The sequence below is a fragment of the Vigna umbellata genome, chromosome 8, assembly GCF_029865625.1.
Source record: "Vigna umbellata cultivar VRB3 chromosome 8, Vumbellata_1.0, whole genome shotgun sequence".
Lineage (NCBI taxonomy): Eukaryota > Viridiplantae > Streptophyta > Magnoliopsida > Fabales > Fabaceae > Vigna > Vigna umbellata.
Genome location: NC_142172.1, coordinates 43147957 through 43427210, shown reverse-complemented (window position 1 = coordinate 43427210; position 279254 = coordinate 43147957). Strand labels below are relative to the sequence as shown.

Sequence of the window (279254 nt, the reverse complement as noted above, 5' to 3'; positions counted from 1 at the left end):
TAATCCGTTTTCTTGGTTTCTTAGACTTGACCGGATGCAGGAATGTCATAAATCAGCAACGACGTGGGCTATATTCTCTCGTGACAGACTAACTGGTTGTTAGCAGGTAACAACAGCGAATGATTATTACCTCTCTAAACTAATGTTTCAACTTATCTTGTATTTTTTTTACCTGGTTTCACATGCAGCATTTGGTGTCATAATAATAACCCTTAAAAGTCGGCGTCCTTTTCCTCTAACTAATAACAATTAGTTAGAGATAAGGAGAGTGAGAGAGGTGCATTGCATTGGACACTGATCAGCAGGATGGCAGAATGACACCCACCTCTGAACAGCTTGTACTCCAATTAGTTAAAATTGTTTAATGGGGGTAGCAGATGCTTCATCTCTCAGCTGCTCTTTATGTTCCCTTTTCTGTGAGCACCTAAAGTTGAGTCTGGGACGGAAAAATTGAGTGGTCTTTGCATCCTTATACAAAGAGTGCATGCAGTAAGCAGTAGCAGCAACTTTGGACCACCCTACTCACAAGATTCTTGTACTTATAGTTATATATCTCTCCCACATCTGCCATATCCTTAATAAAGACCAGAATCACTCCTCATTAAAAAAATCATCCACCTATATGTATGTAGGGTTCTTAGGGAACGAAATCCCAAAACACCCCTCCATCTTTGCCAGTGGATTGTGTACAGAACACAACCGAAAGCTCGTTTATAGGAGGGCCCTCAACACTCAGCAAGAATCCGTGAACTACTCTGAGCACCCAACAAACCCCATTTTGAAAAATTTACTTGTGAGAATGCCAGTTTTGTTTAGGCTTTAATTTTGACCTTGTGTCATCAAGCCTCGGTGTTTTTGTGACAAGTGCAGAGAAAAATGACCTGTGACAATAATTTTAGAAAACAGTATCGAGTAGACTGCTTATGTGACAGAAAATTCAATGAAAGCGAAGAATGGAAATATCTTTTTGGCTTTAGATGCTGCTAAGCTTGCTTTACATGGGGTGGTGATGGTACCTATTGCTTTTCTTTTTCTTGTCTCTATTTTTCTACCTGCTGACTTGGTTGGCAGTTTTGCTACATCGGTATAACTGAAGAGATTGAGACCCCAAATAACCAAATGGAACATGCTTTCTTCAAATCAAATGCGGACCACCTCCTCTGCCTTCGAGCCACCCTGTTTTCTTGCAAGCTTGGGGCATATATACATTGTGGACCATGATGTTGAGACTTAATAGTAATTTTTCCATTATAGGCAACAATTACAATTTTGGCACAAAAATCTAACTTTCGTAACCCAAGACTTTACTGCCACAATTAATATATGCTGTCGTCTATGGCAACATTATATTCCCCCTTTTTATAAAAATTTAAATGAAAACCCACATTTTCTATTCCTATTTTTTTTTCTATCTAAATCACACGACAGTCAACTTAACTTTTTCCCCCTCTAAACATTTTAAATTGTGCGTACATTTCTCAGTCTGACAATCTCTACTCAGCTATTGTTTTCTTGAAACGAGGGCTTCTTAATTTTGACCCTTGAATTAATTCGACAACAGTTATGCAATCATCAAACAGATAGTAGTTAGCAGTAGTAGACATAGTAGTCTCTTATTTCTTTAACGAATAAATTATTATAATTTTAAAGTTTTAAATTATCTTTAAGGTTATTATGATCAGGGAGACTACCACGAGCAGTCAGTAACTAATCACGAATTATTTGTTAATTAATCGTTTTACTCGTATATGTTGGAAATAAAAAAATATTATGATATTCATATAATAATACTATTTTTCTCTGTCTCTCCATGTCCCATTCATATTACAAATTTAATTATGGAAACATTAATTGTATTATGAGTTGATGTTTTGGTATATTTGAAAATACTGAAAAAATTTACAATTATATTATATTAAGAAAAATTAAAAAGATTTGTGTCGTGAAAGTATAAGTCTGAGTCAAAGTTTTATATTAGATAAAATAAATAAATAAACACAAAGATGAAAGCCCTGTAAACTAATTATTTTAAAATTTTGAATTAGAAAAATAAGATTCAATATTATATATATATATATATAATATCTCCCCAATAGTACTCTCCTTTGTAACATAACCCTAATTCGTACAATCATGGCTAAAAAAGTATAGATCAAGCATAAAAAAAGAAAGGAAAAAAATAAAAGCATACATTAGACATGCTCCATATTTAAAATAAAAAGCATTGCCATGCATCCTAAAGTTTAACTTGGGATATGTGCACACCTAGCTTCACAATATATATCCTAGCTAGTCTGCCCTACTCAACGGGATATATAATACCAAAAATAACCTAAACATTTGCAGATATATTTCCTCTTTTAGAAAAAGAAGCAGTGGGAATTAAGTTTTAAACATTCGGGAATTAATTGAAAACATATGTAAAACATTTTAGTTTTTTATATCTACAATATGTTGGTATTTAAATGATCATTTTTACTGCTCATAATCATTTTATTCATCCCAAATAACATTATTTTCAAAGAAAAAATATCGATTTCAATATATAAAATATATGTACAATTTTAAGAATAATAACGTAATGGTAAAATCCTTAAATTAAAAGCGATTATAATATTATTCTTTAAAACCGTAAACTATTAACAATGAAGTTTCATTGATAAATACCTCCACTAACAAAAATAAAAAATAGGTTTTAATTTAACTTTTAAATGAATTATTATCAAAATCAACAAACTTATCGTGTACAATAAGATAAGGTATCCGTAGATATATATATTATTCTTCTTGACATATGTAGAAATTAAATATTTTTGTCGATATAGTAAACAATGACAATGTTTGATCCTATAAAAGTTATATGACCTGAAAAAAAAATACATCGAGCAAATAAAATAATTACGATAACGATATGATAATATGCAGATGATATGAAACCCATGTAAAATTGTATGAGGATTATGTTTTTAGTAATTTATTCCATAAAAAAATACAAAATTTCTTATCAGAGAGTGAATCTTTTTTAATAAATATATGGATTGCGGAGTATTTGGGTTGTTCTAATACTTTTATAAAAAAATATATACATAATTTTTCCATCATATATCCAAAAACAGTTCAATAACATTATTTATAAAAAACTTACTGATTTCCATATAAATTTCCACAAAAACTCTATACAATGCTCGCTCTATATGAATATAGCTGAAATAAATTCATGAAATTATTATTTTTCTCTTGTAGTTAAGGAATATATGAACCACTCACAACTTTCTTACATTGCTCTACATAATATATATATATATATATATATATATATATTTACAATGTTTGTGTCAATGATAAATAATTTATAAAAGGATATGACACTAACAAAAATATTTAACAAAAAGTTTATACATGTTTTTCATTTTCAAATATTCTAATTTTTAGTAATTTTTTATTTAAAATTCATCTTTATTGTTTTTGTTTTTTTTTATGTTGTAAAAGTAAATGAAAATGTTGAGATCTCACTTTAATTAAAAATAAGATAAGATTATAATATATAAGTGAGTATAAATTTTATTTTATAAACAGTTGAATTAGTTTTAATACTTACTTTTTAATATGATATTAAAATTATAAATTATAATTTATTTTTAACGAAAATGTTTGTTGTGTTATTATTATTGAGAGATTTATTGGTTATCTAGTTTTATTTTGTAGATTAGTAATGAAACACTTAGGCTTAAACTAAGAATACGTAAAATTAAATGTTAAAATTTAGTGTAAAGTAAATGGTTTGTGTGCATGCATATATTCGAGTATAATGGTGGTGTTGCATGCCTATAGAAGGCATAGAATTCTGTGGTGTGAAGAATTGAAAGCAGTTTTTAACATTATCATTGAAAGCCTTAAAGCCAAGTGTGTATTGGATGAAGTGAATATTTATTAGTAAATTGATGAGATGTGGCATCATGGTGATGAATTGTGCATTGAAACATAGACAAGTAGCAGAGAATGCATGATGTTTAATTTTCAAGATACTAACATTACCTTTAATTTGGTGACCAATAGACGATCAACATCCAAAGACAATAATCAGAATAAAATCCACCCATAATTCCTCTCTACAACCCTATCATCATCACACATTTACCACTTCATCCATCGTTGCTATAATTAATCTTTATACTTATAGGCATAGAATAAAACATCAATGTTTTTAAACCAATTCCTTAATTAATATATATATTTATATATATCAGTAAGACAAAAACACCATGTTTCTTCGTTGCAAACTTCTTATAATTACTTTTTAAATGATCTTAATCATTTGTCTCCCAATTATATTTAGTAGAAATAAAAAAAAAAATGAAAAGGTTGGAGGTTGGAGGTTGACATATAACAATCACATGAATTTCTTTTGGAAAAGCTAGCTGCTTTTTGATTGTTTAAAATGATGAAGAGAGTATAATTGCACTTAAAGGTATGGAAAAAAGTAATAAGTATAAAATAAACGATATTCTCTGTCTCTTTTTCAATTTTGCTATATATTCTCTTATATATTAACAGCATTCTGATTTCAGAAAAATGATGATAGCCGCCACCTCCACATATAAAGTGTTCATATAAAATACCTAGTCCAAATAAAATACACAATATACTTATTCGGTATATATCTAAGAATCTTTCACAAGCTATATATTCTTGCCACATACACTTCCACGTGCTTTCTCTTCCTTCACCAAAACCACTCAAGCAATCCATTACACTCATTTAAATATCCTTTTAAACTTCCTTCATTAACTTCATATCATTTTACCATTTTAAACCTTATTATATCACTTTCAATTAAATACTGTTACTTTTTTTTATGATATATATTCATATCTAAATAATGAATCTATATGAATTAGAATAACATAGGAAATTTGCATTAGCGTATATTTTGTTAAAAATTAATATAATAGGAAAATACTTCAAAAGTCATAAACTATATAGATTGTAAACTCAATAAGTGTACCAGATAAAATACATTTGTACTATGATTATAAACGATGAAATGTTGTTAACTTTATTTTAAGTAGTTATTTCAAAAATTCATATTGAGGATTTGGTTATAGTGTAAATTAGATTGAAAGTGAATAATACACATTTCTCAGCATATAGTATACACCATACAGAGATTATACATGTCTCAGTTTTGAATTTTTTTTATTATAAAATAATTGAGCGTTTTCAGAATTTTAAAATGTAATTGATGTTTTCTCTCTCTATAATATATATCTTTATTTCATACCTGATATTAGTAGTGTAGGCACAAAGAATCAAGACATCACATAAGAATGATATTTTTTATTACATATTTTTAATTTATGTGTAGACATCTAAAAATATGGAAAGGAGGGCAGAATACTATCATCATTATTTAAATTTTAAAAAAATTGTATGCATGTAATGAAATACTAATTAATCAAGAATTAGTAGTAGAAAAGCCGAATGGTTTTGAATAAAGTCGGCATTAATGAAAATGTGGTAGGAATTTGTGAGTATACGTGGGTGATGTTAATTAAATAAACGGAGGAAAGGGAAAACGACGGGTACAGACTGTAATTAGATGTTCTTTATGAAGTGTTACAGGGCAGTATAAAAAAAAGAAAAAGAAAAAACACATAAGCTATAAAATAGATAATGACATAAATACTTTAGATGTATCGTGTCACTAGCAGTATCTAAAAGAAGAAAAAGGGTTGGAGATGGCATTAATTTGATAACTAATAATGAGTGATTTTCGTAATGAAGGGTTTCCAGTATGTGGTATGTATGGAGCTGTCAGCTAGGAGATGCAGAAGAAGGAAAAAATGGAAAAGAGAAAAAAGAGAAAAAAGAGAAAAAAAGAGATAGTTAATTTATGTTTGGTTGAGATGCTTTTTTTCTTCTTCCTGATGCATGATGTGTGAAGTAATGCAAATGGCTATGTAGCCATGCAAATGGTCCCCTCACATACCAACCCTTTTCTTTTGGCTCATCTTCACTGCTTTCCTTCTCAGTGGCATTAAGGCTTCCCCACTTCCTTAGTACGCAGCCCAAAAGTTATTAATGCACTTCTAATATATATAGAAAACACTCGCTATCTTCTCTGCAAACTGCATGCTGCTAGTGTTCGCGTGACAATATTCAATTTGCATCACCAGGGACCACTTTTTACCTCTTTTTTTTTCTTTTCATTTTTATATTTTCCCTAATATTCCCTTACTTATACATAACAAATATTAAAAGTTAAAACAAAAAACACAAACAAACCAACCCTTCGTTTTTTCACAACACTCTTCTTTCTTAATTCCCCCCCCTCATCTCTGCTATATATAATACCGCCTCTTCCTATCTTCTCCATCCAACAAACCCTAGCCAGCAAACCCACCACTTTAAAACTCCCTTCCATTCCCAATCTCATCATCACCTTTTACAACCCTTTCTCTTCTTCTTTCCCGTAACCATCATCATGCACCACTACCGGTTGAAGCTGCCAGCATGATCTTAACTTTCCTCACTTGCTTGAAGAGAGATCAGATCATGTGGCAGTTTCACCTGGTAGTTGTTGGCCGCATGAACTGCTGTCTCCTCCTTTCTTTTCTCTTTAATTATGTTTTTTCCCCTCTGGGATTTTCTCCGATTGTTTCTAATCCATTTACAGAACGAATGTGTCACTGCTTAGAATGGTTTCTTATCTATTTTTTCTCTCATCTGGCTTCTTACTCCAGTACTCGTCTATATTTTCTTTTCCCTTGTTTCTTTTTTCTTGGATAAAACAACGGATATCAGATATTTTATGATTGTTTTGCTTTTCTTCTGCCACTGCGTGAAATTGAATATGCTCTATGGTGCGAAATCTTAATTGTATGATTGTTAGGGTTTTGAGAGACAGGAATTGTTTTGCGTGGCTCGGTGCAATGCATTCGTAATTTCAGGATCGGATTCGCGCTTCGGTGTCTGAGCCTCCATTACATTGGAATTGTAATATACCCCCCCTTTTTTTTTAATTTATCTGTTGGATTTTCTTTACTATTAGTGTCTTTCTTTATTTCCTTGGTGGTGGTGATGGCAGTGAAATTCTGTATTTAGGGTTCGTGTTGATGGTTTTTGTACTTTCTGTATTTCCAAAGATCCTCTGAACTCCTTTAACTACCTAGATTTCTTTTCTTTTATCTTCTCTTCTTTTAAAGATGGTCAATTAGTTAACTACAGAGAATAAAAGTGACACGGTGATTTTTCCCCATGACATTTTGGGATTAACATGGCCTATATATATGATTGTTCATATGTGGGCGTTGAATAAACATTGATGCATGTAGAGTACTACAGATTTGTAATTAATACACATGGCTCACAGTACAAACTTAGGCCAATTCATATTGCTTGATGTGTGAGAAATTGCTCAAATGAGACAAAAAAACTATTCCATTGCTGAAGTCATGGTAGATTCTCAAATATCTCAATGTACTTTCCTCATCTTGCTAGGATCTGAGTACAGCCTTTTGACGTTGGTTTTTGAATTTGGATCTTTACGACGTGATGAAACAATCATGTGCTTGTGCATCCCAAAGAAAAGAAAATCCTCCAACTGAGTATGAGATAAAGAAGAACTAGTGATAAATAAAAACTTTTAATATTTCTTCAACTGTTTACAATCATCTGTTGCATTGAAAATTGATCCTTCTTGGAAAAATCTCGTACGGATAATGAATTGATTTCGTTATAAACACCACCTTCTGAACGTTTCTGACAAGAAATGTATGTGAACACACATGAAGTCACGAACCACCATGTCCCCATTATATAATATCATCTGGTTGTGTAATATTTGTACATGTTTGCAGTTTCTTTCCCTCTCTTCTTTATCTTCTTTGTCCATTTTGGTTCTCACGGGGTTTTCTTTGGATTTGAAGCTTCCTCTTTTTTTCCTTCTTTTATTTCTCTTTTGGTAAGATTCCACATAGCTTTCAATCTGCTACGAGTACTTAAATGACATGTAATAGGTCAGTGATTTGATTCTCTCAATTCTATCCGTATGTCTTTCCTATGTCAGTTATTGTTACCAGAGATGTTAGCTTTAATCTCTATATTAACTGCTACTTCAGTCATGCATTACTGTTAGATAGACAAATGTGTTCAGAATGAATGACAAAATAAAACCTATTAATATAATCAAGATGATTATCACACTGAACAGTCACAAACTCTTGATTTCAACAAAAATTGCAAACATTTTATTGGCTGTGAACTATTTAACAGGTGATTTCTGAGCAATTTACTCAGACAACTTTAAGTTAAATTGTTATGGTATCCCTAAAATGCTTGATGACTAAGAACAGCTCACGGTCACTGGTCTTATACATAACAACCCTTTGTATCAGTGCAGTATATATGTGTGTGTCTGGATTTGCACTCTCAAAAACTATGTATCTGTGTTAATTGCAAGTACAATTAATTTGAATTCACATTTTTCTGTGTTAATTGCAATTATGTTGGACATATACTGGTTTCTTTAGGTTGTGATTTGAAGAGTTCTGATTGTATATATTTTTCATAGAAAAAAAATACTGATATATCAGTTATCACATTCATTTCATTTGGCAGATATGTTTCATTTTTATTTGGCTTAAATTAATAATCAGATCATGATTAAAATTAAATTAGATGGTTTCTTTTGGATTTAAATACTGAATGAAATCTAACACTATGAAAACAAAATCACATCAAAACAAAAGCTTTTCTACGAATTATATAAATACAATTATGATATCAGAATGCTGAATGTGACGTGATGCTAAAATTGTCTTCATTTCTTTTGGTCCCCATTCATAAAAAGATTTAAGTCTGCTTCTTTTATGCTGAACGGATTTTCTCTATATAATAACCAGCTTCTCTCATCATGAATTCCTATATAGAGGTTTTGTTAATTAATTACTTGTATTAGCTGAAACCTTTCCACTCTTTAGCTGCCAAAGAATTGTTAACAATTCCTAAAATTATAAAAAAGAAAAGACAAAGATTAATTACGGTGGTTCAGAGGGAGGAAGTCCTACAATTTACAAATTTTCATTACACTTCTTACCACTCATTTTTTGTCTTTATACCTTATTCTATCACATCACTCATCATTTCACATTTTTCTCTTCTTTTCCCATCTCATTTTTTATTTGTGAAAAGAAGTGTACGACTGTATTTTTACGTTTGATTTGAATGAAAATTCACGTAAATGCAGGAATTGAACAATTGGTTTCTGTGAGGTGAAAGAAATTTCTCTGAAATTCATAGTGAAAAATATAACCCTATTTTTGTCATAACAAATTTAAATTCTGACAATTTTGGAATGTGTAATAATAGAAAATTTTACAAAAAATATAAAATCAAATTAGGTTTTCAACAGTGTTTTCATTAAGTTTAATTTGATTTTTTGCTGTTATATCTGTTTCTAGTTGATGACTTTTGTGTCTGATATTTTAAAGAACTTACCGTAGTTAAAATAAAGACATGATCAGTCTCATAAATTACGTTGTATGAGGTGGGTATTATGAATCCACCATGACCATAATCACCCCCTCATAACTCATTTTAATTTTTCATATACTTCAATAAGAAGAATCATGGATACTAAATTACAAATATCACTTAATGATAAAAATTAAACACTACGAAATTTCTGAAAAGGAACACGAACTACCTTACAGGTCCTAAATTGTAATTATACATGTTGTCTTTGAAATTTAGAAAAACTAAAAATATCGAAAATAGTGTATAATAATGATGATTATAATGATAAATAATTTTATATTATAATTGTAAAGGCACTCTCATATCGTGAAACTTTGAAGTTCCTTTTCTTTTGCCCTAAATATAGTATTTACTAAATCTCAATTATTTTTTCAATTTTATCAAGACTCTAAATTGTTTTAAGTACGCGTAATTTTCTCACACTTTCAAATATTTTTGTTACGAATTTACTTATATTAAAAAAAAAAAACTCGTACAGAAAACTAGGTATACTTGCTTGATTGTTAAGTAACAAGTTATTATTGTATGGACGAATATGGAACGTGTATTGATTATTTATCGAGCTTAAGAAACGGAGACTAATTAAGTTAAACATAATACTGCAAATAGGAAGTATTCCATTAAAACTATTATTATTATTATTATTATATAAATTAAGCATATGCCAAATGGGTCCCAAGGGATAAAATATGAAGACAAAATTCATAAAAAGTTCCCCTACTTTTGGAACTTTAACTTTTTTACTAAAATTCCATCATGAAACCAACCATATATAATTTATTTATTTATTTTTCTTTACTTATATACCAGCCATTGAGAATCAGAATTTACAAAACAATGGGAAGACTCAAATACAGGTTCATTATTTTAAAGGCCTAGCACTGGATTCTCATCACTTTGATCCCTATTAAGTGGAGTTGCCCGCCAAACACTCAATTTTTACAAACTTGACCCTAAAAACCTAATGAGAAAAAAATAATAGCAAACATTCAACTTTATTGTACATCCAGAAAGAGAAAAAATAAAGATAAATAACACGATGTGATAAAAAAAAAACAGAGAATTAACAAATAAAAAGCAACTAAAATAATAACAAAATGATAAAACATAAGTGTCCAAGTGGAATACGTATTTTAGCATTCTGTCTTTGAAATGAAAATGTTTCACAACACTCCAAGATTTGGTTGGTGATACTTAATGTAATATGATGAGAAGAGAAGAAAAAATAAAAATAAAAAAGAGAAATATTGAGAATAATGTGTTTGCTCTTTGTGTTTTACAAAAACCAGAAGCATCATCCTTATATATAATAGCATCCGTACCTAAAATAAAGCATCCACTATATAGCTATACCATTTTTATTCTTTCATTATAACTATCATATTCTTTCGACTCAACATGTGATAAATAACTACATGGGTGGATGAAGCATAAACCAATTACCTTCTCATTAAACTTTTATTTTATGTTAGATTTCAATTTAGAGTGTGTTTACTTTAAATTATAATGTGTATCATTAAATAAATTAATTCAAAACTTTGTTTAATAAGTTTTTGTCATACAATTTTTTAGCATGATTTGTATGACTTTATAGTGTGAAAAAGTTTACATGGTCACTTAAAATTGTGATTATAAAATATGACTTTGAAGTAATTAATTATGATAAATAGTAAAAATAATACAATTGTTCTCATTTTATTTTTAAGTCTAATTTTAGGCAAATGTCAATAATAGTTATCGTTTGCATATTTTAAATTGAAACCTCGTATGAAAGTATTCAAGAATTAATCTGTGCTATTGAGTCATGCGATTTCTCTTGTAATAAATATCTTTTTCTTTTCCTTTTAAATATACCATAACTTAGATTTAATCACAATTTTGATTAAATTAAAATTTAAAATTTTGATTTATTATGCATAGAGAGAAATTTTCACTGTTTTAACTAAATCTAATTTAAGTTAGTTTTCAAACTTTGACATGCCATTATTTTGTATGAATTTTAAAATTTAAAGATATTCTAGAAAATAAAAAAACTTAATAAAATGCACTTTGAGTTTGAAAGTATATACTTGTCTCCCTGACAAGACGTTCTGCAAGTAACCCAAAAATCACGATTACTGGAATAACCACAAGTTATAAATAACTAATTTTGTTTGATTAACAAAAATATTTATATTAAATTTTAATTAAAACAGTAACGTTTATTTTTATTAAAATCCTCAATTTATTATTTTATTAAATTATTTAATAAAAAGAGTTCGTTTTAATAAAAAATTATTGGAGTAAGATTCTTTCCTTTCTTCGGAAGAATGTGACAAAGAGAATTTAGATCAGAAACAATTTTTGAAAAACATTAGTTTTTAGAAATATCACTTTTCTAGATGTAAGTCAAACACGAGAGACGTCATAATTCTACATTTCTATAAAAGTGAAGTTTTTTTCTCTTTACTGAGGCCTCTTAAAGGTAATTTTTTAATAGAAGTAATAAAGATAAAGATTTGAAATCTTATTTATTTATTTTATTTTACATACGTCCCTTTGTTATGTCATAGAAGTTGTTATTATTACATTAGAAAATATATTTGATCTCTACAATATATAAAAATGTGAGAACATAAATAAATTTGGAAAAATTCCCTAGAAATAAGAAAACTTCAATGAAGTATTTACATAGAGATGTGTGGGGCACATGCATCAATTTCCAGAAGTTTCTGCTATATATGGTGGCAGTAATTAATGATTAGAATATTTAGTTCCATAGCATTTAAATTTTGCCATAATGATGTGTAGCAATGAGATTTTGACCATAACCTTTGTCTCCACAAGTTTATTACTGAATTGAATTTGGCAAATTTTCTTTTAAGGTATTGAAATCCTTTCTTGTATGAGAAAAGTTTAAATATATACGTTTGTTCATGTCTGCCTTCTTCAAGTAGAGAATATTTTATTAGTCCAAATAAAGTTCATTTTTTTATTAATGAGAGAAGAGAAGAAAGAAAGTTAGCACCATTACTATAATTACTGTAAAAGTTGCAACAAGGAATTTCTTCATCATCACAGGAACTACTTCAAATTTTAACAGCAAATCCACATCTTCAAATTCTGCAATGTCATTTTTCACTAATTTCTCTTACTGATTTTGTAATGTTGTTGATAAGTAACGAATGATCACGTCAGATAAAATTGACACTATTTACATCAAATATCCATGAAAAAAAAACAATTTAGTTAGTGAATATTTATTGGATAAAATGCGTTTTGTTTTCTTCGCAAGATTTTCAAAATATTAAATATATTTTTTAAATAATATTATTTTTGTCGCTATAAAATGTCAAATATTTTTTTTTTAATTTCTCTAAAATTTAAACATATTTTGAAATCTTTATTAGTAAGAACTGTAAAAAAAACTTATAAGGATCACATAATATTAATTATATAACTAACTGAAATAACTTTTGATAGGAAAAATTTGTGAAAACATATTTTATCCTGATATACACAATACCCTTAAAATTTCTTATACCATTTTGAAAAAGGAAATAGATCAGAGACTAAAGTTTTATTTTATTTTTCAAAAAATTTCCAAGTTATTACTTGTTAATTAGCTCGATTTTGTGTACTTATTTGAAAGTAATTTATCGTCATAAAAGAGTTATTGGTCATGGTTTTATCTCACATTCAGTAATTTTTTCGCATTAAATTTCTCTCATTGATTTTGTACTTTCTATTTGTACAATATATACATTCTGCTATTTACTCTTTGCATACTATTGTAACTGGGAAATTGTGTTTCTAGTGTCGTTTTGCAACGCCATCAACAAAATATATGCTTAAATAACTCTGGTAAATATTTTGAAATTTGGTTTTAATCTCTAAAAATGTTTGTTAGGTTTACATCATTAATATTTTAAAAATAATTTTTTTGTTTGTCTTTTTTAATGTGACTATTATAAAATGCTTAGTTTATATAATTTGCGTATATCTGAAAATTTAGCCTCAATTCGTAGAAATAATTTTATCTGGTTTTTATTACTTCTATTAAATTATTTTTATTTAAGTTTAGCAATGAAAGGTAAGAGCAATAGCTCAATGTGCTTGGAAAGTTAAAGTAGGAAATTTCTGGTGTTCAACATCTCTGTAAAGGCCTTATGGCAAAATTTTCTTCAAAGATTGACAGAATTTTTTTACAATGGCAAATTTGACATCTATAAAACCTAAAAATACTTGTAGGAATTCATTCTAAGCTAATCCTGAAGAACTGTAATCATGGATCTATGGATGGAAACCTACACGACTAATGTACAAAGTAATAATTTCTTTCCTACCATGTTGATGCCTCCCTACCCTTCTACCAAGGCCAGGCCACTACGCAGTCTAACAGTAAAACATCACTCTCTTCACATTTTCTTTCAGGTCTGGCAATGGCTTCACGCTATAATCTCCAGCTGCTCGTGTTCCTTTGGAACCATGACCATTACCCTCACCTGTAGAACCATTCTCTTGCATATCTGGTTCCATGTAGAAACGGGCTCGAAAGGCTGCTAAATGCGCATAATATGCTGGGGGAACTGCACAACAACGATTCCACCCAATTCAGTTCTAAACTATTCAAGACAAATATAAAAATGAAAAATTACATAGTAATTGAAATATGGACCTACCAACAGATACTGAGCGTGTACACCTTGCATATGTATAACAAAGATTGTTTGTCAAAGACTGAATTCCATCTGCTGTGAAGTTGTTTTCATCCCACAGAACATGATAATGAGCTGGCCGACTAGTACCCTGAATGTTAATAGAAACACATGTTTAGATTTTTCCAAGATTTAGCAAAGCATATCACCAGTTTCATTCTGGGTTAATCTGTATTCCTCCTGTGTTAAAAAGTTAAAACTTAAGTGGGTTAAATCTGAATGTTAAAACATCTTGTTATACTTTATTCTCCCTCTAATTTTAACTGTTATAATATTTCTTTCCATTATCAACCCTCATTTGTAATCATAAACACTGGAAAAGAAGGTAAAAACCATCTTTTACCTGGATGCCAGCATGACTGCAGAGATAAAAATCAAACTCTGTTGGATGGCAGATTTTGGAATCAACAACAGTCCCTGAACGAAATTTAAAACAAGAAAACTCCAATCCATTATTAGATATTCATTTTAAAATGGGAAGAATGATTCAGAAACGGCATCTCTGTGCAGAAGCATCTAAGGAATGTGCAACATACCAGGCAATATATTCCCACTCCTATCAGTGCTGCTTCTGTCCCTGTGGTTGTTTGCGAATAGCCGAGTATGATGCCTTTTTTGCACGACTATGAAAGTTACTGGAGGCTGGTAATTTGGTTCTAAGGAAGCACATGCCTACACAGAATCGCTTCTCAGAACACATTTTTGTTATAAAAAGAACATAAGTGCTAGATGATAGAAAGCACGTGATACTGACCTTCCTAATCGCATCCAACTCATAAAGTAAAACTTGGTAAAATTGTCCTTCACTGACACCGTCCCTGTTCAAATGTCAATGTTAATATCCTGGTAACACTTCCATCAAACTTTAATGTTTCAGAAAGCCAATGTCCTAGGTAAGATACACATGTGAACTAGCCAAGATTGTTTTAAGAAGCCAATATCTCTAATATCTAAAAATAAAAACATAATTTTAACATTTCAAAATAATATGATTACAATTTTACAAAAATACAGCATAAAAAACTCAAAGAACTTTATCTTGGGAGGCAAAAAATTAAAAAATGAAATAAAACCTTGGTGCAAATTTGTGGACTTTTAAAATCTGGAGATTCTCAATAATTGAAAGTTACGTGCAGAGGGTCTACTTGTACATGGTATTCTACGAGACTAGAACTAGAATTTTAATGGAATGCCCCTGAAATATATGAATTAAAGGAAAACCATTTGAGATGTTTTATGCACTTGATTTTGCCAGCTATATGTCATTATCCCTCTAGTAGACATAACATAAATTATGTGGACAGGTGGTGCAAAATTGGCCGAAGGAATGAGTTCAGAAAACATCTGCAGTCGTTGAGATAAAATCCATGTAGAAGTCAAAACAATGAAGCTGGCCAGTGAAAATTCCATGTATAGAAGAAAAAACATGGGCTGGAAGCCTAAAAATATAGGAAACTTACTAACAAATTCTACACATTTCAGTGGTGCTAAGTTTTGTAATGGCTTACTCCATCTAACAGCAACTCAATGTTTAATGTAATTCTAATAAAAATCAATGGCAAGTACCAACTAACCAATTCAACAGAGGAGCTTCAACCTACCAACAGAAATGTTATGCAAAATAGATCTTTCTTCATAAATTAAACATAATGACCTGTAAAATATAATTCGTAGCGGTTTTTGTCCTGTTGCCTTTCTGAAGGAAACAAGTAAATCTCTGCACAAAAAAAGACATGTTAAAATGATAAACTAAGTAATTGCGAATGAGTATGAGAAATTACTTGTACGTAGAGTCTTTCAATAAAAAAAATGGTAAACTAAGATTTAACATAATTAAAACCCATCACCCAACAGTCTAGAATGATGTTCAGAATTAAAATAGTAAAATTAATATTTTTAGTACCGGATCATGCCTCCACTAACTGTGCCACGAACAGGGTCGTGCCAAGTTTTGTACAAGTCTTGTATGAGTTCCTGCCGATGAGCTTGAGCGCACACTAGACCAGCGTATTTTGTTACTTCAGGCCAGTCCTGAGATGCTACTACCTACAGCTTGAGCAATCATTATCAGTTGCTGAAATCATCAATGACTATTGCATTAGAATAAAACAAATAAGGATAAAAAGATTTAGATTAATACAGCTGCAATTGAAGGGCTTGAGTCTTCGCCGTTTTCAGGGTGGGTTACATCTGCTCCGAAAATTATGGTTGGTATGTCACTGACCAATGGTATTCTGCAGCTCACAGCATCAAGAAGTACAGTATTTCTACCGCCCATCTGCACCAGGAGGAGGGTAAGCGGCCACTATTTAGTTATTGAATGCATTTATGAGAAGTAACAGCAATGATAACATGAATACCCAAAAAGTAAGGATCATAATTTCCGCAACATAACCAAGCCTAGTATTTGCCTAACAATTTCTAACTCTATTTTATACACTAAAAAACATGAGGTTATTAAGGCAATTATGAAGAAAAAAACAGATGGGAAATTGCCTGATAATTAATAGAAAATTGAAGAAGACTTCAAAGTTCAAACAATGGTTTAGTCAGGATAGGTAGTTTTTTGATTGAGAAGTAAACAAACCTTCACATTGATCTTCAGAGACACATTAGCTAAGTACTGTTTAGTGATTTTGAAGACATGCTTTGTCAGACAGCATTGTGAAATTAGCCCAAGATCAGTTTCACAAATTCGCTTCAGATCACCTGAAAACAAAAAACATTTAAATGAATACTCTGCATTATAAGTCGGAACATCTTGTGTATCATGTCAACTCAAGCAAGTAGTAGTCGGTGATTGATACCATACAACAATCATAAAGGTATTATCAATTCAAATGGCTTACCATAGAGTGAACCGTTATTGTCTGGCAATATTGCTAACAATAGCTCCAATTCCTTTCCTTTAGTTTTGCTCGCAGAAACATGGTAAACATGTTTCAAAGCTTTCTCTACCTGTTCAGGCTTGGCATTGTATATGGGGATAACAGGCTCCGGATTAAATTCCTAAAAGAAAAGATATGTTACTGAATATCAGTAAATTCTTCCTATCAAACACAGACAAAATGATAATAAAATAGATTGAGGAATACCATGCCAGATACTTGACACATTTGAGCAAGCTCGTTACAAAAAGTGCGAGCAACACTATCTTGCACACTCCTTGAAAAATTTATGCATGCCCACCGGCTAACAGTCATTCCATTAATCATTTTCTGTCAATTAAAGATTTAAGAGTTATACACCAATTCTGCGAGCTATCACAAGTTCTTGGTCTAAGCGAGAATAGCAGATGTGTTGGAATAGATGAAATAAACCAAAGCTATCTCAACATCAAATTAAATCAGAGAAATGGCCAAAAACAGCTATAAAACAGCTGAGGAACAGAGAAACGTAATACCAATACATTACCTTGTTCATCATATTCCATTGACCAACTTGGGGTAAACAGTTCTTTTCCTTCCCACTTTCGTGATATTTAAGCTGAAATCGAAAGTACGTTAAATCAGTGAATAGTAGCGAAAAAGTAAATTAAATTTTCAGTAAATGCAATAAACCAGATCTATAGAAGGGAAAGTGCATTACCCAAGGGGCTGGAAGAATTCTCGCTTCAACTGAAGCCAGCTTTTCACTGATTTTAATTCCAAATTCTTTTGCATACGGATCTTGATCATAAGCATTATGTTGAATGGTCTGCTTGTATGAAACCCACATAAAAATAAAATAAACAAATCTTTATTATTTATCATGTACTTAAGAGAAAAATACATCTGTGTGTGTAAAAAACATAGCTAAATGTATTTATCCTTCATATAATCTAAGGTTTCATTTGTCACATCACATAAAAACACAAATTACTAAATTCTCATAAAAACCATGAAGAGTAGAAGTTTGCTGAGTACTTTTAGAACTAATAATGAAGACATGTTTAATGTAACGGCCCTTCCCTTCCTAATTGTTCTGCAATTAAATAGGCACAGGTGGGAAGTGGCTATTTTGTGAAAGTTAACATTAAATGAAAGGCTAGCTTGTTGTAGTGAAGCTTCCAGCTTAAATACCCGTAAAATGTCATTTTCACGATCACGAGGTCTCTGGCAAGTAACTTTCAATAGAGCAGTAATTTGCTTCTCGTTCAATCTTTTTGTATAGCGTTGCCCCTCAACAATTTTGCAAGCCTAGGGAACCAGAAGCATATAACATTAAACATTGCGAGAATGCTGAGTGAATAATTCAATTACCAGGAACTTTTCCTACCTCCATAGGCAAATAGTTGGCCTTCTTCTGGTTTCCCACTTGGAGGCAAGGAAGGTGAGTATATTGAATAGTGAAGCCATACATCTCTTGGAAGTATTCAACTACTGATTTCATAGTTGAGTTCTCATCAACAGGAAACCTAAAAAATACCTCATTATCAGTGATCTAACGGAAGATCACTATAACTTCTACGAGGGCTAATAGGAAGAAAAACAACTTACACAAGTTCTCTTGTTGGTTGAGAAGTCAACCCTGAAACACGATATTTTCTTCTCACACTCCCTCTATGTGTTACTTCAACTTTTACTCCTCTAAGGGCTTTCTTAATCTGTTAGACGTTAAAAAGAAGCTCGTTAACTTGATCAATATTGACAGAATAACATATGAACTTAGCATCCTCTGTCACTGTACTAATTACCTTAATACGATCAGCATCTGACAACGGCCTTGACATCACATCTTTCCCTAATAGCTGCCCAACAAATTCCACTACTGGAAGTGGCTCAATAAATGCAGCAGATGCCATATCTATGAAATGCAAGATCACAATTAAGAGAAAAATTAAATTTATCAACTTATTTTATTTGGGCAAATATTTCTATTTTCATTCTAAGTTTGTACCTCAAATTACAAAAATTACACTTTATTTCTATTTATTTTCTGTTTTCGAAGATGTGTAGGAAAGAGAACAAATTTTCAAAGTAAACAAGCCCTAAATTTTACTGTAATTAGACTACTTGTATAATTAATATTTAATCAATATAAGCAATGTACCAATATTGAGGGAGAGTCCCATCTGAGTAGGCCTTATGCTCTGGTAAAATCCACACCATGACTCTAATCCCTCTCCAAGCCGTTGCGGTGTTCTAATATCAGGTGAAAAGAAGGACCTTCCAATTGGGCAATACCTTTAGAAAATGTAGTCATGGTAAGATAAACAAGATTTTAAGCTTCACTTCATTAAATATATCATTTCTTGAATTTTTATAGTTTATTATATCCCCTAGACCAATATTATAGTACCTCTTAGTTGCCAGCTCTCTTAGTACAATGTCCAGGATTTGAAGTGCCTCTTGGGGTGCATCAGCACGCTTACCAGCTAGGAACTGGCCCAAGTGATGCAAGTTTGCCCGAGCAACAAATTTGATCACCACCCTGTACTCTCTTTCCCTTCTGAAAAATGGCCAAGATGTCAGTTGAAATAGAACCTACCGACACAGATAAACATTTTTCGGTTTTTTCTGGTTACGGTACAAAAAGGGGTGGTTGTGTTTGTTTGTCTGAGATGATAAGGGAGAGAGAAGAAAAGAAAAATATTGAAAGTGATTATGAGCAATAAATCCTTACTTGGGGCCATTGACTCCTTCCTCTTCATCTACAAGCTTAATCTTAAACTCTCTCCAAGCAAAGGGAAGCTGCCCTGCTGTGTACAGACTTTTTCTGCCATCATATGCTGGGAGTCTCATCCCCAAGTCAGACTCTTTATAGAGCCTCACTAGTTCTGCTATGATAGACCTGTTCACTGTTTTAGAAGACACTTCTGGGGTAATAGCAACCTTCAAAATAAAGGCAAACATAATGACATTAAATTAAAGCAAAAAGTATAATAATAATAATAATAATAATGATAATAATAATAATAATAATAGGGAACAAAAGCCTCAAAGGAAAATTTAAAGTCTCATTAATAACACTAGAAGAAAAGGCCTGCAAAAGCAGAACCCCTATAAGAGGAAAATCACAGGATGAACTTAAATGCATGCTGCCATAGAGGGCCCAATAGTTGTGCACTCAGAACATCCAATTTAATTGCCTTATCAGTATAGTGAAACATATATATCAAGGAAAGGATCTTACATCATATTGGTTCAAGTCCTTGTCTGGTAACTCTGCAAAGAAGTGGTTAGCCTTCACAATGCATTTTGTCCCAACTTGTCCATATCCAGGCCTACGAGCAAAGCTCAAAGACTTGCTTGAAGTGGGAAAACCCATATCAGAGATGAAATCATTTTCAACATTCCCATTTGCACTACTTGTAAGTGTTGCAGTGCATGGTCTGCTTCTAGGCCTCATCATAACATCTCCTTGATCGGGTTTTCTGCCACCTCTCCCCCTTCTTCTTCCCTTGTTCTTTGAGTGAGGCAAAGCTTGGCTATCGATTTCTAGTGGCGGTGGACCTTTGCCATTTTGGGCAGCTTTGGTTGTCTTCTTGGCTGGATTCATGGGATTCTGCAGATGGGGTTTGATCACAAGGTGTTGCTCAGAGCTTTCTTTCATCTGCCTCACTGGCATGTTGGCCTGGTTGATGAATACTTAACTCTCACCAGAATATGTACAAACAACAATAGTACAACAAACTTGTCCAAGGTGACAAGCTTCACAGTAAACCAATTTCACACTCTTAGCTTTTGCTTGTCATGTCTGCCAAACAGTACCAATTGCTTCAGATAAGAATGCATATACAAAGATGGCAAATGTAATTATTACGTTGGTATAATCAGCAGTAATTACTGTGCATTAACGAGAATGATCAATGGCTTGATTTGATGTATATAATCAGACGAAGAAAATTAGTAAGGGAGAAACTGAAAACTGGCATTGTATTGTATCATTGTATAGTCATACAAGCATTACCATTCCTTTGCAAAACTGAAAATTCATTTTTTCACCCTTACTTCCCAAGCAAATCCAAAAGTGGTCATGGTAGTAGAAACATACAGCTATACAGGACCATAGAGCAAAATAAGGCAAAGAAAAGTAATTTCGACAGCAACATCTTCTCGCCTTTGCTTAAAGTTGAAAAGCCAGAAGACAAGGAAATCTCAGTGCTAATTAGTAGCCCAAAACATTAACTGTACAACACGAAATATCACAAAGAGCAAAAGACAAAAGAAAAATAAGCACGATCGTTCAGTGAGGAAAGCCAATGACAACTATGAGCAAGGAATAGAAGAGTCAATAATAAAATGTGATTAGACATGTGAGAAACTCGGAAAATGGAAATAACCAGAAGACAAAACCAGTTCTTACAGACTTGTCCCCTGCCGAAAACTGAAAATTACCAAGACGACGCACATGTGCAGACACGCAACCATACTTTTTTTAAAAAAAGACAACATTACAATGCATGGATTGCGAAGACAAAGCTGAAACCTTCACTACACAGGACTACCATGAAATTGAGAAAAAGGAAAAGAAACCACCAGCACAAAAACAAAATCACTGTCAAATATTTTCACCAAGAAAATAAAGAGAGAGAGAGAGGGAGAGAGTGAGAGAGAGAGAGAGAGAGAGAGTGCTGGTAGCGCTTGCTTTAGACAAAATGTTTTTCCATTAAAAGCCTTGAAGTTACAGAAACTGAAAACAAAACTGAACACCAAGCAGAAGTGAAAATGAACATGAAAATGAATAAAAGAACGAAACTTGAACTCACCCGGTTTCAGCAGAAGGGCTTGTGAAACATGGGTAGTAAGGTAGACGTGAAGGGAACGAAGGAGGGGTAGAAACAGTAGAAAGGGTGTGTTGGTAGAAGCAGGAGATTGAGAACTTTGAAAGAGAAAGAAGAAAGGAAAGGGAAGGTGGGTAAGAAGTAGCGTTGATGATGATTATGATGATCTTATACACGCATGCAAAGCGCTTTTTGTTCTTTCTTTATCACGTGTAAAAGGCTTTCCCTGCCTCTTTGCTTTACTTCTCTCTCTCCTATCAGTTTCGGCAGCCTCGGATGGCACCATGCTCATACTATATCATATCACTATTTTTCAATAAATAATTACTTCTGTTAAATCTGTATTTGGGACTTTAATTTTTAAATTTATACTTATGAAAGAGTTCTTATCTAAGATTCAATTTTTTTTCACATACTAATAACAATAATAAATGTCATTTATTAAAATAATTTTATTGTCTTAATAAATACTCCATGGGTTCTTTCTTAATTATATAGGTTTTTAATTCAAATTTTCACTTTATTTATTTATTGTTGGTAAAGTTTAAAGTTACGTTAGTTATTTTTTACCAACTATGAATTCAGATTTTCAACTTACGCATTTTATGTCGTGCTTATGTGTCTTTAAGATATACCACTTCTGATAAGATATTTTTAATATATTTTAAAATATTGAAAAATTGAAGACAGGTAGAAAGATAAAAAAATTACAAGGGTATCTAAAAATTATATCTTCATTTTTTAAAAATTCAAATAAAAATAATAAAATACTCTTTATATTACAAAGTTACTTTATGATTAATATTTTTTCATTCTATTTATTTGGACAGAAACAGATTATTATAAATATAGAAGCTAAGTTATTTTTATGGGAAAAAAAGAGACATTTTATTATAAAAACAAAAAATATGTTATTTCGAATTATTTAAAAAAATATATTTTTAAATTGTAAAAACTAATATCTTTAGTGGTTTGTATATTCAAATGTTTAACGACACTTACTAGGAACCAGAGTAAGTATTTTTTATTTGTTAAAAATATAAACATATATCCTTAGTAAATATAAATATTTGGTATAATGTATGTGAAATGAATTAAAAGCAAAAAAAAAATTATTAGCAATGATTAAAGTTGGTCGAGTTAAGAAAAAAAGAGTAACATTTTTATATTAGTAGAGTTGAAAAATATTGTAACTTTGAAGTGATAAAATGTGAAGTAAGTTGTATTCTAAAATTTAAATTTTTTACCAAACTAAAAATTAATTTATATGTTACTCTTGGAAACCAAAGGCACTTTTAGTTTATTTTGATGAATGAGAAAAGAAACGGTAAATGTAAAAGAAAAGTTAATATTATATATATATAAAGTAGAGGGGTGGGGTCCATAAGCGTAACCGAGGATAATATAGAAGGGAAGAAGAATAATTTGAAGTTGCAGTGCTGTTTCTTCTCTTGCAGGCTTAGCTAGGCTTCGTATATTTCTGCTTTCTTTCTTTATTTTTTTATTTTGTGGTTGTGAAGGTTTTCTCTACTTCCAATGTGGTTGTCACAAACCAATACTCATTTTCAGTTTGCGAAGAAGGCTTTGTAACGGTCCATTCAATGGTTTGGTTGGCTTTGGGTGAATGGGACCCACATTGTGTTGGGTGGTGTTGTGGACCTGGTCTGATTCAGTACTTGAGGGTCTACCACATTTGGTTGTTGACTAGGGAGGGGCCCAAGAGATCTACACTGATCATGACCTTGGCTTCAGATCGTGTCATGATGATCGTAGTTGGTGTTGTTCGTTGGGGTACCCACGGCGTACGTGGCTTCTCCTAGAGCTAATCATTGATGTGCGGGTGTATTGTGTCAAGATGAGACCGTGTTTTAGACTGGGAGAACTAGCTTTCTCTCATCACCAACCCACTTTCATTACAATTTCGGACCTTTTTCTTTATCTCATTTTCATAAAATTATTTTCTTATCATTTCGACTTTTACGATCCTGATTTTCTCTATTTATATGATGGATACTTAATAATTTTATATTCAGTTTAATTTAACTTGGTAAAATTCAATTCAAATATATTCTTACTCACTTTATTATCATGTTAAGATAATCAATTTAAATCTAACCCATGTCTACCAAATCCAGTTTATAAAATAAAGATAATTTTCACTTCCATATATGTTAACCTTATATTTATTCGGTGTGAGAACTTAAAAAAGAATTGCCCTTTTTAAAAAATTTATTTATCATTTGTCTTTTAACTCTTATAACCCATCATATTATATATATATATATATGGTTTGAGAATTATTCTATATACACCATATTGTTTTGTAGTAGGTGGGTGTGTTGAGGATGAAACTTTGCATTCAATCCATTGAGTTGTTGAGATAAAAAAAAATTGATTAAAAATATAGATGATTAAATAAATTAATATATTTAGAAATATATCAATTATTTATTATGATGGAAAGGATTATTTTATCTATTACTAAAATAGACAAAAAAAGGTTGAGAATATATGCTTGAGAAGTGAGAGTGCAAATTTTATCCCTAATATATACATACACAAAGAAATATGTTTATAAATAAAATAATTTTTAACTAAACAAAATGAGGTTCTATTGATGTTTTATTGCTATCTCTCGTTTTTAAATAAAAATAAATTTTAATTGGATAAGAATAAAAAAAACATAAAAATAAGCTACAAACATTTATTTTTTAATTTATTCGAAATTTTATTTGTTTACTTTTTTCTATCCTTAAACTTTTATGAGAATAGAAAATAGTTTGGATATAGTTATGATGTAAAAAATAAACACTTAATAATTTGAATATTATAATAATATTTTGAAATTAAATACTTAAATTTAAAAACTCACTTCATTATTCATAAATTTTATATGTAAAAATTTTAAAAATAACATTTGAGAATTTATATTTTATAATTTTTTAATTTAAATAAAATAAAAAACATTTTTTTTATACTCCACACTAATAATAAACATAAATTATAACTTTTTCATCAAAATTTAATTAGACAAATCATATAACAAATCAATATCAATCAAGATACTGGAAAAAAAAACTTTAAAACTTGTTTTTTATATATAATCTAAAGATAAAGATATATTAATTTCACGTGTTATTAAGAAAATTGGTTTAAGTATAGGTCGTACGCAACATTGAAATTTTGTGAGTTTTTAAAAAATACAAAAAATGTCAAGAGATAAAATTTAAATTTCAACAATCACAATCATTTACGTGCTTTCTAAGAAATAAAAGAAAAGTCATACAATTTTATACAGTCCTTTATCAAATAAAATTGTTTTTTATTGATATAATGTTTTTAAGTCATGTTCGTTTATCTCCTTTTTGTTAACAAAATTATTCAATGCAAATAAATTTTACACTTCTATGTTTCAAGACGATAATCTTATTAAAAAATATATACAGATATCACATTTTTTTATATAAAGAGAAGATACTTAAAAAAAAAAAACATCACACGTGTTATTAAAGACTTGACGAAATATCTTTTTTATAATCTTAATCCTATAAACAATAAAAACAATATCATAAAAGATCATACATGTTTCTCACTATGGTGATCATCTCACTCCAACTAAAAAAGCTTTTTACTTTATTATGATTCAAATTCATTAAAAAATACACTTCAATTAAGACTGTTTATTAAACCAACTATTAATACAAATTAAATAAATAATACTTTTTTCCTGATGGCCTAAAACAAAAGTTTGTATTGTTATATGCCTCGTCTGACCCTTGTCTCCATACATTTACAGAACTTTATCAAAGTAAAGGATGCTGCCACACATCCAACAGTTATCCTATATACATAAGTATCGATTACGGATAAAATATTATACCTTTCAATACAATTTTTTTTTTCTTTTGAAAGAAAATAGGGTTTTCTTATAGACACTTTCTAATCAAACATGATAAGCTAGTTGAAATTTAATAAAGGTTAATATGATTTGGACTTTATGGCCTGAAATTGGAATCAAGGTTAATATGATTTGGAATATTGACTTGCAAATGAAATCCATTATCGAATTTAGTCAATGATTTAACATGATTTCCAATCTGTTTCTCACTGAATGTGTTAATTCTATTCAGGTGAAGCTAATGATCAAATACTCTTTACAAATAGAATTGGAAAGTTTAGACTATAGATTTTCATATTGTATTTATAACATTTTTTATACTAAACAACACAAATATGTTTTATTTCATTTTCCAACGTCACCTACAATTATTTAAAAAATATATGATAATTAATCATTTTTATTTTCATCTTTATCTTTATGCATTAATGTCTATGTTCCAATACCTACCTCTAATTTTATGGAATTGATTGAGTGGAGAAAAAGATATTCTTGCACATGAGAGATTGCAAATTTGACCCAGCAATCAATGAACCAAAATACTTTTTCTGTTTTGATATTTTAGAACTTAAAAGTTATTTTTGATTAATTTATAAACTAATTTTTTTAAATATCTTTTTATATAATTAGTATTTAATAAAATCAAATTTAAATTATCATTTTCTTCTCAATTAAACTTTTATCTAAAATCTTATTATCAATCTAAAGACTGAGGTATTAAATTAAGACGTGTTGATTTAAATATGACGACATTTTTCTACCACAATTTTTTTATATATATAATAAACTAAACCACTTCACGATATAATAACAAAACTTAGAACATAATAAAAACTGAATATATATTTATCAGGACATTATCTTAATATATTTTCTTCACATTCATGTACTAATTTTAAATATATACAACAATGTAAATTTATGAGTTTTAATTTTTTTATATGTTTTTCTTTCTCGTTTATAATCAAAATGAGACTTATAATATTTTTTTATACAATTAGCATTTTATAAAATCAAATTCAAATTATATTTTCTTCTTAACTACATTTCTATTTAAATTTTTATAACCAATTAAATTAAGACAAGTTAGCTTAAATATAACGATATTTTTCCCTTACAAGTTATTTTCTTGCACGGATGAAAAAAAAAACTAACCCTCAGCATAATAATAATAATAATAATAATAAAAGAAACTGAACATATATATTTATTGTGACATTAACTATGTTTATTAGATACATGTATTTTACATTTATCAAATATGTTTTTTTTTTGTCATGTATTAATTTTAAATAAACAAGTCAAGTGAGAATTACATAAACATGTTACTAATTTTTTACATTTATAATAAAAGACTTTGAGATATACTTGAATTTCTAATACAAATACAAATAAGCAAAAAAGGAAAGTCTTATATATAATCGTAACATATTATACAAGTGTAATTCTTATTAGAAGATACAAAATTGTACAATAATTTTTTTACCATGATACTATTATCATTCTCTTATATTATATCCTTAAACCAATTTTTAGCAAGAGATCCATTATTTGTATTATACTAATCATTATATCTATTTTTGAATTTATTTACTAGTAAAATGAACTATTTTGTATACTGATTAAGAAAGTTAGTTACTATTATTTAATTTATTAATTGAATTTTCTTTTCTAAAATACCTTCATTAAAAAAAATGTTAAAAATGGCATATCAATTAATTAAAGGTTAAATATGTTTTTACTCCATAAACTATCAATTGGTTTTAGTCTCTTTTTCAAACTAAATATGTTTTCAGTCTCGTCTGTGTCAACGCCAAACATGGCAAGGTCATCGTCGAGTCGCATCAGGAGTTGTCCGATGGCAACATCCGGAAGAGTGGCAAGCCCTATTAGAGAAGATGAAGTCCAACGAGGACCCCGAGTCCGCCACTGTCAGAGGCATTTTCGAAGAGCTTGGCTCTGCGATTGTTGGCACAGGACCCAATCCCGAAATCGTTGACATTGTCACCATCGATCCCAATTCGTACGAGATGCGGGTCGAGGAGCGCAATTCGAGTTCGTACCCGGGTTTGCCCGATTGGGTGTTTTGTTGTTTCCTTCTTGAATGCCAATTACTCCATTTTGTTCAAATGAATTCAGAAATAGGAGTGGTAATCAGATAATGGGTTGAATGAGTTGTTGTTAAGTTGTAGCTAATGAATTGAGCTTGTGTTGATATTTGTGATGCGGAAGGGAGGAGGGGAGGGTCGTCGGTGGCTGAGGAGGCTGTGGGAACATCCATGGTGGGGGAATGGGGTTGGGTTGGTGGAACGGGAGAAAATCTGAGAAGATTGATGTCAGAAAAAAAAATTATGTGACACTCGATCGTTAGTCAGCTCAACATTTTTTTAACGCTGTTAGTTTTTTAGGACAAAAAATTATGATTTCCTTAAGGAAAATGATCAAAATATAGCTTAGTTTGAAAGAGGAACTAAAAACAAATTCTTTTGATAATTTAGAGACTAAAAACATATTTAACCCATTAATTAAATTATAGTTTTGAAATCATATCATTAAATAGAATAAATGGCAATTTGTTTATATGTTTGTCAATGAAAAGCAAGCTTGTGTTATGTACAAGTGAATCTGAATAAAATAAATATTAAAAATACAAAAGATTAGAGAGAGGTTCAATACCTAAAAGACTACTTGGTACAATGTATATTTCAGACGTTGTCGCTTGAGGCTAGCGAGCCAACACCTACAGTGTAGGGACCACTCATTACATTCTCACAGAATCCAACCTGAACATCAAGTCAAAGAATTCAATGTCTAAAGAGATATATTTAACTACAACAACTTTAGCAGCCTGCTAAGACTGAGTGAGGACCATTCGGATGGATGTCGTTTACTTCACAGAATGGTTAATTTTATTTCAACTCTTGGTGTTGATAGTTTTAAAATTTCATTCAATTTTACTTTTCATATTCATTTAAATATCGCAATAGGCTAATAGTTATTATATTTTCATGTGTGGTACTAATAGGAAGTAATAATTAAAAAATGAATAATAAAAGAAAGTATATTAATTTCAGGAGAAAGAAGACAGCAATAGTTAATGTTTGGGATTGTCTGCACGCTCACAATGTTCCATGAGACATTTTATTCAGTAAATCATCCGAGAGAGAGCATTGAGAATTGTTTTTGTTAGGAGGCATGGGCGTGTTTTGTTCCGGCACGTAGACAAACACATGGTAATTTTGATGACACAAAAGTTGTAGTGGATTAAGAAGGAGAGAGAGGAGGATGATGGGCAAGGTAGTGGTTCCTTTTTTGGGCTTTGGGATTTGTTTTTGGTACAATGGACTAAAATAATGTAAGTGTGTTTGGTTTGTGCTCCTGCTTGTGGACAAGGAAGGGGCATGTTTGAGATTGATGATGCTTCCCAGTGGTGGAGACGTGAGTTCCCAAGCAAACCAAACACGGCCAACTCAAGTGCGTGTGGTGGGCCCATTCTTTCCACACACACAACACATCCCAACAATATTCCACATTTTCCACTGTTGCATTGCATTGCATCCTATCCTATCATATCATATCATCCTTCTCCATTTCAATGTTCTTCCCTTCTCAATCAAAGGATATAGGACTGAGTGGTGTCCGTTGTGTTGTGCTTACATTATTCATGGACACGACCCACAGCACCATGGCCTTCGACTTTCACATAAACAATGTACCTAGCTAACCTATCTATCAACTTTCAATTTTTAACATTTTCTTCCATCACGTGAAACCCATACCAAGACAACACCCTTCCCGGCAAACCACTACTCATTTACCCCTCATACACTCACAAACAATTCATTCTTAAACGTTTCGTTTGGTACGCTAAAAAAAAGTTCATTTACTCCAAAATCTCATGCCACAAACCTTTATTCAATTATGTCACTTTCATGTCTTGTTGTCTTCCCATCAACACAAGCTTTAAAACCCAAAGGTTATACTTTTTGTTGGTAGGTAATCCTTATTTCAAATACTGTACGTTTTAAAATTTAAGTTAATTTTGTTTTAATTTTTTAAAAATATCTCAATGTACATAACTTATTTCTTAAAGTATTATGAAAATTTCAGTCACATTGAAACAGATATGAAATAACTGTCGCTTTCTTTCTTTACAAAGATATGTAAGATGAATCGAGGCAGTGTCACTGACCAAGAATTTTTAAAGAATGAGATGGTATGAAAGTGAGAAGTGATATACACGTGAGTGAAGGATTATGGTAAAAGGAATATAAAAGAGTGTGGTAATAGAATGTCAATGAAATCCTCCAACATGATGGAGGAAGGTTGCCATAAATATTATACCCATTAACACCGACACCACATTGATTAATTAATTAATTAATTAATTAGCATTAAATTATTCATATGGAATGAACCACAAAAAGCATTGGTATTTTAATGTGAATTTGAATAGAGCTGTGTTTGCAAATGCACGCCTGCAATTCCACTCATGATGTGGGTGTGGATAATTGTTTCTTCTTCTAACCTTTCTGCCTGCACTTTGTAGTTGGGATAATAATTGCAGGAACAGTTTGAGGCCTTTTGCCATTAAAATATGCAAAAAAAATTGTAGCATTTCTCATATATATTCATGGAAGCATGCCATGGGAACTGGGTACTCAACCTCCTGCTAAGGGGCAATTAAATACAGGGACATGGAGAACTTTAGCATGCTCACTCACTAGGGATAGGTAGGTCTAGGATGATTTTTTTTTTCATCAACATTTTTAATATCGACGGTGTCATATCAAATTTTAACATCACGTGATCATATTTTCAAACATTACTCTTTTTGATAAAAAATAAATAAATAAATAAATAGGTGGAACATATATAATTGTTTTGTGGAAATTAAGAAAAAATGAAAGACAGATCGACCTCAGTAAATAAATCAGAGCATGTATAGTTTATGGGAAAAAATACAGTAATTTTCTGAGGTTGAGATTAATTAGGCCAACCTTTTGTAACCCATTTTTCTCACACATAGTTGGCATATAAACAATATGTAATTTACTTAATTTAAATATCAAAATGTTTTTTTAAAAGAATAAAAGGAATCAAATTATCTTCCGCTGCTGAACATGTCAATTACTGTGTCATGTATGAAGCAAACACAAAAGCATAGACTGTTGTGAAAGACTTTTACAGAGTAGGTCATATAAGGTATCAAATAATTTTTCTGCCTTTAACTTTATACATAGCTTTGTCATGGAGAAGTGGATAGACAAAAACGGCAACAAAACAGTTTTTTTCTCCTTAAATAATGGATAGAACCGCAGCCTTGTAAAGAACCTTGTTTCTCTCCTGGGGTAAGAAACTCCAATGTGACAACGTTAGAATGCCTTTGCCAACATCTTTTTTTCTTTTTTTTTTTCTATTTGCTCCATTTTGATGCACTATACTAATAAATTCCTAAAAACGTCACTCCTTGCAGAAAAAAGATTCGTGCTTTTTAAGGAGACTCTGGCTTTATAGCCTTTAGTCTTTTCCTCAATCAAAATCAACGAAATTTATTTTGTGTGTGGATAACCCGTAAATTGTTTGCATCACAGTGCTGAATTTTGAGGGTTGAAAGTTTTAAGTTGAAGTAATATGAACTTAGTATTTTATCTATTTTTATTTAGAGCATGTGTTGGTCCAGAATGCTGAGAATAGTTACACTGATGCCAAGAATATGTGTCTTTTTTCTGTTTTGGCAGCAGAAGCAGATGCCATTCCTGCATCTGCATGCCTTCTATCTTTGAACCAAACACAGCCTATGTCGGTATCAGAAGGCACCAAAAACTTTCATCATTCATTCAAAAGAAAAATGGTCAGAAACCCCAAAACAAGGCCAAGGACTACTTTCACTTTACCTTCCTTTTCATCCTGTTTGTTTAATAATGTTTATTGTTCGTTTCATTATTATCCACAACACAACACAATCCACAGACTGCCCAACCATACTTCACTCATTTTTTTCTTTCTGTCAAACAAAACAGCCAGCCAAGGACAATTTTGTCCACAGCTCAGACACAGATTTGTTTTTTCGGTCTCTTATTTGGGCCCCACACCAGCCCAAAAGTCCTTGGACGATTGAATTGCTTCTGCTGGGATTCCGTACACTTGTAATATGGGCTTTCCTTCTTAGTATGTTCATGGCTTCTTTTGATGAGTAAATGTAGTACTAAAATGTATACGTGATAAACGAGGAAAAGATAAAATAAATTATATTATTAATTACCCCCACAAAAGTGTTTATATGAAAATGACTTTATTTTTTCTTGATCGTTTTACCATAATTTGTGAAGGTTATTAACATTTATTTGTAATTAATTCTGTATTGTGTTGGAGTTCAGTAATCTAGTGGATGAAACGAAGACTATATGTTGGTTGCTGTTTTTGTTGCAAATTATGTACTTTGAATTTGACAATGACATTTAAGTGCTAAAATTTGAACGAAAATAGACAGATTTAGATTGTAAGAGAAATGAAGGACGAACAGTGTTAAACATTAAAATATTGAAAACTTCTCTGTTCTATGAAAAGTTTGTTGGATACAAACAAAGTCGCATATCGGATTAAATATGAAATATACATATGTTTATATACACATAAGATATATTTTTTAAAAAGATATTCTTTTGGAATAGTGCCAAAAATAAATCTATGAGAGCTTAATTCAAAACGGACAATATCTTACTGATGGGCAGATTTATAAATATATATATGTATATTAAACCCAGGCAACATCAAAGTTTGTGGTTTGAAGTGGGGTGTTTGGTTTGAAATAATGGAGATGATGTTGATGAAAAGAAAAGAAAAGGAAAAAAGACGAAGGAAGAGGGTGTCAGCACAATAGTAAGTGACTTTATTTGCATTAAAAGTGTGCAAAACTTTTGTAAGTGTTTTAGTTTCCACTTTATACTTTTATTGGAGAAGGCAAAAGGTTGTAGATGGTGATGGGACCAATGAGTTGCATAGTTAAAGGTGAATCTGGCGCGAGTGTGTCTTTGTGAGAGAGTAACATTTAAAACACAACACAAGATGATTCTCTATCTTTTAAAGAAAAAAAGATGATTCTTTATGCTTTACTTTGACTGCAACTGTGCATATAACATGTTCCAGCCAAACATCACCCGTTCAATCAGGAGTTTTCTACCGTCTATCTTTCAGGTTGCCAAATATTATTAGACACTCTTCTTCCCTTTCATTTCAAAATATAATATCCTTTCTTTTGTTTAAAATCCACTTTTTCAAACCATTTTTTATTTAAGACATTATATTTTGAAAACACGTATTATATTTATGATTTGTTATTTGTTGTAAAAATGTATTTTAGTCCAAGTTTATATATTTTTATTTCACCGTTTAAGTATAAATAATGTTAAGATGGGTATAATTAGGTTAGAAAGACTGAGATTACTTGAATTTATTTCAAAAAAATTTGATCGGGTAAAACAACTTATTAAAAAAACTATCACGTCATAAAAATAAATAATAATGTACATTTTTTTTGGAAATTCTTGTTATATAGTTAAATTTGAATAGTTAGCCATTCATTTTACACAGAGTGATTCTAAACATGACGGCTAAATATTGACATTAAAAGTTCATGTTTCAAATCAGCGAGTATGAATTTCCTCATAAACTATACATTGTTGTTATTTTACATTACTTTCTAATATCAATGTCTTTGTGCAACATTAAACTAGTGCACAAAAAGTCTCCAAATAAAATAAATAAAAAATGGGTAACACACCCGTTTATAATATTAATATAAAAAATACAAGTTTTTTAATGAAATTTTTTATTTTAAAGTTGTCGTACATTTATAAATAAGTAATTATAAGAAATGGGTTAGAACAATCCGATAGTGGACCGTACAGGGGTAATTATTGGATGGACTCCAACCGTACGTGGGATTCGAAGATAACAATGGCCCAAATCCAGAGCATTGGGCAGTTCAACTTAAAGTCGCCAAGTTAATTAGAAGGGGCTTTCTTCCTGCATTCCATTGTTTTTTTCCTGTACCTCCAACTTTTGCTTCATTTCTCATTTTACCCTTACAAAATATATATTAAATAAACGGGATGTTATGATAACCAACCGTGGCATCAATTAGATTGTGACTCCATTACACCAAAGAAAGTTTCATAGAGAAAGGATGAATTTGAACACCTAAAGTTTTAAACATTTTTCAAGCCAATGGAATTGAGTTTTCATAAATGGTAAGACAAATACCATGATTCACAGTATATAATAGTTTACCCTCTCGAAAGTCTAGCATAAAAGTATTAAATAATAGGGAGTTGATGTCAGTTTCTTAATCCTTCGACAAATATAATAAATTGTTTATGCTAAAATGAGACGAGGACGACGTCTGTGTGAAGTTCTTGTCTTCGCTAAATGTCTGTCCTGCTCCTTGTTGTGTAACCGATGGGTGTGGAGGGTGACCTGCAGAATACATTCCGACGCTCAAGACATAATCTTTATCTGTAGGTCTATAGTAATTTAGTTATGAATCAAAGCGAGTTTACCTCGAAATTAGTCTTCTATTTATAGAGTTTATAAGAATCTGACTAATTAATTTACCTCTTAATGATCATCAATGCAAACATTAATCACTCAATCCCTCCAGTTCGATCCGTCGGTCGACTATAAGCCTATAGTAACACAAATTTTAACCATAAATGACATGAATCTTTCACAATCATCACTCAAAGCTTTCATTTCATATGCAAACCATGTTCGTCCCGCAAATAAATCACTCTTCCCATAATAACATATTTCATCCTTCATGTCATTAAAAAAAGGAAAGAAAAATCATGACAAATTACAGCAAATGTGACATGTATATCCAAGTAAATAAGGCAATATAATTTTTCTAACAAAAAATTACTCTAGTTCATAATAAAAAGAGGATGAGTGTGTGCATGAGAGAAAAAGACGTTTCTTTAAATCGGCTTGGAAAAACTATAATATGTTCCAAATGTAAGAAGCAAAAGAGAATGTAATGAAGTCATATTAAGCTATAAAAAATGGAGAATTTAGCCATAATTTATTGAAACTACCACAACGGGATCAACTTTTAGTAGTTCACGTTAGTGAAAAAAAATCCAACTACTTGTTGTTTGACATATAATAGAGAAAGATGAGGCTATGTAAAAGAAAAAAAAAAATGTAAGTCGGTGTATTACCGAATTTGAAAATCCGTAAGTTTTTTGTTTGAATTTTTTTTTATCGGATATTGTTATTCATCATATTTTAAAATTGGATTAAATATGTTTTTAGTCCCTAAATTATAAGGCGATTTTGAGTTTCATTCATCTTTGAAAGGTTTGTTCATTTTAGTCTTGTTAATTTTGAAACTCTTATTTTTAGTCCTTAAATTGAATGGCTTTAAGTTTTTTTTTTATGATGCAGCAAAATTTGAGAGTGGAGGTGTGCATAAAGAAGCCCCCTAAATAGAACCTACATTTAATTATAAAAAAGAAAATCAGAAAATTGGAAAGGTTGGGGGTATTATACAAACCACCTTCTTCTTCTTCTTTCGCCTGAAAATATAATTTTAACCTTTTCATTTATGAAAATTAATTTGTCAAATTTTTAAATAGATAAACTTATTTATAAAAAAAAGCTCAAAATTAAAGGAAAAAATGAAACAAAGTTTTCCAATTAAATTTACTCCGTAAAAAAGTTTTCCAATTAAAAATATTTTTTAAGGAAGTTATCATGAATATTTTTTCACATATCATACTTTAACATCAATTAAATTTACTCCGTAAAAAAGTATATTACATTTTTATTCTTATTCAACCACAATATTTTTCTATCGCAAAATTTGTTTTATGAATCTCATTTTCGACAATTTGTTTTAAAAATAATTTTTATTTTTTATCGAATTTCAAAAATAAAAATCTTTTATTAAATTTTGAAATCTCATAAAAAAAATAAAAAATTCTTTATTGAATTTTGAAATTTAATAAAAAATAAAAAAAATATCCTTCGTGGGATTTTAATATCTAATAAAACACAAGAAATTGGGTGTAGGGTTTTTAATAGAAGAAAAGTTTTGAAATTAAAAAGAAAAATTGGAGATACAAGGTAAAACAGTAATTTTCACCACCAAGTTCATTCACCCCTTTTTGTTTTTGGGCCTTTCGACTATTTGTAGGGTGTTGCTCCCTCCACCGTCCCAAGTGCTTCTGCACGTCTCCACTATTTTTTTTTATTTCAAAAATACTCTACATCTCTCCACTATTTTTTTAATTTCAAAAATATCCTACACCTCCCCATTATATTCAACGATCTTTTTCTTTATCTCTCCACATTAATGGAGCATTCACGTTACTCAGATTTAAACTTGTAATATATTTACACTTTTCCTTAAATAAGTTTGATTCAATCTTATTTTCACTGTTCAATATATTTTTTTTTCAAATTACTTAATAAATGGTAAAATTTTGTTCTAAATTTCTAGAAAAATGTTTATATATATGTGTTTTTTTTACATTTAATATCTATAATTTTTAACATTATATTATGTTTTAACTTACCGACATGTTTGACTCAAATAACTTGAATAAAGTATTTAATTTATTAGATAAATAATATAAAAATATTATTAAATACTTAAAATATAAAAGAAAAGTTATTTGTTAAAGATTTGGAATTTATTTAGTTATTTCATCATTATAAAGTTAGTATATAATAATAATAATATATTATTTACTATTAATATTATTATGTTTATTATTTTGTATTTACATCTAACTTTTAAGTTTATAAAATGAAAGTGGTAGAAGCACTCATATTGAAGTTTCCTCTGAATTTTATATTTTGCAATATATCACAAGTTTAAATTACAACATTAATGCAGAGAAAGAAAGAGAAAGATTGTTGAGGATGGTGAGAAGGTGTAGGGTATTTTTGAAATAAAAGAAAAAGTGAGGAAGTGTAGATTATTTTTGGAATAAAAGAAAATAGTACAGAAATACTTGGGGTGTGGAGGGAGTAACAGAAAGAAAGAAAAAAGAGTAAAAGGAGATACAAAAGCAAAATAAGGAGATAAAAACAGAAAGTGCCTTCTAAATCAGGGAATTAGGAAAGCCTAAATCAGCGACACCCAATTCAAGCATGTTGAGGCCCGGTTTGAAAAAAGCGGCTGGCTGATACCAAGCAATGAACCTAATTTTGAACTAAAAACCAATGAATCAAATTGTTGGCACACAAATCTCAAGTCAAAAAAGCGATGAGAAAAAAAAATTATATTTCTTTAATACGAGAGAAATGAAAGAGGATTAAAAGAGAAAGAAATTGAAAAGGAAAAAAATGATGTCTTTTTCAATTTAACAAATACAGGAGAATTATATAGTTTTGTCATTTTCATGGTTTTTTGTGCCGTTTCTTTTCTTGAGTGGAGTGCATAAAGTAAAATATATAAGGCCCATTTATTTTCTGTCGCTCTCGTGTTATTTAACACAAAGAGAAAAATTGAAAAATATGTTTGTTTTTCTTTGATAACAAACTCTTACAACTCAAGCAAAATGTAATCCATTATGTCTCTAAACAAAGCTTTCTCGTGTACGTTATCAATAATTTAATCATCATAGCAACTCAATTATTGTTAATTGGGTCAATCCTTTCTGACTGAATTGACACATTTTATGTGTGGACAAAGAAATAAAAAGCAGAACTAGCGCATGCTATTATAATTGTATTCAACTTCTCTACCTCTGTTAATTAGATTCAAATGAATAAAAGCTTTCCAACTATTCATAGACTTCAAATATCTCCAGACAGAAATTTGATTTCTAAACTACTGTAATTTCAAAAAACACGGAAAAATGAATTTTAAATCTAATTTAATTTTATAAAATTACTTTTAAAGTTTAACTTATATCTATTTATATATTTTAAATTGATTTTATTTCTAATTAATAAATGACTCCAACACTCATAAAAACCGATTAATTAAAATATAAACTTGTATGCATATAATTTTATTTTAGTTATTGTGAACCCTGGAATATTTTTCTTACGAGTCTTTGTGGGTCGTATTCTATGCAATTACGTGGCATATTTTTTAGATTAGTTTTGGGTTATTGGAAAATAAGATTAGTATGTGTTGTAAGTCGTAGCAATAGATTCCCCACTCCACTACCTTTTGTTTTACTGATGGACATGCTTTTACATTAAATATAGCAGGTTTGATTAAATTAATTTTTTTTGGTAGTGATTAGAATCAATTTGTCACTTCCTGATACGATATTTATGCTATGCTTGCCCCATATGTGTGTCAGATAAGCATTATTAAGATACATAATAGATATTCAATCACCAATATTATTTACTTTGTTATTAATTCCCCCACATACATGTTTGTCGACTAATTAAGCACATCCAAGATAAGATACCCTATTGTGTTTCTTCTGATGTCCGTTGTGAGCAATCACCTGTTCAAATTTTCATTTTATTATTATTAATTAAGAAAATGATATTTTGTATTTTCAAAATCGAGAATTTTGATTAAACTTTAATTAATAGTATATCACATTAACTAAAACACTTAAAATAATAGTATTAAAAGTCTAAATGTGGCTAATTTCTTTATATTATTATTTTAACTTCTTATCAAATGAGATAACTTCAAAAACCATTTCATTCATTTATTCTTTCATGATTTTATATCAATTATGCTAGAGGGGTGTGAGAAGAAAACACTCCAACATGTTAAGACTTAACTCACCTTATTAACTAATTTAATTGATACATTCCATGTTGGTGGAATACATGAACTGATTCGCTTAGCCTTTATTTGAGTTTAATTGAGGGGAGAGTGGAAAAAGAAAGAAAAAAAACCAAAAGTGAGATTGTTAAGAAAAGTAAATGAGACAAAATTAAAAAACTTGTATAATTTTATTTTATATTAATATGTTTTAAAACTTGTATAATTTGATATAATTACAAATTAAAAAAATATATTAGAAAATTTTAATATATAAAATTTACATTAAAAAATAATATATTAAAATAAATTATTTTATTTAACATTAAATTTTAAAAAAAAATTTACTATTTTGATTATTTATTTACAAAATATATAATTATTAAAAAAATTGATTATATTAAAGAGATTAATCGATTAACCAATATCAATTATATTAATTCATTCTTATTATTTTTAAGGAAATATTAAATTATTGTAAAAGAAAATTTGCAACACTATAGGGGTATTAAAAATTTATTTTGAGTCCTATTATATATATTTGTATTATTTGACAAAACTTTATTGGTCATTGAATTAAAACTATGATTATTATTAAAAATTAGCATTTTTTTTTTTGGAATTTCACTCGACTTAAATGATGCGCGTCCTCATCCTTATCTTACTTCACATTCTTCTTTTGTTTATTTTTGTTGTGTCTCTTTATAGGTCCAAATTCATATTTTTTTTAGACAATATCATATCAATGATGATTTTATTTATGCTATGAAGAAAATGATTAAATATATTAGAATAATAGAGAAACCCAAATTAAAAATTTGGCTAATATTACAATAGTTTGATTTATTATGAACATTTTTTTTAAATTGAGAAATTTGTAGTTGAAAGTAGAAGTGAAAATGATCAAAAATCACATCAGACATTAATATTATCTTAAAAAACAATTTTCGTATTATTATGACTGAGTTATGGTTATTTGATATTGGAATAGTTCTAGACATTTTTTCATATTAGGAATTTTTTAGAAATAAAATACTTAATTTTTTTACAGTGTATTTATTCTTTTTAAATTTCAATTGAATTTTATTGATTTTTGAAGTTATAGAGATGAGTTGTCTTAAGTCCATTAAGTTTTGTTTTAATGTAATTAGCTTACATTTTCTCCCTACCCAATCTAGCTCAAACATGTGGTTGGGAGAATTATTTGACTAATTTTAACCCTATTTGCATTTCTGTATTCCATATTAAATTCACAACAGTTGTAATTATAAAAATAATGATGCGTGTACAAATTATATTGCATAATTTGATGCCCTCTCAATAAGTGCAAGCGTGTCTCTCTTATTTTTTATTAAGTTTAATTATTCGTTTTTGTTTATACAAACTGAAAGGTAATTAGTAAAATTGTAAACTCTTTTTATGACGGGTCTCTTCCTCACTTTGTGTTGAATTATTTAAAAATACTGAATGAACAGAAAATAATCTTTTGGCATTAGTTATGATAATTTTTTAACAAATAATATAAGGTAATTTTACTAAGATATTAAACATGGACTTCGTAGATTAGTGATTCTTTTTATCTAAAAAGGATAAGAGGGGAATATTTTTTTTTATGCTCAATAGGTTTAACTTATTTTATAGTGAAGAATTTAAATAAATTTATTTGAAAGTATATTTAATAGGTCTTTTGGACTTGATAGAAAAAAATGTTTTATGTTTTGTTGTTTTTTTTTCGTGTTTTATTTTCTCTAGAAAAAGTGTGATAGCAAAAAAGTTACTTGTTTTTAGGTGATTTTTATACAACTAAAAACTAATGTGTTTAGCTTCGTATTTTTAGAAAAGTTCCACTTTTTTACTGCATCTGTTTTTTAAAAAAGTTGTTTTTACCATAAGATAATACTAATTTTTAACACAAGTTTGCCTAAAAACATGTTCAAAATTACAGTATTTTTGTATTAAAAATATTTATCTCTAAATAAAAAAAGACATATGCAACAAATTAAAAAGTCAACTACTGAACTGTTAATTAAGGATTGATAATAGTTATTAAGTATAGCAATGGACAACTGTGGGTTCAAAATTTGAAAGAGAAAACTTGGCATTTTAAAACTCATTATGATTTCCACTGGAATTAGTTAAGAATAATAAGCAGGAAACTCATTACACTTCTCTTAAATTTTAATTTACTCATACAGATTAAAATAAAATATATAACAAATTATTGATTACATTTTATTTCACATCATATATGAAATTAACGAGTAACACAAAGTTACAAAAAAATAAGAATTAAACTATATTTTAAAATAAACGTATAGTTTAAAATTTAATGCTTTCTTTGTTAATCGATATTAATTAAATTAATAATGATAAAATTATTTAACTAATAAAATTGTTAATTTGTATTAACTAGTAAAATATATCTTATCATTCTTAGTTAAATAAAATTATTTAATCTCATTATTTTAAATTGTTTCAATTTAATTTTAATTTTATGTTCTCATCCACTTTCTTTCAATAAATATAATATATACTTTGACAAGTATTCATTTAATGTCTTGCGTTTTCTTAGATCACTTCTCTTAACCATTATATTACCAACATAAACAATAAGAATGATAATCTTTTTCTTTTTCTTTTAGAAATAAGGAATAATCTTAATTGCTTTATAGATATCCAAAAGCAAACACTATCTGTCAAATCATGTTCACGAGGATGGTTTCATTTCGGACAATAACTTCTCTAACTTGCATACAATTTCTATATATATCCAAATTCAAATTTATTAAAAAAAAAATTCTCAATAAGAAGACATTTTTTAAACTCAAATTTTTGTAAAAACATGTCAAGATTTACCACCAGAGATAACAAAACTTGAATGATGTTAATTTTGAATATGAACAAATGTTTGAGTGTAATCTATTTTATATTATTGGAGAAAAGTCTAATATATTATGATTTTGATAAAGTGCTAAAAATAGCAAATTATAAATGCATAATTGTGTAAATATTGAATTTTAAAACTTCCGAATAATTTAATGACAATTCCAACACATATTAAATATTCTTATTATTATGATTGTAACACATAAATTATTTTATACCACATTATATGTTATTTTCAAATCTCAAGATACCATTTATTTCTCAGTTATATCTTTAATTTAATTAATAAAAATAAGAAGAGAAAATGTAATAATACAGAAATATACATGAAATAAATCTGAAAGAAAATATAAAAGATAACTAAATTAAAATTGCATTCAAAATAAAGAAAATTGGATGTTTTCCTTGGATAAAGAAAATTTAAACAAGCATTATAAAAGAGCAAATAGAATAAATATATTTTTTATTATAAACTTAAAATATAACTTATTTATATTAAAAATATTTATTAATTATAATTTACTTTATATTTCTTTATATAATATATACACATATTAAAATATAACCCTTTTATCTTAGGTATAATAGACATAATTAAAAAAAAATGCCAGTCTCCGAGACATTATTTTATATAAGGTATTAAACTTGTTTTCCTTTATTTTCATTAAACATTATAAACCATGCGTATTTCTTTTATAAATAACAAGAATTTTATTAAAAGTCAACTAAAATTTGAAAATTGATAATAAATTGATCGGATATTTCAATAGCGTTTTTCAACTGACCAATCACCGACCGAATATTCATAGAAATATTCGAGAGAAGTTTAGCAATAAACATGATTATATTGTGTTTGGATCGATATTAGCATGTGATTACCAATAAGCTCCTCAAACACTCCTATAAATATAGATAGTGGTAGCAAATGTCATAAACCCGTAAAATATTTCTCTGAGAGCGACAAAAACATAACATTAAATCAAACATCGAAACATATTTTGTAGATACATTTTCCTGACTAACTAGAAGGGAAGACAAAAGAAGAAGACAACAATTCAGAGAAGGAAATTTATAAAATTGTCTATATTAAAATGAATGCTTCCGACAGCATTGAATATATTAAAAAAAAACACAATAAATAAGGAGATAGGGGAAATTTGAACAGAAGAAAGAAATTGAAAGTTTGAAACAGTTTGGAAAGTCCACCTTAAGAAAAGGAAGAATTGGAATTTAGCATGAATGAGGACGTGAAAGAGGAAACGTTCACTGTATTGTTGGTCTTGGAATGAGCAAAGGAACGACGTCGCTTTCTCCTAAGAAATTGTCTACTTTTTGAATCTCCAATTTCAAATCAAGAAGATTCACGGTAACTGCCAGAGGGACACTTCCAGCCATAATTCACCCACATTTCTCATTCAATAATATATAAATATAAGAGGTTTAGGTAAAACCATTTACATATACTAAATCAAATTCATTCATTATCTGTAAACTTTATTTAAGAGGCTGCTTCCACCTTTTTAGCCAACTACTTTGCTTTCGCTTCGTGCTTTTCATTTATTCAAAACAGAGGCATGCAGCACCACTATCACAATTTTTTTTTAATTACTATAAATATAGAATATATAATAAACTTTTCTTTTTTAAATCTTAAAAAGTTCCACAGTTTGTTTGACATTTAGATAGTGGAAAAGGGCTTTCTTTCGTGTATAATGATGTTGGCTGTGTTTAGACAGAGAGGATGTTGTTGGATATTTTAATAAAAAATATTTTTTTAACAATTTTTATAATAACTTTTTTATAATGTATGGGATGGTATGTAATGAATCTATTTTAAATATTTTTTTAAAAGTAAATTCAATCAAATTAATAAAATAATAACACGTAATTTATCGTTAAAAGTTATTATGAAAAATTATTAACACATCCAAATTAAAACCCGTTTCAAAACCATAGTAATTGATTTGCTAATGTTTTTTTAAATAATTTTAATATTTTCTATAAGTTTATCAGACATTTTATCTAAATGTTTTCATTTAAATAAAAAATAGTCGCTAAACTATTTGTGTATTAATTTAGAATATATTTTATTTGAGTGATTGATTTTTTGCTCATTAATGAAAAGTAAATCGATGTTGATAATAATTAATTTGATTATTGATAAAGTTATCAACTTGGCTTTGGCTAACGCTTGCCGCCTTGTTCCTACCACTAATTATTGATAAAGTAAGTCAAGGATTTGTGTACCAACCGTGTGTTCACTGTTCATTTCAAACTAATTCGAGCTTCAAAATGGTCAAATGCTACCCTTTTTAAGTCATTTCACTTAATAATCGATTTGATCGTTTAACCACTATAATTATTTTCTAAAATTATTTATACTATGTATGTGTGTATATATATATATATATATATATATATATTATATACTTTATGATATTTTTTAATCTTCACGATTTCATCAATTCATCAAACTTCTAACGTTTCATAGAAATTTTAATAAAATAACATAATTTTTGTTTTCAAATTTTTTTAAAAATAGTATCATTTTCACTTCATTGAAAGGTTAAAAAAGATAATAAAAATGTAAAAACTTGGAAAATTGAATGACAGCATGAGAAAAAATTAAAGATGAAGTATACTTTTTTGTAGACTGTTGATAAAGTATAAATTAAAAAATTATGAATTTTTTTTATTCAATTGCTTATTTAGCATCTACGAATATAAAAATTTTTGTTAAAAAAGTTACTAATAACACTCTTAAAATATGGAAAGAATATGAATTGATTGATTGATAAAAAGAAAAACAACACAAAGAAGAGGCGGCGAGGTCATGAAACAGATCAGCAATACACAGAACACAATGATGACAATTAATTAATATATTAATTGGTAAAAGTGAAGAAAATTAAATGCACAGTAAAGACAAAAGTATCTCTCTCTCTAAGACGGGTAAAAAAGAAAGTGTCTAGGTTCATCCTCTTGAACCAGTCTCTATCAAAGGAACCCCTTTAAATATAAAATCCCAAACTCATCGTTTTTGAGCAACCCAGGTTGTCTGTTACGATCAGCATCAATCAGAGTAAGAAAGCAAGTTCACAATTTGGGCCTCCTTCAATTACCCATCTGCCCCTCCTTCTCCACTAACTCAACCTTTTCTATTTTATATAGCACATTTTAATAAGGGTCCTCAACACAACACAACTCACTTCAATGGCGTCCATGGCCACTTTTTTCACCCAAACCTCCTTTCCCTCCCATTCTCTCTCAAAAACCTTCGACACCCATTTCGCCACTGCCCCGAAAGTCAACTCCTGTGTCAGTTTCAGGGCGAGGAGGCAAGTGGGGGTGCGTGTTTCGAGCGGGTTGATCGAACCTGACGGAGGGAAGCTGGTTGAGCTCGTGGTGAAGGATTCGGAGAGAGATTTGAAGAAGGGTGAGGCGCTGTCGTTGCCAAGGATCAAGCTTTCGCGAATCGACTTGCAGTGGGTTCACGTCCTCAGTGAAGGATGGGCCACACCCCTCAAGGGCTTCATGAAAGAAGCCGAGTTCCTCCAAACGCTTCATTTCAACTCGCTCCGACTCGACGATGGCTCCCTCGTCAACATGTCGGTGCCTATCGTCCTCGCCATCGATGATGAACAGAAGCATCGGATCGGGGATAACAAAAGGGTAGCTCTTTTCGATTCCAAAGGAGACCCTGTTGCCATTCTCAATGAGTAAGACACTCACACATCTGCCCCTCGTTTATGTTTATATTATATCATGCTTTGATTCCATGCTCAATTAGCATGTTTTTGTGACTTGTTCTTTGTGGTTTTTAATTTTTCTTCTTGTGCTTAGTTCATCAATAATCAAGTAGGAGGGGAAGAAGGATTTTTATATGTATATTTTTTATTTATTTAGAATGTACTTACGTGATTTTATATTTTTGACACACTGTTATTCAATCAGAAATTGTCATTGTGTTGACTTGTAAATAACCGTGTTAGTAGTCCTAATAAGTGGTACTCAGATTTCTTATTGATTATTTGAGTTTATGGGAATCATACTCTTATTATTATTTTTTACAATGGTATGAGAAAAATATGAAATTAAGAGTATTAACTGTGAAGAGAGTGGGTACACTAGTAGTACAAAAAAATTGCTGTGACGCAATGGTAGGTTGTTGTGCGCTTCTCATATATGTAGGTGTGATTTGTTTCTTGAGCTATGTGCAGTTTAAATTTTAACTATTGAGAACTGAAGTTTTCGTGTGCAATTGGATTTAATTAATACCGGGAAAGGGGGAGTTGCGAAAATTGGGGACGAATTTGCTGGGAATTAGGATTTCCGTATATGTTTTTGTTTCTTTGGTCAAATCCTGTTCGTTTTGTATTGTGATGCTATTGGTTGAATAGTCCATCACTTATACAATGCCGTAGTGGGATTTGAGACCGTTTCCACTACTGTCGTTTTCTCCACTTTGTTGATTTTCTCATCATTATTTTCATCCATGTCGTTCCAATCTTATTGAGGTTATAATATTGTTCTACTTTCAACTTGGTGACTTCTTTTGAAAAAGTTAACATAAGAAGATCCAGTCGAGGATATGAGAATTTCAATAGTTTGCTGTAACTATAAAGTATTCAATAGATATTGTGCTTGTACGGACATATGTATATGGCTTTGCCGATTTCCGTGGTCCCAGGATACATGGATTAACAGATTGTAGTTGGACTTTCTTGTTCTAAAATATCCCTGGATTAACAGATTTATTCAGGCTTCTTAGGTTTGAAAGCATGTTGGTATAGGTTCCTGGACAATAAAGTTTGCGTGCCTTATCCATTTGACCCGTATTAAGACAGTGCTGTCCAAAAGCACGTACCTAATTCAGATATTCAAGTTAACATTGATACGAAACCTGAGATAATATGGCTTGACAAAGTTCTAGGGACTCGTATTATGAATATCATTAGGATTCTTACACTTAGGATGTGTCAAATGTCAATAACACAATCATTTCCCGATTAATTTGGTCTGCTATTACAGTTGAAGTTGATGCTTTGAACAGCTTTATAGTGCGCATGTTAGTAATATCTGTATGTGTGATTTTTATTTATTCTACATTCCTTCTCTTTAACTGTTTTATTATCAGCCATTCCTATGACTTATATTTTTCTTTTGGTTATTTCAGTATTGAAATTTATAAGCACCCTAAAGAAGAAAGAATTGCCCGAACTTGGGGAACCACTGCCCCTGGCCTACCTTATGTTGAACAAACAATAACCAATGCTGGAAATTGGTTGATTGGGGGTGACCTAGAGGTCATTGAACCTATCAAGTACAATGATGGACTTGATCATTTTCGGCTGTCCCCTGCAGAACTTCGTTCAGAGTTTACAAGGCGCAATGCTGATGCTGTTTTTGCCTTCCAGCTCAGGAATCCTGTTCACAATGGCCATGCTTTGCTGATGACCGACACCCGAAGGAGGCTTCTTGAGATGGGCTATAAGAATCCTGTCCTCTTGCTTCATCCACTGGGAGGCTATACCAAAGCTGATGATGTCCCCCTTGACTGGAGAATGAAACAACACGAAAAGGTGTGTTTACTAAACCCATTTACTTTCTTTGCCTTTTCTATTGGATTTTAATAATCCCGTTGGTTTGCAAATTTTCTTCACACACACACAGACTGTAAAGATGCCCGTCTTCCTAATTAGCATTGTTTCTTTCAACAGAAAAACTCAGCTCTATCAATCTGTTTTTTGTTTAGGTACTGGAGGATGGTGTTCTTGATCCAGAGACAACTGTTGTATCTATATTCCCTTCTCCCATGCACTATGCTGGACCCACAGAGGTGCAGTGGCATGCAAAGGCTAGGATAAATGCAGGGGCTAACTTCTACATTGTTGGTCGTGACCCTGCAGGCATGAGCCATCCAGTTGAGAAAAGAGATCTGTATGATGCTGACCATGGGAAGAAAGTATTGAGCATGGCACCAGGATTAGAACGACTGAACATTCTTCCTTTCAGGGTAATTGAGATTGAGAATTGCCTTCTCACTGATGTTGAGTGAAGTAAAAAGTTCACTTGGCCTCTTCGATGTATGCGGTGATGATCATTTTCATTCTTTTGCAGGTTGCTGCATATGACAAGACTCAGGGTAAAATGGCATTCTTTGACCCTTCAAGGCCTCAGGACTTCCTGTTCATCTCAGGCACAAAGGTATGTTTATTCTCAGAATACCAAACCTTGGAGTAGATGTTCTTGCTGGTTGAATATTATGTTAACAAGGGTTACTTGCATTTTCAGATGCGTACACTCGCAAGGAATAAAGAAAGTCCTCCAGATGGATTTATGTGCCCCGGTGGATGGAAGGTGCTGGTTGAATATTATGATAGCTTGGTACCCTCAAGCAATGGCAAAGTGCCGGAAGCTGTTCCAGCTTAATGTTGTATCATAATGTATATCTCATGATGATTGGGAGAAACCTTAAGCTTACATATTCTCCTTCTAAAAAGGCCATATATTCCTCCAGGATCCTGTGGTCCAATCTCTCTAATAATAATAATGAAAAGTTTGGAGAGGCAGAAGCACATACAAATTGCCTCTCTCTGTATGTATGGCATTTACTCACCTTTTGCACTTGCAGTGCAATTGAGCTTGCCAACTTTGTAATATAATCTGGTTGTGCTGATTATTTGGTTGGATAGTTTTCGTTTACAACACTTTATTTCATCGTTGTTTTAGTCGTGCGGTCCTTTTTATCAATTTAAAACTCACTTCAACCAAAAATTGATATTATTACGCACATAAGATTATTCCATAGTAATTGGTCCATTATTCTTAGGCGTCACTTACACATTATTACAACTACGTTATTTATGCAAGTTACTGGCGGACCAGGGTGGACATTTAAACCTTTTATTTTTTTCAAATTGCATGAAATTATATTAAGTATTGCGTCCCTTAAATTTATATATTGACTCCAATGTAAGAAGGTGTAAAATCATATTTGCGTAATGATAATGTTTATTAAATAATTTGTTCCCACTATTTCCGGTTGTGCGATGGAAATTTGGTAAGTATTTGTGGCGGGTCAAATGCATTAAATTGTCACAAACAGTTACTACACGAACAAGAATGGGAAAATTAAAGAGCATAGATCTCCAAATTCAAATATTGAAAAAAAGAAGTGTATTAATACATGTGACAGAATTTCTGCATATGTTCACACGACACATACCTAGGAGAACAAATGTAAAGCACACGAGAGTGTTATTGTGAAAATGTTGTCCTTTATTCTTTACTTGCTTTGAAGGAAAATTTTCTGAAAAACCCACAAGGAAATGCAGTAGGATAGGACCAAGTAAAGAATAAAGGCACCCACATTAGTATAATGCATAAAAAGAATCTGTCGTGTGACCCTTTCACATCACTTTTAAAGCACAGAATATGGATACAATTTCATGGCCTCCTCGACAAATCTTGATCACAAATTATAATCCCAAATACAATATCTCACTTTTATTAACACCGCCCATTCTAACTAACTTTCCTTATGCTAGTTATAAATGGACAGCTATATTAGTTGACAGTTAAAGAGAATGAACATTAATAGATAATATGCATTACAATTAGCTGCTATGAGTGTAATAATTGATAATGGGGTCTAAGACAAAAAGTGTAAATTTGTAACGATTATTAAAAACAGTTGACATTTTAAGATATATATTGGCAATCCAAATACTTAACCAATAATCATGTTTCACACTTCTAAAGTGAAATCAGTTTTAAAAAGTTAAACAGTAAGAATGTCACGAAAAAACTTTAATACTGTTTCGAAGGAATGGCAAAAGCAAGACTTATCATGTAGACTATAAAGTGGGTAGGTGAAAGAATCATTGGGCCCTTACAGTACTCTAATCCTATTGACTGTGCACAAGGTGAGGGTAGCCCAAGTACTACTGCAGAAGCTGAACACGGCCCAACCAATACTCCAGAGGCTTCTATTGATCGACCTAAGAGGGTTGTGCGTCAGCCAATTTATCTTAGGGATTTTGTTACTAAGTGACGTGTCTCCCTTTTAGGAGAAACCGTTATACCATGTGAAGGAATATTAGCTGTAAGGAGTAGTGCTTATATAAAGCACCTTTCTGTTATGTTGGGAATAAGAAAGAATTATTACGTGTCTCTTCTGAATTTCTCCTTCTCTGTCCTGTTTTCTTCCAGATTATTCTATTCTCTGTTTTTTCCCCTTACAATTGGTGCTTTCATTGAGTCTTACTTCCTCCATCCATGGCCGACTCACCTGACCCATTCACCTCCCTTGACCGCAAATTAGAACAAATATTACTAGCCCAAGCCAATTTTTCCAACACCCTCATGGACATTGACAATCGTACATCCCACCTTGAGAACCAACTCTCACTCAACCCTAAACCTCTCAATACCCCTTACCGATCGATGAAAATGGACCTTCCGCCCTTTGATGGAACGGATTCCCTTGGTTGGATCTTCAAAGCCAATCAGTTCTTCGCCTTCCACCAAACTCCCCTGGAACAACGCATTCAGCTCGCTTCCTTTTCTCTTGAAGGAAAAGCCCTTTCCTGGTTTCAGTGGATGCACAACAACGGGTTACTCACCTCGTGGGACTCTTTCCTCCGAGCGCTCGAACTCCGATTTGCTCCGTCAAAATTTGACGATCCTATCGCAACCCTGTGCAAGCTTTCTCAAACACACTCATTGCAAGACTACCTCTCTGAGTTTGAGAAACTCTCTAATAGGATCTCTGGTTACCCCACCAGCTTTTATCTGAGTTGTTTTATCTCGGGCCTCAAACCCCACCTTCGTCGAGAGGTCACGGTCCTCCAACCGTCAGACCTGAACCAAGCTATTGCGTTTGCCAAGCTGCATGAGGACAAACACTCTAGCAACCCCCCATTCAATCGTTTTTCCCGTCCATCTCCATCAACCAACACACCACCACTTACCTCCCCAAAACCACTACCACCACTCTTACCCACACCCCCCAATAAACTACCCATCAAAAGATTAACAGAGACAGAAATGCAGGCAAGGAGAGAGAAGAATTTATGCTACAACTGCGATGAACAGTATACGCGTGGGCATCGTTGTAAGTCTCAATTTCTCCTTCTAGTCTCAACCGAACCAGACGATGACCCAGATACACCAACAGACTCAGATCCACGGGTTATAGATGACCCTTCTCCTGAATCAGGCCTCATTAGTCTACATGCACTCTCGGGTCAATGGGCTCCTCGCACCCTACGTCTGACGGGATCCATTAACGGGTACAAAGTCCAAGTTTTGGTGGATAGTGGAGCTACACACAATTTCATACAAAGTAGGGTGGCTCATTTCCTTCAGCTCCAGAATGAGCCCACTTCGACTCCTTTGAGAGTAATGGTCGGTAACGGTGATTTTCTCCCCTGCTCAACTTTTTGTCCCAAGGCCCAACTTCATTTGGCCTCTTTAAAATTCTCCATTGATTTGTATCCATTAGAATTGTCTGGTACTGACATTGTATTAGGGGTTCATTGGTTGACTCAAGTAAGCCCATTTGTGATGGACTACAATGGCCCTTTTATGAGATTCATGTGGGAAGGTCAATTAGTGGAACTGAAAGGAGAAACCGGCCCAACTCCGAGCCCAATTTCTGTCCACCAATTACGGAGACTGCAACAAACAAATAGTATTGAGGCTCTTTTCCAACTCACACTCGAGCCTACATACTCATCATCCTTCCACTCTTACTCTGCCACCACAACCACACCCCATCCTTCCCCCGCCACCACTATTACACATACTCCCACCTCTGATCACCCCCACCTTCAAGCCCTCCTCCACAAATACTCCTCTCTTTTTCAACCACCAACTACCTTACCACCCTCAAGACCCACAGATCACCGTATTACATTACAGCCAAATACTTCACCAATTTTAGTACGACCTTACCGTTATCCCCACTTCCAAAAGCACGAAATTGAACAGCAAGTGCAACGGATGCTTGACTCAGGCTTTATTAAGCCTAGTACGAGTCCTTTTTCTTCCCCAGTTATCCTTGTCAAGAAGAAAGATGGGACTTGGCGTTTTTGCGTTGACTACCGCGCCCTCAATGCCGCCACTGTGAAGGACAAATTTCCAATTCCAACCATTGATGAGTTATTGGATGAGCTGGGTAGTGCCGCTTGGTTTTCTAAGTTGGATCTATTTTCAGGTTTCCACCAAATCTTGATGCTTCCCAGCGATTGTGAGAAAACTGCCTTCCGCACACATAACGGCCATTTCGAATTCCGAGTCATGCCATTTGGGTTGTGCAATGCCCCTTCTACATTTCAGGCCACCATGAATGACCTCTTTCGCCCACATCTTCGTCAATTCATCATTGTATTCTTTGACGACATCCTCGTCTATAGCCCAACACTGGATTTACACATTTCCCATCTGGAGTGTACTTTTCAATTGCTAGTGCAGAATAGCTTTCACCTTAAAGGGGAGAAATGTTCAATCGGAAAGGAGTCCATACATTACCTGGGCCACATAGTTTCTAATAAGGGCGTGCAGCCAGACCCTAGTAAGATCCAAGCTGTTCTTGATTGGCCAACACCCACGTCAGTCAAGTCTCTTCGGGGCTTCTTGGGTTTGACTGGATTCTATCGTCGCTTCGTGAAGGGTTATGCCTCCATCGCTAGTGCTCTCACCGACCTCCTCAAACGTGACAATTTTTCTTGGCAAGATAGTGCCTCACAGGCCTTCCAACATCTGAAAGAGGCACTAACGAATGCTCCTGTTTTGTCACTGCCCCGTTTTGATCACACGTTCCTAGTTCAAACCGATGCCTCCGGGTCAGGCATGGGGGCTGTTCTCTCTCAAAACGGACATCCCATCGCATATTTTAGTAAACAGTTTTGCCCGAAGCTGCAAAATTCATCCACCTATATTAGGGAACTATGTGCAATTACCTCAGCCGTACAAAAGTGGCGGCAGTACTTACTTGGTCGAAGATTCATTATCCAAACAGACCAAAAATCAATCAAAGAGTTGTTATCCCAAACTGTTCTTACTCCAGATCAACAACATTACCTCTCCAAGTTGTTGGGCTACGACTTTGAGATACAATATCGGCCAGGGAAGTCTAATTCAGCAGCAGATGCTTTATCCAGACTTTCACAACCACAACAGGAGCACTGCCTTCTCATTTTATCCATCCCTCAATTGGATTTTCTATCTGATCTGAAGCAGTATTTGTCCACCAATGCTGACTTCCTTTCACTAAAGGAGGGAATCACAAAAAATCCTGTTAACTTTCCTCTATATTCTTTGAGAAATGGGTTAATCCTGTTCAAACAACGCATCTGGATTCCTTCATCATGCCCTTTCATCCCCACTATCTTACATGAGTACCATTCTACACCTTTGGCAGGACACCCTGGAGTAACACGCACCTTTGGGAAGTTAGCAGCTAATTTCTTTTGGGCCAAAATGCGTCAAGACGTTCACACATTTGTCACCCAATGTGAAATTTGTCAACAAACTAAGATTACAGCTCAAAAACCTGCAGGACTACTTCAACCAATTCCCCCACCTACCAAATGTTGGGAGGATTTATCCCTGGATTTCATTGTGGGCCTTCCTCCATACCAAAGTAATTCTACAATATTGGTTGTTGTAGACAGGTTCTCAAAGGCTGCACACTTTGGCATGTTACCCAGGTCTTTCTCAGCTTCCAAAGTGGCTGACTTATTCATACACATGATCTGCAAATTGCACGGCCTTCCTAAGAGCTTAATTTCTGATCGAGACCCTGTGTTTCTTAGCCAGTTTTGGCGAGAGCTTTTTCGCTTAAGTGGTACCAAATTACGGATGTCCACAGCTTACCATCCTCAATCCGATGGCCAAACTGAGGTGGTTAACAAGGTACTGCAACAATATCTTCGTTGCTTCGTTCATCACAAGCCTTCATTGTGGGGCAAATTTCTTCCATGGGCCGAATGGTGCTTCAACACTACTATCAACGCTTCCATCAAGATGACCCCATTTGAAGTCGTGTATGGCCATCCCCCACCATCTATTCCCCAAGGTCTTTCTCCTGACACTTCAAACGCTGCTGTTCAGTTTGAATTGCAATCTAGAGCTGACATCATCCGTAAACTCCACAACAACCTCCAAAAAGCACAAGCAGATATTAAGCGATGGGCAGACAACAACCGTCGCGATCTTCAATTCCAACCTGGAGACTGGGTTTATGTTCGTCTTCGCCCGCATCGTCAGGTTTCAGTTGCTGGTCATTACCAAGGCAAGTTACAGAAACGATTTTTTGGTCCCTTCCAGGTCTTGGAACGGATTGGACAAGTTGCTTACAAATTAGAGCTCCCTTCAAATGCCAAAATCCACAATGTCTTTCACGTCAGCTTTCTCAAACTACACAAAGGAAATCCCCCAACAACATCTTCAAAACTTCCTTTGGAATTCAATGATAATCAGCCCATATTGGAACCCATAGCTATTCTGAACACTAAGCCAGATTCTGACTTAGTCTTGGTGCAATGGAGAGGTCTTCCACCAGAAGATGCTACGTGGGAACCATGGGGAGTTATGAAAGAGCAATTCCACCTTGAGGACAAGGTGCTTCTCCATCCGGAGGGAGATGAAAGAATCATTGGGCCCTTACAGTACTCTAATCCTATTGACTGTGCACAAGGTGAGGGTAGCCCAAGTACTACTGCAGAAGCTGAACACGGCCCAACCAATACTCCAGAGGCTTCTATTGATCGACCTAAGAGGGTTGTGCGTCAGCCAATTTATCTTAGGGATTTTGTTACTAAGTGACGTGTCTCCCTTTTAGGAGAAACCGTTATACCATGTGAAGGAATATTAGCTGTAAGGAGTAGTGCTTATATAAAGCACCTTTCTGTTATGTTGGGAATAAGAAAGAATTATTACGTGTCTCTTCTGAATTTCTCCTTCTCTGTCCTGTTTTCTTCCAGATTATTCTATTCTCTGTTTTTTCCCCTTACAGTAGGTTAGATTAGAAGGATAGCACACTTAAGCATACAGATATCACATTCTTTTAATATTAAAGAGTGTTATCAATCATGAAATATCAAAGTTTACTTCAGACTGCAACCAAAAGAAGGAATACTGCCGCCAAAAATAGTTACTTTAGAATAAGTTTTAATTTTGTCTCTCGCAATTTACTCAGCTATCAATACCAGTGTACCATGGACAAGGCAATCTCAGCCTTCTAAAATTTCCAACCACACCAATTGAACTCGATTTACATATTATACGATATTTCAACCATTACTGCCCCTAGCGCAGCCTGCAAACTCCTTTCCCCATTTTGATGACCCCAAAATTTCAAATTAAATACACTAGCTATGGACTACTCAATCAAAATCCTCAGCAAGAGTACAAGGCACTGTCTTTCATTCCTTTTGACCACCATAACAAAAGAAATTTAAGTAGAAACCATCAAAGCCATTATTTCAATCGAAAATCATTTCACAAATTATTTGTATAAAAATAATGATTTTTCACATGGATTTTCAAGAAGAACTTGTCGGCCCAACTGAATATTAACTAATATTTTAAGATAACAACAAAATTAATTTGCATAACAACTTTGCTTTATCATTGTCCCTACTTCCATCTCTCAAGCATACTGATTCCTTATCCAGCCACATCGAACTATTTTTATAATCAATTTACACGAGGTATTAAACACTCACTTTCTCTTCCTTCTATTGTCAACTGTAGGATTCCTCATGTCATTTTTAGCTATACCAGAGCCAGGGGGCATACCGTATGACATAGGAGAAGGAGCTTGCGAGGGTGTTGCTGTGACAGCAACGCTTGTAGCAGGTACTGGTGGTAGTGCAGATGCAGGTGCCTGAGCTGGAGTTGAAAGGGGAGCAGGAACTGCAGATGTGGCACTAGGTTCAGGAAGTGATCTTGGTAAAATGTGTTTTAGCCGATTGTTCCTATAATTCTTCCAGAAGTAGAATTGTTGTCTATGTGCCAGTTCCTAAAATACAGAGACAATGGTGTTTGGACAATCCGTGAGATACAGGTAAAGCAAAGCAACTAATTTCGGTTATTTGTTTCAAAGAAGTCCAGTAATGCAGGCCATCTGGTAACTATTAGTGACACATGATATATATATGTATCACGGTGGCATTAAGCATACTCTTATAAATACCAATCGACTCACAGTATCATGAATACATTAAAAGATTGCTGATTCCCAAAAGAGGAGTTTCAAGCAGAATGACTCAAGGAATTACCTCCGCCTCTGTTTCATTTTATACAGTAACAAGAAAAATTTGCTCTTCTCTTTGGGCTCAAATATAAGGGGAAAAAGGTAAAGATTAGTGGACATAAATATAAACAAATTCCAGCTAACTCAACCTTATTAAATGTTATTTTCTTAAAAATACCTTTATAAATCCAACACCATCTCCAATAAATATGAATGGGGGTAATTTAGAAAATATACCTGTTTATTTTTTGAAATCATGAACTTAACTAACAATCTTATTCAATGTAAAATTAAATTATTTTGCTTATATGAGTCTAAAAGTAGTACCAAAGGAGGAATGAGTTCTACAAAAAAAAAGAGAATGGCGTAACTCAGACAGGAGCAAACTCATATGAATTCCAGGAGAAAGCATGATTTTATACGAGAGCAAACAGATACTGCCATGTACCTTATTGATAGGATGTGCCATTGCATTGCGAAAGTTTGCATTCTGAAGCAGCTCAAGAAAATAAAGACAATGAGGATACCTAGCATTCATAGAACATGACCAAATCAGAATAGGAATCCAGCTTAGTCAGAGAACAACATCCCTGAAAGTAAGGATGGACACGAAATAGTAAAAGGTGCCAGAACCAATTTATTCTCGTAGTTACATGACTTACATTAACTGTTGATTTCGATGTATTCCTCTTAGACTAAGTCTTTTAATCCTTTTACCCTAATTGAAACAACTGAATGCCTTAAGTAGAATTGCATTACATAATCCCTTATTTGAAGATAATTCTTACATAATAAATTTAATATATTCAGGGCGCTGCCAATATTGAAGATACTTTAAGTATCCAATGAATGCTTCATCCTCAAAATAACGATTCTGAGCCAAATCTGTTTAAAAGTGAAACAGATATAAGAATAAGGTAAAATAAAAACTACAAAAGTAATTCACACGTTCAAAAGACCAAGCATGACACTTTTTAAAAATGTGAAAAAGAAATTTGATAAAGACAGTAGAAATTGCAGGGATAGGATAATGAGGAATCCTCCTCAGATAAAGGCAAAACACAAAACAACAAAGATAAAAGAAAAGATCAATGGAAAGCCCTCAAATCCTCAAACATGTTTCTGTCAGATTTTAAAAAGGAATGACGACCACAATTGTGAGAACAACATAAAGGATTTTAGGTACCACAATTCTGGCTCCATCAGCTGCATCTGTATGCAAGTTTCCGCAATATCAAGAATCACAATGAAATCCAACCATGACAACAATTTAAAATCTTATCCCCCAAAAAATTATTTTATGCAGAATAGGAGCCAAATTGCCTAATCTTGTCCAAAATAAGCTGTGTTGTATCCAAGAATCCCAATTACTTGCAAAACCCATTTTTCACTACTTATTCTAGCTGTCCAACTACACAATTTTTTCATCCGTAGAAATTAAACACGTGTTTGGATTTACACAACTCACTAACTAAGCTAGACCCCTTGAACTATTGCCCAATGAAGTCCATACTATCAAAGCATACAAATGAAGTGAAGTGAAAATCATACAGTGGATATAGGTAGGATTGGCAAGGCACTGAACAAACTCCAATTCAAGCAAAAACCGTTGCCGCCCATCATCTGGATCTTTGTATGTGTTCTTCGGCCTGAATTAAACACAACCACCAATAGCCATAATTAGCTGACCACATGCCACTGAACCCAAAATCACACCTTTTTCCACAAAAGAAGAAATTCACCAATACCCAAAAAAAAACGAATTTGGAGAATAAAAGTAAAGCCCTTAAAATAGGGTACACTTCAAATAAACCAGAGGACAACAGCCCTTTGAATATCATCAACTCAAACATGTTAGGCTATGATAATGTGGTATAAAGCAAGCAAATAGTCGGAAAATTTAGCTTACGATGATGGAGAAGTATGGGTTGAATTGTCGCTTTCGATTTGAGTGGCCATGGAATCGGTACTCTCTTAGCTGCAAGAACAACTGGGAGTTTCAAAAACTAAATTTGGTGAGGTTAGGACTGATACACGACCTTGCTCTCGCCTTTGAATCAGAAACAGACCCAACAAATCTATGAATCCGATGATTCAACGTTATTGAATTAGAACCACCCTCCAATTTAAGTGTTCGTTTCTTGGGCACCTCTTTTTTTATTTTGAAATACCTTTCCTTCACCGAATATATTTATGGGGGTGCTGAAAGAAGAAACCCTTCGTTTTTTATAATGGGCTTCACAGCGGCCCAAATTTAGAGCAACACAACTGTCTCGTAAAATTATGGTAAGGTGACATTGGGATCTTTAACATACTATTTCATTAATTAAATTATGTTCTTGATTTAGTCTCATCTTATCTCTTGAGTCAATTTTAAGATTTTTTTTATTATTATAAATAATCATTTTAGAGAACATTTTGTATAGATCATTTTCATTCCCACGTTCTCTTTTTTATGTTGTGAATTAATCTTGCTTATTTGTGAGTTTTGTAACCCCTGGTTTTTATGAAAATTAAGAAGAACATGTAATATCATTGAGAGAGGACAGTGTAAATTTTATACATACTAAGTTAATATTGTTTTATGAATGTGAGTGGATTTGTACATAATAGACGGCATTTGTGGGTCATTACTGTATCAGTGCAAGTTGACCCATAATTGACTTTTTCTTTTCTAAATAAAAATTTCTAGATTTACGATCATGTTATTCAAAAGAAAAAAAAAAGTTTTCAATGAAAATTAAGATATAATATAATTACAAGAACTCGTACTTCAATTAAATCCAGAAAACAAATTTATCATTTTGAATTTATCTGAAAAAGAAATATCCGTTGTCAATATTTTCATATTTGTAGCGGTGTGAAAAGAAGATTTTATTTCAAATTGCTTAACAATAATGTTCTTAAGATTAGTCAATTCTATCTGTTTAGTTAAGGGAAGGTTGTAAGTTGTAACACAAGCAAATTTTCACCATGACAGAACAGTAAAATAATTTATGCCTAATCATTCCTAAATGTAATTAAATGTAAGCTTTGTTTCTAATTTAAGCATTATCATTATATCTTAAAATCAACTTCTTTTTTTGTTATACACTAGAGTGTATATGAAAAAGAAAACATGTGGATGGTAAAGTTTGGGAAGCAATATTGGAATTGAACTTGCTCCATAGAGAGAAGGTTTTGAATAGAGGGTAGGTATGCCTAATCTCTTGAGAAAATAAAATGGTACAGTTAAGAAAAGTTGGTAGTAAACCACTCCTATACGTATTCAGAGAGAAGCAGTATAAAATGGAGTTGTCTGCAAATGCAGAAAAACGAAAGCAATGAAAAATGAATGAAAGAGAAAAGAAAAAGCATGTGAGGGAAGCACCTTCAGTTCCTTTCATATGGGAAGTAAAGCCGGGCATTGCTAAGAAACATTGGAAGCCAGAGACAGAGGTCTCTTCAGTTGCCCGCTTCCCTCAAACTCCTCTCAAGCTAATTGCCTCAGTTCCATTTCTTTGGGAAGAAAAACCAGGAAAACCTCTTCCTATTTTCTCAGATGTATCAGTTCATCCTGTGCTTCATCTTCATGTAGCATCATCTTCATGTTTTTCTGTTGCATGCAACTTTGGCCATGATGGCAAAGACAAAGGAACATGCAATTATGACAGTGAAAGCATAACTAATTTAGACCTTGAAGCTTTTACATTTGATGCAGACCAGTCGTTTGGTTCGGTTCCCTCACTACTTTCAAACTGTGTTGTGCCATCAGAAAAAGCTTCCAGTTCCTCTCCAGCCTCCTCAGATACAGATAGTAGCATAAGCAGCTATGCAACTGGCAGGTCAAGCCCAATTGGTGCTACTTTCCTTGAGACCCTTTTTCCTCTGTATGCAAGGGATCAGAACCTGGAAAAAGAAACTTCAAGTACACAAGAAGTAGGACCCAAAGATTTCTGTGATGAAGATATTGCCAGTGACATTATAAGGAGGCCACCAACACTCGGAGAGCTGATTATGATGAGCCGGAGAAGAAGCTGCAGAAGAAAAACAGTTCAAATGAATAAATGGGATCCACCAAAGGTAATCACACAATTCAACATCCAATTGTCACATGATGCATGGTAATGATATTGTCACGATAATTTCTTTGCATGTCAATTTTGTGCAGAAAATCCCAAGACAACAAATTTTTGGATGTTTTTTCCCGATTGTAACTAATAGCAAAATGATTGAGGGGCTGCTGAAGCGGAAGTACTTCCCCAGGCTTAAACTCATATAGACAGAATCAATTATGCAGAAGGAAATATCAAAAACACAAGTACCAAAAGACTGCTCCAGAACAAAATGCCCATCTGCCAATTGATTTTGAATCAGACTCTTTTCATTTACTATGTCAATTGTCTTGCAATTTATGGGTTTTATTTAGTTTTGCACTCTAATATATCCTCACTGCTTTCTTCCAAAAGATAGTCAATGTGTACGTTCTTCTTAGACAACTTACTTTTTGTGTGATAATCTCTCCAAATTAAGGTTTATTTTTAAAAACAGCACCAGTTAATTTCAATCAGAAAACGATATAAAGACACTTGAAGAATTCTATGTAGACTGTATTTTTTGAAAATGGCCCCAATAACAACATTTACATGAAAATAACCAAGTTTCAAAAGCAAAGTCTACTGTTTCAACAATTCTTTTGGTACTGTTCAATAAAAACTAAAGAAATACTGTAGAAAAATGACCAGGGTACACTTTAGTTTTTTTTTTTTTTTTATGGGTGTCACAGGTAGACAAAAGAGATAGACTTATTTTTCTTAAAAATTGTGTAAGTGTAGAATATTGATGTAATGAAATAAAAAGTAAAACCACTTCACTCACATTTCCAACTAAATTCTTTTAACATTCTTTCTGTCCGATCATTTAGATATATATTTCAAACACTAATTCCATTTGATTTTAGTATATTCTTCATTTTAATCTGTCATATTTTATCCCTGTCTTTAAATTAAATTCAATTTTTTAAAGTGTTTAGCAGAAATCTGAAATATCACTTAAACTTTTAATAATGTATATTCATTATATATTTCATAATAATATAATTTGTTTTAAAAATATTTATTTAGCATAAATTATACGACAAAAGATATGTTTATCCTATACGACACGCATATTAAAATACTTCAAAGTAAAGTATTGCGAAACAATATGCATACATACATTGCACGTAGCAGACTCTGTCCATGAAAAGAAGGTGAAGTTTTCTAACGGAGACGTTAGCTGTAAACAGTAAAATGTCTTATTCTTCTCCTTCTTCAGGCATTAATTGTATGCATGCGCAGTGAATTTATGGAAGACATTGGTACGCGTAACTATTCATTGCTCATCACAAATTTATGATCAGCTATGACACCCAGATATATGACACAGACAGAAATACGATTAAATTGAAAAAATATTGAATGATAAATATTAATTTCAAACTATAACCTATATATCTTATATTATAATTAGAATAGAAACTTATATAATATATTTATAAATTTTTAAAAGAATTATTGAATTTGTGTTTATTAAAACTATGCTAAAATCATGTAACAAATAAGAAAAAGTCTTTCAAATAAAATAATTTACCTATGTATGTCATAAAAATAATTTTGCTGTCTTAAAAGCCCTTTGCCTCGCAGAGGACAAGAGTGCTGGGTCAACCTTCCCCTCTAAGGCTGTAACATCAAATACAGGGTTTTCTGCCTCTAATTTTTCTTACTAAAAGTACAAAACTATAATGGTTTATTTAAACTTACTACTAAATTCACCATTCAATTCACAGAAGAATCATGTCGAAGACAAGCTGTCAAACAAATGCACCGTATAAGATGCATACTTCGAGGGAGAAGCCAAGTTTGCCGGTACCCGTAATTTTGTTGTCTTAAATGACAAAAAAAAACACAAAACTCGTTATTTTCTTCAGTTAAAGGATTATTTCATGGTCAGATATAGCCCTAACTTGTTTGCGAAATCAAAGTAAAAGCATAATAAATAGAAGCAGCAGCATAATATAAAACCAGCTATTCATTTGACAGATAATAATATGCGAAAACAAGTGCTTGTATACAGTAGTAGAAACTTGCATATGCTCTATAATATAAAGTGTTTATCCCCCTATCGATATGCTCCATCATCTATTTGTTAAATGTTGTAAACGATTATATCTAATCTCAAAAAGAAACTAGTTTCATGCAGTGTGAATGTCATGGACATGGAGACATGAATCCTTCAGCAGGTACATATGTCCAAATTAGGAATCGCAATCAAGTACTCTGGGATATAACATCCCCAAAGCGAACAAACCATTGAGCATTGGTTGAGTTGTTATCTTCTTGTTGAGGTTGTGCTTCCACTTTTCGAGGTTGTCCCTTCTCGATCACAAAATGGGCATAGTCAAATTTCTTCGCAGGTGGAGCAAGGATCTTACTTGGAGGTGAAGGAAGCAGTGATACCAGAACCCTGGCTACTTCATGCATGGTAGGCCTATCAGAAGGGTTCTTTTTCGTGCAAAGAAGAGCAAGCTGAAAGGTCTTCTTAACATGAGCTAGATCAATGCAGGTTATGGACACCTCTGCATCAACAGCCTCCATTACAGTGTTGTTATCTGCCTTGGCCAATATCTGAATTCATGCAAAAAAAAGTCCCCAAATCGAGTTAAATGGAGCTAATAATTTAAATATACACGCAGTGCTCTGTAAATGGCCCTCCCCAAATGAAAAAACTGCTGAGTGCGAACACCACATTATCCATTTTTTGTTAACCCCTATATAATGCACTACACAAATGGTTTCCATATATAACAAGAACAATGACTGTGAACAAAAAACAGATTAAGAGCGTGCAAATATTAATACACGTACCAATTGATGCAAATTAGACTCATTGTCCACTGCCTTCTTTCCAGTTAGTAGCTCCAAAAGAACTATTCCAAAGCTATACACATCTGATTTTTCATTCAGCCTAGATGTTCGGGCATACTCAGGGTCAATATAGCCAATAGTTCCAAGGACATAGGTCGATGCATGAGTTCTCGAAGTCGAGATGCACTTTGCAGTACCAAAATCAGAGAGATGAGCCTCAAAGTTCTCATCCAGCAAAATATTCGAAGATTTAATGTCCCTGTGAACTATTCGCGGGTTACAGTCATGATGGAGATAAGCTAGTCCTTCGGCTGCTCCAACAGCAATCCTCAGGCGTGTTTCCCAATCAAGTTTTACCTTCGAGGGACCTGCATCAGGTGAAACATCTAAGGTACCAAAGCCAAAACAGCAACAGAGCAATTTGACAATATACAGAATTTAGAAATCGAAAACAATTAAGAGAACACTTGTAACGAATAATTTCAAAATCTTCCACCAAATTCAGTTAAGACATGTCTAGACAGTTAAGTAACATTACCGTGTAGAAGATCCCACAATGACCCATTCGCCATATAGTCATAGAAAAGAAGATTTCCATCGGGAGTGAGTGCATATCCATGCAAGGTGACAAGGTTTCTATGTCTGATGCTACCAACTGTCTCAAGTTCGGTCTCAAACTCCCTTAAATTGTGTGGGTGTTGGTTATACAGTCGCTTAATTGCAATTGGTCGGGAATTCTTCAAAACACATTTGTATACAGTACTAGAGGCACCATAACCTATGATATATTTCTCATTGAGATTCTCAGTGCTTCTCATTATATCATCCAAGGTGTGGATAGCCATATCCATGTGCAGAACAACTAGTCTTGGAGGACCTGAAATGAGGCAAGCTCAATATAACAAAGGCAGCATTAAACTGATACCACAAGTAAATGTAGATCCTTTCAACATACCTTGCCCAGTTCTGCTAGATCCCTTCATCAATTGTTTAGATTGGCTGGATCTATAGAAGGCTACAATGACCATAGCTAACAATATCATAATTCCAAGCGTGAGACATACTACAGCAACTCTGGAGAAAATCACTGAAAAAAAATTGTACAGAATTGACCTCAATATATTAAAATAATTCACTTCTAAAAAGGCTTTTTAATATGGAATTGGCATTACACCTCTTGATTTTGGAATGTAAGGACGACATATTGATCCCACCCAATCTCCACACAATAATGAATTTCCTAAGAAGCTGGCAAAGGTTACAATATGTCATTAATACATAAAATAAAAGAAGCAAAGGTTACAATATGTCATTAAACTAAAGGCGCCTCTACAATACCTGTCAGCTGAAAACCTTGAAAAGTTCTTCATTGAAGGAATTACTCCGGAAAGGTTGTTATAGGACAAATTTCTAAAAAAAAAATATTTAAGAACAGAAAACGGTTCAAAGATAGCAAAAATGGGACGTAGGGACAAAGGTGGCTGTCGGGGATACTCACAATAGTGTAAGACTGAAACAATTAGTCAGCTGATCAGGAATCTTCCCTTGCAGATCATTTTTGTTCATAATCCTACAATATAGTTGAAGTAAAAATAAGTTGAAGCTATTACCCACTAATGGATCAACACTACATAAATATAAAATAGTACAAAGTTATGCATACAAAGACATAAGGTTCTGCAGCTGTCCAATTTCCGGAGGAATGCTACCAGAGAGATTGTTGAATGACATGTCACTAGAAGCAGAATAAATTACATGTTAATAAATTAACTAATGTAAAAATCTTAACAAGACGTTGAAGTTTATACTTCCACAGAAGTATACAAGACTCACAGAATTTGAATGCTTCTGAGATTCCCAAATTCAGCTGGCAAAGAACCTCCAAGGTGGTTGTGACTTAAGTTGCTGCATTTGTAACGTGAAAATATTATTGAGGAAAGCAATAATACAAAATTAAAACAATTATCAGTGTTCATTACAATTTCTTTCTTACAGGGTCAAGAGATGTTCCAGATAACCAACAGAGGCTGGAACAAGTCCTGAAAAGTTATTGCAAGATAGATCCCTGAAACAAGGTATAAAATAATTAAAGGTTATCTTCCACACACATTGACATTCATCAGGTTATATATGTTCTTCTGAGGAAACATACAATGTATCTAGATTAATAATATGCCCCAACTCGACAGGTATGGTCCCCTTGAAGTTGTTCGCAGAGAGGTTTCTGGACGTGAAAATTTTTACTGTTAAATTAGTAAAAACAAAGAAATCTGGTAGGAATATAACGAAACAAGTTTTAGATAACGTACAAGTATGTCAAACTACCAAGGTTGCGGAAGCTCAATGGAATGGAACCACTCAATTGATTACCATGCACATTACTGAAAATAAAACTAAGCAAATCATTGAAAAGTCGTGCTACGGTATTGAAAACAACATGATATTCTAACTAGCTCAACAGAACTTGCGGGTAGCAATGGGAAATCTTACAACTGATTTAAGGCTGTGCAGGAGCTTATGTCATGTGGAATAGTTCCATCAAGATGATTATTGGCAAGATTCCTGAAAATAGTAAATGAAGCTACTTTACACAAGACACAGCAACAGGTTTTGACAGTGTAACCGATTGACTATAACTTACAATTCAAAAAGATGTTCTAGCTTCCCAAACTCATTTGGAATTTTTCCAACTAGGTGGTTGTCATTCAATATCCTGAAGAAAAGACAATCCGTAAGTGCATTCACAAATTACATACACTTCTGATACAAATATATAGGTTAACTCACAAGTAGCTCAGGTTGGACATATTGCCTAGTTCAGGAGGTATCGGGCCAGTAAGCATGTTTCCATGAAGGTACCTGACCAATTAAATTTCTCAGACGAAAACCAGAATAGCTAAAAGTTTAAGTCAATGTATAGTTACACTCACAGCTTTCCAGTGAAAGTCAGATTCCCAAGTATTGGGGGAATTGATCCCACTAACTCATTCTCACTCAAATCCCTACAACAATGTCACGTTAAGGTACAAAAGACATGTTTAGAAATTACAAATATAGAAGTAATTGCCTTACTCAGAGCGTCAAATTATTAGTATAATCTTCAAATTAGAATAATGATAAAGAAGTATACTTACAATATTACAAGGGCTTGCATCAAACCAATCACTTCCGGAATCTTCCCAGTTAATCTATTTCCTTGAAGTGACCTGGGCAGAAATCACAGTAATACTCGCTTATATACATATCCTTTAATTGTGACTTGTCAATTCACAACAATATAACAATAATCTCACAGTGAAAATACTCACAACGTAGCAACTTGCAGAAACCCAATATTATATGGAATCTCTCCACTAATCTGATTATATGATATGTCTCTGAAATTCAATGAAATAATAGGGTGGCAACGATGAGACAAATATCGAAAATGAAATATAGAACATACCAAACACCAGTTTCTTGGCTTACAAGATTTCAAAACTTGAACAGTTCCCTATGCTGTCAGGTATAGTACCAGTCAAATTGTTGTCTCTCACATCACTTAGAAATCATGGAAAACAACAGAAAAAAAGAGAGGTAAAAACAGATGTAAGGTTACACGAAAGATCCAATGTGAAGCTTCATCGTGCTTGGGTTGGATTACTCACAAATACGACAATCCAGTTAATTGACATATATCAGGAGACAGAGTACCACTCAACATGTTCCCTCGTAATCCACTGCATCAACGAACAATCCCAAATAAAAACTCCCAAAGTTAAAGAACTACTAAGATACAGCCAGACGTAAAAGTAAAATACACAAAGAAAAGATAAAACCCACAGGTACTGCAAGACTTCGTTCCAATAGAGTAATCTTGGGATCTCTCCAGTGAGCCTATTTCGAGCAAGATCACTGCAAACATAACAGAACAGTAATTGCACTTATTTAGAGGCAGCTAAAGCAACAGATCGTTAAAACACTAAGGTGACAGAAACTTCTGTCATTTACTCGTTTTATTAGAATGGATAAGTGTCATTTTAAAAAATACCAATACAATAAAATTTAGTATTGAGAAGAGAAACCGAACTTACAGAGTCTTAAGATTTGGAATTTGGGTTAGGGTTGAAGGGATAGGACCAGTTAACTGATTACTCTTTAAATTCCTGTATCCATCAATACAATTTAAGCGTCATTCAATTAAAGCCGAACAACAAAATAAAGCGTCACTTCTGCTTTCAAACTTACAAAAACTCAAGTTGCTTTAGCTTTGACAGGGAGAAAGGTATATCACCATAAAGGTGATTATCAGACAAATCCCTTCAATTGAAAGAGAAAAAAATGAAATAAGCAAATATATAAAGAAATATTTCCCAGTAAAACAAGATCAACATGGAAGTAGGTAATACGAGAAGCAAGAATAGAGTCCTACAAAAGAAAAAGTGCTGCACAGTTTCCAATTTCATCTGGGATTTGCCCCGTTAATTTATTCCCTTGCAAGTCTCTGGTTGAAAAAACAAGCAAACATCTCAGAAATAAATCAAAGGTCAAGCTTAAACACACATCCATTTCAGATGAGAATGATAAATCATTTAAGCGTAAACATACATGGACTGCAAGCTTCTCAAGTCACCAATGGCTGGGGATATCTCCCCGCCGAGGTTCAAGCTGGACAAGTTCCTAGAAGAACAGAGCAAAGAACTTTAAATCAACACAAACAGTTAATTAACACGAATGGTTGTTAATTAGAAAGATTAATACAAACGAAGCAAATAATCACAAAAGGATAATAAGCTCACAGAGAAATCACAGCAAGGCTGCCATTATCGCAGGAAACTCCACGCCAAGAGCAAAAATCGTCATTGTGGACGTCATCCCAGTCAAGAAGCACGTCTGCCATATTGCTGAAAGTGGCCTTCATCGCCATTAATGCTTGTCCTGCACATTTTCAAGGCCGTTCAACACTCAAGCATCTCCAGAGCTCAGTACCGTACAAATCTATCAATTATCAATTCCATAGTAGTACATAGTGTTCCATCGTCTACGATTAGTAATTATATGGACAGATCATGCAACAAAAAACATTGTAAAACAAACTACAAAATACTTCCAAAAAAAACAATTAATTGACCTACGGCAAAAAATTGCAATCATCAAACCACGGCAATGGGGGAAAACGTTGTTCAGAAAATAACAAAACATTTCATGGGCAACATAGTTCTTTTTTAAAGCGAGTATCCAATCTCTGTAAGCAATAGTCAAGCAAGTACCGAGATTGAGATATACCAATTTCCTATTCAAGAAATTATTTAATGGAAGAACACGAGTAAGAGTGTGGCAGTGAAAGAACTCAATTTATCCATGTGGTCTAGTTTACATAAATTTCAATATTATAATGTCAAAGTTGTAATTGTAAAGGATAAAAAATCTAAAAAGGCACTCAAATGCAGAAAGGCGTCCAAATAAAAAAGCAGAACCGGAATACCCTGAAACAGTAGAACAACGGTCCAAGTGCCAAACCCAAAGTAAACAAATTTCCATACATATTAAAATATTGACAAAACTGTTCCACACTAAACAATTAACCAGTAATGCATTTACCCAAAAATTAAAACGACTAGAAATTAAGATGTCCTTAATCTGTATCATCACTCTTATATAAATCACATTGATGTAATAATGTCCGTAAAACAGGTCAACAAAGAAATCAACATCTCATTACAGTTTCGAATCTATTCAAAAAGTTTCTTCGTTTGGCCCGGTATGGCTTGAAATATCCACCGGAAAAGAGATCAAAAAGGTATAAAAGGTATGCCATACCAAATTCGGATTCTTTCATGGTTCAACCAAGTAACGCAGCAACCTCAGTTATGAAGGAAAATCTCAAAACACGTGAACACTTTCTTGGAACGGAAAAGGCACTTAATTCCAGGACCCCCACCCCCCTCCCCCCACAACTAAAATAAAACACACCCAGGGTTGTTTCACTAAATTCAGCATCGTAAATATCTAACACCCCGACAAAAACACCGTGGAGTCGAATGTCTAAAGAGAACAGCGCAAACGAAATAAAGAGAAGCTAAAACTGCATTTGACGTGGGGCAACAAACAAAAAACAACATTCCACTAGAATGCTTTTCAAGTATGTATAAAGCAACACTAACGAAAAAAAAAAAGAATAATACTGTTTGAGGAGAGCCACAAAGGGGGTGGAAAAGATACGAGGAAAAGGAATCACCACAACCGCAACAACTACCCATAGGAACAACAGACAAAAAAAAAAGACATGCACAAAGATTTGACGGATGAAGCAAACGAATAAACCAAAAAAGAACCGAAGGGGTGAGTCAAAATGGCAATGCACCCACAAAACACAAACCTTCTTCGCTGAGGGGCAAAGCAAATGGAAAGAGAAGGAAGAGCATGAGCAGAAGAAGAGACATGAGAAGCTTCAACTTGTGGGGGCCAACATTGAACAACGGCGCCAGGCCATTATCTTCCATGGTCGCCAACCACAGCACGTAGCGAAAAGACCAAGTATGATGGAATGCAGTTAATATTATTACAACGACAATGGTTTCTTGGTAGAGAGAGAAAGAGAGATTGCAGGCTTAAGGCGTGAGCCTTAAAATACAGTGTTATGATGAGAGATAATGGGAAACGGCGGTGAAGCGACGTTAGCATAGGAGACTGTCACTGTATATAAGGGTGGTAGCCGCCGTCATTCGTACTCGCCGTTTCCCAGCGTATTTGACAGCTATCTCTTTCTTCTCAACTTACGCGCCTCTCTTGGCGTGAGCCTTAATTTCCTTTTGTTTTCTCACTAACGAATCTGAACAATGGCTATATAAGCATAAGACAGTATAACTACGCGCTCTACGAGCCACGGTCAGCGTCGTTCGTACGCATTTGGATTATGGAGCGCGTGTCCACGGAGCGTGCCAGGGAGGCACTGATAATAGAAACTAAGAATACTATCTTTTTTTTTAAGATAAAAGTAAGAATATTTAATCCTACTTTCAGTTCTTACAATTTTTTTTCCTAGATTATGATAATGGGATTTTTGATATTTTTTTATACTTCACAAATCTACTGCACACTTAAACACTAGTAGAAAAACACATGTTTCAAACTCACTTACCATATCTGTATTTCACGTTGCTCTAATAAATGCATCTTCTTAATAATTTCATTTAACATACAAATAAATAATGTTTAGTGAATAACGAATAACGGCATAGGATATAAGTGCAGTCTTTGTTATGGGCTATTATGTATGTAATTGTAGCTCCAAAGAATTAATATATAATTAGAGAGTAAAGCGTGATTGGTGAATTAAATTAAACATAGGCTTAATTTATTTCTCTGAACTCTAAAATTATATTTATTAAGAGATAGATTAATTTGGCTGTTTACAAGTTATCTCATATGTCAAAATTTTCATTTTAGTTCTCAATATTTAAATACCAAGTTACATTCAACTCATGATGACTTTTTTCTTAAAAGAAAAATAAGTTCAATAAAAGTCTTTGGTATAATTGTTAAATGTTTTTATTCGAATTACGATTTTAGTAAGACTTTCCGTTATTTACCGTTAATATTTGACTTAATTACAAAATGTTATTTATGTTTGATGTCAATGCCTTACCTTTTAACAGTTTATATCTAAGTTTTACATTATAAAATAATAAAATATTATTATCTCATCCTGTATATATATTTTTTTTCAATATGCAACAGAAATGTAGCACCCTATTTACGGTAACTTTAATTTACATAGACTGACAAATAATAGTGTATTTTAAAGCATTTAAGTTAGAGCTAGAAACAAAATGTCCAAAATTAATTCTTTGAACTGTTTTATTTTTAACTTTTATTAAATGTTTACACGGTTATCTTTTATTGCCATACAAACTTGTATCGAGTTAAAGTTGATTGTGTACTTATTAATTGTTGTTTATTATAAAAAAAAGTATAAAATTTAATTATTAAAAATCACGTCAACAAAAATATAAATAGAAAACAAAGATTGAATGCAGATAAAAAAGAATTAAAAAAAATAGAAGAAAAAAAAACAGATACGAAATATCGTATCTTCCTTGGAAACTTATGAATGATCATCTTCCAAAAAAAATGAAAAGATTGCTTTGTTTAAGAAAACAAGCATTAAGACAGCCTTGGTGAATCGTGATAAATATGTGTAAGATCACTTTCCGAAGGTTTTGTCCTTATTTGGTAGGAAAAGTTTGGGTGTTGACATTATTTGAGGGGTTTCAATCTATTGCATGAAATGGAAATAAGAAAAATAGAACGAAGGGTTTTGTCGTTATGCCAGAAAGCAATGCACATGCATTGGTTATGTCACGAGAGAGTATCTCTAGAAATTGATCTATTATCTACAAATGCCAATCTATTAAGATATATTAATATTCATAGCATAAGTCGATGACAGAAAAAGAAAAGAAAATAGCAACATTTTACGAAATGTATGACGATAATTACTATTTGCATGTGAAGCGAATCAGACTAGGGGTGGTGGTGAGAAGTTGGTGTGCATGAAAATTAAAAAAAAAACACACAAAACAATGAGAATTGTTTTGGTGGCGAATGGTAAAGAAAGAAGACTGAACTGTGTCTGAAAGTGTTTGGAGTGATGAGCAATAAAAGAGATTTGCATATAGCAATGTATAAAGCTGACTTCGCTGAGTCCTTTTCCTCTTAAATTATAACTGTCTTCCCTTCATTTGGTAATTATCTCTTTGCTTTCTTTTCTTTTTCTTGTTTTTAATGCTCTGCAAAAGCTTTTGCCTTTTTCCTTTCTTCCATGTAACGTAAGTAATGACAACACTACTTCCTCCGCTTCATACTTCGGTCTTTATTGCTACCTTTCTTTTCTTTCCATTACAAACACAAAAATAAAGTTTTATTTTATTTTATTTTATTTAAATTTAAAACCAAATCAAAACAATATTTTACCATTTCTTGTATTTGGCATCGGGTATCAATTTGATAAAAACATTTATTATTAAATATTTTATAATCATATATTATTGGGTTAGATATGTTTTTAGTCCCTAAACTATTGGTCGTTCTGGTTTTCGTCCTTTTTTCAAAATAAGGTACAATTTGGTCCTTATTCTTTTCGAAACTTTGGTTTTAGTCCTCGAAAACTAACACCGTTAAAAATTTGGTAGTTTTCGAAGACTAAAACCAAAGTTTCGAGGACTAAAACTAAGGTTTTGAAAAGAATGAGGACCAAGTTGTACCTTATTTTGGAAAGAGGGACGAAAACCAGAAACGCCAATAGTTTAGGGACTAAAAACATATTTAACCCAATATTATTATCAAATAAAAAGAATATGTTTTTTAAATAACTATTCTTATATTTATAATCTTATTGTTAAAAAGATATAACATAAATTTATCATTAGATGGTAAGTGAAATATAATTAAATCACAATCTAACTTTTTAACAACATTTTTTTAATTTTTCTGAGTTATTAATTAATTTTATGTCTGTAGCATTTTGTTCAAACTTAATAAGTTATTTGATTTAAAATCAAACGGTTGGATACGGTTTAAGGAGAAAAAGAATATGTAAATTCATCAAAATTTTAAAAAATAAATAAACGTTTTCAAATGTTTGAATCGAAATTTAATTATTTTTCTTTAATTGGTTGGATTATTAACATTTTAATATTTATTTATTATAAATCTTACTTTTTGCTTTCAAAAAAAATGGTATTGTTATATTTTTTTTTTGGTGAATTAACTAATATCACAATTACTATAATTGATTTTCTTTTTGTGTATGATTATATTAAGTATTGGACGGAGTATATTTGATTTATACCCTTGGCGATATTTTATTATGGAGAATCTTAATGATTATTATGTAGATATATGAATTTTTTTTTAAATACACTTTTTCTGATTGTTTTTTCGTATGTACAAAACTGTTTTCATCAAATTCGTAATCAAATATCTGAGGATAAAATTACCCACTAATTATATCATAGTATATTGATTCTATTAAACAATTTAGCAGATTGTGAAATTATCCTAGATCTAAAGGAGTGACAAGTTGTTGAAATTGGAACAGAAGAGAAAAAATAACAATAAAGTTCTGAACTAATGTTTCATAAAAGGGGTCCAAAACCAATTCGTGTTTCATGATCCGTCACCAAACACTTTCCGTTTTCCCAAATCTTGCAGCAAATTATTAGGCTGTACTTTTTTGAGTTAACAAAGTTATGTGATTTAAAATCCAAATTAATGATTGGTGAGCGATGTGAGTTCTCAACTATCAGAATAAAAAAATCCGTTTCCATTTAATCTTTAAATAATGGTGAAACGGTTACTAAAAATTATAAATGATCCATTAATTTATCATTGAAAAATCATTATAATAAAGCAAAACTAAACCCTAATTGAGTAATAAGGTGTATTTAAAAAGAAAGTTTTGTGGTATTTGTGGGTGAGGGTTGTGATGTTGAATGATAAAATGAAAAGGGGAAGAGGAAGAGCAGAGCAGGAGAGTCAGTGGAGACAGTGCTTCAGAAAGAGATTCTGACGGCACCATATCCGCCGGTATTCCGCCGTCAGAAGGGTACGGTTGGCCGGCGTGACACCATGGTGTGGGTCCCACAGACAGTGAAGACAAAGTTAGATGTATTTGTTCTGGGGACACAGGAACAACAAATTACTTGAAAATGATGATAGATGGTTACTTATCGTATTTCCTCCCTCTGACACTACCAACATACCATTATTTCTTTATGCATTTAAAAAAGAAATTCAAAAACCCATCACTGAACATTGTAGTTAATTATGCTTAAGCCCTTTACTTTTCCCATCATGTTGCTGCGACATGGTTTAATAAGGGTTCAAGTTCCTAGGCAAGTTCGTTAATCTTCGATACAACACCAACCAAAAGGAAGGCCTTTTCTTTTCTAAATACATATCAAGACTGTCTTCGTCTTATGAGATAAAGATTTGTGATGCAATCAAATGATGAGAATGAAGAATGGTAAGTATGGTTTGAGGTGAGATGGAATCGATTTTGAATTTGTTGGAAACGATTTCATGATATCACGTTCATGTTATTGATTCTCTTGCCACTTGAAACTAATTATGATTTTCGAACACGACTTATTTAAAACTAATAATAATTTTTATAAATAATAACTTTTTCAATTATTTTTAGTGACAAAATTGAACATTATTTATTCAACAAACTTTTATCAATGATGATGATTAGTATCTAACTAAATATTTAATTATTTTATACAAAATTGACACCAATTCTTTATTTATTTTTATTATTAATCATTTTTTTCAAACTAATTGAATAAAAATTAAAAAAATATTTTATATTCATCCAAAAATCATTTTATATTACTTTTATCATAAATTATAATTTGATAATTTTTATTTATTTCTATTAAAATTTATTTTTATTTATTATAACAGTTAAATCACTCACAAAATTTTATATTCAAAACCACGGTCACTTTCACTTCTAAATCCTTTAAAAAAAATTAACATAAATTCTACTTTCAAATTCCCACAAATTTATTTATTTTCATATTCATCTTTGTAAAATAACAAACACCTAAAAATTATTTCTTACTTAAACTAATTAAGTCCGGAATATATAAATAGAAATTAAAATTAATGTTTGCATTCGGTATTTTATTATTTCTTTCAAAAACTTAACATAAATTTTAGTTTCAAATCCTCACAAATAAATTTATTTACCTTTTTTTTATATTCATCTTTATAAAATAACACACACCTAAATGTTGTTTCTTACTTAAACTAATTAAGTCCGGAATATATAAAAAATTTAAAATAATGTCTGCATTCAGTATTTCATTATTCCTGATAAACTATTCCTACGTTTTAGAGTAATTGTTAGCATGTTTTAAATTCTCACAATTGTTTATTTTAAAGTGTCTTTCACTACTAAATGATGACCTGTGATGCAATAAATACATTCATCACTACCTCGTTACTTGAGAGTGACTAAAATATCTGTTTTTAATAAAATAAAAAAATCAATAAGACCTGTGATTACCTTGGTTAAACGAACATTTAAAACGAATGTGAAAAATGACGCTTAACACGATTAGTGCAGTCACAATGATTACACCAAACTGTAATTTGCAACCCAAAGTGTTTTAGTATGATTAATTAAACAATTGATATCTTAGTTTAATTAATTTCCAATCAACGGTATTTAAAATATAGAATAATAGAGATGAAGTTTATTACGACATTTTTAATAGTATTATTAATTTATTTAATACATTTTTTTGTTCTGATGCTTAAAATAACTTAATATTTAAGGATGTAAGGATGTGATAAATTATACTACTATTTTATGTAAGGATGTAATAAATTATTTAAGAGTATAAGTGGTATAATTGGGATAAAACATGAATTTGAAAGTATGTAGCAGATATCTTGCTTCTAATGATATACGTTGAAAAAAATATTAAATACTGAAAGTTAAAGAAAACTATTGAATAACGTGTATGGTGTCTGATAAGTAATATAAATTTATTGTGACATATAAGCGATTGAGTTTTTATGTAATTTTGTTGTGATAATAATTTAATGAAATTATATAATAAATACACATATTTAGGATTAATTAAGTGAATGAGTCTTTTCAAAATAGAATCAATGTAGGATATTAATAACTTTTATAACATGATATATAATCTTTTTCAAATTATAATCAATATAGGATATTAATAACTTTTATAACATGATATATAATCTTTTTCAAATTATAATCAATACAGGATATTAATAACTTTTATAACATGATATATAATCTTTTTCAAATTATAATCAATACAGGATATTAATAACTTTTATAACATGATATATAATCTTTTTCAAATTATAATCAATACGGGATATTAATAACTTTTATAACATGATATATAGTTTTTTGGTTGGAAGATGTAAATTTGATATTTAATAAATGTTTAATTAATTAATATTTTAGTTATTGTCCATATTGATTATATATATATATATATATATATATATATATATATATATATATATATATATATAATTTATGTAACTTTTTAAATTATACTAAATTTTAGTTCACAACAAAATTTGAATTCATAAAAAAAGACATACGAATATTTTAATATATTTTTATTTTTAATTTAAAATAATAAAAAATAAAAAAATTATTTAAATATTATTAACCTTAAAACTTAGAATCCATAATATATATATGATAGTATTTTTGTGAACTAAAATTTAATACACTTTAAGTGGTTACATGAGTTAGCAAATTCTATGGCTCTGATAGCATATTAGAAGGTATGTTTAAGCCTAATTCAACCCCACGAAACTGGCTTGTAAGATGAGGTTTGCATCTCACTTATATATTATAATTTGACCTTATCTCTAGTCGATGTAAGACTTCCAACAATTTTTATGATAAAATATTTTCATATAAATAAAAAAACTCAAAAAAAGTTTCATTATTTAAAAACACTTTATTTCTCTATAAACTCTTTTATAAAAGTTTTATTCCTTATCTTTAATATTTCTTATAATTTGTTCATTTATTTTTAAATCAAAAATGGTAAGATTTTTCTTTGTGATGAGTACATCAATATCAACATATAGTTAAGTGTCAATTTATATGTTGGATTTGTTTTCTTCTTCGACCATTTGAGATAAAGTTATAATATACTTTATGTATGTTTATGATTATTATTTTGTTTGATTAAAGTGATAATATAGTTGTGGACATATATTAGGATGATGTTGGAATAATTTTAAGCAAAAATTTATTGTGATGATAATAGTAATGTATGCATTAACATATGAATGCCAATAAGGAAGTATCGTAATCTCTAATATCTATTCAAACTTAAACATAGTATAATTAGTTTTGTGGTGAGAGTCGAATGAATTCTTAATCACTATACAATTTGATCTTAGGAACGAAGGAGACTAACATGGTGAGTAATAGAGTGCTAATTCTTGTTTATGACTTTACAGAACATAAATACTAATACAAGTATATGTCTACGTTGAATCTTAATGTCAAAAGTATGCATATGAAAATTGAAACTAATGTTAATTATTTGTGTAAATATACACAATTTATTGTATTTTATGCATCTTTAGATTATAATTTATATAGTTTAAATATTTAGGATAATTCTTTTGCACACTAACTTACTCTGTTTTTCATTTGTGTCTTCTACAAATGATCACTTCACAATATAAAAGTATGGAAAATGATACTTGAACAACCATTTTTGACAACATTTAGACACGCGCACACGTGTCTAAATTTGAGTGGTCCAGTTGGAAAAATTAAATGAAAATGGACCACTCAAATTTAGACACGTGTGTGCGTGTCTAAATGTTGTCAAAAATGATTGTTCAAGTGTCATTTTCCTAAATGTATTGAAAGTTATGTAATGTTGTTATTGAGTAATTTTATAGCTTTTTAGTAGTTGTTTTGTATAAGAGTTATTATTTTTTGAAAAATTTACGTGATTCATAAATAGTTTGTATATATTTTATTATTATAGTTATTATTTTATATAATTTTATCAATATCATATATGTTTATAACTATCTCTTTTTATTAATCAAACTTACAATGTTTTACTTATTACTTTTATATGATTAGATGAAACGTGACGACAATAAATAATGTTACATGAAAATTATCAACAAAAGATAAATTAAAAAAATATATAAAAAGTTAAATATTTATCTTTTCTTTTGTAGTTTTGTTTTGACGTTGCATAGGTATAATATAATTTCTGATAAAGATAATTTCGTTTTAAGAAAATGTTTATTTATCTGGGTTATTAGTAACTAATTTACATATGTAATTTACAGTTATATATTTAAATTATTTTATACAATAACGGCATAACTATTTTTGTGGATAAACTTGGTAATACTAGTTTTTAACCAGAAACTCTAAATGGGTCCATCTATCTGGTTTAGGTATTTGTATCAGATTTAGGTATTATTTAAGGAAAATCATTTTTTTTTATATTTAAAGGGTCATTTGACAATCTATTTTAGAAGTAAAATAATTGTTAAAAAAGTAAATTTTTGTTTTTAAGAAAAAAACATGCCGATAGATTAGAGTTTTGTTTTGACGTATGCACCAAAAACAAACACAAATTTTGTTCCATTGGACTATATAAAGGATACACTGACCCACGAAAACAATAGGAGGGAGATGGAACGGTAAAGGCTACTCATCATCAGATTAAATATTTTTCTTAGAAAAGGTAAACATATTAATTATTACTAATTAAAACAGTGATAAACAAGAAACATAAAGCATACAGTGGAGATTTGAATAAAAATGGAAACATTGAATAGTCAATAAATAATTATTAAAGCGTGCAGTTATTATCATGGGCAAATAAATGTTTAGTTCATTTTTATGAACCGGAAAAAGCATGCATTTAATAGTTAATAATAAAAATAATAATTTTAGAGTGAGTAGCCCAATAACTAGTTAAATAGGGCTTTCAAAAAGTTGGAGGGAATTAAAGAAGTTGAAGAGAGAGCAGTTTGAATAAAAAGACGGAATTGTAGATTTTGAATTGCAGACATGAATTCCCAAAATGAGTGGTTTTAACAGAGTGTTTATTTCGTTTTGTTGGTTTAATTTTAGTTTATAATAACAATGGACAGAAATGTTGTTGAGATATAAAGAAGACATTCATAAATGACTGTACCATCATACGACCCGTGAAGCCCATGCCAATTCCAATGCAGCTCATTCCGTCTTCCTTTTTTTTTATTATTATTATTGTATTTATTAATTAGCCAATGACAACTAATTTTCAATTCAAATTCAACTAATCAAGTGATAACTATTTTTAAAGAGTATAATCTGTAAAAAAAATTATATCTAGTTGAAAATTTTAGTAAACGTGGAAGTATCGTAATCTGTACGTAAAACAAAATTTAGTATTTATACTAATTTTAATTTCACCTATTAATAAAATATGTATTACTGTTTTCTATATTTATTACCTTTAATTTAAATTTCAAACGAAAACCATACTAGAAAATCAACATAAATTACATGGATTGGTAAAAAGGTTAATAAGGAATTTATGTATCTATTTAAATTAAATTTTATAATTTATCATGCATTGTAATTATTTACTTGAAATTTAACCTAATAAACATTTTCAAGGATATAAAAAGATAGTAAATGATAGTATGTGTAGTTTTTAAAAGATTGTGTTTGATTACTTCGTTATTAAAATGTTGAATTATAATAGTAAATAATAGTAATAATAGTAAATAATTGGACAAGATTATACTGTTAGCAGAACTAAGCTACATGATTATATAGACTTGTTGAGTGAGAGGTTGGCTCGTTGAGCAAAAATACATAATTTGCAAATTAAAGAGATCAAACTTTTGGATTCACTCGATGAGTATCATTTTGCTAAGTAAGCTTATAAAAAGCAATATCAAAGGATATACTTACCAAGCAAGTCAAAGTATTCTTCGTAAAGTCTATAAATGTTAGAAACTTAAAAGGAAGGTGTGTGCTTGTCTTTCTAAATAAGAGAATCTAGTTGGAAGATTTTTTTAAGGAGTTTATTCCCAGCGTTCTCTCTAAGCGTATTCATAACGTTCTCTCTCTAAACGTATTTCCAACATTCTCTCTCTAAACGTATTCCCAACGTTCTCTCTTTAAGCGTATTTCCAACGTTCTCTCTCTAAGCGTATTCCCAACGTTCTCTCTCTGAGCGAGCTTGTTTGTTGTTGAGTAATAGTTTTTTAGCAAAGTCAAAGAGTATTAGAGTAACCTTATTCCTAGGCGAGTGTTGTGTTCCTTAGGCAGATCTCCTTGCAATGAACATTCGTTGAGCGATACAAGACTTCGTTAAGCAAGAACTTACTAATCTAAATTGGTATAAAGAGTCCATGTCTTGTAGAATTTGTTATGATTTATGTGAATTGAATGAAACGAGGAAACAATGATTTAAAGGATAGGAATGCTAGCAGAATTGTGCATGTGTAGTTTATTAACAACATGGACAAAAATTAAATCATTTTGGTTATACTAGTAATTTGATTCACACATATGAAATAACTAGTTGCAAGAGTTAAAAAAATATTCATATATAAAATGAATCGACTAAAGTCAAGCTCGTGAGATATAGAATTTACTATGTCATGATTTATGGATCAAGGACAGTCAAAACATGTTTATACATAAAGGTAAAAATAAACAATTAATAAACAATTAAGGAGAGATGTATGATTTTAGAATTTAATTAATACATTAATTTTTCACGGATTATTTTTCATAACTTTTGGTTTATAAATAGACTACGAGAGTCTTTATATTTAGAAGCATATTGCATGTGTTGTGAAAGCTGTGTTATTATTTTCTAAATTGTTAGTATATATATCTTTTATTTAAAATTTATGTTTTAAATTAACTCTAACTTATCTACGTGTTTTTTCTGCGGTGTTGTTATCTAATGTTAACATGTATTTTAGAATAACGTAAGTTAAATATAGATTTGAAATACTCATGTTAGAGGACTCTACAATATTACAAACTTTGTTATATTTGTGCATTTAATGTAATTATATAGTTACTTTTTAATATTATTTATGGATGCTGTAATTAATCGTACCGCATTAGTATGATAAAACAATATTTAATAATAGTTTATATTCACGTCATAAAAAAAACAAATTATTTCATCACTATATAAATTTTATTAAAAAAATTATCAATATAAATTATGAAATCTACACTTGCTGCAATATGTAGTGAATTATCAATTGATGAACTGGTAACATGTTAGTATATAATAACACATTGTTAATATAAAATCGTAACTTTTTATGAATAATTACTTTTTAATAGATAAATATTGTAATAAATGAATAATTTAATATCAACCCATAAAAGAAAACAATTCCTGAAAAAAATGTATTTTTTTATGCGGGTCAGATTTAAATCCGACTCATTTAAACCTGACTTATGCTAGTTGAACCCGTGGTGAGCAGAGTTGGCCCAACAACCCACCTACATAATTTTATTTTATTAAAATTTAATTTTAATTTTATAAAAAAATATTTATTATTTTGTTTTTGCTTGAAAAAATGATTTAAGTTCCTTATTTTTAAAATTAACTAAACATTGTGAAATTTGTTTATATTTGAATTATACAAAGTTTGTAATTTTTTTTATTTAAAAAAATTGTAATTAAGTGAGCAAACCCGTTTACCCACCAACTCGTGGTGAGTCGGGTCGGATTCGAATTTTTTTGGCTCGCTAATAAATGAGCCGGGTTGGATTGGTTCACTAAAGTGATCAACCCGTGGTGGCCGGGTCGGGTCGGACCGGATGATCCGTTTTGACAGCTTTAAATACCATGATCGAATAAAGTCGCAATAAATATTTTAAAATTTTCCAAAATAAATGTTATTGTTATTAATTCAAAATATGTGTATAAATTAATCTATGAAGTGAAATTGATGTTGTGATCTAAACGAATATTGTTAAAATAAATCCTTTAATATAATTTAAATAAATAAATTTATACCTTACTAAATCTCATAAATTGTATTGTAAGACATAATTTGTATATGACTTGTATAATATATTTTGATAAACAATAATATACTTCTATAAAAAGAGTAAAAGAATGATTTTGAAAATATTCCGTCGTTTACTTTAAATTTAAAGAATCACAAGTAAGATAAAACCAATGAAATCTTTAATCTATAAATATAAATATGATTCAACACATCCTTTTGAACATCATTTATAACTATAACACGAAAGATGGAAATAAGTTGTTTTAAAGCTGGCATGCTTTGAGTCTATCTAGATATTTAATATAATGAAAAAGTTTGATCTGCTTAGCTTGTTTTGCAGTCCATTTTTTAGGTTTGATTCTTCTCTTTTTCAAAATTCAGAGTGATTTGAAAGGCTATTTAAGAGTCTAATACCTACACAATGACATTATTATCACGCGTTATAATATTTATATAAATGAGCTAATCTACCAAACTTTAAAAAGCTTTTTAAAAGACTCAAAAATAGACCCTCTTTTTTGACTAAATAGTGTTTTTCTGAATTTTGACTCAATCTGTTAGTAAATGCTCTTAGTTTGACCTAATACTATTGTATATACCGTGTCATAGGTTTTCATCAGCACTCTGAATTATTTGTTTTTTTTTCTAACACACAAAATACACCTTTTCTTCGATATTATGTTAAAATAACGCAGCAAACTGTGGATATGTGTTTGGAAGTAGCAACTAATATATTTGTGAAATTAAAAAGCTATTTGTTTGTTGATATAAGAAAGGTATATAAAAATTGTATGTTCATGAAATTATAACTGTGTTTTTTATTAATTTTTTTTTATCTAAATAGAAAACAATAAATTAATTCTAAAATATAAATAAATAATGATAACAAACTAATTAAATATAAAAAAATAAAGATAATATATTTATTTAATATAATATATTTAACATAATGTACAAATGCTTGATGTATGTTTTAGGTTTATACAGGTGATTAGTGATGGTTTGACATAAGAGATGTGAGGAATGAAAATGAGACTGCAGTGATTTTGAGGGAAGGGGAGAGAAATTTTTTATAATATAACAACTTCGATATAATTGAACTATATAGCATAAAGAGTTTATTCTATCGTATTTAAGGGAAATATTAATCTAAATTTATTACTTCATAATTCATTACTTCATTAGAATAGTCTCCTAAAAAATATAAGATAATACGAGAGGGGAAGAATATCTTAATAATTTAAATATGTGTCTGGTTGACAAATAATTTAAAAAATATTATTAATATTCTATTATATTTATAATAATATTTGAGTAAATTCAATATATCTTATCTTACGTGGGAAGTTGATAAAATGCATTTTTTATTAATATTTTACTTTTATATAAATGGACTTTAAATGTTTGATAATTTTGCAAACATTGAATTTGCTACAAATAGGGTTTATGTTCTACTATTTCTTATATGACTTTAAATGTTGTGATTTTTAACATTTTTTATTCGAAATTATTTTCCACCGACGTCTCAATATAGAACTTGTTTTAAACAATTTATACTATACCGTGTTCTTGGAGACTGAATTGTTTGGTACACAATTTTTTACATTGTACACAGTGCCTGTTTCTAATAGTTTTTTTCCAGAAGAAGTGATTAATTAATTTAATAATTTTTTTAAAATGTACAAAGATTAAATCAAATTTTATAATATTATTTTTGTTTTTTATTTTTATCATTATTACTTTTATTTTAATTATTTTAATTTTAATTTTTTAATATAACTATTATAATAATACAAATGATATTTTAATAATTATTAAAATATGAAAATATATTAAATAATATTAGATTTTTAAATTAAATTAAATAGTTATTAAATTATAAATAAGAAACAAAATTTTAAAATTTTTTATTAGAAAAGTGCAAAGTTAAAGAGATACAGGATTATTTTATTAAAAAAGAGAAAAAGTTAAAAAAATGTTTATTAAGATTAAAAAAGAAATTTTTTGAAAAAGTTGGAGATAAGGACATGATGAAACACACTACCATTTATAATACAACTGTAGAAATAGACAACAGATATTAGGTGAGTTATAAGACATACAAGCCCATAGTTATTGGAATGATGAAGACTTGTTCGCAGTGGAGAGAGAGTCATTGGAAGGAGTCTTTCTTCTTGCACCCATTAAAAATGCAACCTCACTCACCTTTCTCTTGACAGGCCCACCTGTCCCCCTTTTGACATCTGTAAATATAATTTAATTTAATTATAGAATGAGAATATAAATTTTATGGGTTTGCAGGAATGAAAAAAAAAAAATCTATCGGTCCTTTTACACTCGACTTTACAATTTTAAAACTTAAAATAATTATTTTTTATATTACGTCATGATCTTCAAATATGATGTACCTTACTTTAATTTATAGCAAACTATTTTTTAAAATCTAATATATAGTAACTATTGTTATTATGAATATGCTGTTATTTTATTAGTATATATGATTTGTAATTACTATTATTTTTTAAAATTTAAATTGTTATTTGGATAGCTTTAATACAAATATCATGAAGTTTAAATCATTATTTGTGCAAATATCGCATGAGGCATGTACAGACATTTGTTTTCAAATATGAATATAAAAAAACATAACATTCAAATATGAATTTAAAAAAACAAATGTTATTTGTACCATATCCCTAATAAACTTTGAACCTACATCGCATTCAACTTTCGTATGCTTTTTACACCAAGTTAATCCTAATTGTTGTTTGAATAAAACATTGAAGCAGCACGAAAAAGTATACAGTGTCAAATTTATTTTATAGAACTGAAAATTGATTATATAACTTTATATAAATTAGTTAGACTCCTTTAATATTTCTATTATTAGAACAAATACAAAAAAATATTTAGATTCATGAAAATGAGTTTCTTTTTCATTATTATTATTATTATTATTTATTTCTCTCAAAAAGGCATAAAAATATTTTTGTAACACTTTTCTCCATAAATTTTATATTATTAAACTCATAACATAAGATGTCATGTAAATTTAATAAATAAAAAAGCAATTAAACTGTTTTTCCAAAATATAGCCCCAAGTATTACTAAATTCGCAACATTCATGTACGGTAACAAGATCATGGACCGCAGAAAAAAATGTTAAGTGTCAAAATTTTGTTGATATTAACATGAAAGGTGAAATAATTAATATTTCAAGGTGAAATGACAAATAACTTTATTTTATAATAAAGATAAACATGACTTAATATTTTATTTGAGCTTATATTTTTCATCCTACAAAAATATTTTAATGTTGGTCTCTAAACCCGTGTAAGAAATAAATAACTTGGTCTCTTTAAAATGAGTTAGTTTTAGGTTTGATCCCTATAATTTATTTAGTCGTAATCTCTGCAAAAGTCTAAAGTAGTTATTTTCATTATTCAAATTTATTTTAAAAGTAGATGAATAACTTCATAGCAAAAACCCATTTTTTTTCCCAGTAAACACAAGTGTGACATTGCTATTAGGAAAATAATATCACTTAATAATAGGAATTTTCCATTTTTAAAAGCACTAAAATCAAAATTTACTAATTTCAGAATTACCACAAGTTATATTTAAGTGGTCTCTTTATTACTACTCTCAATGAATTATACCATTCGTACAACCATTTTAGTAACACAACACATCCCATAGCTTTTGTCTCCTTAACTAATTTTAATATATGAACCTTTCTCTTAAAAAAAAAATATTTCATGAATAAATGTGATCGCTAAGTAACAATGACATCATCAAGATAGCCCAATGCCGTGTTTTAAGCCGAAAAGCATATATTTTGGCTCTGAATAAACAAGGCCATTGTGAATGGAACCATTGTTTAACATCTTTCAAGATTAGCCAAGTCCAACACAGTCCAACAAAAGCAAATTACGACATTCGAAGAACTAAGGAAAACAGATTCACACAGTACAGTAACACAATAACCATCCAGATGGATTGACTAAGAAAATTAACAATCAAGGATGGCCAATTGAAAGGAGGCGAGGTATGCAAAAAGAGTAGACACTAATATTTAATCAATGACACCAAAACATCAATCAACAATACCTTTTCCATCTCAATGAAAGTATCAGCTACTGTAAGGAAAAAAAAGGTTCTTCTGTGTCTTCCGTGATCAGGACTCTGGATCTGCACTATGCCATCCCTTTGAGCATGGAGGAATGTTCATAAACTCATCAAATTCTTTTACATGAATATCACAGCACTTCCACTACAAAAAAGAGTGACAAGGGAAAAATAAATACAGTTCTCAGAGAACATGTCTCAGCTACAGTACAAGCATTGATTTGGAAAGAAATGAGATCAAACTACAGTGGAATACTCAATACTGACCCCTCTCATCCGGTCATGAAAAACAGCAGGGCCGGGATGGTAGCTGCAAGCAGTGTCATGATTATCCTTTTCCTTGAAAGTTTGACCGCATCCTTTATTTTTACATACTTGGGGCTCATTTATATCGACTATCTTCTTAGGTTTGGGAGCCTGAACACTTGAATTGTTAATAGCAGAGACATCTCCAACAAGATTTGGGGACTTGTCTACAACGTTAACTGGTTTGCTTTGAGAACCTAATGAAGAAGAGAGGGATAGGAGAAAGAAAATTAGCTTTGAAAGCACGACATGGGGGATTAGCAAAAAGTAACTAATCAAAGGACTTGAGACAGTGCCATGAGCAGAAGCATGTAAATACCATGATCTGAGCAAAAGAAACCCTGCCTACATCTAGAACAAGAGTCCTTTGATGAAGCATTGGTTGAAGAAACAGCAGTTGGAGAGGGCGAGGTGTTCTTCTTCACTGGAGCAATTACTTGCTTGACTGCTGTATGTTTTCCAGTCTTACATCTTGATCACAGAGAGAAACTTTGATCAATATATGCAGCGAACATTAAAAGAAATTGTAAAGTAATGGACATAACCGACTTAATTTTTTATACTACGAGAATATTGCCGCAAGTAAAAGTAAAATACGCTGTTTCATTGCTAGCACATTTAAGCCAATGAACCATGTTTTTCAAACTCAACATACATATGATCATCTTACATTTTGTAAGATCTAATACTATAAAGAATCCCAGAGATCAAATTAGACACAAGCAAAATCATCTGCAGGAGATAATGAAAATGTCTCCAGGAGCAGCAAATATTTTCAATTGAAAATGTTTTATAAGAAAGTTTATACAAGAATAACTGCTAGGTGGAATCCACTTCTAATTTCCATTTCATTAATGTTAAATTTAGAAACCATATTTACTCAGTAAGCATTTTCTTCCACCATACGCAACTTCGAAGCACGAATTGGCAATGAAGAGCGGACTCATACCAGTGTAAAACAAAGATTGGAGATTCTAAATACAGATCATTGCACATTGAAACAGGAGTAACGTGATGTTACTTCCCCAAATATGAAGATGATACAACCCATGCGGAACTGATAAATGAAATTTGGAGTAAAACATCCATAATCAACCTAGGATATTTTGACAATACTTCTCTACGATTCTTTTCATTTCTCTATTACAGAAAGTCATCTCTACGACCTATTCTACCCAAAAAAGTTGAATTCTCTCAAGTTGACCAGTTGACCGCAGACCAAACTCTATATTCTAAAACAGGAAACCACAGAAAAGAAAAAAGAAATTGAATAATGATCTCTCACCCCGGAATTTCCAAAAACAAGCTAAAATCATGACTTCTTTTCTTGCAACAACTCCATTCTTTTGTTCCATCATGAAATATAGGCTGGAAATTAAAAGATAAATGTAATCAGTTACAATAAACTGATAAATAATCATAATAGAAAGAATACATTGTGAAGAAATAGATTTATAGACATTGGACTTACCCCCTGAACAATGGAAGAAGCCCCGGCAGCATAAATTTCAAATCCCAAACATGCCAGATGGAAAGTGAATCAGTAAGATCTCAAACAAATGCCGTATCATAAATCAACAAAATGATATATCGGAGGGATACAAAATTGTACTAAAGTTCACAATCATGAGTATGCATTAATGATGGCATTAGCTAAAATGAAATTACTAAAGCTCATGAAACAACACAAACAAAAATTTAAGCCAAAAGAGTTCTTACAGGAACTGAACAGTATGGAAGAAAATACTAGTTTTAGTAACTTTCAATATAGAGTGCTAGCCGCTACTACCATGCCACTATTGACAAACTAGGGCTAGCAACCAAAGATGAAGAGATATGTTGAAAACTAGAACCAAATGACAAATCAAGCCCCCTAGAAAATAAGTATTAAGCATGATTGCTACAAACTATATTAGATAAAAGAAAATGGAAAACACACCTCATAAAGAGAAGGATCATGCTTATTAGTGTTGAGCACTAGTTAGGGAATTAGAAGGAGAAAGTTCTATTAGAAATCATATGCAGGCACATTAAAACAACAGAGGGAAGCGCATATCTACACATCCAAATAAAAAAAAAAAACTTTTTCTCTTTTAATTCCTTAACTAAAGCCCTAAGAGCTCTGGGAAACATGTCAAAAGAAAAATAGAATCAATTGTATCATTAATTAAGAAAAAGAAAATGCAGTACCAAATGATAAAGGATTGGCTATTATCTCACATCCAAAAATATCATAATTGTGGTGTTTCCCCTAAAGCTTTAATGTGAATTCCCTTTCTAAAATCTCAAAATTATACGCGAGCATATGTACACTTTCAATTGAGTTGAATGAAAAGCATTATAATTTTGGCCGACTCGTTACATTAAAGCCCCAAACACTTTACCATTGGCACTAATTTTTTTGGCTCCTCTGATTAAACATAAAAGTTCCAAATCCCTAGTCGGTTCTTTTTCTTGAGTTCAGCACTCTACACTCAACTGCACCTCAGCATGGTGTTCTTCTGCTTGGTTTGCATTCTTGTTTGACTTTTGGTGTGGTTACTGAGCTGTTTAGGACCCCGGGTTCAAGTTTCTGATTACTGCTGGTTCCACTCCCCCAATCTGTTCTGCTATTCATAATGTTTTTAAGTGGAAAAGAAACTAGGAACTGCTAGGGAGGATGAGGGGAGAGGGGCGGGGGGAGGGGGTTACAGATACTCTTAAAGTTGGAAGCATCTCTGTTGGTGCCATTCGTGGGGTTCAAAATTTGGAATTGGCGTGACTTGTAAGTTTGTAGCTGTTATTAATTTAAAGTGATTTTGCTCATTTGTTACTTTTAATGCATGCATGCGTCTTCAAATATAGTTGTATTTTAGGCATCCACATTACAATTAAATGACTCACTTGTGTTAATACTAGAGAACACACTCATTGGGGAGTCCTAAAGCCAGGCGGGAACTCAAAAGCAACGGCAAGTTCTACACAGTCTGACCTGCCGTGACCTAAATGGTAACACAATTTAACATGTGTTTTAATGGTTCTACAGTGGTTCCTGCCTTTTCTCGAGGACTGGCATACATAATGTAATACTTCACACGCGTGAGGAGGTGATTAATGGTTTAGTCATGTGTGTGAAGATCTGATGCAGCTATACTACAATTTGTTTCACATATCCATCCGATATTCTATAATACTGTTAGGTACAAATTGATGAAGTATCCAGCCCTGTGGAGCAGAAGCATGAGTACTTTTATGACGACAATAATTTATAATTTTTTATTTTGGCAGTGTCTAAGAAATGTGATTTTAATTTGAATATGTACAATTGTAATTATATATTTATTATGTTTTTCGAATTTTTATACATTTTTAAATATGCATTTGTCACTTATTGTATCCGTTTATTCTTATAATAAGCATATTACCGTATTGGCTTGGCATTGATCTGATATATTATCCATGCATCATAGGTTGGAAGAATCTAGAATCTTTTTGTAATAGGTCTACGGGCTTGAGGCCCGTAGGTATTAAGACAGGGATGTGAGAGTGAGTTGGTTACAGTGATCAGTCTACGGAGGTCAACCGGTCAACAAGTTGCATCAACATTTGTTAGACACTAGGCTCGTTGGAAGCTATATAGCCAATCCAGCAATGCATGGGCTGATTCTCAGCTGCACGGTCCAACTTGTTTCCCTAACCTTGTCAATCCTTGGTAAGATCTCGATTATGACTACCTTAGTCATTAATTTAACCTAAATCACTCCAAACTTTCAGATATGCAAAAGCAATCAGTTCTAACATTGTTTTAGTATCATACGGTTCCTTGGCCAAAGTGCTAAAGTACTACCATAGATGTGCCACTCGAGCTGAACTGAACCACTACACTACATAGAATAGCTTCCACGGAATGAAATTAACTTCTATAATATGAGTAAACCACTTCGAAAAGAAAAGTGAAAGTGAAATATCTCAAGTTCTCAACTCTTAACAGTTAAAGAGAAAATCAAACGAGTAAAGATAGTAAGCAATTCACAGTTTATTGCACTCCTGCCCGTGCATGTAACATCAGGAGATACCATCTGTAGGTAATATCACGAGTTAATTTCCTCATCAATGATGCAGATTTCTTACTATTTGCTCTAACGCGATATTTCACGGAGCCAAGTCCCACAAGAAAAGGCACAAGCTTAAAGAAACCAAGATCTTTAATACACTGCAATGACGAATTACAAAAGAGAAGGCAGAAGAACAGGGTTGGACGCAAACCAATTTGCAGAGAGATCAATTAATTATAGAATAATTGTGCGCAGGCTTAGGAAATTAAATCAAGTGCCCTTCAAACAAGAGCATAAGTTAGGGCTAGGCATTAGGTGAAAAATTAAAGATGGGGAGCTACAGAGCAGAATTATCCGAAATGAAAGGGAAAAGTGCAGGTGGGTTGTGATAAAGGTGGAAACTTGGACATGAGGGTTATGCAAGAAAGCAAGAAAGCAAGAGAGAGAGAGAGTACCGAATCATGGTATCGACAGGAACCGTCGGGATTGTCGTCCTCGGAGAAGGTGGCGTCGCACCCAATCCTCTGGCATCGAACTTTAAGTGTTGTCTTCTCCATTCTGAAAGTAGGCACAATCCCGTGGTTTTGTTATAACACAACCACAATCAGCTTTCAGGCGCGAAAGAAGAACACAAGAGGACTTTACCTTGTGAGAACTCAAACGGGTTGGGCTTTGACGCTGTTTCGATGCTTGAAAATGGAAAGAGTAAAGGAAAAAGAAAATATAAATAAATATATAAAGAACTGATTCCCCTCAGTTTTCACTCGACTTCCTGCAGGTTCCAGATTTTGAGTTATGTTAGCTTAGCTAGCTAAGATACCTGTAATTCAAGGTGAATTTCAATGTTAAATTTGAAATCAAATAAAGTCAGGGAACATTCTCACCATTTTCTCTACCAATCTCGTGTAAGTTGTTTGAAATTACTGAAATGAGTAAAATTTGAAAAAATAAATAGATCATGTTTTAAAAGAATACTTCATTAAATTAAAATACTATTTATAAACATGATTTTAATTTTAAATTTTGCATAAAGCAAAATAAAAGTAAATTATTTTGAAATCTTTTGATAAAATTGAAGTCATATATTCAAATTTCACTTTAATTTTTTAACAAAATTAAATATTGAACCGTTCTTATCATATATCAAAAGCAAGCAATAAAACACCATAAACAAGACAATTAGAGTACAAAGTTACGAACATGGACATAACTTTTTTTAGCACTATCTCATTAACATTTGTTGCTTAACAATTCCGTACTAAATAATCCATTACCTTGTTTACTTCAGCTTTAAATATCATAATTCTAAAATTCATTTCGATTTTGAATGATATATAGACCTCTACACCAATTCCTCTTCCTCCCCCATGAGACTTTTCATCTCTTCCGCTACCGTCTTTGAAAACCTTGCATCTCTCAAATCACTTTCACACTGAGAGATCATATTAACGTCGAGCCTTTTCCAAATTGCTCCTGGAACATTCGATGCTTAGTCATTCATCATAGACTCTTTGCATATCAAACCCTAACATTTCGGTTTTTGAGAATTGAAAACATAGTCTGCTGGCAAACTTTTGAGCTCAAAATTGTGCTTCTATTCCTAAGCTCACATCTACCACACTCGAAAATACTCACTTTTCAATGTGCTTTAAACTCTCCTGGACACTTGCGATCTTCCTTTCCTTAAGGAATTGAAAATGGACAATTGCGTTCGTATAGATTCTTCTATCATTGTAAAAATGTTCTCTTTTACGTAAAAGCATTCATAAAGAACAAAAATTTACCTTCAAATTCTCTCAAATCCATTCAATCACTCTCTTTCAAATTTTCATTCATTTAAGTAAACAAGGAGTAAAGAATTTATATTTAGAAATAATTTATATTTGGACATTGAAATTGTTTTTACAAATACATATTTTTATAATAACATTACTTATCTATTTTATATTCTTTTAAGTTATCCATTTAGATAATTTAAAAAATATATCTCCTATTCATATTATTGAATAAACATTTCCTTGAGTTATTGAATAAACATTTCCTTGAGGTATAGCTTCTATTCTTCCTTCAAGTATATTTCCTATTCATATTATTGAACCAAAAGATATAAAATTATTTTCTTTTTCTAACTTCCTTCAATCATATATATTTCCTATTCATATTATTGAAGCAAGAAATATAAAATTATTTTCTTTTTCTAACAGCTTCGTTAAATCTGTAGAGAAACATAAAAAAAACATGTACATCCTAACTCAAATTATGAGCTGTTACAGAAAAAAAAAATCTATTTTAAAAACACAATCTAATATTATCTTAGATATACCTATTGCCATTTTTTTTTTACAATATGTCAAGATCTGAAAAATAATTTTTTATAAGAAATTTTGTAGATAAAGTATTTCTTTGATATTTTTTTGTAAAGGATATAAGAACCATTTTTTACAAAATGTCAATATCTAAAAATAGCATTTTTTTGCAAAGACTAAAACAAAACAAAAAATACATTACTTTTAGGAACCTTGAACAGATTTAAACCTTTAAACTATAACACCTTTGTGACAAACCATATGACAACAAATTTCACACCAGAGAAAAAAAATTCAAGAAACTTAATATACTTCTTTTCTCTGTGCTTTAGCCTATAGGATGATAATACTTTAGATATCCATCCCAAATAACCTTTTTAATGCCAACATGCAATGAGATTATGTCTCTTACCTTGCATAGTTAATTCAAGAGTGACTGTCTTACGACCAAGATAAAGCCAAAAACATATATCTCACCATCACGAACAACATTATTTATCTTTCTGCAAACTCAATTGGTATCTCTCCTGACTTCAGATTTTGTGGTTCCAAAGTACCAAACATCACAAACAATTGTCGAAGATGTCATCAATAGCTGCAAGAGTTTATAACAAAGAAGGATTAAGAGAGAAAATAATTAAAAAAATGAATTTGAGTTTCAACCATATTGACCAACTAATTTTGAGTTTGTAATACTGGTTATTTAGTATTCATAGTCTAAATTATAATAATAAAAAATTTAATTATTTTTATTGTAATTGATCAAGATGCAAAAAGGTTGATACCAATTTATTTGATCTTGTAATTCATTAAATTGTAAGGTTCACTGAAATGTTATAAGAATTTAAGTCAACTTTGTGATTGAGTTAAACATTGAAACAATGAAAAGTTATGTAATGAAAAAATAATTATTCAAATAAAATGAAATTAAAGAACCAAATGAAAGGAGAAGACAAACATTTTAGGTTTTCTAATAAACTGTTAAAAGTTTACGCAATTAAACAATCAAAATTGATACGTAGACATTTTTATATATAATAAGAATAAACAAAAAATAAGAATATTTAGAAAAACATAAATTGTCGAATTTGCATCCTAAAAATAGTTTAATTTGATAAAATTAATATTTATTTATTTTTAAAAATATAATACATCATTTGGAGAAAGTAAAAAAAAATATAATTGAAACTGTATAAAACAAAAGCATTAAGAATCCAAATTATTTTAATAAATATCAAATGGGTCAAATAATTGATGGAAAAAATGAAGAATGATGTAGTAAAAAAATATTATCTAGACAAAACAAAACAAATTATCTAAGAAAATAGGAAAACAAAGTTATAGGTTATCTAATAAAGTGAGAATGTTTTACTTAGAATGGAAATGAATATAAAAACATATCTAATATAGGAAATAAAAGAACGTAATTTTATAGATTTTGTATAATTAATATTATGATTCAAATATAGAAAATTAACTTTAATTATTTTAATCATTATCACGTATCAATGTAAAGATAATATAAGATAGATGAAAAAAGAGAGAATGAGATAGTTTATGTTATTTGTTGAATTTATTATATATTTTTTCTTAAATAAGGAATGCATTTTGTTTTTATAAAGTTGAATGTATATTTTGTAAAAACTTTAAAAACATTTTAAATATTTAAAGTCTTGATAAGTGTGAAAAAGAGTTGTTTTTATACTTATAAATGAACTCAATCTTGTAATTTTTCATGTTGTTCCTCGTTGAAAAGTTGTAATAGGTAGTAGATTGTTATGTAAAATATTGTACAGGAAATGATATATTATTTAGACTCTGTCAGCCAATTTTCGCAAAGTGAAAGCCAAAATTCGCACTGCCAGAAAAAGAAAATTCGCATAGCGCACCAGTACCTGTGCGCTGAGCGAATAACATCAGTTAAAATACAGCAGTTAAGAAAATTCGCATAGCGCACCAGTACATGTGCGCTAAGCGAATTAATGAATTTAAGTGGCTTTAAAAGACGTGACAGAGCGACAGAAACATTCCCTTCGAACAGAAGTTCCAGACAAAAGAAAGAAACGAAAACATCTTAAGGAACTTCCAGAGACTGCTCCAAGGCATCAAAACACCATTGTTGCAAGGGATTGCTTCAAATGTGTACGTTTTAGATGATTAGGAGTAGTTAAATTTCTCTTTCGTTGGGATTGGATGTAATGAACTCACTGTAATTTTCCTGTTCAATATATCGTTGTTCGTTCATATGCTCTTTCTTGAATTTATTATCATTGTATGAAAATATAATGTTATTTGAATGTCTTTGATTACTGGAAAGTAACTTTGAACATGAACGTAGATAGAGCAATTAAGTGATTGGGATCTAGGGATAGACTCAATAACTTGATCATTCTTAACATCGGACTTAATGCAAATTGTATGTTAAATTGACTAAGGGATTAGCATTTTAATATATTAATTTAGAACTAGTTGCTAAGGGATTAGGACTAGTATGCCTTGATGTGAATGTTTGAATGAAGTAATGAAATATTGAACAGAGTTTTATATTCATATGATTCATGAAACCCAATTCCAACGAAGTTTCTTTAAATATAAATTCTTTGCACACCAACTGTTTGATAAAAATACCAAAAAGAGTTTCATGTGTTTTTTGTACACTTTGATGTCTAATTGAATTATAAAAGAAAGAATTGTCATGTGTTGCACAAGTCCCTTGGGAGAACGATACTTTGAACTTACTCTATATTACTTGGAACGATTTGGTATACTTGCCAAAAAGTTATCAAGTCTTTAATCAATGTGACTATTAGTTAATTGATGTACTTAATCATGCTTTAATTGTCATTTTAAGTAATTTTTCCGTACGTTAAATCTACCTAATCAGTATACAAGCGATTATGTTACCATAGTGCACCAGCTGGCGTGTAGTTGGTTATACTGCAATGTTTCGTGATGAGACCATTAGATTTTAAGACGTTTAGACAAATACTGATATATCTTTGAATGTATAAGACACAATTCAAATGATAACTGATTATAAATTATATAGTTTTGAGTATTTGAGGAAGTTGAAATTATTAAGTATATCATAATATTAAAATTAAAAGGAGAGGATTTAAATATAGTTTTTAGTGGTAGATACATTGTGATATGTTAACTAAATTATTTGATCTTAATGAAAACCAAGAAAAACAGCTGCTTCCATCTCATATAAGGGTTTTGCCTGCGGAAACTCGTAAGAAAATGAAGGGATCTAATCCAAATTTTCCAAGAGTAAACCCAATGGCGTGCTAGCATTCAAATTTCAAAAGCTCTTTCGCTCATTATTGAAAGCAAACAAAAAAGCGCGTCTTGACAGCTCAAGTGTAATTAGCCATTGGCTTAGACCCGTAACCTACCTGATATCTACCAAAACCTTGAACTTGGATTTCGAATTTTCATATAAACTTTTAAAGAAAAACCATGTATTGGTTGGAATATCGCCGGCTTCCATTTTCGTCAATTCTCTGTGTATGGAAAAAGTTATATCTCTTTCTTGTTTAGCTTCCGAAAACACATACTTTTTTGTAGCAATAAATGATAAATTAAGGTTTACAAATAACCTTATAACTGATGTTAATTGTAGGGTTATAGTAGAATAAGAGATTTGTTGCTGTAGCCAGCACATGAATGAAGCAGTGGGACGCATGGTTCGGTGCCTGTGTCACCGCCGAAGCTGTCAATACATATGTATTATCCAGAAGGTGTCGTTCATTTATAATGGCTCACGGTGTGTGAGAGAGACACTTGACGCAAACTACCAAAAAAGTCACTGCTAATACGAGAGAAGAATCTCTTCATTCTCCAGCAATAAACAACATGGTGCATCTAATATTCAACTGTTTGCCGCCTCTCTTTTCTTTAATGATTGCGCTTTGTCCGCTTTCATCAAAAACATCATCACATGTAAACTACGTTTATTTCCCATACTAACCCTACAGTACACTTTAATTCTCTATCACTAACACTTCCTTAACATGTTCCACTCCTATTTACTATATTTATATATTTAATAATGAAATAAATTATCTAAAGAAATGTAACTATTTTTCTACATTAAAGACTCTGAAAGAAATATGAAACCATACCATATGCATTGTTTACACTTAAATTTAATATTGTTACTAAGATAAAATAGAAAAAATCTAAATATTTAATAAATCAATCATGTACAACAATCTTTTTCATCAAAAAAATATATGTAAAACATAAAAAAGTTAGGAATATAATTATCTGACTAACTAAGCAATGAATGAGAAAAAACAAATGAGGGTGGTGGGGATTAAAAAGACATGTGCAGGATTTGTTATTATTTATTAGTCCTTTCCATCATTCATCCCGCATCAATACCTTTCTCTTCTTCGTGGCCAATGGCGTGCACTCCTTTGGCAAAGGATGAAACAAATTATTGATGTGTTATTTTAAATAGTTTTTTATAATATATATACATTAAAATATGAAACAAATTAAACCTTCATATCAGTTAAAATTAATTTGAAATTCTAATTTTTTTTTTCTTCTATAAAACTAGGATATGTAGCCTGATTTTAATTTGTGTGAAAAATTAAATTCATTTTTTCTTTCTAGCTTCCTTTTTACAGATCTTAGTTTAAAAGCAATTCCATACGCCTACAAGAGTTTGAAAGATTCTATGTATTTAAAACGATTATTAACACACTTGAAAAATTGAATTGTATTTTATTTGAAGTCATAAACAACCGGTCAAATTAGATATGACTTGTAAAACTAGGGAAAATAGTGGAAATATTCAATGTATTGGCTACAATACACATGTATTATTCTATTGTATTTTTTTATTGAGTTTTGCAATTGCTAATTGATTTGATGTTTCATCGTTGAAATTTGATGTATTTCATTTTATTTGCTTTCATAAACTATATTTTTAAGTATATGTTGTGACTTAATATATTTTTAAGTGAAGTTTTAATTTTATAAATGTAAGTATAGTATTTTAATTTTATAAATTTAATTTTTAATAGAATTGCTTCTCGTATTATAATATTACATATTTAATAGTTAAAATAATGATATTTTATTGAAATTTATTTAATTCAGGTTGAAACATCAAACTCGTATTTTTATCGGTTCAGATTATTAAAAAGAAATAATTTAAAAATGCAATAAAATAAATAATAGCATCACTAAAAGTAGAGTTGTCAAAATGGGTCACCCGACCCGACTCGACCGGCCCACTACGGGTTGGTCACTTAGTGAGCCAACCCAACCCGGTTCATTTATTAGTGAGCCAGAAAAATTCGAATTCAGCTCGACCCACCACGGATTGATGGGTAAACGGGTTAGCTCACTAGGTCACTTAATTACAATTTTTTTTAAATAAAAAAATTACAAACTTTCTATAATACAAATCTAAACAAATTTCACCTCCAAATTTCACTCTCAACATGGGTGTCTAATTAATTTCGAAAATAAGGAACTTAAATAATTTTTTCAAACAAAAACAAAATAATAAATATTTTTTTATAAAATTAAAATTAAATTTTAATAAAATAAAATTAGATAGGTGGGTTGGTGGGCTAACCCGGCCCACCACGGGTTCAACCCGCATGAGACGAGTTTAAACGAGTCAGGTTGAAATCTGACCCGCATAAAAAAAATACATCTTTTTCTAATCCAACTCGGCTCAAACCCATGGTGGGCCAGGTTGACTCGCGGATTGTGACCCATTTTGACAGTTCTAACTAAAAGCCAATTATGGAAAAAAAAAGTTCTTAACAATTGAAAAATCATATTCAATACAATAACAATAATAATAATAATAATAATAATAATAATAATAATAATAATAATAATAATAATAATAATAAGTGACACAGAATTCATTAAAATTTTTATAAATAAAACAATTCCATGAATGCATATAATTTAAATTTTTACCAATAAAATAACTACCAAAATGCATATAATTTAAATGAGATAGTTTGTTTTAGTATTTTGGCATCTCAGTTTAATGCCACCAAATTTTATCTGTAAGATAATTCATTAAAAATTTACCAATAAAATAACTACTAAAATGCATATAATTTAAACGAGATAGTTTGTTTTAGTATTTTGGCATCTCAATTTAATGCCACCAAAATTTTATTTTATTATAAAATAAATCTTTAAATTTTTCATTAAATATCATAGGATTTTTTTGAATGTTTAAATATTTGATTGAATACGAGGTTATTTATTTATAAGAAAAGTTTTGTTAAAATATTTTGAAATGAGATAAATATATTCCTTATAAATTTTATTTCATATTGACATAATAATTTAAAAATAACGAGTGATGTAAAATAAATTAAAGTGTGATTAATATTCACTAGATATCACATGGTTGTTTTATTAAAGTTAAATTAAATTTTATGTTTGTTTTATAAATTTTAATATTCAAAATTTAATTTGTAATAAATTATTTTGATTTGTTATACATTTAAAATTTAAATTTTTTATATTCCTAATTAATTTTACTCATTGAATTTTTGTATTAATTGAATGACTATGATTAATAACGATATTTGTTATCAGAACAATAAAAAGTTACATAACTTTTTTTAACCCATAAAAACAAGCAAACAAGCGAGATGTCTAAATAAAATGCAACGATATGATCCGTAAATGGAATAATAAATCAGTAGAACTCCATAAAAGACATAAATATGGAAATGAAAGTAATTTAATGAGGCACAAAAACCTACGGAGAAATTACAGAGAAAATAGAAGAAGCAATAACTGTGGAAGAAAAAAAAAGAGGCACGTGTTACTTTTTCCGTGAAAACCCTGTCGGTTGCTCCTTGAAGACTGTAATCCATGAGACACGTGTCACTCCATAAATAAACCCATTCCCATCCCTACATACCTTCATCATCGTCATCACCATCGTAATAGAACCAAGCTTTTAAACCCGACCACACTTTCCACCCTCACACTCCTCCACGCAACCCCACTTTTCCGGTCTACTTTCGCCGGAATTCCCGTTTTCCACTCTTCTCTCACTCTATCTCATGCTTCCCAAATCAATTCACCCCTCACTGGAACCTCAAACCAAAACACTTCATAACAAACCAACCCTCACTTCTTCCATCACCTCCCTCCTCAAACCCCTTTCCTCACCCCAAATCCCTCGTTCATGGATATTCTTCACTGTCCTCTTCATCCAGATCCTCCTCCTCTGCAACCTCCGCATGTTCTCCTCCCCAATCCCCTCTCCTCTCCCCGCCCCCATCGTCCATCACTCTTCCCAAGCTCTGGACCAATGCGGCTCCGGCAAGGTCTTCGTCTACGACCTCCCCCAAACCTTCAACTACGAAATCCTCCAGAATTGCGACAACCTCAACCCCTGGGGCTCCCGCTGCAACTCCCTCTCTAACAACGGATTCGGCCTGAACGCTGCCGCGCTGGCCGGAATCGTTCCTGAGGATCTCCTCCCGGCGTGGCACTGGACCGACCAGTTCGTCACTGAAGTCATCTTCCACAACCGATTATTGAATCACAGGTGCAGGGTTAAGGAGCCGGAATCCGCTACGGCATTCTACATACCGTTCTACGCTGGACTCGCGGTTGGGAAGTACCTGTGGCTCAACTCGACAGCTGAAGAACGCGATCGCCACTGCGACATGATGCTGCGCTGGGTTATGGACCAACCGTTTTTTAAAAGATCAAACGGTTGGGATCATTTTATTACCATGGGACGCATCACATGGGATTTTCGTCGCTCCTCGGAACGCGATTGGGGTTCCAGCTGCATCTACAAGCCTGGGCTAAGAAACGTCACGCGCCTTCTTATAGAGCGTAATCCTTGGGACTATTTCGACGTAGGTGTTCCTTACCCCACCGGATTCCATCCGCGCTCTAAATCCGACGTCACGCGCTGGCAGAACTTCGTCCACGAGCGCCAACGCAGTGCGCTCTTCTGCTTCGCCGGCGCCCCTCGACGCGCGTTCCGCCAAGACTTCCGCGGGATTTTGCTGAGCCAATGCCGCGACGCGGGCGAGTCGTGCCGCACCGTGAACTGCACTGGGACGCGGTGCTCCAACGGCACGTCGGCGATTCTAGAAACGTTTCTGGACTCTGATTTCTGCTTACAGCCGAGAGGGGACAGCTTCACACGCAGGTCCATTTTCGATTGCATGGTGGCCGGTTCGATTCCGGTTTTCTTCTGGCGGCGAAGCGCGTACCTGCAGTACGAGTTGTTCTTGCCGGTCGAACCGGGAAGTTACTCAGTTTACATAGATCGGAACGCAGTTAAGAATGGAACCGTAACCGTGAAAAACGTGCTGGAGAAGTTCACCAGGGAGAGAGTGCGGCAAATGAGGGAGAAAGTGATTGAGTACATTCCGAGGTTGATTTACGCTAACACGAAAGACGGGTTAGACGATATGAAGGATGCGTTCGATGTTGCCATCGAAGGTGTGCTGAAAAGGTTCGAGGAACAGGAACAACCGAAGTTTCATAAGTGGAAATAACGGCGAAACAATATTTCCTTTCTTAGATTTAGAAAAACTATATATAAATAAATAAAAAATACTGTATGTTTGATCGAGGTGAATTCGCTAGATTAGAGTTATATTTTTTTATAGAGTCACAATGCGATGTACTATATTGATATTTCTTTACTCGATGAATTATGTATTTATACGATGGAAATATATATTACATCTAGAGTTTTGAAGTGATGGTTGCTAATCCGTACCATATGGTCTTATGCTATTCTCGCAGAACAATCAAATGCCATGCTGCGCTGCTTGTTACTGATTCAGGATTGGTGATCATGCTGATTAAAATCCCTCTGTCCTGCTCCAGGTTTTCTTCTGTTTTTCTGGAGCAATCATGAGGTGAAGGAAACTGACACGATATCGCAGAAAAATGCATTATTAAAACAACTTCTTGGTCTCCTTGGGTGTATTATTATCTACATCCCTGTGATTTTTGTGAGCAAAGAACATACATGTGCTTGACAATGATAGTAAACCCCCCACTCATGAACTTGTGTCTGCTGCGTGTTTTCTGTAAATCGTTTACTATCATCGATTGCAATGATTTTTGTGAGCAAAGAACAGCGGATGTGTACATTTCTTATTCAATAACAAGTTTTCTTTTCTTGCTTGCGCAGTTGCATCAATTTCGCCATGTACAAATGAGAAAATGGAATAAAGAGATCCAAGGGAAAGTCGGCCACTCAGTTGATCAGTGCTTGTGTATGGATTGAGAGAAGACCACTTCTGTTTTCCCCTTTTTAACCATTTTACTGTTATAGTTTGCTTTGATTGTATAGAATAGATGCATACAGCAAGAAATCAATCCCAAAACGTTAAATTTATACCATCGTCTTCTAATGCAAAAGTTTACAAAATCGGGGACTCTATTTAATTTCTGCAGTGGTCCTGTGGGCCTTGAAAGGGTTAACTGAGCCTAAAGATTAGTGGAAGTGGAACACTGCCAATTAAGGTGTGGGCCTTGAAAGGGTTAACTGAGCCTAAATATTAGTGGAAGTGGAACACTGCCAATTAAGGTGTATGAATAAAGCATTTTAAATTTTGAAAAAGAATAAAACACGATTAAATGTTATACAGGATTCATTTGTCGAAGACCTTTGCGAATTCTAAAGTTCGTTAAAAAAAATCAATCAAAAGTAATTTTCATAATTTAATTTTCTATTATTTTCATGTTACCCTACAGTGAAAAAAAAACATGACACATTCAAGCGAAAGCAAAGCAAACGCGGCGTTGAAAACGATATGATTAAGTCCAATATGAATTTAGTCTTTCCTAATGTCATAAAGGTTTAAATTTCGTAAGACGTCTTTATGTTCACTGATCAGGGGCTTTTCCATGCACCACCCAAATTTTTCCCTACACCTCCAAAATCATAATTTTGTTCTTCACTAAAAATATATATAAAATATAAAAAAAAAATAGATAAGCAATAATTATCACTTACCGATTTGTATTTACTGATATGCACCTAAGTCTTCACACCTTTTACTTTTTCTCTCATGTGTCTCCTACTAAATATGGTTTTGTACACCTCTTTTCATTCATTTTTTTTATTTCATCTCGTTCATCTTTCAAGTATGAGATTTTTTTGTTGGTTAAGTTATGTTTTAAATTTTAAATTTGTTTTGTTTGAAATTTATATTTATTTTTATTATGTTTTGAATATACTGAATTTTAAAATCCAATTTAGGAAACTAACCAGATTTTGAATTCCATTTTAACAAATTAATTGAATTTTGAAATTTCAAAATCTAGTATAGAAAACTCACGGAAATTTTAATCTAGTTTATCAACTCGTTATATTTTGAAATTTACTAAATTTCAAATTTCAATTATGAAACTAATTGGATTTCAAAATTCATTAAAGTTCTTAACAAAATTTTAAAATTCGATAAAGCCCTTAACCAAATTTCAAAATTTGGTGAAACCAACTTGACAAAAGTAAAAAGAATACATCTAATATAGCTTGGTCAATGTTAATTACTACTTGACCAAGGTCTGAAACAATTCAGCCAATGTCTAATACAACTCGACCATGATTTGATACAACTTGATCAAGGTATGATATAGCTTGACCAAGATTTTTAAATACTCGGTCAAGGTATGCAACATCTCAAAATCCAGCGAAGCCCTTAATCGAATTTTAAAATCGGTTGAACTTCTTAATCTTGTTTTGAAATTCGGTAAACCCCTTAAATCAAATTTTGATATTTAGTGTATCTCTTAACCATATTTTGAAATATGGTGAAACCTTCGATCACATTACGAATTTAGTAAACTCTTTAACCGAATTGTGAAATATGATGAATCCCTTAACTAGATTTCAATATCCGATGGATCCTTTAAATCGAAATTCAAAATTTAGTGTACTTCTTAATCGAATTTTGAAATTCAATGAAACCTTTAACTAAATTTCAAAATTCAATTAACTCTTTAATCGGATTTCGATATCTAATGAACTCGTTAACCAATTTTGATATATGATGAATCTCTTAGTAATAACGTGGTGCAGGGGTGGAGAGCAAAGAAGAGTAAAGTTTGGAGGTGCGCACTAGATTCGAAGAAACAAGTGTGATAGTAAAAGTGAGTGAATGAGGTAATCATAGGAGAAAACGAAAATACCCTTGTTAGAAAGACAATTTAGGCACTAAGAGAAAATTTGAAGGTAAAGGAAAAAACTTTGGAGGTGCATGGAGAAACTCATCAACTCAAATTGAGGAAGCCTAGGCCCAGCCTAATGCAAAAACACGAGCCCAATCCCAAAACAGGCTTGCCACGCGTCACGGTCTCTAATACACATTCAGTCAGTTTCTTTTCCCTAACCCCGTTTTATTTGTTTACTTCATCATATTCTCTATGCACGCAAGGACATCACGAACCACGACACCAGACGAGCATCTTCTTCTTCGCCACCACCACGCACACGACTGTGACGGTTATCTCCCCAGACGCATTTATAGTCTACTTTTCGTAAACCCTAGGTGCGCCCATCTTTAACATTTGCCCTTATCTTTCTTTCGAAACTCCAATGATTATTTCGATTATATCCATTTCCTTATTCCGTAGAACGAATTACATTTTTTAAAATTGAACGTTCCCTGGTTTCCCTCGTTATCTGCACTGTTGATTTGTTTATTAAATAATTGTTACAGTTGCAATGCCGATGATTACTAGAATTGGAATTTATGCATTCTTATGAATGTTTTATCAATGATGTTGGTTTCCTTCGAGTACACTTTGAAAAGGAGGTAAAGTGCATAGACTTCCCGTTCGATGCGTAGCGGTTATTGGAAGTCCATTAAAAAAATATAAAGATGGAAACTCATTATATATAAAGGTGAAAATTGAATAAGATGACACTGAAACCATCGCTGCTTTAGAGCAAGGGATGCAGTGATTACCTACAAGAAATATCTCATTGTTGAATTCATGATTCATGTCTTCCAGATGCTGGTTGTTTCTTCTATTGTATTTAGATTTCTCATGGAAAGGAAAGTCATCTGAATTTGTCAATTTCCTATAAATTATACTGTTTAAAGAAGTGTAATAAGTGATTTAACCTGTGTGATTTGAAAGAAATTGTTTAATTTTGAACCTATCTTGATTTACAAGTTAACCAAATGCTACGTGTTTATTTCCATTTTTTCTGAGTTGAATTTACTAAAACGACCTTGTTATTCTTTTCGTTTTTTAAAACTGATGGGGCAGGACTATAAGCTATTACGAAGCATTGGTCAAGCAACGCAGCCTGTGCGGATTACAGGTAGACACATTCTCATTTCTACTACTAATACTATCTAACCAGCAAGGGAAACTGTCTTACAAATTTGAAATGATAATATCAAGCTTCTATGGAATTGATTAGTTGATTCTTGATAGATGTTTCAATCGAGGAGATATTAGCTAGAATCTGATAAAAAAAATGATGATAGATTTCTGTAGCAATCCCAATAAGAAAAAGTGAACTATGAATTTGAAACTTATTTTTGGTTGATGACCAAGATGAATAAATTAGAAAAACAATTTTTTTATTCGTTTCATAGCCATAAATTAGACACAGATCACTTAATCAGAGTGTTCCAGCTGCAAAACCATCTTCTTGATGACAGGTTACCAAGAACATGTACAGTTGCGCTTCTATCAATTTAATTATATTATATTATATTTTAAAAAGCAATTGTAATTAAAAGAATTGCTTTTATCCCAATGCAGAATTTTCTTAACTCACTAAATCATCTGGTGCGGGATTTTATAGAGGTCAATCTATTGAGTTTAATATTTTAGTAAAACATTAAAAATAATTATTAATTTATGTTATTCAAATTTGTACCAAAATAAACTTTTTTTTTTAATTACTCAAGTAAACTCATCTATATTTTAACTTTTAAATTAGATTGTTTATTCCAACACTCAGAGCTTCTCGTACATAATATGCTTTCCGATTCCCAATGACAAATTTTATTTGGTTTATAATACTCAACTCAGATTATTTGATGAAATTCATAAATGTTACTCGCTTAAGATTTTTTAAACAGTTGTATCAAAGGGGCTCTACCAACGCCCGTGGAAGCATAATGTCACTGAAACACCAAATGTAATAAATTTTAAATTAATTTTGAATTTATGTTAGAAAGTAGTTGAACTGAATTCACAGTAACTTGATAAAGTGGTCAATAGAAAATTTTGTTTATTAGAAGTCTCAGTTGAATCCTCGCCCTGTGATTTAACTATATATGGATGTAAATAATGTGTTGGTTATATCAATTCTTTAATTTTTGTGTATTATTAAAGAAAATATTTTTACATTAATTAAGTAATTAAAATTTTATATTTATTTATTTCATAAATTTTAATTATTTTTTAAATATTTTTCTGTTACATTTTTAAACTTGTATTTTGTTTTTAGTTAGATCCTTCTATCAATTGTCTTTACGAAAAAATTAGTTGTCTGAGGTCGCAAAGTTTATTAGAAGTGAAAGGTAAAGAACTGTAAAGACTAGTGAAAAACATTTGGATTAGGATAACCTTTGAATATGGAAATAAACTAGCTGAATAACCCGATTTTAAGAATATCTGGTTCAAATTATGTCGAACAAAAAATATGAAGCTGAAGATGTGAAAATACTTAATGCAAACTTACATGAGTGAAAATACTGAATTCATTTAGGAGATAGCTATTTAAGATTAGTTTTTAAAAACATAGTCAAACCCAATTAAAAAAAAAAATCAGGCTACAGTTTCACTGAAAATTATCAACCAGTTAAGAAAATTGCAGACTTATTTAATTCAACCTTTATTTAATTCTGGGAAATTGCCACAAATGAATTTGCAGTAATGTTTAAATGAATTGAGTGATTTAAATTCGTAAAGCATTTTTGTTCACAAAACAATCTTTTTCATTAAATAATAATTAATAAAATTATTCTCATTAAAAATAAGAATTTAAATTTATAGTATAAAAATAAAAATGACAAGAAAAAGGCTAATATTAGTTGACAAAATAAAGAATATAAGATTTATGGGAAAAGTAATCTTGGGAAGTTTCTCATATCCGTAGATATCATAATCCACGGAATTAGAGGTACCGCAGTACGTGTTGATACCCCCAACAATTTATTTTCATGTGATTATTAAATGAAAAAATTAAAGGAAGAAGGGCCTTCTATCGTGAGTAGGATAATTATTATTTATTTTGGTCCTCAATTTTTCTAAAAAAATATTATTTTCCGTACTAGTGTGTGCAACTCGTGGACATTTTCGTGAGCTTATGTATACCTCGAGATTTACGCCAAACCCCTCTGCAGGAGAAAATCGCGAATTCTGAATATTGGTAAATATTATTGTTTAAAATATTTATTTAAATTTTATTAGAATACAAAATTAATGTGTTACTTTTATTTATTATCATATTAGACAATTCAATAAAAAAAAAACATAGGTTTTATAAGCTTTTATTTCAACTTGAAAAAAGTTATAAAACCTAAAAAATATTTCCGAAAGCTAAATTTCTTGAATTTTTTAAAAATAACCTAAACGTAAAAACATATTTTCCAACCTTATATTTGTAGGAAGTTAAAGGACTGGATAACATTAACTGGAAATTTTTGTCAATGTGAATCATAAAGTTAAATATTGAAATATTGATACATTTATTTCATCTATAATTTTTCATTATTCTATTACCCTGGAGGAGTTTTTCCTTGTCTATAGCATTCTACACTAAAAGGTTGAATTTTTGGCAGAGGCAACAAAGACCGTTTCAGTTTGCATCGCCTCTCATCTTTCTATTCCTAGCAGCTCCACTATTTCCTTTTATTGTTCCTTTTGCTAAACTTTCAGCTTTCAGAGCAAAAACATGTTCAAACAGGTTCGTCTTCTTCTGCTCTTCTTGGCCTCTGGATTCACCCTCTCCGTTTCAGAGTCCCAATCTGTTTCTCTTCTGCCTCATGCCGCTGACTCCTTCAATGTCAGCTATATCCAGGTACTTCTAGCTATTGCCTCTCGCGAACCCTATTGTAACCTCTCTCTTTCTCTTTTTTTCAAAATTTTCTATTGCTATTTTAATAAGGTGAAGACTTGGTAATATTTTCTTAAACAGCTGAAGAACGCGGCGACTTGTTCTTACTTGGTGGTTATATCTACTAGTTGTTCGTCTCCTAGTTATACAAGAGATCAGATCAGTATTGCTTTTGGGGATGCTTATGGAAATCAGGTTTTGCTTTCTCTTTCTCACCAATTTCTTCCTTTATATAATTTGAGTGAAATTTCCTAATTCGTTTTCATGTGTCTGTTTACGTAGAATTGTTAATAAACCAATTGAAATTAAACTCAGACATATTTGGTTGCTTCATCTTTCCTTTACTTGTGAGTTTTTTAGTTGGTGAAATTTATGTTCTCAGCCACCTTGGTTTACGATGAATCTTGAGTTTCGTTTCTTGATATTTTATAAAGTTCTTCTTGGATTAATTTTGCATGTCTCTTGTTGATTTTAAAGTGTAGGAATTACTTATATTATTTAATTAAGTTTGAGTCTCTAACTGTCAAAGTTTGTACCCCTAAGTATAGCTTTCTTTTGCTATCAGCAAATCTATTGATCGGTATTACTTTTAGTCAGACGCGTCCTGAGTTTATCAGCAAAGTACAACTGAATGATAGCTTTCTATTGTGGTATGTGTATGACCAAACCACCATAAACATATCAACGACTTTTGAATATATGTTTGTAAATTGCACATAACTCATTCAAATTGGAATTTCAAAAAGGCAAGTGCCTCAATATGCCTATACATGTAGTTAACAGAGAAGTTTAATTTCAGTAAGAAGTTAGTGAAAATGCATTGAAAGTGTTGAAGTTTTTATATTGCCATTTAATTGTTATATCTGGTATAAAATTGTGGGTTTTTGTAATGACTGTTTTGAAAGTCATATCTAAAATAATTTCTAATTAATTAATAGTGTAAAAAATGTTATGGTTGTAGTATATTAAAATTAAACTTTTTGATTTGAATAACTGGAAATTTATATTTTATTTATTTCACATATTACCAGATATATATACCAAGATTGGATGATCCAACTTCAGGTACATTCGAGAGTTGTAGTTCAGATACATTTCAAATAACTGGTCCGTGTGCATATCAGATATGTTATGTATACCTATATAGACACGGATCAGATGGTTGGAGGCCTGAAAGTGTGAAAATCAATAGTTATAATGGCAGGGCTGTTACTTTCTATTACAACACATATATCCCCGGTGATACTTGGTATGGATTTGATTTGTGCAGCGGTGCTTCTTCTTCGAACCAGGTATCCAAGCAGAAATGGCTTATATTTATGGTTCTAGGAGTTGTTCTAAGTTTTTGGTCGTAAGTTTGTGTATTTTTCATCTTGTAATATTTGCTGCATCTTTGTACCCGTGAGACTTAGCACACCATGTTGAAGTATAGACACTAGATGCGTAAAACCTTTGTGTCTACATTCAGTTTATTACTTTGCTTTGTTATTAATTTTTAATACTCCTGAGTATGATGTGCTTAATGTTAGCAGAAGTGGTTGGAGGGTGGTGCTGTAAATTAATACCCTCATCGTTCTATAACCTTAAACTTGAACATATGATGTGATTCGGGTCATTCTTCTTGGTTTCATTTCGACCAACAATGGTCAAATCTTTCATCAATTCGGTTTTCTTTGTAATTCTTCATGACTTGAAGCATCAAACGAGATAATCCAATTCACTATTTTTCCTTATTTACTTTACTCTTCATATGAAGCTCCTTGAATACTCTACTACTTAATCACTGGTCAAAGCTAACTTCTGATCAATAGAACATGGGTACGCGTTTCGGTTTCGGTTTCCTTCAGTGTCATCCAATTTTATAAAAAGGGCTTAATCGTGTTTTTATGAATCAAATTTGAGGGAATCTGACTTGGACTTTTATTTATTTTAGAAAAATATGATTTCTTAAATTTGAACGATATGGATTTAGTCTTTTAAACTTAGTACTCAGAATCTAAAATTGTTTTTTTATTTTTTCAAATTTAGTTTAATTAGGATACTAAAACTAGATTTATCCCATCTAAAAAATTAACAGCATAATTAAAACTAAATTGAAGGCGTAAGTGGATTACATTGCAAGGCAAATTCAATTACATGGAAGATAGATATATCTCTCGCTGGAGTATTTACCAAAAAAAATAAATTTGGCTAGAGTTGCAATTGCAATGTCATGATTTCATGTTAGGAGAAGCATAACAAATAGAGTTGTCAACTCTAGTGAAGGATATAGCCTGCTGTTCCGTTAAAATGATAGTTTGGTGACATCAGTACCAGTTCTCTCAGGGTGTGTCTGGATAGAAAAATTATATTATTCCACTTTTATTTAGGACTATAACAATCACGTGGAACACAACTCATTTAAAAATTTGTCAAATGTTTACTGTTTGTAACTTAATCCATTCAATCCAAACTAAGGTTTGAGATGTGTCAAGTATAATCTGAACATACTCTCTTAAGCATTTGTCAGTAGGTCTGATTATCTTTTTGCTTCTTTTTCTGCTCTACTGACTATGACTCTGAAAGGGGTGTATGAGGATGCAGAGTGTTGTCACCTTGAGATGGAGTTGTGGTCTGATGATGTGAGGTTAGTTGTTAGGATGAGGAGCAGTGTATTCGGAACATGCAACTACTGGTATATTAAGAGGAAATGATGGTGGTAAAGTATGATGTGATGATATGAACTGTAGTCTTATGAAGAAGCAATGGAAGCAGAACCCTTAAACATTTTAAATAAAGCCTCAAATGAGCACGTGTCTTTTTCACGAGGCATCATATCATAATATAAATATAAGTTTCTTTTTTATTGAATATTGTTGGAATATTTATACGTGAGTCTAAATTTTGAGAAAATTAAACATTATACAAAAATAAATATGTATAAAATTATTATTTTTAAATTTTGATAAAAGTGACATTAATTTTTTATGTGTAGTTGGACTTATGTTTTATTGTATATAAAATTTATCAAATACTTATATATAGAGTTTTAATTTTGGAAAATTTAACTCTTATTTAAACTTAAACATGTATACACGTCCATGACTGTCAAACCAAAATGTACTGTTTAAGTTGATACTAATTGAAAGTTTCACTTTATTTACCTATTGATTGTCTTTGTATCATATTTATATCTACATTATACTTTTAAAATACATGTTTATTTCACTTTAAATATTCAAATATGGAATGTAGGAGATTTAAATTGATTTATGCAATTAAAAAGTATACATCCAAACAAACTTGACTATGCTGAAAAAAAAAAATCAATTGAAAGCTGATAAATTAAAAGTTATGGAATAAAAGCTATTGTTACTTAATTATTTGAAAAAAACCATGCTTACAGTGTATAAATATAGAGTTTAATTAGAAAATTAGCTCATTGAGTGTCTAAAATTTTATAAATCAACTGAATATTTAAATCTAATAAATTGTTCCTATACGAGTATATTTGTATCAGGACAAGGTGACAAGAGTACACTGGTACAGTTAAATATGTCTGTATGTGTAATATGCAGTATCAAGTTTCTCATTAAACCTCATAATATTCATTTTATTTAGGTAAGGATACAAGTATTATAAAATAAATATATTTTTAATTTTTAAATTTAAATATAAAGTTAAAATTATTTAAACTTTGATATATTTTAATGTTGAAATTTAAAAAATAAATTAATACAATTATTTTAATTTAAAGATATTAAATATTTTAAGCTAGTTAAAAGGTGTTTTTGTTTTTAACTTCGGGTTAAAAGGGTCTAATAATATAAAAAAATTTAAAATTATTTTGAAATCCGCGTCAACACAGTTAGATTAAAAATATAAATATATATTTAATCCAAAATTATAATTAAAAAGAATATATATATATATATATATATATGTATATATATATATATATATATGTATATATATATATATATAATTCAAATTTATAATTTTTCACTGAACTTAATTGATTAGATGAGAACACTTGTTACTGTTATATTTAACTAATTTTAATTAGTTTATTACAAAATTCATGGATAAAAAAATTCATTTTTCTTAAAAGATAAGATTTTATTATGTTTAAAAAATGGTTAATATATATATATATATATATATATATATATATATATAATATGTTATTTTAATATTTTTATAATTATTTTAATTTTGCGATAATCTGATTCAATGCAATATTACTTAATATTAGATTTAATCATGAATATTTGATATATAATATTACGCTCTTTTCATTAAAATGTAAATAAAAAGGAAAGTTTTAAATAAAATAAAAGTTATGCTAGGATCCTTCAAATCATATAATAGATTTGAATTAACATATTGCAAAATTTTCTAATGTAATGTGATAAATTTTAATTAGCATACTTAAGTGTTTTATATATTATAAATTTGGAAGTTGTTTTATGCCCAATTTATATTATTTCCTATCAGTATTTATATTTTGTAATACATTTAAGATAAATGATAATGTATTGCATGTTCATAAACACATTCATAATAAAATGTTTTTTTTACAGAGTGCTAAACTTCTTTAATTTGATATTGGTGTTCAATGAAAAATATTTTACTGATGATACGCCAATAATTAATATATATAATGTAATTCTTTTCTTCTTCTTTAAGGTTTTAATTTACTTTTTAATGTATTTTATGATGTCATATTATTTTTAAGATATCAATTTTATGATTTATTCTCCCATATAGAAGTTTATAAGACTCATAATTATTGTTTTATTTGCATATTAATGAAAAATATGGTTTCCAGACAACTTTATCTTACCTTTATAATTACTGGTTTTAAATTTGATGATCATAAAACACAAATCATCCTTTGACTCCATACTATTTTTATGTTTTTTTTATTATTACATTCTTTATATATATATATATATATATGGTTTGCTAACTTACATAAGCCTGTTTTCAGTACCCTAATATATCATGAATTCTAAATTTTAAGGTTATATTTTAATAATTTTTATTCTCAAAACTAAAAAAAAAAAAATTATTCTCAAAACTAAAAGAAAAAAAGTCCCAAAACCCTTGTTCACTTTGCTCATTCCTCTCAACCCTTTCTTTTTCATCTTTCTCACTTTAACATTTTCTCTCTCATCCCTACGCTAGTTCCAATTGAAAAAAATGAGAAATACTTGTCTAACCCTAATACCTTCCTCACTTATCCAATATGTTTTTGTGATTTGTGAAGCTAAATGTTTTATTTACCATTACATTCTTCTGACTTAATTTTTAATTGGCTAAACTTGGTTTGATTTTGATCTTGGTTTATTGATGATGGTGTGCTTGCAGGAAGTTTGCAACACAACAAAATTCTAAATTTATAAAACGAAATTTAATGATAATAATAAGAGAAAAATATATAACAGAGCTCTCCAATAAAAAATCAACATCAATATCATCAATTATTTTGTTATTAAACTGGAAAACAAATGAACGAACTGAGCAAGTAAAACAAATTGCGATGTCGAGTGTTGTTGTATGTGGGTGAGGAAAAATACGAAGATGATGAAAGAGAAACAAATTGAATAAGTGAGGAAGGTATATTAGAATTAAGTGAGTGTTTCTGATTTTTTCAATTGGGACTAGCCTTATAATGTCAGAGTGTGAGAGATGAAAAAGAAAAGGGTGATAGGAACGAGGGAGGTGAGCAAGAGTTTGAGGTTTCTTTTTTTCTTTTTTAGTTTTGAGAATTAAAATTATTAAAATACCATTAACCTTAAAAACATAAAATCCATGACATATTAGAATATTTTTGTCTACTAAAATCCGATACACATTACTAAAATGTACCCACTGAAAAACGGACCTACGCAAGTTAACAAACCCTTTTAATTAATGAAATATTTGTGTTTTACCTATATAATTTAAATTTTTATCTTTCAATGCATCTGTTAATTGCACGATTAATTTTATAAATACTTTCTCATAAATTGTTTGTTACACAGTTATATAACTTAGAATTAAAATAGATTGAATTATTTAGTAAAAAGTAGTTACTAAATATATTACAAATTGTAAAATACAAATCAGAAAAAAATAAACAAAAGGAAAAACAATTGCTGACAATATATGTTTTTAGTTGCTTTTCTATTGTCTATATAGGGTCTCTCTTTATATTTATATATATAAATGAAGTTGAAAAATGTAATATATGTTTATTTATATGTAAGTATAATTTATTTTATATGTTAACAAAGAAGTATGAGAGAAATTATTATTGTAAACACAAGATACATTTCATAAGTTGTTACACACACAAACACACACACATATTTATATATATATATATATATATATATATATATATATATTATGTTAAATCACATTTTTTAATATTTAAAAAAAAATAAAATCGTGACAGAAAAGATTTTAAAATATAATATATTTGAGATATTATTTGAACCTTGCATCAATTTTATTCTTAAAAAAACATATTAATAAAAAATTAAGTTTTATTCTTAAAAGATATTTTGATAAAAAAATATTTAAGATGAAGTATACCCAATAATAATCAATTTTATTTCTATAAAAATAAATTTATATTAACATTACCTCATATTTACTATTGGAATAGGTAGATTATCATATTTATTTAATTTTGATTGAAAAAATCTTTTTTCTAAATAAAACTTTAAAAATTATATTTTCATATGACATGCAAATAACTTCTGAATAAGAAGCAAATGTTGACAAATGAATTTATAATTTATTCACACACATACATAACTATACCAATTTTTTTTTCTAGAAATCTGTTTACATTAATCAATATCTTTATAAAAAACTAAAACTTTACACGAATGAAAGATGTATTTGTTTTATAATAAATTTTCATATATACACGTGTCTCTAAAATATGAAGAAAAGAAAAATAAAATTTTTCTTTATCAAAAGACCGACTTCTTTATCAAATTTTGTAATAGAGTTCGATTGGATACATTAATCAGTTTTTGTTAGAGAGTTTAAATTGTTTTATACCAGAAAATATGTTATTTCGTAAGAAATTTGGAAGGAGATTAAACTTTTTAATTAAATTATTATTATTTATTAAATATTAAATATTTATATTATTTTAATTAAGTTTTTACTTTTTAAATTAATTATAAAATCTTATATTTCTTAATATATATCATCCAACTAATAAAATATTAATCTAAAAAAGTAGAACATTTTAATATTTTAAATGAAAAAAAAATTAATAAAAACTCAATTAAATTTGTGAAAAATATTAAAATTTAATTAAATCATATGTAAATTATTATTTTATAATAACTTTTTTTAGTAACATTATTTAATTTTTTTTTATGTTTCCCAATTTCTTCAATTAAAAATTAACTTCTCATTCAATTACAATATGCATTTATATTTATAAATGTGTTATCGTTTGAATTACTATTCATGAATTTAGTTAGATTGATAGAATAACTTTGAATTTATTTATTTTCGATTTAAAACATTAATACATTTAGCATAAAAGAAAAAAAAGATTTAGGTTCTGATGTTTGAGGTTACCACATGGTGGTGAAAAAAAGAAAAAAAGAAAAAAAGAAAAAAAGAAAAAAAGAAAAAAAGAAAAGAAAAGAGAATTAGGTTTTGAGGTTGGGAAGTGTATAAGAATGTTTCCATCCCTAAAACCATAAACCCGAAAACCTCGTTCGCCGCTTACTCCTCTTTCTTCTCCTGCTTACGCACCTCATAGCCACAACCCCATTCAAGCAGGAGAAAATCTCTCTCTTTCTCTCTCTCTTTCTCTTTGTCCTTACGCCGCCATCACCATGCCTTCAGTCTCTCTCTCTGCCACTGACACCACCCTCCAAGAAACCAAGAAGCTTAGCGCCAAGAAAGCCAAGAACCAATCCCCAACCATTGCAGAGAAGAAGAGTGCCTCCAAACTTCTTTCTGATCCAAACACCCCCGATCCCGACCAAGATGGGGTTTCGGGGAAGCTCCAGAAGAAGGCGAAGAAGCGTAAGGCTTCAGACATAGAGGCTATGGCGGCGACCAACGATGCCGACGAAGACACTAGTTCCGAGCTGGTGGAGCCCGAATCTTCTAGAGAAGACGACCACAAGAAGAAGAAAAAGAAGAAAAAGGTCAAGTCCGAGGAACAGCCTTTGGTGATGGAAGCAGAGGAAAAAGAAGAGAAGAAGGAGGATCCTAATGCGGTCTCCAAATTCAGGATATCTGAACCGTTGAGGCTAAAATTGAAGGAGAAGGGGATCGAATCCTTGTTTCCTATTCAGGCCATGACTTTCGATTTAGTTCTCGACGGTTCTGATTTGGTTGGTCGGGCTCGCACCGGTCAGGTCTCTATATACTCTTATCACAAACCCTTGTTATCGTCTTTTAAATTTTTTTTAAATTTTTTGATCATATTATCGTTGATTGGCTTGAAGGGGTTTATGTTCATTTGGTAATACACATACCATTTTTAGGAGAAAACATTTAGATATTCTTTGGTCCTGTATCTGTATAATTATTCCATTTTAGTCCTTTGTCTGCACGGAACGAACTAAAGAATTAACAATGGTATTTCTAGGGGTTAGGAAAAAGAATTTTTTAGTGTAACGAGTTTAAGGGAACTTTTTTCCCGTTAACAGGATCATATGATTAATTGAACCATTCTTTAATCAGTTGTATTTGAAAGTGCATGCTTTTGAATAGTGTAAAGGGTTTTATTTGACCTCATTTACCTCGTTTGGGGAAACTGTAGGGTAAAACTCTGGCATTTGTGCTACCCATATTGGAGTCTTTAATAAATGGTCCGACTAAGTCTTCTAGAAAGACGGGCTACGGGAGAACTCCAAGCGTTCTTGTGCTTCTACCAACTAGGGAATTGGCTTGTCAGGTATAATTATGTGCACATGAGTTTTGGCATTTTTGATTGTATGGTGAATTTATTATCCTTGTTAACAAGGAGTGTTGTGCTTTAGGTGCATGCTGATTTTGAAGTTTATGGTGGAGCGATGGGATTGAGTTCTTGTTGTTTGTATGGTGGAGCTCCATATAACACTCAAGAAATTAAGCTTAGGAGAGGTGTTGATATTGTAATTGGCACACCAGGTCGTGTAAAGGTAATTGCAGTATTACTAGTTGATATATGTTGCTACTAAGTTATTTCCTTAATATATGTAAATGTTTTAAGTACCCTGAAAGTTTTACTGTGTGTTGAAGACGAGTGTTAACAATGTTTTTGATTTTCATCTGGCATGTATTGATGCAGGATCATATCGAGAGGGGAAATATAGACCTGAGCCAACTGAAATTTCGTGTCCTTGATGAAGCAGATGAAATGCTAAGGATGGGTTTTGTTGAAGATGTTGAGTTGATTCTAGGTATCTCTTTTTCCCCGATGAATGACCCCCAGTGTTGCTAAGTGTCAGTTATTGTGTCAAATATGTTAAGATTGTGTTTGTGAGACTAATACTATTTACACGTCCTATAAATTATTGATATTGATTCGTTAGTTCTAGTTAGTTATATAGTTTTTGCAAGAATGATTTGGAATCTTTTCATCTTTTTGTGGTAATAAATCCTCATGGTAGAGTTCACTTTTTTTAGCTCATAAATTAAAATGGGTATGGTTTTCTTCATGCTCAACACATCCCGATCGGTCATGGTTTTGTTGCTTAATTTATTATCTTTTTTCCCTGCTTTATTAGTGGCAGGACGACTTTTTTTCTCTAAGTCTCTTTGATTCTTATGAATTGAACTATTTTGCAATTCAACAATACTTCTTACCCCCAACACTTATAAGTTCTCAAAATGTCTTTTCACATCTTCTAGTACAGAATGCTTTGTACTTGGGATTACCTTAGTTTTGATGTTTATCCTACATGTTGGATGATAGGATTTTTCTGTATCACATTTGTCTATTATTGATATTTGATATTGATACTTTTGCAGGTAAGGTTGAAAATGTTAATAAAGTTCAGACTCTTCTCTTCAGCGCTACTTTACCAGACTGGGTTAAACATGTATGCTTCTATGTGATGATTTCTTCCTTTTGCTTCTGGGATGTTATAATTGGGGTTTTTAATGTTATCTGATGAATGTTCATGCCAGATTGCTGCACAATTTCTGAAGCCTGATAAGAAAACTGCTGACCTTGTTGGAAATACAAAAATGAAGGCTAGTACCAATGTGAGGCATATTGTTCTCCCTTGTTCTGCTCCTGCCAGGTCCCAACTTATCCCGGACATTATTCGCTGTTATAGCAGGTGATTTTTATTTTCAAACTTTTAACTTTGGATGTCTTTTAGAGTTATACTGAATTTTAACGTGTATTGTTGACTAATGACTCTGGTTCAGTGGAGGCCGGACAATTATATTTACTGAGACAAAGGAGTCTGCTTCTCAGCTTGCAGGGTTGTTACCTGGAGCCAGAGCTCTCCATGGTGACATACAACAAGCACAACGTGAGGTGAGCTATTACCTGAATTGTGGTTTTGTTATTGTCTTTTCATATGTTACTTAGAACAATTGTTTTTTCATAACGTGTTCTTATATCACTTGTTTTTTATATTCTCTTTTAAATAGTGTTCTGTCCCTGCAGGTTACTCTGTCTGGCTTCAGGTCTGGGAAATTCATGACATTAGTTGCTACAAATGTGGCAGCTCGAGGTCTTGATATAAATGATGTTCAGTTAATTATCCAGGTACTTTTGATGGATTAACGTGCAATGTATCAGATCATTCTTATTTCTGTCACAACCTAGTATGTTGATATTTGTATTTTGGTTTAGTGTGAGTTCCCACGGGAGGTAGAGTCCTATATCCATCGTTCTGGACGAACAGGAAGAGCAGGTATATCTGCAGGATTTTTCTTTTTGACGTGTACTATCAGATTGTTATATTCAATTTTAAGGTTATATTGTGGTTTGTTTTTTCTATAGGTAATACTGGGGTTGCTGTTACCCTTTATGATCCAAAAAGATCTAATATATCTAAAATAGAAAGAGAGTCCGGTGTAAAATTTGAGCACATATCTGCCCCTCGGCCTGATGATATTGCTAAAGCTGTTGGTGGGGAAGCTGCTGAAATGATTACCCAAGTTTCCGATAGGTATACTTGTTATTTGTTATTTGCAAACTTTGTTAATGTGTCCAGTGCTGTTGTTTGCTGTTAACATATATAATAAATGCAGTGTGATTCCTGCGTTCAAAGAAACCGCTGAAGAGCTATTGAAGAGTTCTGGTTTAACAGTAGTGGAATTGCTTGCAAAGGCTCTTGCAAAGGCTGTTGTGAGTCAATATTCTTTCATGTTTTCTCCGTTTATTTTTCTTGTTGATTATATGAATCCTTAATCATTCATTATTTTTCTGACTGGAAGTTTTTTCTCATCATATAATATGCAGGGTTATACCGAAATAAAGCAAAGATCACTTCTCACTTCCATGGAGAACTATGTTACATTGCTTCTTGAAATTGGGAAACCAATCTTCACTCCTTCGTGAGAACCGTACTATAATCCCTGATTTACGCATATGGTGTTTACGTGAAATAATTGTAATTGATATTAAGATATCAACCATTGTAATTGATATTATTTTTCACCTTATAATTTGTGTTTTGATTGTGATGGACTTGTGTGAACATTTTCAACTTGATTGACTTGCTATTTCGTTGGATGATATCAGTTTTGCCTATGGAATCTTGAGGAGATTTTTGCCTGAAGAGAAGGTGGAGGCTGTGAAAGGTCTTTCACTCACTGCTGATGGAAATGGTGCTGTTTTTGATGTTCCAGCTGAAGATTTAAATACATATCTTAGTGGTAAAGTTTTGCGTAACTGTTGACCTGGAATTTTGAACAGATTTGAATTTCCACATAACTGTTGACTTTGTGATTTGAGTATGGGATTCATTTTTGCATATAGCTTTTTGTCTTTGTCTTGGTTATGTTTTTCATTGAAACACATCTGTACTTCAGGCCAGGAAAATGCTGCTAATGTAAGTCTAGAGGTATTGAAAGCTTTGCCACGTTTGCAACAGAGAGAACAATCGAGAGGTGGCAGATTTGGTGACGGTGGTGGTCGAGGTGGTGGGAACAGGTTTGGAAGAGGCGGGGGAGGCAGGAACGGTAGATTTTCAAATGATAGGTTTTCCAATGGTGGTGGAAGAGGTGGTCGTGGAAACTGGGGTGGAAAGAGATGGTGAGTTTTCACTCTGCACTGTCTGGTAGCATGACTGCTTCGTGGAAAAGAAATAGTTGATGCTGGCTAGGCTATGGAGGATTCAAATTAAGATGGATTCAAATTAACATAATCTATGGTTTACTGTTTTGTTATTGATTCCTCTTTTTGTATTTTTTATTCTTTTTGATGGGGAAGCTTAAGTTTAGGTTTTTAATGTTCTTTAACTTCGACAGGAGAAAGTTTTATGTGTTAGTATATTTATATATGCTATATTTTATACAATATGAACCAGAAGAGAAGACATTAAGACGATTCTTCTGTTAATGCACTGAATACATAACACAGCTTACCATAAAATTACATTTGTACCATAGTATTGCGGAAGATAAAATAACATGATTTTAATTCTATAAAACTAACCATTTAAACCGAATTCTTATATTTTTTAACATTTTAGTTTCTTTAAATGTTTCTTTATAGCAGCTGACCGAGGGAAAATGGAATATTAGAATAGGAGAGAGAAAGTGGAGGTGAGTGAATAATTAAGACTGAAATAATTCAGTCATCTTAAATTTGAAAGAGTTGATTAAAAAAAATTAATTTATACACATAAAGATAGTAAATCTCTAACTTGAAGGTTTTGCAGACAAAGACTATTTTTAAATTGTAAATTTTCTGATATTCTGAAAGAGAAGATAATTAGTTTGGTTGGCTGAATATATGAAAACTTTTCTACTAAATCTGCACAATGCATTTCTTATAAGTTGTGTTCCTTGGAAAATACGGGTTGATTAAATGCCTGTACAAGTCAATTATGTTTTTCCTTTAATTAGTTTATACTTTTGTGTGGAAGAGAAAAAAAATGATGTTGGAAAGTCTGAAAATAGAGACTTTGTTGTGTGAAGACAGCACTGATTGTGGAAAAAAAATTAAGTTATACAATAAAAAAGTTAGGTTCCACATACTTTAATTATTTTTCTGTTGAAAGTATTGATGGTTTTTTTAATCGAAATTCACATCAGCTAATTTTTATTTAAGTCTCGTATGAACAAAAAAAGAATATTTAATTTAATATTGGAAATCATGGATTTGTTTTTATTAAGTATGAAAATATAGTTCATTGGAAAGCCATTCTTTTGTTCTAGTTAGACACATTGGTATTAAACAAATAATAGCAATAGAAATATGATAAATATTGTAATAGAAAAAGAAAAAAGTAGATAACATATTAAATGCTTATAAAAAAAATATAATGCACAGCTATGCCAATATATTATTGTTCTAATTTATTTATGATTGAGTAAATTTTAATTTTGCTTTGTTTAATTCTTGAGAGGTATTTTTTCCCTATTTTTAAGTAATCTTATTTTCATATTTTGAAGAATATAAAATTTACCGTAATTCTTTATTTTACATTTATTTATTTATCTCTAATTAATTAAATTTTAATAATATCCTAAATAAAGATGTGAGATCCAAGATTCAATTAGACTTTAATAAAAAATAAAGACAAACAAAATAAAAGATTAAGCATTTTTTAAAATAAAAAAGTCTAAATCACATAAAAGTTATCAAGAAAAAAAAAATTATGCTGAGTCCTTCATACTTCAATTCAATTTTGTAATTATGAACTTTGGAACAATGAAAATGAACGATTTGGCAGAAAACCAGCTAGTCAAACTTCAGTATATCATGGAAATTTGCTTGCATCCACTCTGCGTATTTGGCCCCAGCTTGGATTGAAGTTCCTTCACACGTTTTCATAAAGAGAAAGAGAGAGATGAAGCTCACAGATTTTCTCTTTGCACTGAAACCACTCTTTGCAACAGTAGTAGGTGTTATCTCAGTTGCTGTAATTACCAAAATCCTTGGTATTAGATTTTTCGACAAGAAAAGGAAGTACCATCCGGTTGCTGGCACAGTCATACACCAACTTTTCAACTTTACCAGACTCCTGGATTACATGATCGACCGTACAAACCACAGGAAAACTTATAGGTTGCTTAGCTTCAACAGAAGTGAGGTCTACACTGCAGACCCTGTTAATATTGAGTATTTCCTTGCCACAAATTTCTCAAACTACGGCAAGGTAACTATCATTTATGCATATTCCTTCAATTTGGTATCTCATTAAGCACAAATTCTGTGATGGCCTGGATGCAAAAGTGTCTAAAGATTTACCATATTTTTTTAATCCAATAGTTGTTACTTTGTGTTGGCAGAGTTCTAACTTCACCAACCTGCCTAATGCCAAATTCTACACCTTATACAGGGAAAAGGGTGAAAATTTGAGAGAAATAAACGTCTTTTATGTTAACCATACAGTAGAAAATTGTGGAATCTAATTACATTGAATTATAAAGCTGCAGCGGTATACACACACACACATTCACATATACATATATACAAACAAAAATATGAGTTGTTTTTTAATGTTTGAACTAATGGTGTCAACTGTGAGATTCAAATACAAATTCGAATAGCTGTTTGTACTGATAAATGCAAGCTTTAAGATTCTAATATAAACTTCAATTTTATTTTCTGTTTTGGACTGATAAAACCAACACAAAAACCTGGAAGTTTTCAAATTGAATTTGACATGAAACTAGAGTTTGCAGGACTAAATTATTAGGAGTTTGATTATTATTGCTCTTAGACTCTCATTCTTTTCATTAAATATTATATTTCGGTTGAAGATAAAAAGTACGAACTGTAGGTAAATATCATTTATCGACACAGGGCAGGATAAAATCCTTATTATGATTAAGAACTGTAGGTAAATGAAAAAGTACCAACTTTTCCATATATCCTTGTGTGTGATTTAGCCTCGAAAACGTCTTCATATGTGGCAGGGTTGGTATCACCATAGTGTCTTGTCAGATTTTCTTGGAGATAGTATATTCACGGTGGATGGGGAGCAATGGAGACATCAGAGAAAGACAGCAAGCTATCAATTCTCAACGAAAATGTTGAGAGACTACAGCAATTGGGCGTTCAAATCTAATGCACTAAAACTTGCAGAGATAGTGTCTGAAGCTGCAATCTCAGATAATATTATTGACATGCAGGTAAGATGTTATTTAATGCAACTGCAGTACACATAAAAAATACAAAACCTTTCTGTTACTTCACAATCACAAATCACGGTCTCATCCGCTTCTTGCCTATCGGCAGGAATTGTTCATGGAAGCTACTCTAGATTCTGTATGCAAGGTTATCTTGGGTGTTGATCTGGACACCATGCGTGGAACCTATAAAGAAGGCACGGAGTTTTCCAATGCGTTTGATGAAGCAAGTGCTGCTATCATGTACCGGTATTTTAACTATCTCTGGAGAATTATGCGGTTCTTTAACATTGGATCAGAAGCAGTTCTTAGGAAAAGTTTAAGTGTGATGGATGAATTCGTTTATGAACTAATCAGAAACAAGATGGAGCAAGCCCAAAAGCCACAAGATAATTTACCTGTGAGCACATATGCTAAAATTATGGATTACTATCCTTAGTTGTGTGTAGGATTAGTACTGATTTACTGACAACCTGAATATTTAACAGGGGACGAAAGGAGACATGTTGTCAAGGTTTATAGAATTGAAAGAAACCGATCCAAAATACCTTAGAGACATTTCCTTGAGCTTTATCCTTGCAGGGAAAGATACAACAGCAATTACTCTTTCCTGGTTTTTTTATGAGATTTGCAAGAACTCTCACGTGCAGGAGAAGATTGAACAAGAAATTAGAGAGACAACAAATGTAGCAGCTGGGTCAACCATTGATGAACTTGCAGCTAGAGTAACTGAAGAGAACCTGGAAAAGATGCCGTACCTACATGCCTCATTGAATGAAACACTCAGGCTCCATCCAGCAGTTCCAGTGGTAATAAAACTACATTACATCGTTAACTTGAATATATGAATCATTGTGAGTGATGAGTTCGCTAACCAATTTTATGATGCCTTTGTAGCAAGGTAAGTTTTGTTTCTCAGATGACACGTGGCCAGATGGATTTAGCGTGAGGAAAGGTGATCTTGTGTCATTCCAACCGTATGTTATGGGAAGGATGAAGTTCTTGTGGGGCGAAGATGCCGACAAATTCAGGCCAGAGAGATGGCTCGATGAGAATGGAATTTTGAAGAAAGAAAGCCCTTTTAAGTTCACAGCCTTTCACGTAGGAGATTAAACGTTTTACTTTTGTTTATGCAATAAAATAAAATAACCAGAATTTTTTTCATTACATAAGATTTGTCCTCTAGAACTCTACAGAACTTGAGACTTACTGTGATACTGTGACACAGGCGGGTCCAAGAATTTGCCTGGGGAAGGAGTTTGCATACAGACAGATGAAAGTATACTCTGCGCTCCTCTTAGGTAGTCACAGCTTCAAACTGGCAGACCAAAACAAACCAGTGAAATACAGAACAATGCTTACTCTACAAATTGAAGGTGGCCTACACGTTTATGCTTCTCGAAGAGAGTAATAAGGGTCTTACAGAATTCACCCTTAACAGAGAACAAAGTAAAACAGAACATAAATATAAGCTTATACATGCTTCTCTTTTCCTTTCAAATGTTTAACGTATCATCAACTTATTTTAAGTTGATAAGAACTTATGTATGGTTTTTTAGTGTAGTTTTCACAACAATTTACAAGTGACAAACATCATGCATTTGACAGTGAAAGGTAATAACAGGATAACTACCTTTCACAATAATACATCCATCAATATTTAACAAGACCACTTAGTATTGCCTCCTTTTAGATTGGTATGATTGATATATCCGTTTCCATTCAAATTAAATCATCCATCCTCAATGTGTTTGAACACTCAATTTTATCGGAGTAACTCAAGTTTGTCTTTTAAAAAAATGATTGAATAAAGGACTATTAATTTGAAAAAAATAAAAAAAGTGACATTCATGCTATTCACTTGGACAATGATATCTAGTGAGTATAAAAAATATGTCTATAACAATAGCAATTCTTTGAAGTAAATAGATTAGATTACATTAATACTGTCTGAATGTAAGATTGAGTCGACCAGGGGAAAACCCAGAATCTCTCAGCAATTCCTTTGGAGCTGAATTTGGTAGAACTGACCGCACACCATGAAAAACACGTCGAGACTCACCACCAAATATTAGCACATCTCCAGATTCTAGTATTACCCCCTCTGCCTTGTGTACATTTCTCTCATCTCCATACAGAAAATCTGCTGAATCACCAATAGAGAAAGACACAACAGGCAACTCTTTTCGAAGACTTTCTCTGCTTTCATCACGATCCTACATCAAGCAGTTTCAAGTTAGATGCTTGAGAGAATTTGTGCATATTATAGAATATAAAATAACCAACAATTTTTTTTAGATATATTTCACACAAAAAGTTGAATTTGGTAAATCCAAATCATGAACTACTCGGTAAAGTATGAATCTTTTATACCAAAAGTATAAGATACCACAACGCTTTAGTATTTAGAAATCTGAAAATAGATCACCAAGACAATACAGACTAAAACAATTACTATGTTGACTACAATAACCAATAATAACCATATATTTTCTTCAGTTCTGATAATGAAAATGCATAGTCTAGGAAATGTAGGAGCTAACTTGATGAAGACCAAGCTTTCCATTTTTTGTATAAAAATTGACAATGCAAATATCAGGAGTCATAGAAGGAAGAATGTCCTCCAATTTAGAAGCTCTATATTCCTTTTTCGTCAGAGACTGAGCTTCTTGGATTGCTCTTCTAACTAGTTCACTGAAGTGATTGGGAATACTAGGTGGGGTGCTGCCATCAAATATTCGTTTATTTCCATATTTATAGGTCCGAGGATTCCAATCCATACCAAGACACATCATCTTCAATTGAAGTTTCGCTCCATTTGAATATCCTGGTTGATAGAATCCTCCAAGACCAAGACCAAGTTCACGACAAACTTTCACTATGTCCACCTAAAAGCATTAGAATAAATTTTCAGCTGATGGAAGTAAAGTTATAGCGCAACACTATGGATAAATGAGGCAAACTTGTATGAATGAAATGCATTATGCCACAACCCAACAATGAAGACTAGAAAAAATTGGTTGCATGCAATGTATCATCATCTTTACACACAATAAGCCAATTTCAAAATATGCATCTCCTTGCCCTATTGGTGCTGTCAAGTGAAGCATTTTATAAGGAATTACAAAACAGTCTTCTGCAAACTGAAGCAAGAGAAAATGAAGTACCTGTTCATCATGGCTTATAAAATTTTTCAAGAGAACCATCCCAGGTCTCAACAACGACCCTTTTGTCCGTTCCTCATGCTTCTCAGTTTTACTTTCATTGTTTTCTCCAGGCAAAGTAGCTTCTATTAAAGCACGATTTCTTCTTCCATGAAAGCAAATGTCATATGGTCTGAACACTGGCTTGCTAACTGAAGAATCCAACTTCTGATCACCAACTGCAGCATAGTTTGAATTGCTGTTTTTATTACAAGCATGGTATTCAAAATAGCCATTCAAATCGCGAGATCGCACGAGTCTACCATCTTCTTCTCCTTCTTCGATCTCGCGTCTCCTGAAAGTTGCGACTTTTCGCGTTTGATCGACGTTCAAAATCGCAACTCGCGTTGGAGAAGCGAGTATCGCCATACGATCCCTCCTAGCAGCGAGGGAGAAGAAGTCGACATATCTCGCGGCGGCGCTTCTCAACGCGTTGATGTTACTCACGGCGGCACCTCTAGTGGCGGCCATTCTCGCGGGCGGGGGCGACTATAAAAAAAATCACCACAAAAATGTACTATATTCTATTATCATTTTAAAAAATATAATATTTTATTATCATTTAAAAGTTATTGAAGATTTAAGAAATTGCTAAAAAAAATAAATGTTTAAAATTTTATTAAATTTTATTAAATTTTGAAATTTTGAAAATTATTTATTGATTCTTTTTTCAATAATTTATAATTAATAATTAAAATTATATATATTTTTTAAATTATTTTAGAAATTGATAGTATTATTATGTCCGAAAAATGATAGTAGAAATTTATAATATGTCTAACTATTTTAAGATAATGTGACAATGTATAAATTATTAGTTTAACTTTTTTTAACATAAAATAATTAATCAATAAGTTTTTGAGATAATTTAATTTGAAAAGATATTGGGTTAAATATATTTTACAGCTATCTTAATTATTCGATATTAATCTATCAATCTAATCATAATTAGAATGTATGAGAACAAGCAACAAAAAAAATACATATCAAGATTATGCATTCAAAACATATTATGAAGTCATACAAAATACATTTTTATTAAATATAACTAATTGAGTATAATTTCCATTTTTTTCTTAGAATTTTCTTACAATTAATTATAAATAAAGTATAAAGTATGCTTATTTTATTTTATAAAGTTTTATTATGCATTTCAGATCGTATAATTCATGTTTTTATCAAATAATTTATAGTCAAACTCATCATTTAAGATAAAAAACTAATAACACTTAGTTTGTATCTAATGAACCCGATTACATATATTTGTGTTTAACTAATACTCAATGCTCCAGAATTATGTTTAGACGGCGTCCAAGTTACTTAACTCACACTTAACACCTTAGACCTCTGAAACTTATTAGAATGTAAAATTCTCAATAATAGCTAATGATATTGCATAGGCACCTAACGGTACCACACAAATCCTAAATTTGATATAGCATATCTATAGTTTATCTATTTGGCTTGTTAGGTTCATACAATCAATTCAAAAAATGAAATTAACACATTGAATTTACATTTTGACTTTATTAATACAAAGTAAATTACATGCCCACTTGCAATAATCATAATGCATATGTCAGTTCAACTAAACAACAAATTTCACTTGGGTCAGAATTAGAAGATATATTTATAACGAGAAAAAATGAAGGTGATATGATTTTTATAGTGACTTCAGATGTTGAAGATTCTCCCTCAATATAATACTCAAATTTCAAACTCTATCGTATCTTACACAAGTTCTGTTCAACTTACAGGTTAATTTGGTAAAATTTTCTTGAGTTAGTTCGAGTCATGCACTATGTAGTCTACCAAAAATTGTTCTTTGTTTTTGTCCCAAACAAAATGACTCAAAGAACCATTTATGTTAGAGAATTGATAGAACGAAAGACATCAATATTTGAAAACAAAATTGATGCACAATTCAAGCTTATGATTGCAAATTTTTCAACGCAACTAAACTACAATCCTTTTTGAAGAATACTAATAAATATTTAATTTGAATCAAATATTATCCTAAATTGGTTACAATTCAAGCTCACAACCCCAATGTTTTCAATACAACATCATGATAAACATTATCATCATGGAACACTCACTTGCTTACAAATTTCTCTCAATTTTTGAATGTCATCCTGCAATTTATACCTTAAAATTGTCAATGAAAATAAAAACAATTTAAAAAAATAATAATAAAACATCAATTAATAACTTTTTCTGCCTTGTATTTATAGTTACATATGTATTACATTGACAAGCTCTAACCATTATATATACAAAATTAAACAAAACATTTTATACAAAAAAACTCAACTAATCATTTCCGAAAACTTAAAACTTACAATATTATTCCATAGTGTAAAAAAAATTTAAATTCCATTTCAATCAAAACCATAATTCATTATACCACAAACCTCAAACACAGACAATTTAAGCCTTAAAAAATACAAGACATTCAAAACAAATTTTGGTAATCTTTTAACTTCAATAAACTTATTCCATAACCATTCAAGTCTAAATTATACTGTTGCATTCAAGTTGTTCTTTTATTTTAGTTATGTGTCAAGTGGTTGTATTTTAAGTTCTACTTAGTTCTACATGTACAACAACTCATCCTTTTCCACAAAAAGATGAATTATCTCTAAACTTGGAGTTACAATACTTTATATAGTCGAACTCAAGTTTTATTGGGTTGGATTTTATTGGTGTTGTGTCAACCCAATGAACCTCCTCCCTCTAAAAGGCTCATCAATGGTATGAAAGTTTATGGTTAGTTTTGGTGACAGACTCCGACAAGTACAGTATCGTCTTATATTAAAAGTCCTTGTGACATGGTTTCTAGGTAGGTGTGTCCCGTTTGAAAGAACAATGGTATGAAAAGGAGTATGCATGTTTGGAACTGTTTCCGTTGGAGGGAAAATATATCAGTGTAGAAGGAATCCACCCATGAAAAAAAGATTGTTGGAAATTCAAGTATGAATCTAAATATGAAATTAATAAAAATGAGAAAATTGAGCATCATATAAGGATAAAGACTCATAACTCATTGTCTTAAAATTTTGGACTGAGAATGGTGTTAATCTTTTATGTGTTGGACCCATCAAAAATTCATTTTTTATTTTAAAATTACACAATTTGAAAATGATAGACTTCAAATTTTTAAATTTATAAATGTCCAATGGATATTTAGCAAAAATGGAGGGAGGCATTTGAAAATGAAAAGACTCGTTCCGAGACTAAATTGGTTTACTCTGAAAGTTATTAACAATAACAACATCAATAAAATAAGACTTTAGAAACGATAAGTGATGTTACAAAATATCAATAAATGTATTTGTATCTCCATATTCATGCAATTTATTATTCACGTTAGATGTCATTTTCTTAAAGAAAAACCTGGAATATTATAGAAATAAACAACTTTTGTAAAATATCTATTGCTTTTATTTAACATTATATTTTCACCACCCAATTAAAAACAACAAAATATTTACGTTACCCAAATAAATTTTAATTTTAACTACTGAAAAGCACAAAAGATATGTGCACAAATATTTGTCACAAAGTTTATGCCAATAGGCTGAAGTTTCGTAGTTGATTTTGTAATATATGTTTAAAATATTAGAAATTTGAAAGTGAATTCAATGCTATTAAATGTGTATTAATGGACTACTTTATAAGGTGATAGGATATTAAATAACTAATTAGGAATCGATAATTAGTATTATTATGTTTATTTTTTATTTTTTATTATTTTTCTTTTCAAATAATTAGTTAATTTTCAATAATTTTAGAAAAAGATAAAATTATTATTTTTATTAGGTAACTAATATTTTATTAGATATTGGAAGGGATAAATGTTTGGATTTTATGTGAAATATTTTGTAAATAATTAAAATTTTTCATAAAATTAAAGAATATATAAAAATATATATTAGAAGATTAAAAGATATATTTACTTAAGTAAAAATTTTAAATCTACTTTAGTTTAGCTTATTAGCCTATCATTCTTGAAAAGGTAACTTGATATAACAGAATTTTTTTGGTGGAAATTCATTCTTGAAGTTGGATGTATTTATTATTATTATTTTTTTCTAATATTCAAAATATATAAGATTAACTTTTTAATATATTTTTTCAATTATTGGACATCATTCTAAATTAAGATAGAACATTTAATTGATTGTGTATGTAAACATAAAGTTCATCATCTAATTATACGTTACCAAAATAAATTTTAATTTGAACTACAGAAAAGTGCAAAAGATGTGTGCACAAATATTTGTCACAAAGTTTATGCCACTATGCTGAAGTTTCGTTGTTGATTTAATATATGTTTAAATTCGAAAGTGAATTTAATGCTATTAAATGCGTATTAATTGACTACTGCCTCGATATTAAATAACTAAAAAATAGGAATCTGATAAGATATTAAAAAAACTCAATTAAAAAATTCAATTTCGGATAATAACACCAGGCACGTAAATTTTGAATTTTATTAAGTTCCTCGTTATGATAAAAGAAAGGGAAAGCATTGGATTTGGATGTAGAAATTAGAAGAAAGTAAATTAGTTTTCTGTTCTTTACGGACAGAACAATATTTTAATATGCAGTTATGGTAGTTCAGGTGACCGTAAATTTAGAGTGCCAAAAAGGATCAAAATACAAACCAATAGAAGAAATAAGAGGCACTGCTTTTGATTCTCTGATTGTGATCCTCACAACACGAGCCTGCACCTCACCCTCGTCAAGCCTATGAAGCCTCTTGTAACCCACTGTTGTTGCTTTGACAATCAATTTATCATCCGCATAGATTTGATGCCGTTTGATCCTCTGACCAAGTCCAATTGCCTCTTGTATTGAAATCACGTTGAATCTCAAAAAATTCCCATCCTTTGCCCGAATTTCAATCCAATGGTCCTTTTCACCGCCATCATCCTTTGGGGTCCAATAGGACCACAAGTGGTCACTGTCTAGCATGTTTTCTGCTCCGAAACCCCCCCTTTGGCTACTAACTTTAACAAAACAATCTTCAGCAAGATTGTGTTGAAAAATGGTGTTAATTGCACTTCTAAACTCTTTCAATCTTTGAGCATCAACATCAGTTATAAGGCCACTTTTATTTGGAGGTACATTGAGAAGTAACACACAGTTTCTCCCAACTGAGTTGTAATAAATATTAAGCAACTCGCTCAGCCTTTTTGGTGATTCTGACTTATGCCAAAACCATCCCGGTCGAATTGAGACATCGCATTCCGCCGGCAGCCAATCTGTCCCTTTTGGATCACCACTGCTCAAATACCTGCATTGCACAACCAAATAATTTGTTAGGTGTACATTATTCCACCGTTATCTTAGCCATAAAGGGATGCCCATTTTCTGATAAAGAAAGTAGCCTGACCTTTCGTACATTATCATTATTCTATATCACTATAGAGTTCAGTGCAACTAACAAAGTGAAAAAGTGTCACTTTTTCACAGAGTGCTTTGCTTAGAAGCAGAACTTACTTTGTGATGCTGGAATTTCCAATCGACAAAGAGGTTCGATTGATGGTAGACCAACATGTGTATCCTGCAGAACCTGTTTCTTCTCCCACCCACCTTACATCAGGACCGGCGTCGGAGAAGATATTGATGGAACTCTGCAACTCCTTCACCATAGAAAACCAATCTGAAAAATAATAGGACATGTTTTTTTCCTTTGCACCCTTTGCTCCATCGAACCAAATTTCTCTAACATTTTGATACCTAAAAAGGCATGATACACCGCAAGGTTAAAAGACGCATCAAAAAAAGCAATTAGCAAACACAGTAGTAGAATGGGAACTCACTTCTTGAGCAACTCTTGCAATTGAGCCAAGTAATATTGGTTGTAAAGCAAATCATTACCATATCTATGGTCATGTCTATCCCAAGGTGAAAGGTAGATCCCTACATCAATTCCCTGTGCAGTGGCTGCATTGACAAAATCTCGAACAACATCACCCTTGCCACCTTGCCAAGGGCTTCTGATGACAGAATGATCAGTGTACTTGGAAGGCCAAAGGCAGAAGCCATCATGGTGTTTAGCAGTTAGTATCATCAAGGAAACTCCTGCATCTGCTGCCACAGTGGCCCACTGGGTTGTGTTGAGCCTTGTGGGATTGAAGATTGCTGGGTTTTCTTGTCCAGTGCCCCATTCTCTATCAGTGAATGTGTTGACTCCAAAGTGGAGGAACATTATGATCTCCCTTTGTTGCCATTTAATCTGGGAGTATGTTGGGAGAGGAAGAATTGGCAAAGGGGGTGTTGGGGTTTCTTCATTCCAACAACTACAAATTCTGAGTTGTTGAAAGAACACTGTGAATGTAATCAAGAAAGAACACCACCATAGCCTAAGCCTGACCATAATGCTAATATTGTTCTCCTACTTCTTTAGGTACTGCTATCTATACTCTAGCTGTAAAGTGCGGTTTTGGGAGCTAACATGTATATATGTAGCAGCAAAGAGAAGTTATTATGATAATGCTTACACTTTTTTTTTTCTGTTTTCTGTAAAATTATTATTATTCACTTATTTGGTAATAATTCCTGCATTTAAACATATGATTACTTATATTTTATTAGACTCAATTGAGTTTTTATTTACTTTTCAAATAAAGATAATATGATCTTTCTTAAATTATATTAACGGTTTGTAAAGTGTTGTGTTAAAATTTGGATTATTTTATATCTTTTGAAAATCTCTCAATATAAAAATATAAAAAATAAGTAAATCATATATACAGATATAAAAGTTAAATTGCATTTATGTTGATATTTAATGTATTGAATTATATACAAACATTGTTTTCTTTTATCATATTGTACTTTTTTTATCATTTTATTTATTTATTTTTCAAAAGTTTAAAAATATTTTTTTTTTAAAATAGGGCTAAACCTGTTTTTGTCCTTCAACTATAAAATAAAATTAGAATTGATTTCTTTGATTTTATTTAGTTTTATAACTTTAAAAAATAATATTTTTTTTATCTAACTATCTTAAATTTTATGTGACAAACTACGTTTCACCTGTGACTTGTTGAAATGTCACTTACCACATGTTGTCAAGGTAGAAAAAACTAATTTTGTGAATTAAATTAAAAATTTCAAAAATTGTGAAATTTTTGACACACTAAGTTGCCTTTCTTTTCATCTTCATCTTTCCGTCTACTCCATACACCAACCACCATCTTCATCTTCTTAACACATAAACCTGCATTTACAATCTCCTGGCACAGCAAACCAGAATTAAAGTTTTTACGTTATAATTAAGAGACTAAAATTATATTGAATTCTTAAAAATATCCTCAATTTTTAAAATTATTCTAATCTTTAAAAAAAATACTAATTTTTCATTATAATTATTATAGTTAATGTATAACTAATTTTTTAAATAATATACTTTATTTTTTAATATTTTAACTTAAAAAATATTAAAAGAATAAATAAATTGACAAAAAAGTAGAAAACATTATAAATAAGAATAGAAAAGCGTCATAATAAGTCATTCTATTAAATAGTGTTGTCAAGATGAGTTCTAATTCGCGAACCAACCCGGCTCCACCACATATTTAAGTCGGATTAGGTTTGAAAAAAATGTAATTTTTTTATTGGGGTTAGTTTTCATCCCGGCTCATCCGGTTGAACCCGTGGTGAGCCGAGTTAGCTCACCAACCAACTTAATTTAATTTAATTATTTATTATTTTTTATTTTAATATTATTAATTAATATTTTTTTATTATATTGTAGATGGAGATAAAAAAAATATGTTTTAAGAGAGAAAATATTACATCTCTCTAATATTATAAATAGACAAATGATATATTAATATTAAAAACTTATTTGTTCGCTTGTTTTTGGATTACGTTTGTATCGTATAATATATTTTTTTTATTTTGAATTGTCTTTGAAATTTTAGAGTGAAATTTGTTTATAATTGAATTAAAAAAGATTATAATTTTTTTTACTCAAATACTTATAATTAAGTGAGTTAGTGAATCAATCCGTTTAACCCACCAACCCGTGGTAGATCAGATCTGGTTTAAATTTTTTCAACTCACTGATAAGTGAGCCGAGTTAGGTTGACACACTAAATGATTAATCTATTATGGTAGGTTAAACGGGTGAAGTGTTGGGTACAAACAAAGTCTCACATCACATAAAATATGAAATACACATGAGTTTATATACACATAAGATACATCCCTTAGTAAGAGGTCTTTTAGAACGGTACCAAAAACAAATCCGTAAGAACTTAGTCTAAAACACACAATATCTTACTAATAAATGACATATAGATATGCGTGTATATTAAACCTACGACATGAACATGAAGGTGGATTATCTATTTTCACGGTTGTAATGTTAAAGATAAGAGTTTAAAATAGAAAAATGACGTACACATGCAAGGGAAAGTAAAGATTCCATTTTGCTTTTAAGTTTTGTTGGGGTCCCAACTTTTTCGTGAATTCTGATGGTTGATGACAAGCATGCATTCCAATTATTCACGGGTTGAAATTCTGGTTCCACAGTACTACCACCCAAAAGGTAGCTTCTACACGCGGCTCATTTTAGAGTCAGGATACAGTGATAATTTTGCATTTATTTAACATATATTATAAAGATAAAATAGTTTTAAAAAATAGTTTTATATCTTTTATAAATAAAAAAATAATATTAAATGAATGTAAAAAAACTATATATATTAAACTATTATGTTATGTCAATTTAGAGGTGTCATCTAGCGGAGAAAGTGGATCTTATCAAAACTAGTACTTATTTGTGAGATTCTCTTCTTTTACACAGCGTGATGGACACGGAGCTGCTTCTCCATGCACTTCTGCACCTCTACCCATTCTTTTTTTTATTTCCAATTTTTTTAATATTTTTTTATTTTAAGGATTAAATATGATTTTAGCCCCTAAACTATCAAGCGAATTTGTTTAGTCTCTCTTTCTGAGTAAGATACATTTTAGTCCTCTTCTCAAAAAAACTTTAACTTTTGGTCGTCTAAAACTAACAGCGTTAAAAAACAAGCTGATGTGACTAACGGTGGTGAACACGTTATTTTTTTTTGAGTCAACTTCTCCTTCCTTGCATCTTCACCCTCAGCTTTTCTCCCTCCCTCTATCTTCCACTCTTCTTCCTCACCCTATCTCCCCCCGACTTCTCCCCGTCCCAACTCCTCAACCTTCTTCGCCGCCAACCCGACGAGTCCTATATGCTCCGCCTCTTCCAATGGGCCTCCACCCAGCCCAATTACTCGGCCCACCCCTCAATCTTCCACGAGCTCCTAGGCCAACTAAGTCGAGTCGGCTTCGTCGACTCAATGTTATCTCTTCTCAACCAGATACACTCCTCCGCCTGCCTCGTTGACGAGTCCACCTTCCTCATCTTCCTCGGAACCTACGCCAACTTTGAACTCCACACTGAAATCAACACTGTCATCCACCTCATGGAACCGACTTCGCCCTCAAACCCCGCACGTCCTTCTACAACGTCGCCCTCAACCTCCTCGTCAAAGCCAACAAGCTCAAGCTCGTCGAAACGCTGCACTCCAAGATGGTGGCTGACGTCGTCGTGCCTGACGTTTCTACCTTCATCATCTTGATTCGGGCCCTCTGCAAGGCTCACTAGCTGCGGCCTGCCATTCGGGTTTATGGCCATAAAACTCTCCAATTCATAAAATCACAACACATGGATAAATTTCCATCTTAATCTGTCAATTTTGTTGGCTCAATACTCTAGAGGATTCGAACAGGATCATTTTTAGAAGAAAATAAAAAAAACATGAGCAACTTTTGAAAATGAAAAACTACTTACTCACACAAAAACAGACCCACCGACAACAAAATCTCTAAGCACCGAAAATGAAAGAAAAGAATAGACTTGGAGCATTTTTAGTAAACCCCATTTGAAAAAGGTGAAGAAAGGAGTACCTAGTAATGGAACAGAAGCGGGGACATGAATGGATGATGCGTTTGTGTGTGGTGGTGACCAAGAAGAGTGGAAGATGGAGGGAGGGAGAGAAGCTCAGCGTGAAGATACAAGGAAGGAGACGTTGACTTGAAAAAAAATATGATGTGGCACACCACCGTTAGCCACATCAGCTTGTTTTTAAAGCGGTTAATTTTGGAGGACCAAAAATTAAGGTTTCCTTAACGAGAAGGACTAAAATGTACCTTACTTTGAAAAAAAGACTAAAATCAAATTCGCTTGATAGTTTAGGAACTAAAAACATATTTAATCCTTATTTTAAATTCTAAAACTATCATTTGTTAAAAAAAATTAACTTAAAGTAAGTTTTTCTTCTTTACAACTCAAAAACCTTACATTTTATTCTTTTGTGTTGCAACAGAATTAAAAATCTATTAAAAGATCTTTTAAATATTTCAATGAATTTCAATGTCTTCAACAAATTTTAAAATTTATTGAAGTTTTTAACATATTTTTAAATTATTTTCATGAATTTTAATAAATTTTAAAATTCGTTAAAGTTCTTCTATATATAATATTAACTATCTATTTAACGTATTTTTATAAAATTTGTTTTTAATTTAAAAATTAATAAATATTAAAATTAATTTAATATAATTTAATATATATTAATATTTTAATATTTAAAAATATATTTTATTAAATTAAAAAAACTAAAATATATTTAAAAAAATTAAAAACAAAAAATACAAAAGAAATCAAATTAAGAAAATTTAAAAGGTCAAAAATTAATCTTAAATAAATTTTAAAATTTATTAAAAAATATAACGGATTATTTTAAAATCTATTAAGAATTTTTATTATATTTCTTAATGGATTTTGAAATTCCTTAAAAAAATTTAATGAATTTTAAATCTATTAAAAAAATATAATAAATTTTAAATTTTATTAAGAAATGTAATCAGATTTTGAAAAGTTTAATATTTTCAAAAGATTTAGTTACTTGTTTTAAATGTTAGTAAAATATATTTTTGTTTATTAGAGGAGAAAAAGAAATATGTAGAGATACAGGAAGAAAATATTAGTAACTTGAATAATTTTGGATTAGGTAAGTAATTTATTTCTATAAAAAAAACTCTTTTATTAATTTATAAAAATCTTAATTATAAAAATAGATGAAAGAATAATATTTAGGGCGCCCACTCAGGGCAAAAGAGACAAAGAACCACCAGCGGCTCCACCACTTCCTCTTTTGTGCTATTCCTCATCTTTAAATCCATGCTGAACACATGGAATTCGATGCTTTACTTCCTCATTCTAAGTCCATGTGGACCTCCAAGGAACGTCAGCCAGAAAAAGGTTCAACACGACCCTGGTTCAGGTGGAAATACTTTCAAATTACGCTCCACATAGGTGGGATTGACACCACTCTTTATCCAAATCCTTAAGACAAAGAGTTAATGGGTCTTTTACCTTTGTATACTACTCTACTTTTTCATTTTTATCTAACGTGAGACTTGGACTCACACTTGAATTTCCAACACATATATGATATACATGTCTAATAAATATTATATATATCTTTAATACATCGATATATTTATTTTAAAAATAATAAAATACGATACTTAATATATGCATATTAAAAAAAATATTTTTTAAAATATAATAAATATATAATTATTATTATATGAATCTAAAATAAAATAATACATATTAAACATTATTATTAAAATAAAAAATTATAAATTATTATCATTATAAAAGTACTTTTACTTTATAAATAAATATCAATATGTCATAACTAAACATTTATGATATAGATTAACTTATGAAAATGAATAAGCATCAAGATAAATTTGTATTTTTTTAAGAGAAAACATGCATATGACTTATAATTTTTTACTGGAAAAGTAAAAAACAGTAAAAAAAGTAAAAAAAAAATTAAGAGCGATAAAAACGAGTTATTTTCATTCATTGTGATATGTTTTGTTTAAAATAAGTGAGGTTGACTAGCTCGTCATGAAAAGGCATACTGAAAATCTAGGCATGCTCCAGTAACAATTTTTTTACATTATATATATTTAAAATTACGCATTATATAAATGTGTAAACTTATCTCGAAATTGTGTATATTTATGTAATTGGAGGCACACTTTGTGTATAAAAAGAGTGAAGCCGCATTAACTTCAGCGCTACTCGTTGAAATTTTCGGAACTTTGCGGCCATTTATTTGTTTTGTGTGTATATTTATAAGTTGGTCAGTTCTTTAATGAACAGACGGCCACCAGATTTTTTTTTTTTAAATACTACATTTTACGTCTCTCAGAACCCTTTAAATTCTGTAGTTACAGTGGAAGCAAGGTGTAAGGTAGGGAATTTGAAATTCAAAAAATGAAAGAAAGGTCTAAGCAGTAGAGTGGATCGCTCAGTTTTGACAGTAGTATTTAAGTAAAAATTTTAAATCTGGTGTCACATTCTGCATGATTTTTTTCTCCAACTTTCTGAATTCTCATTTTCTCCTTCTTCTCTCTAAACTATAATCTTTTCCTCCACTAATTCTCATGTTTCCTTCAGCCGATCATTCATCAGATTGTGTTTGAAGTTGGCTGGTGGCAAAGGTTCTCTTTCCAATCGGTCAAGTGGTGGTTTGAGCTGGTAGGTCTTTCTACTTCTAAGAAAGTTTAGTTTCGAGCACATGCAAATGCAGTTTTTGTTTGCATGTGTTTATTTTTTCTTCTTCTAAGATTTTGATCACGTTTCTGGCCTTGTGGTTGGTCTGTTTTCTTCAAAACAGTGAATCTTAGCTTTTGAGAGTTTTGGTATTGGACAAATTTCTGTGTTGTGAGCGTTTCTTCTGTTAAGAGGTAAGGAAAGCTATTTAATTTAAATTGTGTGTGTGATGATTCTGTGTATGTATGGAATGAATGGACTTGATGATTTATATATGATGATATGAAATGTATGTTTCTGGGTTTTAGTGGTTCTGTATGAGTCTATAAGAGTTCTGCAGAATTATGCAGAAAAACTGTGTGTTCAGTCTCGACCGTTCGGTCATGGTCAGTTAATAATTTATCAATAGAGTTAGCATTTTAGCCTTACCAGTACATGATCGCTCTGTTTTTAGGTGAGTGGTTGGTATCTTAAGTGTTTATGATTATGTATTAATGATCAGTCTTATCGGATTGAGTACTCTTGTTAGTGATAGTTCCTATATTAGTGTTAGATCTCGTCCTTGTGCTAGGTTTAAATACATTGGTTATACTGAGATAGTTATTCATGTACATAGTTTGAACATATTGACGTAACGATCAGTTTCTTAAAAGTTTTAAGCTTTATTAATAGTATTTGAAATTAACCTTAAGTGTTCGGAATAAACTGTAAGTATTTGTCTGAGGTTATAGTGCTCTGTTTCTTGTTAGTATTTTATTTAATTCTAGTAGTCAGCTAATTCTCATCCTCGCTTAGTATGAAATACCGTTCGATCTTGTTTTGGGGATAGTGGAATATCGTTCGGTCATGATTTGTGAATAGCGAAATACCGTTCGGTCTTACACCAAGTGGAATATCTTGCGATGATAATCCTTTTTGGATGTGAGTAGAGGGAGAAGAGTTTACGTTGGAACAGGAGCTGAAAGTTGAAAATCCTGCTGAATAGATTTATGACCGATCGATCATGTGAGTGGTCTTAGTTTTGGGTGAACCGTTCGGTCACCACTTTAATTTTGTATATAACCCTTGGGTTATGTATATAGATTTGTAGTAGTATAGGAAGTGTTTGTAAAGTTTAAATTTTATGGTTATTTTGTAATAATTGAAAGTTTGACTTTATTAATGTATTAATTGTTCTATTATATTATTAAATGATGACACCTGTATATAATTTTGTGCTACGTCCCAGAATGTTTTAAATATTTTTAAGTAAGATTTTAAAAAAATACTACTTTTTATTTTAAAAAAGTACTCTGTTTCTTTTTATGCAAGAAAATATAAAAATTAAAATTTATTCTACAATTTCTTATAAAATTAAATAATTTAAGTTTAGATTAAGGAAATTATTCACGATATGTAGCTTATCACTTTTAAAATAATTACTTAAGACGCGTTTTTCAATATATCTTTTTAAGTTTAAACATAACAAATTTATAATCAGTACATACTTATTAAGAATTTTTTTAATTGAAATAATTTGATTAATTTTGTATGTAATATGCATGATATGGACCCACCAAACAAGATAAGTGAGAGTAATGGATCAGTTTACATGCCGATCAGTCGATTGATCTATCGAGCAATCCTCGTCATTCTTCAACTTATTAAAAATGTTTAAAAATAACAAACAATCTATAGGTTTATCAGTCATGTTAGTTATTGATATGAAAGGTGACCGATCGATTGAAATCCAATGTAGTTAACTTGTCTAAAAGCAATTTAATATAAATAAATTACATAGTCGTGTTAATGTATGATTAAGTTATAATAAGAATTAGATGGGTGATAAGTAAAAATCAATTATATAAACAAGAGATATAAGAAAGATGTTTCTTTGCATTAATTATTGTATTTAATATTTTTACGTTCGAATACTTACTGATTTAAATAACGAAGTATATTTTATAAGTTTCACTTATTCGATATTTTTTATAAATATTATAAGATGCTTACACAAATTTTGTAAATGAATAGTGTTCTTTCCTTTCAATAATATACTTGGAACATGATTGTAATTTCATTCTCTGGAACAAACATTAACACTTTTCTAGCATGGTCGTATTAGCGATTGGAATAGGGAAGCAAACGAAAGGCATGATTGTCTTCTACTTCATGCACCAAATTTCTAGCCGTTGACAACAAGTTACCATTAGTAACATCTTGAGTCAGCAACATTGGCCCCATAAAATAAATATAAAATGAAAAATAAAGGATAGATTATAAATGTGGGGTTGTTTCTACATAGTCAATAGTCAATAGTCCTCACCTGTCAACTGATACACCTAACCATCTGCCACATAACCTTTGCCAGATACTATTTTCTTCTGTACCCTAATTTACACCTCCTATTTATAGCTCTACTTTCTCTCCTGATGCAGAGACCCTATCACCACTTCTTCAATGATCTCATAATGGAAGCCATTTCCAACAAAAACCATGCACTCCTCCCTCACCAATTCTCTCTCTTCTCAAACCACCTTCTTTCAAAACTCTCTAATTTTCTTTGGCCCTTCACCTTCTTACTTCAAACATTCTTACTTGTGCAAAACTCCCGACTTATGTTTCATTTTCTGGTACCATGTTTCCTCTTTCTTTGTTTCCTGCTCAAACACTTCCTCTCAAAGCCCTCTCCCATTTACCTTGTGGATTTCTCATGTCTGAAGCCACCAACCCATTGCAGGGTGCCTTTTTCAGCATTTGTTGAAAATGCTTCCTTGTGGGAAGTTTTTGACAGTGAAAGCATAGCTTTCATGGACAAAATCCTCCATTCCTCAGGGCAAAGTGAAGAGACTTACCTCCCCCCTGCCTTGCACTACATTCCTCCTAAGACTCACCACACTGAATCCATCAAAGAGGTGCAAATGGTTCTGTTCCCCATCGTCGACGATCTTCTTGCAAAAACCAACGTTTCACCGCTTGATATAGACATACTTATCATAAACTGCAGTGGCTTTTGCCCCTCACCTTCTTTAACCTCCGTTGTTATTGAAAAATACTCAATGAGAAGCGACATCAAGAGCTATAATGTCTCTGGCATGGGGTGCAGTGCGAGTGCCCTTTGTATTGATATGGCACAGAATCTTCTGAGGGTACACAAGAACTCTAATGCCCTTGTTCTCAGCACAGAGATTTTGTCAACAGGATGGTATTCAGGCAATGAAAAGTCCAAGTTGCTGATCAATTGCCTCTTTCGGATGGGAAGTGCAGCAATCCTTCTCTCAAACAAGAAAGAAGCCAAGAAAACTGCAAAATACAGGTTGGTCACGACACGCAGAACACAAAGAGCCTTTGATGACAAAGCTTATTTCTCTGCCTTTAGGGAAGAAGATTCTGAAGGAAAACTTGGGGTGACACTGAAGAGGGACTTACTTAATGTGGCTGGTGAAACTCTGCGTGCAAACATCTCCATCTTGGGGTGTGAGATCCTGCCTCTTTCAGAGAAGTTTCGGTGTGGAGTTTCTTTGATCAAGAAGAAGTTCATCAAGTCTGAGGGAACTTACGTGCCAAATTTTAAGACAGTGATACAACACTTCTGTTTGCCATGTTCAGGGAGACCCGTGATAAGAGAAATAGGGAAAGGGTTGAAGCTCTCAGAGCGAGACATTGAACCTGCTTTGATGACACTGCACAGGTTTGGAAACCAGTCTTCTTCCTCGCTGTGGTATGAACTAGCTTACTTGGAAGCCAAGGAAAGAGTGCACAAGGGTGACAAGGTTTGGCAGCTTGGAATGGGAAGTGGACCCAAATGTAACAGTGTTGTTTTCAAGTGTATTAGGCCAATAGTTGGAGAGTACAAGAAGGGACCATGGGCAGATTGCATCCATGGGTACCCAATAATAACCATGGATTAAGAATTCTCAGCCTTTTTTAACTATGTTATCTTCTGGATTTTAAATGAATACGGATGACTGGCGCATCTTTCTTTACTCATTATTTTTTTCTTAGCTTCAATGAGGACCTTCAAAACTGTTAATATAAAGTTTTCATTGTATCAGTTCGCAGCGAAACTGCAAAATTCAAATATATAATGCATCAGGTTTCCTCCTTTAGTTTTTTTTTTCAGTATTATATATAATGTACTGCTGGTTTTTGTTCTCTAATGTCTCGTTTCCACAGTCTGTAAGTTGCAATCAGATTCAGACTTATGTACATACACCTAGTTTGATTATACTTTTCAGGTGAGTCATATATTTTCACAAAAATTGTATAATATGTCAAAGAATAAGTATGGTGTGTTTCATTGAGAATATATTTATGATGTGCGTATCTTTTTCCTATGTAGAGTAAATAGTAATAGGAAGGTTGGTTGGTTGCATCATTAATTGTTCTGCAGCATGTAGTGATGGCATCGAGTTTTGGGACTCTCACCACCTCCATTTAACTAGGCGGTGTGAACTACCACAAGCAAAATCTCTTTTCACTTCCTGCTACATGCAATGTTACTTACTTTATACAGTTCTTCGCTTTGGCTTCTCTTTCCTCAGGAGTAATTACGTTAATTTTTTATGCCGTTAATGTGCAGTGTCTTCCCTGAGTGCAAAAATACTCACAGCTATTACTTTTCTCCGTTTTCATTTCAGATTTTTTTAATGCTTTTGCCGCTGTCCGAATCAAACTACTTATTCAAGAAGGATTTGATTCACATAAAAAAGTTCCACGAGGACTCTTTACTTTTTACACATTAACATCATATTTCATCTACAAATTACGGTGAAGGAATCCACCCTAAATGCCTAGACAAATCAAATGTATCCGTTAAGAAATTAATGACGACATTTTCAACTTTACAAAATTAACAATATATATTCTAAGAAATTTACTTGAACCAAAGCAAGGAATCTAGGGAAAGTCAACAATACTGTTGAAACACTGCTTAATTAATATATTGGAAAATTTTCTTTCACACCAATAACAACGATATCAATTTGATAACCTATTATAAAAGTAAAATGTGAAATAATTTTTGTATTTATACAAGAAAAAAAAAATAAAGTGAAGGATAATCTCAAACGAGAGTAAAAATATTTTTTTGTTCATTATCTTAATATATTATTCAAGCACTGTGTTCCTTCTCCTTTAGGCAAATAGAGTTCCATCTCACTGTCGTAAAAACTACTACTACTTATTTACCATTTTATAACAAAAATCCACTTAACGAGTTCTAGCTGTTGACTATATTTTATATTTGAAGAAACTGTTCCACACATACTTTAGAAATTAATAAATCAAATAAAATAACTTTTTACTTATAAATTAAAATTAAATAGTACACAAAAAAGAGTTAAAAATCTTAAGGAAAAGGTTTAAACAATTAGATCATGTACAACACGACATTACATGTGAAGAGGTATTTAATTATTTTATGATTTTTTTTTTACTTTTAATTCTTTGATATGTTAAAATAAAAGAAAAAAAAATAGTTAAGAATGTGAATGTGAAGTTGAAGTATCATTAAAAAAATCCCATTAAAATTGTGCAAAAGTTCAGGCTGGTCCTTCATAGACAACCCACCCATAGGGAAGCCGAATAATGAATTTAAAGCACAATAAATTAATATAGCCAATTAAAAAAAAAGTAAAAAGAACAAACATTGGATAATTTCATGAAAAGGAGAAAAGATATATAAAGTCAAAAGTAAAAAAGAAAAAACTTAAAAAGTGTAAAGTTATCTTTTTGAAATAACAAAAGTATCGTGCTTAAAAGAGAGAACATTGAGGAAAAGAGAGAAAACAAGAAAAGGAGACAGAGAAAGAGAAACTCATACGGTATGAGTCGTACCTAAATTCAGAGAGGATTCATTGCGAGTATTCATCTTGATCTTAAATAATAATAATAATAATAATAATAAATATATTTTGATAGTTTGAAAATCACTAAATCAAAGTAAATGTTTAATATATATATATATATATATATATATATATATATATATAAAATTTAATATTTAATAAGTATAAGTTTACGAGACTCAATTTGGTTCATCCAGTAATCTATTCCATATTTTGATCAAGCTGATGATTATTTTAATTTTGATAAAATGGCATTAATTTAACTAATTTGTTGTGTTAAATCAATACAGTTATTTTTTTAAGTTTACTCTATACTATAATATATAAATGAGTGCAAATTTCACTTTATAAATCGGTTTTGTGAGATTTAGTTATGTTTAAAATCCACTTCTTAATATGGTATTCAGGTTAGAGTCTATCCTAACGAAATTTGTGTGAATATATTGTTTTAATCAGTATCAAGTCACTATCGGATCATTCATTAATGTTTAGTCTCACGCTCAAAATATATATATCTTGGCATGAGGGAGTTGTGTTGGAAGTCTTACATCGACTAAAAGTAAAACCAATTTATAGTATATAAGTGAATGCAAACTTTACATACAAGTCGATTTTGTGGAGTTGAGTTAGTTTTAAAGTTCAATTCATACAATAATAATATTGTTATTGTTTAATAAATTTTTTATTAAAAATTAGGATGAATGATTAATATATTTTAGTTGTCTAAATAAATTCAATTCCAGTTCTTATGGTAAAATAAGAAACTTTATTTATGTTTTTATTTATTTTTATGAGTTGGTTAATGCTTTCAAACCATTAAAATGTTTAAAAGGTGTTTCTCTCCCTCTCTCTATATACAGAGACCTATTTTAGAAGTGCAACCTTAAACCTATTCCACATGCATTGTTGTTGATATGAGTGACACCAACCCACATTTCATTTGACAATAACAAACAAAATGTGGAAAAATCAAATTAAACATGCTTAAAACGAGGTGAGGCGAAATGATACATATCAATAAAAAAAAAAGGTCTGAACTTATAACCCATACATTTAGAGGTAAATTATTAATCTGTCAAAATCTATCTAACAAATATAAATGTAAAATACGAACAAATAAAAATATGTTTTCAAAATATTAATTTTATTATATATTTTAAATTTATATTATATATTCCTTAAATATTAATGGGATTAGTAAACTACACAAGCCTTTTCCTACCTTCATATATTTATTACTGGTGGTCAGGTTGGCGAAATAGTTTTTCACTGCAACCTTTTTCGGCAGCATGATGAGAATTTCAGAGTCACAATTGCAATACCAAATTTATGTAAATTCATGCATCATTAATGGTGTTTATGTGGGTACGTCCAATTACTACACTTTTAAAATGCACTCTTACTTTACTTTATTCAATAATTTTGTTGAGATGTGAGAAGAATCTCCTACGAGCCAATTGATGAGTGTATTATATATGCATCATTTCATAAAGTAAAAGGCTAAATGTTATTTTTCTTTTTTATATGAAAAAGGATTTTGCAATTGGAAAAAAAGAAATTGACCTAACTAAGTGCAGAGGGGCCATTACAGTACTGTCTTTCTCTGAAGTGATTTTTGTTAATATTAATTTGTACGACTTCCAGCAAGGCCTTGCAAGCCTTTTAGTTCCTCTGTCTACCTCTTGTTTCCTATAATATTTGTTTCACTCGAGAAAGAAAAATAAAATATAAATATATATGATTCATTGGTTTATAAATAACCATAAAAAGAAGAAATTGAAAAATAAGATCGTATTTATTCATAAATTTTATATTAATCTTTTTGATATTTTGTAAAAATGTTAAAACAAGAACAATTAGGAATATTAGTATAATGTATTAAAAATACTGATGTAATATTCTATATAATTTAAAAATTATATAATTTTACAAACCCTTAGTAACTGTGATTTTTTTTTATCATTCAAAGTGAGTAGGGACCCTTCAAGTTACTGTTTCCAAGTACGAAATAAATACTTGCCATTATACACTTTTAATAAATAAAAAAAATGTAAAAAAAACAAATCCTTAACAGAATACACAATCATGCATGTTATACAAGCTTATTTCCGTCTTCTAAAGCATTTTTTTAAAGAAGGAAGATAAATTACAATTTTGTTTCTCTTTTAATTTCTGACTTGTGATTTTAAAATTTTTATCTTTCATAATTTTGGCCCGTATTTTAATAATATAAAATTTTAGTTTACTTCTTGATTTTAGTACGCTCATGTAATTTCTTTTAAATGAAAATAAATAATTAATCAATCATCATTCATTAATATTTTTGTGTGTCTTACATTCAATATTTTAAAGTTATTAATCTCTTTTTAGTATTAACAAGGATGACAATGTGAGAGCAGTGTGTAAGTTTGACTTTATTATGCTGAAATCATAAATCGATTTTTTCGAAATGCACTTAAATGAGATTTATATTTTTAATCAAATCTTCTCTTGCAATTAAATGATTGAATATTGTTTGCATAATTAAAAAATCTACACTAATATTCGCTAGGATAGTTCTACAAATTTTTCAATGTGTCATCAAGCTATCTAAACTAAAAAAATTACAAATTTACTGTATTGCACGAAAAAGCTTTTGGTGCAAAATTATTTGCAACCAACGTGTTTTACCCTAATTATTCGACGGGAATCACGGAATAGGGATATTATAATCAGAGGTGCTAAAGGCCAATGAAAGGCCCAATTGGGAATGAATTAAAAACAAAAATTATTCGACACACTTTTACATTTTTACAGTTATTTGATACATTATTTTTTACTTTTTTATTAAAAAATATATATAAATTGAGTGTAAGTATGCCATCTTCCTAGTATCTTTATTCAAAACCATGGACTTTTATATAATAGCTTAATTATAGATTATTAGAATAAAAAACTTGGCATGTAATAGAAATCATGGATCAGCCGTAGTTTTATTGCTTTACAAATTCATACCAATCTCCATTTCTTATGCTATAACTTGTCAAAATGACACCTAAAAAAGTGAAAATTTCATGGGTCGAAATACAACCCTGTCAACAAACATTCTACCACGAAAGAAACAAATATCGCCATTTATTTGATCGCTAAGAATAGAAATGATAAAGCATTGATCAGAGGATAATAGGATATGTTTTCTTTTAAAGTCCAACAAGAGATGTCCTTTCCATAACTCTGCAAAGTCACCAATAAAGATGAACTGTCTTTCTGCTTTTGTTATACCATTGGATTCTAGTTTAGCACATAATTCATCTATTTTATACCACTAATCCTCCTTTTCATGGAAAGAGCTTAAAGACAATGATGATTCAAACAATTTCGGACTATTTTTTTCACTACATTCTGTCAAATTTATTGTGTGCCAACTACTTCGTATGTAACTAACTTGATAGTGAAGACTGAAGATAACATTTATGTTCTGTAAAATATATGGGACCGGTACTATTCCAGAATAACTCTTCTAATTTGGTAGGGCTGAAATTAGTGTACAAGAATGTTATCGTTGAAACAACTTAAAGCATATTCGATTTCAGGAATAAGATGATTTTCGTAATCATTTAAAAGTTAATGCTGATGTTTTGACAACAACTATTTCGTTTTTGTTATATATGGAGACAGACTGGCTTACCAAAGACTCTCATTAAACCAAATTACCAAAGGGAAGATGTTATTTTATTTGCCTGTTTTTTCTTTCAACAGCCGCATCTCTCCCACAGATATCAGTGTTAGAGTAAATGTACATTGAGAAATTGGTCAAAACATCTAAAGGGCAATTGAAGACTACACCATTCATCATGAAAATGGATGTCTATGCACTCTGCAACTCCAGAACAAATAATTGAAGAAGTGGATGAATAATAGGCCACTTAGCTAGGGAATCTGAACTCAGCGGTGCTCAGATATATTACATGCATTCTGTGAAAGTGGGACCCGTCATTAGATTTTTGTGTAAGAAGGAGTAAATCTATTGGAAAAATTATCCTCCATTGATCCTTCATGGCAAGGTGACTTTTTAACCGTTCGATGCCAGTGCTCATTGCTTTACTCTGTGAGAAACAGCTTAAACCTTTGTCAGACATATCCAAAAGTGGATTGAGAAACTTTATGAAGAGGTTAAGTCCTCAACATCATTTTAAGAGCATGTATACTGAAACATACTTTGTTTTTTTATTTCTATGTTGGACTGTAAAGTGTTGTCTGGAAGATAAAGGAAACAGCGAGGTCACATGATGCTACCTGTTGGTAAGTGTGATGTAAAAATTGTGAAATAACACAAGGACCATGATAGAGCTTTTTAGAGTGAAAGGACCATAGCTACATTAACTTCTACCACCAACTACCAAGTAGCTAGTATAACTCTCCATTCAACTTGCTTGGCATCCACAAAACAACCAGGCTCTTTTATTACCCGCGCAATGGTGACAGAGTAAATATCACACTCTTCTCCCTTCTCTTAAATATCTGAGGCACCAGAGCACACACCACTATACATTAAAGCATGAAAACTCATTAATTTCCCTTCACCCGTCTTTCTCCCTTCAAACTCAATGCCTGAAACCCCATAGTTTCCTTCTTCTTTTCACGTTACACGCGTCCAATCACCCCAGCGGCAAAGATGGGTCTCATTCTAACAATCCATCTCCTCTTGTGTATACTATCGTCTGCAAATGCTGAATTTTCCAAGAACACGTACATCATTCAAATGGATAAGTCAGCAAAGCCTGAGACCTTCTCCAATCACCTTGAATGGTATACCTCAAAAGTGAAATCAATTCTGTCCAACTCGGTAGAAGCTGAGATGGACAAGGAGGAGAGAATCATTTACACCTACCAAACTGCTTTTCATGGACTGGCTGCCAAGTTGAGCCAAGAAGAAGCTGAGAAGCTAGAGGCAGAAGAAGGGGTTGTGGCCATGTTCCCGGATACTAAGTATCAACTTCACACCACGAGAAGTCCAACTTTCCTTGGGCTTGAACCAACACAAAGCACTAACGTGTGGTCAGAAAAGTTGGCCAACCATGATGTCACAGTGGGAGTGCTCGACACTGGGATTTGGCCTGAGAGTGAGAGCTTCAATGACACAGGCATGAGATCAGTTCCTTCTCACTGGAAAGGTGCCTGTGAGACCGGTAGAGGCTTCGAAAAATATCACTGCAACAAGAAGATCGTGGGGGCAAGAATGTTTTACCATGGGTATGAAGCGGCAACAGGTAAAATTGATGAGAAAACAGAATACAAATCGCCAAGAGATCAAGATGGTCACGGAACTCACACTGCAGCTACAGTTGCTGGCTCCCTGGTGCATGATGCTAATCTTCTAGGCTATGCTCATGGCACAGCAAGAGGAATGGCACCAAGAGCGAGAATTGCTGCTTACAAAGTATGCTGGACTGGTGGATGCTTCAGCTCAGATATTCTTTCAGCTGTTGATACAGCTGTGGCTGATGGAGTCGATGTTCTATCCATCTCTTTGGGTGGTGGAGTCTCCTCTTACTACCGTGATAGTTTATCTGTAGCTGCTTTTGGAGCAATGGAGAAAGGTGTTTTGGTATCGTGTTCTGCTGGAAATGCAGGACCTGACCCTGTTAGCCTCACAAATGTGTCACCTTGGATCACCACAGTTGGAGCCAGCACCATGGATAGAGATTTTCCAGCAGATGTTAGTCTTGGAAATGGAAGAAAGATAACGGGAACCTCGCTCTATAAAGGGAGAAGCGTGCTCTCAGTTAAGAAACAGTACCCTTTAGTATACATGGGAAATATCAACTCAAGCATACCTGATCCAAGATCTTTGTGCTTGGAAGGTACTCTGGATCGTAGAATGGTTTCAGGCAAGATTGTTATCTGTGACAGAGGCATTAGTCCAAGAGTTCAGAAGGGTCAAGTGGTGAAAAATGCAGGCGGGGTGGGAATGATTCTCACCAACACTGCAGCTAATGGAGAGGAGCTTGTTGCAGACTGTCATCTCCTTCCAGCAGTTGCAATTGGAGAGAAAGAAGGCAAGGAGCTAAAACGTTATGTGTTAACAAGTAAAAAAGCTACTGCAACTCTAGCTTTTCTGGCTACAAGGTTGGGTGTTAGACCATCTCCTGTAGTGGCAGCATTTTCATCAAGAGGGCCCAATTTTCTTACCCTTGAAATTTTGAAGCCTGATGTGGTGGCTCCAGGGGTGAACATTATTGCTGCTTGGAGTGGAGCCATTGGTCCTTCAAGTTTGCCAACAGACCACAGGAGGGTGAAGTTCAATATACTCTCAGGAACTTCAATGTCATGCCCTCATGTGAGTGGCATTGCTGCTTTGCTCAAGGCTAGGCATCCAGAATGGAGTCCTGCTGCTATAAAATCTGCTTTGATGACCACAGCTTATGTCCATGACAATACCATCAAGCCTCTCAAGGATGCCTCGAGTGCTGATGCCTCAACTCCTTATGATCATGGTGCTGGACACATCAACCCCGGAAGAGCTCTTGACCCAGGTTTGGTTTATGATATTCAGCCACAGGATTACTTTGAATTCCTGTGCACCCAGAAACTGACTCCATCTGAACTCGGAGTTTTTGCCAAGTATTCAAACAGAACTTGCAGTCACTCTCTTGCAAGTCCTGGGGACTTGAACTACCCAGCCATATCCGTAGTTTTTCCACAGATTAATTCCTCTTCAGTTTTGACCGTTCACAGAACTGCCACCAATGTTGGCCCTGCTGTCTCCAAGTACCATGTTGTGGTTTCACATTTCAAAGGCGCTTCTGTTAAAGTTGAGCCAAACACCTTGAGTTTTACCAAAAAATACCAGAAACTATCTTACAAAGTTACATTCACAACACAATCTCCACAAACAGAACCTGAATTTGGAGGTCTGGTATGGAAGGATGGTGTGCACAAAGTAAGAAGTCCAATTGTCATAACATATTTGTCACCAATATGAAACTTTCCTTGGATTATCTCTAAGTTTACCAGTATTTCTTCGTTTTTTTTCTTTTGCAATAAGCAAAATTTTCTGTACTACGAAGTGTATGCATTTTTATTACAGGAAAATGCTGGATATTATCTGCTTTCAATAATGATCTTGCGTGCTGAATTGCCAAAAGAAAAATGATGGTGCATGCCTCTCACTGCATCTTAGACCTCAACTAGCATAATTTGCCCCATTTATGATTCATCTGCCGATTGAAGACTGATTAAAGTAACCACCTAAATGGATTTTATCTTAAATGTTGCAGTCACATGAGATCTTCTGTTTCATCAATGTCGTCTATTAATCACGCAAACATTCACGTAATACCTTTTCTTTTATCAATAAAAGATAACTAGAAGAATCTGTTACAGGAGAAGCTGGTGCTATTAATATATAGCAATAGCTTAAAAGCAGAAGCACTCCTTTGCTGAAATAATTTAAGAATGGGAACATCATACCAAACGTATGCATGTTATACATTTTATATAGAATTGTGTCTTGGACACCATGACTTGACTTACCGTTTCATCAGCACATACACTCATTAATTATAACAATTAATTGTTGTACTGTATCTCATTTACTCGGTATTATGATAGTTGAAACAAGACTCTTGATATTCCCGTTTGACCAAACAGTATTTAATTTATCACAGAGAGAGGAACGATAAGAATTTAATTGGCCTTGAGCTGCATGCCCATTTAATTTTCAGTGTTCTCACATTTGTTTTCACATCGGATGCTGCTGCATTCATTTTGAGCATGACAGTTGGTACTCCTTGCATGTGAGCATCAACAGCATAGCTTCATCTGCCAACAATTTGTGGTCCAAAGAGTTTACAGTAATCTTTTTTTTGTTTTACATTACGCATTGTGACTCAAAAAGAGTTCATATGCATGCAATGCTCTCACAAAACAATTTTCAGGAAAGTGGTATAACTGTTGATGAATAGTATTTGACAGTCATGAGAATAATTTAAGCATTTAACTTTTTTTCAGTTCTCAACTACTATAGTGGGAGATGGAAAAAATATTGCTATAATAATTTTATTTCAGATGAATCACAAGATAAGGGAAGGGGGAACATAACTCATGTAGGAGGCCTTATCAGAAGATGGGTTTAATAAAGTTTGTAATTGATTTAGGACATGTTTAAACCCACGTCTTCGTAAAAGATATTTTAGGCTACAAATATTATAAAAAAAAAATTAAAACTAATTTATTTACAATTTTTTAAAAAAAGGTAACTTACTACATTTGTTAGGAAAACAAGTGTGGGTCTAAATATCACATTGGATAGAAATGAAAAAATAGAATATTATACATGAAAGACTCATTAACTCATTGTTTTAAGATTTTAAGTAGAAAGTTGTATCAATCTCTTATATGTTTGAACTCAGCTCTAAGTGGTATTTGTGTCTCCTCAATAAATCTCCTCTTTTGATAGACCCGATATTACTTTTTATGACACTAATTTGTCTCTTCCTCTATTTATTAGATATTTTATTCTATATATATATTTTTTTCAATATGAATCCTTTCTTGCCCTTTAAGCAAGTTTATCTCTGCAATGGAAATAAAGAAATATGTATTTTATTCTCCCCCTGATTGTTTGAGATAATAAATAACAAATTTGAGATTTTTATTGTATAAATTTATTTTTTCTTATGGACTTGGGAACTTTGCTTCATGGGCATGATTTATGGCAATCTTTTTTGGGCCTATTTTTTGAAGCGAGATTACTCTTATATTTTCACCTGGAAGCTTCTTCCTGCACCTCTATAACCTTTTTCCTGTATTTCTATTTCACTTTTCTCATTTTGCCCTTTTTGGATTATTCAACTCAGAAATATTTTTTAACTTTTGGATTTTAATCTGAAAATTTTATGGATTGTGTAATTTGGAAATCAAAAATAATTTTGAAATTTCGTAATCCAAAAATTATTTTTGGCTTTTGAATTGTGAAATTCAGATTTTCTTAAAAACAATAAATAACTTTTAAATTGTACAATAAAGAAGTTAAAAAAGAAAAAAAAACTATGGAGTGCAGGAAGAAACTGCATCAAAACTGCTACGCTATCGAAGGCCAATTATTTTTTATAACCGAAGGACCAAAATGTTGTACAACAAGTGTAGAAGAAAAAATCAAGTTCACTGTATCTTATCTTAAACTAGACTACCTGTAATTAGAAATGAAAATAATAATAATTAATTTTAAAATGATTTATAAATATTTCTAATTAAATATTTTATTAAAAAAAACTTTGTGCTATTAAATACTCAAAAAATTTCTTTATTTTTATCTACATAATGTCGTTTTTCATTTTAGTCATTAGATTATTTTTGTCATCTTATCTTTAATTTGTTGATTAACTTCGTTCTTATTTCTTCATTTTTTGAACTTGTCGGTCACTTCACTTATAATAAATATTTTGTAGAACAAATGTTTTTAATGAGAACTCAATTTAAGCCTAAAAGGTAAGCAATGCATCATATACTTTATCCAATAATTCATACTATATAAAAATATATTTTTTAAGTTTTAATTAATCATTTGGTTACTGTTTTGATAAAAAAATGTCAAATTGGTCTTTCAAGTATTTTTTAGTTTTAATTTGGTTCTAATTTTTTAAAAATGTATGTAATTAAATCATTTAGGTTAGTACTGTAGATAGTGTTAAAAACAATGTCACTCATCAATTTATAATTATCTTATTTTATTTTATTGATTTTTTTTTCATTTGTCATATTAAAGCTGTCACATAACATTATGATAGAGTCTTAATTTATTTTTATATTTTTTTTTCTTATTCAATTTAATAACACTTTTTCTTAAAATAAACATCTTCAAATTGAGAAACTTTTGTTTTTACATAAATATTATACTACTGATATTTTTATTAAATATTTATGAACTATATTTCAAAAAACTTTAAAATTTTTAAAAATATTTTAATGAATTAAAATAAAATTATTATTTATCTAAACTTGTTTAATTAATAATTATCTATATATAAATATTTATATGTCTAAAATTTTTATCTATATTAATAAATTTAATAGTTTTTATATATTTCAACTATTTTAACCAAAAGAAATTATATAACAATTTTTATGTACTTAAATCTTAATAAAAATTTGTTTAAAGTAATTTATTTAAATGAAATCCGTTATATCTAAGGTTAGTTTAAAAATATTTAATGAAAATGTCAAATTTAATAGAAATAACAGCGTAAAATGTATAAAAAAATAAATTTTGTTCAAATTTAGAATAGAAAATATTGTTCTATTTTAATATAAATTTGGATTAAATTGAATAAAAGAATAAATATATAGATTAAATTGAATAAAAAATAAATATATAGATGAATAAAAAATAAATATAGATTAAATTGAAATTCTGTTAGAATAGAAAATATTGTTCTATTTTAATATAAATTTGGATTAAATTGAATAAAAGAATAAATATATAGATTAAATTAAATAAAAAATAAATATATAGATTAAATTGAAATACTGTTATAAGTACTCAACTAGTTTACGTGACAAAACTTTGATGCAACACATTAGAAAAAAAAATCAAAAATATATTACAAATTAACACTTACATTGTTTCATATTAACATAAATGATCCGATTGAATCAAACTTTTAACAAATCAAATCAAATTAGATTAAACAAACTTAAGAACTAACTTAATACGAACCAAGTATATGCTGAGAATCCAAGTGTGAGTCTAAGTCTTACATTGGATAAAAATGATAAAGTAAAGCATTATATAAAGATGAAAGACTCATTAACTCATTGTCTTAAAGTTTTGAATAGAGAGTGATATCAATCCCTTATATGGTTGGACTTATGTCTCATTGGTATTGTGCTTCCTGGTGAACTTCTTATTCGATAAACCCAACAATGGTATCAGGTGACCAGCTCAAACGAGTATACAGATATAACGGTCCCTATACCGAAAGTCTTATTGACAAAAGGTATTCAGATAAGCAAGATCAGTTGTTATTCACATGTCCATAAGAAACAAACACAAATTGTAAAGATATTTCTTTTTTAATTTAAGTATTTTAAGATTGAAAATCAAGAAATAAAAAGCGAATAATAAAAACCGTACATTGTCATTGTTAATACTGGTTTTAACAACTTAAATAAATATTTAAGAAAAGGACCTTTCAATAAATAAAAATTAGTATAGCTAGTAATAGAAAAACATATTTTAAAGAAGTTAATTTGACTAAGCACGTTATTTGTAGTCTTATGATAACAAATATAATTCAATATTCATCCATTGTTTATAAACTGTTTAGAGGAATAATTATCGATATGAATTGAAATGTTTTATTATTTAACACGAGCTGAATATTCAACAGCATGCTACTTATGTAAACATTGAACAAGCCTGATGAATCACTTTAAAGTTTGGCTTCAGTCCAAAGCAGCAAATTATATTTAATGACTTTGTATATATAACATCGTGGTCAATTTATATGGATATAAATGAATGAAAATATGATAAAAAAAAACAACCTAATACATAAAATTAATAGAAGAGTGAGTGTAGAAAGACCATAAAACATATTTACTTATTTGATCACGTACAATGTCGGTATTTAAGAGATAATAATGGTTGCTTGCAAGTTTGAATAATTGAAACTTGTACGTTGTTTTACATGCCATGTGCATTAAAATAAAGGAAACACGTTTTTTCTTTTAGGGAACACGTTATTTCCCACAGAAAGAGTTATTACGTATATATACATTTTTTTAACTTGCTTTAACTTATGAACCAAATCTTAGGTTAAGTGAAACATACATGGGCCACATTCCTGCAAGCACACGTGGGTCTACAATTATTCAACCTTTTAGTCTTCAGAATAAGGAAAATGTTATTTTTAGAAGATTTTTTGTTTATGTATATTGTATGTAGTGAGTAATCATGTTTATCTGTCAAGTACGACTTCAAAGAGGATTTCTTTTTTCATTTGTTTAGCTTCTGAGATATAAAAGACAGTAAAATAATATTTACTACAACTTATATAGTTTAGTTTATTATTATTAATTTATATTTTATCGGGACTTTAACCCAGTTTATAATTGAAAAGAAATTACATTTCTTAAAATTGAAATTAACATACATAAACTTAGAAGAAGAAAAAAAAGTAAATAACTTAGCCATTAATAATAATAAAATAGTGTTGAACTACTATAAGAATTATTGCAAATTCAATATAAAGAAAATAGTTAATTCGAAGAAAACGTAAATTGTTATTAGAGTTGTTAAAACATAACTATAACACCAAAATATATATTAAGTCTTAAACTACTAAGAATAATTACACTTTAAGCAAAACTTGTAATGGAGTATATAAAAAATTGATAAAAATAATCACATTCTATTATATGTTTCAGCACCATTATCATCCTGAACCTGGTCAATCCAGAGATTCTCATATGTTCACACCAATTAAGTGATCATTACAAACAAAAATACAAGCACAAAATGCAAATTTTAATTCATAGATGAAGATATATCCATAGATCCTAGGACATACAATAATAAATTATAGACTTGACCATCTAGATAATGTATTGATATCAAACTCTGACAAGTTAAGCATTTGTGATGGTGGAATGGCTTGTCCACCCAAGCTACCACATACAATGTTAGTTTATCAACCATCTTAGACTAAGGTGATGCTCCTTGACTAAGACTTTCTTGTGCTCTCACCACATATTTCACCCTTCTCTACTTGAGATTTGATTATTATTAGAGTGTCAAGATAACTCCCCATACGAAATCCCTACATCAATACATACAGTGAATATAACCATTATAAGAACTTTTCCTTAAAATTCTTATCACATCACGTGACATACATATTCACAACCATATTTACAATCCATGAGTCATTCACAATTCCGAATAAGCAGGTATTGAATTCATTTAAACCATTTTAAACTAAACAAGAATAAGTAAACACATAAAACATGCATTGGCTTCGCAACACTTAACACCAGATCCAGCTTTCAACGTCAGAGCTCTTGCATTTCTCTCGCTTAATGTGAAAAACTTCTCATTCAACGAATTAACATGAAATTAAGTTCTAAACCTACAGTGGTAATTGCTATTTAGTGATATCTTTCCACCGCTCAACATAGACTATTCACAGTTTGGTCTGCGTAGTGCCGTACTAAAAAACTTGCAAGAATCCCATCTTGATATGATGAACTAAAGGCTTCAAATGACCAAGGTATTTCTGTCCTAAAGCTTGGTTCAAAGACATTATTATTGTTTGTATATTTGTTGAATATTAATAAGATAATATTAATTTGATGTTAAACAGTTAATAAAATTATCAACAAAAGACGCTATGCTACGATTTGTTTAAAAAAAAAAGACACTATGCTTATGATACCATACTATGCTATCAATATTAGTCCATTATATTATGATCGAACATTATGATAGAATCTTAGTCTTTTATATTATGCCAGACTAACCTAATCTCCATTAATATATGTTTCGGTAGATATTTTGTGGGGCCGAGAGACGTACCTTGATGATGTATCTTTGTTGCTTCTAGATGTCCAGGACGCTCGTTTCTCCTCAATTGTTGTCGTTCTCTCACCTTTCTGGAAGTCGTTCACGCTCCTTCAGCTCGTATCGCTCGTCCACTTTCACCAATTGAGGGGAAGGTACATGCGAGGATACTCCGACGCTCAAGTCAGGCGTGAGTTAGCTCTCAAGAAAGTGATTTTATTATCCGTAAGTAGAACCTACCTTGCCTTTGACTCTGTCATTGTATTTATAAGTGTTTCATAAGCCAAATAAAAATCACCTTACCTGGAAATCTGGTTAGTTACTCATAAATATTAAAATATCTTTAATGAGATATTTTATCCAATAAATATCCATACTATACTATATATATATTAAAGTTTTATTGTAAGTGCTGAATTACGTAACTTTTTTTTAAAAACATGTAACGGGTATAAAATTTACATGTTGCAAATAATTACTATTGAAATGGATTTTTCGAAATTAAAATGATATAAAATAAATTATGTTGCATGGTAAATTAAACTAGATGTTCATATTATCTCTGAAATGTAAAATAATTAAATTAAAATAAAATTTCTTAATTATTGTATAGCTCAAAAAGTTAGATAAAGAAAAACTATAATTAATAAATAGTAATTTTTTTGACACTAATTTCTATGATTATTTTTTGCCTAAGGTACTAACTTTCCTAAACATTACTACAAATTTATTAAATTACTTTTGGTCTAAAATATTATCTGTTTAGAAATCTTAAATTGTTACTACGATTTTGTTTTTATTTATCTCTGACTTTTATTCTTAAATAATTTAAATTTATTGGATGTACCAAAACAATATAAATAATATAGTTTGAGATTTATAACTTATGTAACTGCGTGAAAAAAAATACACATACATGCATGTATAACAAAATGTGACGTTGTTTAAACTTTGATAACACTATTTTTATTCAATAATTATTAACGTACTTTATTTTATAAAATGCAACCCTTATATTATTTAGAAGAAATAAAGTCATCTACTTGCAAATCTTTTAAGTAAATAAAACTTGAATTAATAATTTGATATTTTGGTATAAAAACGTGTGTATAATTTTTTTTAAATGATGTTAAAAAATATTTGTATAAAGAAACAAACAATTTCCAATGTAAGATGATAGCCGAAAGATTGAACTAATTTTAAAAAAAAATCGGAAAAGTGGGAAAAATTTGGTTATTAAGAATATGCACGTGTGGTGGCTATATGGCTATAATCTGAGCAAAAAGATTATTCTTTTGAGATTAGAATTTTCCAAATGATTTTTGTTTGACTAAAACAACAAGAGTTGTGAGTTTTGTTGACTAAAGGTTTTTTTTTTTTTAATTAGAAAGTTTGACATATATTTTTAGTGTATGCTTATGCAATCTAAAGCTGCCATGCACGGGTATACCAAGAAATATATTAATGAATACAAAAACAAACTCCCATACATGGAACCAAACAAAATGACCTTTACAATTACATGAGAAACTCATACCCTACAAAACAATTGATTTTAAGATACAACTAGGTAGCAAGCTAGTGAAGGGTCAATTCAGGAGAATTGTCGTAGCCATTTCTTAAAAAATGTTAGAGACAAATTAGGACAAACTTATTTTCCATTTTATTTTGCAATCCATTGCCAACATGACAAACTCAAAGGTTTCGATGCGACATGTGGAGGCTACAGTTATATTTTTATTATGGAGCTTAAGCTGACCGAAAAATTAAAAACTAAAATAAAGGCAACGTGTCAATGTCTCGTACCACAAATTTACAATTACAAAACTACAAAGTGGATCAATCAAAAGAAAACCACCGATCTCGTGTTCATCAAGAGTTGAACACAATTTCCCCTTCACCAAACCAGGGAAACTGTCTCAAGTTTGAAACCGGAAGAGTATAACCTCGTTCTTTCTATTTTACATATGATTTATTGAAAATTTCATGCCAACTGTGATACATTTTTTATTGAAAATATTTAGAGAGAATTTGCCAAAAAGATATCGTAAAGTATAATATTTTAATAAAAGTCACATAAAGATAGGTTTATAAGGGTTGTTGGATCCATCTGGTCAAAGCTACTGTTGACAAATTTACCTTCAAATTTATACGTGTGTATGTCACAAAAATAAAAAAGTATTTATAATAATTAGTCTTTTCCGGTTGGCTTTTCCTTGCAACTAAAGAAAAGAGGGAACGGAACTTTATGAAAATGAGAAGAAGTATTATGAAATAGAGGCAATCATTTAGTCCTCATAATGTTCATAAGGTAATCATGAATCATAAACACTCAAAAAGGGACTGCGTTTATAGGTAGCAGTTATTGTGCAGGTAACATACACATATCATAAAGGATAACCTCAATCTTCTTCATTTCCACATTTGCATCTGATCTGGTTTCAACTTTTACCTTCAAAAAACCATTTTTTTTTCTATTAAAAAAGAAGAAAGTGCAGAGTTCAATTGAGGGAAAATCACAGTATTTTTTTTATTTGAATTGTGATAAAACGTAATTGTAAATTAAGTGGATGTTTCATAGTGTCTGCAGCAAACGGGCTCTGAACAATATCACATTTTTGCAGTGAAATTCAACCTAATCCACACGTTTTGCTTGATTTTGGAACAGCGATCTTTAATTTTTCACATGAATGGAGTGATTTTTGTTACTCTACCATATATTAAAATATGATTCTTTTGTCTCTACTTCTCTATGATGACATAACCCGATTAGCAAAATATAATTCAGTAGTCATGTTAAGCTGCATTCTAAAGTTTTTATAGTGTTGTGGTTGGATGGTTGTGAAAGAACTGAGGGCATGACTGACAAGAATAGAGATATAGGAGAATGGTTTTGCATGGAGCGAAGGTTGTCTGCACAGAAATAGATCTGTCTTGTTGGAGGAGAAGGAAAGAGGGGAAAAGAAAAAAAAGAGTGGGAAAAAGAGAATTTTGTGGCGTGTGACGTCCCAATCCCAATCAAAAGAAGGCCAACAAAGTAAGAAACGGTCTGGTCAGAAGTACACACTACCATTATTCATCCCCCGTCGCATTCACAGAGCAGAGACACTCTCTCCTTCAAACTTCTTCATTTATCATTCATAATCCCTAATACATCCTTCCTATTATTTTCTCTTTCTCGCCATGCCATCTCGACAACTCTCCACGTCACCACCACCTTCTAACCGCCGCATCTTAACCCCTCCGGTAACTTCCACCGCCTCCCTTTGCTCTTTATTCTTTTTACTTTGCCTCTGCTTCCGCAAGCGTAAACGCACCACCCCTTCCTCCGACTCCGACTCCACTCCCCCACACCCCTTCTCCTACGCCCTCCTCCGCCGCGCCACCAACTCCTTCTCCACGCGCCTCGGCCACGGTGGCTTCGGTCCTGTCTTCGCCGGCACCCTTGCCGGCGACCCGGTTGCCGTCAAGCTCATGGACTCTGCCTCCCAGCAGGGAGAGCGCGAGTTCCACAACGAGCTCTTCTTCGCGTCCAGGCTTCGGTCCCCCTCTCTCGTCCCCGCCATCGGCTTCTCCTCCGACCCTAAACGTCGGCGTTTCCTCCTCGTCTACCACCTCATGCACAACGGTAACCTCCACGACGCCCTCTTGCGCTCCAAAACCCCTCACCTAACGAGCTGGAAAAACCGCTTCTCCATCATCCTCGACATCGCCAGAGGCATCCACTACCTCCACTCGCTCGACCCCCCGGTCATCCACGGTGACATCAAACCCTCCAACATTCTCCTGGACAACACCTTCTGTGCAAAACTCGCCGACTTCGGTCTTGCACGCTTAAAACCCCATGTCCAAGTCCAAGAGTTGAAAGCAAAGCGCGACGAGAAGAGAAGGGACGAGTCCGAGAGCGATGCTGGGTCGGAGTTAGAAACTGTGAGCGTCAAGACAGAGCAATCGTTTGAAGGTAACACCGGGTCGGATTACGTGATGGATTGGATTGGGAAGGAGTTGAAGAAGGAAAGGCCGACGACGGTGGAGAAGGTTTCTTCTGGGTCGAGCAGTGGATTGGCGGAGAAGAAGAAAAGTAGGAAGAAATTGGAGTGGTGGGAGAAGATGAATGATAGTGGAGTTCCGAAGATGGAGAAGAGAAGGGCCGCGAGGGAATGGTGGAAGGAAGAGTATTCGGAAGAGCTTGCGAGGAAGACGAAGAAAAAGAAAACGAAGGAGAAGAAAAAGAGAAAGGGTGTTAACGGTGATGGTGATTTGGAGATAGATAATGGTGATGTGAATGTGTACAAGAGGGAGAAGAACCGGAGTAGGAAAAGTGGTGGAAGTGTAGATTCTTGGTTGAACGGTGATGTACACGGAGTTGGATGGAACAGCTACGATTCAGGGACTTGTAGCGGTGAAATAGTGGCCAAGAGTGGTGGTGTGAGTAGTACTCCGAGTATGAGGGGAACGGTTTTCTACGTGGCTCCTGAGTATGGATACAATGGAGATGTTTCTGAGAAGTGCGACGTGTACAGTTTCGGGGTTTTGTTGCTTGTTATTGTTTCTGGGAGGCGGCCACTTCAGGTGACAGGGTCGCCCATATCGGAGCTTCAACGTGCGAATCTGGTGTCTTGGGCGAGGATATGTGGTCGGAGGGGAAAGCTTCTAGAAGTGGTGGATGAGGATGTTGAGGGGTTGGACAAAGAGCAGGCTAGTCTGTGCGTGACGGTTGCGCTGGCTTGTTTGCTAAAGTCACCGACCCGTCGACCTTCCATGAAGGAGGTTCTGGGAATGCTAAGTGGGGAGCTGGAGCCTCCACAGTTGCCGCGCAATACTTTCCCCCTCAACTCCAGGAGCCAGGGTCGGTGACAGTGACTAACATTTTTTCATCCAGTCACCTGTGGTAGTTCTAGAAGGGGTAACACTTGTTTTCTTGCTATTGGAGGAACTCAGTTTTCCTCCACTATTCCCCATCTTTGTCTATTTAACTCTTCCTCCTTCTTTCACACTCACCTCTAGCCTTTTCAAAATCATGGTTTGTTCTGTAGTTTAGTGGAGGGAGGATCATCTTCTTGTTCACATAACTTTTTGGAATGGAAATGTTAAAAAAAAGAAGAAAGTTTTGGTGATGAAAAAGCAGACTGCCTTTTGTATACCAAGTCATTCTTTGGTGGTCTTCCATTACTGATTCATTTTCTTTTGTCTTTGAATAGTTTTCTAGATGTAATTCTCCTAAGTGAAATTGGAATTTTAACATCCATACAAGCACAAGAAGTACACTCCCATCTGATAGATGATTTTATTGAGGCAGAAGAAATTATTACTAATGGAAACAATTCATGTAAGAGTATACATTTATATTCATTTTTTATACAAAGATAAAATAATTATAAAAAAATTAAAAAGAAAAAAGAGAAAGAATTTTTTTTAAAAAAAAAATAGTATCATAGAATAATTTCCTATCCAATTTACATGAAAAGAGGTTGTTCCTGATTTATTCCATGTGAAGTCAAACTCAAACCGACCCATGTTTCCTCAATCAATGCGGCAACAGGGTTCCTACCAGTTTTAAGTTGTTATTTGACCTAATAGTTCATGGGTAGTAAATGTAAAGGCTTTGATTTGAGACCTGTCAAAATTTCCTTTACAACTGTAAATTTTGTTTTCTCCAGGCACTCTGCTTGCTGGAAAATGGACCAAAACCAGAGGATGTATGATGAATGTCTGAATTCATAAGTAATTTGATATCAAGCAACTTGCTTTTCTTACAGAATGATTCTCACATAATTTTACAATAAGAGAAACAAATGGATTTGGGATTGAATCTGCTTGAAAATTCTCATGCAACAAAATAATTGCATTCTATTCGTAAAGCAAACTGTGAATAAATTCAAGACGGCAAGTAGTTCAGACAACTCCAGTTATTCCGAAGTGATGCACATGATCACAAAGGATACAGGTTTTTTAGTGTCAATTTTCATATTACATTTTAAAACAAACATGAAATAAAGGCTAGGTGTTTACTCCTTTCAAAATGTACCTAAACTACTGAATTTTATTTTTATTATAATTAAAAGTAAATCCAGAAGTTTAAAATATATATTATTATATTTTAAATTATGATGATAAATATGATTTAAATAAGAGACATTAACTTAACAATATTAATGATCCATTAAAAAAGCTTCAACTTTTTATATTTTTTTCACATTTTGAATTTCAAATTCAAATACATATTTTTAGATTTCAAATTTTGAATTACTTATATTATGATGATGCTTATTTATAAACAATTGCATTTAGTTATAGTGTTGCATCCACGTATATTGGAAGTTAGTAAAATTAAAATGATAACAATTTGTGTATGGGTGTTTTAAAAAAATAAAATATATTTAATATGTAAATTTAAATTTGTGGAAAATAATTAAAAATAATATAAATATTTTATTTTATAGAATTGAATAAAAATTTTATTATTTTTATATTGATAATATATTTATGTTATTTCATCAAATCAGATAATTGCGCCTATTTAAATAAGGAATTTTGATCTAAATAAAATATTAGTAAATATTTTTACATATTTTTTTAATAATTAATAAAATATTCTATTTCAACAATGAAAATAAATAAGTTTTACAAACTTAAAATAAATATGTAATAAATTAAAAATATACTAAGAAGTATTATTTAAAATAGTGATTGTGGATTTGACATAAATAAATGATTTTAATAATTAAAATCACCTTAATTGTTATTTTAGTTATTTCTCAATTGAAAAAAAGGTTCAACTTAGATTATAATTGAATGAATTATATGTTCGCAGTATGCATATTTTGTTACAATGTTTTTACCTGTAGGAATAATGTAAAATCTTTATCCTAGATCATTTGTTTGATGAACATTTGTTTTAAAGCATTATAGATACACTTATTTTTTATTTACATTTAAGTACATCAGTAACAATCTTTGTATATTTATTATTATCAAAAAATTATAAAGTCAAATATTCACTTTGAATATTTTGTTGTCTTGCCAAAGTGTGTTTGATTTTTAAAGATATAATTGGTTTTAAGAATAAGAAAAAATTTACTAAAAAATTAAAAAATATCATAATTATTTGATTTATTATTCAATCTTGTTATGCAACTAAATTCTAAATTTGCATATCAATCCTTTATACATTGTTAGTTAATTTAAAAAATAATTAATGCATTCAAAAGCTACATAAAAATATATTATATAAGGTGGTAATAGTATTTTATGTTCTAACACTAGACCGTAGTCATGATTTTAAGCTCAAATAATTTGTATGGTAAACATTTCTTAAAAGCATTATAGATGACATACACTTATTTTTCATTAGTAACAATATTTGAATATTTAATATTATTAAAAGACTTTAATAAATTAATTAATAACGTATAATAACTTTAACATATTTAATGATAATTAATGATATGTTCTCTCTCTCTCTATATATATGATTAAATTTATTTAATATGAAACACACCAAAAGAACACCTCAAAACACATAAAAATAGGTATTTTGAGGTGATTCTATGACCAAACGGAGTCGCGAAGCGAGATTTCTATAAACTTAGTTGTTGGTGATAATGGATCTTTCAGAACATGTAGATTTTTCAATGATGAAGAAAGAACAGTGAAATTAGGGGTTTAAGGGTTGCAACGATAAAAAAAAACGTTGATTTTCATCTTCAAAAGCTTCTCACTATCGATGGAGGAAATGAACGTATAGGGGATGAAGTGAGTGTAGCCATGTTGTGCAGAGGAACACGTGAGAAGAAGTGGAAGATGGAGTGATTTTAGGTTTTTCATTAAGGATAATGAAGTCATTTCAATAAGGGTATGAGGTTAAGGAAGAAAACAGGAGGTGCAGGAAACAAATTAAAAACCGGCAGGCCCAATAGTTTTCATTCTTCAAAGACCATTTCATTTCGGATTTCAACTTCTGTACCACTCCAAATTCTCCCAGCACCACCATATTTTAAAATATTTATAGATATGTCACATGAAGTTTTTTTTAGTTTTTAGTTTATTAATTTATTGTATTTTAAATTAATTTATAGAGCATTTAAAGTTTTTTGCTTTGTATAATATGTTACGTAATTATATGTAAATTAATTTTATTTTATTTAATGAAATAATTATTAATTTAATTAAATTAGTTTGATGGTACAACGAATGTTAATATCCGTTGAAGGATTTTCACATCTATTTTCCAACTTAACTATATGTTTTTAAATATATTTATAACATTATTAAATATATACAAATAAAATAAAAAATACAAAAACATAAATATATACAAATAAAAAACATTATTAAAATAAAATCTAAAATAAAAACAATAAACTAAAATAACAAAAAAAAATTAAAAGATGTAACCTTCTACGGATGTAAAAATCCATTCACGGATATCAACATTCGGTGAAACGGACGTTGACATCCATTTTACTGTGCAGTAATTAAATGAAGAATGACAAATTAGGCATGAGGTGGTGCGCATTTGGTGGTGGTGGAAGGAACAACACTCCTCAATATTCTAAATATTTTATATGTGACCCGAATTGGGCTTTTGCAAATAATTATGATTTATTGTAAATAATTATTTTCATTTTAAAATATAACTAAATTTATTTTAATTTAAAATATATCAAACAGATTACTTAAAAGATTAACTTTGAAAAAACATATGCTCTTTATATATACTAGACAAAACAAATACATTACATATGTGTGTTTACCTTTTTATAATAAAATTATAATTATAAAAATAAATGTATATAATTTTTACAATTTTATTATAAATAATTATTTTAATTTAAAAAAATGATCAAATAAAAAATTACAATTTTTAAAAACGGTCATTAAAAGGATAAAATTATAAAAATAATTACTTTAATTTTAAATGTGTGCATCAAAATGAGAAATCTCCTTTATATAATAAAATAGTATAAATATATAGATAGATAGGTATAGATTATAATACTATATATATTTCATTGTTAAGGACTTAAGCCACTAATATGAGGTTTTTCTAGATTAATTATACTCCTGCCATTAAGGTTATTTCCCATTTGAGGCGTAAAGTGTTTCTTGGTATTCTTGAGAATGTTTTGCTTTAATTCTTTTGACTACCATTATGTGATTTCAACATTACGTTACCCTTAGTGTTTCATTAGGCCTATACATTCACTTTTTAGTTATGGAATTAATCTATACAAATATGGAATGCAAGTTTGTTATACATAATACACCATAAGTTGAATTGAAACCGATTATACATTTATTGTCACTTTATTCCATGAATATAAGCTCATAGAAAATGGATAGTTTCTATATTTTTCCAAACTTGTCTCGTGCATCATTTATCATTTACACATATGTATTGTTTCAATTCAAAATTACATCTCATAAATATTTGTTTTTTTAAAATGTTAAAAATTGAATTTTATATCTAACTCAATTTTATAAAATTAATTTATAAAATAAAATTTACATTCATTTATATACTGTAAAATAATTTTATATTTAATTAATTTGATACTTTCAAAACACTAAAAGTAAAATTAAACATTAACGGAGAGTCCAATAACAATCCGATGACGGATAAAATATTATACTCAACAAACAATAAATTTTGTTAGGATGATATATAATATATGTTAAGAAATAGACTTTATACTTAATTCAACTTTATAAAACCAATTTATAAGATAAATTTTGATGAAAACCTATTATAAGAGTTCCAATACTTTGACAATCGTTATTTTGAATAACTATTATGTAATAATATTTCTTTTAATTCTTATTAGTAATTCACTTTAATATAATAAGTATTATCGAAATAAAGTTATTACTATTAACGTGTGATTTTCCTTATATAACATGATATGACAAGTTTATTCCAAAACCATTAAAAAAATGTTATATATCATAATATTTACGGACTAGGTGTAGAAAATGTATATTAGAAAAATAATCAAATATGAATCATTAAATTAAATATTATGACAATAGAATTTTCACGTGTAACTGACATATTAAATTCCAAGCAATCATATATATATATATATATATATATATATATATATATATATATATCATTTAACAAACTAACAAGACAACTATTTTTACATCCTAACATTTACGTCAGAATTTTGAAGTTTAGGTTCCTCGATTTTTCTTATTTCAAAGCCCACACGTGTGCTTTTGTAGGATATAAAGTTAACTAATTTACCATCCAAACAGTAGCAAAGCAGCTTAATCTAACTTCAAATCAATGTGGAAAAAAGAAAACAGATCAAACATATAAGTGTTTGAAAATATTTATTTTCATCTTCGTTTGAAAACCTAACTTAGGAGTTCCGAACAGAAGATAAATAATCGAAGGTTTTATTCTGCCATATGTGAGGAGGACATAAAATAAAATCTGCTAAAGGAATTAAAAATGAAACCAAACAAAAGTATCGTATGCAGAACAAAATAATAAGATTCTATTTTATACATATCTTTTAAAGAATACACAAGGTCCTTCTGATCATGATAAACTAGGGGAAAGTGGCTAATAAGAGATATCTACACATCTTCACATAATTTGCAGACATTAACAATGATCTCCTTATGGAATTGTTATTAAGCTATTCGAAGACAGATATTTTAACGTTATATCTATCCTGTGATTTCTGACTTAATTGTCAAAATATTCTAATTAGGATAAACTGCATAAAGGCACTATATCTTTCTAATTCAAAATGTTTCAAGAAAAATTATCTAGAGAAATATGTGAATTCAAAGTATCGCCGTTCAAACTATTTGAACCGGCTAAGCTAACTTGAACTCAGCTCATGCATGAATGCACATGCATCATGCTTCATCAGAATTTGCCGGTTTTGTTTTCTCTTTGGTTGGAGAGAGATAAATGCTGGCGTACATTAACACTATAAAAATCCTACGTTACTGAAAAACATATAGCTTATCCCTTGAAGATATTGATCAGGGTTTTGTTCCATGTCATTTATACAAAAAATTTACTGTAAAAGATAAAGTTTTGTTCAATGTTGTACATCTTAAAAGACGATTTTTCCCTTCTGTTAAGAAAAATTCTCTTAATACACCCTCAGGTAGATAAGTACGATGGTGTAATTGAAATGTTTAAAAAAGTTTTGAGTTATCATGAAGCAGGCTGTTCTTGGCCACTATGTCTGTTGTTTGATAATCATGACACTGTTAGTACGCTACAGTTAAATCTCAGTTATATATGGACATCAAGTCTAAAGATTCTTATTATATATACCATTCTTTTGTTAAAAGTAAGTAATTTTTAGTACAAGATCAAACGAGTTTAAACAACATTGAGATGATGGTATTTCTGTAGATGGTAGTCCCACAGTCTTTTTATTGGTAAGTTAACTTCTTTTTTCTTGTATAGATTTGTGTGTGGGAAAATTTTCAACATTCAACCTGAAAATAATTCAAACCTAAGAAACATGTTAAAATCCGAAGGAATACTTCTACCAATTAGTTACTCTGTCAAATTATGATGAATCAATAAACAGGACGATTGAAGGTCATTATATCTAAATATCACGAAATTTATATAATATATAGTGGACGACAGATTTCTCAAGGGTAAGTAACATATGTAATTAGAGATGAATGTGGTTATGAAATCAATGAAACATAACTCTCTCCATCACGTTAAATTTCAAATAGCGTAGACATTGTTAAGAGAAAGAGGAGGCAAATTTTATCTACACCAGATTTGTCCCTTCTCTTCCCGAAACTGAAAGTACAAGGTTTAGAAAAAAAATTGTCCAACATATATAGTGTAACCGAGTGAGAAATTAAGAATCAGTTAGAAAGGGAAGATATATGGTTATGTATGTTATAATTTACAGTTGATCAGCAGACAGTGAGCCTAGAAATATCCAAACCAAAGTTTTATTCAGAAACTCTAAATGATGGAACTACATTGGAGAATTTTCTTCTCAGCTCAGACAGATCTACAGTGTCGGAATTGACAACCTGTGAGTGAACACATTTCACCAATAATAGAAGGGAAACGTAAAATATTAGTATATGCATACTTCCTAACAAGATAAAAAACGTGTAACACCATAAAGAAAGACAAGAATGTGTACATACCTCACACTGCAAACTGTGGAGTAGTCTGCCATTGACTTTAGTTGAAAGACAACAAACAACTTCAAGTCCCTCTTCTAACAACAGTTCCAACAGTTTAGAAAGTGAAACCCCTTCCTCACTCAATCCACTGAATTCGATTCCCACGGCTCCACTACTAGTTTGGCGGACAGTGAAACCACATGATTCATGCTTGTTCTCACGGCTTTCGAGGCTGGAATTTATGGCAACTTTCTTCTTCAGCTTATCCCTCTTCTCACTCAATTCTTTAATATTCTTCTGCAGGTGGTTTATGTAATTCACCGCCTCGTTCATTTGATCAGACATCGACCTCTTTCCCTGAAACTCCAGTAGAATAAGAATTATACTAATAACCCTAACCAGAACACAATCAGGAAAAGAAAAAGAAATGAAAAAGTAGAGATATATATAATTAATTGTCTGACCTTGATGAAGGGAAGAGGGAGAAGGGATCTAAGAGAGGCATGAAGGGTTGCCATTTCTTGCCTCCTTTGCCTCTCAATCTCTCTGTGAACCATCTTCTTTGCGTATTCTTCTTCTGCAGAATTAGCGTGACTGGTTTCAGGCGCATAAAAGAGTTTATTGGGGGGGCTAGTACGCACTTTTTTGTCTGAATAAGCGACAAGGGGAGAATTATCGCTGTTGTGATCATCCAGGATGAGATCTTTAGAGATTTTGTGTTGCGGTTGGAGGACATTAGAAAATTGGATCACCAGCTCATTGCCGCGTTGTAAAGGAAACATGGTTGGTCAGCTTGATCAACAGTACTGTTCCAAATTATTATCCTGGTTAAGGAAACAGAAACATTGTAGTTTGATGTAATTAATGTGATGTTTTGTTTGAGAGAGGAGTGGCCTTATATGCCAAAGATTCCTCCTCCATATATAGCTATCCTTTCACGGAGGGAAGTGATAGTATGTGAACACTGACCTCACTTTCCGACTAATTATTTGAGGCTACTGTTCATAACACAACCCCACCTTATGACCTTCACATAAGAATATAAATGCTACTTAATTAAGCACCATGACTTCAATTAATACTAACTTTCTTTGAAAGAAAGATGTTTTTTTTTCTATCATAAAATTAGTCGGTTTTTGTAAAATCTTTCCTTTTTAATTTTTACAGAGAGAAAGCTTGAGTTAATTAAGGAAACGTTTTCATTTGGCATGGGGATATGTTTATCCTTTTATTTATTTAGACTTTTTCATCCATTTAAAAGAAAAATTTAAAATGTTGGGGGTGGCGGGTAGGGTTTGGTGAATTCGTACACCCTACCTATGCTGGTCTATCAAAGTGTAACACGTTTATTTTAGGATAACGATATTTCACAATAATTGTTTTATAACATTTTAATATTATTTACACGTTGTTATTTTGTGATGGTTGTACGTTGATATTTATATTTATATTTATATTTATATTTATATTTATTATTATTATTATTATTATTATTATTATTATTATTATTATTATTATTATTATTATTATTATTATTATTATTATTATTATTATTATTATTGATTGTAAAATAATTTTAAATCAATTAAAAAATAATATGTAAATAATGTTAAAATATTGACAAAAAATTATTATTATTTTTTATTAATTTGAATAACTCGATAAAATAAGTAGGTTTAGTTGTTTACCAAATATTAATCAATATGTCTTTCTTTACGTGCCCAGCTTTCAAGTATTAAAAGATATTAAATTTGTCTGTTTTTTCTTTATTTTCTGCTAAAATTTTAGTAATTCTTTTTAAGAATATACCCGGATTATTAGTTATTATTTACTGTTATATATTCAATAAGATTCTTTTAATATTTGAAATACAAAACCAGTGGAGATTAATATAATGCTTCATGGTCACAACCTGCTGGCAATTTCTCTGTAAAAACTCTTTAATGAATATCGCCGCAACTCCCATTCTGTATGACTTTTTATTGATTGGATATCTTTACATTTGATATTTTACTTTTATTCCTCCGACCAATTAAAAGCTATAATTTTAAATTAAATAAAAATAAAGAACATCTTTTAAACAATGCTAATAAGCATATTTAAAGTAATTATTTTTACTTATTTAAAAGTTCATCTTTTAAAATTTTTATAGATAACGTATCTTTTTTAAATTATAAATTTACCGGATATCTTTCTATAATCAAACTATACCCATAAAGTACACAATAATAATTAAATAATCAAGATTGGTTAGATCAAAATTTTAGTATATGTAACTCTTTATTTATTTGTAATTTATTTTATCTCTTTTATTTGGGGAAGTTTTATATTTCATCTATTCAAATAAAAAAAATAAGAATTATTGCCAGGGCAAGCATGGATATTGTGTAAGACACCATAAATTCTATCTACTAGAAATACTATGTAAATCTTCATCTCCTATTATTTCTACACATATTTTAGGATAACTTAGATAACTATATATGCATTCATTCAAAAGTATCTCAAACGTAACTTGAATCGGCATCATTCTCTTTGAAACTCGCAGCTATATCAATTTACTCATGTAAATAATACAATCACAAAATATTATCATACCATCAACAGATAAAAAATAAATAAATTATTTGAAATTAAAGAATGTTAATTCAGACAAAAAAGTTCTTATCGTAACAACATCATCGTACTTTATATTATTTAATAAATTGTTCATTCAAATAAAATAGATTAAAAAGATCACACATGGATTTATATAATAAAATAGATATTTTTAAGGATTATTAAACATCATCATAGTTTATATTATTTAATAAATTGCCCGACGATTTCATAGTCTGAACGTTATATATGTTTTTCCATACGAGTTTCCTTCATGATTGCAAAGATCTCAGTAAAAAAAATTAATGTTAATTATTGATTGAATTATAGTTAGTTCTTTGTTAATTAAAACTTAATTCTAAAATTTATAAATCTAAATAAGATATGTTGAGTTGTTGAATTTTTACAGATTTTGACATGAAAAATAATCTTTTAATTTGACGAAATCGACAAACGATTTTGCCTAACAACGACAGAGTAACTTAGAATTAAACCTTCCAGTAAAATGGTTGATCTCGACTCTATATTAGAAAACCTTCTACCAAACTCTTCAATTTAATATATATATATATATATATATATATTACTTTTCATGATATTTCATAATTTATCTTTCCAATAAGGAAGTTAAATCATGTGTTGTAGATGAATCCACGTAGCCTCGTGGTAGATATTCACTTGAAGCTGCCACGTTATTTTGTAGCAATATTTTAGGAAAAAGACTTTAGATGCTTTATGATATTTTCTTTTCACACAATCATGGGATCTTGCATTAATATAATGCTAATTTGTGGCTATAATGGTGTTTACGACACAAGAACCTTGCAGTGCGTCTTGATCTCAAATTCAGGTCAAAAGTTTTGGCTCCTTCCATTAAAATATTTCAACTTCAATTCACTTCTTAGGTAAAGTTGTGACTTTGAAATGGTCCCATATGCTTAAAAGACAAAAGTTGCCAATGGAAATAGAATTAAAGACAAAGTTTTTCAATTAATACAAAGTTACAAATTACAAACCACACATCAACAACCTAAGAATTAATCTTTATAATTGTAAAACACCAACCATTACAATAAAAAGGTGAATCGTAATCATACATAATGGAGATATTTTCTCCTTATATTATACTATAGATCGATCATTGCTATATATAAAAAAAATGTGAAAGAGTCAGAGTATTATACATCACTTTTACATTATCATATTAAAATTGTTTACTAGAAAGAGTCAGAGTGAGCAACGTCTAAATAATATATTAAAAGCAAGACAAGAATTAAGACATTTTCAAGGTCCTTAAGAAAACAAGATATGAAATTAAAGAAATAGTGATAATAATTAAACTTTTGCACAGTCTTCTTCTGCTTGAAGTCATGCATGTAGTCATCGTGGATGTAAATGGATCTTACCCATGTAATCAATGATCACATATGCCAGACATTAAAATACCACCAAAATCTGGAACAACGACCCGTTTGCAATTGAAGCATATGCTTAAAATGTAAAATTCTTTTTTATTTTTTTAACTTGATATTCTTAATAAAAGATTAACCAAATGATAGAAAGAAAATTGGAAAAAAGAAGTGTGATTAGATGGAAAGTCACAGTCGTTGGTGTAAACCAGTTGTCATATTAAATTTGAAGGGCTTGGCGTTCTTGAGGTTTAGAATCGTACTTTAAAGACATGAGATCGTCTTCTCAACGTGAAAGAATAAAAAGAAGAAGGATATATCGCACATGTTTAGGAACTATAATGGTAGCAAGTTGTACATACAAAAGATAATAGTAATACATAATCTACAAATTAATTCCACACTATAACCCCAATCTATTACCTTTACAAAAGAACTAAATACCTTTCCGAGAGCAAAATAAATTAATTTTTAATTTCTAATTTACACCGCTACTATAATAAGTAATAAAAGAATACAGAAACAACGATCACATCAAATCATGATAAAAATTACATAGACAAACTATAACTATTATGGAAAAAAAATTAAATAAATATATTACTTATTTCAATTTTATAGAAAAAATAATAATTATTGTGCTACTTTAGTATTTCAGTAATTTTTTATTTTTGTCTAAAATAACATAAATGTCATTTATATAATTATATTCTTTTATATCTTTCTCTCTTTTTATTTACTATTTAGTTCATTAATTGAGCAATATATCAAACACGTATAATGTGTGCTTGGAGCGATGAATACCACTAAAGTTGAAAAAACGAGGCAATAATTACGAAAAAAAAAACTTCATCCAACTTTTCCTTCTTGTGTGCGAAGAATAATAGGAAAAGTGTGTATTTTTTAACTTTTATAATAATTTATACCTAAAAATTAATTTCATAGTTGATTAAACAAAAAAATTTAATTGACTAAAATCAAATAAAACAGAATAAACCAAATAATAATAGTAATATAAATAATAGCAGTAATAATAAATATAGACGAACCTTTTTTTTCATTTAGTATATTTTTTTTAATCTAAACAATTTTACTGGTCTTTCTTATTTATCTTTGACATCTTCAAACAGCTAATACATATTGATAAAGAATGATAAAAGAAATATTAGCTTTACATCAAATGACCGATGTGTTTTTGGATATTTTACATCAAATAAATTAATTTTAACTTATAAAGAAGTTATTCTGTTTTTTTATTTTCTATTTATATAAGTATTTAAGAGAATGCATCTAAGAATTATTGAATCATGTAAAGAAAAAGCATTTATAGATATGTTTTTCTTGAATATTGAACAAATGTTCTAAAACTTGTGTTTATGTTTGTTTGGCAAATCATGAGAAAGAATAGAAAGGAAAACTCACTGAATATTTAAAATTAAGAAGGTGGACATGGGCTTCAACCCAACTAAACTAATCCGTTAACTAAAAGTTAGGATGCTTCTTCCTGCACCCCATGTTTTTCTTTTTGCACCTCTAAATTTTTTCTTTTTCTCATCTTATCCTTTACATAATAATAAATCGAATAACAAAAAATCTGAAAGATGTGATGTGAACTGCAACACCAAATCCAATTATGTTTTTAGGGATATAACTAAATTTTTAAATCTGGTAAAATAATGTATATATAATCAGATTTTATAATATGATGAAAAAGAAAAATTTACATATAACTAAATTTTGAAATCTGATAAGAAAAAAAATTCACATTTAATCAGATTTTAAAATCCAATAAAAAAAGTAAAATCGGAAACATACTACTTAGTGCCAATTTCATATTTTAAATTGAATAATTTGAATGTGATGATTGATTATAATAATTAATTCTTACAATATTTCCTTTACAGACTTACGGTTAAAATAATATATTTTAGAGGTCTCAATTTATTGTTAATCTAGTGAAAAGAAATATAAATTTGTTTATGATCGTTGGTTCATGACGTGTTTTTGTGATCTTTTTTGTCTTTTGAAATGTGACCACAAAAGTAAAATGTCAGAAAAGTAGTTCAATTTGAAGAAGAAAACTTAAAAGATTTTAACAAATGAAGAATGCTGGCAATCATCTTCCGTGTATCTCCACTGAGCTGCAAATCCAAATTCTGCTTGCAAGTGCATATCATATTCTGTCGTTGGTTTTCTTTGGCATGTTAAAGGAAGTGTACTCTGGTAAATAAAGTCCACGCACAATTGATTAATTTCTGAAATGAAATTAGCCTATTTCTTCCTCTCCTACAAGATTTTGAGTTTGTTTGTATGATTTGTTCATAAAGATTTTACAATATAAAATAGGAAGGCTGATTAAAATTAGTTTTCACACCCATACGCTAAAATTAATATACACAGAAAATTTTCACAAAATACTTTTTTAAATTTTATTTTTAATAACTGTATAAATTAATCCAAATTTATTGAGGAGTTTATTTATTTATTTCTTATAGTCCTTATAAAATACTCCTCCTAACCTTAAATTGTGAGCGTCCACTTCATTGATTTAAAATTATATTCTTTATTTTTTACAAACCGAATCAATTAAATTTCGTATGTTTAAATCAATAACCAAAATAGAAAATCTAAAAAATTCCTCTTTAAATTCTAATATCGCATTATATAAATTCCTTCAAAATTAATTTTTACTAAACTTCTTACCTTTTTGAACATTTAACAATATATGCATATCTTAAATTTATCGTAAACTCCTGCCTGACCAATTTGCTAGAAAATACAAATTTAAGTGTAAATATATTTTTACCATGTAAAATTCTAAATTCATTTTTTTTTTAAATTAGACTAATTCAAATTTGAACGACAAAACTATAAATAAGCTAAACCAGAAGGACCGATCCCAATTGACTCTGAAGTGGCCTTTTTCATAAGCTCCCAAAAGAGATCCTGCACCATTTTGATTACATTCAGGATATCGAAGGTCGTACAGACCAAAGAAGTATACTTAATTTGATTAATAATATAAAAAGACAAAAGTGATATCAACTATTAAAAAAAAACATACAAATAACATACACCAAAACACATAATGGAAAAGGAAAGACGTAGGAAAATTGAAGGTTGAGTTTCTAAATCATAGTCATCGGTCAATTGTTTTTCCTTAAAACATATTTCCTCTTTGGAAAGATGTTGTATTCAATAAGCAAGACGATATATTATTGAACAAGATCTGAACTGGGATCAAGAATCACTTGAGGGGAGTGATCCTGGACAGAAAATGAACGAAGAGAATCAGCATATAATATTGTCCACCTCAGACAATCATGAGAAGAAGATCATTCGTAGTGGAAATTGAAAAAAAAAAAAGGAGAACGAGAATGTCTGTTCTAGGTTCATCTCTCCGCTCTTCACTTGCTTTCGAACTCGTCAAAGGTTGTCCTTGCTACTATATTTTTAATAGCAACTACTGGTGATATTATTGCAGCTTTCTTTGGTGTAATAATTTAAGCTTGGGTGGGATATTTACAGATATGCATAACAAAAGGTGGGTTTTGGTTTGATGTTTTGATTTTGGTGTTGGGTTACGGGGAAAGCGTTGGGCATCAGATCAAATAGGCATGGCCGTAGATTATATCCAAAACTTAAATCAGAAGATTGGTGGTCCCCTACTTAAAGTTGGATATAAAGGACACACTAATAATTGCACTGCTTAACTCAATCTCATGTATTTGATTAATTCCACTACTCTCTGATTGAGGTGATACATTTTTATTACTGTAAAAGCTTATGTCTAACGTGTTAGTATCGATAGATCCTTTCAACTTGTGTTACTTTTTTGCTATGATTTTTAAAATTTTCATATTTTAAATTTATTATAACACTCCAAATATTTAGACGAAATTAATAAAGCCTAAATAATTTGTATAAATATGACATAAAAATAAATTTATTTAATTTTAAAAATAAGAATGATTAATGAAACTTTAAAGTATAATTATTAATTTGTGCCTGCTTATCATGGAAATTAACTTGACACTATTATTGTTGGTGTTTTTTGTGATTGTCATCTTTGTATTTCTATCTACACGTAAGCTTTACATTACTACTACGAGGGTTGACCAACCAAATAGATAAAGTTCTATCCGCCGTTAAAGCTACAGTGAAGAGCACGTTTTGCATAACGTGTAATTTAATTTTATTATTGAAACATAACAAAGGTCAAGACCATGCATATGTAACATCTTATGCAAACTGCTTGTGCGTGAATTGTAGAAAGTAATTGTTTAAAAGGGACAAGTTCTTAAAACGATTATCTATACAGACAAAAATGTTTGAGACTGCTGAAATAATTTCTTTTACAGTAATGTATGAAATTATAACATTTTTTTTAAATTATAACTTATTTTGTGACACTATTTTGAAGTTTATTTCAATATTATTTTATTGTTTTAAATTTCTCATTTAATTTTTTTAAAAGAGAAAAAATTAGTTTATTATATCAAATTAAGAAAATGTAATTGATTTTTTTTTAAAAAGTAGAAAATATTCAAATCATTTAATTAGTTTATTACTAAAAGAAATCAGAACAATTGCAAATTAGCCCGATAAAAGATTTCGTCATCAGATATAGTAATAGTAACTGCTGATAGGCATCCAAAAATCTATATGTAGAAAAAGGTACTTTGATTAAATATAGGATAAAACAAATTTAAATCATTCAAATTTCATTGCGTTGGTCTGATTCGGAGTTTATAATTTTTCCACCCATTAATCTAAATAAAAAACAATTTCATTCAAACTTAGATTTACTGGTTTGGCTATAAAAAAATTATATTTTTATTTTCAGACATATATCTATTTCAAATTTTGTAACCTAATGTTATCATAAAAATGTTTTTAATCACTCAGTAGTTAAAGACAATCATAAGACATTTTAAACATTAATATTATTTTCAATCAATATATAATTATACAAATTGTAATTTTATATATCTCATTCATTTCAATAATAGAAAGATCAAAATCAGCGATGACATAACCCAAGTTAAGTTCTAACAACTGCAAGTAAAATTAAACCATATGGCATACAATAGTCAAAACATTCACAATCAATCTCTAAATTTGATTTTTGTTATAAAAGACACTGCAATAAACAATTTATATTATATACAGCATGTGTTTAAAGAAGAAAACAAACATCATATTATAAATATTTTAGTTTTAAACATACATTATGGATGTTGTTTTAAATATTTATAGATATTGTTTAAATATCCATTATGAAATTATAAGGTTGATTTAATGATAAAAGTTAGAATAAAGAGTAAGAGAAGTCGTGAATTCAACTCTTTCCATCAACCTTTTTAAGAGATATAATAAGATTGGTTTTGAAGAATTTAAAAAGAAAAATGAAAAAAGTTGTGATTTTAACTCCTTCGCTAATAAAATTAACAATTAATATTTGAATATAAAAACGAATCAGTTAGTTAATTGATATTGGCGTAAAATAATATTAAAGCGTGTTTGAATCTAATAGGATTTTAGCTGAATATGGATCCTAGAATTGGACCTGAACACTGTTCTTAATTGTAAAAAAAATTCCATACGTAGCTTGTATATATGATTGCTTTTAGAATAAAACTTGGATTTGGTGAAATAACAATTCTGTACACACGTGCATGTTATTTTAAAGATAGCAATATATATATATATATATATATATATATATATATATATATATATATATATATATATATATATATATATATATATTAGAAGTTTTATTATAATTGGAGTTGAAATTTTACCTAATGCTCTCTTTATTTGGATAAATCTTAATGATATGCATTATTGAGAGGAAACTCAAATTAATTCTAAAAAACCTCATTAATAATTATTTATAAAGTTTCTTGAATTTCTTTGAATATGTACAATAAATGATAAAAATCACATAGCACCTCTCGATTGTTGAAATAGTTTGAAGGTTCGGCTAGATTCGATTCACAGAGTACCAACCGACAAAGTCAAAGTAGAAAGCCAGAACAAAAATTTGGGATGTAAATCAAACAAGTTTCAAAGTAGGCTGTTTAAAATTTGATCATCCATCAAAGTAGTGCAGACACCATACCCCACAAGATAATATTAACTAATAAGAGAAAGACAAAAGAACAAAGAAAATAGAAACAAGATCGTTGATATGGCAGGTAAGATGGATTCTTATCTTATGGGGTTGGGGATTTGAGGATCCTAGGATATATATTAGTCAAACGGGAATCGATCACAAACCCTAATTACCAAACCTTTGAGTGCCCCAACCAGATTACGATGAATCCTTTACACCCTACTGATGAGTTGTACTTTCAGATTACAACCCCTCCAGAAAATCAGATCTTCTATGATCCTGTGCTCGATGGTAGTGCTCCCATTCCCTGTACAGCTCAAATGGGCACTACCAAGGGCAAGCGTAGAGGAAAGTTACCAGCTTGGACAAAGGAAGATTATAAGACCACCACCATGGATGAAAACAAGAGGTGGATGCATAGAGAGACTGAAAAACAAAGAAGGCAAGAAATGACCAGGCTTTGCACTGACTTTAGATCTCTTCTGCCTCTTCAATATATCAAGGTAAAACACCAGCTATACACTGTTATTTACCATTTTTATATCTCTAGTAATTTTCATTTCATTAATATACATAAGCCATTGAGGGCATTACAATATTGATTACCATCATCAGGGAAAACGCTCAATTTCTGATCACATGCATGAGGGTGCAAATTACATCAAACACCTTGAAAATAATGTGAAAGAGTTGCAAGCTAAGAGAGACGAGTGTAAGAAGTTGTCCAATTTGAGTCCTGTTGTTGTTTCTGATAGTGGAAGCTTTAGCACTACCGATATTCCGATATGTGTCATTGTTCATCCTTTTCCGGGAGGTATTCAGATTAAGTGTAGTTACAGCTTCAGAAAATATGTCTTTCCTTTGTCAAGAGTGATAGATATGGTGCTTAAAGAAGGGCTTGATGTGGTCAACTGTACCTCTACCAAAACAGATGACAGCTTCATACACACTATCCGAATAGAGGTACCGTATCGATTAATTATTTGAATTATCAATGAGCATGCATGTCGTATTATGATGTTCAAATTTTGATTCTTGCTGTCTTTTCATAATCTTTCTTGAAGGTTCCACATACCATGACTGGGACTAATTACACTGAACTGCAAAAGAAGCTTGTCGAAGCGATATCATCTTCATGTACAAATGTTATACACAAAATTTCCATTTTTTTGGTCTGATTTTGTCCGAATATTTACATGTGGAAAACTATTTTTTCATACACAGTAGAATTCTTTTATAATAATATACATCTGAGTTAATAAATAATAACATTTGTTACAATTGTAGGTTCGGAGGAGATACTATCTGAATCTGAAAACTGCTGATATCTTATGAAAGATGTACTGTGTGCTGATATTTGATCTGGACAATTAACTTCAGTCGTGTGTACATGCTATTATTGTACCACTAGTCGCTGGTTGTCATGTCCATTGGAACACTCTGAATCCAGATGAAAGAGTAAAGTTCAAAAAACACAACGGTACTCCATGAGCTCGTTTAGTTTCTTTTCTAGTGGAAATCAGAACCATATCATGCATTGTAGTTCAATGTTTTGCAATCACTTCTGACTAGTAACGTCTTGCATTACTTTCTGGTTTTTAATTCAACTGTTTTAAAGGTACATTTTCGGTAGCCAGTCATAGTATTAAAACTTCTTTGGATTTGTTCTTGTGCTAATCAATTTGCTTTTTTTTTATCAGCCAAAGAAGAATGACATGTATAAATATGTATCGAAATTACAAAGAAACAACCTTGGATATACCCTTAAGATAAAGCAAAAAAATAGATATTGTTTTAGGTGTAGGTTCAGGTCACTTGTATCATAAAAATGTGTTGTCCAAAAAATTCAAGTTTGTTTAATGAGAAGTCTCTCATTGTGTTCAAATTGTTTGAATAATATCTATAGAAGATACTCTAATACCAAAATCAAATCAACTTTAATAGATAACAATGAATGTGATAATAAAAGTATAATATATACCTTCTTACTCAAACCTTGATCTATAGATGATGTAGTGGAGTTTTAATTAAGATTAGTCTAATTGTGATTCAAATATAAATAATCATATTTTAACTTTCAATTAATCATTTTAAAGTTGATTTACTTTGGTATTATTCATACCATTAAGTTTGATAAACTACTGCCTCAGTTTGTCAAATAACCACTTGGATTGTCTTATCATCCTGTTCAAATTGTTTGATCTGATTAGTTATCATCTAGTTTATTAGGTAACTATAGGCTTAACAACTTATAGTTTGGGCATTTAGTTGATCATTCAAACTTTGTATTTTATTATCAAGTTAATGATTGACTGTCAAGCTTGTAATTGACCGGATGGTCATAAAGTACATATATGAATACTTTATAAACTCACAGTATTATACTACACCACTCTCAAATACATAAACTCCATAAAAAAAATCCAAGAATAATTCGATGTCAACCGTATATTTTATATCTAACCACATATAACCTACGTACCAAGTACTGGTTTGGCTTACCATAATTTGATTAGTTAACACCAGTGACTACAATCATTAGAAGAGTATATAACAGCTCAATGAACTGTCAATTAAATAATTTGGCTATATATATATATATATATATATATATGATGAAATGTAATTTTAAGGTGACTTTGTTGCTTATAATGGAAAGTAAGCCGAAGGAATGAAATTATTATTAAATATTTGTATCCATTTCGTTCCTTCCAGTCCTAGGGCCTTCATATGGCAAAAATTCAATAGTGGAAACAAAAGGATATGTCAACTCTGTGCTTAAGGATTTTGTTCATTAGAGGTCTTTGTAACCTCGTCGTCTGGTTTTATTTGTATTGTAATTAGAAAACAGTAGTATAAGTATTTATAATAATACACGTAAGTGGTTGAGGATGGATAGGAAGTAAATTAAAGCTAATAATTGTGAAATAATATACAAATATGATAATAATAATTGTAGGTGACGAAATCCCCACCATATAGGAGGCTATTTGATATCAATCGTGTAGCGTTAAGTTCCTGAGTGCATGCAAGAAACCATCAATCTAAACCACACCTGTGTTTAAACATTTACTGGATATATCAGAAGATATTCAGTGCACATTTCTGATGTGTGTGTTTGTATAGATTTATGGTTTTTGTGAAGTTTTTCATCTTTAGATTAAGCTACTTTAGAGTGAATAATATTACTTTGATTTTATAGATGTTGAAAAACTCAGGGCCTACCAATTTATTTTAACAATGCAGTAAATGAATAATCATGTATATATATATATCAATAATATTGTTCTGGAATGTGTATAGTTTTTTCTATTTTTGTGTAGGAAGAGATTGAATTTGTACAGCAAATTTTAACACTTCTTTAACGCTCCCATCACTTAATTATACCTTGTTATTAAGTCCTTTGCACGAGTACTTGCATACATAGACTGAAATGCAAGAAGAGTTTGGCTTTATCTACAATATGTGCAGCAGACTTTGATGGAAATAAACTACAAAAAAAATCATGTTATATGGAAATTAAATTAATGAAATGCAGCTTCAGTCAAAATTGAGTCCTAGCAATTGTAATAAATTAAATAAAAATCAAAACATTCCCCTCCCATCATACGTAAGTCACGTTCTCAAACAGTATGAGAGGGTGGATTACATGCGTATAATATATATATATTAACAACTAAACTTTCTAATTACCTTAGAGCATCTCCTAATTTATCTCTGATTGGGATGTATCGGTTTGGACATTTTCTTTGGGGATCAAACAGAATTTAAAATCAGTTGAAATCTATTGCATATCAATTTATTGCAATATCTATCTGGGTCCATCATGCATCAAACAACTTGATTTTGATGTATGTGTCAAACTAAATGGTATCCCCAATATTATTCAACTATTACATTTGATTAAATCCATACCCGAAGATGGTTTGGTAACCACCAAGTATAGACAAAGCAACTTAAATCAGGGAAGCAAAGATATGACAACTAAGCTAATCTTGACAATGATTCTTTAAGTACTTCTCCGACCGCATTATTGCGATATTTTATGAACACTGGCTTATTATTAATGAATCTACTTATATATATTCAATTGAGATATTAACACATTCTCGGTTAGCATATTAATTTCTGTCATATGATCTTATCCAGACCCCTCTACTCCAACAAAAACTATAATATATATATATATATATATTCTATCTAGGTTTTCATTTACAAAAATTATAATAGGTTGAAACATGAAACTCGTATGAGACATGTTAGTTCCTTAGGTGAAAAATGTAAAAATGAGAAGCTCATAAATATAATTTGTTTCAACCTATTATAATTTTTGTAAATGAAAACCTAGATAGAATATATATATATATATATATATATATATATATATATATATATATATATATATATATATATATATATATATATATATATATATATATATATATATATATATATATATATATATATGGGGTTTGCTAACGGGCGTATTCCTGTTTTTCAGTTGGTACATTTTAGCAATGTATATAGAGACAAAAATACCCTTATATATCATGGATTCTAAGTTTTAAGATTAAGGGTATTTTAATAATTTTCATTCTCAAAATTAAAAAAAAAAAGAAACCTCCTAAATCCTTACTCACCTCTCTCATTCTCTCAACCCTTTCTCTTTTATCTCTCTCACTCTAACCTTTTCTCTGTCATCCCTACTGTAGTCCCAATTGAAAAAATCAGAAACACTTGCCGTTAAACAATTTGCCTGTGTAAAGAGTTGAGTCATTGACATATTCACTTTCAGGCAAAGGTTCATTCAAGATCTCTTCAATTTCATCATCTTCACTAACCTCTCTAATTTCATCATCTGCATATGTTGAATGATCATCATCTGCATATGTTGAATCATCATCTCTAACAAAAACCCTCTAGGCCAATTACCAATTCTTTTGGATGTCATTATGTTGGTGAAAATTAGATAAAATTATATACGACAAAAATTATAAAATAAAACTCATTATAAAATAATTTTTTGTAAGAAATTGTTTAACAACGAGTGTTTCTGATTACCAATTCCTTTGATGTCACTATGCTTGTGAAAATTAGATAAAATTAGATAAGACAAAAATGAAAACTCATTATAAAATCATTTTTTGTAAGAAATTGTTTAATAGGGAGTATGTCTGATTTTTTCCAGGTCAATTACCAATTCCTTTATGCTTGTGAAAATTTGATAAAATTAGATAAGACAAAAATTATAAAATGAAAACTCATTATAAAATCATATTTTGTAAGATTGTTTAACGGCAAATATTTTTGATTTTTTCAATTGGGACTACAGGAATGACAGAGAAAAGGTTGGAGTGAGACAGATGAAAGAGAAAGGATTGAGAGGAATGAGAGAGGTGAGTAAGGGTTTGAGGGGTTTCTTTTTTCAGTTTTGAGAATGAAAATTATTAAAATACCCTTAACCTTAAAACTTAGAATCCATGATATATAAGAGTATTTTTGTCTACTAAACTCGGTACAGATTGCTAAAATGTACCAACTGAAAAACAGGCGTACGCGTTAGCAAACCCCTATATATAATATATATATATATATATATATATATATATATATTTTCTTTTTTTTAATTTAAGCCAATAAAAAATCAAGCTTAAGACAATATATTTTTTTTATATTTTTTCTTATTAGAATATGTTTACTTAAGCAATAAAGTCTTTTAAATGACTACCTTTTTCTTAACCAAATTTTAATTATTTAATCTAACATTTTCAACAATCATTAAAATTATATTAGCATGTGTAAAGTAAAATAAAAATAAACACAAAAATAATTATTATAATACAATATAATTCCTAAAAGGTAAAATATATGCTCGATGTTGTTAAAAATATGATTATGACATTCATAATAAGGTAATAAATTTTGATCAGGTTATCTTGGGTTATAGATTTAGTTATAAAGTTGACTTGATATTAAAGTTAGAAAAGAAATGTGAAAGAAATTGTGAGTTTGATTTTTTTTCAATAACATAATATCCTTGAAAAGCAGGTGTAGATTATCCTCTACAACGAAGTTGACATGACGATACCACATTGGATTTATGTATTTTGAGAAAAGATCGTTAATTAACATGTATTTACGTCGATATTATCTATATGTTTAGTTTTTTTTCATATCAGTAGTGATACTTTACAACAAGCCGTGGAACATACCAATGTTTCATGTTTCTCACGTAAAACAAATATAGTTTACCGCCAACTTGATTGCTATGTCATACAAATATGAGAACACATTTTCTATACACACATATAGTTATAATAAAGGTGATAAAATAATGGTTGTTGAAGGGATTGGAATTAGAGCTGTCAAAACGGGTCACCCGGCCTGATCCGACCCGGCTCATCACGGATTGATCATTTAGTGAGTCAATTCAACCCGGCTCTTCCCGGGTTGGTCACTTAGTGAGTCAACTCAACCCGGCTCATCACGGGTTGGTCACTTAGTGAGACAACTCAACCCGGCTCATCACGAGTTGGTCACTTAGTGAGTCAACTCAACCCGGCTCATTTATTAGTGAGCCATAAAATTCGAACCCGGCTCGACCCATCACGGATTGGTGGGTAAACGGATTGGCTCAGTGGCTCACTTAATTACAATTTTTTTAAAATAAAAAAAATTACAAACTTTCTATAATTCAAATCTAAACAAATTTCATTTCCAACATGAGTGTTTAATTAATTTTGAAAATAAAGAACTTAAATAATTTTTTCAAGCAAAAACAAAATAATAAATATTTTTTATAAAATTAAAATTAAATTTTAATAAAATAAAATTAGATAGGTGGGTTGGTGGGTCAACCCGGCCCACTATGGGTTCAACCCGCATGAGCCAGGTTTAAATGAGCCGGGTTTAAATCTGACCCGCATAAAAAAATACAATTTTTTCAAACCTAACCCGGCTCAAACCTGTGGTGGGCCGGGTTGACCCGCGGGTTGTGACCCATTTTGACAACTCTAATTGGAATGACTATTTTTTTACTGACGAATAAAAAATCATTTGGACCACGAGACTTGCTGCACCTTTATCTCCACAATTTTTCTTTGGCTAAAATTGGGCTTACTCTACGAAATTTAGAGGATTACTTCCTACGTCACTCCCACATTTCTCCATACATCTCGTATTTTTTTTAAAAAATTAAACTATCTTTTATATATCAAAAAATTCTACACTTCAATTTTTTTCAACATATTTCAAAATCTATCGAAGAAAAAATCATTCAACGAATTTTTAAACCTTCAATAAATTTTGAAATTTTTTGAAAAGTTCTAAAACGGATCTTAAAATTTGTTGAAGAACTTTTTTTTTAACATATTTTGAAGTCTGTTAAAGGGTTTTTTTTTTTAACATATTTCAAAATTCATTAAAATTTTTTTGAAACTTTAACCGATTTTAAAATTCGTTGAAAAAAAATACTTTTTGGAATGTGGGAGTGTAGGAAGAAAGGTGGAGAGATACAGGGAGTAACCCTCTGAAATCTTTTCAAAACACACTTCATATGTTTTGGAAAGTATGTATCCAAAATCATATTCTGAAAAATTCATACTGAAAATTTCATTTCAAAAGTTCTATTATGTAATCTGGAAGTCACTTTTCTCTTCTGGAGAATAAAATGGTCATTTCCAAAATTTTAAAGTGTGCACGAAGATATTGTGGGGGTGCTAGAAGCAAAAGCTTATATATGCCTTAATGCAAGGCCATGTTTTGATACAGGATCCAAATCATCTTTTATAATAAAGCCAAGCCAAAAAATATCCAACATTTTTATTTGCTGCATTCATGTAACATACACGTTGATGCAGCTCAACTTAATATGCTTGTACTTATGTTAGACAGACCAATTTTTTAAGAACCAATCAATTTTAATTTATCTTCGAAATATCTTTCGTCGGTAAAGTTTGTTTATTTTCAAAATTTAATCCATGTGCTATAAATAATAGTTATTAGAAAAAGCTTTTAACACATTGATATGGAATACCGACAAAAAAAATAAAATAGAATACTATTCGAACATGGCATCTTATCCTTGACCTTATAAGAGACATTTACATATGACCTACTGATTCTTATATTGTACGGGTCATAAATTGACATCTTACTTACCTTGATTGGCCAATAATAATTAAGATAATCTATGATGTTCATGATATAGGATATGGACATAAGAAAACAAGCAAATATGAGGAAAAACACATTTGGAAAAAGTCTAAGGGCTAAAAATGTATTCAATACATCAGAATTGAAATATTTTTATTCATAAGAAGAATTAAAACTCAGGTGCTAAAATATTACTTGAATTCACGCACTTAACACACAGAGCTATACTGTCCTTGCTAACAAATTTAAATTAATTAAAACAAGATAAAATTTAAGAAGATGACTCAGAAAATGAAAGATGATAGATAGAGATAAAATATGAGAAAATATTTACATGTTTATTTCAAACAAGTTATTCTAATTATGCTTTAATTACTAATTATATTTATAAATTTGTTCTAAGCATCATTTATTTTTAGATAATGGCAGGAAAAATTTATTAATTACGTGTCAAAAAAATATAAGTATATTAGTTGAAAATAAAAACATATATAATGATGCATTTTCTTTTATTTAGTTAAAAATGAGAGAGAAATAAAATTTTATCCTAAAACTATTTTTTTTCTCTTGTATTTTTTTCAACCATGAAAAAAATTAGAAAGTGAATACTAGTATAAAGCTATTTCAATAATATTTTTTTTCTTACAATTTTGAACCGTAATAGTCTCGTGTGCGGAAATAAAATTAATAGAAACAGGAGTGAGATATTATAGAAATATTATATTTTTATTGTTTGACTAAGAAGAAAAAAAATGGGACGAATTAGAAAATATTTATCTTTTAAATTGGAATGAAATGGGAAAAAATTATTATTTTTTAAATAGAACACAAATTTGAAGAATATAAATAAGATTCTGTTATATATATATATATATATATATATATATATATATATATATATATATATATATGTGTGTGTGTGTGTGTGTGTGTTAGTATAAATACTTTCATATAATCTATTTTTGTCAGTTTTCTAAAATTCGTCTACTTCTTTATATTATATTTTTATCAATTCAAACTAATACACCTATTTTACTCTGTTTGTATCATTTTTTTTACTTTATATTATTTTGATTGCAATAAAAAAAACAATGGAACGGGGTTTCATAATTTTTTTCAAAACTCGGATTATTGAAAAATAAAGTGAAAGGATGTAAATATTTTTTATTAGCTACAATTAATATATTGCAAAAGTATACCACACTGCTATTTTTTAAATACTATATATTGCTAAAATATGTTTATAACGTAACTGCTTCTTTACCGTTTTATAACGGTTCTCTATACAATATGTTTCAAACTTCTCAACCCAATAATTGTTCTACTGGATTTTCTCAACGTAGTGTTCGTTCCTTCAATCGTAATTCAAGAAATCAATGCAATTAATAGTGAAAGAATTTCATTAATGACATTGATTAATGGTCTTTATCACGCTACTGTAACAAAACGTAGTGGCATATTCGTAAATACAAAAGAGTTAAAATTTTTTGGAGTTTCAAAATCACAACAGGAAACATTGTGAAACTAAAAATTAATGATAGTTTAATTACTTAATAATCATGATATAATTAATTAGGATTAAAAATATTTTCATTTTCACTTCCTTGAACATGAATAATTCTTTTCTCGTCTTTCACCATCCCAATTTTTCCTCTTTGACATTTTGTTTGCCTCTTTCAGTCACTTATTTATATATAGTTCTTTCTAGTTTTTCTATCTTCATCACCTCATTTCACCGTCATGAAGTGGCCACCCTCTTGTTATTCCTTTTCGAACCACCAAAGTGTCAGTTTTGTCTCCTTTGTTTTCTTTTGTTTCTCTTTTCTTTACTATTTTGACTTTCGTCCTAGTGCTACTCACATAGTAAGTTGACTCTTTTTATTTGATTTTTTAATTTGATTAATATTTGCTATTTATAAATTCTATACTGTTTAAATCAATTGAACTTGTTGGTATTGAATCATGAGGTGTCTTACTCTTGACCAATATTTATTGTTCTATATCTTGCACTGTTTCATTAAGCAATCCTTAAATATGCATATAGAAAAGTAATTTTGATTCCATATTTACATATCGTACATTTATATCAAAGTTTGATTAATTTACCATATATGATTATAAAAGAGAGTCAGAAGAGTTTATATAATTCACTAAATGTAATAATGGTAGTGTAGGAAAGATAATAAAGATGAAATATCTTTGTGTGAATTGTTTGAATGAGAGAATATTAGATATTGTTGAAATTAAATAACAACTTTTGTGTGATGGATTTTTGAAAGATTATACAACACGGACTTGATATTGTGACATTCAAAGTGAGTATGAAACACATGAATCTAGGTTTAATCCTTTCGAACATCCCTATTTCTGTAGGATCGTCTCAAGTAGGTCATCGTATTGTAAATGTTCTCGATTAGGTCCCTTATTATGAAAAATTGAATCAATTTAGGCCTTACCGTTAGTTCCATACTAACACCGTTAAAGGAGGTGACACGTGTCAGTTCGTGGTTTTTTTTAATTTTTTAATTATATTTTTATTATTTTTATTTTTATTTTTTATTTTATTTTTTAAAAAGTAAAATTTAAAAATGCCACGTGTCAAACTGATAGTGTGCCATGTGGCAATGGCAGTGTGACAAGTGCCACATGTCATTGTCAGGCCACGTGTCATTGCGTTAGTCTCAATTTGGTCCCTGTATTTTTATTATGTTGCAATTTGATCCCTGTATTTTTATTTTGTTTCAATTTAGTCTTAATTTTAAAGATTAAACAATTTTTTCCCTCCTCAAATTCAAACAAAATTTAAATTGTATATAAATCTTAACAAATTTTTTTATTAAAATTAATATTTTTAATAAATATTTTTAACAAGATTAAGTTTAATTATATTTATATTTACTTAATCATAGAAATGTTAATTATGTTATTTAAATATATCTATAAGGATTTAAAAAAAAGAGTGACATAACATGCTGGTGTTATGTTATGTTATTTAAATATATACAATTTAAACTTTGTTTGAATTTGAGGAGGGAAAAATTGTTTAATCTTTAAAATTAAGACTAAATTGAGACAAAATAAAAATACAGGGATTAAATTGCAACATAATAAAAATACAGGGACCAAATTGAGACTAACGCAATGACACGTGGCCTGACAATGACATGTGGCACTGTCAGTGCCATGTCACACTGCCATTGCCACGTGGCACACTATCAGTTTGACACGTGGCATTTTTAAATTTTACTTTTAAAAAAATAAAATAAAAAATAAAAATAAAAATAATAAAAATATAATTAAAAAATTAAAAAATACCACGAACTGACACGTGTCACCCCCTTTAACGGTGTTAGTATGGAACTAACGGTAAGGCCTAAATTGATTCAATTTTTCATAATAAGGGACCTAATCGAGAACATTTACAATACGAGGACTTACTTGAGACGATCCTACAGAAATAGGGATGTTCGAAAGGATTAAACCCATGAATCTATTGATTAGATAATGGAAGATAAGAAGAGGATATGATTCATAATGTTAAGATGATGAATTTGAAAGCATTAAATGGATAGATTGATAAAATCTTTACAAAATTGTTTTAATTGTTGAAAGAAATGTTTCACTGCATGATGAAAATGATGAGAACAAAAAATCAAAATATTGTCATATGGATATGGAATATCAAAATATTTATTCATGTCTTAACTATTATACTTTATTTTTCAAGTAGAGTAGTTTAAATTTAATAATATTTGTTTCGGTTAAATTGGTCTAAGGGTCGATCGTCCTTCCTTGTTCTGCTCTCTTTTGATCTTCAATCCTCTCCGAGAATGCAATCCACTTTGATGAGTTGTTGACCTGCAAAAAGATATGACTATTTTATTATGATAGAAAAAGATCATTTTACCTGAACATCAATCGTATATTTGTAGGGCCTGTGGCAGGCAGGCCCATTGATTAACCATTAGTGTAGTATATTTTTAGGTAATCAAACCCAATAATCAATTATTAATACCGTATATTTGTAAAGTGTAAGGCAATATGACATATTAATACCTGATAATTGCCCATGAATGACCATTAACTCCGATCGGTATATTTTATATAGTACATAAGCCCCCGAAGCCCAAGCGAGCTCTTTGTTGAAAGAGTTGCGTAGGGATTATTATGAGCTTTAAAAGAGGTAGTTCATGTTGTATTTAGAGACATCTTCGATGCGCTTTAAGTCTTCCTTGCTCCCTATTCCGAGCGGCGAACTCTAGGAGTTCTCTTTGGAACTGTTCCCTATATTGAATAAAAAATGCTAAGTGTTTTCTTTGAAACTTTTTCCTGTGCAAGAGATTTTCACTCCAAAAAATATGCGTTTAAATAAAATAAAGTAAACGCTTCAATATTTTATAATGAAAATTCATTGGAAGCTGACAAAGCTGAACCTGCTGAGTAGTCGACTAATAGTTCTTTTTCGAACTTCCTGCGTTGAGCGGGGATTTCTAAAGCCTTTTTCGGACTTCCCCCGATCGGCTTGAGGCAGGAGTTATTTTGCTAACTTCCTGCGTTGAGCGGAGATTTCTAAAGCCCTTTTTCGGACTTCCCCCGAGCAGCTTGAGGCAGGAGTTATTTTTTTAACTTCCTGTGTTGAGCGGGGATTTCTAAAGCCCTTACTTCTCCCGAGCGGCTTGAGGCAGGAGTTATTTTGCTAACTTCCTGCGTTGAGCGGAGATTTCTGAAGCCCTTTTTCGGACTTCTCCCGAGCGGCTTGAGGCAGGAGTTGTTTTACTAACTTCCTACGTTGAGCGGGAATTTCTAAAGCCCTTTCTCAAACTTCACCCCGAACGGTGAACATGTTGTAGAGGATTGAATCTTCCTGTGCAAAATATTTTTACTCACAAAAAGCATGCATTAAAGCAAAATATTCAATATTTTATTCTTATAACGAGATGGCATTGGAACCTGATAAGATTGAACTTTAGTGTGAACCTTCCCGTGCGAGATATTTTTACTCACAAAAATAAGCCTTTAAGTAAAATATTCAACATTTTATTTTATAATGAGATAACATTAGAACCTGATAAGGTTGAATGTAGGAGTGAAGATATGAGTTAAACAAATATATTATAATTTATAAATTATAATGAAAAGTGAAACTTATCAAGGTTGAACGTAGGACTGAAAGTGGAACCTGTCAAGGTTGAACGTAGGACTGAACCTTCTTGTGTAGGATATTTTTACTCACAAAAATAGGAGTTAAACAAATATATTATAATTTATAAATTATGATGAAAAGTGGAACGTAAAAAAAAATATTAGTTAAATATATTATAATTTATAAATTATAATGAAAAGTGGAACATGCCTGAAACATTCCTAAAAGTTCTCAAAACAAAAGACATGCCTTTATTACGGAATTTTTTACTCTTGTTGCAAAACCTGGTGTTGATCCGAAGTAGCAATGTCGAGATCGAGCGCGCGTCTAGTTCTTCGTGGTTTCATGGGGATGCCGCTCGATCCCACGGTGGGCGCCAAAATGTTTCGGGTAAATTGGTCTGAGGGTCGGTCGTCCTTTGCTCTCTTTTGATCTTCAATCATTTCCGAGAATGCAATCCACTTTATAAAAAAATGTCATTTTACCTGAACATCAATCAATCGTATATTTATAAGGTCTGTGGCTGGCAGGCTCATTGATTAACCATTAATATAATATATTTTTAGGTAATAAAACCCAGTAATCCATTATTAGTATCTATATTTGTCCATGACCATTAACTCCTATATTTTATATAATACAATATCTTTATCAATTTAAATTAAATTACACTTCTGCGTTAATTTGAACAATTTCTTAAAGAAGTATTTTCTTTATTTTCGTGCGGCCCAATGCTTATTATAATGAAGATGTAAAATTGACAGATTAACCTTAAAAAACAGGTTGAGATAACAAGAAGAAAATGATAATCTAAAAATTAATTATAAAATTGTTTTCAGTAATTTTATTTTAGAAAAAATTGTATTGCTTGCGTCAAACTCCTTGGACCGCAATTCTCATAGTACTTGTCCCAAAAGCACAATTATGGACTATTCTTTTCTTATTATGAACGAGCAATTGCTAACTGTCTCTGATTAAGACTTTTTGTCAACTAGTTACAAGCCTAACACAATTTACAGTTTCATTAGCTTTGTTTGACCGCTCTTAAATTGTTCTACTGAAAAAAAACTAAAGAATTAGCTATGCTTCGATTGCTTGCATCATTATCCTTTCATTAGATTTTTAAATTACCATTAATACAATTTATACAAAAGCAATTACATTTTTCTCGAAAAGGATATGATCTGAAATAAGATAGTTGATTTATTGAGAAAAGATAAAAAAAAAAAAAAGAGCGTAGAATAATTAAAAAAGTTGTAAAAATTTAACTCTTGAATAAAACGTTCAAGAATGCTTCTTCCGACAGGAATATTTATAAAAGTGTGACATTTTCAATGGAAATTTGGGTTGAGAAAAGCTTGTAAACACAAGCATACACCCATTTGATTATATAATACTCACTGAATTCGGTTTTGTTCAAAGTCCTTGACTTCCAAGGCAGCAGCCCTTTGTCGTCATCTTAATTCTTATATTGTTTCTTTGCATTTGCCGATATATTTTTGTTCTTTCCTCCCAAATCTATTTTTTCTCTTCTTCCCACTTCCCTCAAAAATTTCCATCAATTTTCCAGTTGTGAATTCCTAGAGAGACAAAGAAATGCAGTTTAAATGTTTCAGCTGTTTTCTCTGTGATAAAGAGCAATCCGAGATACAGTAAGCTTTCATCAAATTACTTCATGTCATGTCCACGAATTTCTGATGATGATCTCCTAATAATATGCAGATATTTTGAGTTGCGTATTTTACTTTTTCTGTAGAAACGAGAAGGAGAAGAAGAAAAGGGACTATCCATGGGAAATATACACCTTGAAGGAGTTGCTTCGTGCAACAAACAATTTCCATCAAGATAATAAGATAGGAGAGGGTGGATTTGGAAGTGTTTATTGGGGTCGAACAAGTAAAGGCGTCGAGGCAATTATATTCATACATATATAATATATTTCTTTAAAGCTTTGAGTGTATTTTATTCGTTTCTCGTAAACCTTAATTTGAGCTATTATGAGACATTTGTTTGTAATGCATTGTAATGAATGGAACTTTGCAGATCGCAGTGAAGCGGTTGAAGATGATGACTGCAAAGGCAGAGATGGAGTTTGCAGTGGAAGTGGAAGTACTAGGAAGGGTGAGGCATAAGAATTTGTTGGGGTTGCGTGGATTCTATGCAGGAGGTGAAGAAAGGTTAATTGTGTATGATTACATGTCTAATCACAGTTTGCTCAATCATTTGCATGGTCAACTTGCCAAAGATTGTTTGTTAGATTGGCCTAGAAGAATGAGCATAGCAATTGGAGCAGCTGAAGGCTTGGTGTATGTGTTCCTTTCACCTCTCATTAATCTACTTCTGCAACTCTTATCCTGATATATAGTTATCACAGAAAATTTACTTACTTCCATGTTTCACATATATTGCAATCCTTTTCTTTGAGATTATATATGATATTGAAATCATTAAACTTTGTGGTTTATATATATATATATGAGGTGTTTTTGTTTGGTTAAGGTATTTGCACCATGAGGCAAATCCTCACATCATTCATAGAGACATAAAAGCAAGCAATGTTCTTTTAGACTCTGAATTTGAAGCGAAGGTTGCTGATTTTGGGTTTGCTAAGCTGATACCAGAGGGTGTAAGCCATCTGACAACAAGGGTTAAAGGCACCCTTGGATATTTGGCTCCAGAATATGCCATGTGGGGGAAGGTTTCTGAGAGCTGTGATGTTTACAGTTTTGGGATTTTGCTTTTGGAGATTGTGAGTGCCAAGAAGCCAATTGAGAAACTTCAAGGCGGAGTGAAAAGAGATATAGTTCAGTGGGTTACACCTCATGTTCAAAAGGGTAACTTCACTCATATCGTTGATTCAAAATTAAAGGGACGATTTGATTTAGAGCAGTTGAAATCTGTGATCATGATAGCTATAAGGTGCACAGAAAGTAATCCAGAAAAAAGGCCTAGCATGGTAGAGGTCGTGGAGTGGCTCAAGGGTGGCATTGGGAGGAGAAAAAAAGAGATTCCAAATTTAATTCACACTAATGAAGATGATAAATATGAAGAAAACTATGGAGAGATTAGAAGAACACAGTCCAAGTTGAAAATACCAAGTGATGATGATAAACTTAGAATAAGATAAACTCTTGGTTGTTAGTGAAATTTATAATAATTCTTCTTAATCACGAAATCAGATGGATATTTAATATATTTGTCTTTCATAGTGTTGTATATTTTTACTATGCAGTCCTACAATTTTTATAATATATATATATATATATATATATATATATATATATATATATATGGGGTTACGCAAACTTTGAATTTATCGTTTTAAACATTTTTCTCCTCTCCAACTTCTAATTTAATGGAAGTATCCAAAGTGGCTCTGCTCTAGTGCTAAAATAAAAACCGTTAATACGATCATTTTAATTATGTTTTAGGTTTACACTCTTAACTAATAATAAGGAAAAATAATTATTAATAAAAATATTACTAACTAGAGTTTGAAAATATTGATAAACGTCTTCAATGAAAACCGTACGAGTGTGACAAAGAAGAATAGAAAAAAAAATATTTTAACGGAGTGAAATAAATAATGTTTTTAAAAATAAAATGCGACCGGAGATAATTTATTGCTCTAGCAATCTTGCAATCTTCTTGATTGTGGTGAGCGTTTTGATATTTTGATCCTAATATTCTTTTTATTTTGAATATTATAACATAAAATAATATGCGATTCCTATATTTTCATATTATTTTATTATTGAATTAATATATTTATTAATCCATGGACAATTCTACACAATTGAAATCAATACGCATGGTTGGATTTGTGTAACCGGTCTCAGAGTCGAAATCTCACCATCCTTATTCTACAGAGAAAAGAAATGAGTCTTAATGTCTCTACTTTTGTTGATGCCAACTTTCAATTATGTTAAAACATTATTTATGACTTTGTTTTTGTCCCGTAGCTATTTGCGAGCTGTTCTCAATTATCTTCAGGCCACAACAACAAACTCACCAGACCATGTTGCAAAAGCTCCGAGTAGACACCAGTTTCTTCACTTAGCCAGCATCAGATTCTACTAAAATTAAATAAATAATAATAGATATACACAAGCATCTCATTTGGTGGACCTACTTATTTCAATGGATCGGATACGAACAGTGTTCACCTATAACCCGCATGTAGAAAATCTTTTCAACTCATAGATATTCATTAGATACCCGCATAAAAAAATTCTCAGATTCTTTTCAACTCACAGATATTCATTAGATACCCATTTTAACCCGCAAATAGTTAAAATAAATTATGATTTTTAAAATATTCAAATTAATTTAATAAAAATATATATAATTTTCAAAAATAAAATTGGAACAATATTCAAATCCTTTATTTTATAAAAACAGTCCAAAAGTCCAAATTACTTTTTTTTATAAAGTTTTTCTTAAAAAATGGGCATGCGCAAAATTTTTCTTGAGGTTTTCTTTGCAGTAAAAAATAAAATAAAATAAATAAAAGCGTAAAAAGAAAACTAAAAAGGCTCGGGAAGCATACACAAGGAAGCCGTAAGGTGTCTGCAAAAGAAGATAGGGTTCGTTTCCTTCAGATAGATAAAAGGCAGCTGCTTTCTTCTTCCACGGGTGGATCTTCCATGGTTACCGCTAGCATTGTCATATCTGAAACACCAGTAGAACAAAATCCTTTCTTTCTCTTATTTTTTCAGAAAAGGCAGACCCTAAGGGTCGTTCTCGCTTTGTTCGCCGCCGTCCCTGCTTCGATTTCGCGTGGAATGGAACGTACGTTGTATTTAGACTGGAGATCTGTGGAGAGCGGCACACTCATCAGCACGCGAAGGACCGACGCCGTGAAATGGCTCTTGCGGCTGTTGCGCCGGCTAGAGGAAACCCATTGAACTTCATTTTTTTTTTCTCTCCTTCTGTGAGGGCAATGAGAATGAAAGAACAGTGTAGGAGAAGAAGAAGTGAGATTTAGGGTTCGGCACAAACGCTTGGAAAACAATTTAATGTAAAAAAGATAAAATTATAATTTTATTTTGCAAACGAAATATCTGCAAATACGAACCCGAACCCGACCCGTTAACTAACGGATATTAAAACACCGCGGGTACTAAATATATTTAGCGGATTTTACGGGTTTTTATGCCTTCTAAGATTTTCTTATTATATAACACTCCGTTTGAACTTTGAAGGAATCAATCAAAGAAGATTTTTTATCAGCCATGACACTGCACACAGTGTTTACTGCGGTCTCAGTGTATCTGATTCTCGTCCATGCATCAATGCTTGCTAACTCAGCCATGGATCCCTACAAAGCCCTCAACATCATCCTCAACCCAAACGGCACCCTCACACGCTTAAGCATTTCGCCGCAAAGCCCTCCCTCGCCGGATCCCTCGCTCCCCACACCGGTTCTCTCCAAAGACCTCCCCATCAACAAATTCAACCACACCTGGGCGCGGATCTACCTACCCCACAAATCACTCCATCATTCCCCCAACCCCAAACTACCCCTCATCGTCTTCTACCACGGCGGAGGCTTCATCTTCGAAAGTGCAGCCTCCACTTACTTCCACGACTTCTGCGTCAGAATGGCCCACACCACGCAGTCCGTCGTGGTTTCGGTCGACTACCGCCTCGCCCCGGAGCACCGCCTCCCCGCCGCCTACGAAGACTCCGTGGAGGCGCTGCACTGGATCAAAGCCTCCAACGACGCCTGGTTGCGCCACGCCGATTACTCCCGCTGCTATCTGATGGGGGAGAGTGCCGGGGGAAACATTGCCTACACGGCTGGTCTACGTGCGGCGGCGGAGGTTGGCAAGTTGAAACCGCTGAAGATTGCAGGGTTGATATTGATTCAACCGTTTTTTGGTGGGAAGAAGAGGAGTCCATCAGAGATAAGGCTTGCCGAGGACAACACTATACCTTTGCCTATCACAGATCTGATGTGGAATCTGTCGCTGCCCGTTGGCGTTGACCGTGATTACCCGTATTCAAATCCAACTATCAACGGTGGAGATAAGATTTTGGATGAGCTTAAGGTTCTTGGTTGGAGGGTTGCGGTGTTTGGATGTGAAGGGGACCCACTGGTGGCCCGCGAGAGAGAGCTGGTGAAATTGCTTGAGCATAACGGTGTGAACGTGGTTGGAAAGTTTTATGAAGGGGGTCGACATGGCATCTTTGTCGGTGACCCTTCCATGTCCCTCCAAGTCTTTCGTTTACTTAAAACTCTTCATTAGCTACTTTTTTGGTTGTTTTTTATGTTTTATGCACCCAATGTTTAATAAACCAAGCTATTTATATCATTCTTGTGCTCAAAAACCATTAAAAAGTAAAACCATAAAGGAAAACGGCCACAAAATATCACCTCATATTTGCAAGAAAAAAGTAGACAAATTGACCGATCTGGTCTAATTTGATTTTACTCATTTGGTTAATTTTTTTAAAAATTAGAATGTCACGACCTTACTAGGAGTCGTGATAAAAAGTTCATATGACTTCTAATTTTCCTAAAGTCGTCATAAAAAAGTTCAGATCACTTCTAATTTCGTAAAGTCGTCACAAAAAAGTTAGATCACTTCTAGTTTCTCAATTTTTACAAAACACTATATAATTATAAAGTCCTAGATCAAACATAATTTTATTTAAAATTAATCACACTTAAATAAAATCATATAAAATTAAGAAAGGTTGCATGCACGATTTCTATATAATTAAAAAATAATAAAATAATGAAAAATTAATAAAGGTGTTTAGTATAAAAGTTTTGAAGAAGTTGTGTCATCTATTTATTATTTTAGTTCAAATAATTATATATTTAAGTTTTATTTTCTATTACAACTTTACTCATTTTTGATTAATTTTAAGTTAAGTTGCGTTTGACCTAACGACTTTATAATTAATATGAAAGTTGTGTTTTACAATGACTCTAGTTTTATACAGTAGAAGTTATTTAATTAGATCAGACGGCTTCTTCACAATAAAATCATGTTTATATAAAATAACTTAATCCCATTTATTTTAAAAGCAATCCATTTAAATAATTTCTAAATCAAATTGACCCAACTTAAAAAATTTATAAAAATGTGCTTTTTATATTAAAAAACACTACTTTACAATCTATTTTTCGAAGTAATTTAATTATTAAAAAACTAGATTATTATATTTGTAAAAAAAGTTAAAGAATAAAATAATAAATATAAAAGAAGTATGGAAATTTGTTAATTGTGAAATTTAACAATATCCTATTTAAAATTCTCAATTTTTAGGAGAATAGCCTGAAACAAAAATAAAATATTAAATTTATCTGAGACCAAATTTATCTGAGACGAGGTGATTAGTTCATAAAAAAAACTCTAGTTATAGTGTGGAATAATATTTATAAGGAGTTTGTGAAGGGAACAGCCCTAAGAATTAAAGTCATAATTATCAAATAGGAGAGAAGGAGAATGTTTGTGTCTGGGCAAGTGGATCCCTTCCACCATCTGAAAATCCTCCCAAACTCAGACGGCACCATCACTCGCCTACGTGCAGACCCACACACTCATCCAACTTTCGATCCCACCCTCCCCATCCCCGTTCTCACCCAAGACACAACCATCAACCAATCAAACAAAACCTTCGCCCGCATATTCCTCCCACGTCCTGCGCTCCATAATTCCTCCACCAACCTCCCTCTCATCGTTTTCTTCCACGGCGGCGGCTTCATCCTATTCAGCGCCGCCACACACTTCTTCCACGACGCCTGCGTAAACCTCGCAAAAGACACCAATTCCATCGTCGTTTCCGTCGACTACCGTCTCGCCCCCGAACACCGACTCCCCACTGCCTATGACGACGCCGTCGAAGCGCTTCACTGGCTTAAATCCAAGCCACACGATTGGTTGAGAAACCACGCCGACTATTCCAACTGTTACCTCATGGGAAGTAGCGCCGGAGCGAACATCGCGTACCACGCGGCTCTACGTGTGGCGGCCGAAACTAGCTCTGATGGGATTAATTACCTGGAGCCACTTAAGATCCGAGGGATGATATTGAGTCAACCGTTTTTCGGGGCCACAGAGAGGGTTCCTTCTGAGATGAGGCTTGCGGAGGATCCGGTTTTGGCGCCGCACGTGTGTGACGTGCTGTGGGATCTGTCGTTGCCAGTTGGGGTTGACCGCGAGCACGAGTATTGCAATCCTCGTGGTGGCAATGGCGGCGTGATTTTGGAGAGAGTGAGGGAGCTGGGGTGGCGCGTGTTGGTGAGTGGGTGCCAAGACGACCCTCTGGTCGACCATCAGATTGGTCTGGCCACACTGGTGGCGGAGAAGGGCGTTCCCGTTCTGACGAACTTTAGTCTAACGGGATCCCATGGAGCTGAAGTTCGCGATCCTCTCCACCAAAACCGGCTCCATCACCTCGTTAAACATTTCATTGCTCCTCCTCCTCCCTCCATCCACAATTTATCACCTCAAAACTCTGCTTAACTAACCCCTTTCCTTTTTCTTAAGATCTATCCTTACGTTTTTACTCTTGCCATAATCTTATTTTTCTCTATCTTTCTTTCATGCTATCATGTATTTTTAAGTTTTATATGTAACCATTCACACGGAAATTTTACGTCAACACATTTTTTACTGCATAACATTTCTTATTAACATTATCTTAAGGTTGTCATATTTAAATTTGGGACGAAGAAAATAATAGGAACAATTTTAAGGAAACGTGTTTAATATATTATAAATTTTATAGGGACAAAGATAATATAAATGTCAATATTAGTGAAAAGGGGTTTGCTAACGCGCGTACGCCTGTTTTTCAGTTGGTACATTTTAGCAATGTGTACCGGGTTTTAGTAGACAAAAATATCTTTATATATCATGGATTCTAAGTTTTAAGGTTAAGGGTATTTTAATAATTTTGATTCTCAAAACTTAAAAAAAAAAAAGAAACCCCGAAATCCTTGCTCACCTCTCTCATTCCTCTCAATCATTTCTCTTTCATCTCTCTCACTCTAACCTTTTCTCTGTCATCCCTACTGTAGTCCCAATTGAAAAAATCAGAAACACCCTACTGTCTCTGTCATCCTACTGGAGTCTCAATTGAAAAAATCAGAAACACCCTACTGTAACCCCAATTGAAAAAATCAGAAACACTTGTCGTTAAACAATCTTACAAAAAAATGATTTTATAATGAGTTTTGATCTTATAATTTTTGTCTCATCTAATTTTATCCAATTTTCACAAGCATAAAAGAATTGGTAATTGACCTGGAAAAAAATCAGAAATACTTGTTAAACAATTTCTTACAAAAAATGATTTTATAATGAGTTTTTATTTTATAATTTTTGTCTTATCTAATTTTATCTAATTTTCACAAGCATAATGACATCAGAGGAATTGGTAATTGGCCTGGAAAAAATCAGAAACGCTCGTTGTTAAACAATTTCTTACAAAAAATGACTTTATAATGAGTTTTCATTTTATAATTTTTGTCGTATATAATTTTATCTAATTTTCACAAGCATAATTGACATCCGAAAGAATTGGTAATTGGCCTGGAGGGTTTTTTTTAGAGATGATGATTCAACATATGCAGATGATGAAATTAGAGAAATTAGTGAAGATGGTGAAATTGAAGAGATCTTGAATGAACCTTTGCCTGAAGGTGAATATGTCAATGACTCAACTCTTTACAAAGGCAAATTGTTTAAAGGCAAGTGTTTCTGATATTTTCAATTGGGACTACAGTAGGGATGACAGAGAAAAGGTTGGAGTGAGAGAGATGAAAGAGAAAGGATTGAGAGGAATGAGAGAGGTGAGCAAGGATTTGGGGTTTTCTTTTTTTTTTTTTAAGTTTTGAGAATGAAAATTATTAAAATACCCTTAACCTTAAAACTTAGAATCCATCATATATATGGGTATTTTTATCTACTAAAATTCGGTACACATTGCTAAAATGTACCAACTGAAAAACAGGCGTACTCGCGTTAGCAAACCCCATTATATAAAATCTAAAAAAATTTAAATTATGTGGAAGCTTGTAGACATTATATAATTGATAAGAATATAGAATTTAATGGTGGGATGAATTTATATATTATTATGAATGATTAAAGATACACTTTAAGCAACTTTTATATGTATCAAGTAAAGGGCACAACCAATCCTAACGGAGGGGGTTTCTGAACCAACCGCTGAATTCTAATATCAACATCTTCAAACTTAATATCAATATAATATATAAAACAAATATTACACATAGCGTAATGAATTTTCAAAGGAAACAAATAAAATAATTGTTTAAATATGAAAAGGCTATTTTTTATTATAAAATATTACTTACACAATAAAAAAAGGTAAAAAAAACTATTTTATTAAAAAATATAATAAATGTTACCTTACAAAAAGCAAAAAAAAATTATCGTATAGAATAAAAAGTAAAAGGAAGATTTAAATAATTTAAATATAAAAAAAATCAGAAGTTAACATTTTAACATATTTAAAAGTGTTAAATTGGTAAAAAAAATTATATGATTATTTGGGACCGAGATACGAACCTTGTTGATGGTGCTTTACTACTGCTGAACATCGAGGACGTTTGCTCTTCCTCCAATGATATCGCCTGTTCACTCTCTGGGAATTGTTTACACTCCTTTCACTGATGTAGTCCACCTCAATGGAAGTGGATGGGTACCTCGAAGATACTCCGATGCTAAAGTTAAATATAAGTTATGGAACCTCAATTCTCAAGCAAGTGATCTTTTTCTCACAAGAAGGTCTTTTTAGTCTTAGAGCAAAACGTGTATTTTTTCCTTAGCCTCTGTTGTATTTAATCTAAAAATGTAAAACAAACTGATTACCTTAAAATTCGGTTAGTTGCCCCGGTAATTCGCAATATTAAAGTCAAATTTTTTTTACTATTTCTTCTTCTGGTGGACTATTGGTCGAATTACTTAAATGTTGGGCTAATTGGCCCAACATTGTTTAACTTAATTGAGCGTCCGCTGAACTTGGTTTGGTCCGATTGATTGAGTGTGGTTTGACTTTTAACGTGCACTGACTTACTTGATGTGGTTTGAAGAGCGTTTTTAACTTTGATTGAGTTAACGAACATTTGATAGAGTTGACGAGTGTTCGAGCGTTTCTATAGTAGATAGAGCGATCTCGGTCTTGGGTGCTAACCGCTCGACGTATAGACTTACTAATGAGATCAAAGAAACTTATCTCCTACTCAAAAAAATTAAAAACTGGATTAACATCCAAACATAATCATTAGCAAAATCTTATCCAGTTATACAGCCTATTTGTTGCCGTTGTTGGTGGTAGTGTGCAAAAACGCGATCAGCATTTTTCTAATAGACAAACTCTTGAAGAGGTGAGGCTTTAATTAGAATTCGGGAGGTGACAATAGTAAATCCTTAGAAAAGATTTAGTGTTTGTACTTTGGATTGATGAATAGGCCCAATATCAAAGAACAGTCATGAACAGGCAACGAGTTTTCCAGCCCGTCATGAAATGTTCTCGTCCAAAAAACAGCTCTTTCTTTTAACCATTGGTTATACCACCAGGGATATGACCCTAGTGAGACGCCTGGGGTGAATTTTGTTTGAAGAGGCATCGTCTATCGATTGCAATAATTAATTTAATTACCCTTTGTTTTTCTTCAAGAGTTAGCTTATTAGATTGCCTATATGGAATCAAACATCATTATTTGTTCCACAGTAATTGATTTTGTGGGGTCATTTTCCCCCCTAAAAGTACCATTATACATGTTTCGAGGAGTATATAATTAATGTATGTATGTGTATATATATACACGTCCACGTTTATCATGAGACAGATTTTCATTATTTTTAACAGTAAAGACGAAAACAACAAATGAAACAAAAATGAAGATAATATATTCTGCAAACTCACCCAATTTTTTAGACATATTTTAATAGTGTCTTAAGTGTTTTGTTACGTGGAAAACTCTAAATCTCATGTTTGAATGAGAATCTACGAAGCAATACGTTAATTAGCATAGCTCTTTATCACTTAATAAGTCTAGAAAAATCCGTTAGGAATCGTGGCACTTATGCAGACCGAATGAATAATTGAATATGTGTAAAAACGTTGTCGCTTCTATTACCAAGACATTTCACGATCGATCTGCCATGTTTGTGTCGGACATCATGGCACGCAATTGTGGATGAAATTTTAAGTAAAACATTATCATTTTTTCCTTAAACAACATTTCATTTTACGCGAGGTATCAACGTTCACCACCTCGATCTCATCGACCATTTTTGTCCTCACATGCCCCTTATCGTTCTCAAAAGGCCATCTAATCACTTATGGCTAGAGTCCGCAAATCTTGTAACCATTCAAGAGTTGCTAAACTGTGATTATATTTTTTCACCAAAAATTTATACTTATTTTAATTTGTCAAAATAATTAAGTAATAACAAGCATGTAATCCAAATAAAATTGAGTTCAAATTCTTTAAGCAATGCGGATTTGAACTTTATAAAAATGAAAAAAAAATCAAATAAAGAACAATAATGAATTAATGAAGAAAGGGAATGAGGTGGGGTTCACTCCCATTTTTATACTCGATCGCTAGTGCATTTTACTAGTTGGAAGAGAAAAATTATTGAGATATTTTGTCTTTTGTAACAATGAAAATTATGAGAGAGGACAAAAACATATATTTCAATCAACAGCTGCAGCTAGAGCCTACAGAGTGCAGTATCTGTTGAATTATAGCTAATAGATAGACTTGATCAAGATAAGTTTATTGAGATTCCATTAAGAGATTGGTGTTATATATTATCATTATGTAATTTACACGAAGCAGCCAAATTTTTTAATACCGTCTTTGGTTTTATCTAAAACTACAAAAAACTATGCTCATTGCAAAAACTGCAACCACTTATTACTCAACTTATTATATACATTACTCTTTAAACTTCTAACTTATTATATATATAATCACTTATCAATACAGTTAAAAAAAATTAAAATATAAACACATTAAAGTAAAAGTAAATATTATTGTCTAACTAGTATAATAAGAACATGAAGAAGAAGAAAACGAATGGTAATAAGTGTCATTACATGATTAATCTTAAAAAAATATGATTTAAATTTACTATTAGTCATTTATTTGACCAAATATTTCTAATTAAATAAGTTAGATGAAAAAGTATAATTTTTTTTAGCTTAATAGCTACTTTTAACAAACCATAAAATAGTTGCAATTAAATGATATTCAATAAATATAATTATTATTAAATCATTTTAAAAATTTAAATTTTAAATGTAGACGTTTCAGCGATAATTGTAGTCATTGTTGATCAAATAAATACATATTAAATTGCATTCCCTGTTTAAAATATATATTATAAAGCATTCATTTAATGACTACTTCTTTTGGGATTATCTATCATTTCATTTTGGAAATTGATTTATTTGAAATATAAGTCACTTTGTGAAAAAAAAAAACTCTAATTACTCAATATAAATTTCTCAAAACAAAATGCAATAATAACTTTTATCAATACATCCAATACTTTGATGAATAACAAATATTCTAATACTTTAAAAACTTAAAAAAGACACTAACACTTCTTTGTTTCAGTGAGTAAGCAAATATTATATATAAAAAACCTATCTAGTGTTGTCAAAAGTGGGTAATCCAGCTCGATCTGGCCTGACCTATCACGAGTTGGTTACTTAGTGAGTCAACTCAACATAGTTCACTTATTAGCGAACCGAAAAAATTTAAACCTAACCTGGTCTACCACGAGTTAGTGAGTTAAATAGGTTGGTTCATTAATTCATTTAATTACAATTTTTTTTAAAATAAAAGAAAAAAATTACAATTTTTTTGTAATTTAAATCTAAAAAAAATTTCATCATAAAATGGTGTTAAACTCAAAAAACAATTCAAAATAAATTACTCAATATAAATTTCTCAAAACAAAATGCAATAATAACTTTTATCAATACATCCAATACTTTGATGAATAACAAATATTCTAATACTTTAAAAACTTAAAAAAGACACTAACACTTCTTTGTTTCAGTGAGTAAGCAAATATTATATATAAAAAACCTATCTAGTGTTGTCAAAAGTGGGTAATCCAGCTCGATCTGGCCTGACCTATCACGAGTTGGTTACTTAGTGAGTCAACTCAACATAGTTCACTTATTAGCGAACCGAAAAAATTTAAACCTAACCTGGTCTACCACGAGTTAGTGAGTTAAATAGGTTGGTTCATTAATTCATTTAATTACAATTTTTTTTAAAATAAAAGAAAAAAATTACAATTTTTTTGTAATTTAAATCTAAAAAAAATTTCATCATAAAATGGTGTTAAACTCAAAAAACAATTCAAAATAAATTACTCAATATAAATTTCTCAAAACAAAATGCAATAATAACTTTTATCAATACATCCAATACTTTGATGAATAACAAATATTCTAATACTTTAAAAACTTAAAAAAGACACTAACACTTCTTTGTTTCAGTGAGTAAGCAAATATTATATATAAAAAACCTATCTAGTGTTGTCAAAAGTGGGTAATCCAGCTCGATCTGGCCTGACCTATCACGAGTTGGTTACTTAGTGAGTCAACTCAACATAGTTCACTTATTAGCGAACCGAAAAAATTTAAACCTAACCTGGTCTACCACGAGTTAGTGAGTTAAATAGGTTGGTTCATTAATTCATTTAATTACAATTTTTTTTAAAATAAAAGAAAAAAATTACAATTTTTTTGTAATTTAAATCTAAAAAAAATTTCATCATAAAATGGTGTTAAACTCAAAAAACAATTCAAAATAAAAAAATAGGACACAATCCAAATGCAATAAAAAAACAAACAAAAAAGGCGAACAAATAAGTTTCTAATATTGATAATTTTTGTGTCACTTATCCATTTATAATATTAGAGTTTTGAATGATAAATCCATAATATTTTTCTCAAACATCTTATTTATCCCTGTTTATAATACAATAAAAAAAGTGTTAACTAATAATATAAAAATAATAAATAATAAATAATTGAATTAAGTGGGTTGGTCAGTCAACCCGGCTCACCACGAATTGAATCCGGGTGAGCCGGATTCTAGGTGAGTCAGATTGAAAATTAACCTGCATAAAAAATTATATTTTTTTCAAACCCAACCTGATCCGAATATGTAGTAGGCTAGATTGACCTCGAGTTCTATGTCATTTTGACAACACAAGATTTACCTTTATTTTTAGTTAGAAAAAACGTAATTATTTACGGACGAAACCTACATCCACTTGAGGATTTTTAATTTTGTTCTCAAATAAAAATTATTACTAAATAATTATGTTAGAAACGATGTATTATACTTTTGTTGATTGATTAAGATATCGTGTGGAAAAACTTAATAACATTTTTGCATTAAATTATTGAAAAATAAGTGTAAGGAATCATTTTATTATAGGAAGGAAATTGAAAAAAAAAAAGTGTAATTTATGGAGACGTTTTTTAGATGAATATGTATGAATGATAACATAAATAGTTCATAAGTGATTCATACATAAATCATGTATATAAAATAATTTCAAGAGAAATCACATATCTAAAATAATTTCGAAAAAAATTAATTACGCTCAAAATTCGCGGTTAAGAAGTATGATATCCGTTTTTTTACTGTTGTATTTTGAAAAACATGAATTATTCTATGTTCCGATTTTTTAAAAACTTGTCTATTTCAATAAATTTACATTTAAATTGGAGTATCATGATAAAATATTGTAGAGCTGTTATAAAAGATTACAAATTTATTAATTTTGTGCAACCTTCTAACAGAAAGAAAAATGTCTTACTATAATATTATTTATATATTTTTGTGATATTAATTTCATGTTTGTAATTAGATTGAAAATGCTGAAGAAGCTTTAAAATTCCCTCGACTTGAGCATAATCAGACCATGAAAGAAGGAGGAAATTTTAAATCATAAAACTTATAAACTTTGTATAAAGTAAAATAACTCCTTCTAATTTCATGTAATACAAAAAGTTTTAAATTCATGAATCTGATAAAAAAAATAGGTTTATTATTAGTAATTTCAAATTCAACTAATTTTTTACAAAAATATTTATATAAAATTTTTCACTAAACTCATATTTCGATTTAAATGTTTCTCATCACTTAACAATTTTATAATGATAAAGTATTTTATAAATATTATTACACAAAACCCTTAAAATATATCTATGACATCGAATGTCTTTATTATAAACATCATAAGAGATTAACTAGTAGTGCTATATATATAGAAAAAAGTATAATCATATTTTAATAAGCAAGAATTTTATTTGTTGTTACTAATAGAAAAAAAAATTCATCCATATAATTTCCTGATATCCTTAAAATGACTTAATCATATTCATGAGAATATATTATATAACATATCTGACTTTTGTAATAAAATGAATAATGATAAGTAAAATAAAAATAGTTTTTCTCTTTAAAAATGTTAGGAAAATAATTAAAATATATAATAATAATAATTATATAAAAATAAAACATATAATACATAGATAGATAATAGAAGATTATTCCGGTCAAATAATATTAAAAAAATGATATAATTATAATTAAATAAAGGAATAAAAATAATCTTAATTGGGCATGCAAAGTGCTGTTTCAGAGAAAAAACATTTCATCATACATAACAAAAAAATTATATGCACTTCTTTTCTAAAAAACAATAATAATTCATCATATTGATCGAGTGTAAAATCTTATGAATATCAATATTTTGAAAAATGATATAATAGAATAGAATACTTAAATCACTTAGTAAAAGTTAATGTATTTGTTCTGTATTTTCCTTATATAAATATCTGATATTTATAAATAAATAAAAACTTAGAAACGAACTATAATAAAAATGATTTTAAAATAAAATAAATTTTAATCAACAAAATAAATATTAAATTTGTCTATCAATAAATAACATTTATCTCTAAAATTAATATTGCATAAAAATATTAATAACAATAAATTTTTATTTTAATTAATTGTTTTTAAATTATATTAAATATTTTCAAATAGTTCAGACTTCCACCTCATATCAACCGTTTAGGTAACACATAAATAGATGTAAATGTAATGAAATCGAACAGGTTGATCACGTAAGGCATAAGTGGTAACAGAAATATGATGTGGCTTACATTATTATGTTTGTTTCCAAACCGAAAGAAAAAGATAAGGAAGAAGTCAAACAGTAACGTGAGTCAGATGAAATAATTAATTCAGTAGAAGTCAACTATAACATCTAAGTATAGATATCATCCTTCTATTGCATTTCAATTTTTCTCTCTGAGTCATATTAATATGATGACAAGAAAGTTTCAGCATCTAAAAAGCACCACTTCAATCAAAATGGCCGTTAATGGTCTAAATTACAGGACCCTCCAACTTCTTTCCGGAGTCATGATTTTACACTTTCAATCAATCAATGTACATGAAGAGAGATATGACATAAATGATAAAAGCAAACTTAATTAAATTTTAATCAATTCATAAATTTAAATATTTGATTAACTTAATTAAGTATTAAATAATTTATAAAGGGTTTTGCTAACGCGGCCTGTTTTTCAGGTGGTACATTTTAGCAATGTGTACTGGGTTTTAGTAGACAAAAATATCCTTATATATCATGGATTATAAGTTTTGGTTAAGGGTATTTTAATAATTTTCATTTTCAAAAAAAAAAAAGAAAGAAACCCCCAAACCCTTACTCACCTCTCTGATTCCTCTCAACCCTTTCTCTTTCCTCTTTCTTACTCCAATCTTTTCTCTGTCATCCCTAGTCCCAATTGAAAAAATCAGAAACACCTGCCGTTAAATTTACAAAAAAATGATTTTATAATGAGTTTTCATCTTATAATTTTTGTCTTATCTAATTTTATTCAATTTTCACAAGCAGAATTGGTAATTGACTGGAAAAAATCAGAAATACTCGCTGTTAAACAATTTTTTACAAAAAAAATGATTTTATAATGAGTTTTTATTTTATAATTTTTGCTTTCACAAGCATAATGACATCAAAGTAATTGGTAATTGGCCTGGAAAAAAAATCAGAATCACTCAGTTGTTAAACAATTTCTTACAAAAAATGACTTTATAATGAGTTTTCATTTTATAATTTTTGTCGTATATAATTTTATGTAATTTTCACAAGCATAATGACATCCGAAAGAATTGGTAACTGGCCTGAAGGGTTTTTTTAGAGATGATGATTCAACATATGCAGAAATTAGAGAGGTTAGTGAAGATGGTGAAATTAAAGAGATATTGAATAAACCTGAAGGTGAATATGTCAATGACTCAACTCTTTCCAAAGACAAATTTTTTAAAGGCAAGTGTTTCTGATTTTTTTCAATTGGGACTACAGTAGAATGACAGAGAAACGATTGGAGTGGGAGAGATGAAAGAGAAAGGATTGAGAGGAATGAGAGAAATTAATTGGAATTAATTAAAAAATGAGAAAAATTAATAAATTATTTATAAAAAAACACAAAACTAATTATCTTATCAACCAGTTTACAATAAAAATAAAAAATTAAGTGAATATAATAACAATAATTAATTAAGATCATTCAAATTTGTGAAGTAATTAAAATTTCATTAAAAAATTATAGACAATAAAAAAAAGTGTTAGAAGGTTATAAAAGACTGAGGTCTGAAAATTTAATTTTAATGTTTAATAGTGTGTTTAAAAATTAGGTAAAAGGGAAACTAGGACCAACTAAAATTGCATAAACAAGAGAGTGCAAATGGTTCCCTTCAAATTGAAGAATTTCCTTGCCAACACTAATAACAATGTAAATGTTTGTTATATTGTGATTCAGTAACACATTGTCATGCATATAATAAATATGTTGACGATTATAATTTTACCATAAAATTTATTGTTAGTGAGTAAAAAACTTTTTATGTTCATAGTATTATAAAAAAAGAAAATATTTTAATTATTCGAATCAATTTTGTGTTGTTTTGTCGCATATTTATGACTAATTATTATAAATAAAATATTCATAAAAAAATTTAAATATTTCTTTATATAATTGAATTTTATACATAAATCAATTTTAAAAATATTCAATTAAAAAAGAGAGTTTGAGTTGGATACATACAAACAGAAAATATGTAATTAAAAAATGGTTGACTTGTACCTATTTATTCCAAATATTTGACCCACATGTTTTTTAGTTTGGATGAAGTTAAATTGTTATTGTAATCAATATATGATAATGATATTTATATATTATTTTCATTACATTTTTATATAATTTTTTATTATAAAATAAAGGAGAAAAATATATATTGTAACACATTCTCTATTCTCTGTACGTTTACTTTGACACAAAAAAAATTGTAGAAATAATTATCTGCAAATGTCAAAGTTCACTACTTCTATTATACTTTTTATTGTTATTTATGTAATAAAAAAACACAGTTTTAAAATATTGTACTATTTTTTCTCAAATAATCAAATATTAAAGAATTAGTACTATGGAAGAAACATTGGAAAAAAAAAATTAAAGTAAAATGAGTTACGTTAATAAAAATCTGTTATATATTTGTAACAATTTTTTTCTGTTTCTTTGTTCTAGTTTTCTCTCCAATCAAACTAAGTGTCAAGTGTGATTATGTAAATATTACATTTTAGAATCCTGTCTAGCTTTGTGGAAACTTACAATTTTCTTTCCCATATAAAAGTAATGTTATTGGTTTTGATGCAACGAATAATAACGAGTGAGGGTCATTGAATTAAGAATAAGGTCTACACAATTTAACGATATTCAATAAATTTTAGTTACTAATAAAAAAATATATTAAAAATAAAATATTAGAAACTGTGTGCTAGCATTTCACTTAATTTAATCCATTGGAATTAATTTATCCGTAATTCGATCTGACCCATACTGTCGTTATAGGAGACAAATTCATTTTTTTTTCTAATTAAAGGTCGCATTTCCCTTAAGAAAAGTTGCTTCAATTACGAAATCACATGCACATTACATGAAGAACTCTTCTTCTATAACGTGAAATGAAAAGTTGAAAAATGGAAACTGACGAAATTACCCGAAGAATTTAGTTTATTGATTTGGTTTGAAGTATTTTATCTTCCATGTTCCTTGGTTTGTTCCGATTCGTGGAACAAATGCGGAGGTGTCAGGTGATGAAGTTTGAGTGAGTTGATTTGCGTTGAAGCCAGTTGGTAAATGCCTCAAGGGTTTTCATGTCAGCTCTGTAATGCTTTTGAGTGAACTCAAGGAGCATGGGCCATGTAAAATCTGGGTACAGCCTTGGGCTCATTTTGTCCACTAATTCACATGGTGGACTCACCACCTTGTCACTTCTCGGACACAGAAAGAAAGCAAGTGATTTTCTTGTTGTCTCCCTGTTCACCACTGCCCTGTGCAAGCAGCTCTTGTATCTCCCATTCGAAAGAGCCTATCATCATCATCATCATCAATACACAACCCAAAAATTCAACACTGTTTTCTTTGCTTTGCTAAGCCAAATGCATGAAACTCAAGAGTAATTAAGATAGTCACGTTACCATGAAGGTATCGCCAACATTGACGACAAAAGCATTGAAAGCAGGTTTAATGGAATGCCACTCATTGTCAACACAAACTTGCAGGCCTCCCACTTGGTCTTGGTGAAGAATGGTCAAAGAGGTTGGATCGCAATGAGGTCCAGTACCTAAAGTGAGGTCTGGTTTTTGACACGGAGGGTAGTAATTCAGCCTCATTATCGAGTTATTCTCTTCAAAGAACTCCCTGAAATAAGCTCTACCGACTCCAAGGCTCATTCCCAGAAGCTCCATTATACCTAAAGAAAGATTGCTCATGGCTTCACAGTAGTCCTGGTAAACATTCCTGCATAAATATGCAGAAAACACGAGTCCAAACATACCCACCGGGTTGATTTGTTGGTGGGGGTTTGAGTACTTTGCATAAGATCTCAAATTTAAATCTCGTAGTTGTAAGAAGTGTAAGAAAAAACGAAAGATGATGGGTATTTTATGAAGAAAAGTGAGAAAAGAAAAAGGTGGCACATATTTTGATTACCCGAATTGCTGAAACTCTGTGCCCATTTTATCGCATAAGTAGTCCTTGACAAGGGTTGGTGAGTTATTGCATGCGGAGTACTGGAAGGAAAGGGTCTCTTTCCAAGGGAGCTTAGAGGAGAACCTGGCGGTGAAGCTACTGGCGTAGCCGCAGTGCTCCCCTGGCATCCTCTGAGCCCTCTGTTTGTGAGACAGGGGAAGGGAAAAGAAGTTATCCATGTAAAGGTGAGCATCGGATATCAACTGCCGGTCAATCCCATGGTTGACAACCAGAAAGAAGCCATGCTTTTGACATGCTTCACCGACGAGTCTGGAGGCTTCCGTGGCAGCAAGAGGGTCACCGGAGAGAAAGCCTCCCAAGTCAATGAATGGAATCTGTAACTCGGGCTCATCCAAGCATGCTTTCTCCTCGTCAGGCCAAATGAACTGAGAGGGTATGTGAAGTTGGTGTCTGAGGACTGAGGCATCAAAGACAAGAGGATGTTGATCTTGTTCTTTGATTTCTTGGTTGGACGGTTGAGGCATGATGGGGTGCATGGTCGTTATGCAGTCTATTGCCATTGCAATATTAATTATTAATAATGAGTAATACAAGGTTGTTCTTGGTTTGGTTTGTGTGGTGAGGAGAGGAAGGAGAAGAGGGAGAGAAATAAGTTGGTAGAAGCGATGAAAGAAAAGCCAAGGCCGCTTGTTGGAGAAATGGTGGAACAAATATTGGAATCTTATATAAGCTCCCAGTCTCCGACACACGCACACTCTCTCTCCACTCCACTTTGATCCATTCACCAACACCACCCCCATCACTTTCACAATTTTCCTACTCACTCACTCTTCAATTTCTATTTCTTCCACATTCTTCTCATAACTCACTTTCTAAAAATCATTTCTTTTATTATATCTTACTATACTTTTTTTTTTTTACATTATTACTTCACATATTCATACACCCGCTCATACTTGATCTTTTAAAACCTCTGTCAATTTACTTTCACAAGATAATTTTATTTTCTAATTTTACAAATTGCAATTAATTTCCTATTCATTATTTTTTTTAATTTTAATTTAGTTTTCTTAGGAAAATAAGTTAACGCAACGTCTTTCGTCACATTGACAGTGACATGTTAATACAGTGATACATGTTCGTTAAAAGAGTTATTACGCCAAAATATTTCTATCAAACACATATCTGTAATGCGTTAAAAATATTGAAAACTGTAAAGATATGAGAGGTTAATTAAATGAGGCTAGAATAGTGAATTTCTGTATTTTCCGAAAAGTCTCAACGAAATAAGGAATGTGTCTAAAATATTTTGTTAGAATGTGTTAAAGCATTTTTTTTTAAAAAGAAAAATAAACTAAAATGAGAAGTAAAAATTGGTAGGGCATTATGTCATTTTGACACCCTGAACTAGGTTTTGGGGAGGTCCTGCAGTAGCGCTTCTTAGGGGATCGAATTGTAGGAAGTTGATGGAAATTGTTAAAGGCAAAAGCAGAATTGAAACTAGTCCAAGTGAGTATTCCACTACGGCATGTCGTTGGCGACAAATCTTGAAAATTTGATGAATTCAAGATCATCTTTTAATTGATTCATGGAAACGATGAAAAAGGTGAAGAAAAATTAAAGGAAAGGAGGAAAAAGTGTATGAATAAAGAGACACAGAAGTACATAATAAACTAGTGTGACCAGTCCTCTAAAAAAGCATCTCTATGATAACTGATAAGTAACTAAACGATGGAAAGAGCAAGCATCCAATACAGACAGGTTTTTCTGTTCATAATACAATTGCTATACATATGGAGAGATTACAGAGGAACCACTGGTTATTTATCACCAAATCACTTTATTATTTAATAATATAAACAATATTTATCAATTTTCACTCAGTATAAAATTCAAAATTAATGTTTAACTAATAGATGATACTTAATAATACACAAAAGCAACTGCATAAAAACCCATGAATGCTTTTGTAAGCAATATCATCACTATAATTTGAGTGGGATATAGTCCTAATAAGTGCAAAAGGTTCTTTTAAATACTGTGTTAATAGGGAAGATAAAGAAGGTGGAGCATTAGTGATTTTTCCCTCTCTTAGTAATGTAAGGTCCAAATTTTGCCAAATTCAAGCTACTATCTCAATTCCTAGCAAAAACTACTTTTTTTTTTCTTTTAGGGAGAGTTCTTATTTATTTTTTTCTATTGGAGAAAGATGAGAAGAAAAAAAAAGATTGGAATCAGGGTTGACATCCGGGTGAGGTAAATGTGAATTTCACTGTTTTCATCTCATTTCAAAGTAAGAAATTATTTATTTTAAACAAAATTCATTCTCTTCTCAAAGTAAAAATTATTGTCAAGCTAAAAATTATCTCCGTTTTTTGTATTCAATAACAAGTATTAAATTTCTGTTTTATATTCATTCCTATCAGATAATTAATATACATGTATCCACCTTCTAAATGTTTCAAATATTCATTAAATAATATTTTTTGAAAATAAAATTTTAAACATGATATTATTAAAGATTCAATGTCTAGAATATACAATGTTTCTTTTTTTTTTAATGTTAAATGTGAAGAAATAAATTATAATTGTGTAAATATAAAATTAGTGTATCACAACAATTGGATAAAGATAAAATAATTATAAAAAAGAACAAAAATGGTTTGATGAAATTAAGAATTCTATTTTTTTGAAATGTAAAACAAAAATACAAAATAAAAAATATATAATTAAGATTACGATGATATGAGTGATACCTTCGAAATTTAAATACATTTAATAGATATTGAACAAGTCAAAAAAATTGATAGAAAATGAAAATATTTTTAACGAAATAAAGGTTCTACAAATAAAATGAAAGCTCGTATTAAAGAGAACAAATAAAATAATTTTTTTAATGTCATTGATAAATTAAGATTTTACGTACTTGAATACTTAAAATTAAAAGAATCATTCTCTTGTGAAAGAAATAAACAAAAAATAAAAATAAAAATACTGAAAAAAATTAAAAATAATCAAATAAGTATTTTAGAAACTATTTGATTGTTGAGGTTTTTTTTTTAAATACAATACATTATTTGAATGAAACTAGATAAAAACAAAATAATTAATCAATATTATGATAAGAAGAAAATTTGATAGAAGATATAAGTGAACTTTATAAATTTTGAACAAATCAAATAATTGAAAAAAAAGATTAATAATGTAGAAAAAAAATTAAGAATAATTACAAAACTAAGAATAAATAAAAAAAATAAATATAAGTATTTTAACTTATCAAATAAATCATAAATGTTTTAGTAATTTAAAAGAAAGACAAATAGAAGAAAATGACGAATATGGGAATGAGGACAAATATACATATTCTCATTACATTCATTCATTATATGCAATTTAAAAAATTAAGTATTATATAGCTATACTTATATCTTATTAATGTAAATATTTTTTTATCAAACTTAAGACAAATTTATATAACACTAGTGGAAATTAAGTTTGAATAAATATCCACGTATACGAGTTATTATGTCTAATTGGAATTACATTTTGAAATAATGATGACCAAAATATCAAAATTACTTTAATTTTATGCATACGAATGAATTTTTAATTCTTTTTGGTTAACAATTCATATACAGATATTTTAGTTTTTTTTTTTAAGACAGCCTAATTTTTTAATTTATTTTTTAAACTGTATTGAAACTTAATTATATTTATTATGGTGCATTGATTAACTCCAAAAATTAAGCATGTTTGTTTATGTTTAAAGAAAACTAAAATGCGGTAATTAGTAGAAAGATAGTTTTGAAATGAGTGGAAGAGATTTTACTATTTGAAATTAAAATTTGAATTATATGTATTTGTTTGGGGGTAAAGCTACAAAGAATTGTATGCAAGATTTTCGATTTAATGTGCATACGAACAAAAAGAAGCTACTTAGATGTTTGTGGAAAAAGAACATGAATACGATTATAAGTTTTGCACGTGGGTTAATGGAGAACATTGAATAGCACTTCCTTCCGTGCAAGCAGTACAAGAATATTTCCCAGTTTCATCAATATCGTTTTATATTTTTCTTTCATCATTAATGTTCTAGTTAAGCCTTGTATCAACATTAAGTTACAACATTCCCTCATCTTTCTCTTCATAGGATTTAAATACTACCATTTATATTTTTATAATATTATTTTTACATACACTTTACATTTCTTATTTTATCTTTTAATATCTTCTTTCTTTACAAATACAAAAATTAACATTTTAATAACCAAAATATACCTAAAAGTAAGTTGTCAACAACTGATGTAAAAAATATTCTTCTTATATTTTTACAATAACCACATGATCTCGCTTGTATTTTTCTAGTGATAATTAAGTTTATTATCTTTCTTTCCTAAAGTGATAAGGTAAAATGAGTCTCTTTAATAACTTAGGTTCACCTGTTATTTACATTTTTTTTATACCTTCATTGTAGAACAATTTTTTTAAATAAAAAAAAATTATGAGATTTGACTATAAAAAAGAGATATCTTTAAAATAATTTGATTTAATTAATAATTTATATATTTATGCTTACTCGCTTTAATTTTTATATTTTTTCTAACTCAATTAAATCAAATAAAGTTTTTTTTATTTCCATATTAGAAATTATATTTATCAAAATTTGATTAATTTTTTAGTTTGAAATTCTCTTATTTTATATTTTTTTGTTTTCTTTTTCTCTCTTTACTTTCCTTCCTCCCATCACAGGTTGAGATTATAGGTTATCATAGAGAGTAGTTAAGAAAATAAAATTGAAATTTTAAAGTTAGTCGTCTTGTTTTTATATGTTTTGATGATAATTTTTTTTGAAATTGTATAAATAAGGTTAATCTTTTGATATAATTAATGGTCTTTTATTATTTAAAAATTGTGCAAAATGAATATAGAAAGGGATTGCAAGTACAAAAAGTGGATGAGGATAGTGGGAGGTGAAGGAAAACGAGTGAGAAAAAAAAAACATCAAAAATAAGAAAAAGAAATTAAAAATGTTAAAAAGTAAAAAAAATAATCAAATTTTAAGATGTGAAACTTTTAATACATATCAAATTAACTCTATTTAATAAATATTAAGACTCAATCGGACAATAAAGTGAATCATAATCTTAAAGACTAAATTATTAATGAAATCAACGAAATTAATAAGGTTCGTGTCATAATTTTTAAACTAAAGACAACCATATAATTTTTATTTTACTATTCTAAATATTAATTAATTATTTTATAAAAATAAAAATCATAACAATTTTTTTTATTATCAATTAATATAAACTTTTTATATCACCTATCAAAATTTAAGGTGTTTCAATAATGTAAAAAGAAAATAGGTACAAGAGTGAGTGAGATATATTGAAACAAATATCAATATAACTATGACATATATATAAAATTCATTTTCATCTTCATATTTAATTTTAAAATATATCTATTACTTATATTTACATTCCGTTATTATATAAATTCTATTTCAAATCAAGACGAGTTGAAAAAATACCTACATAATATATTGTTTTGATATTTGATAACTAAAAAATAAAATAACACTAAATTCTCTAATATTACTAACACAAAAGAGTAAAGAGTCTATTATGCCAAGCGTTTATGTCTGAACAAATTAAGTTAGATGTTAAAAATGTACGGCAACAATTTTATAAATAATGTGTGAAATTTATGTTTGACCCTTATGATTAAATATAAAATTTAAATAATTAACTAATACATTTTTAAGAATCAATAAAAAAGTCAATTCATATGAAAAAGAAAAATACTTTTTCAAAATATATAGTTTTTAATAGTTCAGGATGGATCTTCGGTCTTCATCTAATTCATTTCAGATTAGTGTATATTAAATAAGTATCTTATATATTATTATTAAAATATTTTAATTACTCTTAATAATTTTAAAAGAAATTTTTACTAATAAATACAATAAATTAAAATAATAAATTAAAAATATTTATATAAAATTAATTCTTAAATTTTATTTTAAATAAAAGGATAATGAAGAAAAAACGTACTTCTTAGTTAGAATAAATATTATTTTAAAATAATGAATTTTTAATATTATTTATTACTTCTTATATATTATCAATTATAATAAGTTTTAATTATAACAATTATTATTAAATTCAACTATATTAATTAATAAATATTAAATTGTTATCAATATTGATTAGAATTTTATTCTAAAAAAAGTAAAACAGATCATAGGATTATGTAATAATAAAAGGAGTAACGATAAATACAATATATAGAAGATAAAAAAAATTGGTTAATAGAATAATCCCGTCTTATTTTTTTAAGATCATTTTATATTATAATATGTCGTAGAATGTGTTAAATAAATATAAATATATATCATTCTACCGTTATTTTATAAAATTTTTAGAATGTAGAAATTAAATTATGAGTTATTTGGATTAAAGAATTTAAAAGATGAATTAGAAAATTTAAAAGAAAAATCTATAAGAGTTTGTATATGATAAATTAAAAAAATATTTTAATAGACAAAGTTAAATAATTACTATTTTACCTTAAGAACAAATAAATATAAAATTAAATATAAATAATTAAAATTATGTTAAAATTAAATTAAATTTGTCGTCTAAAATTACATAAATATTATAATTATAGTTATAATAATAGTAATAATTATTGATATATATATATATATATTAATTTTTTTATTATTTTAATTATAATAATATTTTTTTGCAATTTATTAAAATGATTTTTTTTCTTTTATATACATATATATATATATGTTAATAAAATAAAAATTAATTTTTATATATAATTAAAAAAATCATTTTTATAAATTACAAATATATTCTTATAAATTTTATTACTTTTATATTATTAATAATATACATATAATAACAAAATTATATATTATATATATATATATATATATATATATATATATATATATATATATATATATATATATATATATATATATAAGTATTATATAACTATGAATCAAACACAGCCAAAAGATGGACAATGTCAACCACGGACCTATCGCACGATCAGTTAAATATGGGATAGGACAACATCGTCTATGTCCTCTATATGTTCTACATGTTAAGATAACCTCGTGGATGACCCACGTTATGGGATGATAAAAAAATACACATAAAATTGAAGACAACTACTTTTGAACTCTGCAAAGGGATTTATTTTTTAACACAAGACAGTTACTTCTGTGATATTTGAAGAAAAAACTGAAGTTTCATACAGCATTAGTGTTTTGAAGAATCCAGGAAAGCAAAGTATAAAACTTATCTGGATACAATTATGGAGTTTGTTTAACTGTTTTTCTTAATTAGATTTTAATACCTAATAAATTACACAATAAATAAGTATCACAGATTTATTTAGATTATTGAGATTAAACTTGAATATTAATTTAAAATAACGAGAAAACTAAGAGTCATACATAAGTTTTTGTTAAAAATTTAGATATGAGTCTAATATAAAAATAAAAAAGTTAAACATAATTTAATATAAAAAAACCCATAAATTTGTTGTTTTTAAAATTTTGTATTAGAAATGGTACGATCCCTCACGTGAACTAAACTCAGATTTCTCAGATTTATTTGACATTGTATCTTTTGGATAAACTCTCTTTTTAAAAGATTCATCAAATAATTTCAAATTATAGATCAAGTAGCATATCTTTTCATAATGTAACTAAAATTTGAAGAGATCAAGATTAAGAACAAAGATTTCTCTCTTCTACTTCTCACTTTTCCCTCTAACAGTTTTATTGAGAAACAAACTGCATAGAACTTGGGTGTAAGAAGCTGGGTACCTCTCTGAAATAAAAAGTTACTCTTTTTTTTTTGGAATGGTTTATATTAAGAAAGAGATAATATCATAGTCTCTTCTCCTAATTAAAATCCTAATTTTGTTTGTATATATTAATATATATTTGAAAAAGTAATAGATTAAACCTTTTTTTATGAGAAGAATGACTGAAACTGTGTCTATTGTTTTCTTTTCCTTTGATTTTTTAACAAGAGATTTTAGCAGGAAGTGAAGAAACGTGGAAATGTGAGTTTGAAAGTGATGCATTGAGTGGAGTAATTTGTTAGGGTTAGGGTACGATGCAGAAGAAAAGCTATAAAAAGTGCCAGATAATCGCAGTGGGATGGCACTTTTGGTTGCAATTATAGAGGAAGAGAAAAGGTTTGGTTAATTAATTAATTAATTGTTTGGAAGGCAAGCAAGCAAGTTGCCCAACAAGCAGAACCGATCATGTTGGGCCTAACTGTTACAAGTAGAAAGTGGGTTCCATTTAATTCGAACACAACATAATAGTCTTCGTATTCTTTCTTACATTTTCCACTAAAACATGGCTTCCTTTATTACAATCACACACGTACTATCAATAGGTGGTGGGTCATATGATGTTTTTGGATTTTATAAAACAACAACAACTTGGAATAGTGTCATCATATCCCAAATGGAGTTTGCAATCTTATTATACATAAAAATTTAAATTATTTTTTTCTAAACCCTAAAATAAGAAAATTCATTTTAATGGGTATAAATCTTATTCCTTAACATATATATTATTTATATTTTGTAAAAATCATATAATTTTTTAAAAATTACATCTATAATATTTTTTTAGTCTTTGAACTTATTCATCTTCTTCTTAAAGTTCATATACTTTCCATTTTGAATATTAATTTTTTTTATGAAGTGTCACGTTACATTTTACATGTAATGCATACTTTAAAATAAAAAATGACGTTTAAAGGAATATTGAATACAAATTTAAGTATTTGACTTATATCCTGACAGAGTTGATGCTCACTGTGAGGATGATCTCTTGGTAAGAGTAGTGAGTTTAATGAGGCTTATGAGGTTGGAGAGGATGATGAGGGTAGTGAAGAAGGTGACGTTGGTGAGGTGTTCTTGAAGAGCGATCAATTGAAAATGGTGGATTTTTTAGCTTACTGCTTTCGTACCAAAAGACAAATTGAATTACTATTTTTAGTAGAAACGAAGAAAAGTCCTTAGGGATATTTTTTTATTCCAAAAAAGAGGTTTCAATGGTGACTGAAAAAGATTAGTTGAGCACTGACATGACAATCTATGGATGGACATCAAAATTACCCACTAGTGATGACACAAGTCAAGTTAATCAACTTCATAATTGATGTTCCCAAAGCTACTATTTCAAGTTTCAGCATGGCTTAAGAAAATCACAAGTTTTTTTCCAAAATAAAAGGTATATTTGATTTACTATTTGCACCACAAATTATAATAAAAATAATGTTTCCACACTTTCTATCTCATTTTTACACTTAGTAAAGATGATTGGAAATTAAGATTATCGTCGTACAATAATTTCATATCATTTACAAATAAAAATTTAAAACAATTTAAATATATTTTCTTTGATACATTTTCCTAAAAATAAAATCGTGACAAAATATACATTTCAAAACAACAATATGTAAGATAAAAGATTATTGACTTTAATAATATTATTTGATGGACTCAGAATATAAAAAATTATAATTTAAATATTTATATATAATAGAAAATATTTTATTTAAGGTAATTTCTAAGAGAGAATTCACGATCATTCAAGAAATAAGTAGAGGTCAAGTATTAAAAAGATATATAATAATTTTAAAAATTAAATTGAAAATTGAAAATTGAAAATTAAAAAACAAAACTGTGTCAATCTCTCATTCAGTAGTGATAGTCTTTCTCACTTTTGAGTTCCTTCCTCCATCAATGTCCCAAAGATACTTTTGGCTTTTCAATTATATCAACTGCTAAAATCTTACAATCATATAATATAATTACACAAATATATCTTTCATGATAGTCCCCAAGTACCTATTGTGTCAATTGGTTCAACTCTAGTAATTGACATTTTGGATCCATTGCATTTTCAATTGAAATATATCAAAATGGCTTCTCAATTTTGTCAATTTATTGAAAAAAAAAAGAAAAAAAAAACGTAAAAGATAACCTGCATTCATTTGAGAACAGAGTCATTTTTTATTTATTTATCAATTTAAACGTGTTAACTTGAATATGTTAATTATATTTATAACAAGATATAATGATCTCTTTGAGTCAAAGAGTGAAAAAATTAATTGGATTTAGATATCTTTAATGAAAGATAATGAAAAATTTAAGCTAATTGCATGTAACAGTGATTCATGGTGGAAGTAAGGTACTTCATCTAGTTACAGTGAAATCATGAGATTTGAATATGTTAATTATATTTATATTGTTCTCTGTGTAAAACCTTATATTTATTTTCATTTATTTATGTTTGATTATTATAAATATGGACTTTTACTAATTAAAATTATGATATTGGGAAACTAAAAGTAATTTTAAACCTAAAGTATTTTAATTCAAGTTTCAAACTAACTGAAAATTATTTCCTACATAGTTGCACCTAGTTATGTGTCAATTTAATTTGTTTGTAAAATTAAATATTAAATAGCATCTCACAAGTCTAAGTGTTTGAAAACATGAAAATCTAAAAAATAAAAAAGAGAAAGTCATGTTACGTGGAAAGTTTAATCATTTACCATGATAATGGTACAGTGAACGGTGGTTTATTACCTAGGGACGACTTTATAATTGGTAATCTATCTTTTATTTAGACATTGTTAATAGATTCATTATTCGTGTAAATTTTGCCTTGTTATTAGAAATCAAATGAAGGTAAAGTGTGAACTTGAATCATCACAAAAATTTTTTTGTTTTGATTTATTTTATTTTTTTTGGAAATGAACATGAAAGTGATTATAAGTGTTTCGATTTTTGGGATTGAAATCAACTTTTTTTTTATATGTTTTTTAATCTAAATATATGTATTTCAATGTTAAAGTTATCGAGAATTCGAAAATACTAATAATAAATGTAATAACGTAATTAACATATCATGATACTTTATAGATTTTAAAATGAATTTTATATTAATATAATCATCCTAACATTAATCATCGTTTAACTCGATTGTTTGACTAGTCAGATCTTTTGGAGTTCTATACTAACAAAATCGTTGAATTTGAAACTAATGGGACGATCATATTATACACTAAACAAAAATATATTTCCTCATTCAAAGACTAAATAACCTTTTAATAACTTATTTTAAAAGTCTTTTTTAATATTAAATAACTTTTTAATTTCCCCATTATTTAATAAAAATAATAAAAATATCAATTTAATTGTGATGATTATCTTATTACTTTTTAGTTAATGATATTGATATTATAATGTTAAAAATACTATAAAAAATAAAATAAAATTAGTTATTATATTGACTAATTTAAATATCATTTTTATAAACTAAAAATTATTAATATTTAAAATTATTTCTATTATGAAATAAAAATTATAAATAATTTATGAAATAGAGTTTAAATCAATTTTTAATATTAGCTATTAAAGAATTTATGTATTAATTAGTATTTAATTTAAAATTAGAGGCTTATTAGATCGATAATAGTAAGTAGTTAAAATATTGGTAGATAAATTTACACTCTAATTTACAAACAAGTTATAATTTTTTATTTTTAATAGATATTATTTTATATTTTTATAATTTTTAGTTTATAAAAAGTATTTAAGTTAGTCAACTAATTATTTTGATCTTTTAATTGTTATTCAAGAATTTTATTATAGTGAAGTAATTTTTTTATAAATAAAAATGTCATCAATATCATTAAGATAAATAGTCACTATAATATATATTTAATTTTTATTACAATAAAAAATAAACAATTTTTGTAAAAGAATCAATTTTAATAATTTTATTTAAACTTCATTAATAATTAAGATAACTAAGCCACTTGTGTGTTTGTTAAAGAAAAAATAACATAGGCCAAAGTGAATATTCAAAATTAATTAGATTTTAAATTGTTTTTTTAACAAAAGTACGTTAGATGAAAACGGTATTTAATTATTTCAACTATGAACAAAATTTAAATAAAACTAACTCTTTTGTCCTAAAATTTTTCTTTTTTTATCACATTAGAAATAAAATATATTATCCTGATATGATTATTTACCTATAGTTAATTTAAATGTTACAAAATTACTGATAAAACTGTGGTATCCCAAATATATAATAATCACAATCATATAAGTTAGGCGTCCACATTTCAACAAAGAGAACGGTCAGGGTAGAATAGTAGTTCAATTGCTGATATTACAGTCATCCACAAAAGGACAAAACTTAAAACTTAAACAGTTTAGAGTACTTCAAAATAACACCAACTTAAATTTAGAAATCCTAAAAATACTATACTGCATCATCAGCATCCTCCAACTCTTGCTCCAAGGGAACCTTCTCATCTGCTCCCATCCAAGTGGATGATCATCGCAAAGAAAAACATACACAAGCAGCACACAACAAAGAAAACAAGGGTGGGCTAGATAAACAAGCTATAATCATATAGTTCAATAAATAAATATCATCGTGTTTAGCTACATATAAAGAATAATCAAGGCATACCACTTTAAACCATGACTCAAACACTCATACGACTCATCCGGATTGGTATAACTGTCGAACTATTGGTCATCTTTGCACTTACGTAGTTCAGCTGACACTCCCCAACACTATGCAAGGTAAATCCCCCATCTGTCTATGTCTAAACTCTAAGACTATAGACGAGAACCTCCCTCTACTCTCACCACTTACACTGCTCTTCTCTATTTGAGCATGAACAGCACTTCGAGTGTAGGGATAGACATACCAATTCAAAGCTCCATACAGTTATACAGAACAACAACAACACCCCACACATCTCTTTCAATCATCTCACCCTGAGATGTCCACTTCATACTCAATTACATCATTGTAGTTCACATTCATATGCTTTACAACCACTCAACAACACCATACATACATCCTGGCAGTCAAACAACATCAATCAATCCAAACAGAAGAAGAAAAAGGAGTGAGATCCCCTCCATGCACCAGTTTACGTTATATATATATATATATATATTATGATAACAATTTATATTATACGTTTCATATGTTAATATAATATATATCATGCTTTCCTAACTTATATTTCCATAACATTTAATAATATACATATATATATATATATATATATATATATATATATATATCATGGTTCTTATTTGGTAAAATACTTGTCTAATTTTCATCATAGTAGAGATCTTACTTTCCCTCAATTGTCACCGGAGAGGGTCTGAACGCATCAGACTCACCTTCGGCGCTAGCACATATGACTAGTCACAACGTACTGGACCAGGCCAGGACTGCTCTATGATCAGGATGTGCCAACTCAGGTTTTTAAGTCCCCTCTATCCTACCAACAAAGAAAGACTTTTAAAAAGTTATGATTTAATTATCTAAGTTATTAAAACTGTCCTACAGTGTTCTAGACATCAAATATCCAATTATATATATCACCCTTCTCCTCACAATAACCTTAAACAGTACCTGCACATATACATGCTATCAGAGAGCCCTTACTCCAAACCCTCCAACCAGAACAATTTCAACCAAAACGGATTAATTTCAACAGAGACACTTACAAACATAATTGCCACATGTACCAGTTCAACACCAAAGCATAAATTATTTAAGCACAATTCCACCGTCTTAGTTATAATTATCCAATAAAAATTAACATCATAGAACAGCTTCACAACCTGCATATATTTGTATAAAATAATTTCATACAAAAATAATTAGCTCCCCTTACCTGGAAAACTTCACAGTTTACTTGACAGGATGATCTAAATAGTGCTCCTCACAACAAAATTCAAAGACACCCTATAAATCATCCAATGGTGATAGAATTAGCTTTTTAGGCTAGAAATTACCACAAATTTGAAGTAGAACACTTCTAGTGGCATGCATTCAGTAAAATAGCAATGCCCTAGGTGCTAAAAATGGTGGAGAAAAGGAGAAAGTGACTTACCGATTGGAACAAGAACCCGTTCGGTCTGTTACGGAACCCTTGACGTGGTGGACGTTTGAGCACCACCTATTCAAAAATTGAATAGGGTGATATTTTAGAGAGAAGACAGAGCAATATTTAGAAGATGAGTTTTTAGAGAGAGAGAAGGAAAAAGTTCCCAGAGTGGAAAGCTGACTTAGGAGAAAGACCCCTGCTAAGGTCATGTGCCTTTGATCTGATGGGCCTGGATGCCCCATGTAAGGCCCAAAGGTCCCTTTATTAATTTTACAAGTCCTTACAAAAACCAAGTTAGTTGAATACTAGATAGGAAAAATAATAAAAATTGTTTAAATATACTGAATTTATATATTAATTTTAAAAATATAAAGAGTGATTTAACTGATGACTTTTTATATGTTTTGGGTGAATAATAAAGATAATTAATTAGTAATCTATCCAAAGATGATTTTGGTATCCATTATTGAGTTTGGGCATAACACATTGCCGACAAAAGATCTTGGGCAATATTGTATGCTCCAATCATGGACTTCTTCAACTTGTTAACAGTTCAATTTCAACCAACTAATGCTTTTTACAAACTCCAGTTTAAATAGTTCAACACTGTTCATCATTGCTTTATAAAAAGTCAGAATTCCTCATTAAGAAATATATTCTTTACAAAATAAATACATCTTTGAATATTTTTTATTTAAAGTTATACTAAAAATGTTTGTTTCTTATACAAAAAATAAGGAAATAAGGGTGTTTGAATATATAAATTATTATTCTAACTATCTAGTTATTTATTATTAAATTTTATAACACTTTTTTAGTTTTCTTTTTCTTTTTTAATTTGTTTAGTTGATTTTCATCTTTTTCATAATGGAATGAGACATGGTGAGAAGATGATAAACATTTTATTGATTAGAATTTCAATTAAATTATTTTTTTTAATTTAAAGTTTTTTTGTTGTTGGTTGTATTTGAAGGATTCTGTTATTGCATGTGAGACAAAAGTCTATTAAATAAATCTATATTAAACTAGATGTATGATAAGATGATTAATATGTGAATAAGATACATTATAACCAAGTTAGACATTTTTGTTTTTACATTTTTAAGTTGTTGGAGTAATTTTTAAAATAAAAACAATGATTAGTTTGTAAATGAAACATCTTGAAAGCAAGTTAGACATTTTTTTACTTTTGTTGGAGTAATTTATTAAAAAACATAAAAGTTAAAGTTTCTTGTTGAAGTAATTTATTAAAAAAAATAGAAGTTAAAGTAAAGGGAGTTAATTTATGCTTTTTATTTTCAGTTAATTTGAAATTGTAGGTGAGAATATGATCATCTCGCTGATACTGAGAGTTTGTTGAAAAAAGAAATACGTTTTACTAATTTCAAAGTTGAATTGATTTATTTTTATTTGTTAAGTGGTTATATTGATCTTGAAATTATGATAATCAATTTAGAGGTAAGTATCGATAATAAGTTGTGAATCACTAAATGTGATTAATGATATATTGTATATGGGATATGGTATATTTTATTGATGTTTTATTTGATTTATGTTGAAAATTAATGGAATATTTTCGATTTGGCATTTTTAATAATAATGCCAAAGTGCATATGTTGTAATTCTATTAAGATGTTGGAGTTGCAATTGAATGTGTTAAAATGATTTCAGATTATGATTAAGAAAATGTAAAATTACTAGACTTGGAAGGATTATAATATTAACTATTGGTTTTAGAACGGTTGTTGATAAAGTGCATGATTGTAGTAGTTATAATTGATGTTTTAGTTAATTTTATTTGAACTCATATGATGAATATTACATGTTTAAATTACTCAAGCTATGGTTAGAATATGTGGTTTTTGAATTGCATCGGTATTACAAGAGTTTTAAAATATTAATATAGTGTTAAATGTTCTTTTAAACTTGTTTAAGATGATAGAATTGGTAAAAAAAGATTTTGGTAAGTTTTGAATATTTTTTAGTTTGTTGTATAACATTTTTTTGTGCGCGCAATCGACATGTTTCTTATTAAAGTAAAACATTTTTTTTACTAAAGTGACTTTAATAGAATAAAATTGACATGTTTTTAAGTTGTTAAATGTTGTTTATATAATATATAAAAAAAGTTTAAAAACGGTGTTTGAGTAAAGATAATTGACACAAACACATATGAATGATATGCATTTGTGAATTAATATATGATACGAGTTCATCTAATTATATTACATGAGGCACCTAGGAGAGGATGTTTAGATAGTGTTAAGTGTTTTTTGGAATGTTTTAGATAAGAAAAAAAAAGTTTAGTATTGGAAGAACAGGACAAGGGAACAGAGGGAAGACAGGAATGTGGTCCATTTGCAGAGGCAACTAACATGATGCTGTAACTATAAGAGTGTAATGCAGAAAGCAAGTAAGAGTAGCTGATGCAAAAAATAAAATAAAATGAGATGAAATTGACCTAGCCAACAAGGTTGGATTTTAGCAGCAGCAACAACTTCATTTTCTATAGCCACAGGGTGTGTCACAATTACGACAAACACAGTTACACCCTCTTATTTATCTCCATTATAAGATTGGTCACAATTGCTTCTTTTATGTCTGCGCCATTATTTCTTGGTGGGTCATTCAGCCATCACAAATTGGGGGGCAGAGACGATCCCATCCTGATTTTGGTTTTGGAGTTTCGAACAAAAACCCTTCCTTCATAATCATCATATCCAAACTATCTTCATCCTCACCAACTTGCTTTTCAACCTCCATCCTCAATCTTCATTCCCAGTAACACTTAACAAACCAAATTCTTACATATTATTATTATTATTTCTACCTTACTGCATCAGCATTTCAGATACAATCATGAGTGTTTGGTTCTAACTCGTACCTTTCTTTCTGCAAATTTTTCAACAAATTTAACAACTATAGTTTTGAGCATAAGTTTATCGGATTATCGTGAAACCTGCCGCCCCAAAACTGTAGCAAGGTAATGGAATGCAGCAATGCAAAGCATTACTGTTGCAGGATCAGTTAAATTGAGTGCAATTACTTTAGTCATCAATTCATGAATATATGTATTTCATTTTCATTTTCTTTTTGGTTTAAAATGTCAATACAGCAACATGAGTCTCATTCAAGATAGACCACTAGGGCCTATGCTGAGTATCCAGGATCCCATACCTGTGACAACCCAAATAAACATTTAAAAGGTCATTTTCTTTTAAAATGCATGGGAATATAATTTGTCAAATATTATTTGACATGACAAATATTTTTAATAGTTAACATTCATGATAAATAAATGTATTTGATTATATAAATTGCAATAAAAATTTAAATTGTGATAGGGAGATATTTTTAACTATTATTCAAGAAAATATTAAAATTAATTTTAAAGATAATGATAAAAGAAAGAAAATTGCGAGTCTCACAGATGAGAAGATAACCACGTGAAAGTAGAATAACATCTACATGTTCCAGGTTTTGTTCCCCAGTATTTCTAAAAACTAATGATATTATGAAAGAAAGAATTGGCAGCAGAAAATGGAAACTGAAGGAGCATCTAATAATCTGAAAAAATTTGAAAAAAGTATATGAAGTGAAAATTATAATGTGTGGAAATAATTAAAAAGAAAAAGGCTAAATGGGGTGGAGAACAAGAACATGATCCCTGTCTCGTCCCATTTGCAAATGGAGAGAAGAAACTATTTGTCCCTATTATCCCATCTTAACAGATAATGATCTCCATCCCCATTACCTGTTCCAACAACAACAAGCCACTCTCTTTATCTAATATGTCTCAACAATTTTCCTATGCATCATGCAGCTTCCAACACTCCATATTCATATCTCTTTTTTCGTTTCAACATCAAATTTTATCATTTACGATATCAACAACTTCATTTTGTCTTTATTGCAGATGCAGTTAGAAATCAAAAGTGTTTAGTGATTTTAACAAATTTAAAGGAATTAATGTCATTCTGCCCCGATCTTAATTAATAATCTTGGAGTGGTTAAAATAATATTTTGAAATTAATTATAATTTAATAGTTAGTTTTTATCTAAAACTATCACAGTTCATTTTTCATGTGTCATAACGTAGTATAAAACTATCTGTCCTATTCCAGGCTACTTCTGTCGAGAAGCTCTTTGATAGACGAAATCTGTATTCTCTGGATTGAACAGTTGATATCTGTTATATGGTGATTGATTTAATCTAAAAACAGTGTGAGTGTGATAGCCTAAAAGGTAAATTTAGAGCGGATACATTGAATTTGTTTGTATAACTTACAGTTACTGCCTCTGGCTTTGCAAGCATTCTGATGTGAATCTCTTAGTAATAGGAGTACACTGGGTTCCCACACAAGCTCTCATCAAATCAACTATGACCAATGGGATTGCTAGATACACGTGAGAACCTTGTCTCATCACATGGCACCACCTCATCATGTCTTTCAAAGCTATAACCACATTATGCGGTCAATGCAATAGCCTTAAACCAAATAAAACTCACTAGGATCATTCTAGGCTGCTGTCCAACGTTGTCTTTATTAATAGGACAAACTTTAAACACAGTTCTACGATTATCTTTCATGTTATTGTCTAATAATAAGATTTCAACTTTTATTTTAATAACTGTATAATAAAGTATCCATTAAAAGTTGACATAACATTTCAAAATTGAACTTCAATTCTGATTACCAAACACACTTATAAAGTTGTGTGTGAGTTTTATCTTTATTGATATGCCAATAGAACTCAAAATGCTCCAAAAACGATCTTGAGGAATCACCTCTGCGTTTGACTTTCATTCAAAACGTACTTCAAAGCTCACCACAGTCCATCTGCTCATGAACATATGGTCCAAAAATGCATAGTTTTCTTTTCTTTCCTTTTTGCTGGGATTAACAGGGTGAAAAGCAGTGATTTGTCACTGTCAGATGCCACTCAGAATACAAAGCGAATTCACGACCAAGAAAACAGTAATGGACATCTGTATCGCCATGGACAACCTTCACATCTTAGGGGGTCTTGTCTCTGCTTTCATCTTAAGTGCTAAAAAATATATTCTTGACAATAACATGTATACTTTTGGGCATCCATCCAATATACCTCGGGAATCAACGAGGTCTCCAATTGTAACAGAAAAAAAAGCTTGGAACATATCTAGTATTGTTATTCTGTTTGAGAAGTAACAAACTCCAGTTTCTCAACTAAGAAATGGGACATAACTTTGAAAACATGAGCTACTTAGAGCAGAAAATCGTTACCATTATTATTGTTTTGTCGCACAACGGTGCATCGTTTTTTGCACATAAACATAAGTACCATATTTTACAAGGGACCTATCTCTCCAAAAATTTTTAACAACCATATGCTTCTGAACTCGAGCGAGCTCTGATATGGATACACGTGTAACAAACAACCTGCGTATGAACTCAACTTAGACCACATCTTGATACGCATCGCAACTTGATTAAGTGGTGCTGGAATTGTCCATTATGTGATCACAGTAGGTTGCTCCCTCCCTGTGAAGTCTTTGAGCTTTGACACGGATATTGCCAAATCTGTACAATAATAAGAGAAATTAATTGCATAGAAAATAGAGCGAGTAATTTGATATTACTATACTTTATCTCGGTTAATGAAAGTAACCTATTAATGGTTTTAAGGCAATTTGAGCATCAACATCATGTTTAGAAACATCTGGTTCAAACTGTTCGATGTACACTCTAACAGTTGCCCCTGCAGAACCAGTTCCCTGTAAAAGAAAACATTGTAATCAATTTAATTTTACGCCTAAATTTCCGATGTGGACAAACAAACAGATGACACGTACTGATAAACGATATATAATCCTTGAGCCATCTGTAAAAACAAACCGAACGCCTTGTTTTGATACCACACTTCCGTCTACCTGCAAAAGCAGATCAGAACCGAACAATTGCAAGGAAATTGTGAATCATGGTAGTTTGTCCTTGAATTAAAAATGAAAAAAAAAATGAATATGATACAAATGTACACGATGTAAAACTTACAGGATCGGTGTATGTAAAATCATCTGCAAACTGGAGGACATAACTTCCTGAAGACGAATACTTTCTACATTTAAAAAACAGCCAGGAGAGTATTGGAAAAATTTAAAGAAAGTGATTCCTGAAACTTACCATACTTATCACCAGCCTTGCTCTTGGATATAATATCTCGTAGGTATTCTATCATCTTATTGGCGCCTTCAGATTCACATTCCTATACAAGGACTTAGATTTGTTAAAACAAAGAAACATTACACTTAAGCATCCTCAAAATAGGTTACAAAATTCAACTCCAATGGCAGCAATGATACCTACCTCGTAGTCATATCTTGAGAAGAAATTCCTTCCATAAGTTGCCCAGTGCTCCTTCACGACGTCAGATACGGAGATCAATTTCTCTCCCGACTTCTTGTCTTTGTTACGATGTGCAATAATAGAAAGCCAAGCTAAGACAGCCCTGTAATTGGAAAGCATTTAGATAAGACAAACGATTATGCATAAGACATACCTTAGATCAAGTTTGTTACATGCTTGTGGTGTTGTTTCTCAATAAAAAATATAACGTGTACTATTTTTTGTCGTATGATCTTCCCTTTTGAGGTTGTCCTAGTTGAAGCATGAAATGTAATACATGTTTTAGGTTTTATAGGGACACAACGTTACAAACATCTGACCAATTTGATTAAGTTCTATTCTGGACAACAATTTCAGGAAAACAATGACGTAGTTGGTCTCAAATGCAGGTGTCTTTCAGAATTCTAATAATTTAAAGATACATCAAAGTAGCTAGCTTAAAAAATAGGATTGAATAATTAACTTAAATTTACACAACCAAGTAGAATATCTACCAGATGCCATCTTTCTCACGAATGTGGTCAGAACCTGTTCCAAAACTCTCTTCCCCGCAAACTGACAAATTCCCAGCATCCATAAGATTTCCAAAAAATTTCCAACCAGTGGGGACCTGAATCCAGGGTCCATCTTTTGTTATTTGAGAACAATGTTTCCAAATATGTGAAGCTTATTTCATAATTTTAAGGAAGAAATTTAAAAAAGAAATAAAACTTGCCTCGAAGAAAGGGAGGTTCAGTTTTTCAGCAACACGATCAAGAGCACCACTTGTGGGCATTGATCGAGCAAGACCCTGCAATTAAAACACAGAATGTCCATACTTCTGCTCTACAATGACGAATTCACAATAATTTGTGTGTAAAATTTCAACCTTCACGCCATTCTTGAAGTATGGAATTGCTTCTGTATTGGCTGCAATAACTGCTACGGAGTCTGAAGGAGTTACAAAAAAACTTCTTCCTAGAATCATATTTCTATCACCATCCCCTGAACAAAGATTGAAATATATGAATCCCATTAAATAAACACACACAAAGACTGGCAAAACATTGTTGCTCAAGCATACGTCAACCATATCTGCAATATGTCTAAAAAATGGCATGATATAAACCATGCTAACACTCGAACCCCAAATATAACGTTTAGCTTAAAATTTTTGGTTACATTCAACAAAAGATGGAAAGGAAGAGTGAAAATTGAAATAATGTGGTGATATGTTTACCCAAACATTGCTAATTTCAATTTATATTTTCCATACAAAAAGCTTGTTTGAATGAGCATTTTCACAAGCAGTCGGGGAAGAAAAATACGAAAACGAAATGACTTTCTCCATCAGTTTAAAATTAGCCTATGGACAAGTTAAAATAAAAATTTAGAGAAGCTAAATGAAAAACTTCTACAAATTTGGTTATGAAAAAACTAAGTTCAATTTTTTTCTTATTTTTCTTTCTCAGAAGTGTTTATGAAAAAACTTGCCCAAATATACTCAAAGGCTAGAATTGGGGTAGCATGTATGAGTACTGATTTATCAGAATATGTAAGAAATACAATTGAAAAAATTTCAATTGCATAGAGGACTTGAGTCAAGGTTATAGAGAGAAGATTGGACTTCCCCAACAATGTAATCTACAATACTTGCATTAGCTAGTATCCCTGGACTGATTTAACACAGTACAAGTGAATGCCCTTGTTCAATCATTTCAATCCCTTTCTGTAAGGGCAAAGTAGTTTTACCTCTAAAATGGCCTAAATAACTTGACTATACATAACACCAAACTGGATCATGTCATCCAAGAGAATATCTTCTTCAGATGAATTAGGAATTATGCAGAAAATTGTTATTTTCTAGGTTGTAATGCAATCAAACCCTTGGTGGTGATGCAAGGAACCATAGGAAATGTCTAGGTAAACCCTCAAATTTTTCTTCGCAACCAAGCTTTCTTGAGTTTGCAATCCTTAACAGATTTGGTAGACAGAAGTAATACATTCTTTTTTCGTAACTCTCACCTTCTCAGGGGTTTTCCCATAAATCCATCTAGCCTAAAATTACAAATTCACATGTACTATTCACAACGCCCCCTTAAAACTGATCCAATACAACCATAAAATAAACCTATTAAATCCTAAACAAAGAGTGTGTATTTTTCCATAATAAACTGAACCAAAAGTGTAATAAATCTAAGCATTTCCCTGTCCTATGTCCTGTTGCCCCCACCACATTAACACAAACACTGATTGAGAATAATTTGTTGCAAAACTATATAACCTATCATGAATCAAGAACAGAGTAAACATGCAAAGCAGGAAGCATTTTAGAATAGAAACAAAAAGGGCACAATCCAATAGTAAAAGGATGGCATCAACTTTTTATTTTTGAGCATAACAAGACCCGGCAAAAAATCCAAAATAAAGCAAAGCAACTAAGGCAATCAACAACAGGCAAGAATTTTTTTACTGAATATCTGCAAACAAACAATTTATTTAAAAAAAATTAATGACATTAAGAGATTTAATTATTTCCTCAAAGGTGTTAATCAGCAATCAGTCTTATAAAATCAAGTACCAAAAACATTTGGCTAGATGTGAAGCTGTGTCAGTAAACTAAGCATTAGTTCAACATTGCTGCTATACTAATACATACAAGGGCAACCTAGACTTACCCCTCGCATGTGGAAAACCTATTTCAACGATGTAGACCCATGACTCTGGGTCACAAGGCAGTAACAGTACTTGTTGCCGAGGCTATTTCGCAATTGAGACATACTAAAGAAAATTAGCTACTTAATAAAAAGCTGGCTACTGCATTGATCTCACATACCATCACTGGCAGCTCCAAAATCAGGTCCATTTTCAGCGTACAGAATGTTTACAAGATCCTTTGCATATCTGCTCAGGAAACATTACCATCAGAATTAATGTTCTTATGTATGGAAAACAAAATGCAAACAAATAAAACACTAAACTCACGTTAGATTAGGATCAGGATGGCCGTGTCCAAAATCTTCCAAAGGAATTCCATTAAAAATTGAATCCTACATTACGTAATTAACATCCAATATCAATAGCTTCATATAAATTTGTACAGACCCAGAAATAGCTGTTGGAAATCAGCAAATCAAGGAATCTCACTCGTTGGAAGGAGGACTACAGTCCCATTTTTATCTCACTAGTATTTTGAGATTCCTAGTTAACTATGGGAATATCCTATTTATCATTTCGTTTTTTGTTTTCTTTCTTGATAATGTTTCTTTACTGAAACTAAGTAATACAAAGATGAAATAATTTCTTTATATTCTGTTCATATGGGATCAATGTTTGGTCTTCACAAGTGAAAATCAGGTTCATCCCCCTTGTCTAACAGATGTACCACCCCGAAAAGGTTGATCAGCCTCTCACACTTCCCAAAAAACTTAATCTATGCCCAAAAACAAAGTCAATCTCCAATAACTCGCTTTAGGGGAAGAGCATAACCAAAGCTCATCATTAGAACCCTCCCATCTCTGTTTCTATGTTCCTTTATCTACCCCAATGCAAAGTGAAGACCTCAAAGTTCCAGAAAATTCTACCCATTCAGAAAATCTACACAAAACCAAGTCAAGTAGGAGAATTAGAAAATAGACCCCAAGGTGATTTTCTATTTGTCTCCTTAAGTTTTCAACATGAGATAATGTTCCTTTGCAAATTCAGTCATCATATATAGACCTAGATCAGGAGAAAGTCATAAAACGTAACGAAGGAAATGATGCAATGGATGATCTTGATTTGCTACTTCTCTCTCGCACAAGAAAAAAGTAAAAGAGAGAATTAGAAAATAAACCTTGAGGAATTTCAAATTTTTGCAAAAGTTTCCATCATGAGATCACATGTTCCTTTGCAAAGTCAATTTACATATGTGGAGCCAAATAAGAAGAAAGCCCCAAAAAGTAACAGGGAGGGTAGTGATGCAAGTGATGATCTCTGCTCAGTGCTTTAAGGAGTTTGGAGTTGCACAAAACATCTTATATCAAGTTAGTTATCTTTCATATTCTAACCTGTCCCCAAGTTAGGGATCTTTAATTACTAAATTGGAACATATGTAGGTTTCAAAATCAGTTTATGAAATCTGAAAGATCAGAACTAGAGTTATTGTCCAAGAGGAAATGGCAGCAGTGAATGAAAATAAGACCTGGGAAATTGTAACCGTTTCCAAAGAAAAGAATTTCATTGGATGCAAATGGATCTTTAACATAAAGAGGAATGCAGAAGGAAAAATAGGCAACTAAAACACTAGATGCCCAAGGCTATACTCAAATTCATGGCATAGATATGAGGAAATGTTTGACCCATTGGCGAGGCTAAATTCAGTATAATAGAGTTCAGCATACAGAGAGAAGAGAGAAAAGAGAGAGAGGATAAAGTGAAGAAGAATGTTAATGATTAATGAACATATACAAAGAGAGAGGAAGCTACTTGTAATAAAGTGAAACTTGCTATCCAAGCTACCAAAGTCTGACTAACTGCTTTCTAAGGAGCTAACTAACTGCAAGGTAACTGCAGAACAGAAGTACTATACCAATCTATTAAATTATGATATATACATCTAGAAAGGGGACATTAGTTTAGAAAGAGTGAAGATCAAAGTGTTGAGTTCTATGCAAATGCCAGTTCAGTTGAGGATACAAACAAAGTCCATCACAGGGTATTGTACAATGATGTAGGCAAATTTGACAACATGGAGACGCAAGAAACAAACAGTGGTGGCTAAGAGCAGTGCAGAGGTAGAACATAAAGCAAGTGCTCAAGGTGTTCGTGAATTTATCTGGATAAAATAGGTTACTTGATGATTTATCTATTCTTCTCATGAAATAATATAGAGAAATATTTTTTTCAGTCCGCTTATAAGAATTTAAAGGAGGAGGAGTGGAGGACCATACCAGACTTGCACCAAGTTTATCAACGAAGATGGGTTTAGCATAAGCACCAGTAACTGCATGCATGGCATCAAATATAAACCTAAAATAAAAAACAATAAATTTAAGTACTGTGGGATTGCCATAGAGCCTAAGCATTATAACCAGCCATGGCTCTTGAGTTGGGATTTCCCCACTCTGTTAAGAAAAATAACATCCATAATTGGGAAAATCTAACTTGTTACTGTTAATGAAGCACCATTAAAATTTTAGAGGACCATAAAAGGATATATACAACAGCATGCACTGTAAGTACGCACAGAAAAGGGTTAACCTCTTTCAATTTCAAATAAGGTTGACTCAAAAGGAGTATAATACAAATACATAGCAAGGAGAAAAATGTACAAATTCAGAAGCTCCCTTTAATGATTGATTCATATTTAATGACCATATCTCTCAATAGATCCTTCTAATGATTCCACATTTAACGACCATATCTCCCTATTTTTTAATTTTAACGCAAGCCTCCCAAGGATTCTTTTGGGCATGATGTTGAAGTAGCACAGAAAATTAAATATTTTGTCAAACAGGGGGGTCTTAAATTATAATTGTGCAGACAGCAGGATATTAAAAGAGAAAAACCCTTTTGGTTCATGTCAATGTGAAGAGACTATATAGTACCAGAGTAGGATTGTGGAACAAAGCAAACTATATACAAAATAAGATCAAAATAAGCAAGTACACTGACAGAAACAAAATCCAAAGCAACATCCAACCCCAAACAACTGAATATTTGCAATATTTAGGGGACAAAATGACTACCTAAAATCTGGACGTGAAAGAAGTCCTTTGATTAGCTGAAAATCAAATACTGTCTGCGAGGAATATAACAAACGAATAAATCAATTAAATAGAAAAACACAAGACTGGGATCTAGTTCAATTGAAATATTCTATTAGATTAGAGTGGAATGTAACTGAAAGGTTATCATGCTGCAAATAAATTATTTTCACCTCCAGTAGCTCCAGATAGTCAGAGACTGGGTCTATTACTTCCACACTGAAGCTTCCAAACTTTGTAACCCCAACTTTCGATAAGTCAACATCAGGAACGTCAGCTATCTTTATCTCAGAGATCTGCGTCAACATAAAACATTTAAAAGTCTAATATATCCTACCTAATTTAATCAAATGATAAATTAAAATACCAGAATCACTCTGCTTGTTAGCTCTTTTTTTTTTTTTATTTCCCCTTTTGTGGTAAAAGAATTTATTGAGAGGAGAAAAGTATAGAGGAGGACGGACGGTAAAGTGAACATTGACATAGTGTAAAACTTCACACTAGATAAACCCAAGTACAGGCAACTTTATCAGAGTTCCAGATAAACCACGGAAAGAAATTTTGAAATCAATCATTATTTTATCTAAATACCATGATGGAAAAGCTTTGCATTAGAAGCTATAGTTTGCTTGACTATTCTAGTGCGTAACCATTAGGAGCATTTACATATGGAGATACACACAATACAATCGATATGCAACGTGCAAGTTGTTAATCATGTAGTAATATCATGCTGTAATGAAGACTATATTAGAACTTAAAAGAGATTTTACAATTCAAACATTTTAAAGAACAAAATGTAGGATCAGAATAGTAAGTCTTGAATAATGATGGGACACTTACCGACAAAGTGTTTCCATAAATCTTGTCAGTGATGGATTCTGGTGCAGGTTGTCCACTGCTGTAATTAAACTGGAGTAGCAAAGCCATTTATTAGACACACAGATTGATAGATTCGCACAGTCTTAGAAATTGGCCACAAACATCTTCAGAAAAAAGTACGCTTCGACAAAGCTGCAAGATTACGAAATATAAAATTACCAATCCCCAAGCATAATATCCATACAAACCCCCAAAATAAAGACAACCATAGTGACCTATGATGAATCATAGGCTTTTTGTAAGAACCTAGAAAATAGAGTATTAGAGTAAATAGGTGTATTAAAATAATGAGACCGAGTATTTTATTTTAAAATACTCTTATAATATAAATAGAATTTTCTAAAGCTCGGTTCGTTATCTTAATCACCTCTATCTCTCTAGAACATTATCCTCCTTTTTGTAAACCAAGAGTGACCTCTGAATCATAGGCTTTTTGTAAGAACCTGGAAAATAGAGTATTCGAGTAGATAGGTGTATTAAAATAATGAGACCGAGTATTTTATTTTAAAATCATCTTATAGTATAAATAGAATTTTCTAAAGCTCGGTACATTATCTTAATCACCTCTATCTCTCTAGAACAATATCCTCCTTGAGTTCTCTGACTTCTCTCTACTCTTTCTCACTTCTTGATCCACTGTTTGACGATCAGGAAGTACCTAGGGGATCACGGCGTCAAAGTCTACATATCTGCCCAATCAATTTCTCGATTTGAGTAGGTAAGTTTTGTTCCTCTTTTCTAGGTTTTCCCTAATTCTGTGATCACACAAAATTTCTGATAAGGCATGTGTTTGGAGTCTCCTTCTCTTGATTCTTAGTTTCATTTAAGTTCTAAAAGTAGTTTCCTATCACCAATTGGTGATTTGTTGGTGTTTCTAGAAATTTGCTTGCGGTGCAAGGCAAGGTCGGAGTAATTTTTGAGCAGTGTAAGTTTGATTAAGGTAAGGGAAGTTATAATTTCGTTTTAATTTAGTAATTTGATATGTATGTGAGTAAATTCTTGGTTATCTTGTGGTTTGAACTAAATTTAGGCTTTAGAGAAATCGTATCATATGTGATTGGACTGTTTTGGAATGTGTTGTTGATGAACTGTGAAAAATGAACTGAATTGGATGATGATTGATATGTTAGGGGCTGTATTGAAGGTTTGAAATGGTGATAGGGTTGGTTAGTTAGGAAGAAAGTCATTGCCAAGGTTTAAGGTTAATTTGGATGAAGTGAAGTAGTGAAAATGTGAAATAGGGGTTAGATGACCAATTGGTCTGTTAGGATAGTATGGGCAAGTCATTTGAGACCTGTTAGAATCCCTAAGTTGTTTAAAATTGTGCCAAAAGTAGTATAATGTGATTTAGATCCATAAGTTGATGAATTGTGTGTTTTTGAGTGGGAAATTGTTAGAAATCACTTTAGAATGATGGTAGAAATGTTTTGAAACACTTGTTCAAGTCAAATCAGGTGTATAATACAATTTAGAAGGATTAGAAGTTGGGAAAAATAGTTGGAATTGGTAAATTTGGTGTAGGTTGTGTAATTTTGTAGATTTGGTGCTGCAGATTATGCAAACTCACTGAGCGAGTAGAGTCGCTCAGCGAGAGGTTGTGGAGGTTGGCTCTCTGTTTGATGATTCGCACAGCGAGAAGATGTGCTTAGCGAGTGGTTTGGGTCTGGAAGCATTGTCAATCTTATTTGATCAGCGAATGGGTGCGCTCAGCGAGTGAGTTGGAGGTCTGGGCCACTGTCTGGACTTTCGCACGAGTTGGGTCACTGAGCGAGAGGTTGGGGTCTGGTACAACTAGGAATTTTATTCGCACAGCAAGCTGAGTCGATGAGTGAGTGAATTGGAGGTTGGGGTCACTGTTAGTGGATTCGCACAGCAAGCTACTCGCTGTGCGAGTAAAGTCTGTGGTCGCTCAACGAGTGCGTGTGCTGAGCGACTGTTCCAGGTTATCGTGCATTCTTCTCTTCTTTGTTCTTTATTGGATGGAGTAATGAAATTGATTTATTTGTGGATAACATATGATTATGTATGAGTATTATATGAGTATGAAAGTAAGGTTTATGGTTTTAAATTGTGTGGAAGAGAATTCCAAGGAGGAATTTCTCAATGGTGATTGTCAAGTTTGTAAGTATGAATATGAGAAGCTCAGTCTTGGAGTTCATCCTGACATTCTAATGGTCACCTATTCTCAAGTAGAAAAGGGTGAGGCATGTCATGAGAATAGCAGGAGGTCCTAGCTTAGGGGTTTTTCCTTGGCCTAAGGTGAGTGATAACGAACTAACCTTGTGTGGTAGCTTGGGGTGGACCAGTTGTTTCACCACAACAAGTGCACGAACTGCCATATCTATATATTCATACTAATCCGGATTGTTAAGTCAAGTGTTGGTTAAATGCAAAGTTACTTTGGTTTGATATGGTTGTGTTGATCTACTTGAAATTTTAATTGTATTTATATATTACTACTTGTTTTCTTCTAGCTTACCCTTCTACCTGTGTCTGTGTTGTATGTTTTCTTGGTTTTCTTTATTTGCGATGATCATCCTATGGGTGTGAGCAGAGGGAGATGAGGTGTCTCTGGAGCAGGCTCTTGATGGAGGTGATGCTGCAGAGTAGATGTCTCCTGAACAGTAATTGTAAATAGTTTTGTGTAGGATGTTTGTATATAAAGTTTAAATTTTATGGTTATTTTAGGATGACTGTAAAACTTTACTTTATAGAATGTTCAGTAATTGTTTTATCATATCCTTATTGTGATGACTCCTTATTCTAGTGATATGCTATATTTTGGGATGTTACACTTCAGGAGTATCAACCAATGTCCTCACCTAAGTTTAAAATACAGTAACTTCAGGAGTAGTTATCAGCATTTGTCAATGCATAATTTGATCAATGACAACTTAATGGATGAGAGTAACTATAAAAGATATTCACCTTAATACCCCAATCATATTCAGGTCCACCGGGATTATGGCTTGCACTCATAATAAATCCACCATTTGCCTGATAAAATTTAAGGAAATCAAAAGAAATGAGCAAATGAGCTGGAAAGGTTATGCTCATTATACGCCAAAATATTGCAGGAGAAAAAAAGTTAAAATGGCTTGCCTTGTGCTTTCTTATTACTGCAGAAACAGCTGGTGTTGACAAAATACCTTCCCTGCATTTGAAATAAAAAGAAATACTCAATTGCTATTAATACCTCCACAGAAGTAATTTTGCATTGAACATTAACTCATACACTGACCCAACAAAGCTGTTTTAGCCTAATGATTCCATTCACTAGTAGAGCTCTTGATTTGGAAGAAAACTAATAGGAAAAATCAACTGATTAAGATACTTACTTTCCGACCAGAATCTTTCCAACACCATTTCCAGCAGCAATTTTGATTATGATCTGTAAAGCACCAAAAATGGGTGTAAAAATCAGAAACAAAATGATTTTCTGAATAGTAAATTTAAATCTGATTGCTATTGAGACACATTCAAAAAAGTTTACCTGTGCAGCTTCCAGATTGAAGTATCGACCATCACCTCCCAACACTAACAAACCATTCTTGTAATCCTCTGGAGGCAATGAGTTAAACAGGGCCTACAGATGGACAGGATTTTCACTTACATGCAAAACAGAATCCATAAATCACACACAATCATACATTGAATAAAATTCTACAAACCTGGATCCAATTTGCAAGGTAATTTTCTTGCATAAACACTTTCACCTACAAAACAAATACGTATTAGTTTATTATAAGAAAAATATTACACCCACACTGTCAATGCTTCCTTATAACAGTGTTCCTTTATTAATAGCTTTCCAATTTGCTACAGTCAGTTAATAACCAATTTTCAAACAACGATGAAAAGAAAACAAATCAGTACACGGAAAAGGCTATCAAACCAGTGTTTACTAAAGAGAAAAATAATGAGTAACTAATTATGTGTTAATGAAGTAAAGAGAAACAGCAAAACAGCATCCTGAAAATATAATTAACAAAAAAAAGGGGACATCCAACATTACGACTTTGTTTCATATTCAAGTATAAATATATTATCAATCATAAATCTATATCAACACTAACACCATTCATATGCTACAAGCTTTCTGATCGAGCATAACCAAACAAGGTATAAAGAAAATCAAGAAGGGTCTAATTGATCACTTTGATCCATGAAACCCAAATAAAGTTACTGTAAGTAGAAAATGAGCGATGAGTTGCTTCAATTTCACCGCTTTAGATTACAAGTGTTCCATTGCTAGACTAAACAACAAGGAAACTAAAACCCGCAAGCCAGCTACCTTCTTCCGAAGCCCACTGGTACCAGTCTTTTGTCCCTCAAAGGGTTTGGTTGGAATCGAATTAATCTTGCAACAACAAAAGTATAAAAGAAAATGTTAGATATTAGAACTTGAGAGCATTAATATGAACACAAGGGACAATGCATGAAGGGATAAAGAGAAAACCTTAATGCCTTCAGGTTCGGCAATGGCTGTGGAAGGGGATGAGGGTGCTGACGTGGCTCGGATGGTTGAATCGTAGCGAATTCTGAAGGGAAGCTTTTGAGGCTTCAAGGAAGAAGGACATGGGAGAAATGAGGAAGGTTGGATTTTTGAAAGTGGGGCAGTGGAGTTTTGCGATTTGTAGGCAGAGAGGATGAAGCTGTCAAGTTTAGAAGAGAAAGCCATTGATGGGTGTGAAGGAAATATTGTTCTCAGTTGTTTTCTGAGAGCAAGAGAGACACTGATCCTGTGCTACTGTGAGTGATGAGTGATGAGTGATTAGTGAAGTGACGATTTATGTGAGAGAGTCTCTTAATTGAGATAGGACACATAGATGCCACATGTACGAAGGAACACTTATCTTGAGATTCAACAACATGTGAATCTGAACTGTGAAGTGCTTTTTTGGCACTTCTCATGATTTTTGCTGAGAAGGTAACTGAACATAGTATTTCGATTGCAGAAAGAACGGCTAAGAATTATTCATCGGACCCCATCTTGATTCTCGCCACGTGGAAAATTAATTCACCGATTTCCCTGCATGCTCTCTTCAACTATTTTTAGTTAAATCTTGGTTTAAAATGACCGAATACTGTAATTCAATAAGCTTATAATTACTAACTAAAATACACAGTTTAGATATTAAGAAGACTTTATATTCTGATTAGACATTTTACTACATACTTTTCTTCTTCTATACTTTGGATGTATATTTTACGCACTACACTCTGATTAACTAAAAATAATAATTCGATCATTTTTAATTAGATTTCTTATTCTTGTTTGATTTTCTTAAATGGTTTGAACCTTTCAACTTTTTTATTTTAATTTTATTTATAAATTAAATTTTCAGAATTTTAAAATGAAATTGTTAGTTGTTAAAAATAGTTTTGTATTATAATTAAAAATATAGTAGAAATTTAAAATATAATTATAATTAAGTATATTATTCATTATAAGTAGTGCTATCAAAATGGGTTGTAACTCGTGGTGAGCCGGATTGGCTCACCAATCCACCTAATTTAATTTAATTATTTATTATATTGTGTTTCATTATTATTAGTCAGTATTATTCAAGTCTCTAATATTATAAATAGACAAGTTATACAAAAATTATCAATATTAAACTTATTTATTCGTAATATATTTTTTTTATTTTGAATTGTCTTTGGAGTTTAACATCATTTTTAGAGTGAAATTTATTTAGATTTGAATTAAAAAAAATTATAGTATTTTATTTTAAAAAAAACTTATAATTAAGTGAGTCAATGAGCCAACTTATTTAACCCACCAACCTGTGGTGGATCAAGCCGGGTTCAAATTTTTTCAGCTTGTTAATAAGTGAGCCAGGTTGGGTTAGCTCACTAAATGATCAACCCGTGATGGATCGGGCCGAGTCGTATCGAATTACCCATTTTGACAACTTATAAGTTTAGTTATAGTACAATTGGCATGTTGAAAACATTTGTTTATTGTGATTGTTACTTATATAAACAACACTTAGTTAAAAAATTTGTGAAATGTTGACTAAGTTTACAAGATATTTGACTTAAAAAAAACAATTTACTTTAAAACTATTCACAAAATTTTAAACATATATAAGAATATAAGATTGACTTGGTAAAATTAGAAGATAATGTGAGATATTTGAACTAGCAAAATTAGGAATGAAAAATAAAGTTTTCTTTGTTTGAATTCATTTTAATTTTGACAAAAATCTCGATATTAATTGGATATAAATGGTTAGAGATATAAATAATATTTAATATTTAGAAGTAACTATGGAGACATGGATGAGATGGACATTCTTATATTTAGATTCATCTTCGTTTTAAATTATTAAAATATTTATAATTCATTAGACAATTTAATATACTTGTATTTATTATTCTCTCTTGTTTTATATTTTCATTTCAATTGAATTATTTTTTCTTTTGTTACACTTTTTTTATTTTTTCAACTATTATTTTCACTAAAATATATACTTGTATTTATTCTTCTCTATTGTTTTATATTTTCATTTCAATTGAATTCTTTTGTCACACCTTTTTATTTTTTTAACCATTTCTCATGTTAAATATTTGCAAAATTCACTCAAATATGATTTAATTTTCCCATGTTACATGATCACATATTTTTTTCTAATTTTTTAGAATAATAAAAATAATAATATATTACATTTGAAGAAACATAAACCTCAATTTCACTAGATCAAATAACTTTTTTTTAAAATATTTAATTATTTTTACTTTAATATTTGTATTTATTATTTATTTTTTAATGTGAAAATATCTCAATTTCAAATGGTTAATTCCATAAAAAATTCTCAGCGTACTTTTTTTAATTTTAAATAATTGATAATATCATATTTTGTTTACTGTGATTTTTATTCTTTTGTAAATAAATTATATTTATTACTCGATGAGAAGGAAATTGACAAAAATTTCAAACTTGCATATAAAGATGAAAGTGAAAATGAAATTTTACTTAAAAAATGAAGATGATAGTCAAACCTGCACCCAACGTATAGCCATCCTTAAGCAAAATCTCATAACTTTGTTTACTATTTTTATTCCAAAGAGGAAATATAGAAATATACTAGAACGCGATTTACATCCCGCCCCAAAAAAGATTAAATAAATAAAACCATAAATTTAACACATTTTTATTTTTCCAGCACTCCAAATATCTAACATAAATTTGCCAGAGTTTTCATCATTCCCTAGGTAACTTTGAAGTACCTTTCTCAGGCTGAGAAGTGAACAAATACATTTATAATTTGATTTCTTTTCCCTAAGAAGTAAAGCCCGGTAACATAGCCATCTCTTTAACCATCAGTGGGATCTTCCTCCTATAGTCTACAAGAAGCTAAAGAATGTAACTATTCGAATCAGCATATTGGACTCTCTTGTTTAACTACATCATTCCCTCGGTAGAATAAATAGTATGAGACAAAAATGATCACCTGCAAATCTGGAGTTCCAGTAATAGAACTTCATTCTTGTTCCCCTAGGCCCACAGAAGTTCATTACTTCGGAGTTAAAGAACCATTAATCCAATGCCACAACCTAGGTTCAAGATATTGTAGAATTAGCGTGTGTCTCAGTTTTCTCTAATTCGTCATTCATAATATTTAAAATGTCATTTGGGGGACATTTGTCTGCGGGGTTCTTTGCAGATGTTTGGCAGAAGCATTCAGGCCAAGAATTAGTATAGAAAGACTCTGGAGAAACACGCTTATGAGGTTCTCCAAAGTTTGTTCTGAGCATGACCTTCCTAATAGCTTCATCAAAACCAGCTGTCCGCCCATTCTCCTTATCGATGAAGATTGGGGCAAGAGATTTTCTATCAGGTCGGATTGTAGTACGGAAGCCATAATATAGACGATGTCCAAGGAGATTGTTGGCAAAGTTGCTAGGGCCATCATAAGTTGGCATGAAAATGTCAGAAAGAAGACAGACCATGTAATCCACAGCAGAACCGGCCAATCCCCTAGTGTTTTCAGCAAGCTCTTCAGAGTGTTCCACAGAAGAATGATTCTCGAGTCGAGGGAACAAACTTCGAAATGGTTTCATAAATCGTTCCCCTCCAAACAATTCACCAGCTGCAAGATATATCCTAGTCGAATTGTCAAAACCCAATGCACGCAGAATAAGACCAACCTACAATGAGAAACACACAAGTGTGCGAATTGAAACATTCAAATCATATAATCCAAACAAATTTGAAATTTGTTATCACCAGCATACATGTAAAGGTTAGTTTATTAACAAAGACCCTGGGAAAAAATTAAAGAACAACCAAAGCAAAACTAATGTTTACCTCCTCCGGAGTCAACGGGCATTTCCCAATAGCCCTTCTTTCATTATAGACAAGTCTTTTAGGTGCAAAATTTTCTTCTCGATACTTTTTCAAAATCTTTTGCTCCTGGGGCGTAAATATATCAAAGCATCTGAAATCACATCCATATTCAACATGAGTAATTAAGAAGAAGAAGAAGCTTTATATATGTAATTTTTCAGAGGAGGGGATTGAGTTCACCTGTGTACCAAAAATCTGATTTTTGGATCATCAATTGCAATACATATCAGACTAGTAGTACTATAAATATGGATTATTACTGTTTGTCTTTTTCATTATATCACATCATATCATTTATGTCTTTTTGCATCACATCACATCATATCATTTCAAATCCATCACACATCAGAATCTCATTTTTCTCTTTATCCTTCCAACCTAAATTCCTATAACACTTCCGCACAAGCTTGTAATATAAACACTCTTATAAAGGAGGATATCCATGGTGCATGTCTAAGAATTTAACGAACTACCAAAATTACAATTATGTAGTGCAGTAGAAGAAAAAACAAGAACAACATTCTATTTCTTGAACAAATATGCCCCACACATCATTAATTAGGACAGACTTCAAACTTTGGAGCCAAAATCTGTTTTACAAGCACTTAAGATTGAAAAGAAATAATTCTTGAGGGCTTAATTGATCCCTCTCACAATCTTCTATTTATAAGAATAAATTGATACACAAATACATGATAAATAGGGTAACCCTAGACACAATATAATCATGATAAATAGGGTAATCCTAGACACAATATAATCATGATAAATAGGGTAACCCTTGACACACTATAATGATGATAAAATAGGATAAATATCCTAACACTCCCCCTCAAGCTGGAGCATACAAATTGTATGTACCAAGCTTGGAACAAATAAACTCAATCCGAGGACCCCTTAATGACTTAGTCAATACATCTGCGAGTTGATCGTTTGACCCAATAAACTCAGTACATATTTCTTTGGTCAACAACTTTTCACGAACAAAATGACAATCAATTTCTATATGTTTAGTCCTCTCGTGAAACACTGGATTTGATGCAATGTGGAGAGCAGCTTGATTGTCGCAATACATCTTCATAGTATGGATGTCACAAAATTTAAGCTCTTGAAGGAATTGTTTCACCCATATAAGTTCACATGTTAATGATGCCATTGCCCTATACTCGGCTTCCGCGGTTGATCGAGCTACTACATTCTGTTTCTTACTTTTCCATGAAATAATGTTTCCTCCCAGAAAAACACAATATCCTGTTGTAGACCGTCTATCAATAGGTGAACCTGCCCAATCTGCATCACAATACCCAGAGACATGAATGCTTCCTTTATCTTCATATAACAATCCTTGCCCGGGAGCCTTCTTTACATACCTTAGAATGCGAATGAGAGCATTCCAATGGTCAACACATGGAGCCTGCATGAACTGACTAACCACTCCAACTGCAAAGGATAGATCTGGCCTTGTAATAGTGAGATAAATCAGTTTGCCAACCAGCCTCCTATACCTCTCTGGATCGGAGAATAATTCACCTTCTTCTGTCCTTAATTTCTGGTTTGGGTCCATGGGACTGTCTACCGGTCTACAATCAATCATGCCTGTTTCTTGTAATATATCAAGAGCATACTTCCTTTGGGAGATTACAACTCCATCTTTTGATTGCGCTACTTCAATGCCTAAAAAGTATTTGAGACTTCCAAGATCCTTGGTTTGAAAATGTCTACACAAGTACTCTTTTAGTTGAGATATTCCAACAGCATCATTTCCTGTAATGACAATATCATCAACATATACTATTAAGTAAACACATTTCCCGAGAGAAGAATGACAATAAAAAACTGAATGGTCTGCTTCACTGCGTTTTAGCCCAAATTTTTGAACAATGGAGCTAAACTTTCCAAACCAAGCACGTGGGAGGAGGTGAATCATTTGCACCAGGAGGCGTGGGAGGAGGTGACGAGGGAGAAGAATCTGAAGTAGGAGATTCACCATTGTCTTGGGGAGGTGGACTATCCATTGAGGCCCTGTGTGGGATGATCTCAGTATGTGGAGAAACAGGTGTAGAAGGATTGTGATCAAGACTTGGAATGACAGAGACAGTGGAGCTATTTGACTCAACCATTGGAATAGGAAGGACTTGCTGGAGGATAGAAACATCCTGAACAGATGGAGAGAAGTAAGGAGTCTGTTCAAAGAATGTGACATTGGCAGACATGTAATACTTCTTAGTTTCAGGAGAGTAACACCGATATCCTTTTTGAAGTCGAGAATAGCCTAAGAAGACACATTTGAGAGCGCGAGCGGAGAGTTTGTCTAGACCTGGAGACATGTCATGAACAAAACATACACAGCCAAACACTCGGGGAGATGTATGAAAGAGAGGATCATTAGGAAACAAAATGGAGAAAGGGACTTTATTATCAAGAGAGGAGGAGGGCATCCTATTAATAAGATAACATGAAGTTAAGATGGCATCCCCCCAGTGATGGACAGGAATATGGGCACCAAGCAAAAGGGTACGAGCAGTTTCAACCAAGTGTCTATTTTTTCGTTCTGCTATACCATTTTGTTGTGGTGTATGAGGACAAGTAGACTGATGTAAGATACCATGGGAACTCAAGATGGCAGAAAAGGAGGATGAGAAATACTCTTTTGCATTATCAGTTCTTAATATTTTGATTACTTGACCAAATTGATTCTTGATTTCATTCAAAAAGGATGTAAAGATAACTAACAATTCAGAACGATTTTTCATAAGATAAACCCAAGTACATCTTGAATATTCATCAATAAAGGTAACAAAATATCTAAAACCAAAGGAGGAGATACGACTAGGTCCCCATATATCAGAATGGATGATGGAAAAACTAGAATTACATATTGATTGAGACCTTTTAGGAAAGGAAGATCTAACATGTTTTCCTAATTGACATGACTCACATTCTAAAGTTTGGAGACCACTAAGTTCAGGACACATCTTTTTTAATTTGGACAAATGAGGATGGCCAAGTCGATCATGTAGCACTTTAGGATTAGGAGCAGCAACACAAGACACCCTTGGACGAGATCCAAAATGGTATAATCCGCCAGCTTCATATCCTTCTCCAATCTGTCTCCCCGAACCACGCTCCTGTATAACAAAAGATTTATGATCAAAGGTTATTGAACAATTTAACATTTTAGTCAACTGGCTTAAGGAAATTAAATTAAAAGGACAATTAGGGACAAAAAGGACTGAGTTGAGATTGAGGGAGGGAGACAAAGAAACATGACCGACTCCTTTGGAAGAAGTTTTAGATCCATTTGCAAGGGTTATGAAATGAGGTTTTTCTCGAAAGGAAATAGATGAGAACAAAGAGGTATTACCAGAAATGTGATCAGAAGCACCTGAGTCAATTACCCATGAATTTTGACATTCCATAGATTGAGAAACGCAGGCTGTTGATGTATTGGGAGATTGAGATGGTTGTGCCAAGCTGTTAGACTTTAACCTTAAATACTCTTGATATTCATCCTCAGAAAACATAGAAGTGGAGGTTTCAGTTTTCGAAGTGGAAGTTTCAGTCTTCGAAATATTGGCGGTTTTGGAAGGGAAACCATGTAAGGAGTAGCAATTCTCTTGAGTATGACCCATCCTTTTACAATATGTGCATTGAGTACGTCCCCGACCTCCTCGTCCTCCTCCTCTAGTGCCACGTCCTCCTCTTCCTCGTGTGGCAACCATGACAGATGGTTCCACTAGTTCATGCGCTTCTTGAGTTTGAGATACCGGGACACGCAGAAGGCGAGTGGTCAATGTTTCCATAGAGGGAACCTCATGACTAGTTAGAAGTTGATCTCTGAGATGATCAAAATCGGGATGTAGGGCACGAAGGATCAACACCATGTAAAATTTGTCTAGTTTCTTTTTGATATCCTCTAATGGATCTACTTCCAAAAACATCCTAAGTTCTTCGATAGCAGATTGGGCTTCAGCCATGAAGGACACCATATCATGGTCTGCCATTTTAAGAGATGCAAGCTTGTTCGTAGTGTCATAGAGACGTTGAATATCGTTGGCATAAATGCTTTGGGCTTTCTTCCAAAAGGAGTGACAAGTTTTGAAAGCCCTCAAAGATACAAGAAGTTTGGGTTCCACTGATTGCCATAACAGGGTACACAACTGGAAATCTGCTTGTTTCCACTGATCAGCTTTTTCAGTAGGCACATGGCTTCCATCTCGCTCAAGGTGGTCATAATGCCCTTGGCCAAGGAACCACATTTCAACAGCAGCAGACCATGATAGATAATTTTTTCCATTTAGCTTCTCGGAGGTAATTGATGGACTTCCAGAGAAGGAAAGAGTACTGCCAGACGCCATCTCTGAAGAAGACAAATAGTACTAGCGAGGAACAAGAAAACCCTAAGGGTTTAGACGAAGGAAACTGTGACAGTGATGGACGACGGTGGCCGGCAACGGCGGGCGGTGAACGGCGGCCGGCGACGGACGACGGTGGCCGGCGGCGACGGTGGCCGGCGGCGGCGACGGTGGCCGGCGGTTGACGGTGGCCGGCGGCGGGCAGCGGCGGGCGACGAAGAACTATGGCGCCGGACAGATATATATTACGAGACAGAAACCAGAGCGGGATCGACCCGCTCTGATACCAACTTAAGATTGAAAAGAAATAATTCTTGAGGGCTTAATTGATCCCTCTCACAATCTTCTATTTATAAGAATAAATTGATACACAAATACATGATAAATAGGGTAACCCTAGACACAATATAATCATGATAAATAGGGTAATCCTAAACACAATATAATCATGATAAATAGGGTAACCCTTGACACACTATAATGATGATAAAATAGGATAAATATCCTAACACAAGCTACCCATTAGTTCGCTTGCATTTTGAAACCATAAAAGTGATCAGATGGAAGCTGTAATTTCTAGCTGTTTCAATTGTGTAAAAAGAAGGCTGTTTGAAAAATGTCTTAATTGGGATGGAATTGGGTTAAAGCCTCCTCCTTGCCACAAAATTACAGAGAACTAAGTACAAAAAAGTCAAGAAAAGCAGTAGATCAACTATGTCTCGCCAGTGACCAATGGACAGACAAAAAATGTTAATCAATTCGGAAATTTTTGGTAAATAATCCTAAAGGAACAACCTTGTCTTCCACTGAGGTACATGCTGATCACCTCTCAACTCAACCTGAAGACTGACACTCACTCATTACATCATTTGTTATAAAATCAACCTTACTATGTCTTGCCAGTGACCAATGGGCAGACAAAAAATGTTGATCAATTCGGAATTTTTTGGTAAATAATCGTAAAGGAACAACCTTGTCTTCCACTGAGGTACATGCTGATCACCTCTCAACTCAACCTGAAGATCGACACTAACTCATTACATCAATGTTATAAAATCAACCTTACTCCAGCAACCCACCCCTCAACCACACCTTCATCTCCTTCTCACAGAACAATGCCTCTAAATTAACCGAGAGGATGAAATTATAGTTTGTGTATATCGATACAGCTGGAGCAAAAAATAGAAAGAAACAAAGTTATTCAACACCAATCAACACAGTTTAAAGAACTCCTAGAAAATGGCTGGAACGCACCAACAAGATGGCCAAAGCTATTAAAAATATCATGTCTTTGTCAATTTTCTGAGAACTATTAAAAAATAAGCAATTATTTCTCCAAACATAAATTTAGCCCCATAAAAAGTAGAAAATAAACCATTAACAGAGAAAATGTGTGCGAAACTAGTCATATATCATACATACACAGGGAATCTGGTTTCTGAGAAAGATAACGAGAAAAGTCCCACAGATATTATATATGGTTTTTTCATAAAGCTTCAGCGTAAACATCCATTGCTTAAAATCAAAGAAAAACATGCATTTAACATTTGATATTGTACAAAACAAAAACAACAGTTACACAATATTTATGTCCCATTTAAAGTCAATAAACATATAGCCATATAAAGTATGTAAACATAATTGTCAAGTCCAACCCATAAGACTTACCCAGCAAATGCCAACATGTCCATCTCAAACCGAAGATGTATAGACATAAAGGGACCTTGTGTTCGAAGCTTATCAACAATTGATTGACTTAGCTTCATGATATGTGGCTTGAATCTTAAAGCATGATAGTTGACTCTACACCTCAATCTTTGGTATTCAGGATAGTCAATTTCTTCAGCTAAGCGATGTGAAAAGGGAGTAAGATAGATTGCCCCATGTTCCTTCATCTTCTTCAAAGCATCATTAGTATACCAACTTATAGGAGCATCTCTAGGAGGACGAAGCTGTGCCAAAATAACATTTGAACATACATCATCCAGAAAATTTAAATAATTTCAAACTATTTATTGATGACCAAATTATTACTCTACCTGAAAAGCCTTTATTTTCTTTTTTTTGCCACTTTTCTGATTTTCTGGAATGCTTTCCACAATTTTAACATCATACCTCAGTGTTTTGATAAAATGCTCAACATCATAAATACCATGGAAGCCACTGCATGTAATAAAAAAAGAAAGGAACCCATTAAGTGCAGTGTGACCATGACCCAGAAAAAGTCAAGAATCAATTGAACCATTCTCAATGATATACTGAAAAGGTGTTCCCCATTTCGTATCTTCCACTAAAGGCACATTTATTTCAACTAAACGCATAATTGGGGAAGCTAGTTTTAGGAGTCATATTGAGTAGGATGAGCAATTATAAGTGGTACTAACCCTTGAGGTACTTCCACTTAATGAATTAGACTTTTGGGTTAGACCCTCCTCTTGTGCTTAAGTCCTAACAATTGATTGATGGTACCAAAAGGACGACCTACCTATGGTTGGATTAAAGTGCAAACCCAATACTGAAAGATAAAAAAACTTGTCAAAGAGATAAGAACTACCATTGAGTTAATGTCAATAAAGTGAAAGTGCCCTTAAGGGGTGGCAATGTTAGGAGTCTTATATTGAATAGGATGAGCTACTTGATGTGATACTTAAGCCTTGAGGCTTTTCCACTCAGTGTACTAGTTTTTTGGGTTATGTCCTCCTCTTGTGTTTAAGTTCCAATCCACTTCCAAGGAAATAATCACTTGTTTTTCAAAAAATCTCTGACGAAGATGACACAAATAAGTGATTATTACTTCAAAAGAAAAATGCTAGTAACAAAATCTATTTTTTATCAATTGAAAACTATTGAAAATCACAAAAAATCGGGTCTTACTTTTTATTTAAAGAGTTATCCTTATTTTGTAGTTTCCAATAAATTTAACCAATAATGAAGATTGCCTTAGGAGGAATGTATTAAAAAGTGTGTTGCTAGCTCTCTTCTTCAAAATAAGTAAAACCAAGGATGCACTTAAACAAAAGGGGAGGAAAAATTTGACACTACAAATTAGCTACAAAGGCTTCATGTTCAAGAAGCAAAACAAATGTATCTTTTTTTATTCGTCACGATAAAAAAATATTCCTAATCCAAAAGTAAAGGAATGTATACTGGAGTTCAGAAACCAGATAAGAATTAAGAGTCAAGACAGTTTACCTGTCGTCATGCCAAAAAGAGTTCGCGTCCAACTCGGGTAGCACTAGCGTAGCATTCATGATCCGTGCAGCAAGAACAGCATTGGAGATCTACACATAGAAATAATAATGTATCAATATACCAAAATCAACGAGTATATATACAGAATTGCACCTCCATACACATAGGAAGCCTCAGAAGCATTAAATTCACCAAACTTAATAAGAGACGCAATGCAAAAAATTGCAGCTTGAGTGAAAGCACTAAACCAAAAGAAAAACAAAAGATAATCCCCACAATTTATAGAAGTACACTACAGTTTACAGTAAGAGTAAAAAGGTACAAACCGCACTACGCTGTTGATTCAGTCCACCGTTACATCGAACGCGCAAGTAGCCATTGCTCTCATTCGGAGGAGCTAAGACAAAACATCAAACACAACGTCAGAAACTTCAAGAACGTTATATGCAAAAAAAAAACAAACAAACAAACTATTGTATCAGAAATAGTCTGTAACTACAAGATTAGATAGATACGAGGCCAATGAGTTCGCGGAGCAGACGATGGGCGCCAACCGCCGGAATCAGCGTTGCTCCAGAGCTCTTCTACATGGATCTGATTAACACCGAACGAAATATGAACAACAAATCGTATAATAACATCATATAAGTACAAATTCCATTTCACCAAAAGAAAATGTATAAAGATGCTGAATGAATTCTCTTCGATTTGCTTAAAATACGTTCAGCGAATAAATAATCTGAACTGAATAATTTGCAAGAACCTCGGAGCGATAGCTGGATTGAACATTCGAAGTTCCCGTTGAAGAGAAGAACAAGGAGAGCGTGCAGATCAAGAGCACTACAGCAGCAAGAGATAACTTCACAATCATTCCTTTCATTCCTGAGCCTCCAGTGTGCCTCCCATGCTGTCTGTGGAAGCCAGCTCTGCAAACAAACAAAACATCGACTGTTTCATTCAAAAAAGAAACTCAAATAGAAGCGTTATCGAACCGTACCTCCTCATGGTTAAGATTCAACAACTCTGCTTTTGTTATCCTGCGGATTCAATGCATCGAGTTTACGCTTCAGTGATTAATTGGGAATTGGAAGGAGACTTCGGCTGAGGGTGTGCCAAATGGACCCTGCCGGCGATCTGCAAAGTGGTGGTCGCCGTGGACATGCGGTGGTAGGATAACAATAATGAAATGTAACCACCGACGTTGAAATAATTACAAAAATTCGCTTGCTAATTGATTTGGGCCAGTATATGGGCTTCATTTGGGCTAAGAGACTTGTGCCTTTATTTGATGGGTGTTACTCCCTCCAGCACCACACAACTTGCTTCCTCCACCACCCCATTCCCCTTTTACCCTTTTCTTATTTTTTCATTCCTATTTTACCCTTATTAAAATTTTAGGGTTAATATTATTTAAAATCCCACGTGGACATTCATTCTCTTTATCATTCTTCCCTCTTTCTCTTTATTATTTTTCCCAGGTTGTCTCTTACGTTCCACTACCCTTGGGTTGTCTTTCATGTTCCACTTCTTCTTCTCTTTTATAGAATTGTGACGTGAAAGTGTGGTGGACTTTGTGTTTAGTAAGATTGAAAGTGAGGAAAGCAATTCATCTTAGCCGTGAGTGTGGTGGTACTTCAAGGTGCTGGTTCAGAGGCGTGAAGGTGCGTAATAAAAACCTAAAATATAAACCCTATAATCTTTAAACGGATGTGAGCATCCGGATGCTCACATCCGTTTAAAGATTATACGGTTTATATTTTACAGTTTTTTTTATATTAATTTTGAAGATATTTAAATAATATAATTTATATTTTTTGATATATTATTTTTGAATATATTTTGATGTATTTTAATAATGTATTTTTGAGGATCTTTATTGTTATTAGTATACACCGCCAAACCGCTAAAGGAGGAAGAAAACAGATATAAAGAAAAAATGGAAGATGAGAAACAGATGTGATGGAGTTTGGATGAGAATTTGAGAGGGTTGGGAGGTGGGTTAGAAGGGGTAGAAAGATAGATTTTAGGATTAAAGTAAATAATTAGGATTAAAAAACAAAAAGGTTGTTTTTGTAATTATAAAAGGTTAGTTTTGTAGTTCAAAAAATATGTAATAGAATTGGAGAGGTGGAGGGAGAAAATGTAGTGGTGGAGGGAGTAACACCCTTATTTGATAGTTACGGCAACATTTTCTATAAGAAAAATAGTAAAGGGTAAAAGTAAAAATAATATTTTTGGAATTAAAAAAAATTGGGAATGTATAGGATTAGTGTGTGGTGGTGGAGGATGTAAAACTCATTTTTGTATAGGTGCATTTATAGTTTGGATAATTTGAAAGTATTATATAATTTAAAATGTACTTTTTATTTTATATTTCATAATATACAATTTAAAATACAAAATTATATTTTTAAATATACAAGTTAAAATAAAAAAAAATTATATTTTTTATTATATAATCCAAAATACATTTTTAGATAATATTTTTATTTATATTTTGGATTGTACATGTAATCCAAATGTATATTCCAAAATGATATAATCCAAATGTACATGATATTTTGGATCTACACATTTTTTGGGTCTAAGGATTTCGAAATAAAAGCTTAAAAAATGCATTATGAAAAATATCAAAACAATAATTGGTCCTTGATATAAATTTTTTTATAAAAATATAAGAATTTATTTTTTGAGAAATTTATGTAAATATAAAAACGAATAAATAATTATAAAATATATGATTCTCCACCGATAGTTCACTTTATAATGTGTAAGACGGTCCTTTATAAAAATACTTTAGGAAATAAGAGAATAATTTCCTGTTGTTAAATCATTCTACTTTTATTTATTTATAAAATAAAGAAGATAAATTTTGTTTTACTGAAAATATAAAAAATATTAGTATCATTTACAAAACATAAAGATAAGTATTTATTTTAAAAAATATATAAATAATTAGATTGTGTTATTTTAATATTAAAAAGCTAAAAGAATAAATAGAATTTTTTATAATGAGTTTCATTACTTAAAACATATATCATCTCTAAAACTTGTTCTTTAAGGATTTCTACTATTTTTCTTAGTGTTCTAACTGTTTGAGCTATTAAAAAATCAGAAAGTGTCTAAGTAATCACGACAAGGTCTTCATTCTTATCAAATCAATTGTAAAAGGGTAAATTAATTTATATTTTTTTTCTTCACTTTTCTATGTTTCATTATGCATGTGAGCTTAGCTCTATTGCATATATCATCCTCGTCTTCCATTAGATTATTTACTAATCAGTATTTCTAACGACGTACCCTGATTAGGATTTTGTGTTTGTAAGAGCATATTGAGTTTTTTTAACAATGAGAGTTGTTTAAATTATTTAGGGTTCTTTGAGCTTTAATATGGTAAATGAAACTAAATACATTGTTTAAGTTTTTAAGTACTATGATCCAATTATAATTAAAAAAATATTAAAAGGTATTAAACAATAATCTTACTAAATTAAGTTAAAAATTTGTTTAAAAGACAAACATGGTTTTAATTGAGATTTTAAAAACTAAAAACTAATTATTCGATTTTTAAAATTATACCGATTTTAATAAATTATTTCTTAATTAATTTTTTATAAATTTTGAACACCTTTCCATTTTAACTATTTTGAAACATATATGAGCGAAAAATGCCATACAACAACTAAAAATGATGTTGATAAGATCCAATCATGATAGAAACAAATAGTAATTGTGTTATTGTTGACTTATCAAAGGATGAGACACAAATATCTCCTATGGTGTTTGATGTATTTTAGAAAAATTTATTCGTATTAAGTGATTATTAGAAAGTGTAGTTAGGAAGGTCAATCACAATCATTATAATCATATAGTCTAATTTGAAAAGAATGACAAAAAAAAACATAAATGTTGGATATTTATTGCATGACTTAAACATATAACTAGATATTTGAAGGGAAAAACATGTATATATGACTGTTTTTTTCTTATTTGTAGTACTTCATGATTTTGGTGTATGTTTATGTTAGTGTGACTCTAGAAGACAAAAACACATTTATACCTAAGGTTAACTTTAAGAAAAATTGTAATCTCATGGTGGAATTAATTTGGTTGTCATAAAATCTATAACAAAATATCTTTTGTTTTATATCTTAGGATACACACATGTAATATATATATATATATATATATATATATATATATATATATATATATATATATATATATATATATATATATATATATGGGGTTTGCTAACGCGCGTACGCCTGTTTTTCAGTTGGTACATTTTAGCAATGTGTACCGGATTTTAGTAGACAAAAATACCCTTATATATCATGGATTCTAAGTTCTAAGGTTAAGGGTATTTTAATAATTTTCATTCTCAAAACTTAAAAAAAAAAAAAAAGAAACCCCCGAAACCCTTACTCACCTCTCTCATTCCTCTCAATCCTTTCTCTTTCATCTCTCTCACTCCAACATTTTCTCTATCATCCCTGCTGTAGCCCTAATTGAAAAAATCAGAAACACTTGCCTTTAAACAATTTGTCTTTCTAAAGAGTTGAGTCATTGACATATTCACCTTGAGGCAAATGTTCATTCAAGATCTCTTCAATTTCATCATCTTCACTAATTTCTCTAATTTCATCATCTGCATACGTTGAATCATCATCTCTAAAAAAACCCTCCAGGCCAATTACCAATTCTTTCGGATGTCATTATGCTATTGAAAATTAGATAAAATTAGATAAGACAAAAATTATAAAATAAAAACTCATTATAAAATCATTTTTTGTAAGAAATTGTTTAACAACAAGTATTTCTGATTTTTTCCAGGTCAATTACCAATTCCTTTATGCTTGTGAAAATTGGATAAAATTAGATAAGAAAAAAATTATAAGATCAAAACTCATTATAAAATCATTTTTTTGTAAGATTGTTTAACGACAAGTGTTTCTGATTTTTTTCAATTGGGGCTACAGTAGGGTGTTTCTGATTTTTTCAATTGGGGCTATAGGATGACAGAGAAAAGATTGGAGTGAGAAAGATGAAAGAGAAAGGGTTGACAAGAATGAGAGAGGTGAGTAAGGGTTTGGGGGTTTCTTTTTTTTTTTTATTTTGAGAATGAAAATTATTAAAATACCCTTAACCTTAGAACTTAGAATCCATGATATATAAGGATATTTTTGTCTACTAAAACCCGGTACACATTGCTAAAATGTACCAACTGAAAAACAGGCGTACGCGCGTTAGCAAACCCCTATATATATATATATATATATATATATATATATATATATATATATATATATATATATATATATATATATATATATATAGGGGTTTGCTAATGTGTGTTTAATAATTTTTATTCTCAAAACTAAAAAAAAAAAAAAGAAACTCCCAAACCCTTACTCACCTATCTCATTCCTCTCAACCCTTTCTCTTTCATCTTTCTCACTCCAATCTTTTCTCTGTCATCCTACTACTGTAGTGTAGCCCAAATTAAAAAAATCAGAAACACTTGTCGGAAACAATCTTACAAAAAATGATTTTATAATGAGTTTTCATCTTATAATTTTTGTCTTATATAATTTTATCCACTTTTGACAAGCATAAAGGAATTGGTAATTGACATGGAAAAAATAAAAAATACTCGTTGTTAAACAATTTCTTACAAAAATGATTTTATAATGAGTTTTTATTTTATAATTTTTGTCTTATCTAATTTTATCTAATTTTCACAAGCATAATGACATCAAAGGAATTGGTAATTGGCCTGTAAAAAAATCAGAAACACTCCTTGTTAAACAATTTCTTACAAAAATGACTTTATAATGAGTTTTCATTTTATAATTTTTGTCATATATAATTTTATCTAATTTTCACAAGCATAATGACATAAAAAAATGACTTTATAATGATTCAACATATGCAGATGATGAAATTAGAGAGGTTAGTGAAGATGGTGAAATTGAAGAGATCTTGAATGAACCTTTGCTTGAAGGTGAATATGTCAATGACTCAACTCTCTACAAAGGCAAATTTTTTAAAGGAGTGTTTCTGATTTTTTCAATTGGGGCTACAGTAGGAATGACAGAGAAAAGGTGCGAGTGAGAGAGATGAAAGAGAAAGGATTGAGAGGAATGAGAGAGGTGAGTAAGTGTTTGGGGTTTTTTCTTTTTTTTTAAGTTTTGAGAATGAAAATTATTAAAATACCCTTAACCTTAAAACTTAAAATCCATGATATATAAGGGTATTTTTGTCTACTAAAATCCGATACACATTGCTAAAATGTACCAACTGAAAAACAGGCGTACGCGTTAGCAAACCCCTATATATAGCATTTCTCTGTGTTCTGGACGACCTAACACTAGGGATGACAACGGGTCGGGTCGGGTCGGGTAGAATAATGCCTACCCGCAACCTGATCCGACAAAAAAAATTTCACCCGCTACCCGCACGGATATCTACTTAAAAAATACCTGTGGATATTTTAAAACCTGCGGATATCCGTGGATACTCACGGATACCCGCAAATATTTAAAAAAATATATTATTATAAAATATTATAATAAAACTTAAATAAAATTACAAAAAATATATAAAATATAATATATATTAAATTAAATATAAATTAAAATTTAATTGTAATTATATTTAACTTTATAAAATATAAATTAATGTTAATTTTAATTAAATTTAACTTAATAAAATATAAACTAAATTTTTATTTTTATTTTTTGTGGGTAACGGATATCCGCGGGTACGTATAGTATAATACCCGTACCCGACCCGTTTATAAGCGGGTATTAAAAAACTCGCTACCCGCAACTCGCGGGTACTAAATATCCGCGGGTATCAGCTATCCATCGCGGATTTTATCCGCGAATTTTTTTGTCATCGGTATCTGACGCTCAAGTCATAATTTTTCTCTGGAAGTCTAACATAATTCAATTATGGAAAAAGTGTTTTTACTTCGAAACTAAACCTTTATTTATAAAGTTTACAATAATTTGACTAATTAATTTATCTTTTAATGGTCATTAATGTCAGCCTTAATCAGTCATCAATAACATTTATCGTATTGATTGCGTTTTAACTCTATTCAACTGTTGTCATGACCGAACAACTACAAAGTCCTTTTCCGTACTCGATCGGTCTATTCTACTCAACATATGTCATACCCGATCGATCAGGTCTAACCCTATAATAACAATAGTCATATAAGAAACCTTTTAAATAATAAGGTAATCATGTTTTAAACATTACATTAGAATTACAAATATTGTAATCATATGTTCATTTTTGTTGTACAATTATAAATGATGTATAAAGTCTAACCAATACTTTATGTAAACAATGCAGGCATATAAATTATTAGTTAACCTAGGAGGAATATTAGTTTGTATGCATTCTTTGAGCTTCGATCCATAAAAAAAAGCATAAGAATAAAAAATAAAATATAGACATATATCAATTTATGAGTAAAAAAAGTATTTAGACTTAATTACTATTTTAGTCATATTTTTCTGAAGTTTGTTTAATGAGTTGTTTTTTTTTCTTAGTTAATTGAGTTTAAAATTTTGTCAATTTTAAAAAAAAATAATCTCTTTTTACAACAGAATTTAAATTATTAACAGAAAGTGAACAATACGCTGACACTTATATTAATTTAACACATAATATATATTGTTGACTTGAAACGAAGGTAACTTTTTTAAATTAAAAAAAAAACTAAAAAAACTACGAAATAACAGATATATTTAATTAATTATTTAAATATTATTATAAAAAAATAAATTGATCAAAATTAATTAAATCTGAGACCTTAATAAACATGGAAAAAAGGAGCACATTAAATTTTAACGAACAAAAAATAATATTCAAGACTATTATTTAAATAATTACTTACTTTGTGCAAGTTGAACTCACTTGATGTTACATAATTTATTAACCATCATTGATCAATGTGTCTGATTCATGTCACATTATCAATTAATGGTTATTTTGTCTATAAAATATTAATATATGAAAATATTTTAGTACAGAAAAAATGGTTTAATTAAAAAATAATAAGTTTTTTTTTTCACTCATATAATAATTATCAATTGTTTTTATTTTTATCAATGCTATGTACATGTATCGATATCTTAGACAATAAATCTATGTCATCATCACATAATTAAGTTTCATTGAGTGTGTCCTATGACATTTATTTTTTCATTAATTATTACAATAGCTTTTATTAGTTTTTAAAATAGTTAAGTTAGTTAAGATTGCTGTCAGTGCAATAAGTAACAAGAAAATTGAATAACAGTACTACAACATGCATTAAATGTATACCACAATTTATATAGTATTAAGGATTCTTAAGCAAATAATATAGTTTTAAGTTTTCTTAATTATGTTATTACAATTTTAATTCTTCTGCAATAAAAAATTGACATATATATCATATGCATTATAACTTTTACATAGATAAGCCATTAACTACATTAACAAAGTGAAAAAATTTTGTTACGAGTTGCTATTTTGTATGTCAGAAAATGTCACTGATGATTTTTACTTTGGATAATAATACTTTGATAATATTTTTTTGACAATATTTTAACATTATTTACGTGTCATTGGTTCAAAATTACTTCACAATCAATAATAATAATCATAAACACCATCATGGACCAATCACATAATGACACGTAGATGATGTTAAAATGTTATAAAAAAATATTGTCAAACTATCATTATCCTTTTACTTTTAAGATTTATTAAGCTAAAAAATTGTGTGATTGAACTTTTAGCATTAATTTAAATGTTATAAACCATTAGTTTTAATGGAAAATTCAGAACTTTATTTAAAAAAAACAAGGAGACAACATTCTACATTTATTGTCGTTATATTTAATGTAAAACTTCGTATTTTACCTCAATTATAATTTTCGAGCTACTTATTCTGCATTAATTGTATTCTACGACCAACGTAAAATAACTTTTTATAATTTAATGTTTTGATCGATTAATTATGAATATTAAAATATCCTACTTTATATATTATTGACAAATATATGAAGTAACCAATATAAAATCTTTAAAATTATCCATGCGTGCTCTCATTACAACAATTCACTGTTGCAATAAAACTTGAAACAAAATAAATAACGTGTTACGCCAGCATCAATTTAAAAGTAGAATAATATTTTATGAGAATATTTTATAAAAGTCTTGCCAGTCAAATGAAATTATAACTTTTTCTGGTGAGACATGGTGCAAAACAGTTGTCGAAATCAAAATGATTAACTAGACAATTTGTTTTGTTTTGAAGAATTAAGACGGGAATGGAGTGAAACAACTTAGGCATATGATTTTAGCATTATGTGGTTAATTAAAAATAAAAAAAATGATTTGATTTTGATAAAGTAGAAGATGGTGGTTAGATTAGGAAGACAAAATTGAAAAAAAATGATGTTAGGATTTTAAATTTTGGCCTGGCATGAAGGTGTTTCATCTCTGCAACAGCACTAGAGCATGGGCATGCAACGTGTCGACCCTGGAAAGGGTGGCGGTCCCTTTCACACGACACAGACGAACGGATAATTAAGTTACAAGGTGGAAGAGCCACTGGGGTTCTGAAACGTGGCCATCTAACTGTGACTGGACCCACAACTTAAAAACCTCTATATATCCTACGCCTATCTACGGTCTAATATTATAATCCCTATGACAATAATAATCAAAATTTATCTATAAAGAAGAAAGTCGAAAACTTGATTTGATTGAATTGACTCTGTGTCCGCAAAATGGGAATCCACACGGAGAACGTAGACTCACTACAGGCTCAGTTAATGGGAAGCATGACCTCAAAAATTTCGATGGCTATGATATTCTGTCATCATGAAAATGAAGCTTATGGTAAAATTCTATGGATGCTGATCGACACGTGTATCGCTGTTTTCTTTTCACCGATATTATCTTCACTGGTACTATAATTGCTTGATGTTGCCCTCGCAACAACCACATACCACTCCATTTCGGATTTGGTGCAGTAAAAATATAATAGTTGTCAGATAGAGGCATATATTATAGTACTGTATATGTTGTGCATGTGGCTTTTTTTACATCCCTTATTAATTAATTTAATATATGCAATATATATATATATATATATATAGAGAGAGAGAGAGAGAGAGAGAGAGAGAGAGGTGAAAAAGGTAAGATAGAGAGGTGCAGAGAAAGATCAAGAAGGAAGCATGGGAAGAGGGAAGGTGGTTCTGGAGAGAATACAGAACAAGATCAATCGCCAAGTCACCTTTTCAAAGCGCAGAAACGGTTTGCTCAAGAAAGCCTTCGAGCTATCTGTGCTATGCGATGCTGAAATCGCTCTTATCATCTTCTCCAGTCGTGGCAAGCTTTTTCAGTACAGTAGCACTGAGTAATTTCCCTTTTTCTCTCTCATCTCTCTTTCGTATTAATTAATCCATTTTTCATTCTCGTATTCCATTCCTAGATTTTTCTTTTTCATCATGTGTTGCTACTCACTTGCGTCCATGTTTTTTTTAGTATTCTATATAACTTACGTACTGTATCCCTGAAACCTGTGAAGTTTGCTTGTTTTCTTCTATTAATCGGGGTGCAGATACCCTTGCTAGGGTTTCTAATTCTCCATCACCCCCTTTCCCTTTTTTTATCATTGAAAGAAAAAAGATAGCAAACTCTCATTACATATTCATACGAACACTAATTATATAAATTAAAGAGGTCGGGGTAGAGTAATTTGTTGAAGGGTATTTGTTTTTCGTATGTCCAAGATTCGGTTTCTTTTCTCATCTGTAAACGAATATTAGTTCTTGCAAAATTCTTTGAAATGTTCTTAATCTTTTGTACTGTACAATTAAACATTTGTCGTCTTATAATATTTTTTATTCATTTAAATTCACGATAATTTGAATACTTTTGAAATAGTTAAAAATAATCCCCACTTCTCAATTCTTATGCATGCTGTTGCTGCAGTATTTGTCATCTGATGAATCATGTTTGCCATATCAAGAATAGCAAAGTGATATACTTATTCAGCTGAACAAAACCATCCTTTAATTAGTATTTCAAGAGTAGCATGTAATTGGTCATTTGTAGAAAATACCAACTATAGATGGGATCCCCATGCGTAATTATCATGCAAAAGAATGCATCGGAAGCTATGAATAGTTTTCCCCCTTATTAAAATAAACTTTTTAGTCATATATATCTTGGTAGCTGTGCAGATCTGCTTGTTCCTTTCAATTAACATAAATGTAATTGTTAGGAACCTAGCGTTTCCCTTTCTTTAAGACATATTTTACTCATAAACCCATTATTAGTATTCAAATGCCACTGGTGCCCAGTCTGATTTGTTTGTTTGTTAGTGAATGAATCAGTCATTAACAAGTTCGTTAATTTTTTTTTTCAAAAAAAAATAAAATAAAAGCTAATATCATTAATAGTTGTTGGGGAGCTTCGATATACATACATATCTCAATACTAGTAAGATATTGTTCGTTTTGAGAATTTTTTACGGATTTATTTTTAGTACAACTCCAAAAATTCTCTTATTTTTTATTCGATATTCGATTTAAAACTTTGTTTCTACTCGAAGAATAACTTAAGAAGAATTGTTTGTTTGAGATAGCTGTGTTGGTTTTGATAGGTTGAAGTGTTTCGTTCATAGAGAAGCAGTGAAGCCACTTATTCAGTGGACAAATTTCCCTAACCCTTTTGGATAATAGATACTATATACAGGACACTCATAGGTAGGGTAAAGCCTCTTTTGTTTGGAGATGGAGTAACTACGGTTACAACTCCTATATTTTTTTAACCTTTTTTTTTTCTTAAGGCTTGTTTTGTGACTGGCCCGCTCATAATCATAAAGTAATAATGATTTGTGCATATTATGTTTTTGTTTCATAATCATAAAGTAATAATGATTCTAAAATATGATTGATATTATGGTACAAAATAAATTTGAAATTTAAATTAATTTTATAAATTTAATTTATGAAATAATGTTTGTATTTGTTTATATATTTTAAATTCTTTTTATCTCTAATTAATATGAAACTTTTAACAAAATGTTTATGTAATTAATTATGTTTTATTATTTTTCTGTAAACATAAGACATAAATCGAAAGGAAAGTGATAATAATTATGAAAACTGAAAAACATCTGAAAATGATTTTCTTTATCAAATTGGAAAGCCCTAAACTAATGCATTTGGATATGGGGAATAGAATAATTGAAGTTCATTGGTAAATTCTTTTTAATTTATAGGGCTTAAATTGGGTTACTACGAAGAGTTTGTTAAAAATCACATATCACACCCTCTTCAGAACTTGTATTTCTATCGTGTTATCAATGAATGGTTAAGAGTTGTTCTAAACAGAACAGCTTTTGAAAAGTTAAAGTTAACATACTCATGCATACATAACATATTTTTGAAAGATTTTAAATTTAGACATGCATGTCTATATTTGAAATTCTGACCAGCAGACTGTAATTTATAGTTCTGATTTTGCCAGCTTTCCCTATTTGAAATACTTCTTTTTATTGACTATACATGACATTATAAAGCTATTTATTAGGAAACAACTCTTTAAATAGCGTTTCAACTTTTAATCAAACTTAACATTACTTTACGTTTGTTATAGCTAAAAGTGGGCAGGGAAAATAGGGAGAGAGAGAGAGAGAGAGAGAGAACTTGTTTGAAAAAACGGAAATTAGAAAAACAAAATGAATGAAAAAGGTGGATCTGCGTTTATTGATTGCACAATAAACTTAAAGTATTATATTGGGTATAATATATTACTCTCTTTTATTTCTAAAGTCATGAAGGATCATCTATTTTTTTTTTTATAATAATAACTATAGTAAAAAATAAATAAAAATATCACTTTTATCTCTTCTTTTTTTATGCTGAATCAAATTATTGTGTTTCTATTATCTTTCTTTCTTTTTCTTTTTAAATAATTTTTCTATTCGTTCTAACATTTTTTTTCTTTTCTCCTTTACTGTTTCTTTTTTAGCACCTATATTAACTCAGGAAATTGCTATGTGATTTTACATAATTCTTAAACAATTATTTATAAGAATAAAATCGATGATTCAGTTAAAAATAGCTGAAATATACAAGAGAAATGAGTCCAAGTGCCTGAAGTATTTGAAATATATAAGAGTAATAATGTTATATATATGTTCATTCTTATCAGCATTAACAGAATCATCGAGAAGTATCGTCAATGCTGCTTCGACATGTCTCAGATTGGCGACGAAGCTGAACAGCAATCGGAGCAGGTTTTTTCTCTTCTTGACCCCCTGTAATATTGTCTTCCAAAATAATTAGAAAGTCGTTGAAGCTAATTTCAATGCCAGTTCTCAAGATAGCTATTGATAATGCGCACATGCTCCTTTGATTTACATAAAATGGATAGTATCAACAATAACGTTGCACCTTACAGTGCTTATATCAGGAGCTTTTGGTATTAAGAGTCAAGTATGAATCACTCCAACGAACTCAAAGGTACAAATTCTGATGAACGCACTATTACGGAGAAAAAGAGATCATGTCATGTCAGAGTTCTAGAGGACATGCACTAACTTATTTTGTTTGTTTGTGTTTGAAGGAATCTTCTGGGAGAAGAACTTGAGCCACTCAGCATGAAAGAACTGCATAGCTTAGAGAAACAACTGGATAGAACGCTTGCACAAGCTCGGAAGCACCTAGTATTAATCACAACTTATTCTTAATTGTTTTTTTAACTATGTTTGGTGTTTCCTTCAACTACTTTTTATCAAATGTGGATATAAAAAGAAATTATTACATGATCCATATGATGATAGTAATCTTAATTAGTAAATTCGTGATTAGATATTAGTTCTCTTAAATTGAAAAAAAAAATCATATATGTTATGTAAAAATGGTTCAAGCCTGTAAACGCATTAGTTAATGATTATCTAATTTGGATATAAATAAGTTATACACTAACTTTTTTACTTCATTTACCAATACGTTTTATTGTGTTCAATTTAGTTTGAATTCTTCATTTCTAACCATTAAATTATCGCAAGAAAAAGAATTATCGGTGGCTCCACTTTAAAATCTTACATACCTAGACAATGTTTGGATAAATAATTAGAGGATATTTATAGGAATTTGCAATGCAGATTTTAAAATTTTGTTTTCAAACATGAATACACAAAAATGAAAGAAATAATTTGTTCTATTGAAAATAAAAATACTCAAGTTCTCTCTTTCAATTACAGTCACAGAAGCTGGTGTCAAGAATTGACGAACTACGCGGAAAGGTATTATTTCATCAAATATTGAAGGTTGTTTCCATTGAATTTAGTTTGCTCCATCTGAACCATTCATTGTCTTAGTTTCTCATGTTCCCTTATCACCAATGGTCACTTATTTGTGCTATATATTATAGTATTTTTTGGATGAGTTTCTTTATTACAAGCAAATATACTTAAAAAATAGAAAAAAATATATATAAACTAAAATCATCTTCTACATAATAATTTATTTTTTGTATAGTCGACTTTAACTTATGCATAAAATAATTTATATGTAATCTAGGAATAACTTTCACCAGCAATATTAGATATTTATAATTCCAAAAAAGATTGCATGCATGCTTCCTAAGTGCTTCCACTTATAAAATTGTGGCCAGGGTGACAGAAGAAAATCCAATGCAACGATTATATGAAATTATATTTTCCCTGATGAATCTAAATAAGTCATAAAGAATAAGAAAATAGAAAGAATCATCATGTGAAACAAAATTACTTAGGATGACAATGTGAGACATGCTGTCATATGAAAAAGTGAGATAGATTAAATATTTATGCTAACCTGTTAGATTCAATATGCATTTGTAACTCATATGGGCCAATAATGAGTTTGTATGCATTTGGTTTGCATAACCCACGTTAGACTTAATTTTCTAAAATCTTGCAATTCCGTGTTTTTTCTAAACAAATTATTCATTTGTGTTTTTTTAAGTCGTAGTTTGTTTAGATGGATGCAGTCCATCCAAAAGTAGCTCTATGTATTTCTTTTATTGTTTTTTCAGTGTAGTTTAAAACAATTTCTATTTTTAATAGGTTTGTACTTAAAAATTTTAAATTTTAAATTATGAATATTGCTTAGTTTAATAAACAAACTTATAGAAATTATTTTTTCTTCTAATTTAATTAAACAAAAACAAAATTTTTAATATTCTTATGCGAATCGTGAGCTAGCTGACCCATAAATCCGCCACCTAAACAATATGCGGTCCATGCCAAAAACAATTAACATGCATTTCTTATATTAGACAAATGACTCACTTTTTGTGATCCAAAACAAGACGAACTGACCTGCATTGATATCCTAAAATTACTTTTTATCAGATGTTTGGAAACTCGTATTTAAAGAAAATTAAAGGAAAAAGATATTTAATCATAGATGACGAATACTTGAGAAAACTTTATTAAAATAATGTATGAGAGAAAATTTAAAAGATTTGTGTTCATAACCAAAAAATATAAAACAATTTAATAGAAACTATTTTAAAAATATAAAACAATATCTTGTTTCACGCAAAAAAGAAAATTATAAGAAAATAATGTCCTTTAGTTTTCTTTAAAAAAAAAATTCGGCAGCACATCAATCCTTTGTCACATTTAATTGATTGGTAAAATATAAGAGAACAAAGAAACGAGAGTAAAATGTTAAAAAATATAAATAAGTGCATTTACTTTATTTGTAAAAATAGTCATTAATTTCAATTATCTACATATTGGTACGTAGGTGTGCAACCTGGAGCAGATTAACAGAAATTTGGAGTCCAAGGTTTTCCATTAAATAATTAATCAAGTGAACATATATCAGGGGAATGCTGTATAATTTTATCAGTTATCTGATATGGCTTCTCTTTTTTTATGAAAACTTTATGTTCCAGAACATAGGTAAATGCACTCATTGTGAAGATTATACTGATCAGTTTGAAGCTGGAGCAGCAACGTGAGTACTTAATTTTTCTTTACTCTTACTACTTTTTAAATACGTAAATTATGATGATAGGGAAATTTGGCAAGCATGGATGCCTTTGTTTTATGCAGAGACTTTAATTAGACATAGCAGGAATTCATGAAACCTTAGCAAGATGATCAAAACTAGACTTTGTTTATTATAAGACGTGATCCATGGTAGAATGGAATGTCCTCAGAATTATAAACATCAAGATTTTTGTTGTTGTTGCAGTTCGTTGCGGCTTCAGCAGGAGCAATTTACTTCAAAGGGAAAAGAAGTAGACACGAGGTGTCTTAACGATAATAACGAATGGCAGCTTTGAATAATATGGGCAGTTGGTCGAGTGTGTATATCCATCAAATATATATCTCGGAAATCTGGCAAGTTCAGCCTCCATTGATGACAGTTTCATAATTTAGTGTATGCTTGATTGAAGTGATCATTTTGAAGGAATAATATTTTTATTTTTACTTACCCAAGCTTTAAAAAAAATAAAGGTTTGCAACTTATTTAAGGCCAGTTAAACATGAATTAGTGTTTTGATTTACAATCGCAAGTTCAAGTAGTTTTGTTGGTTCCTTTGCATGCATTGCAGCCTAGTCTACTGTTAATCTTCCAAAAAAAAATTTAATTTCTAATTTAATTTCTATTCTGTTCTCTTTAATTTAATTTACTGAAAAGTTTTAATATAAATGTTTCCTTTTCGAGCAGCTTGGAAATTAATGATTGGCCTTAAAATCCCAACTGGAAATCGCTAACAAAAATTAGGGCTGGCACGGTACAGTGTTATTGTGATCTAAGGATAATCTTGATGGTGAATTAAGATAATCACTTTTTAACTTTACTACCAAATCAATCTTATATTTTCAAGTATTAATATATTTTGTTCTTAATATGAAAAGAAATTATAGTTTTAATATAATTTTTTTAGTCTTTAATAATTATCATATATATTTATTAAAGTAAAAACTAAGTATTCATTTACTAAGACCATCCTTAAATATAATTAATTTTTATCGGTGAAATTTGTAAAATTAATTATAGAAAGATTATTAATTATTTTTTGTATCAATTTAATTTCTAAGACTAATTAAATTAATTTTCCTTTGTATTGTTTTTAAAAAAAATAATAATACCTTTGGTCTTTTAAAAACTAACATTATGGAGATAATAAAATTGTTTCTATTATTGTTTGAGATTCATACAGTGACAATATATTCCCGAGTTTTAGTGGCTTCAACTCCATCGCAGAAGATGGTGCCACAAATTATATATTTATACTTTCTATTGTTGATAATGACGAACATATATAAAGAAATCATTATCTGATCAGTTAGTGTAATCTGATCATATTTGTTTTTGTAGCCATTTTCTGCTATGGTTCCTTTCTGTCTTTTGATTCAAATGGAAGAAGGCATCAACCTAGGTTAGGTAAAAGGTATTAAATTCTAACTTTTATTCTCGGAAAACTACACATATAATATTTGTATATAAAACTATATATAATATTATATATGCTTTAAATTTGTTTATAATATTTCTTAAAATATATTTATTCTCTATTTAATTTAAAATCATATATTTTCATCTAAATAAATTTGTCTTAAATTATAATTCAAAATTCAATCTATATTTATATTTATATCTGTACTATATATAAAGATTATTCTTTCATGTTTGTTTTTCAATTTTATCTTTTAAATAAAAAAAATTAAATTAAAATAGTTATTTTATCAATTTTATCTTTTAATTAACTGTTTTTTTAGATTTATAATTTGACATTTTTTAAAATGTATTCTTTTTAATTATAAAACTTCTTACAAATAAATAAAATTTATTTACAATCAAAATATAAAAACTATTTTTATTTATTTTATAATAATAATAATAATAATAAATAATAATAATAAAATTTGTATTTTTTATTATCGTAAAAAATGAACACAGATAATTACTTTTTTAGTATCCACGTTTTTTCCTTATTTTACCTAGTATATAACAGTTATTTTTTAAATTAAATTAATTGCTTTACTATTTTACATTACATACTTTTAAAATTTAATATTTTCTTGATTTGACTGTTTTTAAATTTAATTATATTTTTAATTTTTTGAAAAAAAAATCTATAAAATAAATAAAATTCACTTACAATAAAAATATAAATTTATTTACGTACATTATTATAATTATAATCATAATAATTATTTTATTATCTTAATAAAAAAATAACACACATATCTCTAGAATTAGATAATTAGAGTTCAACTTCATTATCTACAATTAGTTGACCCCTCTAATTTGCATGAATTATAATACTTCAACCTTTTTAATATTTAAGTGATATTCTTAATATGCGAGATAAATGATATAACCTTTATTCATGCTCAAACCATGATCCACCACTTGAATGATATAAAACTCATTGCAACTCTTCGATCTTGAACAATGATCTTCCTATAGACTATAAGTTTGCATTTGTTAAATTTAGTAGATAGAATATAATTGTTTTTTATTAAAGAAAAAAAAGTAGAAATAATTTAAAAAATAATAATTTTAAAAAAATAATAATTTTGAAAGGATGAAAATAAAAATGTTTTCTGTTTTATAATCTTTAAAGTATAAGTACTATTCATTATGCATTTAAAATCAGTAGTTAGAGTACAATTGCTTTTACTTCAGCAAATTTTTTGTTTTAGTTATTTCTGATAGATCATTATTAAATGAAACATTTAGTTTTAAATGAAAAACTATGGTTGATAATGAGCATGTGATTATTTGTATTTAATAGCACAATGATCTAAAAAATATTAAAATATAGAAAATTAAAAAGCCAACCTTTTAGAAACACTAGTTGAAATAGTCTATAAATGCTATCAACATATTAAAATTATTCTTTAACAAGTTTTGTAACTAATAAAAAAATAACTTACTAAAGATAACTATAACAATAATATTTTGTTTTTAAATTTAGTGTAATTGTTATAAGTGATCATACCATTTTAAAGAACTTTTAAGTTTGATCATTCGTATATAATTATAACTAAATAGTTATTTATCTCATTTTCATATAATTTAACTTGATTAAAAAGTTTAAAAAATATTTAAATATATTTCTTCGATTGGTAAATTGATGTATAAATAATACACATATTAATTACATAATTTTGTTAAAATTTCATTTATATTTAAAATAATGAAATAAAAAAAGTTGGTTACTAGGTGATAAAAAATTATAATGCGACATAGTAATGATGTTAGAAGATTTATAAATGCTCCACTGTGTCTAAAAGAGATCTACTTACATGGCTATTAATTAAAAAGTTAGCGAAACTTCTAAAGTTACAAGTTAAAATTATTATATAAAAAGTAAAACCAGTAAAATTTTACCATTGTTACATAAAAGAATATTTGAAAAAGTATGTTGTTATTTTGTTTGGTTTATCACATAATGAGTAAAATATGTTTTAAAAAAGTACATTAATTTAAAATACATATTGTGAGTATTTTTTTTATTCCCTAATTACCAAAATCTTATCAGCGGCATAAGGTAACTTTTATTAAAAAATAATATAAATAATTACTTTTGAAACTATCCTCCTTAAGATATAAATTTTATTTTTTCACATATAATTGTTTTTTTGTAGTTAACTAATTAACTTTCATTCATAAATAATAATAAAAGTAGTTTAATGTTTTTCCCTAATGTTTTTATTTAATTTTTTTATCATATTAATATAATTTATTTATATATTATAAAGTATAAATTTTATCATGATTCACATGCTTGCATTTTTTTATTTTATTTTTTTATAATGTTTTTGTATGACATATTGATAAACTTTTAAATATCAACATAATTAAAAATGTCATAGTTGATAATGATTTACCTCAAATGATTTTATATATTACTTTAATTTTAAGTTATTATATATATATATATATATATATATATATATATATATATATATATATATATATATATATATATATATATATATATATATATATATATGTGTGTGTGTGTGTGTGTGTGTGTGTGTGTGTGTGTGTTTTTGTAAAATTAATGATATTGTAAATGAGGAGATTTGATTTCTATTTTTTTTATATATACATTTATTTTTATATAAATTAGTGAGAATCTAATATCTAATATAATACGAGTATACTTTAATCTTTTATATATAATTAATTAATTAATTGATTGATTTTCATCTATTCCTGTCCCTTCCAAATATTCTTCTGAATTGTTTTGGCAAACTTTACGCAGAGAATGTTAGGCCTTAATTGAGTGATTGAGATTTGCATAACCGTAGTTTATTGACTTAACCTAACTAACTATTATATATATATATATATATATATATATATATATATATATATATATATATATTAAATAGTGTACTGTAGGATACTTAATTCCCCACAGGTCAATCAACAGCCCGACAACAGTCGATCACCAATAGCCCGACAACAGTCGATCACTGTACTATGGGACACCTATTCCCGCAAAGGTCGACCAATAGCCCGACGACAGTCGATCACAGAGCAAGGTCGACCGCTTGGTCCTCGACAACCAACATCGCGACAATTAACAATCACACGACACACGACATGTCGCCTAGCCATGTCGACACACAGTATGTCCGACATACAGGACGCAATGTCATAGAGGGCAGCTACAAATAAGCAGTTACACATGTTACACATAATTAGCTAACCAACACCATGAATCACGGAGGTAGTTGACTCGGTATCAATACACAATCTGGCAGTTACAACTCCTAGGCAGTCAGTTTCGATAACTGACCGGATTGCCAGGTAACGGTTTATTATTACTGTTTTAAATACACAGAGCATCTAGGAAAAAAGGTACGTTTTTCCCCTAAGAAGAGAGATATTCTTATTTTCAGATAGATATTCTCATTTTTCAGACAACACCCTTGTTGACTTGAGCGTCGGAGTACTTTTGCAGGTACCCAGCCCACCTTGTTCAAAGGAGACAGAAAAAAGGTAACACAGTGAAAGCAGCACAGAGAAGCAGCGCAGAGCAAGTTTGTTAGGTTCGTATCTCGTTCTCCACATCCCTACAGAAACATTTTGGCGCCCACCGTGGGGCCGAGATTACTATCCCAACAACGACCACCGGAGCTATGGAAAATTCAGATACGCACGATTTGATCAGGCAACTGCAAGCGCAAGTTGAGGCACAGGCACAAACCATGCAGGAGATTCAGCGCAAGCATGCAGAGGAAATGGCGGCATTGAGGGCGCAGATCCCAACACCAGAGTTATCTGCTTCAAACAGGCAGGAGGATAACGAAGCGAGCCATCATGGGGACCCTCCGAACGTGTTGTTGGAGGAAGGAGGGGGCCTACTCCTGCGCGCCTCACCAACCTGCTTCCATTCACGGAAGCCATCATGCAAGCGAATATGCCGGACAAGCCTCCCCCAACTCTGGAACGCTATAATGGATCTGAAGATCCTGATGACCATCTACGCAATTTTATCGATACCATGGCATTCTACACAGACAGCGATCCGGTTATATGCAGAGCTTTCTCTTTATCCCTTAAGGGTGAAGCTTTGGAATGGTTCCATAAACTTCCCCGCAATTCCGTAGATTGCTTCGCAACCATAGAATCCTTATTCCGAAAACAGTACGCAGCCAATCAAAAGCCGGCAATGACTGCTACGGAGCTCGTCCATACCAGGCAGGAGAAGGATGAGACTTTGAAAGCTTTTATGCAGCGATATATAGAAACGGCCAGGCGAGTGCCGGATATTACTCCCACTTTCATCATCAGCAATCTATCATCCTGCTTAAGGCCGGGGGAGTTCTCGGAACAGTTATATGCTGATCCCCCATCATCCATGGAAGAATTGCAATCCACTGTGGCCAAATTCATTCGCATTGAAGACCACCGTAATGCCAATGCCAGAAAGAAGCACCACCAAGATATCCCCAACCAGGAAACTAAAAAAACGAAGCGACCCCCCAACGACTACAGACCGGACCGAGCACCTCGGAAGGAGTCGGGGTGGATATCTAAATATGATCACTACACGACCCTCAACGCCCCCAGGGCGAGGGTACTGGAAGAGGCCTTACAC

General features: G+C 30.8%; 22 protein-coding genes and 2 pseudogenes across 27 annotated transcripts; 14 read left to right on the top strand and 10 right to left on the bottom strand.

Annotated features, from left to right (window-relative positions):
* Window positions 1-13671: 13671 nt before the first annotated feature.
* LOC124836126 (protein argonaute 10-like) lies at window positions 13672-22123 on the bottom strand. The gene is made up of 22 exons (XM_047311212.2): window positions 21925-22123; window positions 20349-20912; window positions 19839-20047; window positions 19515-19664; window positions 19266-19399; window positions 18910-19019; window positions 18713-18819; window positions 18492-18630; window positions 18296-18412; window positions 17823-17930; window positions 17649-17720; window positions 17330-17452; window positions 17084-17243; window positions 16822-16943; window positions 16375-16512; window positions 16138-16280; window positions 15889-15951; window positions 14989-15052; window positions 14771-14906; window positions 14578-14651; window positions 14199-14325; window positions 13672-14105 (listed from the first exon to the last, which is right to left on the bottom strand). The coding sequence occupies exons 2-22, from the start codon at window positions 20781-20783 to the stop codon at window positions 13912-13914; spliced, it is 2925 nt and encodes a 974-aa protein (XP_047167168.2). The 5' UTR covers window positions 20784-20912; window positions 21925-22123; the 3' UTR covers window positions 13672-13911.
* A 22403-nt stretch (window positions 22124-44526) lies between these two features.
* On the top strand, window positions 44527-48168 carry APS1 (ATP sulfurylase 1). Its single transcript, XM_047311201.2, has 5 exons — window positions 44527-45193; window positions 46651-47056; window positions 47230-47490; window positions 47595-47681; window positions 47769-48168. Exons 1-5 carry the CDS (start codon window positions 44688-44690, stop codon window positions 47904-47906), a joined length of 1398 nt encoding a protein of 465 aa, XP_047167157.1. The 5' UTR covers window positions 44527-44687; the 3' UTR covers window positions 47907-48168.
* A 6813-nt stretch (window positions 48169-54981) lies between these two features.
* On the bottom strand, window positions 54982-57885 carry MED31 (SOH1 family protein). The gene is made up of 5 exons (XM_047311190.2): window positions 57650-57885; window positions 57292-57389; window positions 56529-56625; window positions 56189-56267; window positions 54982-55506 (listed from the first exon to the last, which is right to left on the bottom strand). Exons 1-5 carry the CDS (start codon window positions 57697-57699, stop codon window positions 55207-55209), a joined length of 624 nt encoding a protein of 207 aa, XP_047167146.1. The 5' UTR covers window positions 57700-57885; the 3' UTR covers window positions 54982-55206.
* A 1162-nt stretch (window positions 57886-59047) lies between these two features.
* On the top strand, window positions 59048-60603 carry LOC124835928 (hydroxyproline-rich glycoprotein family protein). Its single transcript, XM_047310966.2, has 2 exons — window positions 59048-59802; window positions 59891-60603. Exons 1-2 carry the CDS (start codon window positions 59071-59073, stop codon window positions 59999-60001), a joined length of 843 nt encoding a protein of 280 aa, XP_047166922.2. The 5' UTR covers window positions 59048-59070; the 3' UTR covers window positions 60002-60603.
* A 1167-nt stretch (window positions 60604-61770) lies between these two features.
* ERL1 (ERECTA-like 1) lies at window positions 61771-69402 on the bottom strand. The gene is made up of 27 exons (XM_047311177.2): window positions 68983-69402; window positions 67403-67541; window positions 67212-67283; window positions 67036-67107; window positions 66852-66923; window positions 66698-66769; window positions 66447-66518; window positions 66272-66343; window positions 66093-66164; window positions 65933-66001; window positions 65759-65830; window positions 65555-65626; window positions 65412-65483; window positions 65266-65337; window positions 65115-65186; window positions 64934-65005; window positions 64777-64848; window positions 64618-64689; window positions 64458-64529; window positions 64288-64359; window positions 64123-64194; window positions 63963-64034; window positions 63799-63872; window positions 63580-63711; window positions 63163-63501; window positions 62625-62992; window positions 61771-62384 (listed from the first exon to the last, which is right to left on the bottom strand). Exons 1-27 carry the CDS (start codon window positions 69104-69106, stop codon window positions 62028-62030), a joined length of 2970 nt encoding a protein of 989 aa, XP_047167133.1. The 5' UTR covers window positions 69107-69402; the 3' UTR covers window positions 61771-62027.
* A 15721-nt stretch (window positions 69403-85123) lies between these two features.
* Window positions 85124-90314, bottom strand: PBS2 (cysteine and histidine-rich domain-containing protein RAR1). Its single transcript, XM_047311164.2, has 6 exons — window positions 90133-90314; window positions 87115-87117; window positions 86929-87011; window positions 85963-86114; window positions 85605-85840; window positions 85124-85482 (listed from the first exon to the last, which is right to left on the bottom strand). Exons 1-6 carry the CDS (start codon window positions 90232-90234, stop codon window positions 85387-85389), a joined length of 672 nt encoding a protein of 223 aa, XP_047167120.1. The 5' UTR covers window positions 90235-90314; the 3' UTR covers window positions 85124-85386.
* Window positions 90315-98783: 8469 nt separating this feature from the next.
* Window positions 98784-101365, top strand: GT18 (glycosyltransferase 18). Of its 3 annotated transcripts, none has more exons than XR_015781742.1 (3): window positions 98784-100468; window positions 100765-101011; window positions 101159-101365. XR_015781742.1 is itself a non-coding variant. In XM_088097599.1 (3 exons), exons 1-2 carry the CDS (start codon window positions 99051-99053, stop codon window positions 100877-100879), a joined length of 1533 nt encoding a protein of 510 aa, XP_087953725.1. In that variant the 5' UTR covers window positions 98785-99050; the 3' UTR covers window position 100880; window positions 101159-101365. The 3 variants fall into 3 exon arrangements, 2 of the variants coding, with proteins under 2 accessions (XP_087953725.1, XP_047167096.1); XM_088097599.1 differs by having other exon boundaries at window positions 98785-100468; window positions 100765-100880; XM_047311140.2 differs by lacking the exons at window positions 100765-101011; window positions 101159-101365 and having other exon boundaries at window positions 98791-100717.
* Window positions 101366-106734: 5369 nt separating this feature from the next.
* On the top strand, window positions 106735-108689 carry LOC124836082 (Embryo-specific protein 3, (ATS3)). The gene is made up of 3 exons (XM_047311152.2): window positions 106735-107023; window positions 107141-107254; window positions 108091-108689. The coding sequence occupies exons 1-3, from the start codon at window positions 106898-106900 to the stop codon at window positions 108412-108414; spliced, it is 564 nt and encodes a 187-aa protein (XP_047167108.1). The 5' UTR covers window positions 106735-106897; the 3' UTR covers window positions 108415-108689.
* A 6061-nt stretch (window positions 108690-114750) lies between these two features.
* On the top strand, window positions 114751-119567 carry PRH75 (DEAD box RNA helicase (PRH75)). The gene is made up of 14 exons (XM_047311129.2): window positions 114751-115428; window positions 115836-115970; window positions 116056-116196; window positions 116346-116457; window positions 117029-117099; window positions 117188-117342; window positions 117434-117545; window positions 117678-117779; window positions 117867-117927; window positions 118017-118185; window positions 118268-118364; window positions 118479-118573; window positions 118761-118894; window positions 119051-119567. Exons 1-14 carry the CDS (start codon window positions 114898-114900, stop codon window positions 119275-119277), a joined length of 2142 nt encoding a protein of 713 aa, XP_047167085.1. The 5' UTR covers window positions 114751-114897; the 3' UTR covers window positions 119278-119567.
* A 1305-nt stretch (window positions 119568-120872) lies between these two features.
* Window positions 120873-123989, top strand: LOC124836054 (cytochrome P450 704C1-like). Its single transcript, XM_047311117.2, has 6 exons — window positions 120873-121344; window positions 122108-122323; window positions 122430-122720; window positions 122809-123129; window positions 123218-123421; window positions 123549-123989. Exons 1-6 carry the CDS (start codon window positions 121036-121038, stop codon window positions 123729-123731), a joined length of 1524 nt encoding a protein of 507 aa, XP_047167073.1. The 5' UTR covers window positions 120873-121035; the 3' UTR covers window positions 123732-123989.
* LOC124836045 (DNA N(6)-methyladenine demethylase ALKBH1C-like) lies at window positions 123423-126022 on the bottom strand. The gene is made up of 4 exons (XM_047311105.2): window positions 125488-126022; window positions 124864-125208; window positions 124260-124536; window positions 123423-123638 (listed from the first exon to the last, which is right to left on the bottom strand). Exons 1-3 carry the CDS (start codon window positions 125992-125994, stop codon window positions 124261-124263), a joined length of 1128 nt encoding a protein of 375 aa, XP_047167061.1. The 5' UTR covers window positions 125995-126022; the 3' UTR covers window positions 123423-123638; window position 124260.
* A 3969-nt stretch (window positions 126023-129991) lies between these two features.
* LOC124836036 (alpha-L-fucosidase 1-like) lies at window positions 129992-131990 on the bottom strand. Its single transcript, XM_047311093.2, has 3 exons — window positions 131355-131990; window positions 131032-131271; window positions 129992-130825 (listed from the first exon to the last, which is right to left on the bottom strand). Exons 1-3 carry the CDS (start codon window positions 131909-131911, stop codon window positions 130147-130149), a joined length of 1476 nt encoding a protein of 491 aa, XP_047167049.1. The 5' UTR covers window positions 131912-131990; the 3' UTR covers window positions 129992-130146.
* Window positions 131991-140558: 8568 nt separating this feature from the next.
* Window positions 140559-142242, top strand: LOC124836026 (3-ketoacyl-CoA synthase 5 pseudogene; annotated as a pseudogene).
* A 6144-nt stretch (window positions 142243-148386) lies between these two features.
* LOC124836014 (subtilisin-like protease SBT1.3) lies at window positions 148387-151082 on the top strand. Its single transcript, XM_047311072.2, has one exon. It carries the CDS (start codon window positions 148637-148639, stop codon window positions 150944-150946), a length of 2310 nt encoding a protein of 769 aa, XP_047167028.1. The 5' UTR covers window positions 148387-148636; the 3' UTR covers window positions 150947-151082.
* Window positions 151083-160344: 9262 nt separating this feature from the next.
* On the top strand, window positions 160345-162725 carry LOC124836005 (receptor-like serine/threonine-protein kinase At4g25390). Its single transcript, XM_047311060.2, has one exon. The coding sequence runs from the start codon at window positions 160709-160711 to the stop codon at window positions 162380-162382; it is 1674 nt and encodes a 557-aa protein (XP_047167016.1). The 5' UTR covers window positions 160345-160708; the 3' UTR covers window positions 162383-162725.
* Window positions 162726-169213: 6488 nt separating this feature from the next.
* LOC124835919 (transcription factor bHLH118-like) lies at window positions 169214-170588 on the bottom strand. The gene is made up of 3 exons (XM_047310954.2): window positions 170128-170588; window positions 169685-170020; window positions 169214-169564 (listed from the first exon to the last, which is right to left on the bottom strand). Exons 1-3 carry the CDS (start codon window positions 170443-170445, stop codon window positions 169481-169483), a joined length of 738 nt encoding a protein of 245 aa, XP_047166910.1. The 5' UTR covers window positions 170446-170588; the 3' UTR covers window positions 169214-169480.
* A 9345-nt stretch (window positions 170589-179933) lies between these two features.
* Window positions 179934-181366, top strand: LOC124835909 (transcription factor bHLH36-like). The gene is made up of 4 exons (XM_047310942.2): window positions 179934-180294; window positions 180407-180754; window positions 180856-180928; window positions 181079-181366. Exons 1-4 carry the CDS (start codon window positions 179995-179997, stop codon window positions 181114-181116), a joined length of 759 nt encoding a protein of 252 aa, XP_047166898.1. The 5' UTR covers window positions 179934-179994; the 3' UTR covers window positions 181117-181366.
* A 13048-nt stretch (window positions 181367-194414) lies between these two features.
* LOC124835887 (PTI1-like tyrosine-protein kinase At3g15890) lies at window positions 194415-196315 on the top strand. Of its 2 annotated transcripts, XM_088096174.1 has the most exons (5): window positions 194415-194740; window positions 194845-194984; window positions 195132-195209; window positions 195334-195394; window positions 195588-196315. In XM_088096174.1, exons 1-5 carry the CDS (start codon window positions 194685-194687, stop codon window positions 196213-196215), a joined length of 963 nt encoding a protein of 320 aa, XP_087952300.1. In that variant the 5' UTR covers window positions 194415-194684; the 3' UTR covers window positions 196216-196315. The 2 variants fall into 2 exon arrangements, with proteins under 2 accessions (XP_087952300.1, XP_047166876.1); XM_047310920.2 differs by having other exon boundaries at window positions 194420-194740; window positions 194845-194998; window positions 195132-195394.
* Window positions 196316-198153: 1838 nt separating this feature from the next.
* LOC124835996 (carboxylesterase 1) lies at window positions 198154-199405 on the top strand. Its single transcript, XM_047311049.2, has one exon. It carries the CDS (start codon window positions 198323-198325, stop codon window positions 199337-199339), a length of 1017 nt encoding a protein of 338 aa, XP_047167005.1. The 5' UTR covers window positions 198154-198322; the 3' UTR covers window positions 199340-199405.
* Window positions 199406-200429: 1024 nt separating this feature from the next.
* On the top strand, window positions 200430-201707 carry LOC124835986 (carboxylesterase 1 pseudogene; annotated as a pseudogene).
* Window positions 201708-213101: 11394 nt separating this feature from the next.
* Window positions 213102-215161, bottom strand: LOC124835877 (gibberellin 20 oxidase 2). Its single transcript, XM_047310899.2, has 3 exons — window positions 214206-215161; window positions 213692-214013; window positions 213102-213582 (listed from the first exon to the last, which is right to left on the bottom strand). Exons 1-3 carry the CDS (start codon window positions 215003-215005, stop codon window positions 213301-213303), a joined length of 1404 nt encoding a protein of 467 aa, XP_047166855.2. The 5' UTR covers window positions 215006-215161; the 3' UTR covers window positions 213102-213300.
* An 18116-nt stretch (window positions 215162-233277) lies between these two features.
* Window positions 233278-245997, bottom strand: PGM (phosphoglucomutase). The gene is made up of 22 exons (XM_047311030.2): window positions 245650-245997; window positions 245485-245550; window positions 244862-244906; window positions 244684-244776; window positions 244529-244581; window positions 244293-244344; window positions 244119-244187; window positions 241152-241220; window positions 240482-240604; window positions 240291-240343; window positions 239493-239571; window positions 237547-237611; window positions 237398-237465; window positions 235451-235566; window positions 235298-235372; window positions 235077-235192; window positions 234544-234685; window positions 234361-234442; window positions 234232-234278; window positions 234033-234110; window positions 233849-233954; window positions 233278-233760 (listed from the first exon to the last, which is right to left on the bottom strand). The coding sequence occupies exons 1-22, from the start codon at window positions 245869-245871 to the stop codon at window positions 233693-233695; spliced, it is 1887 nt and encodes a 628-aa protein (XP_047166986.1). The 5' UTR covers window positions 245872-245997; the 3' UTR covers window positions 233278-233692.
* Window positions 245998-248326: 2329 nt separating this feature from the next.
* Window positions 248327-258279, bottom strand: LOC124847159 (O-fucosyltransferase family protein). Its single transcript, XM_088096446.1, has 9 exons — window positions 258091-258279; window positions 257857-258019; window positions 257609-257687; window positions 257420-257490; window positions 257094-257182; window positions 255941-256064; window positions 255570-255853; window positions 249508-249637; window positions 248327-249347 (listed from the first exon to the last, which is right to left on the bottom strand). The coding sequence occupies exons 1-9, from the start codon at window positions 258096-258098 to the stop codon at window positions 248760-248762; spliced, it is 1536 nt and encodes a 511-aa protein (XP_087952572.1). The 5' UTR covers window positions 258099-258279; the 3' UTR covers window positions 248327-248759.
* An 8945-nt stretch (window positions 258280-267224) lies between these two features.
* On the top strand, window positions 267225-273661 carry LOC124847157 (agamous-like MADS-box protein MADS3). 3 transcript variants are annotated; one of them, XM_047324572.2, is made up of 8 exons: window positions 267225-267525; window positions 270333-270417; window positions 270594-270643; window positions 270747-270846; window positions 271387-271428; window positions 272921-272962; window positions 273072-273133; window positions 273374-273661. In XM_047324572.2, the coding sequence occupies exons 1-8, from the start codon at window positions 267344-267346 to the stop codon at window positions 273462-273464; spliced, it is 654 nt and encodes a 217-aa protein (XP_047180528.1). In that variant the 5' UTR covers window positions 267225-267343; the 3' UTR covers window positions 273465-273661. The 3 variants fall into 3 exon arrangements, with proteins under 3 accessions (XP_047180528.1, XP_047180529.1, XP_047180527.1); XM_047324571.2 differs by having other exon boundaries at window positions 267246-267525; window positions 270582-270643; XM_047324573.2 differs by lacking the exon at window positions 272921-272962 and having other exon boundaries at window positions 267237-267525; window positions 270582-270643.
* The last annotated feature ends 5593 nt before the right edge of the window (window positions 273662-279254 follow it).

Excerpts from the sequence above, each read along its gene's own strand:
- APS1 (XM_047311201.2), top strand. The coding sequence starts at position 44,688 with ATGGCGTCCATGGCCACTTTTTTCACCCAAACCTCCTTTCCCTCCCAT. Across the intron at positions 47,057-47,229 it reads GAATGAAACAACACGAAAAG|GTACTGGAGGATGGTGTTCT; the intron begins GTGTGTTTACTA and ends TTTTTTGTTTAG. Across the intron at positions 47,491-47,594 it reads TGAACATTCTTCCTTTCAGG|GTTGCTGCATATGACAAGAC; the intron begins GTAATTGAGATT and ends ATTCTTTTGCAG.
- LOC124835877 (XM_047310899.2), bottom strand. The coding sequence starts at position 215,005 with ATGGGGGTGGTGTTGGTGAATGGATCAAAGTGGAGTGGAGAGAGAGTG. Across the intron at positions 214,014-214,205 it reads ACAGAGTTTCAGCAATTCGG|GAATGTTTACCAGGACTACT; the intron begins GTAATCAAAATA and ends ATATTTATGCAG. Across the intron at positions 213,583-213,691 it reads ATGTTGGCGATACCTTCATG|GCTCTTTCGAATGGGAGATA; the intron begins GTAACGTGACTA and ends TGATGATGATAG.
- GT18 (XM_088097599.1), top strand. The coding sequence starts at position 99,051 with ATGCTTCCCAAATCAATTCACCCCTCACTGGAACCTCAAACCAAAACA. Across the intron at positions 100,469-100,764 it reads ATCGAAGGTGTGCTGAAAAG|AACAATCAAATGCCATGCTG; the intron begins GTTCGAGGAACA and ends CTATTCTCGCAG.
- LOC124835909 (XM_047310942.2), top strand. The coding sequence starts at position 179,995 with ATGAATCCTTTACACCCTACTGATGAGTTGTACTTTCAGATTACAACC. Across the intron at positions 180,295-180,406 it reads TGCCTCTTCAATATATCAAG|GGAAAACGCTCAATTTCTGA; the intron begins GTAAAACACCAG and ends TACCATCATCAG. Across the intron at positions 180,929-181,078 it reads CGAAGCGATATCATCTTCAT|GTTCGGAGGAGATACTATCT; the intron begins GTACAAATGTTA and ends TTACAATTGTAG.
- PGM (XM_047311030.2), bottom strand. The coding sequence starts at position 245,871 with ATGGCTTTCTCTTCTAAACTTGACAGCTTCATCCTCTCTGCCTACAAA. Across the intron at positions 235,373-235,450 it reads ACTTCAAGAATGGCGTGAAG|GGTCTTGCTCGATCAATGCC; the intron begins GTTGAAATTTTA and ends TTTTAATTGCAG. Across the intron at positions 234,279-234,360 it reads CAAGGCTGGTGATAAGTATG|GAAGTTATGTCCTCCAGTTT; the intron begins GTAAGTTTCAGG and ends ATTCGTCTTCAG.
- LOC124836005 (XM_047311060.2), top strand. The coding sequence starts at position 160,709 with ATGCCATCTCGACAACTCTCCACGTCACCACCACCTTCTAACCGCCGC.
- LOC124836126 (XM_047311212.2), bottom strand. The coding sequence starts at position 20,783 with ATGCCAGTGAGGCAGATGAAAGAAAGCTCTGAGCAACACCTTGTGATC. Across the intron at positions 17,931-18,295 it reads GTGAAAATGACATTTTACGG|ACCATTCAACATAATGCTTA; the intron begins GTATTTAAGCTG and ends TCATACAAGCAG. Across the intron at positions 14,106-14,198 it reads TACACGCTCAGTATCTGTTG|TTCCCCCAGCATATTATGCG; the intron begins GTAGGTCCATAT and ends GTTGTTGTGCAG.
- LOC124847159 (XM_088096446.1), bottom strand. Across the intron at positions 256,065-257,093 it reads TCTTTTTGGCATGACGACAG|TGGCTTCCATGGTATTTATG; the intron begins GTAAACTGTCTT and ends TATTACATGCAG. Across the intron at positions 249,638-255,569 it reads GACATGTTGGCATTTGCTGG|ATGCTTTGATATATTTACGC; the intron begins GTAAGTCTTATG and ends ATGTGATTTCAG.
- LOC124836014 (XM_047311072.2), top strand. The coding sequence starts at position 148,637 with ATGGGTCTCATTCTAACAATCCATCTCCTCTTGTGTATACTATCGTCT.
- LOC124835928 (XM_047310966.2), top strand. The coding sequence starts at position 59,071 with ATGAATGAAAGAGAAAAGAAAAAGCATGTGAGGGAAGCACCTTCAGTT. Across the intron at positions 59,803-59,890 it reads ATAAATGGGATCCACCAAAG|AAAATCCCAAGACAACAAAT; the intron begins GTAATCACACAA and ends AATTTTGTGCAG.
- LOC124835919 (XM_047310954.2), bottom strand. The coding sequence starts at position 170,445 with ATGTTTCCTTTACAACGCGGCAATGAGCTGGTGATCCAATTTTCTAAT. Across the intron at positions 170,021-170,127 it reads TCCCTCTTCCCTTCATCAAG|GGAAAGAGGTCGATGTCTGA; the intron begins GTCAGACAATTA and ends CTGGAGTTTCAG. Across the intron at positions 169,565-169,684 it reads TCCACAGTTTGCAGTGTGAG|GTTGTCAATTCCGACACTGT; the intron begins GTATGTACACAT and ends GTTCACTCACAG.
- LOC124836054 (XM_047311117.2), top strand. The coding sequence starts at position 121,036 with ATGAAGCTCACAGATTTTCTCTTTGCACTGAAACCACTCTTTGCAACA. Across the intron at positions 122,324-122,429 it reads ATAATATTATTGACATGCAG|GAATTGTTCATGGAAGCTAC; the intron begins GTAAGATGTTAT and ends GCCTATCGGCAG. Across the intron at positions 123,130-123,217 it reads TCCATCCAGCAGTTCCAGTG|CAAGGTAAGTTTTGTTTCTC; the intron begins GTAATAAAACTA and ends ATGCCTTTGTAG.
- MED31 (XM_047311190.2), bottom strand. The coding sequence starts at position 57,699 with ATGGCCACTCAAATCGAAAGCGACAATTCAACCCATACTTCTCCATCA. Across the intron at positions 56,626-57,291 it reads CAATCCTACCTATATCCACT|ATTTGGCTCAGAATCGTTAT; the intron begins GTATGATTTTCA and ends ACTTTTAAACAG. Across the intron at positions 56,268-56,528 it reads GAATATATTAAATTTATTAT|GTATCCTCATTGTCTTTATT; the intron begins GTAAGAATTATC and ends TATGAATGCTAG.
- LOC124836045 (XM_047311105.2), bottom strand. The coding sequence starts at position 125,994 with ATGGCCGCCACTAGAGGTGCCGCCGTGAGTAACATCAACGCGTTGAGA. Across the intron at positions 125,209-125,487 it reads TTATAAGCCATGATGAACAG|GTGGACATAGTGAAAGTTTG; the intron begins GTACTTCATTTT and ends TAATGCTTTTAG. Across the intron at positions 124,537-124,863 it reads GAAAGCTTGGTCTTCATCAA|GATCGTGATGAAAGCAGAGA; the intron begins GTTAGCTCCTAC and ends TGCTTGATGTAG.
- ERL1 (XM_047311177.2), bottom strand. The coding sequence starts at position 69,106 with ATGGAAGATAATGGCCTGGCGCCGTTGTTCAATGTTGGCCCCCACAAG. Across the intron at positions 66,770-66,851 it reads CTAAAGCAACTTGAGTTTTT|GAATTTAAAGAGTAATCAGT; the intron begins GTAAGTTTGAAA and ends TGATGGATACAG. Across the intron at positions 63,502-63,579 it reads ATCTAGCAGAACTGGGCAAG|GTCCTCCAAGACTAGTTGTT; the intron begins GTATGTTGAAAG and ends GCCTCATTTCAG.
- LOC124847157 (XM_047324571.2), top strand. The coding sequence starts at position 267,344 with ATGGGAAGAGGGAAGGTGGTTCTGGAGAGAATACAGAACAAGATCAAT. Across the intron at positions 270,847-271,386 it reads CACAAGCTCGGAAGCACCTA|TCACAGAAGCTGGTGTCAAG; the intron begins GTATTAATCACA and ends TTTCAATTACAG. Across the intron at positions 271,429-272,920 it reads TTGACGAACTACGCGGAAAG|GTGTGCAACCTGGAGCAGAT; the intron begins GTATTATTTCAT and ends ATTGGTACGTAG.
- PBS2 (XM_047311164.2), bottom strand. The coding sequence starts at position 90,234 with ATGGAGAAGACAACACTTAAAGTTCGATGCCAGAGGATTGGGTGCGAC. Across the intron at positions 86,115-86,928 it reads TTGTTTTTGGAAATTCCGGG|ATGTAAGACTGGAAAACATA; the intron begins GTGAGAGATCAT and ends TCTGTGATCAAG. Across the intron at positions 85,483-85,604 it reads TTCATGACCGGATGAGAGGG|TGGAAGTGCTGTGATATTCA; the intron begins GTCAGTATTGAG and ends TCTTTTTTGTAG.
- LOC124836082 (XM_047311152.2), top strand. The coding sequence starts at position 106,898 with ATGTTCAAACAGGTTCGTCTTCTTCTGCTCTTCTTGGCCTCTGGATTC. Across the intron at positions 107,024-107,140 it reads TCAATGTCAGCTATATCCAG|CTGAAGAACGCGGCGACTTG; the intron begins GTACTTCTAGCT and ends TTTCTTAAACAG. Across the intron at positions 107,255-108,090 it reads GGGATGCTTATGGAAATCAG|ATATATATACCAAGATTGGA; the intron begins GTTTTGCTTTCT and ends ACATATTACCAG.
- LOC124835887 (XM_047310920.2), top strand. The coding sequence starts at position 194,685 with ATGCAGTTTAAATGTTTCAGCTGTTTTCTCTGTGATAAAGAGCAATCC. Across the intron at positions 194,741-194,844 it reads AAAGAGCAATCCGAGATACA|AAACGAGAAGGAGAAGAAGA; the intron begins GTAAGCTTTCAT and ends CTTTTTCTGTAG. Across the intron at positions 194,999-195,131 it reads GAACAAGTAAAGGCGTCGAG|ATCGCAGTGAAGCGGTTGAA; the intron begins GCAATTATATTC and ends GGAACTTTGCAG.
- PRH75 (XM_047311129.2), top strand. The coding sequence starts at position 114,898 with ATGCCTTCAGTCTCTCTCTCTGCCACTGACACCACCCTCCAAGAAACC. Across the intron at positions 115,971-116,055 it reads CTAGGGAATTGGCTTGTCAG|GTGCATGCTGATTTTGAAGT; the intron begins GTATAATTATGT and ends GTTGTGCTTTAG. Across the intron at positions 116,197-116,345 it reads GCACACCAGGTCGTGTAAAG|GATCATATCGAGAGGGGAAA; the intron begins GTAATTGCAGTA and ends GTATTGATGCAG.
- LOC124835996 (XM_047311049.2), top strand. The coding sequence starts at position 198,323 with ATGACACTGCACACAGTGTTTACTGCGGTCTCAGTGTATCTGATTCTC.
- LOC124836036 (XM_047311093.2), bottom strand. The coding sequence starts at position 131,911 with ATGGTCAGGCTTAGGCTATGGTGGTGTTCTTTCTTGATTACATTCACA. Across the intron at positions 131,272-131,354 it reads TTGCAAGAGTTGCTCAAGAA|GTATCAAAATGTTAGAGAAA; the intron begins GTGAGTTCCCAT and ends ATGCCTTTTTAG. Across the intron at positions 130,826-131,031 it reads GGAAATTCCAGCATCACAAA|GTATTTGAGCAGTGGTGATC; the intron begins GTAAGTTCTGCT and ends TGTGCAATGCAG.